This window comes from Tyto alba, unplaced genomic scaffold (assembly GCF_018691265.1).
Source record: "Tyto alba isolate M040663 unplaced genomic scaffold, T.alba_DEE_v4.0 Super-Scaffold_14, whole genome shotgun sequence".
In the NCBI taxonomy this organism is placed as follows: Eukaryota; Metazoa; Chordata; class Aves; order Strigiformes; family Tytonidae; genus Tyto; species Tyto alba.
Window position 1 is genome coordinate 29,131,627 of NW_024881276.1, and position 279,337 is coordinate 29,410,963.

Consider the following 279,337-nt stretch of genomic DNA (forward strand, 5'->3'; position numbering starts at 1 on the left):
TGTTGTTGAACCAGTCAGACTTTTATGAAGCTTGTATGATCTAACAAGAGAAATGAAGTAAATACCTGAAATGCCGTATCATACGCTGCTTTGCCCTGCTTGACTGTGGGGAAAGTATGAGTATGGATCAAGTTCTCCTGGCCATCTTTTAGATTCAACTGGATGGTTGGGTTGCTTTGAGCTTTTAGGTCTGTTAATGTGTTGGACATTTGTTATTATAATCTAGGTGGTCATTCAGTTTGGGTTTAAGAAATTGAGATTTTCTATTACATATATATGCAAATAACTGATAGTACAAATCTTTCAATGTCAATGTGAGGAAGCAACTGAGGATGTGTACTTGCAGTATATGGGAGTAATTAAAATTTATTTTAGTGAAAAGAAAATGGTGTTATTGATAGCAAAAATTAATATTCAATCTTAATATATGCATATTTTCGATATGCATACCTTTATTAAAGTCTACAGCCAAGGAATTATTGCAGTACTGTCTTGTGAATAGGCTTCTATCCAGGAAAAAACCTCAAAGTCTTCTGAAGTATTGTCACTGATACCAATGTCATGTGTTTAAACTGCTAACTGTATCTGCCTATGTATAGCCATTAAATAGGTGCAATGAAAATCTATTCTGAGGAAAATTTTAAAAGCCAGTTGTTTAAATGAGTGTTTAGGAAGTAAAGTTACCCATCGAGTCACATGTTTAGTCTTTCTCCAAACATTTTCCATTTAGTTATAATCAAGTTCCGTATAGTTGTTTTTTGTTTGTTTGTTTGTTTGTTTGTTTTTGTTGTTGTTTTTTTTTTTTCGTTCTAGTTAGCTACTTTTCACTTCAGAAGTGAGAATTTTTTGCTGCAGATGCATGTGATAAGCAGCCCTTCTGAGATCATGCTTTTCTTTCTACCACTAGATGGTAGTGTGTGTTGTTTAAAACATTTGAATGGCACTGTTGTAGTGTGCATTGAGAGATTTACCCCAGGAATCTTTTATTCCTGTGTGTAGATAAATCATTGTTAATCATTGTCACTTACATTGAAAAATCTAATCTGTCCTCAAAGCTGAACACTGGGGACATTTTTTTCTTGGCTTACCAGCTCTTCCAGTCAAAAGACTACGTTGCATTCCCTTCATGTGTAACAGAAAGGACAAATCTGTCATTAAACCCTAAGATTAGAGATATTCAGGTTTAATTTTTTTTGTGAAGTCTATGACTGAACTGGAAGGGGGGGGGGGCGAGAGTGTGGAATTGTCTGTTTGAACTTTTAAGATCTTAGGGCAGATAGGTCCTTTGGCTGTGGAGTACTGCAGCACTTGGTAGGATGTGATAATGATCTCAGTTGAGCTTTAGGCGTTCTTATGATACAAATATAATTAATAACTTAATTTCATCCACAAATCTGACACCTGAGTTACAATAACTAGCTGGGGGTGGCTTATGCCATTAGACCAGTAGTGGGTAGACGAATATGTTTCAATGGCTTTCATAATAGTAAGATGGCAGGCTGCAATTACAGGAATTTGTAGTCAGCAGGTTTTGCTTCTTGACTTTAAGTTTTAAAATATATGTAACAGCAGATTTCCATTCAGATTCCTCAGGTTGGGTTTCTGTAGCGGGCTAGAGCTCTTGATGCAGACAATACAGATGGCTAGCTTCTCAAAGGGGCAAGTGTCACTGCTCCTGTCAGGAAGCAACTGAGAAAAAGTAGCCTTAGCATTAGCCTGTCTGGAGGTTTTAATGCTAATTTAGCATTTAAAAGTTTCAGTTTGTTCATATATGTGACTGTTAAGATACCATTTGTCTGGATTTTTGTGGAAACTGGTGTGAGAACATACAGACTTAGGTCACTTAGAACAACTGATCACAGAAATATCCTGTATCTAAGATGAGACCTTATACCTCTGAAAAAGGCTTAAATGGTTCAAAACAGATTAGAGTCTGAAGAAACTTCTAACAGGAGGGAGGAGGCAAGCGATTATCTCTTCACGTGGTATTTTTCTCCTTGTTGTATCCTGCAAGATCTCATTAAAATTGACTAAGACCAGTAATTCATCAGTTTAAAGTCTTTGATCTGTTGAAAAAAGTCAGTAGTGCTAACTTAAGATAGGGTGACAGTGGTATCTCAAGGAGTGGGGCTGTTGTCTCTGCTGTAAACTATGCACAGTGCATATTAGTAGTCAGTACAGCATTCACAACTGTCAAGATTAGGTTTTTACCTAGTTTAGTTTTTCATGTTGCTGCATTTCAGAAGATCTATAAGAGTAGTTTACTTTGAAAACCACTGAAAATATTTGTCGTGCCAGAAGTAGTGACCTGTCATGGCCTGCAACAGTATGTTTATAGTCTGGTTACAAAATCCCATCCCATATTTGGGAGAGTAGTGTTTTCCAAGTGCACACTAACATGTTAGCTACAAAAACACAGTTAAAAGCCTGTGATCTAGAATAAAAGACATTAGGAAATGAAACATTTTTTTTTCAGTCTCTGGATAGATGACACCTGATGACAAGATCACTATGTGTGATGAAATGTAGCTTTCTAAGTAATCCCTGGGACTCTGAACTATATTATAAATTGCAACTGTCTCCTCATTGATGTATTTGAGAAGTTTCTTGTAACTGGAAATGAGAACAGGATTACCGCTTCAGAGGCTTTCTCATGATAAGAAGGAACTCCCATATTTTGCCACCAGTTATCATTTTTTACAGGAACCCAAGTACACTTTGCTAGTAGCCATGTTTCTGGTATTGAACAGGTCTCAGGTGAGAAAACAGGTTTCTGACTGGTGGTTCTTTCTGCTTTTCAGGACTCATTCTTTCTTATGCGGCCCTTCAAGGGTAGAATATTAGGTTAGTACTTTGCCAGCTGCTGCCCAGCATCCTCTCACTCCTTACTGCCTTTAACTATTCTGTATTACCCTTGAACTAGTATAGGACATTGGAGGTAGATGTGTGAATGTCACAATAACTTCATAAAAAATACCTGTGACCTCTGAAGCTTATTTTTGGGCCTTCTGGGAAGGCGATGCTACATATACATATGCAGGAGAAGTGTTTATCTAGGTCAGTTAAGTTGGACTAACCAGCTAAGCACATTAGGTAAACTTTATTCTTCTATGTAAGAGTATCTGACACAAACAGCTCCTCGAGTGTAGACTGGGAAAGTGCAGCTGTCCTTTATGGCTTTACTGACACAGGTAAAAATAAAGGTTGTAAGAAAATGTCTCCTTCACATCCAAAGTGAGGAGGAAAGGACATAGACATGGCTTTACGTGCCATCTTTCACAAATTTTAGTCAGAATACTTTTGGTCTTGGCCCAGCAATAGGATACTTTTGAAAAAAGTACAAAGAAAGTATGAAGATTAGCTGCGTCAATTGCCAGCAGGAGGAGATGCAACTGTCCAAAGTTATGGCTTGCTTTTTTTCTTTTTTTTTTTTTTTTTTTTTTTCCCCCCTTCTAGGCTTCCTTTCTGTTGTCTGTTCAGTGAACTGTTTGCAGAACACCAAGGGCTGGTTGGCTTCTCCTTAAGGCAGATAGGAGAATTAAGATGTGCACAAGGGTGACTTTTGGCTGATTTATAAGCATTTGAGTGAGGGTTTTCTTATGCATCTGCTTGTTGCATAATATTCCTTGTCCTTTAACTCAAGACGTGTCATTCCACGCTCCACTCCTGCTGCAAAACACAGCAGGCCTTGGCCAGTCACCTCAGCCCTGGGTTCCTGCGATACCCCCTGAGCGGGCGGCTGCGCTCACCGGGCGTGTGCCTAACCTCAGCTGCTGGGTCACCCCCACGGCCCCGCCCTGACCGCCCGGCCGCCGCTGCACCTCCCACGCGGGTACCGCCGCCCCGCGGGGGGTACCGGTGGCTCTCCCTCACACCCCGCAAGCCGCCCGCTGCCCTCACTCAAGATGGCGGAAGCAGCGCCTAGCTCGGGCAGGCCACCTGTTGCTGCTGCGACGGCGGCGGCTTCCCATTGGCTCTGGCGGGGCCGTGAGCCCTGCGAGCGGGAGGGGGGGGGGCAGGATAGGCGGCGGTTGAACCGGTGCGGGGGGGTTAAGGAAGCAAAAAGGGCGGGAGGGGTGAGGGGGGGGGGGAAGGAGTGGGGCATAAACCGCCGCCTCAGCGGCTGCTGGGCCCCGCCCCGCGGGGGCTCCCCGCGCCCCCGGTCATGGAGAGTGGCGGCGGCGGCGGGAGGGGCCCGGCGGGGCAGGAGGAGCTGCCGCTCCGGTAGCCGGTGCCGCCCGGGGAGGAGGAGGGGGAGGAAGAGAGGGAGGCGGCAGCGGCGGCGGCAGTGCTGCTGCCGCCCGAGGCCGAGACGGACTGGAGCTTCGTTGACGGCGAGATGGAGGCGGTGGCGCTGCGGGACCTGCCCACCGCCACCATCGCCTGCAACCTGGACCCGCGCGTCTTCCAGGACGGCCCGTGCCGGGTGAGCGCGGCGGGCAGGCAGGCCCGCCCCACGCCGGGGGACCGCGGGCCAGGGACCGCGGAGCCGGCTCCCTCTGCCGGCGAGCAGCCGCCGGCCGCTCGGCTCGGCCGGCTCCCCCCCCGCCGGGGCCGCGGCCACCGCCTCGGGCCGCTCGTGTGGGGAGCGGCGGCCTGCGGCGGGGGCGGGCGCCGAGGGGGGGGGGCGCGGCCCCGGCCCGGCTCTCAGCCGGCGCCTCGGTCTCCGTGGCCGCCCCCGCCCGTGGGAGGTGGGGGGCCGAGATCGTGGGTCCGCCTCCCCGCCCGCTCTCCTGACGCGAAGCGAGTGCCGGCAGGCGCGGCGGCTCTGCCCCGGCTGGGCGGCCCCTCCGCCGCCGCGGCGCGGAAACTCGCCTCTCGGGCCTCGGGACTGCTCCGGGGGCTTAGTCCGGCGGATCCACTGACCTGAACCCGTTGGTCAAGGCCAAGAGGAGCATACACCAGAAGGGGGGAGGGACAAAAAAAAAAAAAAAAAAAAAAAAAAAAAAGTGCCCTCCACCACCACTGTGTTCAGAGCGCTGCGGCTGTGTTTCAGCCAGGGTCTGTTGATGCACCCGAAGGGGTTTGGGCAGACGCGAGGCAGCGTTCGGGGAGCTGGGAGGGTGGCAGGCAGGCAGGTAACAGGCAAGGGTCCCAGGGGTTGCAGAAACCACCTGCCTGCTGGCGAAAGGGGTTGTTGGGTAGCGCACACGGATCTGCAGCGCTTTGAGTTGAGGACCACTTTGTTTAAAAAGTAATCAGAACTACCAACCCTTGTTCCAGAGCAGAGACGGGTAACAGCAGCTGTCAGAGGCATACCTTAAACTTGTCTGAAGTAAACTGCATGCTCTAGGTGTAATAAGTGGGTATAAATATTTCAGAATCGCTTCTCATGTTATCTGTGGCCTTCTTGATAAAGAAGGAATTAAAAGCAATCTTACTTTTTCATCCCTCTTTTACTTGTCTCAGCCCTGGCCAGAATTAAAGAATGAGTGAAGCTAACTTTTCTCTTGTTTTTTATAGTTGGTTTTGCTCTCAGGCTTTTACTTTCTAGTGACTTTGATACTGCTTAGTTTTTAAAAAAGATTGAAATGAAATGGACTTGAAGAATTAGGCAATAATTGTACTGTTTTAAAATCCTGTTAAAATAATTGGCTGTCTCTTTGTGGAAAAACAGCTTAGGGTGGTTGTTGTAGTAGTAGTCCAACAGCTCAACCCTGCTAACAGTAATAATGCATTAAAAATGAGCTGGAAATAGAAGATGCAGCTACGCTGTATTCCAATTACTTTCTAAGGTTGTATAACTTTTAATGGCAATATATTTTTGTATTGCTTTGGGCACCTGCAGGTGTGATGGGAACGTCACCTTTATTGGGAATTACCCTATTTACTTTAATTCAAGTTCACTCCAAGTATGCTTAGGAAAAAACCTATAATCAGTTCTATGTAGTATCATCAGTTGCATGTAATAATAGTATTTTATCAGATTCTTGTGACCTTGAAGTGCATGTTTTGAAACAGCAATTAGATGGATGACAACATAGATGCATAATCCCGTGCAAGACCAAAAGGTGTCTGAACACTCAAACCATTTTTCTGTCTTTCTGTTTTGATTCTAAAGAATCTCTGTCTCCAGTCACTTAATTTAGATCAGGACAGTCTTATGCATCCTTAACAGTACAATAAAAAATTGTTTTAACTACTTTTTTTTTTTTAATTTATTTATTATTATTGCCAAGAGTTGCAGCAGGAAGGAATGCGGATTACTTAAAGTAATAACAAATTAATTTGAGGTTAATCGTCTCAGCATAAACTGTATTATCTTAACCATGGATGACAGTATGTACTGTTACTTCAACATAGCTGTTGCTTTTGAAATTTAAATTCCTAGGGCAAAGAATGGAAAAATTACATTGAACTTGAGTAAATATGTGTATCCAAGAGGGAAGAAAAGTTGTCCTCAAAGTTTTATAAATAACACAAAATAATAATAAAAAAAATAATCTTGAGTTGCTTGGGACCTGGTGTTTTATAAACGTGGTAGGTGTACACAGACTTTTAATAGGCTGGAAAAACAGCCTAGTTTTTTGCTAACTGAATCTCAGCCATTGAAATACGTAATTTAGCTTCAGTTAATACAGTTACAGAGATGGCAAGAACTAACTCTTTAAAGCTGGAAATGTACGACTGTGGTGTAGGAAAACAGCAGATTCATGATCTGGATATGTTTTTAATGTGTTCTGTTGGCCAAATGTTAGTCAGCTGCAAAGAGAGAAAAGACAGGATGAGGCACTAAGGTGGGATCTCAGACTGTTTGGATGTGTGAAAGGTGGCTTCAGCACACTGCTGTTGGATGGTATGAAAAGAACAAGGTAATATTAAAAGTGGGGACAAGATTACAGAGTCTTCCATGTGTGCATCCAGTTTTACCTTAGCATTTACTGATTCTGGTATCCAAGAAAATGAAGGTGTTTTGATCTACAGTGGCAATTTAGCATTTGAAAATTATTCTGAGACACTAATTTTTAAAGGCTATGCTTTGTTACAGAGTCAATTTTAAGAACATTCACTTGATTTACTATAGAGCATGTACAGAAAAATCAAACTTGCTCTTATCAGTGTAGCAAACAGTTGTGTGGAACTTTGTTTCTGTGATGAAAAATGAGTAAAAGTATTGTAAAATATAACATCACCAGACATAGTGTTTTATAAGTATCCTATGAATTTTAGTGTATGCAATGTGTTTTCTTCTAGTTTGTGAACTTCCTACTTTTTCCAGTGTATGTGACACTCCTAAAATATCTTGTCTATGGTTGGTGTTTTTTTTCTCTTCAGTAGGCCCCTTAATAATCCTGGATTGCCCTATTTGAGGAGGGTTGATCCAATCAAAGGTGAGATAGGACAGCTAGTGACAACAACTATTTCTACTTTGCCCTCTTCCTTCCTAAACAGTGATTTGCATTTGAAATGCTGGTTGTATATTCTTGTTCGTTTTTTTGTTGTTTTTTTTTTTTCTAATGTTTGTTGGGTTTTTTTTTTTAATTGAGGTGCTGATGTCACAGTTAAGAAATCTGACGTTTTTAGGTTTGAAATCAATCTCTTAAAAATAGACCATCGTATCAAGTAATGTAATAGTTCTTGTAAATTACAATTTGTTCTCTACTTTATTTTCATAAGAAGGAATCTGACTTGCTTAAATACCTCATGGCTAGTTGTTCAACGTTGGTTCCAAAAGTCTTCTGGAGAACACTTAAATACTTACTTTCAAGTTTTTCTAAAGCACAGTTGGAGGAATACTCATAGATTCTCTAGCTTCTTATGTTTTTTCTGAAGTACAAGAAATTATTTTAAATGAAAACCCTTTATCTGATTATCAGGTTGGCTAATTACCTTGGAGAAATGCTGATTTCCTGAAATGTCTTCTACCTCTGACAGCTTTTTGGTAGTTTTAATGTTGACTCTCTGCTTGAGGAATTGTAATTCTTTCGTAGAGAAAAGTATTATTTCTTCATACAATGTGCAGATGAGTTTGAAGTTTTGTAACTGTATACCTGTGTACTTGGAATTTTTTTGTTTTTTTTTGTTTGTTTGTTTGTTTTTTGTTTTGTTTTTTCTTTAAAGTTGTCAGTAACTAGTTGTCGGAGCCAGCAATTATGCTTTTTCATACTTCCATCCTCCTCAACTGGTATTCAATTTTTAAGAGCCTTTTTATGTCAGTAGAGGACACTCAGGTTTTTTTATAGAACTTATACTGTCAAATGGCAAATCCAGTAGGTAATATGCTTGCTTGTGTCTTGTAATCCTGAAGGGATGTGGCATACTTCACTGATGACTTTAAAGTTCTGAGTACAGCCACAGGGGGGCTAAATAAGTTCATTTATATCCTGGTAGTCTTTTGCTAAGTAGGTTACCTAGGTCTGTTCTAACTGTCAGGTTTCCATTTCAGCTTAATTGTAGACAAGTATCACTCGTTTAATATGTGAAGAGTAAAAGAGAAACATAAAAAGTATTTAGAATTCAACTTTGGGATACTGAGAAAAGACTTGGTTTTTAGGGCTGAGGGATGAAGGATTTTTGATGCAGCTAATTTACCTTAGAACAGGCTGAGTTCTTTAAATTACTTTAAAATATCTATAATTGCCTTAATCTGCTAAATCTTGCAAGTTACTGCAAACTAGTGAATGTAGCAGAAGGTTTCCAGTAATTAAAGAAAACCTACCTTCATAGGTAACTCTTGAAAACAGGATGTTATATCATGATGATTGTTTTTTCTCCAGAGCTGGCTAGGGAAAACTTCACTGAAAGCTAGATTTTTAAAGAAATTTAGCTTGATTCCTTTTAAGTGCACTAGAAGTAGGACTGAGCCAGTCTCTTACAGTGGTCTGTGTCCTCACATAACCTCCAGTGGCAAGCTAAAGTAGAACTGGCTGTGAAACGGTGTCTGTGATTATTTATTCAAAAAAAAAAAAATTATTGTTGTTTGCAGATAAGGCCTGAATAAGGTCAGAAATCTCTGCAGTAGTATATCTAAGGAAAAAAGCAGTAATGGCAGGTATATTGAATCTTGTTAATGATTATCATAGCTTTAAAATTCTACTCTTCCTTTAGCTTTATGTAGTTTCAGTGTGGAAAAACTTGTTTGTGAACTGAAAATTAAGCTGCTGTTAAATGAGCCATGCTTTTAGAAATTTTTAATTGACTTACAGCCTACTGGAATAACCATGAGATGTTGAATGTATTCTGTGTTTTTTAAATACTTAGAGAATTACTTCTGCTTTATAGGAAGTTTGTCAGATTTCTCAGGGGTATTTATAAAACTTTCCTTACAAAATAGTATTTGTCTTTTCTGGTAATCTCTTCCTGTCTCAGTCACATGCCTCATTAATCCTTTTACTTAAAGTTTGTTAATCCTTTTAGATCACATTTAAAAAAATATTTTAAAAGTAAATTTCAAGAAGGTGAGTGGTTTCGTGTTTATATTTTTGTGATCACAGCACTGGTTTTGGTGAAATGTTCCCTAATGGGAATGTAAAAATTATTTAATGGCATCTGTACTTTTCTGCTTATATTTCGAAGGCTTTAATTATTTCTCTCTCAGTGTTTTTCTGAAATAATTGTGTGTGACAATATTTATAGTTCTTTCTATAAAAAGCCCAGAGTTAAGATTGTTGTTCAAATTCCTATCTCAATAACCTGTTTTTACACTGAACAGTAAAATGATTAAGGAAGACTTAAAAAAAAACCCAAAACCACAAAACAAACCACAACCAAAACCAACAAACAAACAAAACCAAATTTTAAAATCTTCCATTATGAAAATTTTTGCAGTAAAACTTCTGGAAGTATTTAGCTTCTGTACTTCTAGATGATGCAAATTTATTTTGTACTTATTAACAGGTTACGGCAGACTTTTCAGTGACTTGAAGTCTGGAAGCCATATAAATATAATGTTACGGCTGACGTAATAATCTTTGACGTTACAGTAGAGCATAATAACACGCTAATGCAGTTTTACAGCTCCTGGGATGCATCCAGTCTGCCAAGTGCACAAGCAGAACTTGTTCATATGTCTGCATCTGAGGACAAACATGAACTCCTCGCTGGTATGCCCAACCTGCTCAGCTTCTGAGGGTCTTTGGAAAAAATCTTTTTTGTCTAAAAAGATGGAATACTTTATGAATAATATTAAGAGTTCTAACACATTATACTGTATAAACAATCTGTGTGAAAACCTAAGCAGTAGTCATGAAGAAATTAAATGTCCAGAGAGAGTGAAGTTAGAGTATTACTCACTTTGAAGACAAAAAGCTGTATACTTTATAGACTCAAAGTAAATAGAGATTTTAATGCCTGCAGTTTGCTTTGTTACAATGCTGTCCTGATTTTTTTTGTCCATTCTATCCTATGCCTCAATAAGGAAATGGAATTAAAATATGAATACTGTTTTACATATTATCAAGTATTAAAGTTGCATTCAATCTCAGTGTGCTTGTTTAGTTTAAGGATGATGTCTTCAGTCTTCTCACTTCAGTAGCTTTTTTTGGCCTGTGAGCTCAGAGTAGGTTTTCTAGTTGCTCCTTTCTAGTTCTCTTGTGGGATGCTGAGAGGTAATTTGAATAAATTTCAAATAAATAATTCAATAAAATTCAAATCACAAAGGTGATTTGAATAAGTTTTGAATTGAATACTCTGTTTTCAGCTGGAGCAGAAGGATTTGAAGAGACCATACAGTATAAATTTGGTCGAGCAGTGCTTGACTGCTTTTTTTCATATACTTGGACTTTGAGAAATGGAATAGTGATTCAGGTGGCTTCTTTTAACTGTTGTCTGTATGTTAATTATACTTCCTGTGAAAGTACAGAGAATACCATGAAACTGTAGTAGAAAGGCTGATTTCACAAGGTGGGGGAGAATTATTTTAATTTCTTTAGCTGTTTGTTTTGCTTAGGGCATTTCAGAGTGCATCATAACATGTTGAAGCCTTGATAAAATAAGGTGCTAAGAGGGAAGCCTTGTGCTGCATCTTTGTGTATATTGGCCTTATTAAGAGGAGATATTTGAGAACAGCTTCAGGTTTATATCACACTTGGACTCTCTGTAGGTCTCCTAGGTCAGGTGAAAATAGCAAAATACTTATTTTTATTTCAAAAATCTACTACTAGTTAAGTCCCTGAAGTATGCTGATCACTCCATTCTTTGAGTAAGCAATGCAAATAGCTTTATAAGTAGAAATAAAATGGAACAATATAATATTTATATAATAGGCTAACGTAAGTCCTACATTTGGGGTGAAAATAAGAGTAAGCAGCAGTCGATTTTAGTCTTTGTTTAGAAATAGTTTAGGTAATGCTGTACAAGATGGTTGTTGGGTGGCTTAGAAATACCTAACAATAAAGAAAAAATGTTGTAAAATTGTCGTTAATAGCCTCAATATTGTAGATAATAACAAAAAATATTTTCATATGATCCAATGCTCTAATCATTAGCTCAAAGTCATGAAAAAAGATCATATGCAAGATGGGTGCTACGCCAAGATTAAGAGCTTTAATCTTCCTGGAGAATCAAATGGAAAGTTGGAAGAACTTTGTCTGGTGTAAAATCACTGTACTCTGCTCACACCAACAAAGTCAAGTATATGTTGAAGCACTGTGGGGTGCATTTCCTTATATTCTTTGCTATCTATCTTTTTTAGGAACAAATTTAGCTTTGTTCACCAATAATACTGGTAAATACATACCTATGTAAAAATAAAAATATTAAAATAACTACCTAATGTTAGATACGATACTAACTTGAAACTTATCCCAAACACCTCTCAATAATATAAGCATTAATAAAATGATTAAGATCAGCAATGACTGAACTGTCCTATCCAGAACAGATTTAAAATGATAACAGACAGTCTTTTCAGCACCAAACATACAGAAATCTTAATTCTACAATAGTTTGTTACTGAAATTACTTATTCAGTTGGACAAGTTTTAATAAGCAATGTTTATAAACTTCTAAGTAATATTGGTCATTAATAAAAAATAGGCTTTTTAGTGTCATAACTGAATGTTAGAAGAACTGAAAATGGAAAATGCAGAAAATAATGCAAAAATGGCTATACAAAGTCACATACGGTAAATTAAATAGAAGTGACATTGTAGTCTGGGTTTTGTTCTTATATGTGTGAAAGCATAGTGGAGATCTGGATGTGTGGTTTTGGGTTTTTCAGGTTTTTTAATAGTATTCAAACAATGATGTGCCACCTTTCTCAACTGGGATGTTAGGTAGCTCTAATTGCAGTTGGTTTGGGCTTTTTCTTCTTGCCTTGGACTAGGTCCAAGGCATGGTTGTATACTTCAGACTTTTCATGGAGATCCTGCTCAAGTTAGTGAGGAAAAATTAAATTTTTGCTGTTACTGTTGTTGTATCTTCTGATAAATAATCCAAGAGCTGTTTTGACACCAATGTGGCAGGTAAAACTGAATGCAAAAGAAGAGTTGGTGGAGCTAGTTAATGTTATCTTACATTTTTTATAAATTAGTACACAGAAAATTCAGAAGCCCTGGTTTTCACTGAGGCTTCAAGTTGGTGAAGCACAAGTCCCACAACAGTGACATGGAGACTGTGGGTGGCTTTTTGAATTTTGTTTTTTCCCCTCAAGACTTGATACAGCTGATTAGAGAAGTATCTGAGGGATAGACCCAACTGAGATTCTTGTCACTAACATAAGGACTTCACTTTTTCTGTGATGAGAGGTTTCTAGACACCTTTGGCCTAAAAGCAACTAGGAATGTCTTTATAATTAGTTCAGATTTTTCCATTCTGATAGCCAGAACCTGCCCTTAGTCCCCAAGGGAGACAGATTTTTTTTTTTTTTTTTTTAAGTCTGAAGAGATCATTCATGCAGTACAAATCATTGTAACCTGGCATTTGTGAAGGATTTTCAGTCTTGTTTTTTTTTTTTCCTTGAAGAGAAAAAAAAAAAAAAAAACAAACAACAACAAACAAACTTGGCTCCATCAAATTCTACCAAAAAAGTTTAAAGCATAAAATATTGCTGTTTTCACGAGAGAGGGGGAGATGTGGGAGTGAGCCACTGTGTGCAATGCTTGTACTCTTATTTTTCTCATAGAATATGAGAGTATGTTGGAAAAGCATTAGTGAAGCTGACATATTTGCTGTCTTCAATGAATCTGAAGTCGGGACTGAGGTCTAAAATATGGGGGTTTAAAATTTATTTTATTTTTTTGTGTGTAATGCATGATTAAACTGTGGAAGTCATCGTCCTAGAATGTTTGGGAGTCCAGGAGCCTAATATTAAAAAAAGAGTGGAACTGATTCATGAGTAATATCTGTCAAGCACAGTGATTAGAGTATAACTTAATCTTCAGAGTTTGCCAGGTTTAGATGGGAGAAGAGTAGCCTATATGTACCTGGCTTTGTATATTTTGTCTCTTCCTCCAAGCATTTCTTACTGCCGGAGATAACTTTAATGGCTTTATTCTTTTCATTAACTGGGTGAGTCATTTATTACCAGTCTCACTCATAAAAGCAGAGCCATCAATACTCATAGTGTGTGCGGTGGATTTCATTTATTAAAAAGTAACCTCACTGTCCAAGATAAACTTTCCTCTTCAGCTTTGTAGACTTTCAGATAGTTCAGAAGTTAATAGTTGGATTTAAATTGTTACTTCTTTTTGAGGTTTTCTTTTCTGGAGTTTTCTACATGTTGGCTGACTCTGGAAGAAAAACATACTCTTAGCTAGTGAGCTGAGAGTACATTGCAAATGTAATGAGTTGGATATTAGTTACTTGTTCCTGAAGTACAAAAGGTATTATGAAAATTCCACACACACAAACACACACCCTGAACACCATAAACTGTGAGACAGTGTATCTCTCTGATGCAACAGTGGCTTTAGGAGTGGTAAATGTGGTCTAACTGCCCTATTACCAGAATGGAGTGAGCTAAAAGTATTGCGGTTAGTTTTTCCTATCTATATTCAGTCTGGCTGAAGGATGTTTCTAATGGGATAAACTCAAGTCATTTGGCAGAGAACTGGCAAGGAGGTGAAAAAGGTGCTTTTGGCACTGCTTTCCTGGCAGCTACATTGTAGTTGCCCTGTGAGAAGCTGTAAAGAGCTTTCTTGAGGCATACATAGAAACTACCTTAATGCTGTTATAGGTGTATGTCCAGTCTTTTAGCTGTAAATATGTTGGATTGCATGTTGGCTTTGAGTTGAAATTATGGTGAGATGAGGATTGTTTGATAAATGGGTTGATATGAATGTGTCTTTACCACAGGACTTTATTAAAAAAAAAAAAATCTTGGTATCCTTAAAAAAAAAAAGTCAGACTTTGACTTTTAGATGCTGTATAGGTGAGTAAACCAAAATCACTTTTTTCTTTCATTGATGGATTATATTCTGGAAGCTTCTGTAAAGGTTTGGGCCATGCTTTCAAAACAAGAGACTGTCTGGATGAAAAGGCCTCTTAAAAATCAGGATGCTTTCCAAATAAAAACTGGCTGAAAGGCATGGATAATGGTTTCTCTTTTTCCTAGAGGTACTATTTCCTTTCTCTGTAGAGATAGGAAGCCAGGGTAACTGAGCTGGTCAATTACCAGAAGATGCAAGTTGTATTGTTATAATGAATTGATTTTTTTCTTCTTTCCAGTTTTTGTAGGTGAAGCAGTCGTGTTCATATTCCATACAGTTAAATAAAACACATCTGTGACTTTTTAGCGAACATATGAGAAAGGGAGGGTGTAATCCAACAAGTGTAGATAATATGTTCTGAAATGCATTGAGAACAGCTCCCCTCTCTGATATTTCTTTATAGGATTTTGATATTTTTTTCAGGGCTGGTGGCTTTGCTGGGAAGCTGCAGTACGAATAACATCCATTGCTATAGAAAGCTGAGGCTGCTTTTAGTCCTGCTTCTTGTCTAAAAGTGGGAATACATATGTTGCAGACTAGTTTGCCCAGTTCAGGGAGGAGGATGAAGTTAAATGTAAGCAAAAGAAAAAAAGGTGAGATAAGAACTAAAATGTATGTTTCTTGCAGGATATGATATTAAATAAGAGATACTTTCTGGTGTCAAGCAGAACATATATAGTTGTGAAGTATTGTGGAGAAAGCTTGTGTGCATGGCTTGCGTAAAGCACAGGGAATCAGTGGGAACTCATGAGTGGTATTTGTCCAGCTTCCGAGGTGTGTGGACACTTCTTTGCAGGATGAATTTTTTTTTTTTAATCAATTTCCTGTAGTTAGACTACTTGGCACTTTGGCCATATCACATCAAGCTGATAGCAAAGATCGGTTGGCTAATGGAAACAGTGATTAAGGGCTTGAATTTTCCTGAGGCTCCAGGGTGATAGTGAAACAGCTGCTGTTGCAGGCAGTGGAAAGTATGAATAACTCTTGCCTGGGGTTGTATAACCAAAAGAATAATCAGATCAGAGACTAGGTTAAATCATTGTGACTTCTATTAAAAATGCTGTTAGCCCATGTGTTCACGCCTCACTACAGCATATAATTTAAGTACTCTAGAGCCCACCTATTAGGTATGAATAGATAAAGCCTTCACATCAGGAGTCAAATATCCTTATCTTGAGAAAGGAGTAGGGGAGAAGGTCATTTGCTTGAGAGGTGTATAATGACTTTCAACACATTTAAAGTTTTTTCCTTTGGTATATGCCAAACAAACTTTTAAAAGCAATTTTAGTAACCTAGACCATAGCAGATTAAGTGCAGTAATTCTTCACAGGAGACCATTTCAGGAGAGATTGTTCCTTAATTAACTACTTGAGATGCAGCTGTGTCTCTTATTTCTTCCTTAGTAAGTTGCCAGAATAACTCTGTTCTTATTGAAAACTTCATCACTGAAGTCTAATATCATCTCCCTTACTGAAAAAAGTGAAAACCAAAAATTTCTATAGGAAGGGCAGAGAAAGCAGAAGATTGAAATGCAGAACTTCATTGGTTTTCAGCAATATTAGTTGAAGTGTAAGTTCATAAACAACTCTTGCCTTGAATATTCAGGAAGTTATAATGGTTTCAGGAGTTATTTTCTAATACTGATATTTTTTTTCCCTCTTCAATCAAAACAGATGTGTTCTTGTCATATAAACAAAGAAATTAAATGCATCCTGAAAGCTCTACTAGTAAGTAACTCAAAAGCTTTAAATGCCAGTGTTTTTTGTTACCAGTAGTGTTTCAACAGCAGGAGTGCCCTGAGGCATCTCTGGTTAGGTCAGATGGTCATATGTTTTTTTTACTGGGCTTTTTAAATGCCAAGATACTGCCACTAGCAGTTGAAGTAATTCAGCCCTTGTGTTGCTATTGTGTAGCTGCTGCAAGTGAAAGGGTCAGTTACATAGGAAACTTCACAAACTTTGCTGACAGGCTATTTGACTGTTTAAAAACTGTAATTGATTATTTTGTAGGTTATATAATTTATCACAGTATCTAGTACGTCACTAACTTAACGTGCTTGAGAAAATTACAGTATATTAGACATTAACCTTACCAAGAATGCATGTGATATAGGATAAAGTCAAGACTCTTCTGTGGCTCCTTTTATTATCTTATTAGTATATTTTTTTAAATGCTTTTGAAATTTCTAAGTGTGCTTAGTATGTTCTTAGAAGTACAATGACTAATTGCAATTATATCGTTCTTCTGCTACCCGCCCAGAACATTCTTTAAAAATATTTTGAAACTGTCTTCCATTCTTCATTCCTTGACTCCAGTGGAAAATTTCATTCTTTAAAGTTCACAGAAATACTAGCCTGCTTCTGAACAACTACTGTGGTTTTCTAAAGACTCCTGTGTTAGAGTATATTTTTTTTTCCTTGACTTTTGTGTTTTCCTTAGTCACAGAGAATGTATCAGAAGAGTGGTCAGAAGATGAATGCTGTAACTTTTACTTGCTTATGATAATATCTCTCATACTTAAGTTAAACAAAGACTGTGGTCTTGCTATAAAGAGCTAGTCATTAAAAAAAAAAACAAAACACCAAAAAAAAAAACACACGCTGTTTTCATACAGTTTAGTCCTTATCTTCCTTCTAACTTTGTAGCTCCCTCAAGTAGTAGTTTTGGCATGATGTAGTTGGATTTTTTAATGATAGTAAATAGTTAATTGCAGAAGTATTTTTCATTAAATTTCATCAGGATTATGGCCATATCTTCACTCAGTGTGACAGTTCATGTACCTGTCATAGCTGAAAAAATACTATAACAATTTAGAAAAATGTTTTGGGGACAAGTTCTGCTTTACTCTTTGGAAATGACAGCTAAAGATCAAAAGAAAAAACGCTAAAATGCTACAAGTTTAAAAGGATAAAAGCCAAGGTAATAGCTATACTTAGTTTTACCTTTTATCCTTTAAATAACAAAGATGGTTAAACTGATTATCTTAGGTAAAATTTGGCACATATATGGAGACTGCATTTTAAATTTAAGCTATATTAAGTGTGCCAGAATGATAGCTGACAACATGCAGCAAAGCATATTTGTATGAGCAGAAATGCCCCAAGCTCCCACTTTGCTTTTAGAAAAACAGAAGCAGCAGAACTGAGAGTGAGAGGAGGAGGTTATTCCTGTGGTGTGGTGAGGGAAGTGTTGATGAGTTAGGCTACTGTGGAAGCATCCTGGCAACACCAGCCTTGCAATCTTGGAAGAGGCCATTCTTTCCGAGCAGCTGCCCTGCACTCTAGTGCCCTTATCACTAAGTCAGGGAGTCACAGGGCTTTTGAAGGCTCTGAAGTGCACCAAGTAGATAACAAGGCTGAAGCCAGGAGAGCTGCTGTGGGTTGCGAGTTGCATCTAATAGCACATTTCACAGTTTCTAAGAAACACACCTTAGAATTGTCATCAGATTTTGCATAATTCCTGGCATTTGTTTGTATGTTCACACGAGCTTGTCTAATGTTGTCAAACTTTCATCGCATTCTGGAGTGAATGGACTGGGTTTGTGAGAGTGTTGCCCCTTTCTTTGTCTCTTATGTTTGTTCCTTCCCTTCTGAAAATGCCAAGCATACTCTTAAAGCTGATGACAGTTTTGAGGATCTGTGCGTGTTTGCTGGAACGAAATTGAAATTGCCATCTTCTTTCTTGGGAACCCCTGAAAAGCTGCCTTCTAGGTACTGTAAATTACAGCAAATTTTTAATTTGCTAGCTGAAAATAACAATATTTACTGTACTACCTACTGTAATAAACCTCAGACCCCATAGATGATGTAGTCCTGAATGTGTGTTTGAAGCCTAAAAGATATACAGAATGTTTGCTAGTCAAAGTGAATTAACCAGTATAAAATTATGTGCAGCTGCTTAATTCTTATGCCCTGCTATGGCTGCATTTTTCCCCTTCATAATGCACAGAAGTTCAGGTGTTACAGAACACTACACTGATTTTGAAGCTTTATCTCTGAAAATGTTCTGAACTAGCTTTTTATTTAATAGTGGACTTTCACTAAGTTAAGAATATTTTAGTGACTGTCTCATGGTAGATTACTGTAGAAGTCATTGCAGGAAGTAAACAGACATACTGAACAGTCAAGACCCATTATAATTTGCAATACCGGGGTGGTGAAGAAGAGACTAGTGTGACATAGCTGGGACCTGAATTGATGCCATTTAGAGAGTCCTTTGGTCTGGGAAACAGTTGATGACACTGGTGTCTATTTTTTGAGGGCTGTTTCTTTCCCACAGTTAATCAGCTATTAAAGTTATTTGTAGTAGATCCATTCTTTTAAATGCCATGGTAAGTAATGAAACAGAAGGCATATGATGCTTTAAAAAGTAAAGTCTGATATCACTTCTAGATAAATAAATGTTAAAAATCTTAGATTACAGGAGAACTAGATGGAATGATAAGAATTTACTTCTGATTACTTAGTGATTGTAAATTGGAAAGTAGAAGTTACTTAAATCTGTGCTGTCTTTGCTTCCATGTCTCCCTTTCCTAGACTAAACCTGGTTTAAACTCCCATAGTTCAGCTGTTTGGGACCTATAGTTTAACCATAATTATTAGGAGGGTAGTTGCCCCATCATTTTACCCTTAAAAATTGCTCAAGTATAAACTTCAAGTATGAGGTAAAGAATCCTGTGAAAGCCAAGCAACAGGAGAATAAAAGCCAGCTGCCACACTTCAGTGCTTCAAAACTGCAATGCAGTACAGCTACTTGCAGATAAGCTATCGGCAGTTTGTGCTAAGGTAATCCAAAAGCTGAGGGTGGTGGTAGTGGAGGAGCGGAGGTTCCTTTCAGGCCCCTGCACCCCAGGGCAGCTCCCTGGCGGGAGAACCTGCTGTTTGGGGCGCTGAAGAATTGGCACAGCGCTGGGAACAGTTACGCTGAGTAGTGGCGTTAGCTTGGAAGGTCAGCTGTGTTCTTCCCAAATGGTTGGACATACCTAGTAAGAGTAAAGGCTAGGAAGGTGGAAAAGTCAGCTGTGTGACAGACCATGAGGGTCTGGGGGGAAATAGTAGTTGGATCTGTAAATCTTAAAAACAAAGAATGACTGTAAGCAAATAAGTGTTGAAAAGTCTTAATATGTCAACCAGGTGACCTTAAATCTTGAAGTGAATAGTGTTATTTTTTTAATATATAGGATGCGGTACACCAAAGATTTACTACTGAACACAGATCGCATTGTATTTATTTTGTAGTGTATTGGAACCTCATCTATATGGGACAGAAAAGGAATGACTGTAATTGCTACATCCTGCAGTTTTGTTTAATTACAGACAAAACAGTGTGCAGTAGAGCAATCTGAGAGAAGTGTTCCTGGTTTAGTAGTGTGGGGTGGTTTGGTTGTTTTTTTTTCCTATCCCCTATAAGGAAGAACATACTCTGGAAAGTTTGTTTTCGTGTTGTGTTGTTGTGGGTTTTTTTGTTTTTTTTTTTGTTTGTTTGGTTTTTTTTATTGCAAGCTGATTTATCTTTAATGTAACTGATAGTTTCTGAGCCTCCAAACAGGCAGCTGACTCCTGCTGGTAGTTGACAACGTAGCTTTTCTTGTAAATTCACAAGACTGTAGTTTCTTAAGGGAACTGATGGTAAGATTTTTATTTCTCACACCCACTCCCCCACACCCCCCCAATTCTTTTTTCCAACACACTTAATCTTTTAACGTATTTGCACATTATTATTTAATCTCTCTTCCTCTTCTTTCTCACCTCCATTCCCCCACTTCCTGGCTTGTTTTAAGTATCACTTTTTTGCTGACTGTTCTGGTTTGTACTTTGCATTGCATATTGTCTTATTTGAAGACTGTGTAATTCTTTTGCATTTAAATCTGCAAAAACCTTGTAACATTTAGGTTGCATAATGTAGAACTGGAAATGCTCGTTGTAAGCTCTTTTTTGCTCTGCTTGGCAGGTTTGAAATGTCAGCTAAAATTTTCTGAGTTGGCTTTAGAAACAACCAAGGTAGTGCTTTCCTTTCCTTAGAGGCTGTCAGAATCAAGTGACTTTGAGAAGTGACCTGTTTGTGGTGGTTAAAAATACACTGTTTATGAAACTCTGACTCCTCAAAAAGTTAATCATGCACAAACTCTTTTTATGAAGAATACCTGAGCACATTACCACGTTTTCCTCAGTCAAACTTGTGAAATAAAACACTTTATCTCCAAGCTTTTTACAGAAGTAGTTCAATCAAACCCCAATTCATCTGGAAAAAATGATAAGCCTTAACTATTCACATGTGAAAGATGTCTTTATTTCTGTATTTACTTAAAGTCTAAGTATACAATAGTAGTCTTTCCTTTGACTAGGGATGTTATTGTTGTAGTAACTTAATGAAGTTCCTCCAAAATACCTTGGAGAGTGGCATTAATAGCAAACAGACTAAGAATAGCTCAGGGCTGTGCCTTGAAGGGAGCTGTCTGCCTTTCTTCCTTGGCTGGAGGAAGGGTTTCATGGTTCTATTTTCCAAAACAGGGTTTGGGGAACTACAGGAACAAATAAACAAGAAATTGGAAAGTACTGGGGAAACCTGAGAAATTATATCCATGTTTAATATTGCACTGAAATTTCTTTAACCTTCACTGGGAAATGGGAACAATTTTATAACACTGAAAACCCATTTTAATAGCACTGTTATACTTGTGTGGTAACCTGTTTCTAAAATTGGTAAAAATGAATAGAGCACAGAGTGTAAACACTTCAAGTAATTTCAAATAGGGGCTTAATGGAAGTCCAGCAAAACTTGCCTGAAGCAAGGACTGTAAAGCTCTCATGAAAATGAAATTTGTAAGTCATATTCAAGCCATGAGAAATGTGAGCAGTGCTTTGTCAGACTGCCTGGGAAGGGAGGAATTTGGTAATCGATTGCCCTTTTAAGCAGGAAGGAATATCTGGTGAGAAAAATCATCCTGTTGCCATTTGAATTGCACAGAGGCAGCAACCCAGATATAAATAATGTGAAATGATGTTACATGTAGTTTCACTATACCCAGAGCTTATCTGCATACTAAACAAAATCAGGTTCCCTTAAATTTCATAGTGAAAATGGGAGGAGATGAGGGTCCCAGGAACTACTTTGAAGACTCATTTGTTTAAGTAGTACCCTCTTGACTCAGGCCTGATCAGACAGAGAGTAATGAGAACTTTGATCAAATACTGAAGTCGGCCTAACTGGTGTGTGCTGTGTTGAACTAACACCACAAGGGATTTAGAAACCGGCTGGGCAAGTAGTTTCAGGGAACTTGTAATTATTTCACAGTCCCTGTGACTTCCAAGAAAAGAGCAAACTTTTAGTAGAAGATGTAAGTATTCAGAGAGGCTCTTTCTAAATTTCCTTACCCAAAAAAAAAAAAAAAAAAATTCCTGTTTCCTAGGGCATCTAAGACTGGCATTTTAGTAAATGGGGATATATAGGAAATGGAGTGGAAAAGATGCGTAGGTTTGGGGTCTTTTCATTATATTTTGGGGGAGGAATAAGCATTGAAAATAAGAATTTAGATTTATTTTCAAAATTTTTAAGCGAAATCAAGTTATACTCTCCCATGCCCCCCAGCCTCAACCTACCCTCTCTCCCAGTTTCTCAAGAGTTCTATCTCAGAGGATTTGGCAGAGAAGGTTTTCTCAGAGTTGGTCCTCTTAAGAGGCTGAGTAAATTTCTTGCCATGTGGAACATCAGTTTCACCTAAATCTTGAATCAGGCCAGTGTTTACAATACCACCCTTCTATAAAGAAACAAGAATTGTTTGGGAAACTCCAATTCAGTTCATGAGTGTGTCTGTAGATTTGGGATTCAAATGTATATACTTGACTGTTTTCCCACATACACACTGATAGAGGATAAGTGTACTGCTGATTAAACACAGTAGCCCTTTCTGGGTTAATGGGAAGGGCACTAGATCTGCTGACACTTTTGCTCTTTGAGGCTTCTTGCCATAAAGTAAAATTGTAACTGTCTTCATAGTCTTGCCTTCAGTTGTGTTAAACAGGTAACTTCATATTTATTGTTAGGTTCAGGGGTTTTGGCCTATCATTTTGGCAGCAACATCTGAACAGGGATAAATTCCTTCTAAGAGGAGCCTACGGATAAGGACTTGATCCTTCTTTCATTTAGGAAAGTGGCACTTTTATGGCATTAACTAACTGGGAACAGAATCAAGACATAAAATAGTGATGTCAGGATCAAGACAAGAGAGGATAAAATGGACTATTAAAGGATGTATTAAGTCTAGTTACATGTTGAAGTAGAACTGTGTGTAAGCCTGGAGTAACTTGTTTAGGAAAACAACTGTGTGCATGTTTGTCATGATGTCAGTTATTCTGGGTATAAGAGTACTTCAGTTAAAAAAATCGTATTTGGTGGAATAAAGTCACCAAAACATGCTGGTTGCTTTTAAAGAGTGAGTCTCAAAGATTCACAATTAGAAACTAGACAATGAGAATATACAACTTTACATACTGTGCAGACTTTGTGAAATGTTTTCCAGGAAAGTTGGGTACAGCCATGAATCACTTATGGAAAACCCAGTGGAATGAATTAGTCAAAGAAATATTTGAGTGACCACCCTTTGCCTTGTACTATCAGGAAATAGTGCAGCTTTCCATGATTTTTATACAAATCATGTGGCATAAATAAGAAAAGCTATAGTTAGAATAGCAAGAAGTTACAATTACTGCTCTTTGACTGTCTCATAACTTTCTAAAAATGCTTATTTTGAAATAAATATCAAATATAATACTGGACAAAAAGGTGTGGGTATTTTGGGGCAAATCTTAAAGTTTTTAAGATGCTGAGGGAATTTTTCTACTTTTGTCCCTGAACTTGCCTCTTCTACCTGTGTTTTCCTTCTGGCATAATTTAAAAGGGGTGGTGTTGGTGTTGGTGGTGTTTGCACTCTTTTAAAACTGTTACTTGTCGTCTTTCCTTTGACTATTAGGCTTTTACTTTCAGGGTGACAACTAAACAAAGTCTGACTGAACAATTGAAATAACTATAAAAATGAAGGCTTCTGTATCGGTACTCTAAGTTACTTATTTGGCAATATACATACACTGCAATATTGATTACTGTTCAGAGAACTGATGGAAAATAGTGTCCTTATGTAGTAAATTGCACAAATATTTATTTATTGGATAGTAATTATTTTTTTTCCATGTTATCAGTGTAATTATCAGCTAAGTTCTACAATGTTGTCTGTTTCACTCATGCAAATGCACTGATGTGTGTGAACTTTCATTCTTTTGCACTAGCCAGTGTGATCTGAACAGTGTTAATGATTATGTCATTATAAGACTAAAATTATATTGGAAATGCCAGAAAAAAAAAAGTGCATGGAGTGAGGGAGCACAGCTTTCAATCTTCCTTGGAGTGAATCCTGCAGTAGTTTTTGTGACACAGGCTGTTGATCCAAAAGCTTAGTGGAGTTCTTTCTGTTTGGTACGGAGTTGCTTGGACTTACTGACATCCTGTCATAGATACAAAGCTGTGAGTATTGAATGACTGATAAGTCTCACTTGTTACTGCTTTCTTTTACTTTTTGAGGGCTGGTTCTGCTAGAAGAATGCATGCAGGTTCTCTTAGGGGGCTGCATAGGAAGTTGGTTTGTGTTTTGTTTTTTTTGTTTGGTGGGTGGGATTTTTGTTGTTTTTTTTCTTTGTGGGCAACAGCTTGTGCATGGGTACAGTCTTGATTAGACCAGTTTAGTGCAATAGGTTGAATATTTTGTTATTTAGTAAGTGAAAACTGCTGTGTTCACTTTTCCTGTTCAGCTATACTGAACTGTGTCTTGCTATTTTACTGGGCTATTTTTGAAAGAGGGCAATGTAAAGAAATGACACTTAGGCAACTTTAACTTTGAATTTATTTGGAAAACAGATGGGTGCCTCTTTCAGTGAAATACAGATGAATAAATTTAATGACAAGGGGCTTTTAAAAGTTAATTCTTAGCCATACAAGATACCACTGAGCTGAACTCTGTCCTCTTCTGCTCCTTATACAGAACCAAGCTTAAACGTATCACTGCTCATCTCCATCCATTTGGATTCTTTTTTTCCTCCTCAATTTTTGTCCACTTTACCACGCCCCCGATAGCCATTCATAATTCTTTCTGGCCTTTGTGCTCTCATTCTTAAAACCAAAAGCATGCATACTGTGTCAAATACACTTTTTAGATTCACATTGCTTGCTCAGTATGCATTTCTGCTTTTGTGTGCAAGTTAGGAGGTGGTCCTTCTAAGTTATCCTTAGCCCTCACTCATTCTTAGCTTTTGTTTTGAGCTCTGGAAACTCCAGGAAAATGAAGACACCTTTTTTCCTAAGGTAGCTTTTTATTTTAAGGTAGATTTTTATTTTAAAAATTGTATTATAGTGTGTGGACTAAGCGAGCTGGTAAAGCTTGCAAATTCCTTTGTACACCAAGCATATTTCATAGATTGAGGAACAAATGTCTGTCTGTCTTTGCACTTGTGTCCTTGGCTGTCAAAGTTCTGAATTCTCCTTTCTTTACATCTTGTGTCATACACTGATACTTGTTCTAGCTTGTCAGGAGGCCCACATAAGCTTCCTGCTTCTGCTGAGCAAAATAGCTGACAACAGTTCTGCATGCTTCTTCCTTGGCCTTCCTACTCTGCCCAGTCCCTGATGTTTTCAGGTGACTCTTTTATCACAAATGTTGTCCTTTAACACTTTATCCTGGTATCATACTTGTTTGAAACTTGCTAAGAGGCTCAAAACTGTCCATTTTATACCTGCTGCCTCATGAATTTGAGAAAACTCTCACTTTAAGGGAGATTTTTCTTCTGTGGATTTATTCTTGCATGAAGGAGCTCTTTCAAAGTAAAACACAATGCTTTTTTTTCCAGATCATTCTTTGAAGGATTAAGTAATGTCCTGAGAAGATTATCCCTGAATGATGTCTGAATATAGGGTTATAGGCTCTTAGTAATCCTCCAAGTGAATGTAGAGTCCTCAGAAATTCCCTAACCTCTTAAGATGCTATTTGCTAATGACTGTTTTCTGCTTTCCAGGTGAGAACAAACTTTATGGGCTTTCTAACATACTTCCTAGGTATACAGCAGTCGTAAATATTCTTTGCTCTGTTGTTGAGTTTTCCAGAGAGACACCAGCTACTCTTAACTGAATGGTTTGTAGCTCCCAAGTGCAGGATGGCTGAGGTATTGACAAGTGGGAAGGAATTCTAGTGCTGATCAGGCTTTCAGGTGCCATTATGTGAATTGGTGATAACTGAGTGTCATGGTTGCTCAGTTCAGGTTAACACCTTTGTTCCAAAATAGATTTTTCTGTAGAGGGTTCCGTTCTTTCCTCAGCAGGTTAATTCGTGATCAGTTTACGATGCTGGTTTGCACAGGTGTTAAAGTATTTGAACAGCCTCTCTGTATAATCTGTCCATACGGACTGACATAATGCTACCCAGTTCTTATTTACTTGTTCTGTTCTTACCTCTTGCTAAAAACATTTTTCTCAATGAAATAAACTTAATTAAATAGAAATTGCTTGTGTCTTCTAAAATGCTTTCAGCATATAAAATCCTAAGATACTTTATTTCTATTATTTGGCAAGTCTACAATTCTGTTTAGTCACTGCAATTTTGCACACTTTTGCTAATTTTTACTACTTAAAAGTAATTTTTCCAGGTGGAATGGTGTTTTTAATGTGAATAGGAAAAAAGTTGCCACTAAATATACTGTATGAAAATACTTATTTCCTTCTGGATTACTTGAATGAGGGCAAAATTGCAATCCATTTACTATGGATCATTTGAGTAAGATTCCTTGCAGCAGTAGAAACATGTTGAAAAAAAGCTTTACATTTTGGAATATACTTGCCATATTCAAAAGTTTTCTAAATGAGTCTAGTTGGTTACTCAAATATTCTGTAGTGGAATTTCCAAATTACCGCTTTTATGTTACCAGTCAGTGAACAGGAATTTAATGTTTAATGCTTGGAAATGGAAGTATAAGTCATGGATTTTTCCAAGGAAGGAATAAGCACACTGTAAGTGTTTTATTTTTCAGATGGCTGGAAAACTGTCACACATTGAGTCTGTAAATAGCCTTTCTATGATAGAGCACAGCTCTTTATATTCTGTTTGAACATATGTAGGCTACATAATGCAAGCGTGACAACAGCTCATATATTTTAAGCTCCTATTAAAAAAAAAATCTTGTAAGAGTCTATTCAGTAAAAACAGCTACTTTCCTTCTTGGCAATGCTTTTGGAATTTGTGTTTAAAAAAAACCGCAAAATCATCAGTGGGTTATTTGCATTTTTTTTTTTTTTTTTAATCCGTTAGTGGAGTAATTGTGGAGTGGGTAGCTTCTGTGTGCAGAGAAATGGCTGAATTCAGCACTTGGCTTCATAGAAACCTTGCTGACGTCCATAGGTGATGCATACTTCTGTGGTCAGAACTCTAGATCCCTTGGCTTTTTCCTGAAAGGACATACAGCTTCAGGGTGCAGTCTGTAGTTTTAGACTTCAAATAAATGTTTGTAATTGCATTAAGAACTAATTAGAGTAGGATTTATTCTTTATTCTCCTTTTGAAATAATAGCAGTAGATGCAGGTAACCTTCTGGAATGTGAAAAGTTGTTGAATTACAAGTTAACTGGCATCCATTGGAGCAAACCTGGGTTTCAATTCACATGTCTTTAATAGGTGAAATTTTTAAGTGAAGGGAGAATAAATAAGGCTTCAACTTTCAAGAATTATTGATTAAATGGTAAACAAAATTATATCTCAGGTTTTGGAGATCCTATGAGGAAAGACTGATTGATTATTGCAAACAATTCACCTCAATTTTTTTTTATTCAAAAAGAAGTGCTCCAAAGTTGCTGCAAAGTAATTGGACTGTAGGCAAGCTAGTACGCTACTTCAACAAATATCATCAAAGGGTAATAATAGCTCTTGAAGATTTTGAATCAGCTGTACTCTGTGAGGGGGAGTAGTCCACAGAATGGCATCTGTGCATTGTCTTTGGGTGTAAGACTATACCCAGATTCTCAAAAGTCTATCAGAGCAATGTTGAGAAACAGCTTCTGGGAGGAAGGACCACCCGGACCACTGGTTTGAATAAAGATAGCATCTTGCTATTATGTTGGGGGAATAAATAATGTGTTGCAGTGATGGCCTGAGCTGCCTTTTTTACTTTCACTAGCCTTGAGGAGCATGTATCTGTTCTGGAAAAATTCCAAATTTTGCAGAATTTCAAGACCTTCCAATAGGAAAATACAGGTGGAACTGAGGAGTGAATACTGCTGTATCCTTCCCTACTCTACTACTATTCTGTTTAATTAGCATGGTGAACTGATTTGATTTCCCATATGTGATCATGGAAGATTCATTGCAGCTCAAAAGCTCTGGTTCTGTTTAAGTACAGTCAGATAGGAATGACTGGGTTTTGGTTTCCACCATCAGATGTCACTTACTTGTTTTGAAATTTTAACGTGTTACAGACCTGTCGTATTGCAATGAGCTCTGTGGAATCGAGGAGTAGAGGTAACGGTGCAAGTTATACCAAAGCATAGGTTGATGGCGTGCTCCTAGCAGCCTCCAGAATCAACAGTAGAAATGACAGCTGGCTTCAGAGTTTTCTTGCATTAAAGATCTTTGGAACTCATTGTCTAATCAGCTGATCTGAAATACCCATCAGATATCTTGGTCATAGGTCTGGAAACCACTAGAATGCTATCTGGCTGACTCAGAACAGATTTGAAAACAAAACCTTGGTTGCTCAAAGAAAATGTAGTTAGGCTTCTTAAATTGGTTTATCTGAAGCTTTAATATGCAATGATTCATGCTTTATAATGGTAACACTTGATTTAGATGTTGAGTAGGGAATAAAGATAAGCTGACACAGATTCATTCCTCCTGCATTTTCTCCTCTGTACTGACCTTTTATTATTATCTCCTTCATTATCTAGAATGTACAAAGTGAGATAAAAATATCTTGACTTTTTTGGTCTTTTCAGAAAAGTTTCAATGGATAGGGAAGCATATTGAACCAAAAATGCCACCTGCCTTTTAATCCTGCTGTGATGATCAGTGTGTGTTCCATAATGCCAGAGAGCTGGACAATTTATTTTTTTTTCTCAAGCAATATTTGAAAGACTAGGATGCTGACATCATGCTTTTACTCTAACATATTTTAGATATATATTTAGAAGACATAGTCTTTAATATGTGAATCTGGATCCATAACCCTGATCGATCATCTCAAAGTTTAGTTTTTAAAAACTGTTGTAAAATATATCATGTCCTCATCACTGTACTTATATGTGTATACATCAAAACAGATCACAGCTTATTGGCTTGGGATTTTTAATTGTAAAGCAAATTTAGGTTCAGTCTTGTGTTAATGTTTTTCATTTATGTAGTGGATGTTGCTTCTAGCTTCAGGGTAGAAGGCAGGAATTCTGAAAGTGTGTGCTTTGTGGGACTGGGTTGTGGCACACTGCTGGACCGCTTACTGAGGTCTTTTTCTCTCTTAGCATGACAGAGATTTGGGGAACTTTGGTTTCTGTGTCTTTCACTCTACATCCTTTCTTGTAAGCTGTCACGACATGATTGTGTTTATGCAAGAACTTCCATTCCTCATCACTTCTTGTTTTGGCTGCTGGAGATAGTTCTACTTACATCACTGTCAACACTTAAACATATCTAGGTTAACACTAAAGGACCATTTCTCTGAAACTTGGTCCCTGCTCAGTCTTCAAACATGGGTATCTCTTAGATACCAGTGTACAAGCCCAGCACCACCATTAGCGCAATGCCCCTTAGCTCACCCCAGTGCATGGGCGATGTGCAGAGGCAGCATCAGAGTGCAGCACTCCAGCTGTGGTAAGTGTCAGAATATGTGTGACGTGCTTAAAGAATGCATGAATCCAAATCTAAGTATGTGCCCTATCCCCTGGACCTCTCCCTCTGTGGAATCTAACTTATAAATAACTTTACAGCTGTTCCCTCTTTACAAAACAAAGTGTTCGTCATCTTCAGAAAGTGCCCCCTCACTCAAGAAATAATTATCTGAAGGGCTGTTTTTGTTTTAGTAGCTGATGTGTATAGCATGTCCCTTTCTTAAATTGTTCTGTTTTGCAAATCCACCTATCTGTTAATTACTGTATGGATTTTATTTTTCCCACGCTGGTATTCAAATAAATAACCTTGAAAAGGTCAGACTGCTGATGATTTTTTTCCTAGTTATAGTGGTAGGAAGAATACCTCATGCTTCCTTTATTTCATAGTTACACAGTGCTTATGAGATACTATTTTCTACATTGGGGGGTGCAGGAACATTTTTTAACAAATAACTTCCTTCAATTCTGCTGTAAATAGTTTATAGACGTTTTTTCTATCATATGCAAAAATGACCTATTAACACATTTTGGTTTAAAAGCCCTTGTTCTTTTTTAGTTCATAATAAATATAGATGATCTTTGGAGAATTTTCCTCTTTCCACTTTTTTAATCTCCACTCTGAGTGAAGGATTTATATAGATATCTATATTTATAGAAGCCTTCAACAAGTTTAAGTAAGAAGAGTTGTTTAAGGATTTCCTGCCCTTCCCTTTCCAGAGTTAGCCCTTCCTGGTGTGGTGTGTGCACCACTTCCGTGCTGACTTATAGACTGTATTATTGTCTTGGTTGCCTTTTCTTCCCCCTTTCTGTCTTAAATAGAAATAAATAATCAACACTGCAACTGCATCTGGCCATGGAGATGATCTTATTTACATATGTCTTGGTTAAAGATTATCATCTTGGACTTTGGCTTCTTATTTTGTGGATTAATTTTTCTTGCAGGCTCCCCCCCTCCACCTCCTCTACCCCTAACATGTAATGGGTTGAACTCTAATATTGCTGGACAGTATTTTTCAGGTATTTTCATACTTTTAAGAAGCATCTTATCTTCTTGAAGGTTATTTGAAACCAAATTCTCTTTCTGTGGTTGGGGGGAATGTTTATGATTGACCTTGCGAGAACTTTCTTCCTCCTGTTTTCAGTCCCCCTACCCAGTTACTGCAAAAAGACTTGGTGTTTCACGATACGCTCTTTCTACTGTATATATATTTTACGTGTAGATAATTTTGTAATTAAATTGAATCAGTTAATGAATTTAAATGGAAATAAATACAGGAGAAATAAGTAGAATTTTTTGAAAAACTTGTTTTGGTTGGCATTTATCCTTCTATAATTTTATGTATGTAAAGGTATTTGAGCCTTGTGTTTTAAGCGTATGTACCATCTTAGTAAAGGTGCAGAATCTTCATAGCTTTTCTGCTTGCTTTTACATGTTTTGCCTAACACCTTAGAAAATGGTCACTGAGTCCTCTGCTCTGGTTTCTGTTTGGAAGAGGAAAAGATTTTCCTGGAACAGCTAGAAGTCTAAAACAGAGGTAGCACTGTACCACAGATGCATGGCCTTTAATTTTTATTGTCAGCTGAGTCTAGCTGTGTCTGCAATAAGTATCTACACTAATATGAAAAGTATGCTAGTGATAAGTGTGCTGAATTAGTGCTCTGATGTATATTATTGACAAGTATTCAAGCTTTTTTCAGAAAAGTTACTTTTTAAATATGAAAATATTGTCCGATAGTTCAGAGATCTATGGCCATTGAATACTTCTTTCAAATGGCACTCCTATATAGTACTTGACATAACTCAGTGTAATACAGATAGGCTTTTCTTTTGTGTACCCTATTATATGGAATCAGATGCTTAAATTTTGTTAAAACTGCCTGAGTTCTTGTCTCTTGAGTGGAAATTTAATGACCAAAATACTTGTAAGCATATGAAATAATGAATGGTCATGTGTTTGCTGTTCCACCTTATAAACAAAGTTAATAAGAGGAGCTAATGATGAGAGTCTTAACTCCATGCTTCGTGGCCCTTTTTCCATTTTGTCATTGTGTGGGTGTTACCTTGACTTAATATACTGCACGTAGCTCTGTGTAATTTGGAAAACCAGTTTGTGTACTTATATTGCTGTGCTCTGTGTGATTACTGTGAATAAATTTTCAGATATTTGTGCAGTTTACTCTGTAATACTAAAGGCTCTTTTTTTTTTTGCTTGTTAAAAGGTGGTATGTTGTGGATTATTTCTCTGCTGATATACTAACTCCGTATATATACTTATTCTGCTTGTAATATCTTTTTGATGATCTGATAAACGTGTGGAATATAAAATCAGGAGTACTCAACTTTTGAAAAACTTAAGGTTTTTCATAACCACAAAGCAGAAGAAACTGTCCATTAACATTTTCAGTTGTAAGATAATTCTGATTCCCTTCTCCCTGTTTCTGTTCTTGGTTTGCCTGGCACGGGAGACATTTGTATGGCTAAGTTAAGGGCTGTGTTACTGCCTGACTGCACGAGTAGGTGTGTAGCCATTCCAGTGTTCTGGATCTCACATCAAGGTTGCCAGTCTCCCAGTGCTCAGGGTATTGTAAGGATTTTGAGAAGAAAAGTAAACTCAAGTATGATTAGTTTGCCAGTTAATTCTACTTCATCACAAATCCTTAGACTTGCAAAAAGAAATAATGTCTAGGTTTCCCTTCAGTCAACATTATTTTGGGGGGAAGTTTTTTGGGTTTTGATTGTTGGGGGGTGGGGAAGGAGGGAGGATAGGGGGGTGTTGATTCACTTTTGGCTAGTAAAATGAGACTAAGAACTGCAGACATTTCAAGGCAAGTGACTTAACTCAGTGCCTTTACTCCTGGCTCTTTGGTTGAGCCAGGCAGCATTGATGTGACTTCTCTTGCTCATCAAGTAAGTTTCAGAACACAACAAACCCACAACACAAACCTCCACATAAAAACAACCTACTTCTTGAATCCCAAGGGCAGGGAAAATAAGGTTTCCCAATAATGGAGAACGTTACTGCTTCCTGATGCAGTGTTGATTTGCAGAGCACCCTTAAAGGCAGTAGAGAAAAATAGACTGTCAAGGACGTGCTCATTAGCCCTTCATATGATAAACTTCCTTATTTTTTCAGTGGGTCTGAGTTCTGGGGACTTTTTGGTTTTACCTGACTCTGTGCTGAAGCCTCATGCTCTAGATGAGTGTTAACTTCTAGGAAGAAACAGCTATTGGCTTTTCCCCATTTTCTCCCCCAGCGTGCCAGCCCCGTGCAGACACATAGCACCCCAGCTCCCGTGCTGATGGAGCAGCGCGGGTTAGAAGGTCGCCTGAATTCAGGCACCTGCTAGTGCACACAGAGCAGAGCTCACTGACCCTGGACACGCATGGGTAGCTCTGAAAGCTGTTTATACTTTACTGTCTGCCTCTCCTTCTCCTTTCCCAACCACTAAGAAAATGAAACCAGTAAGCACGATTATTCATTCTAGGTAACTACAAGTGGTTTATCCCTGTCGTAAGTAAGGGCTAAGGCAAGATAATTAGCATGAAGACAGGAATAGAAACTATATGTTGATAGCAAAAGATCAGCACGTATCTATAGTGGGAGTACAAAGGATTACATAAAGAGCACCCTCCAAGGGCAATTGTGAAAGTCTGCCAGGGGTGAGAGAAAAGAATGGATGCTATTGTTCTGATTTATAGCTTGTACTTGATCATTTTATTGGCTTACAGAATTACCAACGTGTTTAATATCATGTAAATTTTCTTCCCTAGATTGTTAGCTTTGCTAATGTAATTACCAACAATGAACAGTCATTTTTGTGACTTCCCTTTTTTTCTAACTCCTGAGGTCTTGTTTCCTCCCCTTCTGTGCCTTACCTGTTTTACTGCATGTGGAGATTAACATATGGAACTATTTATGGCATTCAATCATTTTGTATTCTCACTATTCCATATATTCATCCATATATTCATTTGACCCCATGTTTCTCCTTTCATCCCCCAAAATAATCAAAAAATGGTCCCTGTTAAATTTCTTTGCCTGGGAAATGCTACTAGTGGAGGATCTGTCAGGTGCTGTTGGATGTTAGGGAGTATTTTAGGCCTTCGTTAAGCATCTTGCCTGCAGTTTTTAGAACTCAACTTTTAAAACTTGAGCCCCAGAATCTCTACCTTTCAAGGGAAAGGTGAAACCCAAGAAAGAAGGACTGACTGTGTTGTCATGTCATACTATTCTTACCTGTTCAGTTTCCCTGATTCTTGTTGCCTAAAGTACAGCTGCATCTCATTGCACTGATGAAGTTTGTTTCTTTAGTATCAGACATTATTTGGTATCTGGATGACAGCATATACCTTTAAGCAGGTGATCTCCTTGCCCTTGATCTCTTTCTGTAGGCCACTAGGGAGTCTCAAAGAGAAGACAGAAAACAGCACTCTTTGAAGACGAGGGAGAAGAAAAACTGCACTCTGATAGGATCAGAACATCAAATCCAGAAGCTTTGACAGTCTTGCTGTGTTCTTGTTCCAGACAGTTGGTTAGCATGAGGTTAACAAATGTTACAGGACCTGAACACAACAGAAGAAACATTGCAACATTGTAAGGATTTTGTAATGGTGGTTTTGTAACTGACTGCTGGTTTCTGACTGCAGTAGAACTACTGCTGCCTTAAATTACACTTCATTAAATTAAGCAGGGGTAATGAGAACTTTTTTTTTCTCTTGAGAAAGTAAGTCCTTGTGTTTGTTTTTTAATAATTCAAGGTAGTTTTAGTCCAATAATTGAGACTTGTAGACTGCAGTTTTGTTCTGATCAGGTATAGCAATAAGGATGTTAGATCACTTCAAAGTGATTTTTTTGTTGTTGTTATTTTCTTTTTCCCAGAATACTAGTTCTACATTTACTCTGTTGTGAATGGAGTGCTAGTATGCAACCATGAATTATTTCTTTAAGAGTGACTGGTGACACAACCGTACCAAAAGATAATGATGATAATGATAAAATGAAACAGAGTAGGACTGGGGCTTTTTGTGTTTTTAAATGGACAAAGTAAAAACCTAATGTGTAACAGTAAAAGACTCAATGTTTACTATAAAACTGGAGAACACAGTGTGAAAAAAATGTTTTGTGAGATGTTAAATGTTGTCAAAAATAGTTGTTTACAACTAACACTAATTTATCAAGCTATAGTTCTGTTTTAGATGACAAAGTTCTATTTGAAAGATGACTCTAGTAAGACTTGTAAAGTAATTTTCTTTGGGTCTCAGTAATGTGTAGGTGGCCTTTAGGATAGCAATCAGAGGTATTTTTAATGTCTTACTCTTAATGGGATCTGGGCATAAAAATGTAAGTCTGGACTTAGAGGGATTCAAGTTCCTAAGATCTACCTGTCCTACTTTAAGCTGTGAAGTCCAAAATAGGGCTTTTAAAGACTTTTACAATCACTGGACTGCTAGGAAGCTTTGACATGCTTAGCTAATAAAAGTCTGCAGCCAGGTTGCTAAAGGCTTTGTTCTGTTGAGCAGCTCAAACTGACTCCTGTGTAGGCTCTGTGAGGCTCTACAAGAGAAATATTCATTCCACCTGTCACCCACAGAGATGCTGCAGTCACCTCAGTGGCCTCAGAGTATGTCAAATAACTCTGACTCTGAAGCAGGTTAAAGGGGGGACCTTTACTTTCTTATCAATAGCTATAGCATTCACCTCAGATGTGGAAATCCTGTTTTCCTTTTAGGCTCAGGTGATTCATGCTCATATTTTCCAGATGAGCATCCTGACCGTTGGTCTGTGGAGTCATGCTTGGTGCTTCCACTTCCAAAGTCTTTCAGATACCTGATGACCCAATTCCAGGGCAAGGGCAGGATTCAGGACATATTTGGCATGATTTTCTGTGTAAGCTCAGGTGGTTCACTGCTTGGCATGATGGCTGTTTATGAATCTCTTCTTAGGTATCTGTGTTTCTGGGTACAGGTCGTGAGCTTGAGAACTCACACCTGTTCTCAGCAGTGTTGAGTGGCTAGATAGCCACTGTGTCCCATCTTCCTGGCAACTCAAGAAGAGGAAAGAAGCTGCTGTTTCCTCCTAGCTCTCTGTCCTTCGGGTACCCAGTATGTTAGGTGCTCCTGGATGACTGGAGGCTTGTTACCTATTACTTTCTTTTGGAGTTTAATCTCATTGACAGCATCTACACCAGTTGTCTTTCAGAGCACCTTCTCTTTAACTGAGCTTACTTTTAAGGGAGGGTTTCTAAGAAGAGGTGCTAGGAAGTTGTTCTGAGTAGTCTTTCACTCTAAGGTAACTTTACAATAGCAGAGAGTTTGACTCCTAAATAGGGATTTTAGCCTATGGCACAAAAAGCAAATAAGTAGAGCAGGCTATTCATGTGAATCATTATACATGATTAAATATTTGTGAAATCAGGTATTAAACTTATGACTGTCTGTGGTTTGCAAGTATTTCATAAAACTTGATGTTTCTCTCATAACACAATGTCATAGTAAAATGAACTAAATGAAGTTACAATTTTGACTTCATTATAAATTTTGATCTGAAGCTGTGTAGGAGAGTTCCAAATAGCTTGTAAAAGCTTCAGCTTAAACTTAATGAATTACCTTAAATGTTAATGATTTTTTTAATGGTTCTTGATTTAAAAAAAAAAAAAAAAACACACAAAAGTAGCACCAAAAAAGCCACCTTAAAACCCAAAAAGCCCCAAACAAACCCACCCAAAAACCTGTGTCCTGTGATACTTTTGGGGAAATGTTCTGAAACTGGGATACGAATAAATCAGAAAATGTCAGAAATGTAGGTTTCATACCTTGTCACTGCTGTCGGTGGTTCAGGTTGTATCTTAAAACCCTGCCAGCAGATTTCTGATGAAGCTCCTGTTTAAAAAACAAACAAACAAAAAAAAAACAAAACAAAAACAAAACCCAAACAAACAAACAAAAGCCCCCCAAAAACCCCAACAAACCAACTCCCCCAAAACCCCAGGCAAACAAATAAAAACAACCCCCCAACCATCCAAAAACAAAAAGCCTCAATGGTTTATGAGGTTTGGAATGACTTTTTCGTAAAGTGAGAATGGTAATTAGTCCATATAGCTTCTTAGAGGAAAGCTTCAAAATGAATTCTCACTGTAATGGGGGGAAAAAATATTTTCCCAAATCAATTCCTCCTAATCTTTAAACTTCACTCCACCTATTTTTTCCACGAAATTACCAAAAGCTATTGACCTGAGGGATTTGTTTTCCATTCCGAAGTCTTGAAATTTTCCTCCTGGCTAATTACAGCCTATTACTCTAGACTTTGGTCCTTTAGCAGTAACATTTTCCATCTTAAGATGGGTTGTCCCATTCCAGTGAAGAGCATGTTGTCTGAGTGCTGAATGGAATTACTACCAGTGGAAACTATGCTGCAAGAGGCTCGATAAAGCAGCTGCTGTGCAAACCTCAGCTGTTTTTTCCATCCTCCCGAGCACTGGTAATTAGCATAGGGAAGCTGACTAATGTGCTGACGTCACCTCTTTCCAGTCGCAGCTTACATTTTGTTCCTGACTGCCTCAAAGCATGCAGGACTTTGTTCAGGAATTTGCTGTCACATACAGGATGCTCTGAAACCTTTCCATTTTTTTTTTTTTTTTTTTTTTTTTTTTTTTTTTTTTTGAGGGGCTGGGCTTGTTTCCCTTATAAACGCTGCCTGCAGGACCAACAGCTTCCTTAAAAGTCACTGGTTTCTGTGAAACAGCAAGTATCGCTTTGGCAAAGCACAAAATGCATTTTAGAAATTTTAACTACAGTTTTAGTTCTCTGATTGCCTGTGTGGCAGATAGTGATGTCTTCAATCAAGCAGAAACAAGGGTATGCTTTATCTTCTGTGTTTTATTTCTGTGAACTACTGGAATACTAAAGTATGTAGGTGCTGTTTTGAATTGTTTAAAATACAGATGCCTTGATAGCTCTGACTTGTAAGAAAATTTCAGTTCGATGTAGACATCTTGGATCTTACAGGTCTGCAGCAGTATGCTCTGATATGAATGACTCTAACTCTGTAAATTACTAGATCTTAAGCTATGTGTTTTTGGAAATAATCAGGAGTTTACCTCCAGACTTCTTGACTGTCTGTATAGTGTGTTCTTCACTTGCATATATGTTTTCAGCAAATGTTTAGATGATAATTTTGGTAGGAAGATTCACTTAATTTATAGTACACTTTATACTTTTCATGGGATTTTTTTGGCTGGCACTGTAGTTAAGAGCATAATGTTAAAACTACAAGAAGTCCTCTTGGATTTATATTTAACTGATTAGAATTAATATAATGTAAGTAATCCAGTCCTAATACAGTTGACTGTTGACTGCTAAGATACCTTAGGCACAAAAATATTTTGTTCAGTGTGGTATTGCTAGCATGACATTTGTGACCTCTATAATCACACACATTTAAAAAAAAAACGATATATATTGCACAAATCTTACATGTACTCTCTGAGTTTAAGTGTTGAATGTGAACTTTGAAATGCAATTTATTATGGGTTTGGATTACATTTCATACTTGTATCCAGCTCTCTCTGGAGTACAGGAGGCTAACAAATACCAGCTTTGTGTGTGGAGGGTCCTGGTCTGGTTTCAGAGCTCATTTCGAAGAAGCTTAAGTGTGGCTCGGCAAGAAGTAGGCCAGCTCTGGTTTTAAAATATCTTTGAAATATGGTGGTTCTGTATACAGCTGTGACAAGTTTGTGAAGCAGAGCTTTTCAGGAAGGAAAATTAAATTTTGAAGTAATCACCGCCTTCTTATGTAATCTTTGTTGCTTTTTTCTACTAATTCAAAATGTGACAGTAAAAAAAATGAGTCAATGTAGTTTTACATACTTGTTTATTTTGGCTGTGTATTGAACTTCTAGTAAGCTTTTTTGAAGATAAAATATCTGAAATCTGAATGCTTGATCTACTGCCATCACTGAAATAAGGCTTGTGACTGGTTACTGTGTTCCAGTATGAGCCTGAAACACTTTGCAAGAGCCTGGCAGCTTCAGAATCTCTGGCTTCTTTCTCCTCCTTTGGTCTGGCATCCTGAAGGAAGAATGGAAGCACTCTTCATGTAAATGATATAACAAAATAGCCAAGTCAGGTTTGCATAGATGCCCTAGGAGCATAAACCTGAAGTGCAAAATGGAGATAGCTGGCTGTTCATAAAGGTGCTTCAGTCACTCATGTAGCTAGGACAGCAAAGTAACTCAGCTATAGATTCATGAAGGTATGAGGTTTTGGTTCAGTTCCTACTCTTACCACACGGTCAAAATAGAAAGTGTGTCAAAGGCCCTTCCGGAGCTGTATGGTTAGTATTTATGATTTTTTTTTTTTTTTTTTTTAGGAAAGATAGTGGGAGCCTTTTTAGAATTTGGATCCAGAAATAGAAAAGGCTATTAAACTTGAGTTCAGTAATAATATGTTCATTTTCCTAAATGAAAGTAGCAGCTATTAAAACAGGAGATGTTCATAAACCTCATTATGCATGCTGAGTCACTGAAGAAAATTACATTTAGCTTGCAAATATTTTTTTCATTTTTCCTTATTAAAACTGTTGTGTTGGTTTCCTTGAAAATTGCACACTTAAACAAAGGCATGCTTGGCAGACTTTTTTCAAGGCCTTTGGATATTAATTTTGTAAGACAAGCATTTATTTTCAGTATCTTACCAATACTACCATTTCTATTGTGTCACTTAATCAGAGTGCCATGTCTGACACTTATTAATCATAATGATTATTTTTTAATAAGGAAGAAAAAAGCTGCTATAGAGAAAGCAAGTGGTAGGTTAGAAAAAAATCATTATAAAAAAAGAGAGAAGAAGAAAATTAAATCTAAGCTGTTACAAATACATCAATATTCAAGAGTGGTATTATGCCCCTACTAGTAACTGCAATTTATTTCTTTATTTCTTTAGAGAAAATGTAGAGTGTCGCAAATTCACTTTCTTCTCTGGTCCTTTCTTTTCAGGCCAAATTTGAATCGCTGTTTAGAACGTACGACAGAGATATCACCTTTCAGTATTTTAAGAGCTTCAAAAGAGTACGAATAAATTTCAGTAACCCTTTATCTGCAGCAGATGCTAGAATCCAGTTGCACAAGACGGAGTTCCTTGGAAAGGAAATAAAACTCTATTTTGCTCAGGTAAGTCTTTTTGAGATTATCCTTACTAGGTACTAAAGCATAACTAACTTGTGATAAGCTTCCACAGGTCTTCAGTCACGCTAACGAGCACTGTTAATTTTTTCAGTTTGATTAGAGAATCGCAGGTTGTTCCAAAGCTACAGGTATTTGGAGGCTGCTGCATATTTTGCATTTACACCTCCCTTTACTGTTTTGATAACCTTGGGGAAAAGGAATAGATGATAGTAATCAGCACAATCGAAGATGGAGTTTAATGGGGTGGGGGAAGCCAAGTGTGCTCTGCCAACAGTACACATGCGCACACACACGGGCATGCTCAAGTAGTATTTGAGGGAATCCAAAGTGTAGAGCTGCACGTTCAGGACTACCTGTTGATCCCTCTCACTACTGCAAATCGTTTGTTTAGCACACACTTGTACTTGGAGATTGCCATCAGTGCAGCTCTATATGTGGCTAGCGTCTGCTGCTAAAGAGGTGAAACTCTCAGGTTCTGGTAATCTGGGTGCTTTTTGGTAGATGCTGTATATTTTCCTCCATAAATTTAATGGGAAAATTAATCTATGTGTGTCTGTTTCAGATGTCCCTAGGGACAGTCCTGAAGGAGCCAGTTTATTTATATACCTTCTAGAATTCTCACCACTCTCACTTGTGGTAATGAGTTTCAACGCCATTTGTCATTAGGCCTTAAAGCCCATATCCAGCTTCCTCCTATGTCAGTATTTTAAGGACAGATGTTTTCTGGTGAAATTTTTGTAAAACTCCATAATGAGAAGATGCGGATGTGCATACTTCATTGCATGTTTCATCAGAGTTAATGAATGTAGTGGCTTGTCTGTATTTTGTATACTGGGTCTTTCATATAGCTCTCTTCAGTAATATAGTTACATGCTGCCACCTTGAGTGCCTGTTACAGCATAACATCTATCCAAACCTTAAAATTCCTCATGAATGATGGATTAATTGACGATAGTGCAATAGCTTTGGCCTTTATGCTTATTTCAGACTTTGCACATTGGAAGCTCACATTTGGCACCACCAAATCCAGACAAACAGTTTTTGATTTCACCTCCTGCCTCTCCACCTGTTGATTGGAAGCAAGTAGAAGATGCTACTCCAGTCATTAACTATGACCTTTTATATGCTATCTCCAAGTTAGGCCCAGGTAAGAAGGAGTAGAAACACTAGAATTTTGGTTGAGTAGAACACTTTTTAAACTTTCTGAAATTCTAGAGCTTTTCAAATGAATGAATATCTACAAATTAGATTTGTAATATCAGAAAAAGTATTAGTAAATGGTATATTTTTACACACGTAATAATTCCACAGGATCACCTCCACAGTGTGGTCTCACCCAGACCTCCACAATGTGATCTCTTCTGTGATTTGTAGAGATCATGAATGTTGCTTCAGTGATATATTAGCTTGTTCATCAGAATTTTGAAGCAGCAGCTTCCTAAAAATGAGGACATAGTTGTGTAGTTACACACTTTTTGAAGGGATGTGAAAGTCTGGTTTCAGACTAAGACAATGAACCAGTTAACAGCTGTGTAATTCTGTGCTAGAATTACCTCTGTGTTTGAGAATAGTATGTGTAGGAGGGAAAATTAGTATCAACCCAATTTTATTTTGGAGTTAAAAGTGAGAAGTTTCTGCCATTCCTTGCTCCTAATATTCATCTGCTGCAATTTATTAATTTATTGGAAATTTTGAGGTAGCTTCACCTTAGGAAGGAAAAAAGTTTATATTGGATTCCTCTTTTTTTCCCCACTGTCCAAGCTAAAGGAGATATTAAGACTTTACACTTACCCCTTATTTGTAATGCTGTCCCATAAGTTGCTTGTCACTTCAGCTAACCATGCTCTGTAGACTGTTTATCGGTCTATTTATTAAAAATAGATAGAACCACAAATAGGAGACGCAGTTCTAGCTGCTGTTTGTGTTTTAAACCAAATACTACTTTCAGAAATAGATGTACAGTTCCACTAAACTGAACTCTTATTTAAAACATGGTTCCGCTTTTCAATGATTAGCGATCACATCATTTGATGTCACTTTATACCTCAGTTAAGACAACCTTCTTAATGAGAATTGGTGCAAATTATGTATCCCAAAATCTACCACTCTGATTTAATTTGTTTGCAAATGTACTTGTAAGTTTAAGGGAGAGAAAAAATGCCCATGTTTAGTAGTAGTATCAAAGAGAATAAAAACTGTAGTCTGAATAATTTTACTTTAGTATTTTTATATACCTGTTTACCTACTAGCTTAGGGAAACACTTCTTATGTCAGTAGTAAGGGGTGGAGAAGAGGGTAGGGCAGAACTATCAGGTCTCTATGTAGTAGTTTGTGGTTGATTGTATATCTGTGATACCCAAAGATTCTAGTGAAAATAACATACAAACCACTAGGAAATTCTTCTTACCTGTGAAAATTTTGGACAGCTGATGTGTAGATCACTGTAGTGATCTCAGCAGAGACTGTTCCCTCCACTGAGAGGTAATGAGTAGAAAGTAAGAATAAAAAAAATTTAGTGCAGCTGATCTGGAAAGCAGTGAAAAGAAATAGTATGTTCTTTCCCTGTTCTAATGTAAGATTAAAATTATTTAATTCCTGATTAGATTTAAAAGCAATTCTTTATCTTATGGAAAAAGATTTCAGATCAGTGATCAAATTTGTGTCATAACAGTTTTACACACTGTCTGTATTTTATCTTAGAGTTTCACATAATATATGCATGAAGCCTGCTGTTTAGCTCTGCTGATCCACAGAATGCATGAACAGTGTTAGAGCACCTCTGTGTGAGGTGGGTGGAGCTGCATCCAGCTTTCTTAGCACTGAAAGCTTGTGGGGAGAAGGAAGATCTTGTGGTTTTGCCGTCATTCAGGAAAACAAAGTCTTCCTGAGTGTGATACAGGAAGATACCTGTCTAAAAAGATAGATAACAGTGTACACTTTAAAATGACAAAACCCCACCAAGACGACTTCTGACTGCTCATGTCAAATGCTTTCTTGAATGCCTGGGGTAATTTACATAAACTTGCTTTTTAGAGAGCTGCTGAGCTATGTTGCTTTGAAAACAGAACTTAAATATTCCTGAATGGTAAATGTGACTGTTGGCAATGCACTTGCCTGCACCATCGATGCATTGTGGCACCAGGCTTTTGTCATCAGAGTATTACTTACACATTTTTATTTATTCCTTTCTTTTTAGTAATTTCTTTCATACTTTTCTACAAAATGGATCCTTTTTAACCAGTTTTGCTAATATTTTAACTTTCAGGAGAAAAGTATGAGCTACATGCTGCAACTGACACTACTCCTAGTGTTGTCGTCCATGTATGTGAGAGCGACCAGGAAAACGATGTGGAAGAAGAAACAAAGAAGCCCAAACCAAAAATTATTCAGACGAGAAGGCCAGATTATACTCCTACCCATTTAAGTTGAACTGCTGTTGTTTTTCCAAGGGTTACAAGTAGGCATATGCAAGGGAAACATTTACTGTGTAAACAGCAGGTCACAGGTTTGGTGGCAACAGCAGCAGTTATAGTAGGAGAAATTCCAATATAAGTTTGCTCAGAAAAAATACAGGAAGTTTCATCCTTATTTTTGATGCTGCGGGTTGATGGATGTCGTGAGTATGTTATTCCCAGATCACTGGGAACGGAAGATAGGCAGAAGATGACATTTTGAAACATAACAGGACAAACTGGGTGGTTTGTTTTGTTTTTTTTGGGGGGGGTGGGGGGGGGGGCGGGGCAGGGGCAGGGCAGTACTGTAGGTTGTTCCATTATAAAGCAACTGGGGGAAGCTTTCTTTGTTCTGACTCACGTAAATCCTCAAATTAATAGGCTAGTCATTGTGTGGAGTACATAGCGATAACAGAGGTGGTTTTAAAGATTAAAGTATGGGAATTGTAAACCTTTTTCTTATAATAGATTTTGTGCATGTGTATTCTTGGTCTTCTAAAGTAACTTTGCATTATTTTCTATAGTTTCTCACATGTTTCTGGAAATCTGGGAAATTGTTTAAAGTATTTATTATCTCAGCATCCCAGACTTAATACTAGATGTGTATATACATATATATTTATATTTGTTTTTATCGGCACTCATTTTCCAGCAGGCATACAACTTCTTCGGCACCTTATTTTGGTGCTATGTAACTTGTGCTTTTAAAATTTTAACCTTTTAAATGCCTGTCTAGGGTTTTATCTGGCAAAGTAATGGAAAAATGTGCAATAGGAAAGATGTTTAAACAAGTTAATTTTAAATTATTTAAGTTTAAATAATTTGTATCTTCAGTAACATTTGTTCAGTAGCTTTGACTTTCTCATTTGGAAAAAAAAAAAAAAAGAAAAGTACTCCTAAGTGTATAAATAAAGCTAATGTTGCATATTCACAACAATGTAATTTTTCAGTGAAAAAAATGGTAATGGAAGGACATGAACTCTAATATGTGAAACTGCACTGTTGTGAGCAAAGGTTAACTGATTGAAAAATTGCACACAGCGTGTAGAACAGCAAAGAGAGATGGAGTGCCTTTTCCTCGATCATTCCTGATGTGAACTGTTCTACAAGCTGCACACTTGTATTTTTTTTCTACTGGCTTTGTATGTCCATAAATATAAACTTTCTTAGCTTTGCTTCCAAAATAAGCTGGTATTTAGAAATGCTTAATGCCAAGTAATGATACATACTGAAGTAATGGGTATATGTGGGAGAAACTTTAGGGGTTTTTACATGTTAGTGGTTAAAGACAGTAGCTCATGACATACAAGTTTAGAGGAAGAAAGATGACAGAAGTGTATTTTATTACTTGTTTTTTAAAATGGAGATCCTCACTCTGACATAGGTTTCAGTATTTTTTTTAAGAGACAGTAACTGATATCTGTGGGAAAATATCACTTAGTTTTAGAAAGGGGATGTTAGAAGCTTCTCAACGTGTTTTTTGGAAACTGGAGCATGGTTCTCTCTTGGTTTGCTTTTGCCACAGTTGGTCTGAAAATTAGTTTTGTAGCTCGAGTTAATATAAAGAAATCCATTCTGTGCCATCTGAAGCAAACGTTAAATGCCCAGGTTCACACCTTGTTTTTTAAATAAATAATATATATTTTAAGAAGTAAGATGTATAATGAAACCATCCCAAGTTGTGGAGCAGTGTAAGCACAGTGTTACTGAAGGCCTATCATTATACTAAGCAAATTAGAAATTGATATCCTGTGACTACAGAGAACAGGAACGTGAAGTGAACTTTAGTAATACTTGCAGTTATGGTCTTGTTTCCATTGGTATGCCCCCTAAACTGAAACAAACACTAGTGGTTGGTGTCTGTCTTGGACCTAACTCAAGTGGCACTCTCTCCGTGTTAACAGTGTTAAGAAGAGCTAATGCTGTGTATTGCTGGAGCAGTGTTTTATGGACATGAGGGTGCATGAGGCTGTCTTGTGTCATTAAGGTGTAACAAACAGCTGGATACGTGTACTGCTTATTAACACACAAAATAAATAAAGTGGAGAGAAACTTTGTAGGTTTGTCACAACTGCCTTTAAGACTTTCTAAGATTTTTTTTCCATGTTTCTCAGCTTACTGCTGGACTTAATGTTTCGCTGCATTCAGGTTAAAATTGTTGGAATAATTCCTGTTCTGTCCTTTTTCCATCTTTCAGTTATCACCAATCAAAGCATTAGTTTTGCATTAGAAACCCAGGTAGTTGCTGTTCTGTTTCCTAGCAATCCTAAGAAAGCAGTGCTACCTTTCAAATAAAAAGAACAGAATGTTAAATACCAATATGGTTTTTGACATTTTAGTACACTGACATCTGCCTGGTAAGGTGGGCACTAGAAACCATGGAAATCTTGGGATGGTTACAATGTATTTCCCTTTCTGATGGTATTTGTAAACAAGGGTTGTGAGATGGTAATTTGCCTGTGTTTCTGGTTGTATATCCTGGCTTGTGCCACCTTCTGTTATCATTACTACAGTGTGCTGCTTGCTTTTTCCTGTTCTGGGTTTGGCTTTTTTTTTAATGTTTAAATGAATGCTTAGTTGGTATTTTATACAGTTGTATAGTATGGGGCATATTTAAATTAAAATATTTTGTTGTCTTCTTATAAATGTTGTGGTATTTATGCATGAAACTAGTTGAAGATTTTTGCGCCAAAATCCGAACTTTAAGCTTCCAAACACTTCTGATTTGAAAAAGAAAAGAATATTGTCTCAGGCCACATCCTTGCCAACCAAATTAATTTATTCAGAGAAAAGCTTTCCAGCCTTCTCCTAAGAGACTTGCATGATCCCAATCAAAGTATGAGAGTCTACTAATGAATAAAATACAGTCCAGAATATTCCATTTAAAAACTGATTCTTCTGTGCCTGAAGTTGATGTGCTTCCTAATAAAAGTATCAACATCTTACTATTCTATAATAATCCCTGTGCATTCATAGTATCCTTGCTAGTTTTCTTCTACAACATGAATAATTCCCTTTTTAAAGCATTTAAATTATTTTACCTAGTAACTGTAAGCCTTTGTGTTGCAAAACAGGTTATGCAAAAATGCATTGAAGGTTTCACTCAATACGGATAGTAATCCTTTCCTTTCACAGCAGAAAAGTTATTGATATTAATGGCTGTCATTCTTTTCTGCTTACAACTGGGAAGTACTGATGTTTGTAAGAAATTGCTCCGTACATGGAAGTGGTTTGAAATAGCGAAGTGCTGCTGCTCATCAGTAGCAGACCCATCCAGGGGAATTCCTGCGTAGAGTAACGGAAATAAGTTGGTCCTTTAGTGTTTGAACAAAAGACAGAAGGTGAAGTAGCAGTTCCAGCTGAGCCATCCTGCTTTACAGAGATGACCTCGTTTTGTGTTCTTTTTGGAAGTATAACTCATGGTTTGTTATTTGCCCTCTGCATAAGGATAGCATGCACAATCTCCATAAATCTGTTAGAGATCACTAGCATTTGTCATTTTGCAAGACTTGTTGCCAGTTTAGCGATACACATTCCTGTTGTTGGATTATGCATTTGTGCATGCATTACTACATTAAGGACCTTACTTGTTAGCAAGGCGAATTCAACATGTAAGATTAAAAGTTTATTTTTAATCAGGGTTTTGTTTTTCAGAGTAGCAACAAGTGTAGTGACTTTGATATTTGAAATACTGGACAAGTGTATTAGTTGTTCTTCTGGTGTAGTCCGGACTTGTCAAGGGTGGGGAAGGAATGAACTCCAGCAACACTCTCTCATACCGTTTTAACAGTTACAGCACGGATTTTGCCTTAGGCATAATCACCTGCCTAGTCAAGTTTTGCTTTGTCACACTAGAAAGAATGTCTCGGGGAAGACAAGTTCTTTAACTTGAAACTGTGATTTGTGCCTGTGAAGCTTGCTTGCTTGTTCTGGTATGTCCCAAACCTTCTCCCAGTTCCAAACATACAAAATGATAGCAAGGGCTAGAGCTTTACTCTAGGCATAGACCGAGTTCAGAAGTTCACTTACCAGGTCTTGGGTTCAGTTGTGCTGCTTTCATCATCTTTGCTTTTATCCTGGCTTGCCCAACACACTTTAGAAACATTTTGCAGAAAATTACACCTGCTTAATGCTTTTAATAATTCATATTTGGTTGTCTAAAAAGAAGAAAACAAAACAACCAATAATAACAAAGAAGAGACATCCCCCAAGACACTGTACGTTACAGTGAATAAAGCAAGACCACAGAGAAGAATTGATCAATGGGTACGTGACAGGCTGGATCTGACAGGACTGGATTTATCTTCTCTGACAAAATTTCAGTTGATAAAGTACTGACTATCACACTTGAAACATTTTGTCACTTACCCAGTCTGTATTTATGTATCTAAAATTATATAATCTCTGTCATCTGGCAGTTTTTTCCTTTTTTTTTTTTTTTTTTTTTCTTCTTTTTGAGTAACTGGAAATCGTTTTTTACTGTGGTACACTCCATCTGAGATATGAAAAAAAAAAAAAAAAAAAATGATGGGAGTTTAAGTATGAAAGGTTGAAGGGGTGGAGGAAGAGACAGAGGCTCCAAGTGGCGCTGTGTCACTTCAGGCAATCATGTCACCCGTTCTGCTCTGGACTTTCTGCCTCTCGAAGACAAGCTCAGGAAGCTCCAGTTCTTCCTAATGTTGCTTCCTGCTCCTACCCCTGTCCTTCCACAAGATGTTATTGCAGATTTCCAAAAGCCAGAGAATCTCTGAGGTTTACAAGCATTTCCTAGATCTTCTTTCTGAAATCCCTTTTTCTGTTATCCAAGGATAGGCACAGCTAAATGTCTGTGGCTCCAGAACTTTCTAACAAGCTTTAAATTTTTTGCAAGGATCTTGTATGCTGGGAGCACATCGTGGGGGGAGCACTGATGAGAAACTGTGCAGTAATTAGTTCACTGTGTACCACATAGTAAGCAGGTCCTTCATCCTTCTCCTTAACTTTTACTTCTAAATTTATTTGTGTGGACCTCTGTTTTGAACATGTGCATGTTTTCTTGCTGTTGAAGCTGTGCCAGGAATTCATTTTGTTTGCAGTTTCTTCACTACCACATCCTACTTGAATGAAACCTCTAAGTTCAACTAAGAACTTCTATATTCACCTAATGCCCAAAACATCACATCCTTCCTTAATCCTAATGAAATATCTGATTTTCTGTTTGTTCTGTGTTGCATGTCTCTTACTGTCATTCATACGTGCTTATCCTTTATTTATTTTGCTGGTGCAGATTGTTGTACTGTGTTCTGATGCCATGCACCTGCAACTCTGGCCAAGCCACAATCAGTTCCTTATCTCACAGGGTGTGTTGTGGTGCCTTCAGCACTTCTGTAGGGCTGGGAACAAGTCAGACTCGTGAGTGCGGTGCTGGCTGCTAGCTACCATTGTCCAAATCTCCGCAAACATTGATGGTGTCTGTCCTACTCTACCACTTCCCATGTTCAGTGAGGAGAAGCTTGTTCAAGGATAAACAAATGTATAAAGAGCCCTAGAGTATTGGCAAGGGTTTGAAGAGTTTGACTTGTATCTTTTTTTTTTTTTTGTAACATGTATCAGCTATTAATTACTTTTCAACTTGTTTGTTTGTTAGTCAGGATAGACTCCTTATATCTCAGAGTACATGCTTCTGATACTGAAGATTTGAATCGGGAGCCAGTGTTTTGCCCACAGCTCCATTGTTTCTAAATCTATTTTATTCAGTCTCATATCTGGAGCCTCACTGTTTGAGTTAAAGGCTTTTGTAGAATAGGACTTACGGAAGTACTGCAGAATTCTGGAGGAAGAGGTAGAAAATATATCTGTCTTTGAGTCTTTTGGGGCCACAGGGCATTATGTCTCTTGACTGATTGAGTATTTGGAGTTACTCCAATATCAAGGCTATAAGGGTGCTAAAGAGGTCACTTAAGTGTCATTCAGGTAGACGTTACTATTATTTGATTTGAATTTCCTTTGAGGGAAAATGTTGTGCTTTTTGGGGTGCCTAGGGATGCTGCTAGATTCAGGCATGTTCTGAAGTTCCCCACTGAGCTCTCTGCCTCTGCATTTCAGTGACTGAATGTTTATACTGCCAGGTCTCTGCCAAAATCCTGTTGTTACTTTCCCCTCTCCCTTACATCATAAATTCATGTCCCCTGATTCTTAAGATCTTTTCAGCTTCTTCTGTAGTAGTTCTTCTAAGACTTTAAAATGCATCTTTCAAACCTGACAGGCTTTTAAATAGATTTTGGTGAAATCATCTTAGTGTTGTTTCTTTACAGTCTCTCTCTTGTCAGGAAAAATTAAATAAAATAGCTTGACTTTCTCATGACTTTAAAATAGTCAGTCAATAGGAATGCCTTGGAAAATAAAGAAGTAATCTTGTATGTTTTCTAAGAAGAGATCCTGAATATTTTTTGTTTCATTTCTAAGTTGTATTTGTCTGAGTTGCTTTTTTGCCCTCATTTTCCCTCATTCCTCTCCTTTCCATTAACCAATTTGTTTGTTGCATGATTTGAATAACAACTTACATCCTAACTTCAGTGCAGTTCTCAACAGAATTGTGCATCTACTTTTTTCTTTGGGGGTGGAGGGAGACTTGTGTGATTAGAGCCTTAAAGCATAACTAAATTGTTTAATTTCAGTGAATTGAAAGAGGTACATGGAGGTGCCCATAGGTGGAGCTAAATATCAAGCAATGTCATTGCACGCTACTGAATAAAACTCAAAACTCAACCTCCAGCTAAGGCTACCATCGCAAGAGCAGATGTAGAAAAGAAATAACTTCACTATAAGATTGTGAAAGTACAGCATTCCTTGTCTCTGATCTGTGGAGTATAGGAAATCTTGCAGGGCAATCTTTTTAAAGGTAATCATAAGCCATTTTAGCAGTAAGGTGCCATGTGGCATACTGTTCTCTACTTAATTTCATTGATGTCACTCATGAGAAAAAATTCACATGTGCAAAGTGTTTGAGTCAGTCTGCTAAGAAATCTTTATTTTCAGAGCAGGTTAACTACTGGAAGAGTAGATAGGAGTTAGCTTCACACTTGTTAGAAGGTCACAGGGATGCAGTACAGGTTTTGAAGACTTTTTATTTGTGCTTTATAACCTCTAAAAAGCACATGGAATGCGTATTCAATACTTCACGGCAAGGTTGCTTCTAATACTTGAGTAGCTTTGTGCATCTCTGGATATCCTTGTATTCAAGTAAGCATGTATGCTGCAACATGGGGCTGATCCAAAAGATGAAACATTTTCTATGTGGGCTGTTTGTGCTGGGGTGTAGCGGTTCAGTGGAGAGAAGTTTTTCCTCACTGAAAAAAGTCATCACTGCAACCCCCACGTAACAGGAAAAACAAGTTATAAAAGGCTGGCGTGTATTGCAGGCTTGAAGTGATGGTTAATGCTTGTAATTTTGCAGATGTCTTTGTCATACCTTTTCAAACTAGTGTTAATCTAACTTGCATATTGAAGTGCACCAGCTCAAAGGAAGCGTAACCAGTAGTGAAGCTACCTGTTAGAAGTGGGGTATGATTTTATACCACAGGATAGAAACTGTCTGGGATGTAGTTCTGTTTATATCACGTTATCATTCACTCTACCAGCTGCCCTGGCCTAGTTTTGTGCCACATAAATGAGAGTAAAAATTGCTAGTGTTACATAGCCATTAGACACGTTTAAAGTCTTATGAGAAAAATTTCAAACTACATTTGTCAAATTTTCTTCTTAAACCAGTTTGCTTTAAAGGGGTGCATAGGACACACAGGGTGAAAACTGTCTAATTACAAAAGTGAGAGGTGAAGTTCAGATACCCAACTCTTTGTGGCCACTGTAAAAAGTGAAGCAAATTCACAGGGTGCATTTGACTTACACAGGTGAGTTCATTCAAAAGCATTTCTTAATATGAGTTACTGTCAAGCTAATACAAAGAGGAACAGCTATGTAAAGTGCCTTTAACAGCACCAAGGAGGTTTGTTTTTTTTTTTTTTTCCTTTTCCAGGACTGGAGCTGAACTGTGTTGGAATGAGCCTTTGTTATGGTAAATAAAATAAACATGAATGGATTGAGGGCAGCCCTGCGGAGAAGGACTTGGGTGTGTTAGTGGATGGAAAACTGACTGTGAGCCAGCCCAGAAAGCCAGCCGTGTCCTGGGCTGCATCCAGAGCAGTGTGGCCAGCAGGTCGAGGGAGGGGATTCTTCCCCTCTGCTCCGCTCTCATGAGACCCCCCCTGCAGTGCTGTGTCCAGCTCTGGGGCCCCCGACATCAGAAGGACACGGACCTGCTCAAGTGGGTCCAGAGGAGGGTCACAAAGATGATCAGGGGGCTGGAGCACCTCCTGTACACGGACAGGCTGAGAGAGTTGGGGGTGTTCAGCCTGGAGAAGAGAAGGCTCTGGGCAGACCTTATAGTGGCCTTCCAGTACTGAAAGGGGGCTACAGGAAAAGGGGGGGGGGACTCTTTATCAGGGGGTGTAGGGATAGGACGAGGGGTAACGGTTTTAAACTGAAGGAGGGTAAATTTAGATTAGATATTAGGAAGAAATCCTGTGAGGATGGTGAAGCACTGGCCCAAGGTGCCCAGAGAAGCTGTGGCTGCCCCCTCCCTGGAAGGGTTCAAGGCCAGGTTGGACGGGGCTTTGAGCAACCTGGTCTAGCAAAAGGTGTCCCTGCCCATGGCACAGGGGTTGGAACTGGGTGATCTTTAAGGTCCCTTCCAACCCAAATCATTCTGTGATCAATTTATTGATGTTATTGGAGCTGGGGACATACATGACTTGGCATAAAAATCAGCTGTACAGCCCTTTGTACCCCTTGTTTTCCACTCTTAAGTTTTTGTTTGTTCTGTGAAACAGTTTCATCCCACTGGGCTGATGTGGCTTGCAGCAGCAAAGTGCTGAGGTGCTTCTTGTACTCTGCAGTGACTGAAATTGTTCAGGTGCTGAGGCATTTCTATGTAGTAGGCTGGGGGGACTCACCCCTGTTTTGGTTAATCCCATGCACAGTAAGGACAAAAAAATTAGCAGTCAGCTGGCGCTTTACCAGAGAAAATGTGTGGAGATTTTGTGTGCATTTACTTCTCTAGAAAGTGACAAATTTTTTAGAGTTTGTTAGTATCTTCTCAGTGTCCCTCTCATCTCTTATCTCCTGTTCAAATGTTTCTAAAAATGCTGTTTCTGGTCTCTTGAGAATTGCAGAAGCAGACAGCCAGTGAACTCTAAAGCCTGCAAGGAAATTTTTGTTCAGACATTTCTCAAATGTATCTTTTAGATGCTTTGTATGTATTCTGTACCTCGTTCAAAGGAGGGATAAATTACACATGCAAAGAAAATACACATGCTAATATAGATCTTGTGAGAGGGAATTACAGTATATTCACTGTTCTGATACTGAAGGTCAAAACATGTTGTAACATGCAGAATTCTGGCTGAAGGCAAATGAGCTTGTCTGTGTTGAATGACACTCAGAATCAGTTTTATTATTTGGGGGGAAAAAAAAAAATGCTGCAGGGTAAAGTCTTGCCTATAATTGCTTTTCCAGTCTGTGTAAGGCGGCTCTGAAACAAGGTAGCTGCCCAAACTGTCTTAAGATGCACTTCTTCGATGTACTGGAGTTACTCTAAAGACTAAAAGGGTTATTTCCTCAGCCATGCACAGGATTTCATTCAAAGAGATGGAAAAGGCTTTGAAGAAGAGTTTTTGCATGCTGAAGTCCACTGCTCCAGATATTTTGGGTTTTTTTTTCTTAATGAAATTTCCTATGTTGAGATTTTAAAAAGGAAGAACAAGCAGCAGTCAGACCGAGACAGAGGGAAGAGAGGGAGCATGCTGCGATGGAAAAGGTGATGAAGGGAAGACCGAAGGAAGTCCTAGGAGCAGGTATACTGATTTGGAATTAAGAAACTGGGAGGAAGTGTGAACCATCACACTGGTGCTCTTTGTAACAATAGATCTGATCCAGCAGCTGGACCTGTGCCCCTGACACTTCACCTTCCTCTCCCAAAACACATTCTTCTCATCACCAGGTTGCCCATGCAGCACCGGGTACCTTTCAACTCACTAGCCTCTTCCTAATTTTTGAGGTTCACAGAGAGGAAGCCTCTACTTTCTATGCTTCAGTTGCACACCTGTATTTCACTGACCTTCCTTCACCACCTGAACTTGAACCAAGCAGACAGGTCCAATGGCCTTACCAGTCATGGTGCTGCTGATCAGGACCTCTGTGTTTCAAGGTTCAGCCAAGCACAGCTATGGTATTATTTTTAAAAGTATGAGCAAATATAATTTATTTTATTATTTTTAAAGCTCAAGACTTAGACATTTTCTGGGAGGTTTTTTTATGCTTTAAGGAGAATGCACAATTCAGGCTGATAGCAGCTACACGTACATGTGTGTTCTGTACTATATAGCTGAGCTCATCATCTGAGGGACTGGTGTTGCTGCACCACAAGGAAGTCCAGGTAGATGCAGTGTGCTTACAATAAGCTAGGAAAAGCTGACCTAATTACACTGGAGAACTAGTAGTGTTAGTGGAGACTTCTACTGCCTTAGATCCCTTAAGGAAAGGTGAGATGAAAAAACAGACTCATGAAAATAATGCAGTTTACGCTGCATTATTAATCTTCAAGTGACATGGGGCTCCTGTATCTACCAGTAAGGTCTTGAATTCATTTGGGCGAGTCACAGCTAGGTATTCAGTTTGAAATCTCAGGCGTACTAAACAATTCGTATTATTTTTAAAAAATATTTTAAGACAATATTAAACAAAATCCCCAGGCAATTTGATGAGTAACCATGAATTTCCTAGGTACCTTCAGCTCTGGATACTCTCTCCTCTCAAGGTAGCATTATAGAATGGAAACTTTGACTCAACCTTAATTATAGGCTAGTGCTGCTGTAATATAGCTCCCATAGATAGGTGGGTCAAAAAGCTTTCTCAGCACGGTACGGTGTTCAGTACGTATCTCACTGAGGAGCAGTTCTAATGCCCACTGCTGGTTTAAGGAGAGTGGTTTAGCAGTCGAAATTTTCACATGAGGTTAAAAAGAAGCTCCAGTACTTTATGCTGTTAATATCTCTCTGTCATACTGTGTCGTGTGGGAGAGATTTAGCAAGAACTTTCCATGCTTTGTCATCCTATTGAACCATCCAGGGAAGGAACTAGCACTATTTTGGGGGAGCGTTGTGCTGGTTAGTAGTACATACCCAATCTTTCCTCTTCATAGAGAACGGCAATGAATTGACTCGTCCACACATCTTGTAACTCCCTTCTATTCCCAAAGGTTTTCAGAATGCATTTGGGAAATAGTACTGCGCAGTACTTGATCTCTCTGCACTTGCCTCCCTTATACATTCGACGTGTTGCCAGAGCCATTTTGAGACTCATCTCATACATAGCCCAGTTTCTGTGTCAGAGAATGTTGATACAGAAGAAAGGTGTTGCTGTGCTGGTTTAGGGGTACGTTGCTTACCAGACGGCAGGGTTGCTGAGGGTTCTGGCAGATGCGTGGGCTGTGAGGAGGAGGGAAGAACTACTCAGGTTAAAAGCTATGATTAATTGTTGTTTACCAAAGTTCACAATGATGTGTGTGCTTTGCAGACACCAGGCTCCAGAAAGTCTCTGTGTCAAGCAGCTTTTGAGCTACAATGTGAATAGAGGACGAGACACCCAGGCATGTGAGAGAAGACACCGAGGAGGCCAGAAAGAATAAGTCACTGAGCACAAGTGAAGTGTCGATAGAAACAGCCCCAGTCTCTGACCTGGCTCTGAGCTCACTGGTGTGGAGGAAGCTCTCAGAGCTGTGTAAGAGAACTCCTCAAAAGTGAAGTCCTAGTGGAAATCAGTTTCTTATACCCTAGGGCAGATGAAATTTGTTCTAAATTCCTAGAACTTGTGTCACTTCTGCAGGCTGGCCTGTGTGATTGGTGGTGAGGGGTAAGAGGGACGATGTAGGCAGCAGGTGCCAGTGCTGTTCGTTTTCCTCGGCAGTAGATGCTTTCATTTGGCCAGCTGAGTCACACAGAGTTGCTTGTGCATCTAAATAGATGCTGGCAGGAAAGGAAATACACTGAAGAGATGCATTTACTCTCTTCCCCACAGGGTAACTCATTATAGCCCGAGGACACGCTAGCAGAGCTGTCGCCTATTGCCTAGGGTGAGTGGGAAGTGAGAAGGTTGCCATTTTGCTACCGTTAGTCAACCTGAACGGCAGCACGGTCCCCAGCCATCGTAAAAACAAGTGCTTCCTCAGCTGACATTGCAAAATCACCAAGCCTGGATCTGTAAATGGCAGACTTCTGCCGATGACACCACAGCTTGGCTGGCTACGAGGCTGCTTGCTATCTGCAGATGCTAGCTATTTTGCTTCCAAACGTCTCAATTTCCCTGTGCTCCACTTGATTACACACTGCCAGATGGTGCAGCAAATTCTGTTCCAACTCCACAAACAAACTCCACAAACAGGGCTTCAGACAGAAACCACGTGGAGAGCTTATACAGCAGGTTATCTTGCCGTCTGGCCAGGTGCTTGAGACTTCCATGAGAAGATGATAAATAGCCGGATGCAGGAGAGACACTTGCCTAGTGCCTCTAATGAGGGCAAAGGAATAAAGAGACCAGAAAGTTGACATGGAGCCAGCAAGCAAAGTGAGTGAGGGAAATGCACACAAGTGTCTTGCCTTCCTGGAACAGCTCTACCATTTTCTGAGGGCTTTTTTGATCACCAAAAAAATCCAAATGTAGGGTGGGTAATCCATAGGAAAGCAAGTTTCTTTTATCCTGCTGCTTGTGGAACGAATGGTTTAAATATATCTATTACAAGTAAAAATGGTATTTTGCAGATAAAGCTTTTAAAGTGATTTAAAAGCATTTGGTAGCAAATGTAGGATGACTTTTTGATGCATGTGCAAGGTCTGTTCATGAAGGTCACAATTATTTTCAAGCTCTGTGTTCCAGACTGTCCAACACAGCAGTAATATTTCGAGGGTATTACCGGAGGCCCATAAACACATCAGCAAACTGACTGCATTAAATACCTGAGCTCATCTACTGTTGTATCATGTCCACACTAGCTGTCTTTGTGAGCTGACTCCCTCTCAGGCCAGCCTTTTATTTGGGTGAAGTCCAAACCCGAAAGCATGTGAACATCCAGCCTCTTGTGACCATTACCTTTATCAGCAAATCAGACACCCATGTTGTGCATCTTAAAATGGGCATCAAATCTTTATGTGGTGCAGCAGATGGACGCTCAGGCACAAACAGCTGCTCTCAAATTTTCTTTTTCCACCACCTCCCAAGCCAGCACATAACTTTCCCCTTGGGGAGGTGGGAGGCAGAGGGAGAGTCTGTATATTTTGCCAGGCCCTTGGCATGTTCAGATCCCCCAGACAGCACTTTTAACCCAACAGGAATTAAGCTTTTACAACTAGAAGCCACACTGACTAAAGTTTTTCTGGTAGTGGAAGCTGAACTTGACTGCTTGAAAGACTTTTAATTGTTACTTGCAAATTTGGAGCTGCAAAGTGCTACTCCCTGCCCTTCCCACCAGCGCAATCCAATTATACAACTATTAAAGATGGAATTTAAAAAGATATTTGGATAATTTAATCCAAAGACTTTTCCAGCCAGGGAAAATCCATTTCCTTTGTTTCTTAGCACTTCAAAGCATCAGGGCTAGAGCTACAGCACCTAGCCCCTCCTTCTTGTCTTCAGCTGTGATGTCCTGACTGTCAGGTAAAAGAGTATACTGAGAGTATCTTAATTGGAAATTATGCCATATCTTTGTTTCTTTTTTGCTTCTATTTATAATTAATCGATAGAGAAAATGGAGCAGGAGAGATGTCCCTGTGCCTGTGCAGCTATAGAAATGGTGATAGACTCATGTTTGCAGTCCTTGTGTTCCAAATCAACATATTTCCATGTTTTCAACCTCAGTTAACAGCATATTATCAAACAAATTGAAATGCCTGGGGATTTTTACTTCGAAGACAGAACAGAAGGCTTTTGTTTTTGGTTTGCTCTGGGTGGAGTTGGTGAGGGGAAGAACTCTTTTCTGGTTTTAGCTGAAAAAACCCCAATTATTTGCACTGACCTTGCTCTGAATGCAGCTTGCTTTGTTAGCTGACTGCTGTTCAGGCAGGTAGATAAATTCTGACACACCTTGACAGAAAAAGTAGCTTTGGTTTAACACATCTTATCGGCTTTAGCTTCTGGAAGGTTGGCCCAACAAATAGACTGTGTGTGCTCTACAAAGCACAATGCCAGGGTGTCAGCCTGAGAGCTGCCTTGTGCCCAGAGCCCAGCTGGTGGGTTGGTGCAAGGTGCTTGCTGAGGGGAGCGTGCCTTCTGGCAGGTGGCACCAGCACCCAGCTCAGGGTTTTGGGGAGGCAGGGATCAGTTTTTTATATTTTGCAGACTACTGGATCGGTTTGTGTGAACGTGGTGTAAAGGGCCCTTGCTGTCGTTTGGAGGTACTTAAGTGCTTAGTGTCCTGCCTGCGGTTCCCGTTGTACAAAGAGATCAAAAGGATTGTCTCTGTCCAGAAAGTTTGGTCGTGCCATGTTTCCTTGCTTGACAGCTGCCTTGCCACGACCTTTATTTTGGTGGGAGTCATGCCTACTGGCAGCAAGGTACCTCTCACTGTGCCTGTACTGAATGCAGCAACTAGTAAATGAAATCCGCGCAAACACTTGCACCTGAAATGTAGTTTTATAACCTGTAAAATTTGATGATGGTCATGCAGCAGAAAGGAAAACTTTAACAGGAGGACTATGTCCCGTGAAAGGAAAGTGCTCGGGCAGGATTGCAGCAGGCTGTGAGATCACATTGCGGCGGTGCTGGGGCTGCCGCCACCCCGCCTGGAGGGGGAGGTGGTACAGGATGGGGTTCTCACCATCGCCAGCCGCCTTAGCCACGGAGTGCTTGTTGCAGAGAGAACGTCTGCAGCATCATCAGCGTGTGTATCTGGTCTTGGCATTAATGTCATTACCCTAAGTAGATGACCTAAGACATATATATTCCTTCCAGATATCTGGTGGTTCCGTTTTCAGAACAAATCGTGCAGAAAGGTGACCACAGAGGCAGGCCAAAATACGAATTTTGTACTACTTCAATGCCTTAATAGTGATCTGTGTTGCTACCTGACCTGTAGTAGTTTCTTCTGCATGTTTAGTTATTAGGGTTTTTTCAACTGTTTTTTTGGGTGATGTTTTTTCCTATATGTGTAAATGTTTGCAAGATAATTTGACATTGATCTTAGTTAAAATAAACAACAGCGACAAACAAACAACACACAAAAAAAAAATTTATGGAAGTGTAAAAATAACAAAAACTCCCTTTGACCCAATGTATGAAAAGTCGTAGTCACCATTTTTTTCCTTCTGAGTATGGATGCTCCCCTTGTTAGCGAGGCTGCTACCACGAGTTACCGCGGTGCTGCCCGGGGGCAGCGATGGCAGAAGTGGCGTCACAGGGATCTCTGCATCCTGCAGAATTAGCCAGGCGTGGGGTTCCCCTGAGCACTGGGGGCTGAAAGGCCTGTCAGTGCCTCTGCACATCTTTCCACCTGAAACCTTGCGTACACTGGAGAGTAGGTGGAGGAAGAACAGGTTTCCCAGGCCATGAATCTGCCCTTCAATGACTGCCAGGGTAGCTTGTCTCCCAGAGATGAAACCACCTCTGCTGAGACCTTCCTGTGCTGCTGCTACTGCTGCAGGAAGGGGGTAGGTCTGGGCAGCCCTGGTTCACCAGGGACTTATTTTGTGGAGGGGAGGGACTCACGTGCATGATCAGGGTGTCTCATGGGGCATTAGGTGATGCGGTGCAAAGTATGGGGAGCTCCATTGGTTTTGTTGGCTGGGTGTTGGGGAGTGAGCTGTGAGGCTGCACTCACAGGGGACCCCTCTCCCACCTGAGTGCTCCAATGTTGCAGCTTTAAAAAGGAAAGGGTTGATATCTTGGTTATTTTTCCATATGCCAGATAGGTACTTGCTCCGTCATTTTTACTGGAGGAACCGGGTCCATTTGAGGTTCATTTCTTAATACAAGCAATTTTGATGTCCTGGTTTATTCACTAGTGTGATGCAGCAGCATTCAGATCACGAACATCTATTGATATAATTGTGTGCATGACTTTTTGGATGAGATTCAAAAGAAAACAAACCACGGGAACGTTATTCTCTTCTGTGTAAATATAAGTGGTTAACTTTGAACTTCAGATGTAGGAATGAGATGAAAGCAGGTGTAATAGAATAAGCAAAAATATTGTTTTCATGCTACTGCTTTGTCCTAGAAATCTTTACTTTAAGGTACACTTTTCTCTTTGACTTTTTTTCAAGAGGTTGTTTCATCTCCAACAATTAAATCATGGCTGTCAACGTGTTTGATTAATTTGCCATCAGAAGCATTATTACATTTTGTGAAGGATGAGAAACACTAAAGGTATTAAAGATCAGCTTTGCTAGAGCAGAGCTGAGTGGAGGAGCGTTACAAACAAACAGCAGCATTTATGCAAAGGATTCAAGTATTCATCCACCTCCCAGCCATTGTCACGACAAGCCTCTCGTTATTCCTGATGCCGCAGCGTGGGTACATGGTTAAGGACAGACAGGCGAGTGGCTATGCATAGCAAATACCCGATTTCTCCTTGGCATTGCTGGTTGAGACCTGCTGCTTCTGGTGCTGGGCCAGGAGGAACAAGGGCAATCACAGGGCCACCAGCCTCTGGTCGCATGGTGGTTCTACGCCTTCGGGAGGGACTATGGTGGCTGAGCTGGTGGGAGCTGCCTGCAGCCAAAACTGGGAGCAGGGTGGCAACAGGCACCCCGTGACACACGGCCTCAGGGACATCAGGGTGTACATCGTGCTTCCTAAACACTCACGGGGGAGGGATCTCAAATCACTTTGGGTTTTCTCATCAGTGTACCATGGAGGAAAACCTCCCCTAGAAATTGAGCTGCTGTTGGGGTGGTGTTGAATGGGGACTCAGCGTGAAATGCTCTGCAGTACTTGAACCAAATGCTTTTGGTTCAGATAAAATACCCTAGATTAAGGTGAGTAGTTTCCAGCGGTCCTTGCTGTCTAGATTGTTCCTGTGATGCTTACAGGTAGCAAATCACTGGCAGTTAAAACTCCTGAACAGACAAGAATTCAATTTTTTTTTTTTTTTTTTTTTTTTAAAGCATTTGGGTTAAAAGGCGATGCCAAGTGGAGCTTTTTGACATGAGTGTACCTGGCCATAACACCAGAAAAAACATCCTCTTGCTGAGATCTACTGGAAACTATTTGGATGATAAATTTGTTGCATTAATACAGCTTGAGTAATGGATGGCGTTTGGAAAAGAAACTTTCCAAACAAAAGGAATAATGTACTATATCTGGCACAAGAGTTGAACAACTGGAATTCACATTTTCCATTTCCTAGTGTGGAACAAACAAAGTAGGCTTAAAATTAGTAAATCTGTTAGTCATTGCATTATGAATGGCATGGTCAAGTAATGCCACTGCTTGGGGAAAATGTTTCTTATAGCTACATACTGTTTTCTAAATAAAATGGACCTGCTGCTTGGCACACGGATCTCACAGTAGCAAGATGGAGCATTTGGCATCTCGCACTCGAGCATCTTCATTTGTGTGTGACAGAGAATTCGGGCTTGGGTGACTGGCAGAAGTCAGCAACAAGGAGTCCCTGGACTTTGCTGGGTTGGGATGTACCTGCAAAAGGTGTTGTGGGCTGAGCCCCAGGGTGGCACGCTGCTGCCTGGGAGGACCTGTTGGGAAGCTAACAGAGCTCAAATATATTGGTGGCACCGCTGCTTCTGCCATGATGACCTTTTCAAATCCCACAGCTTTTGTAGCAATTCCGGATTTCAATGAAAGGCCTGCTCTGCCATAGTAAGTCTGGGTCTTCCAAAGTGTTTTTGTCTGAATCTGAAACTTTATTTTTAGCTATCAGCTCTCCATTTATCGGCAACCTGTTTTCTGAGGACATTTGCTTTTCAATAATGAGAAGGTGTAAGTTCAGCCAGGAATTTTTAAAAGTGCAAAATTAGAGTAGCTTGCTGACACATCTCAGTAATGAAGTCCAACCCTTCCACAACCATTATGATTCAGGTCACCTCACCATTTGCTTGTGGTGGTGTTATGCCTGGACTGCAATGGAGTATGGCTTGTTGCAGGCACCAAGCAAAGTACGGGAAACAGAGGTTGGTTTTTCAGCCCCGACTGAGAACCAGCATGGGCTTCAGCCTTGCTTGTTGACTGAGAAAGAATGGAAATTATTAGTTTAGCAATAGTCCCTTATTTAAAGCAAGAGGAATGCGTGGCAGCCTGATTTAAGGAGGGACAGTTTCACTCCGTGTCTAGCCTATTGTTTTGAGTGGGAGGGAATTCAAAAAACTGGGAAGGCTTGTTTGCCTAGGAGGAAAAGAAATGCCTAAAGTAATGAAAATATGTGTTGTGCAGAGAAAATGTCCACGTGTGCATATTTAAAGCATGTGTGTGTATATATATATAAATATATATATATAAATATATATATATATAAAAATAACCTCAGGCGGAGAGAAGGAGTGCAGAGCGAGGGAGCTGGGTGAGCAGTAGCCCTGGTGAGCACAGTGGGAAGCAGGCTGGAGGCAGCCTCTTGCCCTCTGATCCACAGCATCCTTGCTGCAGAGGTGCAACTTTTCCCCACCTGCGCAGTTTTGGTGTGGTTTTAACAGAAATTCTTACAGGTGGAAATTTTATAGATGGTGAAAGCACGACAGAGCTTTTATTGTCTGACAGTTCACCTCTTCCGAGGTGATAGCACAAGAAGATTCTTGTTTTCTTGCGAGTCTAGGAGCTGACAGTGTAGAATAAAAATGTTTCATGGCTCTCAGAAAACCATCAGATTATGTGGGTGTGCCTTTCATGATCACAACTGTCAGCCAGTCTTCTGAACTTCAGAAAGCTGGTTCATTCTCCCGAGTCTTTTACTGCACTTGCATAACTGATAAATCTCTGTCTCACTTTCTTTCATGTCTGCACAAAAAAAAAAAAAAAAAAAAAAAGAAAAAGAACAATATGCTGAGGGGTTGGGCTGGGTTTTAAGGCTGGCAGTATAGATGTGAATGATCAAGGCATTTATTTCATTGGGCTGATATGAAACCCTTGGCCTAGGCTTCAAAATTACTCTCCCCATCACTGCCTTTGACTACTAGTAGCCTGAGCCATTAGCTGATATATTCTCTAGCTCTGACTTTTTCAGTAGCCTTGGGCTCGTGTCTCCAGATGACTGACAATAAAAGTTTAACTGGAGCGTTGACAGCCTATCTACCACAATTAATCTCTTCCAGCATGTGTTTGAGGTTTGCTTTTAGCAATGTTATTAGGTGGAGCTACAGCCTCTGGCACTTCTGGGAGGGTCTGTCTCTATCATTCATTAAACACACTGAAGAGGGATGATAACTTCAAAATCAATTAATTATTATCATTATTGCCTCTAATTACATCATGCTTAAACTGTGAAAGGTTTTCTAGATAAGCAAGAGATGAGGTCTCTGCTGCGAGGAAGTTACAGTTAACACAAAATGCTGATACAGATAAGCAAGAAGACTTCCTTAAAGAACAGAGGAGCCCAGCAGTAGACCCTGTGTGTTAAGCTTTGTTTCACTGCTCTCTTCCTCACCTCGGTGTTGCAGGCCCTGCTCTGAGGTAAGGATTTAAGTGTTGATTAATTGAATTTGCATAACCTCAGCCCAAGGCAAGTTAAGCCTCACGGTTGCAGGTAGATTGCTTCCCCTTAGGCCAGCTCCTAACCCCCAGGCATCGCTGACCTGCACTCATGCAGTCTGCAGGCAGTCTGGGACACTAACTCCAGGTAGGTATTAAACAAGAGCCAATTTTATTTGAAAAGGAGGAGAATTAGTTATTGATTTGGGGTAAAAATGGGATTTCTTGTCCACCAGCATGTGTTTCTCCTCCAGACCAGAGAACAAACTGGGTAGCAGCCGTGTTAGCACAGGAGATGGTGCTCAGGTGCAGCAAGGATAGACACGGTGTGAGAAGCTGTATGGGATGAATCTGAATTTAGTATCAGCTGCACTAGCGGTGCTGCTGTACAAAAGTCTGTGGTCGTGGTCGTGGTCTTCTCATTTCAATGCATTTAGAGTCCAGAGGTACTGCGTGATACTGAATGAGTGGGCTCAGCCACACGGCAAAGCAGAAACTTGCAACCAGAGTTATGCTCACTCAGTGCTACCTCTGTGGGTTTTTTCTACATATATTTTTGGTTAGGAAAATGCCTCAATCATTTTAACATGTTCTTAATTCACATAGATCACTACTGTCTCTAATGGTTGGTGGTCTGTTACACCACTTAGACACACACAAGCCTATTGGGCTGGGTGGAATCCACCCAAGGGTACTGAGGGAGCTGGCTCGCCTAGCCACTTTCCATCATTTACCAGCAGTTCTGGCTAACTGGAGAGATCACAGTTGACTGGAGGTTAGCAAATGTGATGCTTATCTACAAGGAGGGCCAAAAGGAAGATGTGGGGAGCTGCAGGCCTGTCAGTCTGACCTTGGTGCCAGGGAAGGTTATGGGCAGATCATCTTGAGTGCCGTCATGCAGCACGTACAGGACAACTGGGTCATCAGGCCCAGTCAACATGGATTTATGAAAGGCAGGTCCTGCTTGACTAACCTGATCTCCTTCCATGACAAGGTGACCTGCTTAGTAAAGGAAAGGTTCTGCATGTTGTCTACCTGGACTTTAGTAAACCCTTTGATACTGTTTCCCACAGCATTCTCCTGGAGAAACTAGCTGCTCATCGCTTGGAAGGGTGTACTGTTTGCTGGGTAAAAAACTGTGTGGATGGATGGGCCCAAAGATTTGTGATGAAGGGAGTTAAATCCAATTGGCAGCTGGTCACAAGTGGTGTTCCCCAGGGCTCAGTATTGGGGCCAGTTCTGTTTAATAGCTTTATCAATGATCTGGATGAGGGGATCAAGTGCACCATCGGTAAGTTTGCAGACAACACCAAGTTGGGTGGGAGTGTTGATCTGCTGGAGGGTAGGAATGCTCTACAGAGGGATCTGGACAGGCTGTATCGATGGGCCAAGGCCAACTGTATGAGGTTCAACAAGGCTCAGTGCTGGGTCTTGCACTGGAGTCACAACGACCCCATGCAAAGCTACAAGTGTGGGGAAGAGTGGTTGGAAAGCTGCCTGGTGAAAAAGGACCTGGGGGTGTTGGTCAACAGCCATTTGAATATGAGCCGGCAGTGTGCACAGGTGGCCAAGAAGGCCAAGAGCATCCTGGCTTGTATCAGAAATAGCGTGGCCAGCAGGACTAGGGAAGAGACTGTCCCCCTGTACTCGGCACTGGTGAGGCTGCACATCAAATACTCTCTTCAGTTTTTGGCCCCTCACTACAAGAAAGACATTGAGGTGCTGGAGTGTGTCCAAAGAAGGGAAAAGAAGCTGTTGAAGGGTCCAGAGCACAAATCCTCTGAGGAGTGGTTGAAGGGACAGGGGTTGTTTAGCCTGGAGAAAAAGAGACTGAGGGGAGAACTTAGCACTCTGTATCTGAAAGGAGGTTGTAATGAGGTGCGTGTTGGTCTCTTCTCCCAAGTAATAAGCGATAGAGCAAGAAGAAATTACCTCAAGTTTCCCCAGGGGAGGTTTAGATTGGATATTAGGAAAATTTTCTTCACCGAAAAGGATGTCAAGCACCGGAACAGGCAGCCCAAGGAAGTGGTGGAGTCACCATCCCTGGAGGTATTTAAAAGATGGACATGATGCTTAGGGACTTGGTTTAGTGGCGGACTTGGTAGTGTTAGGTTTATGGTTGGACTCAATGACCTTAAAGGTCTTTTCCAACCTAAATGATTCTACGAGTCTAATTTCAGCAAGACACAGGGAATTGTCTGAAAACACATGGTGCTGTGCAAGGAATGCCTCCTGCAGCTGTGGCTGCTGGTAGCTGAGAGGCTGTGCCAAAGGCTAATTAGCTTGACACTAGTTTCTTACTGGTGTTCTCTAAACACGTGCTCTGTCCGCTCAACATTCTGGGTTAAATAAAATCGACCAGTTATGTCTGTTTGCATGTAGGAGCTGGTCAAGGTTTCCTGGAAGAAGAGAGTCACAGCTTGTACCTTTGCTTCAAGGCATTTCAGATGCTGAGTGCCCTGTCTGATACTCACGTCCTCTGAGTCAGCTCACGACCTTTTGATTTTTCTCCCTTGAAATGTGTGTGTCAAAGCAAAGAGGAACCTGGCAGAAAATGCTGGCTCTGGGTGGAGCAAAATCACTCTTAGGCTGACTTTCAGTACTTTTTGTTCCTAAGCCTTAGGATTTAATTTCCTTCTGTTTTGTTGTGATCAGAGAAGAAAGATATCCTAGGTACTAATCAAGGTATGATCCTCATGTACGAACCAAAGAATGATCTTGCCCTTTAGTTTATAAAGCTACAAGCAAGTTGTTACATAGCCTGGGCATCTGTCTAATGTACAGGACCCTGTGGCACCACTTCTGTTGAAGAAAATATGGGCGATACAGCTCGCATTTGCCTTTGATGTCTGGTTTGGTTTGCAAATACGGAAAGCCTTTCCTCCTTGACCTGCAGAAGGATTGAGCAGCAGTTTTCTTGCTCACCACTTCCAAATTGCAGGGACGAGGAAGCCGGAGCCATGACGTGAGAAGTGCCAATGGGCCGTGGGGTGCCAGGTTGGCCAGAGGCTCGGGCTGTACTCACCGAGGAAGAGGAGGGCAGGACAGACCCCAGAGAGCAGGCGCGATGTGTTTCTGTTGTGCAGACCCTTGTTGGGATGACTGCAGCCAGGCTTTGTGCTGGCCGAGCTGTCAGGGTGTGGTGATGAAGAGACTCGCTTCGCTGCCTTGTCCTTGTTAGGCTGATCTTCTTTCTCTGATGCTGCTTGGAAAGGTATTTTGGGAGTAACTGCAAAGCTCTGTCTGTGACCTCGAGGTCAGCTGCTCAGAAAGGTAATTTGGGAGTAACTGCAAAGCTCTGGCTGTGCCCTCGAGGTGATACATTAGGTCTGGCTTTCCTTACAGTGAATTGGGAGAAAATTTACTCATGCTAACTTGGTTAAATCCATGCAAAATTGGAATAAAGAGAGATTTGATTCTCAGGACAGTGTAAATCTGTGCCAGTGCTTCAGCAAAGGCTGAAGGGGCGTAGCTGAATGTCCAGAGAAAGCGTGTCCCAGGGCAGCTGTGGACCCCTTGCTCTGCTGTGGGTCAGTGGACCAGAAACACAAAGGATCTCAGAGGTTTCTGAAGGGTGGCAATTTGCTCATACTTCTCACATCTGGTGTTTGCTCAAGGGGAAAAACAGCACAGGAGGAAGATACGTGTGGCTGCTTCTGGAGAAAAGCTTATCTGTGCCTCATTGTAAAACATGTAGCTTCTGTAGAAGAAGAAAAGAGAAAAAAAAATCAGGAGTAGTGTTGCCTGTGAAAGACTTCCTTAATAATGCATGCAAGGTTGGCCCATACGTGATGTGCAAGTGCAGGAAGGTGTGGATTGCATGGGTGAGAGAGTGAGCGTATAGATTTAGTTATTTTAGCTAAATTAGCAGAAAGGTATTTTTCACTTTTGCTTCTCAGGATACAAGGTTTCCTTTCCCCTGTGATCTGGATCTTGTCCTGAAAGGGGGCATTTCTGACAGTGTCCTTCCTAGTGTATGGAGGACCCTCCTCTCCCAACCTTACCTAGCAATTTAGTGCAAATTCCTGGAAGATTAGAGGATACAGTTGGACAGCTCGCTCCTTCTGTACCATTAGGGGATCTTTGATCTTCCTTCTGGCAATACTGCCAGTGAAATTGGTTTCTGAGCATAAAACATCTCTGCTTCTTGATGTATTGGGAGATCTGCTAATAAAAATGTGGGTACAAAACACTCTCTGAGGTGGCTGGATTCAGTGGAGGAAAAGGCATAGGTTCAATATTATTTTTGCTTAAGCAGCATACTATCAAAGGAATATAATGCAAACCTGTCAAGTTTTCAGTACTTTAAACACTGGGAGAATGAATAAACCTCCAACAATGTGGTGATGTTGTAGCAGCTTCCAAAAGCCCTTCTTGCCTTACACCGTGGCTCTTTGTGGGTCATTGAGAATACAAGCCCGCGCAGGTTTTGAGGGATTGGGGTGGGAGTTTTTTTGGAGATCCTATCATTTAATGGCTGTCAACTCTTCAGTGCTGAGGGATCTAGTTTGATTAGATGTGCTCTGTAAATATAACCTTTGAGTTTTGCCACCTGATAGAGTCTGGATTGTGGTTTGTCAGACCCACATTTTCATCCCCTAAAATGAGGGGAAGGGAGCTGGGTACAACAGAGGGACAGAATGATGAAGGGGAACATTATCTGTGTACCCCTTGCTCAAGCACTCTGCCAAACAAAGAAATCCCTGCCTGCACACGTGGTAGACATTTCAGGGGTATCGTCTTGGTGGCAGGATGGGGTCCCCCACCATCAGTGCTTGCGTGGTCAGAGACGTGTTGGCTGTGACAGGCTGAGACCCTGAGCCGAAAACGGGTGTTCCGCAGAGCCGGTCCCCAGACACCTCCTCTGACAGATACATGCAGCGGGGAGATGAGCAGGGAGGCAATGCTATCTCCCCTCAGCTATTTCAGGCTCGTTGCCCTGACACTCCAGATGGGTGAGGAGCTGACAGCACCAGCAAAGGCAGAGCGTGGTGCAGGCTGGCCTGATCTCCAAATGGGCTGCAGGACTGCTCTTTGTGAGGCTGCGCTGGGAAATGCCTGCTTCCCCCTCTGAGCCGTGTCTTCCCTCACCTTGGCACATGAGGACACGCTCCTCCCGAGGAACAAGTGCCTCTCCATCAGAAATGAACAGTCATGCATTTGCAGACCTTTTAGGCAGCAGCCATGCCCTAAACAGAGGGGGGAACCAGCCCCTGGGCAGCAACTGCCTGACGACGTAAGGTGCCCCGTGACCAGCATGTGGAGGACTTGTGATGGTTCAGGATGTGTGCTGGGGCAGGGATGCTGTTAGCCATGCAGATATCTCTGTTAGTGCACGCAGAGCAGCACACGTGCCTGAGCCAGCTTCGAAGCAGACCCGGCCCCTGACTTATCCCGGCAAAATCTGAAGAAAATTGGAAAAAAACAGTCCAAGCATCCCTTAGAGCAAAAAAATCTGCCTGTATCACCATTCCTTCTCAAGGAAACATGTTATTCCTCCCCTTCATTAATGCAGCTTTTTAATCTGTGGAGACAGGAGCCGCAATGCACACAGGCACACTCTCTCCTCCTGGGAGCAGCAAGGAAGAAATGTGATGGCTCTGTCATGACCTGGGCTCCTCTACCACTGCTTGGGGCAAAACTTGGCCCCCCTGGGCTGGCTTCGGGGTGAGGAAAGGGCTGGGGGATTGTTACCCATGTAAACAGCATCTTTAAAAACATCTTTTCACAGGACTGAATGTTTGTAGGAGAATGTGGTAGGTAAATTAAAAAAAAAAAAAATCCTGTTTTTTATTTACCATACTCCTCTCATTTGAGGAAAAAAAAAATAATCATCATTTGTTAAAAAAGGGAATTGAATATTTTGTGAACAATGTGCCCCGCTGCTGGGCGCCAAGGGCCAGTGTTATTTGTGGCTATTGAGCTGTGGCCACCTGCGTACCCAGCACCAAGCCGAGACCATTTAACATGATTACCGTGCTCCTGTCCCGGGAAGCGCTCATTCCCCAGCAGTGCCGGGGCAATTGTGAAACAACATTGCTAGCCAGTAGGAATGTGTCCAGGAATTTTATGGCTGTCTTCATGTACCCGTGGAGCGTGACTGTGATTTTTTTTTTTTTTGTAATGAGGTTCTGCTTATTTTTAGGTAATGGTGCTGCTTTCCCTGTGTGCTTGCAGCAGTGCCTGGGAGACTGAGTGGTGGGGACAGTAGAGGTGTACTGCATGTCAGTGAGAAAATGAGTAGGTCCTTTCCCTGCAGGCACCGCACCACAGATCACCTAAAACGCTGTTGCTAGAAAGGGGCAGAAGCCACAGCACAGGTACTGTGGGAGCTGATAACCGCAGCTTGCTCTCAGGAGACATAGTCCAGAGTGGATGTGAATTCGTAGCTACTGGTGTAGCCTTCCCACAACTCCTGAGGAATGGTCAGAAGAATAAAACGCAGTATCAGTCGCTGCTAAAGTGAATTTCCCTTGTCTGGTCATTAAAGCAATGAGTGCTTGCTGATTGGGGATGACTCATCTGATTTATCATCATAAAAATATAACACTCCAGCCTTTGTGCCTCTGCCGGCATCTATGAATTACTCTTAAGTGAGGGAATTGCATTTAACTTTGTTATGGGGGTCGGAAGCATCTCCGTATATTGTCTCTTCCAAACGCTGCAGGTGTCAGCACATTTGTAATTTAACATTGTGGGTTTTTTCAGTCTAAATTGTATTTCAATGGCAGGCTGCAAATTGCAAGCCAGTTTCCCCAGCTGGTGTAAATCTACGCAGCTCTGTTTACTTTGCTGCAGCTCGGCTGACTTGTGCCAGCTGCATCTCTGACCTGTGGCATCGCTCCTGCTGCTGCAGCCAAGTGAACCTTTATTTCGTGGTTGCATAATAGCAGAGGTTGTGCGAATGTAGGGGAGCAGGTGGTCCACATCCTTCCTTTTAGGAATTGGATGAGCTGGAATATCATCAAGTGAATTAGTGTCACCCTCTTGGCCAGGTTCACTAAATGTTATGCACAACTCTGAGTACTTTTATTTTCGACTGACTCAAGTACCATCTGCAGAAAGCCAGCGCTGTGGTTTTTCTGAAAGCCCATCCTTTGTAACATGACTTGTATAACCCCCAATCCAAAGTCACTTCTACAGTATTTGGACTGAAGCGAAGGTCACATACCAAAGGGGCCAGCCGAGACCTTTAGCAATAGAGGCATTTGGTGGGAAGACATCCTTGGGATGGGGACCGGAGCTGGAGAAAGGCTCCAAACCCCAGTCGTCTTCCCATCCCCTTGACTCTGCCATAAGGAAGCAGAGGCAAGAGGGCAGGCTCAGCCCAGTGCCTGCCATGATCTGAGCTCAGCCTAGGTCACTGCGGGACCAGAGGAGACCAAAGGAACCTTCTGAGTTATTTCTCCCTCTACCTGGGCTGTTCTGTGCAGCCTTTTCATTTCTTGCTCAGGAGCCCAGCAAAACTCTGCAAGTAAGGGTTTGCATAACTCTCTGGTGATTTCCCTGGATTTTGAGGGATTAATATGATATGCGTGGCAAAGTGCCAAAGATAATAATCCAGACAGAAACATGTTAGACTTCATCTATTTATGTGCAAGAGCCACAGCAGTAACCTTTCTAAGAAAGAGCAATGATTCATTGAAAGAGTAAACTATATTCTCTACTCCTCATACCTACTTCAGTATTTCCTCAAAACAACAGTAAAACCAATTTAAAAACAAAAGACCTCCACACCTCCACCAGGCATATGGTTTCAAGAGATCTGGAAAATCCTGTGCTTGTGAAATGTCCTTTATCACCTTCCAGAGAAAACTTGCATTTGGTTTCTGAGGGATCTCATCACTCTACATGTCGTTATTGTACTGAAGTAAATGAAACCTTTGGCTACTGACAGATTGAGGAGGGCAAAGAAACTTCTTGCCTGGAATAATTCTGTAGCATTGAACCTAGCCTTTGTATATTGCCATTGCTATATAAAAACAATAATGTCCCTGTCAGATGCTCTCTCAGGTCCCACCAAAGTCAAATAGAAGTTACACAGGCACTTCTAAAAAAAAAAATTAATCTGCTCTTGCATAATAAAAGATATAATCTTCCCCTCAGCTGCCGTGGAGACATGATGGTGTGATGGTGGGAGAAGTGAGGTCCCACACAGATCCTGAGATCTCTTAAAAATAATCCTTGCTTCGGTTTGCCCAGCCCCACAGCTTAGCTCTCTGTGGAGGTGCATCAACTGGAGCAGTTTTGCTGGAGGTTACCCCAGTGCTCAGTGGTGCGAGGAGGCTGTGGGGTGAGGGAAAGCAGGGGTTAGTCACTGTATTCACATTTTAATTTCCCATCACAGGATGTTAACCAGTGGGATCCTGTTCACAGATCTCTTGCTGATTTTAGGAATATAACTGCAACTATCAACTTTCTGTGATATAACAAGAATAAAACAAACCCCAGAGGTGCAATGGTGTTTCTATGGGGTTGAAGGGAGACTTGCCCCTCATGCCCCTGCAGAAGGGGTTCACCCCCTGCCAAGCACCCATTGTACCCCTTATTAGGTTGGTAACCTCCCTGCTGCATTTGGGGTGGTAGGTTGACACCCTACCCTTTGGCTGGCAGGGTGGTGGCAGGGAGCTCATCACCCACTGGCTGCTGCTCCCCGTGATGTGCTCCTGCCTTCCCCCGGGGAAAGCTTGTCTCAGTGTGGGATTAGGTGCTCCAGCACAGCTCAGGTGTTCTCCATGGCCCATCATCACTTTGCGCCAGCGGAGAGCCCTGCCTTGGGGGAGGTGATGTGAAATGGGGCCAATGTCACTAAGCCTTGACTCAAAATGCCTTCCTTGGATGCTGGTGCCTGGCCTGCCTCATGTCCCAGCGGCTCCCTCACCATGCCTGCCCCTCTCCCAGAGGAAAGGCATGGCCACCAAGTCCATGCCAAAATGATACTCCTCTTCCCCAGCACCTTCCTGGGTATTCAGCCATGGGAAGAGGAAGGCTGGGCCAGGAATTGATATGATCTAATTTTGTCCCAAATTTCACCTACAAGGAGGAAGCAGGGCCTGACTGCTTGCTCTCGGCTGTCACTGACCATGCACACTCTCCTCCCTTCTTCTTGCTCTTCCTCTTCCTCCTCTTTCTCCTCCTTCTCCTTCATCCCCTTTTGGACCCTCTCTAGGTTTGAGGCAGGATCTTTCAGTGTGCTCAAGCCAACTTGATGTGGAGTGAGCCTTTGTTGCCTTGACCCTATTTTTCATCCTTTTTCATTGCCAGAGGATTTAATCAATTTGTTTACCAAGTAGTGTTGTTTTCCTAATTAGCCACAGCCCATCTTTTCAGCACCATCTATTCCCAGTAATGCTCTAGTGTCCGGTTAAACTCTTAGGATACCCTTCTGTGATTTGGATGAGATCACACACCCAGGAACACAGTTTCTTTTTATTCTAGTGTTTTAGTGGCTGTGCTTGGCCTCCAGCTGGTGCCTTTGGTCTCCTGGGGAAGGGAAACACCCTCTCCTGCCCTGTGGGAGCAGTCCCCCACTGCCATCGGCTCCTCCTCTGAATTTGGGCCATCCCTTCAACTTCTCCATCTTCCTTGGCCCTACAAATACTGTGCCTTGTGTCAAGTATTAAAATGTAACTAAAAGATCTCAAAGGGGAATGCTCTGTGGGTGCTAGGGGGTGTGTGAAAGTGAGACGTATCAGATCTAGCTCAAGACTTCCCAGAAGCAAACTGAAGCTTAATTTTTTTGTCCTGGAGGAGAGAAACTGAGCACACAGGACCTGGACCAGAAGCAAGCCAGATTTTTCCAGAGCTTGGGACACAGCTCAGTACAGTTGCTGCCACTGCCCACTCTCTCCTCCAGTGAAGTCTGCTGTTGTAGGTATCTCCCAGCCTAGAGTCAGCCTGGGAAATTATCTGTTCTTGTTAACAGCCTGCTCCCTCATTTGGATGCAGCAATGTCATGGGCAATAAAAACATGGGCTACATCCCCCACCTCACTGAAAACAAAGAATAAAGCTCCTGAAAGTGGGCGTGCAAGAAAATATCAAGATACTGTTGTCATCCATTCGTTTCAATACCTCAATCACTGTCTAAATTCTCCTCCCTAGCAGCCGCCCTAGCAACAGCACCTGGTAAAGCCAAGGAGCATCAGGCAAGGGGGGGGGCGTCCCCATCCCCACTTGCTGTGGGCTGTTAAGAGTCTCAGGGCAGGGAACTGCCAAGGACCACATGATGCACCCACCAGTCTGGATCTGCCACAGCCCCAGGGGTGCTGAGGGCATGTTATCCCACATCACCTGCATCCTCTGACTGAGTTTAAAAGCAGCTGCCTTGCAAAGCTAACAAATTTATTTTATAGGTTCCAGGTACACATTAATGAACACTCCCCTTAGCTAACTGGTGACTACAGACACTTCTCAGACACTTCTTTCTTGAATGGAAAATAGATTTTTAGGGTTTGTTATTGTCTTTCTTTTCTTTTCTTTTCTTTTCTTTTCTTTTCTTTTCTTTTCTTTTCTTTTCTTTTCTTTTCTTTTCTTTTCTTTTCTTTTCTTTTCTTTTCTTTTCTTTTCTTTTCTTTTCTTTTCTTTTCTTTTCTTTTCTTTTCTTTTCTTTTCTTTTCTTTTCTTTTCTTTTCTTTTCTTTTCTTTTCTTTTCTTTTCTTTTCTTTTCTTTTCTTTCTTTTCTTTTCTTTTCTTTTCTTTTCTTTTCTTTTCTTTTCTTTTCTTTTCTTTTCTTTTCTTTTCTTTTCTTTTCTTTTCTTTTCTTTTCTTTTCTTTTCTTTTCTTTTCTTTTCTTTTCTTTTCTTTTCTTTTCTTTTCTTTTCTTTTCTTTTCTTTTCTTTTCTTTTCTTTTCGTGATGGATAGGAGTTAGACAGGGCCCCATGTTGTGAATTGTTTGTGTTGGGTTCGAGGGGCAGCCCTGGAAACGGCTCTTCCCTTCGTCCTCACACCCCAAAGGTTGTAATGTCACTGGAAGACAGACCTCACCTTACATTGTCACAGCTCCTAATCCCAGGAGATTTTGCCGACTCTATCGCTGTTTCTACAAATATAATATGTGCCTACCTGCACACCTTTGGTCCCCTGTCTAGACCCAAGGACGCGTGGGGCACGGGTGTGTTTGTGCCCGTGAGCGTGCAGAGCAGCGGCGAGGCGAGCGTCAGGGTGCACGGGCAGCTCGCGTGGGGTGGGGGCATCAGGGCACCCCGGCATCCTCCTCCCGCTCCCTTTGTGCTGCCCTGCCCGCCGGGGCCTGTGGCACCCCGAGGTGCCAGCATGGGAGCTGCCCCCATGCCCACTCAGCACCTCCCACCTCTGTGCCCAGGGCTGGAGCCGGCACCTGCAGCGGGAGGCCGGCTGACGGCACCCACGCCACGGGCTCCTGCCCTCCCCCAGCCTGCTGAGTCTGGGTGTTTTCCTGTTTGCCTCTTACCTTTTGCACTGATCTCAGGGACAAGGGACAGTGACAGCCAGGCTGCTGTCCCTGCAGGAGCCAGGAGCCAACCTCCGCCCGCTCACACCCCAGTGGCATTACCCAAAGGGCTTTCCAGAGCTCACATCTTCCTAACTCTCTTTCCCCAGGAGGGACTGGAGCCCTGCATCCAGCCGGGCTTTGCTGCGAGGTTGGTACCGACACTCAGCGCAGAGGGGCTGGGGATGAGAGCAGGGGGTGGCGGAGAACTGGGAGGCTGCAAGAGCCACGGAACTGCTGAGCCAGAGAGCTGAACTGATGGAGGGGAAGAGGGAGCCGGGACTCTGCCTGCCAAGCTTTGTTTGCTGTTACAGCCGTGCCAGTGTTTGCCTGCTCTTTTGGGCTGGGTGCGAGCCTAAGGCAGCTGCATCTGGAAGGATAAACTTGGTTGCACATTGGTTGGGGGGTGTGTGTGTGTGTGTGTGTTGCTGGGTTTATCACTTCAAGGTAATGTGATACATATACAGTGTGTGTAAGAGGACTAAATTTCTGTCTTGTGATCAGAAAAAATGGTGTTTCTGGGAAGAAATGACTGTACCTCACTGCATGAGTGCTGCTTTTTAAAGCGGCACAAGGACCTGAGGTGGGTAGGGATGGATGGCCCTAGAACCATTTGTGAGAGGCTCCAGATTTGCTGGAGAAAAGCAGGGACTGAGGAAGATGTGTGCATCTTATGTATAACTGCAAATTTATCCATACAACCCTGCTTGCTTCTGGGCTGTGCTGTTGTCCCATCTCTGATAGGATCGCAGCGCCCTGGATGCTGCAGTGTTGCAAAATTTCCAGGAGCTGGATAAGGAAATGGGTCTGCCTTGTGCAATGCTCTGGCCTCCAGAAAGTTGTCTGACCTACTCATCCCTGTAATGAATAGCCAGGGAAATGAGCCAGAGAGGTCAGTAGATCCATTGCTTTATGGTGATGGAGAAGCATGTTGTTGGCAGAAAATGTGAGGACCTGGGAAATGTGGTGTGCTAACTTCTGCCACTAGCATGGCACAGGCTTTTTTTGTGTGTCATCAGTTCATGAGAAGTTGCTAGAGTACTGTCTTTTCTAAAGGTAAGTATTCTTCTAGACTCTGTCCGTTTCTGGTGCTTGGTTACTGATGCTTTTGGCAGCAATATGAGAGAGAGATTGTAGAAGATGTTTGCTTAGTATAAATTAGAATATAGGTCCTTTGATTTGTGAGAGCTGAGAAAATTGTATTAGGAGAAGAGCATCTGTCATTAACATCCACCTCTGTTTACATGATGAATATCAAATTTTAACCTCAGCAGGGAAGAAAAGTACAGCTAGCCAAAGCAAATTAGTTTGCCCACCTAACACTCGAGGACAAAATTCCCACTGAGCTCCAAAGCTGAATATCACATCCTCTAGGTACATTATGTGACAGAAGATTCCCTCTTTTCTTTTTAAATCCCAGCAGTCAACTGGGACCCAACAACATCTCGTAGCGTGTGCTTCACTGAATCTCAGCTGTTGGAAATAAGTCCAACTCAAGGGCAGAAAGGACCATGCTGGAGCTGGCAGCACCAGCTGGGTTGGGTGCACTCCACTGGCAGCAGCACTGGAGCAGTTCAAAAGAGCAGACAGACCCATCCAGCTTTGCCTTTGTTGGGAACCAACCAGGTGTAAGTCCGTTCTGACATTTATAATGTAGACAGAAGTTATATTAAATGCCAGATGCTCTGCAGCTGCAAATTGCTCTATATGAACTTGAATGTTAATTTACAGACCTGCAATGATATCCCTGTCACAGACCTACCTCCCCAGCAACAGTGGGTGCGACTGCCTCAGCACCCAGACAAGCACAGCATGCTGTCCAGCCGCTCAGTTTGGCCTCTCTTCAGACTCAAGCAGGGTCAGACTCTGCATCATGCTGGTGGTCCCGTGGACTTGCATTTTGCAGCTCTAGCACTCCACAGCTGTAAGTGTTTGGATGTTCAAGAGATTAAGATTAGGAGTAGGTCCCATAGCACGGTCATACTGGAGAGACATGGCCTCAGCCACACTCAGAGAGGGTTTATGAGATGGTAGATAGACATGATGCACATGGAACCTATCCACACTTGTCCATGCACCTACATCCTCCAGTACCACAGCGTGTCCTGCTTCATAGCTCCAGAAGCAGCTGGGTCTTCCCTGAGCTTGGCTGTCACAGCCCTCCATCACGTGCAGACTTTTTAAAACAAGGAGTCTTTGTGGCTTAAAGGTTTCTTCCCTAATATTCCCTGTTAACTGTTAAAATGCACTCTTGACAGATGCCCTCTGCCAGAGATCCCTCAACCTTTTCCTCGAGCAGGCAGCTCTCAGGGTTGGTGCTGGGCCAGTTTTACTTCCACCCCAGAGGGAAGATACCACCATGAACAAAGTGGCTGACAGAGGCTTATTTTTCACTTGTCCCTCTGGAGAGCTGCTTGCCATCTCTAGGAGGTCTCCCTTTCCTTAACTGCACCCCATGGCTCTTTCCCACACCATGGAGATTTGGGGGGAGCAGCAAGTACTCCTATATGGATGGTGGGCGGTGTTGAAGGGTTGAGCAGTGTGAACAGACTCTCGTGTGCTTGGAAATAAGCAGAGTAGGACTCATTCTTCTCTACACAGGGGCCTTTGGGGTGTATGAAGGAATGGAGTAGTGGGTTTGGTTGTGTTTTTTCCCCACCGGTGGAGTGTCCCCACTGCAAGGAACAGTTCACCTGTGTAAGGACATCCCCGGGGAAACTTTAGCATAGAGTAATGCTAAAGGCATTCCAAGCAATAACAGCCAGCAGACAGAAAAAGCAAACACTGTCTAGGATCCTCAGATCTTCACAAAGTTAGAACGAATGTATGGTTTTACATCTGCTGAGAACCTGTTCCTTTATAAACAGTATTTTCAAATGCTTTGGAAAGGGTGTCTAAGCTGCCTTCAGATGCTTTTCTCCCCTCCACTGACTGTAGAAACTGTGGGCCATACCCCTCTGATCACACAGAGACATTTATGGTGTAGATTTTAGATATGTCTCTTAGAGTCCTGCTTTTGTCTGTTCCTCAACTTCAGGGACCTGCCTGTGGCATCTTGCTTGCCATCCTAAACCCACACTATCCACGAAGATATCACTCAGGGGAGGCTTCTCTCCACCCCCCACAAGAAATCCATGGCATGAGAAAGAGAGGAATCATGGCAGATGACAGTGAGGAAAGGGACAAGGCTTAGTGAGGGAGGGCCAGCTCCGGTGGTGCTGTTCAGCACCATGGGCCATGGCTGATGGGGCAGTGGTTCGGGTCATTGATGCCGCCTGATGGAAGATGAGTTTGGGCTATGCCAGCAGTACACCTGCACTCCTGGGAAACCCATGTGTTGGAAAACAACCTGCACTGAGCCCATTGTTTTTGCTTTGGAGATCTGTCACTTGTATTTAGTATAATGGATGGAGAAGCAGCAATGCATCTTAGATCAGGATGTGGCCCAGACTGCTGCCAACCTTGAGGAATTCCCTTTGAATCACTGGCTAGAGAAAAAGTTCCTGAACTGTTCAGTTTTGCCCTAGGTCATTTTTAACAAGGGCAGTTCATGCTCAATGCTTGCCCCTCCCAAGAGAGGTAGGAGGAGTTACCCCCCTGGCATGCACTGAACCCCCCTGTGGAATGACATGGGATGGGGACCACCATGCCAGGAGAGGCCCTGGTTTACCAGGATGCAACCCAGGTAAACCAGGATGCTAATTTTGGGCTGAGCATGATTTTGCTCAGAGGCCATCAGGGGAGCCCCGTGAGGGAACTGGTCACAATTTGCAGACCATCAGCAGTCATCTGTGGACAGTAATGGGGAGCAGAAAGCCACTCTGGTTATGGTCAAAACAAAGCACTTTTGGGACAGTAAGATGTGACCATCTGTCATGAAGTGGGGCAATGGCACAAGTGGCTCTTCCCAGTCCTGCCAGCTCTAAAGTGGTCCCAGTATGGATTTCAGTGGAGTTGCACAGGGCTCCTGAAGTGGTGGGTGAGGCCTTTAGGCTTCTTGTGATTTCAGGAGATTTTCTGGGGAACAGGAGCATGCCCGTTCCCTCCCTTAACCTCTCCTGTTATTGCCATCTGATGTGGTTACGGAGATGGTGCTGCTCAGCTCCCTGCGACTTCCAGCCCAGCTGGCACGCAAGCAACCCAGAAGTGAGAAATACCTTGCAACCCTCAGAAACCTTCAAAAGAATATAGGGGGGGTAGCTGGGGATATCTAGCCCCAAAATTTCAATTCATCAGCAGCTGAAGTGTCTTCAGTTCTATTGATAATTATTACGAGAAATGATTGCCTGTCTTTCCGGAGAAAGTTGGCAGCGCCTGTGAAATTCTTTTTTGTTTTCTCTTAAAGTTATTGCAATTTGTTAGTGGTTTTACATTTTACAGTGTTGACATGTTCTACATGCTTAGGAGGAGTAATCTCAGATAAAGGTTTAAACTTCTTTTTCTCTTCCTTTCCTTTTTAAAAGATCTGAAAACAGCTGTGAAATGTGAATAGATTTTAACTATTAAGCCCAAGCTGCCAAGATGTTATTTCCTGTAGCTTTGACTCATGCAACTGAAGAAATAAATTGGATCAGAATATTGTTTTGTACTGGCGATTTTTGTCTCCCTCTGCCACCCTCAGGCTCAGCTCTATTTAAAGCCAAAATACCAAGGCATACTCTCATGTGTGCTCATTTTTCCTACTCCATCACCAAGGAACTGCTTGCTTGGAGCAGGGTGAGTCTGAGCCCACAGGAGCCTGACCTGGGCTCCAAGTGGTCACCTATTTGTCAGGGGAAGCAGTCTGATGTCATCTGGCATGGGCTGGTGCCACTCATGTCCCCCAGGGTTGTACGGTGAGAAGAACAGGGCTTTCTCCACAGAATTTATCATCCTGGGCTAAGTGTCTGACTTTCAGTGAGACCCAGCCCCAAATCCATGACTGCATGGCTAGAAGGTCTAGCAAAATGTTTCAGACTAAATATCAACACACGTAGTTTCATTAGCAATTAATTTATGTGAGTATGTTTGATCATATTCATGTTCGCATTAATTGTGTATTTCTTTCGGCTGCCAACAGCACCTACTAGCACAGAACATGCTGGGTAAATAACTGTTCTTCATATGAGGGATGGCAGGTCATAAGATCAGTGTCCTCTTCTTGCTTCCCCTGTCTCAGCATCTCCTTTTACAGCATTTATGCCATAGCAAAGCACAGACAATTCAAAGAAGCCACTAGATACATCTCATCTGCTGCAGTGTCATTACTGGCAGCTGGAGGCTGTGTGCACAGCTAAACTCCCTCCTGTGCAGAGGTCCTGCACAATATCTATGCATCATTAATGTCGCCCTCATGGAGGGGTGTAATTGCTGCCTAGGCTTTTTGGTGGCTTTCTGCCCAAGGGTTCATTTACTTCTTGATGTATTATAAATTATTATAATATAATACCTTTTTTTTTTTTTTAAAAAAAAAAAAAAAAAAAAAAAAAAAAAGACCAACCAAAACAAAAGCTAAGTATGCTGGAGAAGCTTTTGCTAACATGCTGTCACAGATTGAAAACTGTAGAAAGCACTGACAGCCATCTTATGTGATTACAAGATTGCTGTCACAGAAGTCACCTTGAATAACAGTACCTCATTCAGATGTGCTAAGGGCAAAACCAGAGGGAGACTGTTGTCTTAATTTTCTAGAGACATTAAAATTAGGCATTTTAGTGAGGTTGTCAGTGATGTTACCTGGCTGCTGAGGTTTTGCAGTGCTGATGGGATTGCTCTTACTAACTGAATTACAGTTGACATTGGAAAGGGGAAAAAGACCCTTTAGAATCTTGTGTAAGATTGTCAATGAAGAGTGCCACGGCTGGGAGGCTTTGGACATCCAGGTGCTTCTTGGTGCTACTGACTCAGGCCCTGTTCCTGACCTGCAGTGATGCCGGTGGAAGTCCTCCTAACCAGACAATAAAACACCAGTTGCATAGCGTTTTAGTATGGAGGGGAAAGAATTGAACTGTTGCTAGCTTGTAGGAGGGAGGATGAAGATGCTTTTCCTTTCCACTGCTTTGTAGGCAATTAATATAAACTCCCTCTGTGTCTACTCCCTGGGCAAATGCACATTGTGAATTTGCATTAAATTAGTGTGGGATACATTTCTGTCAGAGATTTGGTTGCTCAGTTTGGCATGGGAGCTGAAGAAGAAAAGCAAGGCTCCTCAACAGGGCTGGACAGGAGGAGCTGGCTGCAGGTACTGAGTGATTTCCACTCATTGAAGATCAGGTACAGAAGTTTTGTTTCCAAATTCAATCCTTAAGCTGAAAGTGGAGGAGAGAGGACCAAGGGAAGACATGATCAAAATCTTCAAAGCCAGAATCAGTTGCTGTAGAGTGGGAGTAAGACACTCCTCATGCCTGTGGGGGCCTAGGGAAGAAGTCACGGGCTTTAAAAAGCAGCACGGGAGGCCTGGGTGAGGTATCTGGATGAGTGGCCAACAGCCAGGGCAGTTGCACACTGCGCCAGACCACCTGTGAAGACTGAGGAGGTTTTGCAAGGCAAGCCTTTATGGGGGATGGACTCGTCTAAGTAGCCTGGCTTGGAAACAGGAGGTGAAGAGGTCTCTCCAGGTCTGTCCAGCCACCCTGCCTCTGTGCCGGCCCTGAGGTAACTTTGTCGCTGAGGAGGGAGCAAGTTAAGGGAGACAGAGGGAATCGCATCCTTATCTGATGGCATGTCCCTTCTTTTTATTCTTTTCTAGCTAAAATATAATTAAGAAAGAAAGAAGTGAGAAGCACAGAAGAACAAGATGTTGGTGCTGTCTAACGACACAGCCCTGAATTCACTCCTCTCCAAGCTGCTTCAGGACTACCTGGAGCAGACAAATAGCTCTGCAGCTTCCCAGGTCAGAAGTGCCAGCAACAACCTTGAAATCATCTACGTGCTACTGATGATCGGCCTCTTTGGCTTCTTCACTGTGGGAGTCATGCTGACCAACATCCGCGCCAGGAGGCTGGAGGACTCCCGCGACCCCTACAATACCTACATTGCCACAGACATTTGGCACAAGAAGGACAGGGAGTATTTTCAAGCCAAGCTCATAGAAAGTTACAAGCTGTGCTGTGTCTTTGAAAACCAGCTGGCCGTGGAGCAGCCAACCATGCAGATTCCTGAGGCAAAGTCTTCCTAGCAAAATGAGAGAAAGAATTACACTTTGCACAGGGACAACCCGCCTGATACCTGGCTAGCTGCTTGCCCATCTGCAGAGCCGCATGGACTGGCCTTGGTCAAGCCTAAAAAACTGTGAACTGATGGTGAAGCTGATGGGTCTGTGATGGTCCTAGTGCTGCAAAAGTGCCCGGCCACCAGTATCTTGTTGCAGTCACTGTAAGGTCGAGGAGGGAGGACACGCGGACGGAGTATCATGGACTTCATCAGCTTCACCTAGTGAAAAAAACAAATGTTGGCATTGCTAGCGTGAACACTTGCAGTAGTCGGTATAATTAAAACCAAATTGGATCAAACGCAAGCTAGAGGTGTTAACGGCCAAGTATGGTTTAGGTAATCATTTTCAAGTAAGACCAGTTTCTTCCAAGAAAAAGTAGCTGAAATATTTCATTTGAATTTTTGTCCAGCATAGAATAATAATTTTATAAATTGTACAATGTTGTGGATTACCTTTTTTTTTTTTTTTTCAGAATTATGCACCTCTTTGACATAAAATTTTAGAAAAATATTTAAATATTTTTTTCTGAAAACTGTTTCTGTTGAAAAATGTAGAATTTGGAGGGAAATTTTTTAGTGACTGTCCCTAGTTTTTAGCAGGTACCCCAGACTGGCCTTGCCAGCTACTTCTGGTTTTCCTTCTTGTGGATAGGGATTGATCCTGGCAGCAATATCCACCCCTGCACAAATATTCAGCAGCCCATAGGTTCTATGCCATTCAAGTGTGTAATATTTCAAGGGTTTCAATCACATTTAATTATTGCACAAGACCTAAGTGCTATGCCTTGGTTGGAAAGTGAATTTCCACTCTGTGAAAAGCAGTTCCACAAAGTGTCTGATATTTAACCACTAACGCATCTTATGCCTGTGCTTAAAGCCTGGGAGCAGTTCCTCCAGCTCCCAAGAGCAGCCTGCCTCGGTATAGCTGTTTTTCTATTGCAGTATTCAACATGAGGTCCGTGCAAAGTTTTACTGCCCTTGGCCTCCTTACTCCCTCCTTCGGCAGGCCACATTTGCCGAGCCACGGGGGCACGGTGGCAGCCGAAATCGGCTTCTGTGGCAGCAGTTATCATCTGTCTCTGTTAAAAGGGAGAAATAGGGCTCCCCAGGACATTGTGTTACTCAAAATAGCAGCCTCAACAGCTTGAAGCCTGTTTTCTTGTTTGGGATCAAAGAAGTGATGGTCTGGGCAGAAGTGGGGTTTTATTTCTGCTCTGCAGATACACATCCCATTTTAGTTACTGGAGAGGAAAGAGAAGTGGGAAAGGCTTGAAAGAAAGTCTCACAGAGCAGCCACTTCAAAGGCAAGGCGAGGGCAGATAGCTAGCCAAATATTTGGCCAGGCAAACGATACCAGTCACAGCATATCCCTTTTCCATGCATAGGTAGTTCTTTAGCACTGCACTTTCATTAAAGTAATATTCCAGCCATGTTTGTGTTCCCATAATACTTAGGACAATTAAAAATGCAGGGTTTGAGAATTTTTTAAAAAATATTTATATGGTGCCTATCATTAAGCTGAGGACAAGATACATGTTTTCAGTGTCTTGAACAGCTTGGAAGATCTCCATCAGCTTATTTATCCAAGTCACTTTTTCCTCTAGGGGAATGTAAACCAAAGCCAAGCTTTGGAAAAATGTTGACTTCTCAGCTTGGGCACTGCTCTTTTGGGATCTCACCATGCAGTCTGTTTATTACTTTCATTTCCCTCCCCCTGTGAGACTGCAAATGCTCTTGCTTTCTGGTTCTCCAGAGGCAGGCCCATGCAGCATTACTGACAGTGTTCAAACTTGCATCAAAAATGGTCTTTAATTATATTAAAACTTTGGAACTTTAAGCTTGTTAAAAGGGCTCCCTCCTGCAGTTCCCTCTCCACCACAGGTGTTTTCAGGTATTTTGGGTCTAGGCACTTGCTGATCACCTTATTTTAATAGCTCGGTGTAGTTATTTGTGACAAGGGTGATTGTCAGCATTATTTGGCTTCCACTTTTTTTTTTTTTTTCAGCTCTGCCATTTTATTTATTTAAAAAAGAAGAGAACCACTGTCCCTTAGTCATAACACTTTTCTGTGCCACCAGGCTACAAATGACCCTTCAGTGGCAGTTGTGGACTCCCACTGTGGGCTTTCACATTACCTTTCAGTCTTGTAGTTCTCCTTTTCCCCCTATTTTTTCACTCGTACAAAGCAATAAAATATGAATTACAAACTGTGCTTGTGGTCTCAGATGTTTTTTTTTCTCCTGACCTGTTACACAATCTCACAGAAAGAGTGCCGATCCTACCTGATGGGCACCCACTCACCCGTCCCCTTTCTACACCCTATTAACCAGGGCCAGGCCTGGGTGCTGGGATATCTCTTGGTACACCTAGATCTGGAGAAATATCAAAATGTCAGGAAGAAATTCCTCACCTCGAGTAAACTCCCAGGGTTTGCAATAGCTGGGTTAAGCTTGGCTTGGGTGCAGGCTTCAGGCACGTGTTGCACACAGCTGTCCGCTGCAACCCCAGCAGTGCCTGCCCTAGGGCACCCTGGGTTTTGTTGCAACCCCCTCCTCGCCCCCCAGAAGCGACACTAGGCCTTGCAGAAGGGGAGAAATAGCCGTGGGGTAGCAGTCCCCTCAGCGAGGGAGGAAGGTCTTGTGCCCACCTGGAGCCCAGTGGCTCTGCACAAGGCATTGGTTGGGTAGCTAGCCCTCATGTGATGCTCTGTTGATGCAGATTTTTTTAAGGCTAGAAAGGATTATTCTGATCACAGGACAGGTGAGAGTACATATCGAGTGATCTTAAGGGTTCAGGTAAGCCAGATCTCTCTGCATGCACTTCTTGAAAAAGGCTCTGAAATCCCTTTCTGTATAGCTCTGGATTATGTAATAACAGTTTTGGAGATGTGAAGTGGGAGCCAAGCTGCAGCCTGCATTGCCGAGCATCCTCCAGGGCTTGTAAACACAGCTCGCACTTCCTCTGTCATTACCACTGACTCATGCAGGATGGCTGACACGGGACCCATCTCTGACTTCATGCAACAGGAGAAAGAGCATTCGCTGGCCACGGAGTGCCTAGAAATGTGTGATTAGTTCACTCACTCGTCATCTTTGCCATAGACCAAAGGCCAGCAACAAACCTGTCCTGTAATTACCATCACACAGAGCTCACCTTTTCTGATTTCCTGATGGTTGGGGAGAATGAAGAATCTTAAACTCATTAGGCAACAGTTACACTTTCCTTGGCCCAAACTTTAAAAGTCTTTTGTTCAAGAGACACAAAATAACCAGGGACACTGTCAGAGGTTTATTTTTCTCTCGTTCCCAACAGCTGGAGTCCCTGGCTTCATCAGCTGTGGTTTATTCTAGTTAGTAGTCTTGCTGCTGGTTGGTCTAATGAGCATACCTCCAGGCACAGGGATTGCTCTCTATCTACTTATGGTTTTTATAATAGAAATCACATTACATAGAAATGCCAGCATTATATAGGAATAGCATTTTGAATTTAAGCACTACACTGGTAACACCAATGTGATGGTAATGCACAAAGCTCTCAAGCAAAAATCAAAGCCCAGTATAACGGGGTCTCTCCTGTCTATATTTTGAGAGGCTTTGTTTTGTACAGTTGCAGACTAACCTGAAAGTTGTGTGGTACAAAGGCACACAAATAAAATACTTGTGAATAACTGTGGTACAGCACAAATGCAGACAAGATTCTGTGTTGTACCTCTTGGAGAGGAAAGTCAATCCTCACACCTTAGGAGAAGAAGCTCCAGGGCAGTTTTTCACTAGGTTATGTGGCCACTGACTCACGGAAAGATGAGGTCTCCCTCTTCCCTTTCCTGCCTGCCCTGGAAACTTGTCCGGGTTGCCCAGACTCTGGGTAACTCTGTGACTGCTGCAGGCCCTGGTTCTTATTTCTCATCTCATGGTGAACTTGCATCTGCAGCTCCTAGCTTTTCGTTACATCCATCAGAAATCCTTAGACCTGCAGGTATGAGAGTTCAAACCCCTAGTATTAAGTAGTCCATCTGGAAAATACTTTACAGTCAAAGGCAGCCCAAGTGTGCAAGCCTGAAGTGAGCTCCTCCGCCTTCTCACTTTATAGTTATCAGTGTTATCTTTATTTGCAGTTGGTTGGGTCAGACCTGCTACAACGGGAAACGTCACAAAGACAAGCAGAAGGAAACTGATAAAAATAGAAGATATGAGCAATCAGAAGCAAGCAGAACATTCTTTACAGCCAATAACTGGAATTATATAATATTTCTATGGCATCCTGTTTCAATTTTACACGTTGTTATCACTATGCCAAACTCACTCCTTAATCTCTTTATCCAGCTGGAGTCATCAGCTATGCATGCGAAACCTCCACAAAGCCTTTCTCAAGAAATTTCTCAAGGGGCCAGCACAAATGTGATTGCTTGGCACAGGAGGCTGCAAAAGGTCATGCTGCATTTCACCAGTGAGGTGGGCAGGAGGCTTCTCCCTGAGGCTGGGCCTGAACATGCAGCTGGCTTCGTAGACACATTCAAGCAGAGAAACAGTCCCAGTCAACTGTCTTCAAATGACAAGTAACAAAGGCCCATACCATGTTGAAACAGGCAAGAAAAGCACTTAATTCTTGGTAGTTCTAGGGCAGGGCTTGAAAGAATAGTTTCTAAAGCCAGCTTTCAACTGCACCCATGAGTGTCCTTCAGGACAAAAGGAAGATGTATATAAATATAGATGGAAAATGAAGTGATGCTAAATCCAGAAGTGAACATTGTGACCATCTGATCTGATTTATCAGAAGAAAGGCCAAAGATTCTAATGAAATACTTTCTCCAGGAAGGCTCAGAGCTTCTGGTTGGGCTACAGTGCATTATTTTCAGAGGCACACTCAGGCTCACCAAAATAATTCCTCTGTTCAGTCCACAAAATCCACACACTGGTCCAGGGGCCACCAACCTGCCAAGACCAAGAGCCAAGCAAAATAAAATGTGACACCTTAATGTAAGACCACTTGCTCTAAAAAAAAAAAATGCTTAATTCATCATTGATCTGATGAGTGTGATAGCAGTTTTATGACAGATACACCACACAACCTGAAACAAATGACCTTCACGGAAATACACTGTTTGATTTTGACCGACGTCCAGTAAATGGATTCTCAGTATATGATAGCTCTGATTTTGTTTCTAGATGTGGTAGCTTTCATAGTTTTATACAAGAAAAGCATAGCTCACGAGCCCAGCTGTGAGCATTCATTTTGCTTTAATCTCAAGGGTCAGGGATTGATGACCAGCTGCTGTTCAGCACAGCACACTTACCTGCTGGGGAGGTGATGCTCATTTGGCACAGCCCCATCAGCAGTACCTCTTCAGCTTCCCCTCATTGCAGGATTCACCCTTCTTCGGGTTTCCCTCCAAAGCACAACTGCTGGCCTTCAGACCTCCCTCCCCAGCCTCCCCCACGGGTCCACAGGCCCTCGCTGGGCAGAAAGGAGCATAACCCCTCTGCCTCAGCCGAAGGGAGCCATATCAGCAGAGGATCTAACCCATTGTTCCCAAAGACTGAGCTCCGATTTCCTTTTTCCTTGTGACCTCCAGCTCCGAGTGGCAGGGTAATTTGTCAGAGGAACAGTAGATTTAGCAGCTGTTCTGGTTCACTGTTGTGCACATAAGCCTCAAGCCTGTGGGCTTTACTCAGACCCATGGCAACAGCAGGCTAAGGAACCTCCAATCTGATGGGACTTTTTTGCCCAGGCAATATTTTCTTAAGCCTTTATTATCAGCTTCCCACCTAACAATGCAAAACGAATCTGGGATAAGAGTGCAAACAGTAATCTCATACCAGCTCTGCACTTGCAGGCAAGATCCCTTCTCCAGGCAGCTTGAGCCGAGCTTGCCCCACAGGTGCCTCTGAAGCTTCACCCCCAGCAGTCCCGCTCCCCGGGGACTCAGGGGTGGTTCTAACCCTGAGCTGAGTGCAGAGAGCAGAGGAGTAAACCATCGAATCCTCCCCATGCTTTTATTCATTTTTCACTTTAATATGCAAGATTTATGGTGCAGGAATAGACAAAGCAGCACACTGATCAGTCAGGCACCCTCTGCCAGCCAAGCAGCCATGGAGATTTATCCTCAGGCAGCCCACAGCAGGACTGGCACCTAAAATTAACCTTCTGCTGTGGTTCTATTTATTTCCTCCCCTCAAAAAAAGAAGTGAGATATCTCTCTTTAACAGCAACAGGCCAATAGTCTTTCCATCCAAATTATGACCTTGAGAAAGGGATTGTACCAGAGTAAAATGTGATTTGAATAAAAGTAAGCAGATGAGAAACATACTGGTTTGTGCTAATTCAAATTCCCAGTGGTGTTGGCTAGCTCACTGCAGAATACAGGCAATAGGGACAGGGTCTTCTTTATTTGTAACAAAATATTTAATACAACATGTGCCTTTTAAACAGTCTTTTCTGGATTACTTTATATGCATATTGCTCCTCATTTCTGTTCATAGAAGTCACTGAAATACAGAAATTGACAGGCTCTTTGAAGCTACCACCAGGTATCTCAAGGGCAGACTACCCCGGCTCAGATTTATGACCTATTTTTCTCTCATTTCCCATGTCACTCCAAGGGAACATGACTTTGTCCACCCTGGCTATGTGGGGCAGCTCTTCACCCTGGAGACACCCCTGGCTAGGCTTGAGCAGGTAATGATAATGTCTCTACTGATGGCAGTGCTGTCATTGACAGCAGTGGGAACAGGATCTCACCCTGATTTGGACTCACCAGGGTCAAAGGAAAGGGCATCACCCTATAGTATAGGGCATCACCACATTCCAGCGTGAGGCCAGTGAGGGAAATGATCTGGTCTGGTCTGAAGAACAGTGTTATATGATTTAAACTGGTACCTTCTGATCTGGTAGTGTAAAAAAAAGAGGAAAACTACCTTACCATATTGTGTGTTCAGCATTTTGTGGCACTGCATGTGGAGGCCAAGGCATAACTGCAATAACAGCAGAGGCAATTGTTGGTCAAGTTAAATGACAATGAATCCATCCAGTAGCTGCTCACAGGGGCCAGCAGCCATGCCAAAATCCCGGGCCTGCTTCCCAGCTCACCTGCTAAGACACCCAGGACCTGGGGTACCAGGGACATCATGGCTGCACTGGTAGCACTGTTTTTTGCTCCCTTCCTCCAGCTCCGGTCAGATTTCCTCTTCCCTCCCGAACTTCCTTCAGTGGGAAATGACACAGGCAGTGCGCTACCCTGTACCTGGGTTCTCCTCTTTATTTATCCACAGGAGTGGTTGGCACTTTTGGGGACTTTCAGAGAATTAAGTAGTTTGTGATATTTTAGAAAAGGAGAAAAGGGATGTTGCAACTTGATGTATTTATCTTAGTCCACATTACAGTTTCCATTCAATGAGGAGGGCAAGCCCGCACCTCCTGCAGGGACCAGACCAGTATGTACCAGTCGGTGGCCAGCTGCACAGGTGCATGCTCCTGGCCTGCTCTGAGGAAACACGTTAAACCCCAGTGCAGGTGGTTCAGGCTAACACATTTTATCTGGAAATCTTCAGGAGAGGGGGAAGAGGAAATAGGCAATTAGAGTGGCAGGGACAACATGGGACAACCTGTTAAACTGCCATCATGTGTGGCCATAACCAGGTGCCTCCCTAGATCATGGTCCTACACAAGTACTCCTCCTCTGCTGACACCTCCTTCTTCCATTTTTGGGATATTATGGGCAGATCCCCAACAGCTGTTTCTAGCTGCCCAGCCTACGGTTTTAGAAATGTCCAACTCCAGGTCAATGTCTGACAAGCTCATCACGGCAATGGTTCAGAAGTAGCACCCTGAAGGGTAATGGCCCTGCCGCAGCTGCATCTCTGCCGGTGGCTGCACCCACAGGGCAGCAAACACGACTTCTCTTCCAATGGTGTTAGCCCTTTCTGTGCCCTCCTCTTCCACCTACTCCGATGGCTGAATGCAATCAGGAGTCAAATACGGCAGAAGAAAAGATCTTTGCGAAGTATCATGGATATTTTCATCATTCATCACAGATTATGACAGTCTCCAGCATCCCGCTGTGCTCAGTTTTCCCGCTCCAGCTTCCCTCCTTCTGCAGGGAGGCCACCACTTGTCCTCTGGTGTCACCAGAGGCCAGCAGCCACCGCCGCAGGCTGGCTCAGGTTGTCCCAGGGTGATATTTTCCTCAGCAAGAGCTCCTTAATGCGTAGCCTGTGGTGGAAACAGGATGTGAAGCACAGGATGGGAGTGGCAATTGCTTGTACTGCTGTCCTGGAGGTGATACTACTCAAATCGTATTACCATGTGTTTGGACAGGAGCCAAAAACGTGAACCTTGGACGACAATAAATGTGCATCTTTTTTGCTTCACAGGTACAATTAAAAGGCAATATCCAGAACTTTACTGTCAGTAGGTGAGTCACAAGCGGCAAAACCTGGATGTGGCTCTGAGACCAGCAACTCCTGCAGCGGTTACATCTGCCCAGAGCCCGCACGTGAAATGAATCAAGTGATGAAGCATGGATGAGTCTGCAGTGCTTGGCAATGCCTGTGTCTGAAGCACATTCTGCTGCAAGGGGACAGGTCCCAGCAGCGCTGGCTGCCTCCTGGTGATGTGGGGTCACAGCAGTACTCAGCATTAGAAAATTAAATTTCCTGGCAATGGGAGAGTCTGAGAATGGTGGGAGAGCAACAAAAGCTGTGGAGGTCTGCTACACTGGAGTACTGAGATAGCTAAATGCATTTAGAAGGACCAGCCAATAAATGTTGGAAAAGCTAGAAAAAAGGAAGAAAGAAACAACGAGCCTAAACTTAATTGCCTGAGACTTTTATCATCAGAACCACTCACAATACAATGTCTAATAACATTATTTTTGCCATCTGACTCACACTGCATATCTCAGAGAAGGCAGAAGCTCTTTTCTTTCATCTGATATATTTAATGTGCAAGTAGCTATTCAGGGTTCACCCCTATCATTGAGGAGTATTGGGAATATCCAAAGGAATATCTGTAGGAAAAAACAGTTAAGAAGGAGTGAGCCACGTGTCTGCGGTGCAGTGCATGGGCACAGAGCAGCGACCCCTGAGCAGATGTGCCAGCACCATGCTGTTCCCACTTAGTCCCAGGGTACAATCAGGGCTGCAATAGTGTTTTGCAAAAATACTCAAGGATTCAGGTGAGCTTTTTCTCACACCTACACTTGAGCGTGGAGAGGGAGAAACAGGTCACCAGATAACCAGGACTAGCCCAAGGCATATTATTGCAACAACAAAATGAAAGCTCTGGCTCATTCTCAGCCACAGAAACTTGGGCAATGCCATTCATGACATGGTCTGACCCGCGCGAGAGGCAATGTGCACTGCCTTGTGCTGGGGCCATTACCTGCAGCCCTCACCCTCAGGCTCCACGAGTGAGTGCCCCTTCTCAGCCTCTTCTAGGAAGCCAAGATGACTCAGCCACCACTGAGAGGAAGCTGGGAGACAGACACGGCAGATTATCACCCTGCCCAACCAGGGTCCTACCTAGGAAGGGGGTTTCTACATAACATAGCTCAGTACTCTAATAAATCCTCCCCAACTCTTGCCTAACTCTCTGCAAACTCAACATATTTCTCCTCCGGTGCTGGCTTCTCCAGTTCCCCGCAGAGCAGGTCTCCTGTCAGTGCTGCAGCAGCGTGCCAGCCTCCTGGGCATTGTGCCCCATCCTTGTGGGCAAGCCAGGCCTGCCTCTGAGACACCTTGGGGTCCTCCAGCCAACAGCAACCCCCATCAGGGTTGCTGGGGAAGGGGCACCCCTCAGCATCCCTGTCCAGGGGATGGTTCATTCCCGGAGTAAATGCCTGTCAGGGCATGACCTAGATTGTTTTTGAGGAAGTCACAGGGCTTAACGTGCAAGAAACCACATGGGGTTGAGGTCCTTAGTACCCCATTGTCCCCGATGACCAGTGTGGTCTGTTTGCAGGACTCAGCCACGTGATGAATGCTCTGTCACTCATCTTAGATCCAGACATTCCTTCCTCCCACTTCCTCTGAGGCAGGCAAGTTGCCCTGGCTCAACAGGAAATATCACTTGAAGACATGATCCACCTTATATCCCATGGGGGTGAGAGCATGGAAAACAAGCCAGCACGCTGCAGAGGAAAGTGTGCATGGGAAATGCTTCAAGTCTGAAGCTCATCTGGGCTTGTCCAGGCACTTCAGTAGCATGATGAATCTTCTGTTCCTGGCTCATTTCAACCCATAGGATTTTAAAGACACATCTGCCTGTCTTGGTCATGTCCTGCATGTAATTCCAGGTGTCCTTGGTCCTGGAAGAGAGGAAGTACCGAGATTAATTCAATTTTCACCAGCTCTTAAACCCACTCCAGGTCTTTGATTCTCACTATAGAGTTGGCAATACTTTAAAATCCAACATTTGTGAAAAAAAAAAAAAATTAAACCAGCCTTTCTGGTGTGTATTGTTTCCTTATGCTATCTTTTTGAAAAAATGAAGCTTCAGTAGTAAGAGAATCAGATCCTCAGCTGATGTGCCCTGGTCTATCTCCTATAAAGCTGATGGAAACTTCCCAGCTTATTCTGGGGTCCATATGCCTCCACTGAAAGACTGTCAGAATTACTTCCTCTGACCCTGATGTTATGCTCATGCTCCAAACCCTCATCCTTCATTCCTTTTTAAAAGAAAGGTGCCACCTGGCACTGGCACAGACTTCCAGGGCTGTGGGTGGAGGAAGGAGGCTGTCACCATTAGGCAGATGCTGAGTGCTTGTTCCTGGTCAGGGGACATGGCTGTGGCTGCATGCCTCACTCCATCCACACTGCAGTGGGATCCAGTCCTGAGACACACTCCCATAATTTCTGCCCTCCCCCCTCACCTGGACATCTTATGCTACCCCAGCTCCTTCTTTCTCATTAATGGGAATCGTATCTGGATGCTTCCTCTGGGTGAGTGGGATCCTTGCTGTCCTGTCTTGGGAAGTAGGAATCCTACGTCTCTTGACTTGGTATGACTGAGGGGGGAGTCCATCTCACAGCACTTCTACTGTCCTCAGGCTAGAGGCTGACACTAATCGCAGTCATTAGAAAGCAAGCTCCTCTTGAGGGCTGTCTCTCCCCATTAAGCCGGGAAGCTCTCCATGCAGTCCCAGGCAGTGAACAAATCCCACCTTTAGTGTACGCTTGAGCCTGTGCCGCTCATATTCCCACATTGTGCCTGTGATCAGATGGCCATTGTCACCAAGAGGTTTGTTAACAGTGTTTGTACTTTTACATTTCCATTTGATTTTGTTTCCGAGGAAAAAGGACCATCAAATGTAGGCAAGAGGTATGAAAACAGGTGGGTTTTCCATCTCCACCCTCCAGCCAGGTAGAGGGGTGGGGACAAGAACCACAAAAGAGCTATATGTGATGGGACAGAAGGTCAAGGTGTGAGGCTCACCTTTCCCTAGCCCTGACCACGCTTCCTCTGAAACCGAAAACAAGACAGCAACTTCAGTATAGTGCAGGGTCTAATCTGAGGAGCCCTGCAGAGAAGCTGGCTAATTAGCCATGCCGTGGGGCACGCCGCTCCCCGGCCCCCGCCGGCATCTCCGCCGGGCACTGCCCTGTCCGGCCAGCTGGCTCACAGCCAGCCCGGGTACCCCTCTCTGCCCAGTGCAAGACCAGCGAGACAGGCCAGGCCTGCTGGCATTTTGTGCTCTCTGCTGGGTTTTGGCTCTTAGAGGGATGGTGGCTTTAAACCAGTAATACTTTCAGCACCACATTTTGCTCTGAGAGCTGGGGGTGAGCTGTAAAACAGCTCCAGCCGTCTGGCAGCAGTGGGGGGTTATGCACGAATGGGGGAAGACACATGAGGGAGTTTACCAAACCTCTCTTTCCCCATCATCCTTGCTGCCTGGGAGCCCTCAGGTTTCTTTCCTCCAACCAGTAGCTCCCTGCTAATTCCCTTCCTATTTCTGCATTCGTTAGCCAAAGGTGCAGCTCGCCTAATGAGCTGCTGATACTTTCAAGGCACTGTGTGCTATCCAGAGAACATTAGACCTGTGAAAAATGAGTAGTTTGAACCAAGTCACACAGCAAGATTTATGAAACTGTCTGGCCACAGTTTAATAGCAATAGCTGCTGCTGCTTCCTGAAGGCAGACATAACCTGCTGTCGTGGGGCCCTGCTTACCCTCGCCTTTAACAGTCCTCCTCCCTCCTACTTTCCACAGAAGGAAAACCAGCTGGCTTTAGCACAAGCTCTCCTCCTCCCTCAGCTGACTTCAGTTGTTCTGGCCGCACAAAGTAACCCCACACCAACAGTCATCTGTGGCCCCCATGGCAAAGTCTGAGTTAAATTAGAGATGTTGCAAGCGGTGGCTGGTGTTATGTTAGTCTTGAAAGGGGACTTGGCTGTGAAGGGGTGTAGCTCGTGCTGTTTTGCCATGGAGAGGGTGTATGAACAGAATAAAACACCCATGCCCAGCTGGCAGAACAGGATATAAGAGGTTGGGGCAGGAGGATGCAAGATGAAAGATAGCAAGGTTGCTTCATCCAGCATCCTCTTTCCTATTCCTGGCTACTTTCTTTCCTTATCCTTTCACCAGAAGGGTAAAGCAGGACGAGCAGGGATGTAGGTGTGGACTGAACAAGGAGGCACAACTGCGTAGCCTCTTTCCTCTAGCACGACAGGGTGGCATCAGCCAAACACATCTGGGGGGCACTAGGACTCTGCTATTTTCTTTCCCACTTCTGAGAGTTGATGACTTCACAACTGACAGATCTGTGATGAATAACTAAAAAGCACCCCATGCCCCCAGTCTACTCTTACACGGGCTCTGTCCAGCGGCAAGCACCCTCCCAGAGCAGCCTTTATGGTTTATTTTGCCCAGTATTGAGGCAGCTGAGTCCTCGTCCATGTCATTCTCATACCCTACATGATAAAGGAACATATGCGGCCACTTGGCTGGAGCCCCCATGTAGTAGGAGCCTCACAGGCCGGTAGTATCCTGTTACCACATTGCTTTGCTGACACTCCCTCATGCATAATGTGCCTGTGATTACTTGCTAGAGGCGAGAAGCAGAGGCCACTCCTCTCCTATGCTCCTTAAATAGTTAAATGCATTGGTCAGCTGGAGGCAAACCTGACAGCTGAAAGAAGTGCTGCTCCCAGGACAGAGCCAGGTCTGCAGGTAAGCAAGCTGTTTGATAGGTACAACATTTCATAGCTGTTGTTATGGTGCCTGGGATGCCTGCAACTTCCTCTACATAGTGATAAGTAGGCACTGGTTTAAATTTTCATTTAAGTTTTTCCACTAGTTTGAATACATTTACTGGATTTTTTTTCCTAAAGTGCTGTTGTTTGAAAATCAGCACAATTTAACACTCAAGCTACTAGTATTTTTTTCAAAAAATTGGCTAGATATGGCATTATAGATGTAGCTCCCTGGGTTTTTTTTATATCTTAATATGTGTGTGTGTAGGGAGAGAAGTTTATGCACACATATCTTTGTGTGTGGATTTATGCCTACTTATGAGACAGACAATAGTGATGTGTATCTCTAGTTGATGTGTGTGGGGGACATTTTTGCACACACAGAGAAAATGGACAAAATGGAAAAACAGTCCTTATGTTGTGGAAAAGCAATGAAGAGGGCAGTTGGTAGAAAGGGGATGAGTCCCATCATGGAAAGAAAAAGGCTGATTTCTAACCTGTGTATCTAATAAGATGATGGGGAAAAAGTAGCAATACAGATGTTTGAAGCCTGGAGAAGTGTTGATGTGATGTCCTGGTATCTTTCCAGCATTATCTGTGGGTGGGTGTGTGGGTGTGGGGGGGTGAGTGTGCATATATACACTGGCCTTATTTGTACAAAGCCATCTGAAGCCTGTTTTCTGTCTCCTAGAGGTCTGGTGCGGCACAACAGCAGCCACTAATCCTTCCCCTAGTTGCCACCAAAGGCAGATCCTACCCTAGACTTTGTCTTTCTCATTTTGGGGTGAATACTCAGGTTCTGCCTTTCAGTGGTGTCGCACTTGTGCTTGGCCCCCATAGCCTGCTGGTTAAAAACCCCCAGTGTGCTGTGTTCCTGGCCTAAGGAGAATTAAGCATCTGTTAAAGTTAACAGGCAATGCTCTACCCTTTCAGCTTGTTATGTCATTTGCCTCAAGCCTCTTATTACTGTTTTCTGGGGATTGGTACCTGTTGTGTTGTTTTTCTGTTGTATTTTGTATGGGAGGAAAAAAGGTTAGAAAAGCATAGAGTATTTCCCCACCTCCCCCTACCCTCATATTTTCTGTACAGACAAAATGTTAATGTCGTGAAGCGGCACATGGCTCAGCGATACCAACACTTGCAGATATTTTAAGTGCCAGTCTAACATTTAATTAGTTTCACTGTTCTAGAGCAGAAAATACTGTATTCCTTAGAAAGCAGTGTCTGAAGAACTGCGCATCGAAACACCGTGCTTTTGGTTTTGATTTTAAAACCCCAACAATTTGTACACATTGCTGAAGGACCAGCCCTACTCCAGTGGTGGCAGGTGTTGGAGAGCCCATGCCAAGGGAGTCCAAAGGGCAGCGTGGAGCTGTGGCTCCCAACCAGAGATCTTCTTCCCGCATGTGAGAGGGATGGTCCATCAAGCTGCTGTCTTGTCTCCGGGGTTCTGGAGAAGACCTTGAGGTGACCCATAAAGTAATACAATGAGTGCAGAAGCCCCTCAAAATGCAGGCAGCAGTAGGCACTGGAAGTAGTAAACATGGATAAAAGTGTTCAAAGCTTAGCCTCACTTTTATATGATAACAAGTGAACATAGTTGTGGCAAGTGGGTACAGGATAGTCTAGGGGTGGGCAGAGGGTGGGTTTTTTTGCAGTGGGATTTCAGAAAGTTAGGAAGTCCATCTATCAAGAAGAGCAAGGACCATTGGTATATCTCTGAACTTTGGTCCTCCACAATGTGCTGTAGCTCATCATGGCATTAACCACAAAACTCAGGGCAGCCAGTATAGCAGAATAGGCTGGAGAGAGAGAGAAGGGAAATGTGGGTTTGGGGAGCAACAGAGAAAATCTTATCAGAAAGTCAATTTACTTTCAGTTATTCTTTTTCAGAATAAAACTTTCACCTAGTGTCCAGCCAAGATATAGATCACTTTTTTTTTTTACATTGTGGCCTCTCTGAAAGGGGAACACCAAGACAGATTTCACTTCTGAGGAGTATTGTGATCACTGATTTCTACTGCAGCCAAGTAGATGTAGTCAGATTGGGCTGGGGTGGAGAGAAGAGTAGTTTTGTAATCTATAGGCAGTTTTACTTGTATTTGGCTTGGAAACTGGAAGGAAACTTGCCTTTTTATTTTTCTGTGTAGACCAAAAAATCCTGGTTAGCTAAAACCTATACTCTACCCGAACTGTGTGGTCCCACACACCCACTGTTGTTGCAATGCATTATATTCCCCTGGTACATCGCCAGCTCCCGTGCTGCAGTTGTAAATCTCCGCACACCTCTGCAAATGGGTCCCACGTAAGCTCAGACTCGACTCAGGCAGATGCCTGTTGTGGTTATTTGGCTATTAATAGATTCCAGGCAGACCAGTCACAATGCAGCCAGCAGGGTAAACACATTCATTAAAAGGTAATAGTTGCAAGAAGGAGGAAACCTAACCAGGAATAGCTAACCTTAATCATCCAGGATGTTCAGGCAATTTCAGACACCCAATCAGCACTTCAGCGGTCCAGTGATGGGCTCATCCTAGCCGGACCGGAGAGGAAATGCCTGACTTCCCTGAGTCAGGAGTAGTGAGCATCCCAGTGCGAGGCACAAGGAGGGAAGGTAAAACATCTCCTGCCACCAGTGCCTGGAAGAAGGATGAGAAAGGGAAGGAGGCTGCCAGCCAGGGATGCTGGCTGCCCTGTCCTAGGGTTCAGGTCACTATCTTTTCCAAGGGTAACCCTCATTTTAATACTGCCAAATGTCTCTGGGATGACTGACAGGCAGAGCTGCTCTGAGGGTCCTTTCTCTAGCCTCCATCAGAAGTTTTTCAGCACCTTTTATTCTGTTATTCATATCTAGTTCTTTAAATGTTTTCTTGTAAGAGATCTAAGGGAGCGGTCAAATCCTCAGGTATTGTAAATCACCAGAGCTCTTGTTGCAAGATGTGGGATTGCAGCCTCAGTTTGTACAGACCCTTTGCAGTGGGAGAGCTACACAGGTTAATCAGCGTTGGCTGAAAAGCAAGGAAAACTGAAACAAGGAAAGTGAATCACTTTAAATTAGCAAAAGTTGCGCATTTGGGATGAAACTCTTGGCTTCTATTTACAGCTGGGTAAGACCTCATGGGCAGATCAGCACAAAGCTTTTCTAAGATTATCACATACTTCCCAAAGAAGATTTCGTAGAACCAAAATTTATACATAGATTTGTATCAAGATTGAAAAAATCTTGACAAAAGAAAAAGCCTATTTTCTGGAAGTGGGATTGTCAGATGGGGTCAAAACTTTTTATCTTGGGATTTTTCAGAATGGAAGGATTTCATGGTTTGCTTAGCAGAAATGATTTAAGTTTCTCTTGTGCTAAAAATGACTTTGGAAAAACCTCATAAGGGAAAGGAGGCAACCTCAAGAAACATAATTTGACAGAAAATAATTTCTCTCTCAAGTTTCCTTCTCAGCAAGATAAGAAATTTACATCAGTTTGGGTTCATTTAGTTCCTTTCCACAACTCTTTTTCAATTCAGCAGGTTTTATTGTGGATGATTTAGTGTGAATGGCCCTTCTACTCAGGAGCCAGGGCTATAATACCAGTATTGTTCTCTTCTCCTCTTAGCAGTGTTATCGTTTGTATTATATTGGTACCTAAGAACGAGTCATCCTGTTTCCATCAAGATGGTCGCTGGAATTGGCAGCATTATTCCCATGTCCTGATTTTGACGCTACATCACCAGCAAAACAAAGTCAGACTAAGGGAGTAGTATGTGCCCATGCATGTATACACACATTGTTCATGCAGAGAGCAACAGCTTTTGATTCTCTGAATTCTTGCTCTAACTTGCCATTGACTTTCACCATGGGCTCTCTGCGTGCAAGACGTGCACCTAGAGGATAAACGAATGTGTTTAGTTACACAGCAGAGGGGAGGAAATGGTGTGAAGGACCTGAGCTAGAAAACACAAAAGGGCAGGTGTGCATTAACCAGCTAAGTTGCTTCTTTTGCTTTGTTTTGCTTAGCTTTCACAGCCAGAGTGGAAGCTTAAGATGGCTTTCAGCAACCACACAAACAGCAGTTCAGTCACGCCGAATTTACTCCACATGTTTGTGGAACAAAAGAAGACCCTTCGGTTCAACAATTTCAGCAATCCAGCCTTGGAGATGCAAGAGGAGATAATGGCCTCATTTTATATCCTCATCATCGTTGGGTTTTTTGGCTTTCTTCTCTTTGTCATGATGCTCAGCAATATTGTTTCCAGCAAGCCTGAAAACTACATTGACTATCTCTATTCTGGGAAGCTTAGCCCTCAGAGAAGCAAGGTGGAGCTTCCAGGAAAGGAGAGCAAAGACACTTTTTTTATTATCAACAGCACCGCCTTACTGGAGCTGCAAAGGCAGGACAGCAAAAACAGCCCTGGATCTGAGGCACCGAGCACAGACGCAGTCCTGAGGAATGTATGAAAACGGTTCCTTTTTATTATAATTTTGTTGTGAATATGGAGCCTAAACAGGGATATTTTTTGTTCATGAAAGCAAGAAATGAGGAGCTGTGCCAGGACAGATGCAGACTGGTCTTGTGCAAGTTTCCCACATGCAGCTGTGAAGGAATCTGAGCGCAACCTGTGTTATTTCAGCCCCAGGCCTTTGGAGAAGAGGCTGGAAATCAAGTCCTTGCTGGCCTAGCTCTTTCATGGCAGTTCCTATTGTGTTTCTATGGCTTGCCTCTTAGGAGAATGGAAGGCCTTCCTTTGCATGCTGTTGCTTCAAGCAGGGCCAGTACATTTCCAGCTGGGGCACAGTTGGTATGACTGGTTGCTGTTATTATTTATTCATTTATTTATTTGGGGGGTCGGAGCTGCCAGTGAGTCCACTGGGTGCACACTCTGCAAGCAGAAAGAGCCACTACAGCCTCTGCATCCCCCCTTACCCCCACGCCGGGCACCCGGAGTTGGAGGCAAGCTGACCTATGCCCGGCCCTTCTGGAAGGAAAGTTATTTCAAGGGTCTGGAGGCACATGTCAGACTCAGAACTTGTTTGCTTGCTTGGCAGGCTTGGTCTGCAGCGGATTTTTGTCAGTGGTCGTGCATTTCTCAGCGGCTCTCTTCCTGTATGTCAGCCCTTTACAAGCCCAGGACAAGACATCCTGACATCTCTCCAGGGTCCCTCCTAGGGCCCACCTGAACAGCATCGGGGCTGACAAGCCACAGCTGTAGCCCTGAGGGTTGTGCCACTGTTGTGCCAATAACCCCTGGCAAATTCCTCCAGTGTTTAGTGCTAAATCCCTCATCATGAAAACCCACCGAGCCCTCAGCCCCTGATGCTTCCTCAGGTGGTAGATGGTAAGCAGAGGAGTGTCATGGTAGCTTTAGGGTGTCTTCTACAGGCCACCAAGCCTCAGCAGACACAAGGAGGAGGGGGTTGCTCACCACATGGCTCAGGGGTGTCCAATCCATGTCCTGTAGAGCCCTGACATACAGGGGTTCAGGACAGGCAGCTGTGGAGAGGCAAACATGGGCAGTGGCCTTCAGCTTGCTGTTCTCGGTCCATGCATTCATCAGAAAAAGCTCTGGAGCCTGCAAATCATGATGGTTGGAAGCTGGTGGTGCGGATACTCTGAGAACTTTAAGGCATTTTGTTATTGAAGCAAAAATCCTATGAAATCCTACAAAATTGTATGCCTGTGGGATGGATGTTGCTGGATCCATTCAGCTTCTTTGTGTGTTTGCTTTTTGTTACTGATAGGAAAAAAGTTCTTAAAAATTTTGTACGCAAGGAAACATTATTTTCTAACTTTTCTTAAACAGGTTTTTACTCTATTTGTAGCTTCATGCTTTGCTGCTGAGATTTCTCTTTTTTTTTCTTTTTTTTTTTTTTTTTTTTTAATGTATCCTTTTCTGCCATGATATAGTATTAGTATTGTAGGATTTTGCCACTGTTTGGTCCAAGCCAACTGCCTGGAAATGATTTATTTCATGTAGGCTGTATCCTTAAAGGGAGTTTCCAGAGCCTGATCTTGTAAGACATATTCTAAGGCTGATACTTCCAGCTGATAGCCAAGATGAAATCCACACTACTCTCTTGGCTTTCCACACTTCTTTGAATTCCAGAGATTCAGTTTTCCAACACAGACATCTCCTTTTTTGGACAGGTGCATACTCCCCAGACACTGTCTCCAGCAGAGGCCAATTAGGCAGTTGAGTTAGTTTTGGACCCCATTGCCTTTGGCTTCATTACCATGTCTGGTTTAATAACTGCTCGGTTTGAGCCAGGATCCATTATTTATGCTCACTGCTCCTGACTGCACTCAGTAGCCGTGCTCCCACTGCTGCAGCTCAGCTATGCAGATCTGAAAAACGAGAGGTGTTTTGAAGGTAGAAAAAAACATGTGCAGTGTCAGGTTTGTTCCTTCTACCCAGTGTGGGTGTTTTCCAGAAGGTGGCAAGTGTCACTGTCCATTTTGGAGAAGGATCATTTTCTGCCTTGAGAGGAGACTGTGGGCTGTCTTCTAGTAGTAGTGACAATTCCTCCTGCTTTGCAGACCCAGTTTATCAATTTCTCCAGTCATGCCACAGTGTCAGGAGGCAGAGTCAAATCTCCTTTTCCATCGTGAGTGTTAGGTATAGGTTTCAGACATCCATCGCCCACACCAAGTTCAGTGCAGTGAAATTTCACCTCCTGCAGCAGTGGTTGCTGCTTTTCCAGACAGGCTGATGCAAGGGAAGCGTCAGGCTGGAGGGTGAACTCCTCAGCCATGGGAAGTGCTTTTTGCCTCCCAGCAAACTGAGCTTCTGAAAACTAATTCACTAATGATGCATGGCGAAGTCTACTGATATCCCCCTTTGGTGTCCCCTTGGGGATGAGCCGGTTCCTGCTCACACCCTGACAGATAACGAGCTCTTCAGGCAACCTGGGGTGGGGATGAGGTGAGCCCTTCCCCTCCCTGTACTCACCATGCAGCAGGGGCTCTACATTCTGTAATGAGAGCTAAAATCAGACCTTGACCACTCAGGTAACAGACCTAATGGCTCTGTCCTCTTCTCAGACCCAGGCACACCCATCAGCTCTATGCCAACCCCTTGGCCTTGAGGCGCTTGCTTCTGTTTTTCCTTCCCCACCCCAGGGAGAGACATATACATGTCTACATACAGTTTCAACCACATCTGTTAAAAAGCTTCAACTCATAAAGATACCTCATTCCTACAGAGTCCAGGCAACAGATGGCCAAGTATTTCTATCTGAAATAGTGGCCATGCTTAGTCAGAAGCCATGACTGTGATGCCACCAAGGGAAAGGCAGATAAGCTTAACCTTTGCAGAAGTCCCTAATGCTGGAAACCAAATTTCATCAGTTTTCAGAAGGTGTCTCGCTGGTCTTTGTGGGAAACCACCAACAGTTGTACTAGCTCTGTTCTGAGAAGTTTAGGGCTCTTACTGTAGGTATTGGCTTAATTTATTTTCTAAAGTTTCCACCTTCTTCTGTTTCCATCCTGGGGCTGTATTTGATTTTGGCAAGTGCTTCTCTTATTGGTTTCATCATGGATCAAGAGCTAAAATTACACAATTTTGAAAAGTCTCATTTGACACCAGAAATACTACTTTGGCATGGGACTTTAGCTAGTGTTCAGGACTTCAACAGACATCTAGGAGGGAAAATAGATTATTTAAATTGGGTTTGGTATTTGTTAGAAAAAGAATCCTAATTTTTCTCACTCCATGTAAACCTGGAAGAGAACCTAATTCCCTGATGGATAATGTTCTCCAGTGCTGGTTTTGGAAAAAAAAAAATAATTCAAACTTACAAAAAATTTTGATAAAAATAAAATTTAAATTTCAAAATTAGCAACTTAATTTTTGCTGCTACATGTAATATAATGCAGCAGTAAAAGCATCCACTGTTTGCCTAACATCATGCCTACTGTTGATGTATATTTCATTATGTTCTGTATTTCATTATGGTTTTATTTGGCATTTTTAAATAAAGGGTTTGTGACGATTTTTAGCTTGCATATAGAATGTGGTGACTGGTAACCTAATAACATAATTACTGCTGAAACGGGTAATTGGTATGTAACTGATAATTGGTATCCTAATTGCTTCATTAATGGGGACTTTGTTCATAGTAATTGGTAAATTTGTTATTTAGCTAAGTGGTACCATGGAATTTGGTGAAGCAACATAAAAGTGCATGGGGGGAGGGTTGTCACTGCTCACTCGTGTACCCAGGCAGTGATGGAGGAGCTGGCGGCAGGCTGGAGACAGGCTTCCCACCTTCCTCCCAGGGGGAACAGGAGGCTGCTGAGCCCGAGCACCCCTGTGAGATGCTCCATGTGCCACTGAGCCCACCCTCCCACACCCACAGACACCCGGGGGGGCAGGTAGCACCCACGGCGATAGCAGGAGGTCCTGGTGCAACGGCTGAAGGGTAAGAGAGTGATGTAAGTGCCTTTTCCCAAATCCCAAATGCACTTGTGGGGCAGGGGCTATGCGCAGATATTTTGCACCGTGTGGCTTTGCTAGGGAATGTCACAAGTCTAAAATTACAAAAGGAGGAGAGGTCCCTACTCTGAAGTGCTCACTGTTTACGTAGACATGGGGTGTGAGGAAAAAGAGGCAAAAAGTAACACAGAAGACTAAAAGAAGCATGGGAAATAAAGTACATATTTTTGTGTCTCAGCCCAGCGACTTGTGTGTGCTGCCCAATTTTTTTAATTGATGTGGAGACACTGAGACCATGAATAATTGTTTTAAAGTAGGTAAACAGGTGGGTTTATGTCCTTTATATGGGACAGAGTAGAATCCACTTCTCAAATAGTTACTCTGAAAAGGACATGAAAGCAGCCCATCCCTCCCGTCTCACTACATATCAGCTGCATTATCATGGGTATTTTCAGTTAGTCTCAGAGCAATTCGCGGTGGCTGGAGAAGCAAGCCAGGGCCAGCCAGAGATGCAGGCATGGTGATGCCACCTGACAGCATAAGAGCATCACCATGTCCTTCTGGGACAGCACCACAATGCAGTGACACAGACCTGGCCCGTGCCTAAGGCCTTGCTAGCCAAAAGGCTGGTTTGCACCTCCTTCATCCACCCTGCCAAGTCCCTTCATCGGCACGTGAAAGCACCGACAAGCACTCAGCCTACAGCAGCAGGCTGTCTTTGTCGCTCAGCGTTTGCCTTCATGCTGCAAAACCACAAAAGCCTGGAGTGATAGAGCAACAGTTTCAGGTCTGCTCGCTCTAGGGGGCCCAAACTGACGAACATCAAGCCTAATTTTCCTGGCATCCCCAGCGGTACCTACGTGTGGTCCAGCTCAGAAGATGATGGTGTTTTTGAAGCGCATCTCCTGACCGCTACTTCTGTGCCTTGGGTTGCCTCATGGAGCAGTCCGGGAGCACCAGCACGAAGGGGCTGGGCGCTGCAGCTTTCAGCCCGTGGGCAGCCTGTGGGGGACAGCAGCACAGAGCTGCTGCTTGCCACTGGTGACAGGGGCAGGTCTGACAGGACACGGTGGGCAGTGTTAGAGCTGTCCTTAGCCTGGCGTGGCCAGGAGGCCTCAGGGACAAGCCCAGAGAGGGAGGAGAGGTCGGGGAAGGAGATGGGAAGCCCTACCTCACTTTTGTACCCAGCGACACTGCCTGGATGTTGTTCCCATGCCTTGTTTCCTACAGGCATCCATTCAATCAGAAGGGAGCTTGAAAGCAAGAGTAACAAAAGTGACATGCCCTTCTTTGTGTCTGTCTCAAAGATGGCATGCTCCAACTCATGGACAATTGAGTAAATCCTCTCCAGAGAGGAGACAAATAAACAACACCTTCAGTTTAGGTAACAGGGAATATTATTTGCAGTTCCAGTGGGTGTCACGGGTGTGATGCTTGTCACAGGCACTGAGAAGAATTAGAAAATAAGATTTCTTTACAGGTAGTTCTTTCAAGACTTTACATCTATTTCTTGAACAGTGAGGTCCCAAAATCAGCGTTTTGGGGGACCTCAGGCCCTAATCAGTCCTCTAAACATGTGCAGTTTTCAAAACTAATAAGCACCCAATAACTTCAGTAGGACTACTCATGTCAGTATATCAGTATGTTCCATTTATTAAGGACCAAAGCTAACACTAAATGAGAAAGGTATACCACAGCATGAAATGCTAATAAAGATGAGTCAGTATTATTTTATGTTGTAGTCTCATATGAATATATACTGTATATTTAAAGATTTTTCTTTCTATGTGTATAGTTTGAATCTGCCATCCTTTTGCACCTGGCTAGCAAACCATATAGGATTCATCCTGGGGGTATACCCTTCTTATATCAGATTTTCAGACTACTTCTCTCCATGTGATGCTGCTAGCATGATGTGCACCATCCCTCATCTGCCTCAGCAAGGAGAGCATCCAAACAGCTGAGTTAAGACTCCACTGGTCATGTTAATTTTCAGAAATTTTTTGACTTCACAGAGTTTCCCACTGTGCTAGGGGGAAGGAAAACTGTTCCAGAGGGGATGACGTGGACTGTGGGGGTATCTCAATTTCAGAGGTGGGCAAGGAAATGCGTGCCGTCATCAGGGACTGACACATTTGTGCTGTTCAGCTCCATCTGGCAGGCTGACGATGCTGCCAACATTCACTCCCAGCCTTGTAGGTACAGCTAAGTGAGAGCAATTTAACAGTCTTGTACTGACAACCTTGTTCCTGCGGTAAAATTCTGTGTGTGCATCTTCAGGGAGGAGGAGGGACAGGTAAGAAACCTGATTGGCCAAAATAGTCTTTACTTTCTGCCTCCCCGCAGCCTTCCCCAGCTTAACACTTGTTGCCCTTGGTGCACTTGTGAACACACACACACACTTGTACACACACATGCACACAGACACTTGCACACATCTTCCCCTGACAGTTCTCGTCTCCCCAAGCTGGCTGCAACCCTCAATTTGCCACATGCTCCTGTGCCCCTGTTTGACTTGCCATGGCAGCAGGGTCGTACCTGTGCAGCCTTCTGCTCTGACCTTCCTTTCAGCCTGTGTGTTCACATGAGCATGTGAGCAATTTTCTTTTTCCCCCATAATCCCTTCCATTTCTCTGAAGGTGTTGCTTACCCTTGGTCAGGGTGGTGGTGTTGGTGTTGGGCTCAATGCAGGTCCCTCAAGGGTTCATCAGTCGGGCCAGCACAAAATGGAGAAATGGGTGCACGAAGTGGGAACATAAGAGGACTCTAGAAACCAAATTACTCCTACAAATACCTCACCCTGAAGCAATGTCCAAGGCATCACTTCTTTCTTTCCCCTCTAAGGCCTGGAGCTGGGCAGGCTCAGCATGGTGGACCTTGCATAGGCTGTTGTGCTGTTGAGTGTTGGGCATCAGGCAGCACCTCGCAACGCTGCCAGGATTGGGCCTGCCCACCACAGAGGCTCATATGAGGGCGCAGAGGTCCTCCTTCCCCCCATAACAAGCCAATGGGGGTTCAGCCCCCTCCTCCACCTGGGGGGATTTCAAGGCTGTATTTTCCATGAGGCCACATACTTGCCAGGGAGGGAGGGAATAGTTTCTACCACTGGTCCCAAAGTTCAGGCACTGGCTCACTCTCTATGCTGACTCTGGGCAGCTCCTTCCTCCACATCCCCATCCCTCTGGACCCCTTTCAGCAGTGCCTGGCTGGCCTGCACACGTACACAGGGCCCAAGCACCCACCCAGTGCTGTGAGAGAAGGAACCACGATGTTCAAGATGAGCAACGCCCCGATGCCAGAAGCTGCTAGCTGCACAGTTGCAGCCTTCCCAGCTGGATGGGACCACTGTTTTCCAAGATGCCTTTTGATCAGCCACCTGGAAGCCCCTGCTGATGCTGATGCTGGTTGGGAGTAATGCTGGGGCAACAGGCACATGGTGAGCTCTGTGAGCATCCTTCATGAGCCTTGAGACACCAGCATACAGCGCTTCACAGATTTGCTCCTCAGGCACACAATTTGCAAAGGGCTGCTTTGATGCTGCTTCAAAGAGGCACTGCCTGCAGTACTTAAGAGCTCTGAGGACATTTCAGCTTAACGGTTTCAACACTGTATTTCAAGTAGAAACAGATATTCCAGAAAGTATTATAACAGGAGAAAAAATGGCTGAGGAGGCCAGCCTGTGCTGGCTGGTACGGATACTTGTTCACACAAGGAGTTACAAACTACTATTAAGAGGTGATCTGCCCATCCATTAGCAGAATGGTATCTTTCAGGAGTTGTGTGAATCTCTGACCATGTCCTGTAGGAAGTGAGTAATGATGATGAGGGACAAAAATGCAGCTGATGCATGTGGGGGCAAAAGATGGCAAGGAGATGGAGACAGGAACTCCGCCACCAGTTCCACCAGCAATCTACACGTCCAGCACTGAGTGTTCCCCTGAAGGTGCTAGAGCCAATGGTCATGAGCTTCTTGTTGTGCCTTCATCTTACATCTTTATCCTATGGACATCACCTGGTCTGCTTTGAAATGGTTTATTATAAACAACAGGAAGGACTTTGCCCTGAGGTCTACTGAGAGGACCCACTCCTATAGGTGTATCCTCTTCAGTGACTCGATTGTTAAAGGAATAGAGAAGATGACCCCAAACAAATGGAAGGTAGCAATTAACAGAGTGAAGAGATGGGAGAGCTACTACCTTGACACACTTTCTTAAATGGTTATTCCTGCAGTCAGGCTTCAAATGTGTTTTGATTGGTGTTGAGTGAGTTACCCCATCCCAGCCCTTTCGAGCCCCTTCCTTCAAAGTGTGTAAACCAAAAAACTCATCTTAATAGCATTAATAAAAGATATACTTTAAATCCAAATGTTTCACTTTAGGTATATTCCATGACTAGATTTATATGAGCTACGCTTGCACCGGGAAGGGACAGTTAATTTGCCTTACCACAAAAATGGGCCAAAGTGTGCCTAGGATCCAGTTTATCCAGCCTTCTGCACAAATTCCTCCATTATGGGAGCCACAACACTATGCCTCAGATGTAAATGCCCTCAATTTCAAGAGAGACTGGGCTGTGAAATGAATTCTGAAAGTCAAGCCTGTCTTTGAACCCAATGGGATATCTGTTCCTGAGCAGGGAGCATGCTGGCCCAGGACTGACAGAGTCCATGGCTTAAAGAAGTCTGAAGAACTTAATGGGATTTTCCCATCATATATGCACTAACATCTGATACCAGCTCAGTAGTTCATTACACTGAGTACCTTGCTTCCAACAGTGGTCTGCAGTAAACATTTAATTGACAGGTAAAAGAAATTTTTCTAACAGGGAAGTTCCTTTCTGAAGCCTAACATTTAGTAGTTGGTTCAGGCTTTAAAGCATGAACAGTTCAGTCTCTCAGGATAAAACACAGCACTCGTAATTGGAGATTTTCTTTATCCGTGACACTGATTACTGAGATGTAATGATTTCTCATGAAATTGAGCTCAAAAGATTATTTATGAGTGATGCTGAGTAGTATTTCTTAGCAGTTTTTTCAAGTTCACTGAACATTTTCTCGTGTTTTAGAAAGTGGCTCCCAATTTACATTCTATGTGTTGCTCATTCCTGGGCATGTGTTTATTGTGTACTTTCTAGAGAACTAAGACCATAAAAACATAAATAAGTTATGAGACGATTCACAGGTTCACTAAAACATTTCAATACACTGAGGCAAATCTGTGCAGTTTTTCTCCTGTGTGCGGAAACCATCTAAATGAGCATTGTAATTTGGTGTGGCAGAGATATACCTAAAAAAGGGAGTCTCATCTACCTTCAGAAGAATCCATGCATGTAATTCTCTAGAGCCAAGATATGAATATACAGAGAAAAATAACCATCTTTTCTCAGCTTCATATTCATCAGCAAAAATCTGCTTATTTTTTACAGGTATGGATGCTGCAGAGAATGAAAAATTGGGTGCTTCAAATGCAAGGAGGAAAGAATGGGGAAAAAGGGGGAGAGAATGGAAAGGGGCAGGAAAGTTTTTATTGTCCTGGTACCAGGGCCCTGGACATAATTTCACATTAGCTTGAAGCAGCAATTGCTCCACTATCAATGAATATGAAGTGGTGTGAAATCAGCATGAGGAAAGAAATAGGTCTGGTGCCTCTTTACCACAAGGACAGGCAGTAATTGCACAGTAGCTTGGTTTTCTTAAGAAACAAATGATGCACACCCCATTTTCCCAATGACTGTTTACCTTCACCCGATGACGCTGCACTGTCCTACACAGGGAGAAGTAACAGTGCGCTACAGTCAAATCAGCACAAACCCAATGACTTCACTGCTGTGTTCTGGATTCAGGGGAAGAAGAACGAGACCAAACCTGAATGGAGCAGAGTCCCGGGCTGCTGCCTCACCGCAGCTCAGCCTTACCGGTCTCTGCTGCCGTGGCTTGCGCAGCTGCAGGTTTAGGGCCACATTGCAATGCTTCTTCATTGGTAGGGTGTGTCTTCTGCCACCCCGAATTTGCAGTGGGGTCCATGGGGACAGGCGCAGAATCACCTGCTTTCCAGCCATTTTAGCAACGAGGAAGTATCAAAAGGAAGTAATCTGTGTCACAGGAATTCATCAGTCTTCCCTGGCTTGTATTCTTTGGTAAAACAAGGGTGAAGCCTCCAGGAAGGGTTTCACAGAAACAAGCATGAGGAAAGAGAAGTGTTTGGTGCCACATCTCCCAGAGAGTGAGGGAGAGACGTCCTTTTCCTGTAAAGGGCTGGGAAAGCCTCACTAAACACCTTCACTCTGGTGAAAACTTTTCTACCCAGTCCTATTTAATGTGTATAGACGCAGGAAAAAGAACCAAGTCTGAAATTGAATGAACTTTGGTATTTTATATAAAATCCTCTGAGATGAGTCCTCTTCTTTCTTCCTCCCTCCTCCTTTGCTGCTGCATAAGGGTAATTACAACCCATGTTTTCTACAAAACGTTGTAACCCTTTGTACTGAAGAAAAATATTATGGCTCATGCAGTTCTGACTCAACTGGTAATTTAGGATGACAAGCAATTCCTTTAACATATGACTAAACAAGCTAGGAGGATGTTACCAAATAGCACGCACCTTATTCAAGAGCACTTGAAATAGCATACATGAGTCTAATATCTTCTTGGCAGGCTTTTAAATACCTATTATTTTATTAGGTTTGCTAGCAATAGCTCTTGTAGTGAGGCTCAGTACACTTGACCATTGCAGGATGTCAAAGCAAATCTCTTTGCTCCCACTCATAACTCTATGTGACTGAAATGCACCACTAGAATAAAATGATTAAAGTATCTTTGCATAAAGAGGAGAGGCAGATGCAAATGCATATGTTGATGAAGAAGCTATAACAGATGTCCCTCTGCTCTAAACTAGCTGGAATGCAAATCACCTGAATTTTCATGATGTCTCATTGACTAATTACTTCTAAATGCTTTTCTAAGCCTTGTCTTCAGGGAAGAAAACATTTATTTTCCTCCAGCTCATGAAGCAGGCCTCTAATGAATGGCTCAACACATTTTTTCCCCTATTTTCAAGTCTTCTGTCCTAATAGCATACTGCAACACAGGGTACAGATGCGACAAATGCACTTGGGACAAGAGCCTACAGAGTCCCAAGCCAGGGATGTAATGATGGGACACAAGGTGTGAGCTCTGTGACTGAGCAGGCAGAGTCGGGCCCATTTTGTGCCATGCCTGGAAACTGCGAGGAAGCTGGCCAGGTAGGGGAAAGGCAACCACCATCGCTCAAAGCCCAGCTTCTGTCTCAGTGAACTTGTTCCTTGACATTCCCTTCTGCAGTGGCCATGTCGAGGAGCTCTGGAGAGAAACGCAGAGAAGAAAGAGGGGTAGATACAGGAACAATGTTCTATGTAAGAAATGCAAAATAAGAAAACTGGTTTAGAAAACAAATACATGTAAGGGCCAGACTCATTTATATGACTTAAACTGCACTTAACTGTCAGTGTCTGACATTTGTCGGCTAGCTCTAAGCCTCCTCAAATCGATGAGAACCACTAAGCCAGGAAATTAGCCTGAGTTTAGGCCAGAGGAATATGAGTCACAGCAAATGAAAAGAGCCATAGGACTGGGAAAGTGCCACACCATTAGAAGCTGAGGCACTGGAGAGCAAAACCAACTAATGTGAGGAAGTCCAGGGAAAAAAGAGACTAATAAGAAATGATAGTCACACATGCTGTGTTTCTAGTGATCAACAGGAAGCACCTATATACATTCTCTGCTCTGTGACAGCCATCTCAAGAGCCTTTGCATAGACTGGAAACAGTCTCTTGGTGAGGCAGCCTTTGATGCTGGTACACACAGACATTTTCAATAGCTCTCTCATCAGATTCAAAGCGAGAGAAATTGATGCCATATGGAGATACACATGAATACATGCCTAATCACTTATTCGTGCCCAAACAAACTTTTTCCCTACAGGAACATATGAGGAGTCCATTGCTATGGGGATAAGTGTTCTGGCAACTACCAGGTATTTCTGTTATCAGCTGGAGAAGGGCCAGCTGGTGCTCCGATTATCCCTGAGATTGGTATGCACATATGCCAATCAAGGTCCAGCTGAGTCTAGATGATATGCTGGGCTTGTTCCAGTAGCCAAGACAACTCAGATTCCAAAGCCAAAGCCAAACTGTGGAGTGACATGGGCTGTGTATAAACATCCAGCCACCTCTGAGTCCCCAGACCAGGTAGTCACTTACTGCCAGCCTATCTGAAAATGGCTTTTGGCACATGTCTGGGGAGGAAACATAAGCTCAGGTTTTAGAAATTTTGCCTGATCTGTCTCCGCACACTCATGTGGGTTGTACATTTTTTCGTTTTCCATGTGATCAGGAGCATGTCAGACATGAGACCATCACGGGGTGGTCAACTCCTTCAAGTGAGGAGAGTTAATAAATAGGGAGAGGATGCAACAAGTTGATGCATCTTCAGAAGCAATTTTGCAAAGACTGTGAAGAACTGGTGAAGGCTGAAACAAGTGAGGTTTGTTTTAGCTTAGTCTACTGCTTTCTCCCATGACAGAGCTGGAAAGGATGCTTTAAGAGTTTGCTGCAGTGCTCCTCTTCAGCCAGAGTTGAGGCCAGGGGGTGGACATCAGGTAAGCAGAGACGTTGACTGAGTGTCACAGGTTAGAGCTGCGACCAAGAAGAACCGTGAAGGACTCTACCCCAGACAGAACATTTTCAGGGCCTTTATTGAGCAGGAAAAAAAAAGCTGGAATTGCTGATCCCCAAGACAAAAACTGAGGAAGGAAATGTTGGAAATAGTTGTTTGCATGTGGTGTTCTTCGAAAAGCTGAAAAATATTTAGCTCACTGACTTGACTTGGAGCACGATGGCTGGAGAGCAATCTCTCCTGCCCTGGGGCACTGCTCAGGGAGTTCTGCCTTCCTCCAGCACCAGTGCTGTTGTGTTTCTGGTAAAAGTCTTGTGGCCTTCAGACTAAAAGCATTCAGCGGTACTAAAATCAAACTGAGTTCATTTCAGCCAAAGTCTAAAATGAATAATGAGAAAACGGTCCTGTTGAATGCTTCTTCACTTACTTTTCACTTTAAGGACCACAGATACCCCAGAGCCACTGAGCATCTTCAGGTGGGAAGAGCCCTACTCCAGCAGCTACTTAATTCATCTCAGAACCTGTTAGAAATTATTTTTTTTCACTTAAAAATCCCAACAGCTCCTTTCTTCATTACTACACAGGATTTCAGTTTTTGTTTAAAAACACACAGCTTTTTTAGTCAGTAAAAGAAAGCCTAAAGGTGCAAACACTAGAAGTTTAAAACCAGTAATCCTTTTATTTTCTCAGTCTTCAACACTTTGCACTGGTGACAATGACAACATCTGCCAGTGAAAGATCTGTTCAAGTGAGGTACTGTGTAAGGCTAAGCTGCCCATCTATATAACATGAATGTTCTTTTTGAAAAGTGTGATTTTATGGTACAGGGGAGGAGAGACTCTGTAGTTCTGTAGGCACCTGAAGAGTGTGACCTGACCCACTTTCTGGGATGGGAACATCTACAAAAGGACCCTGTGTAGATCCCCAGCTGTCTAACAGGCTGCACATTCGTACGCTCTGAGCATGTCAAGGCTCTCTATCCTTGCTGCCTCCTCTCACTTGCAGAAACTCGATCAAATTGAATTCTGTTCCTCTTTTAAACTTGCCAGGACTAATCGTATAACACTTTGTTCAGTCAGAAACCAGACTTCGAGGTCCCCAGCTGGTTTCTGAACAAGAAACTGAAACAAATCTGAGCTTCTGTCTCCCCCCAGTGTCAGCATATTTTCTTGTTCAAGGCTGCAACTGTGGCACATAGGATGCCCAAGGGTAAAAAAACCTGCTGTAACCTACCCAGTGAAAGCACAGATTAAAACTCCACCCTGGCATGTCAGAGAACAGAGACTGGTTCAGGTATGGGAATGGAGAAGATCTCTCCTTATTCTGGAAGCTCTTCTGGAAACAGGCTGCTGTGACACCCATCACAAACTCTAGGGGTTATCTATGCTGTAGCACTACTCCAAAGTTAAGGAAAAAAGCAGCCAGGTTGGACCAGATTTGAAGTCTTACACATGCAAAGGTTTTCTGATTTGGCAGTAGAGGCAAAAGGGTAGTGCTGCGGAGGACTTCTGAGGAGACTCCTCACAGCTGCTTTCTCCCTCATTCAAGCCAGGGACAGAAAAGTGGCTCCTTGTGTTAATGCCCTTCTTGCACATGTTTGGCAAGGTAGGGACCCCAGATTTTAATGGCAGTCTTGATTGCTTTGGGTGCTAAATGGTGCCCAACTGGAGCACAGTTGCTTTGATGCTAAATGACTTGCTTTAAAGGGACATTGTGTACCTCTGATCCTGATTACAGACCAACTGTATTGAAGTAGAGAATACTTCTGCTTTTAGTTTAAAAAACAACAAAAAAAAAGCAGCTCATTATTACTATTGGTCTAGAAAAATCTACTCTTGGTTGAGAGTCTATAAAAAAATCTAGATAGGGGCCAGTATTCAAAGGCAACTGGTGAGTGCAAGGAGTGAAGACAATGCTTCCTTCTGAAGCTGGTAGACAGTCCATAGGCCTGATAATTTCCTGGTAAGGTTTGGGTGTGTGGCTTAGCTAAGTACCTTAGTGCCTTTCCCTCAATAGCTGTTTAATGGAGGTGGTTAGCAGAGTCTGTTCTCACTGAACACCGAAGAGCCACTTAATTAAATTACCATTCAACTCCACCTTTGCATAGACAGGGAACTGCAAAGGCTGTAGAGGGAAACTGCTGTTTTACAATGGCACTAGGAATTCCCTAGCCTGACAGCCCTGAGGCTGCTGTAGCAAGGATATTGCTCTATCCCTGGAATGGGTTTCTGCAGTACACGTATTCCCCAGTCACCAAGGTGACCGCACAAATGGGGAGATTCTAAAACTCACTGCAGGTTCCAGTGAGTAACCCCACCACAGCGAGAGCTCCCGGAGCACCAGCCGTTATCAGAGCACACATGCTTAGTCCGGTAGCACCGGCAAGCCAGGCAGTGCAGAGGCTGAGCTGGTGTGACCATCCCAGGCACCTCAGCCCCCAGTCGCAGGGACAGGGCAGGAGCGAGCCATCCCCGAGGCCTCCCACATCCTGCTGGACTCCCAAGGCTTCTCCGAAGGCCCTCCAACTCTCCCCTCCTTGCCCCGCTCCACTGTCTGATTTCAGCTTCACCTTAACTTCCAGAAGATACAAGGATCTAGGAAGTGCTTTATATGGGGAACGTGAAGGGAAACATGAAGGGAAACGTGAAGGCAAATGTACCTGTTGTCACTGCTACACAAGCCCAAGACTTTATTCCTGTGGAAAAAATCTACGCTGTTGATTAACCTACCATGACCAAGTTAGCTTATCCTCCAAGATTTGGCGTTACTGCACATGCAGGAATAGCTAGCAATGGTAATGAAAATCCTCTATGCTTCATAGGCCAAGTAGTAAATAGAAAGCCATACACAGTTCTCAGATACTGTGCAGAGCAATTTAACAAGATTCCTAGCATGAAATTTCCTCAAAGGTGACGCTGGGATTTGTACTAATCTAAGGCAACTCTAGGTGCAGAAAGTGGTTTGAGAAAGACCTACCTGGAAAAGCTCCTCTCTTTGTTCATCTGGATTCAACAAAGGGCCCACAAGTCTCACATTTACACCCTTGCAGGAAGCAGTTGCTCTGACAAAGCTGCACAGAGCCCTCCCAATTTCCTTCTGTCTATCCATGAACCTTGTACAGACCCATGATGGATTCAGTGTTTTTCTCTTTAAAACTGCCTCCTTGCAGCTAATCATTAAAAACTGCCTCCCCTGCAGCTCTAGCTGTAGAATTTGAGTAAGCAGCAACCAAGGCCATTACTTTTTTTTTTTTTTTTTTACAAAGGATTTTTTATTGCATAAATAGAGGCTTAGATATTTTGCTGTATGTATAAAAAGTTGAGATACATTTTAAGTGAATGTTACTCTTGAGGGTTTTATTCCTTTGACACATCCTTCATCTACAGGAAGGCTTCGCTCTCCCAGGAAAGGAATCCAATGCAAGCTGCCAAGTGTCAGCAAATCTGCAGGGTGGGGAAACAGCAGTGAGAACAGCAGGCACGATATGCTGGCAGCACATGGGCTAAATCTGCCTGCCCATGCGGCGCGCTGCAATTGGAGCTAATCACAGCTCTGCAGCGCTGACACTGGAGAACATTTTTAGGGTAGGAGAATTCACCCCTTCCTGAAAGCCCATTACAGAAAGACATGGCTGACAGCCCAAGAGATGGCAGAATTGAGGAAGGGCTGGGCCTCAGGTGGGCAACACTGGGTGACTGGGCAAGAAGGGTGTTTTCCACAGAATCAGAGATGCTTTAAGGCCAGTCATTCAACCAGGTCAGCGTCACGTGCTGGACACAGAGGCCTTGTGAGATGAGCTCGTTATCCTGGTGCAGCAATCCCCTGGGCTATGGACTCTGCCAGACAGAGCTCCCTGGGCCGCAGCGCTGCACACACAGCACAGTATGGTCTCCTCATCCCAAGTAGCAGGCTTGCCCACTTGCAGGGCTGCCCATCTCTCATTTGTTTCGCAATAAAACTCCATGTAACTTACTCTGACTTAGTCTGCAAAAACGGAAAGAAGTGTTCTCACAGCATTTTCCAGTGGCTAGTGAAACTGATTTAAAATAAAAGTTTAAAATGCCACAAGTCTGCCCAGAAACAAGTCCTCAAACTGATGTAAACAGGAGACTGAAAAACACCTTTGTTTTTGTTGTTTTTTCTATGCGAACAAACCACTTTGTTCCCATGGTTATTTCCAGAGCCCTGTTTCTAGTCACAATTTCCAATTCTCGTTGCACAAAATAAAACAGCAATAGGTTTCAAATCAAAACTAGTAAACATTTCTGAAAACTGAAACTCTCTTCATATGTGAGGTGATGACCTGAAAAGGGGAAAGTTTTTTAGTTTAATAAAGAGTAACATTACATCAAACTCCCACTGAGCTTACAAAGGGCAGGCAGGAATAGAATTACCATTTTGCTGCAGAACAGAGAGATGTGAAATGAATGGATACAAAAATCACATACCAAACAAGTCAGGGAATATAATCTTAGCACTTAGGCAGTACTCATTTTGCTAATGGGCTTGATCTGATAAGGCAATGATTGCTTAAATTTTGAAAACAGAGGGAAGAAATTCAGCGCATGGGGAGTGAAAACCCAAACCTTTAAGGAATTTTGTAATGTTCATTTTGCTCTTATGCAGAAAGATGTCCATTTTTCTCAGTGAGGTATATATGGTGGATCTTACACAGTATAACCTGCAGCATATCTGTTACCTTGGGAAGTTCCATGGCACGTGTGACGGTCCAATAAAATATGTCTCAACATCCGATAGAGAACCTTCATAAAGGAAATGAGAATTGGTGCTGCCAGCTAAACTACCTACAGCTCGTCATGTATTTAACTAATATGGAATGGATGATTCTTTTCTGTCTTAATCATGTGACTTAAGGCCAAGAGGTCTCATTGCATCATCCTGTCTGGCATGCCTCTCATGCATTTTTTGTCCAATTTACCCATCTCTTTACACATCAGGACTTCCTGTGCAATTGGTTGGGCAGAAAAATTCAGGGAGATTAAGAGCAGAGAAGGAATACTGTAGTAAGATCTCCTAAATCACAAGTCATGGCTGCCAAGTTTTCTGGTGGTAACTGCAATTCCCACAAAGAATGGGCATGATGTGAGTGTGCAAATACACTGAAACATCACAGGAGACAAATATTACAAGAAGTCAGATAATGGTGATAATTCTAATTGCACAATCCAAATGCATCCAAGTCAAAACATAATGGGATTAATATGTCAATGCCACTATCAAACACCCGGATGTCAAATAAATTCTATACCTGAAAGACTCTTCAATCATCCTTCTTCTCTGCTTCTGTTTTCAATTTCTCTTCACGTTGCCTCTTCAGTTTTTCTTCAATTTTTTTGCTCTGGTACATTTTCACTCCAGCAAACGCTAAGCAAAGAATCAATGTTTTAGCTGCCAAAATGTACATCAGCAATGGGAAATTCTCCAAAGCCTGAAATGTAAAATAATATATTTAGGCAGTTACTGGAACACTTGAACAATTAAAAATTAATCTACAGGGATGCTATACTGCTTCCTACAGCAACAGCATTATCAAAGCAATGGTAATGCTCCTCTGTTCATGCTTCATTTTTTCTGCAGGAAACTTTAAACTAGGCAGATCAACATCTAGGGGTAAGGACAAAAACAAGTTCACTGAAGTTTGTATATGAAGCCCCTCTGAACGTGACTTTGTGGCTTTTGCTTCCTTTACTGCAAATGGAAGATTGGCACAATCTGGAGCTGGAAAAGGGCAGAACTGAGTATCTTAGGATAATTATAAAAGTGGAAACACTTATGGACAATTCTCACATGAGCGATGGATCCGTGCATATCAGCTATCAGATGTGATCTCCAAATACACTTCTGTGCTCCTAGAAATTTTAATCCATGGTAGTTTTGCAATTAAATACCCCAGATCTGGAAGGTATAGATAAATGCCTTCAAACCAGAAGAAAAGTAAAAAACCCACAGCCTCCAACGATTCAGGAGTTCTCAATGCCTGGAACCACTGAAACTGCATAACATATTTCAATGCTATAAAAGCATGCTACTGTAAGTGCACGTGGAGTGGAAAATAAAAGGCAAATGGCTAACACTGTGAACTCAGAATACAAATATAATGAGAGGGGCACCAGCACTCTGTGAAAGATGTCAATTCCAGAAGGATACATGAACTCCCCAGCCCACTGTTTCAAAGGGCCACCTCGCCAGCAGGATCGGTCTGGTCCTTCAGGGATGCACAGTAGGTTCACAGTGCCAGCTCCCCCTTGGCAAGCCTCCCAGTGTGGCAGGCCTTCCAGCACCTCATAAAGCTGTTTGGTCACTGTCAAACTACAGAATTTAGAAAGAGCCTTATATCCATACATCATTAGTGTGTCCCCTTAAAGTCCACAAATCAGAGGCTCGAGTGGGGTCTTTTATAATGCTGATCTCTACAAGCTGCACATTACCTTTGAGATCAGGCCACTCCCCTCTAATTTTGCAAAAAACCATCATCCTCTGTCAATCTCCCCACATATTGAAAGTGGCAATCTCTTTAAACCACAGCTCTGCAACACAAGAAAGGTAAAGGCAAGGCTTGGGGTTAGCATTGCTTTCTCGATAAATGGTTTGATCCAACATGCTAAAATTGTTAATGCTGAGGTATTTGGTCAAACATTTCTGTGCCTTACACACGTACCCTGCAGAGTGTTTATGGCACCAATACACTAAAAGACATAGTGGAGAAAGCACCTTCCAGTAGCAAAAAGAGCTGAGGAACGAGCAGCTGAAGAAAAGCCCAGAAAGAGGAAAGCCAGGAGGAGCAGAGGCAAGCAGAGGCAGAGCCTCCCTACCAGCCCTGTGCTCAGGTCTGGAGTGTGAGGCCCCAGCAGCAATTACTGGGGCCAGCCCACAAGATGCAAGCACGTATGGCAAGGACGGACAACAACGAGTCCTCTGTCCCTGAGGTGCAGAGAGTGTGGTGGTTAAACAACCTTCACCTAGGCAAGGAAACCACCTTTAAACACAGGACCCACCCAACCACATCTTACACGCATCTGGTTGAAAGAGCAGAAATTCCCTGCTTTATGAATGTGAAACATCCTCACCTTCCAGTTAAATGCCACCATCTTGGCTGCGTGATGATACTGCCCGTCCTGCAGCAGGCTGTGCCCAGCACCAATGAGCGTCACACTTCTAAAGGCACAGAGCAGGGCAGCAACATCTTGAAGAAACGGAAATTAAAAAAGAATTAGCCAATCTGTTTCTACTCTGTACGTCCACCCTGCACCTCTCTGACAAGCTCATCTGCTGCACAGCGCCTGGCAGCCTATCCAGTGCCACACAGTTCAGGAACGACCTACATGGACCTTTTTGGAGCTGAGTGACAGGAGCAACGCCTGTGCTGCTGAAGGACAGGGGTTTGACAGGCCCTGGGCAGGTGCCACGCTTGCATGGAGCAGAGGCTGGGCTTCCACCGCGCGCAGCACAGCCCGGCAGCTGCCCAAACGAAAACACAATGCTGGCTGCTTTCGAAAGCTTGACACGTGTGCGTATCACACCACCTCACTGATGTTTGAGACCTAGCAAACAGAAGTGTACCTAGAAGAGCTGTCTTGTGGTTTTTAAGCCCACCTGCCCTGTTCAGAGCCTGAATGCCTAATGAATCCTAGTATCTAGTATAATTTACCAGTTCTCTCTGATTTACCAATAAATTAAATTCTCCAGACAGCCCTTAATAACACAGAAGCAAATCAACCAGTCATATGTTTGGTGGTTGACATACATTTTGGAGGTGGACTTCGGGGCTGAGAAATGCCCTACGGGATGCTGAAGGCGGCAGCGCATGGCCACAACAGTGACCTCTGGTCCCTTATTGCTGCTCCACCAGTGCTGACACCTTTTCAGCTGCTGGATTTCAAATTAAGGACGTTTCCCTGTCCGACTCCCTCGAGGTGTTTGCTGTATGTGTAACAACAGAGACACTGTCAAAAGGCAGGAGGAAGCCCTACAGCTCAGTCCAAACCTTCACCAGCAGCTGGGCTGAATAAATCACCACCACGCCACAATAGCTGTTGCTGACCTTTCTTCAGAAACAAGGAGTCAAGTAAATGTTCTTGCAGCTCCTGCGCTGCTCAGCCAGCTTCTTCATAGCTGCCCTTATTTCTCCTGCTAGGGTGTCCTCTTCGCTCCTCTTCCCCCAGCTGCAAAATCCTCACCCTGCAGAGACTGCTCCCCACAGAGAGGCACCAGCAGAGATCTCTGTTACCATGATCAAACTGTACCGAAGCAGTGGTGTGGCCAACTTCTTTGTCATTCAGTATTTACTGTGTTGATTCTGAGTCGAGCAGCTCCTTTCTACTGTTGATAAAAAGTCAGGGCAGCTGTGAACTAATGAGTCAGTAGTGTTACACCTCCAAAAAGAAAGGCATTTTAACTTCTGCTGTTTCCTCCTGAATTTCAGCAACTATTAAGATTTGAAATCCCCTGCCAGATGGTCATGGCAAAAATCTCACATCAGAGCAGAATCTGGTTGTCAGTGCACGGTTTGGATGGCTACATGCTTCCCAGTGAAACCCAAGTTACACAAACCTGGTCTGATCTGAATGGACTGTACTGCCCGACAGGGGTGTCCTTAGAACGCTGACTTGGGAGGGGGCTTCATCAGACAAAGTCTTCACTCTTCTCCTAAATTGCTGTAAATTCTGCGTTTCAGTCAGAATCAATTTTGCAACATGTTGTAAAAATGCAAGAATTCAGCCATTCAAAGACAGGCTAGCATCTGGCATATGATGCTGAAAATGGGGTTTTAGTAATTTTTTACATACAGAAAAAGGTTTAGACTCAGCAAATGTTATGCAAGCCCATCTGTGGGGTCTGATTGCAGGGTACTGTCCCACCAGCAAAAAGCGGCGTATAATGCGCATCACAGCGTGCATCCCTGCAAATGCTCTTGGTTGCAAGTTGACTATTTAAGCATTCAGCACAACACTTCTGTAACATTTCCCCTCTGCTGAAACATGAGCCTGAATATGCCTGAAATGTGTATCCACCAGGAGTAGCTGCACTGAAGTCACAAAGGATGGTAAGGAAAGAATTCTCCCTTTGTTCTCAAGAGTGGTGTTTCGATCCAACACGTTTCCTGCAAGACCTGACACTTTTGATGGTCTGTGCTTACAGTGTCTTTTGTGGTTGGCACTGAGTGGGGAAGCCACGGTTCTCTGTGTTGCATTCCCACCTCCTGTGCCACCAGCCTCCAGTGGTCAAGCACTTCTCCCCCATTTCATCTCTTGACTCTCCCGGTCTCCATTGTGATCCAGATGCTATTAAATACAACTGAAACCCCAGGACAGAAAAAAATAGGTGGAGCTGGGGCATGGGGCGGGGAGAAGTAGGAAGAGGAGAGAAAAAGGCGGGATTCACTTCACATTTGAAAAGCTACATTTGTTAGCACTGAGGTTGTCAATTCAAAAGCAAAAAGCTCAGACACTGTACTTTCAAGGTTGTGGTATCTTAAAAGCATGAAGGCAAATAAACATCTGAAGTTTCATGTTTGCCTTTCAGAGGCAGATAAGGCACAGATAGGAGTTCAGAACACATCTACAGTCAGGCATTGTTCGTTCCCCAGGAAAATGCAAGCTCCCTTAACAAACACAGCGCTACTGGGAAAGGAGACTGGGCCCCACAGAAGGTCACTATTACCTTCACTCACAAGCAAGGAGGTCTTGTGTTGAGCCACATGAGAAAGACAGGAAGCCCCAGGCTCTGCCTGAAGCTCTGCCAGAGGCTCTGTGACAGACACTCCATAAGCTATCCACCACATACTTGTATGTACCCTCCTGTGCAGGGTAGGGATAAAATGGTATCTCCCTCATGCGTATCAGTGGCCTTTTTCACTGGGATTGCACCTCGTAATCACCAGCCTACTTACACTCAAACCTCCTCTATGAAGCAGACCAGACTACTGAAGATGAGGAAGGAAGCGAGGGCCTGCCCATATTACACCCCTCAGCGCTGTACTAGCAATCCGCCGTCAGCTCCAAATGCTGTGAGGTCGTCTGGGTGCAGAGCTGGCAGACAGGGTCACCAATGCAGCCCTAGAGGCTTGTGTCCTCAGCAGAGCTAAAGAGCTCCCAGGGAGGGCTGCTCCAAGTCCCAGAGCTACACTTTAGACGATACCAGCCCCAGGATCTCTGCGCAACGCTGTGTTGTGCAACACAGACCATCCCAGACAGACTAAGGAGTTGGGCCCCAGTCAGATGGGAAGCCTGTGGTGGAGCACAGAATTGAATCCAGGTCTCTCAGCCACCAAATTACAGCTCCAGTCCACCGCAGCAGCCACATCACAGCCCAGCCGCTCACGCCATTGTTTGCTTACACAGCGGCAGAGTATTGACTGGCCTGCACGCACCAGAAAGCATCTATGCAGGCATCTGGATACTCACAAACCCACTTGAATTATCTTGGCCGAGCGTCTCACTCAGCCTGCCAATAACTCCATCTACTCAACAAAATGGGACTCCAGTTATTGTCTACTGGGGATTTCTGAGCAACTCCATTTTATTCACTTTGTGAAAAGCTATAAAAGTCACCAGCCACAAGGCCTCAGAAAGCAGTGAGCTACAAGGGTTATTTGACTGCATTTAAAATGGAGTGATGGCTGAGTATGTCCTGAGCTAGAAAGGGGTTTCACTCCACCTGTTTCTTGTTGCTGCTTTCTTTACTGCATGTATTTCAGGAAGCAAAATGCACGCTTCTCACATGGACAGTCACTGGTGGAACCACCACTCCATGTGACTTGTTGCATCATGCATCAGGCTGAGCACCTGCAAGACAGAATCAAGCCTCCTCAAAAGACTACTGGGTCATGGGAAAACATAGTAATATGGCAAAGCCCAAAGGCTGCAGAGAAACACAGTGGAAGCAACTGTGAGCCAGAGCTGCTGCACCAACAATCCATCACAAACCACTGCCACAAGATGCAGCGGTTATTTTAAGTCAGAAGCACTCAGACCTGTGCACATTTACAGCCTCTGTATGCAGGTGGGTCAAGACATCACTGCATAAAAAGACATGTGTAATCACTCGGTTTATTCTAGTGTCACTGATAAAAATATTCCTAAACTAACACCAATGTAAGGAACATCAAAAACATAAAGCCATATAAGATCTTCATACCTGAAGAAGTAGAAATGAAAATACTGGTGATTCCCCTGACAGCTCCTCACACGCTCCGAACTCTGGAGAACAAGAACAGAGCAGATGTTGCTGTACCTGGATCAAAATCAAAACCAAAACCATCAGTGGCACGTCAGACCGTTCCACCATGGCTCCCAGGACATCATTTCAGCCACGTCCCGAGGTCCCTGCAAGCTGCAGGGCCCCGCTTGCTGCCACCACCCTGCCCGAGGAGGGGCTGCGGGGCCGGCAGCCCTTCCCGCCTCCACCCCCAGCCCAGCTCTGCCCTGGGCACCAGCGCAGCCAGCAACCCACACACGCGCTTGAGGAAACCAAACTTTTTCAAGAAACGCTAACGTCAGCTCCCTCCTTCTGACTAATTTGCTTCGTTTTTTTTTTTTTTTTTTTTTTTCTTAAGAAAACAGCAAAACTCGGCAGACTGACACGCAGGAAAGCGCCCTGCCAGGCGGCCGTGCACCGTGCCCGGCGGCAGCTCGCCGGCAGCCGGCCGCACCAGGCCCGCCCGCGGCCTCCCGCCAGCCAGCCTGCCTCCGGCTGCTTTGAAACCCTCGTCCGAGGGCATCGCGGGGAGCGCCTGCCCGGCGGCTCGCCCCGCCGCCCCCGCCAGCCCGCCTGCCCCCCGCACGGCGCCGAGAAGCGGGCTGAGGGGCGACCCGGGAGTCGCGTCTCCTACCTCACGGGGCGGCCATGGCTGCGGGCGGGAGGGCGCGACAAACTACATCTCCCAGGAGCGGCAGCGGCAGGGCCCGGCGGGGCAGGGACGGCAGCGCGGCCACGGCCCCAAACCCGCGGTGCCACGGCCCCAAACCCGCGGTGCCACGGCCCCAAACCCGCCACGGCCCCAAACCCGTGGTGTCACAGCCCCAAACCCGCGGTGCCACGGCCCAAAACCCGCTGTGCCACGGCCCCAAACCCGCGGTGCCACGGCCCCAAACCCGCCACAGCCCCAAACCCGCCGTGCCACGGCCCCAAACCCGCCACAGCCCCAAACCCGCCGTGCCATGGCCCCAAACCCGCGGTGCCACGGCCCCAAACCCGCCGTGCCACGGCCCAAAACCCGCCACAGCCTCAAACCCGCCGTGCCACGGCCCCAAACCCGCGGTGCCACGGCCCCAAACCCGTGGTGTCACAGCCCCAAACCTGCGGTGCCACGGCCCCAAACCCGCGGTGCCACGGCCCAAAACCCGCTGTGCCACGGCCCCAAACCCGCGGTGCCACGGCCCCAAACCCGCCGTGCCACGGCCCAAAACCTGCCACAGCCTCAAACCCGCCGTGCCACAGCCCCAAACCCGTGGTGCCACAGCCCCAAACCAGCGGTGCCACAGCCCCAAACCCGCCACAGCCCCAAACCCGCTGTGCCACGGCCCCAAACCCGCGGTGCCACGGCCCCAAACCCGCCGTGCCACGGCCCCTCCACCTGAGGCCAGAGCAGACAGTAGTCCCATGCCGTTCCTTCCCCCCCAAAAACAACAATTCAGAGGCAAAGCACTCCCCCCATGCCCCAGGGGTGTAGGTCCAAGGGCAAAGCAATCCAAATGCCCGTCCTCAGCTGCCCGCCTGCCACCAGCAGCAGGGGCGGGAGCTGCCGCCTGGTTTTGGCGGGGAGCTTGTCCTGAGCGGGTCTGGCAGCAGCGCGGGGGATGTGCTGGTGCACCCGGCCAAGCTCTCCAGGGATGCTCCTCCGACTGTGCCTTGCCCGAAGGGGCTGCCTCCCTGACTGTGGCATGGCCACCACGCCGGGCCCAGGTGGCCCCCGGGGTCCCGCCACCCGCTCGGAGCAGCACCATGTCGGCGCTCTCCCAGCCGGCGGGCCCCGGGGCGTGAAAAAAGTCCCGCGGGCCGGGTGGGGGGCACACCCATGGCGGGAGCGGCGGGAGCCGGCGGGCACCCACAGGCCGGCCGGGGAGGTGGGGGGAAATGGGGGGCACTCTGGGTGGGGGGAGGCTCCCCAGCAGGCTGTACTGGGACCTGGGAAACCTTCCCCCAGCGCTCGGGGGTCGCGCTTGTTCAAAGGCCGGTTGCGCTGCCAGCAAAAGGCACATCTGGAGCACGGCAGCTGCCGCCGTGCCAGATCTCAAGACCAGTCTCCAAAACGAGCCAAAGCTTCCCAAGAACAGAAGCCTTTTTTCATTTCTCTTTAACGTGAGCAAAACAAAATTGTCGGAAATGCAGCGCCAGACGTGACTGAAGTGTTTCAGCCAAAACTTTCTAAAAACAAACAACAAGCCCACACGATAGACAGCCAGCATGGGAACTTTTAGCTTAAGCGATTTAAGTCTGGCAACATGAATAGGAGCTAACCCCAAAGTCTTACAAATGAAGCACATTTTAATACTAGAAGTGTCACCAGTTCTGCTTCATATCATTCCCTGAGAGCCAGCATTGTGATACTTCAGCAGCACAGGAGAAGACAAACCATATTGAAACTCATTCCCCAGCCAGTGGAAACAAGTACCCAACATGGGAATCCCTTAGGAAGCATAGCAGTGGGACAGCCTTGACAACGGGGTATAGAAATCCCTCCTCTGAAAGCCAGAAGGCAGGATCTCAGCTGTTTACACCGAGCCCTGGCTGATGGGATGTAGCCAGCACCTCTCTCGCCCGGCTTGCATCCCAGATAGACAGATTGCTCTGGAGAACCAAGGAGCAGCAGAAGAGGCAGCTTGGTCAGCTATGGACTTGAGGACAGATGATGAACCTCTGGAAGCTGCCCTAGACAACCAGGACATGTTCCTAGATGAGATTGCTAGTTTAGCTGCTCTTTTTGCTATAAAACAGGCCTTGTCAGAAGTCCGTGAGTCAATCTTTGCTGACAATGAATAATTAAATAAAAACGAAAGCCAGATCATTAGAAAAATAGTTTGGAAGGAATGTGTGTAAGTATAGGTTACCTCCTATGATTCATACCATAACACACTGCTCAATCAATAGGTGGAGATTTTGATATTTTACTCTACGTTTTCAAGTTATTTTTAAGATGGGCTTAAGTCATACAGTTTGGATCTAAATCAGCACTTTTGACCACTAATTCACAGTTACTGTGAGTTGGGAACATCCAGATCTGCTTCTGGATTTAAAAAAACCTTTAAAAAAAAATCAAGTTATTCATTCTCTTGGTTTTATTTTCCTGAAGAACAGAATATCAAAGCAAAGCAGAATCATGCATTTTTCCTGGGTGTTTCCCGAACAGCTGTGCCAAGGTCCTCGTGGGAAACAGTAATGTTGATTTCCTCAGCACTCTGTTCCACATTGACCTGTCTGTTAATTTAATGAACAGTTTCACAGATATTTGTAATTCCAGTGAGTTTCCTGCATGTAGCTATATTATTCCTCATTGCTGATGCTTCCAAAAAGTCAAGGTGATCCGGGGCTTATTTTGTCCCTTGCACCCAGGTTTTCATGGATCACACACTTGAGGTCTTCTCGATTCAGAATTTGGCTTTTGTACTTCTCTCCCCAGTCCTCAACGATGTACTGATGATAGGGGTCATTGGAGTGCTCTCGTCTCTTTGATTTCACAGTACTCACCAAGATTGCCACGATAATGAAGGAGAACATCCCAATCATCACCATCAAATAAAGGATAACATAGTCAAAGTTTTCAGCATCAACCTTGGCTTGCAGTTTATCTGCCGTTTCTGTCATGTTTTTCCTCCAGCCATTCATGTAAGTGAGAAAGGTTTCCTTGAAAATATTTTCCACTGCCCAAGTGAAGTTTCGCATTTCAGCCATCCTTGCAAGTTACAGCAACTAGAGACAACATGATACTTAATTTAATCAAATATTTATATTAAACCAGTTATGTTGGTTTCTCTTGTTCACATTATGACAATTAACTACTAACACCTGCCACCCGCCACTTAAAAGTGCAGTACCAATTTTAGATCAGCTGAGAATCCCCATCTCTGAGTGGTTCAAGATGTTCAGAGACCCCAGGAGGTCTTACTCCTCACTCAGGTCACTTTTGGTCTGTGGGAAGCAGAATACATGTTGGTGAAGACTAGTGACCATGGGGCCTCATGACCCATATTATAGGGGTTGAGGCACACTGCCTTCCCTGCTGAGGCAGAACACTGAAGAAGCATTTCACACAGGAGAAGACGATGTACCAGGTCCTGTAAGGGCCGGCACAGTGCCACTCCAGGCCGCTGCCCAGGATCTCTCAGGGAGGGATGTGACCTTCCCCTTTTCCTGTTTGGTCTCAGACTTTACATCTGGCGTACCCATGCAAGCGCAAATGGGTCCGTGGGAGCATAATAGCCAGACAGCTAACTCCTAAACGGTAGCCTGATAGACAGGGGAGGGACAAGAAGGCAGAGCCCCCCTACCTGGAATAGCCTCATCATTAGGGCCAGCCACCCCAAAGGGGCGGGGGGTGCTGAGGAGTGCTGCAAAGCCACATCTGTCTTGCCCCTCTCCCAGCTATCCCAAAGCTCGCCACAGTCAGACCCAGCTGCAGTTCAGAAAATCATGAATCAGGTCTCCATCACACAGGAGACGTCCCTCTCCAGCACACTTCTGCTGCAGAGCTCACTCCCGCCCAGGGGCAAGGCTGGCCTGGTTTCCTATGGACGCAGTGCGGGGACACCTGCCCCAGGACCTGTCGGGAGCTGTTGTTTTCCATGGTCTTTCTCTAAGGCTGGCTTTCAGTGTTGCTAGTGTTGCTAGCAGAGGAGAAAAGGGTGGGAGAGGGACCCAGCTGAGGCTCCCAGGCTGTTAACCCTGGAGCAGAGCAGTGGGGGTGTGGAGGAGAGATAAGGGAGAGATACCTGCTCAGCAATTGATTATTTTTGTCCAGATAGTCCCCTGATCCAGTCACTCTGTTCTGATCCATCTGGTCCTGCTTGAACTGAGCTAGGTCTGGGGCAGAAATTATCACATACCGACTCCAGTGAAGGAGCTCTCAAGAAGCTCTGAGAAAAGCTACTGTCCTTTTCTGCCTTTCCTACATAAAGAGGAGGGCGAGACCAGACTGCAACCTGATAGCCTGCAAAAACCAAAGGCTGTGGTATAGCATTTCAGTCTGATGCTTTTGTATAACACCTGTCCTTCAATGCTTTAGGTCAACCAAGCCCTACAACATGAGGCAAAGCTTCCAAAGTCACTTAATCTCAGTGCAGTCTTCAAGCAATGATAAGCTTACTGAAGCCTATGGTAAGAGGCAGTGAATTTTCATCCCTAGTAAGAAATTGAGGTGTCTTTTGAACAGGAGTTCAGTGATCTACCTTCCACTGCTTGTTGGACTAGCCAGGTGATACCAGTGTGCACAGAACAGGCACGCATGCACAGAAGGACACAGGTACACATGCATGTAGGTATCTGCAATTATACACTCACACACTCAAAGATAGGGGATAAAGATAAGCAAGCTATAAGCAAATCCAAATACAAACTGCTTTGAAACTTTTTTGTTTGTAAAATCTCTCTGCATTTTCTCTGATACAGAACAAAAATTACTATGCTTTTTCAACAGGAAATAAAGCATTGCCAACAGAAACTTACCTTTTCTGTGCCCTTCTCTAATGAAATTCACAGTAGCACTCAGGATTTTAAAACTCAGCTGGATCTTCAACTTGAAGTAGCCTCCAACCTGCACAAGGCTATAAGCAATTGTCTGTTAAATAAGTGCCTTGTACTGCACGCTTTATGTTTATATTCAATTAAATGCTAAATCTAATCTCACCTGGAAAGTCAAATATTGGCTGATAGCTTACATCAGTCATCCTGTCAGATGCTGAGTATTACTCTTTATGCTTATTACTGCAATTTCATATATCATAAAAGAGCACTGCTGTGCCTTCCTAGGGGTAAACATTGATGCAGCTCAATCTTTGTTGACCCAGACAGAAGAAGAGTAAAGATGAGCTCTGCAAAATAATGATAATAATAACAACAACAACAATAATTCCCATGGCTGATACAGGCACGAGAGGCTGAGCACTGAGCAGGCCTGCCAGCCTGTCAGGCTGCTTAGTGCCCACGGTTTGCCTTTCCTTTTTTACCACCAGTATGGTGCTTGTTAGTGCCCAACCCCTCCGTGAAGCCCTTGATGCAAGGAGCAGGCACTCGTACACAGCCAGGACCAGCCTCGCTGAGCTCTGCTCTGTGTGCACCTCGCTCATGATCTGGAGCAGGAAAAGACAAAAACCTACTTAAAAAAAAAAAAAAAAAGGCAGAATTGGTTAATATTGATTTTATTTCTAGCAAATAGCAATTGCTGACACCTAACTGAAAGGCTCTGAGTCACACCTTAGAAAATAGCAGCATGCTTATTGAAACAAAACAACTTCAGTTTCAGTCAGCAGCAGTTCCTGCCTATGGTGGGGACAGTCAAGGGAGGGTGATTAGGTTGGGATTGTGGTACAGAGTGCTCCATGAGCACATGGGCTGGGACAGACTTTCTGTAAAAATATTTTCATTTACAGATAGTCCTGCCTAAGCAATTTGCAGAGAAAGCAATTTCCCAGGTAGCTCCGCTTTGAGGAAGATAAAGCAAGGATGGACTACCCCTGAATCAACAGCGCACATCAGAAGAAGGGAGATATGCTCTTGGTATGGAAAAGTGTTAATCCCTGAGGAAGCGCTGCTAGTGCCGTGCTGCTGACATTGTCATGGTTACAGCTATCATTTCTCCTGGATGATTTTCTGTGCGTGAACACCTCCCAGCACGGGGGCGAGCTGCTGGCAGCATTTCCTCTCTGATCCCCCGCTTCTCACTGGCAGTTTCCCACGTGCCCTCGGCTCGGCCCCTCGAAGTCAAGGTGGCTGGCAAGCTGCTTCTGTTTGCTTTTATGAATCCCATCAGCCAGAGGCACTGCGGCAAGTCCAGCCTCCTGCATTGTGCAGCTGGAGACATGCCCGGGTTGGTCCTGGCTGGATAAAGTCACCCAGAGCCACCAGCACGCTGTTAGAGAAGCTCCCAAATGCCGGGCTGTGAGCCTGCCCACGGAGGTAAGAGAGGAGCCATAGCCCTGGAGGTCCCTGAGCAGAGGAGCTTATGAACTGCTGCCCTGGACTGACGATAACCGTGTGAAAGGATTTATACCTCCTTCAACCAATCTCTTCTACTGTCTGTTCCTGGTCAGTCCTCTTTGGGCAATGCTTGCAGGCATACACTCGTGCGTGCACACAGGCATACCTGCATATGTAAAAGATGCATATGTTGTGAAGCAGACATGAAATTTAACTGCCACATCTGTTCTCAATGAAACCAGAAGAGGCCTTGAATAATCCTGTTCTGCTGTGTGTCCCCCTGAAGGTCACATTTGCTCAGGGTTTGCTTAGTCTTTATAGCAATGAGGTGATCAAGGGTGTAGGACTGGTTAAGAAGAAGGAGGGGCACCCAAATGTCTTGGGCAGGAAAGGTGGCTGCCTTACTATTAGTCTCCCAGGTGTAGACTAATATTAAGCAAAATGCTTCTGATCTCAGTGGAGAAAGGTAGGAACAGCTGGTTGAGCCTCCTGTCTCTACCCCAAGAATGGCCAGATCATGACAGCCAGGAAGAGTCCTTGGTGACTGGAAAAAGGCAAGCGTCATGCTCATCCTCGAGAAGGGCAGTAAAGGCCCAGGGAGCTGAAGGATGATCACCCACACCTTAAACCATGTGATGATTAAGGGACAAATCCCTCTGGGAGCCATTATCAGGCATGTGAAGAACAAAAGGTGATTGGAAACAGCCAGCATAGGTTTACCAAGGGCAAACTGTGCCTAGTCAAGCTGTTTGTTTTCTATTGTGAGATGATGGGAGGGCTGTTTCAGTGGATGAAGGCAGCGTGGTAGTGGTGGTTTGCCTTCGTTCTAGCAAGATTTCAGCATGGTCTCATAATATCCTTGTAGCCAGATTGGACAGATACAGACCAGATGTGTGGACCCCAGAACTAGCTGGACCACTGTCATGGGCAGGATAGAAGAAACGACAACCCACAGCAGATCTGGATGCTGGGCTTTATGTAAGAACCAAGGATATTAGTGCTTTTACACCCATCTGCCAGGTCCACTGCAACAACTGACCATTCACTGACGAGGCAGTGCTGTGGCAACATCTGTTCTTGTCTCCCAGGTGTTGTGGAGCAGGTGGGTCCATCCTGTGACAGGGTGCTGTCATCAGCAGGAGGTACACCACATGTAAATGTGCACAGTATTTAACAGAATAAACAACAGTACAACATGTTGCAGCCCTGTGGTCTTGAAGGCACCATTCAAGGAAAACATTTTTTTTTTTTAGATGTACAGTAGGCTCTGAACCGAATGATATTCAACTGTTCATAACTTTCATGATTGATAATCCTTCTATGACTGTGTAGCAATGTATTCATTTGTTGACTATTTTACAAATCCTTTGTTAGTCTTACTGGTGAGACGGTGAAGAAAGTAGCAGACATACCGACGATGTGATTAGACCCAGATCTCATAGGGGAGTTTATGTGACTTCATTAGCAATTCATCTCTCCCAACATTTTGCAATATGTATTGTACATGCATAGAGGGATACTCATAAACAAACACAAACATGCATACACATAACATACATAGATCATTATCTTTAGGATTGGAATGGGATGATCAATTTGCTGTTTCCTCTAGCAAATAAGATTAACAGAACATCGTTATTAATAGCAATCTTTGTTCCCCAGACATTTCCCTTCATAGGAGCTTCCAGTTTACTCAGTCACTCTTTACCAATTCTCTATGAGTTGTTTCCCTGTATTCTCTACGATAAACAGATAAACTACACTTTATTTTAAATCAGCAGCTGATATATTTATACACAGCTTTTGCCATCTTCTTTTTCATTCCTTTTCTTTAAACTAAGGAAATTAAACATACATAATTCATGACTTATAGGATTCATTACTTAGGATCATGAATTTTATAGGGTTAATTCTTAGAAACAAAAGAATATAGTTGTTAAGTGTGGTTATTGGAGAGGTATGAGTATCCTCTCATATGTACCTATGTAATTATCCTTCTGTTAGAGTTAAATCATAATATTGTATTTCTTTTTTTATAGTTAAATCATAATATAATACTATTCACTGTGCCTTTCAGACCTCAAAACTTTATACAAACAGACTTAACCCACAATTTTCTCAGCCTCTAACTACTGATATGCTATAGTGCTAACTACTGATACTTAGAGTGCTGATAGCATTTAATTAGTTTCCCCACTGCTTTTAACTTTTTACCTTCTTGATAGCCCTCCTAAATTCCTTCTGGTATTTACACATTTGCTTAAAAGAACATTAGTGAAATTGACAGTTCTGTCCCTGGGTCTGGCTGCTGCTTTTCACATTGTTGTCCATCAGTCGATCACCCTGTAAAACAAAAAGATCTACCAAGGCCACTAGGTTTTTATAGTTTGGCTTTAACTGTGACTTCTGAAACATTTCCTCTTAAGATTACTCAAGATTACATCTATTAATTACGTTTGAACTGTTTCTTTATGTTGATTTTTCTTTATAATCCAATTTTTACTACATCCTGGGACATTTTCCAGGTCCTTCTGGTTTCTTACAACAGTGTTGGTAATTAAAGATGCTACTTCTTTATTTTTTGTTTTGCAGCTGTGCTTCTAGGTCTGTTACTTGTTTCTTGCATTCTTGAGCATGGCCTCTGCTGTGGGACAGCATGTGTAAGATACCACATCTCCAGGAGCTTTGACTTCTACCTCTCAAACATTTAACTCTTCTGCCTCTGTTTGCCATTCCTTTAAGCAAATCATTATGGTTTCATTGTCTTTCTGCATTCACCCCATGCATGATGAATGCTATTTTCTCTCCCAGGGTGGGGGAGCTAGGACTTATACATCATTTCCTCCCAAGGGTACGGCTTTCAGCACAAGTGGGCTGTACAGGTTGGGTTTTCTTTTTACGTGAGGAAATAATTTTGTAATTGTTTATTTCTTATGTAAATGTTCTTCCATCTTTCAGAGACCAGTGCTTATAGGTTTCATCCTTAGCCTATTTTCTGGGGCTTTTGTCTGCTCCATGGTAAGTACATTTGCTGGTTCAGTGGTTGGAGTATTCTGTTTTTTTTTTGAGAGACCCTGGGACCAAATGGAGTGTTAGACAGCTTGATCACCTATTATAACATGTTGGGTATGTTTTAAAAAATATTAAACCCCATCCTTTTACATAAGATCTGCCATGAGTACCAGCCAAGAGGAACAGCTGATCTGCTGGAAGGTTGTCCTACTATTTAGAGGGATCGTGACAGGCTGTCCCCAAAATGTTCATATCTGGTAAAAGCCTATCTCTAAATATTAGAATAACTCTATGTCTGAAGATCGCTCTCATTACATCAGAGACCCACATCAGGATGCACTATCCTTAATAGCTTATATAGAAACAATTAAAAGAGTACAGACAGTGGAGAGGAACACCTGGAATGGTCCTTTGTGGTTAAATAAAAATACGTTTGACAAAGCAACATTTTCCAGTCATCACAGAAATGAGAGGAAAAACATTCAGAAGGAAAGTCAATTTTAGTGATATTTTGTTACGCAGTACCAGTATAAGTAAGGTTGTGAAGGAAACCCCTTTATATCTATGAGAAAAGAGTGTATCACATCAGCATGCTTTCAACAGTGAGGGACTCCAGCCTAAGAAGTTTCTTAACACTGAATGCTTGAAAAAAACGACCAGGCAGAACAAGTCAGGTCCCAAGCCCTGTCTGTGTCTGGTGCCGGGACCACACTGCAACTGAGGTACCAGCACCTGCCTCCCTGCCAAGATATGCACTGCTCCCCTCAGCCCAAACTGCAGGGATGGAGAAATCATGGCCAGGCAGATACTGCAGTCATTCAGGTTTGTTGCTATGGTTTTATGTGTTGCTGTTGCAAAAGCTGTAGAGGATAAATAAGGGTGTTGCCTGCACATAGCATTTAAATGAAAAAGCAAACACTTAGTATTTCACTATGTCCAGTGCTTAGCTTCTGGTGACTTGGGGAGATTCACCCCTCAGCCTCTTTGAGATCATCCTTCTGAAAGCAAGACAGAAAATAAACACCTTTCCAAACAACGACCACAGCAACGGCTTTTGCTGGAGACAGATAGAACTCTGAGGGACGGGTCATCCAAGACGCAGGAGGTCAAGGGCATCCCCACATCAGCCCTGGAGAACACGAGCTGCCGAGCGACCTCCCTTCCTAGCACGGGCAGCGGGGATTGTGCCTGCATGCACCACTGATAAACTGCATGGAGGCCGGCGGCACTGCGCCCCTCCTGCCTGCCAGCCCCTGGGTAAGGCTAACAAGGGCTACCTGTTGTGGCCACATGCCCACTGGCACCCCCGTGCGTGGCTGCGCACAGGCTGATCACCTCTCCTGTGGAAGCCTTATCCTCGCTGCTGCCCAGGCAGCCAAAGGGCTCCTGAAAGGCAGATGGGGCTGTCAGCTCCCAGCCTGACCTCTTCACCGCACCACAGCCTGAGGACAGCATCCTTCTGGCTGGGAAGATAAGATATGGCACGTTGAATGCATGTATGTGTGTCCCTCAGAGAAGAAGAGAGACCTGAAGTGACCACACAGGTTCCCTCCTAAATACTGGGTGGATTTTCACCATACTTTCAGCTGTAATTAAATTATTGTTGCCTGCAGCTAAACTGTAGTGCACCACCTGTGGTTATCTGGAGGCAAGGTCCTGCTCAAGGCCAGTGTCATGAAAGGCAAAGTTAATGGTAATAACTGACAGCAGCAATTTTGTTCCTAACAGGTTAAGCTGAATCTGTTCTTCAGATGGGAAGCTGCAGGTCAGTTGCTTGCTGGGTTGTAGCTAGGAAGCAGGAAGATCTGCAGACACACACACACACACTTCCCACATGCACAAGCGCACCTGGCAGCACCCAGCATTGCTGCCCGCTGCTCCTCACCCTCACTCCCCAGGCCCCTGTGGGGGAATATGGGCAGTAGCTCAACCAAAGCAGTTAAAGAGATGGAGAGATGATAGTAAAGAGTTGGATGGAGAGTATAAATGTCATCCAGGGCAGCGCACAAAGCAAGGTACTGTCTGTGCCTACCTGCCTGCTGTTTCCATGGAGTATCTCTGAAAACCACAAGTCATTTGCCATCAGTGGTTTGAACTAGCATCAGTGGTGGTATGGCGGTACCACTGGCCCTCATGTCCCACAACTAGCCTGGGATCTCTGCCCTCTGCTCTCATGTTTATACACTTGAGAGCTATGCTCCTGTTCCTGGAAGTAAAATTGCATCATGATCCATCAGCCTCAAATGTTTTGTTTCTTTTCCTGGCATTTGCTCTGATAAACACTATCTGTGTAGCTAAAGACTGACTAAAGAACTGTGTGCTGTGCACTTCAGTTAACAGAGTAAGACCTTCTGAGTTATTAGGGGTAGTGACAGCTGTTGTCACAGAAAAATGCTTACCCTGTGCAGAGAGACTTAGATAGCATCTATACCTATGCTTCAATTTGACTTCCAGTGATGTCCACAGCTGAACATGATGACGGATGAATGTTTCTTCCTTCTGTCTGTGTTGTCCCTATAGGTGCCTAGTCTGGGGAAAGGAAACAGCTCTTTACATGTTCTCTTCACGTCCCCGCAAGGCATCCAGTGACAGGCAAGCCAGACCCTAGGCAGTGCAAGAGGGCCAAAGGTATGTGCTTTGGCCTCAAGGTGACCTGAGGTTTTGTTTGGGATTGCGCTGGGTAGCAGCTCACAGAAGCTGCAGCACAGATATACGATGGTAGCAGGCATTGTGCCACACGTGTTCTCTAGCAAAAAGCCATTTTTCACAAACATACTCACTGGACCCTGGTGTCTCCTTAAGAGTGAGCTGCTAGTTTTGAGGAGTTTCTAGGGAATGGAAACTGGGAGAGGCACCCTTGCTGAAATCACGTTTTATTACAAAGTCCTGTCCTCATAAAGCAGAGGGAAGGGAGAGTGGTAGTTACAGCAACAGGCTATGGGTTTGGCAGGAGATCATCACACTGACAGAGATCACTGGTTGCAACAGCTCCTCTAGGCAGGGGCAGCTCACAGCTTCTGATGGGGCTGAATGCCCACAGTAACACCAGTAGCTTCAGGTCTTGTTCCTTCTCCTTTCATATCCTAACCATAGAGGGTGGCCTGTAAGCTGGATCCAAACCTGACTGAGTCTCTGAGTCTTTACAAAAGCTCCCTGTCCCCTTCTTTCTTCACACAGTGCACTGCTAAGCTGTGGACGTTCTTGCCATGGGACACTGTAGATGCCAGTAGCTGGCAAGCATTCAAAAGTGATTAGACTGATTCAGAGGAGAAAAATATGTCAGGAGTGTTTGAGTAAAAAGACATCATGCCCTGTCACAGCAGACTGCTGAGGATTATTCTGGGGAAGTGTGACTACATGATTGCCCCATTTTTATGTTCTTTCTTAGGCTTCCAGGTTTGACCATTCCCTTGACAGATTTCTTCACTTAACAAAACTTCCCCACCCTGTCTGGTAAGGGGGAGGAGAGGCAAGAAAGAAGATGGTGGGAAGAGAAAGCAAGTGGACAACAGAGAAAACAAAGGGAAGGATGTACAGGTCACCAGGATGATCCCATCACACCTCCCTCTCTGCGAGCAAGGGTGCCATGACTTGATGGAGCTTCAGACAGGACAAGGTAAATAAAAAGAGGAGGGCAGGGGAGCAGCCAGAGCCTTTCTAGAAGGCTCTGCAGGGGTCAGAAGAGAGATCACAACCTGCCACCCACAGGGTGCTTGTGTGCCAGGGTGTCCCTCTTGCCACAAAAGGCTAGGCAGGCTTGTGGCTGACCCAGGATAGACATCCTTATGTGGTTGTAGCCCACTGATGCTCCAGAGTGGGCTTCAGCCCTAAATTTGATGGCAGCAATGTAGCATCACAGCTGGGGTGGATCGGGGCAGAGGTGCATGGGTGCTTAGGCCAGCTTTGGCACCAGCCCTCCCACGGGCTGCCCCTCCGGCACAGCCCAGATTGTCAGCAAGCTAGTTCTGCACTCTGGCTCAAGTGAGGTCCACAGAAGCCAGTGGGAAATTTGGATGGAGTGGAGCAAGGAAAGCCTGAATTGGAGCTGGAGTTACTGATAATACCCACTTTTGCAGGGCTTGATGTTAACAATTCACGTCTGCAGATTTATGGACTTGCTGCTGAAAAGTGGCACGTATGAGTGAATCATCTGTTTTCATAACTCCTCAGCAAAACAAGGGGTCTGATTCACACAGGCAGGAAAGTTCAACCATTTCTTCAGGAGGGCTGCAGCAAGTCCTTAGCAAGGATGCATTTCAAGACACCTTTTAAAGCAGTGCTGTTTAGAAGACAGAGGACTGAAGTCAAGGATTAAATTCTAGCCCCCCTGCTCTCTGAAGAATTACAAGACACTTCTGGGCCTTTCAAGTTCTGTTGGAAGCATTTCCTCCTATTACCAAGCACTGCAGAGCCTGACAGCAGATGTGTTACTTGTCCAGTGGATAGATCTACACAGACAACTTCACCCGCTCCAAAACAACAAGCTGTGCTTTAAACCAGCTTGAAGCCACGTGTAAAAGACTCTGCCTTAGCTCACACTTGATCTCTCCCCTATGAGACGCATTTAGCCAGTGATCAAGACTTGCCTCCTGCATGGCCATGAGATGCTTCTGCTCAGGACAGGCCCCCTTTCAAGGTCTGGCAGATAGCTAGGTACCACTGCCCCATTTCTCAGAGGCTGTGAAAGGAAGCACTATCAGAGCAGCATGCCTTCCCAGCGCGTTCCCTCGGGAGTGGGTGACTGTCAGAAGCTGGGAACTGAAGTGCTTGTCAAATATCATGCCTGTCTCCCCTAGTCCAGAGCCTAGTGCAAACCAATCCCTTTTGCACAGGAGCTGAATGAAAATGCCTGAAAGCAGCACAGTCTCAGATTAAATATTTCTGTGTTTAAACCCATGTTTGTCCATATGCCTATGTGCAAATACATCCATACATCCAAACATACACTTTTATATATTTTAATCCCTTCTATTTGTAAAGGCTATATGAGTGCTTTGCTAAGGAGTTGAGGAGGAGAAATGGACTGGAGACCCCAAGACACAGCCTGAGGTTTGCAGGGGCTGCGTGTAAGCTGGGAAGTCTGATAAGAGAGCAAGTCAGGGTACAAATCTGTGATATTTAATGTGAGAGCAGAACAGAGCACAGCTCACTGCTTCGTCTGTACCTGTGAGATGCAGCCCTCAGTGCAAGCTCAGGTTTCACTGCACTTCTTCCAGGAGTGCGCCGAGGCCTCTTCCCACCCAGGCCTGGTGGGCACATGCTGCCGGTCTGCTGGAGCTGCTGCTGGTGCTGGACCCCACACCGGAGGAAGGCTGCCAGCCAGCACTGTGCTACCTGGTGGGGCCCCGTGTTCTAAACCTGGGTGCTAGCGAGCAGGCACATTGCTTGAGCATAGCAGCTGCCCCTCAGCCACACAAGTCCCTGTGGCGCTGCCTCCCGTGTTGGGAAAGAAGATACCTGAGAGCTGCTCTTCTCACCTTGTGGCACTTGAGCAGCTTTGTTACTGGTGGGGTCTGGGCACCAGCAACCTGTGCGGATTGCCTGTGCCACGCTACGCTGCGCAGGCGGGAAGAGGAGAAGAGCACCCAGCACAGGTCATGCCAGCATTAGCTGTTATGAGCACATGGTCACTGCGGCTGGGTGCAACCTGCTGACAAGCTCAGTGTTTTGCAGAAACCTCAAGTGAGGTCTAGAGCTGCTATTTATCTTGGGTTTATTGCACTCCATCATTGCATATTAAAAAAATCTGCTCTTTATTTTTCCCAACCTGTAGACCTGGATTCAGTCTAGTAGAGATGCTCGTTGCGTATACTTGGGGCTTTAATGGAGTCCTGTGACTGTGGAACCAGTTGATACTGCTCACATGGTGAGAGTGAAAGGCCAGGTCAGGACATTTTATTGAAATAGAAAACCAGAGCAAGCACCCTACACAACCTCATGCAATGGCATCTTCTGAGCCCAGCTTCACTGTAGAGTAAGTTACATTACACTGATATTTATTTTGGCGGAAAAATCTATGCTTTACACACAACAATCCATAGAGGTCACTGAGGCCAAAACATATCCCGAGGCCCCACATAACCCTGAGAGCTCTAAAAAGTAAAGACAACTGATCATTTCAAGCCCATTGACAAGGAAGGAAAACAAGTGTGTCAGCACATGAGTTAAGAAATAATTGCTCATTTAACCTGCTATATGTTGCATGAGCACAGGCGCATTTCTCGTTTCCTCAACCTTCCTTGACCTTGAGCCCATTTGCTTATATGGCTGCAATCCAGTTGCACAAACTGTCCTCGTAATCTGCCCGTGTTCAGCTCCCGCTTCCAGCAGAAAACCCTCTCCTCCGGAGTGGCAGGCAGAGGCCACCCACACGTGCACGCCTTCCCCACGCCGGTGCCTTTCCTGCGCCTTCCCTGGTACCCGGCCTCGGCACCACGGTGCCTCAGGGTGTGGGGCTGGTGGTGTGTGGGGCGACCTGGCACCCCCTGGCACCAGCCCGCTCTGGATCCGGTGCTGACCCTGCTCCGAGCGGGGCTCGCTCCCTGCTGTCCCCCATCCGGCACCAGCTCCCCCAGGAAGGTGCTGGGAGGCGAGGCAAGCTCCTTGTGCTGCTTCGCTGGGCTGTGCATCTTCATGCCCCCTCCAGGATGGCTCCCAGGCCCAAAAGAATGTGTGGTTTTAGATATACTGTGCGCTACATAACTCTGTGCGTATTCCCATGGTCAAGAAGTGCAGTGGCTCTTCAGAGACAGCAGCAGTCTCCTCCCAGCTTTCCGAAATCAGCTGGAATCTTCCCGTTGACATTAATCTCAATTTAGGAAGGCAGCTAGGTTGCAATTAAGTACAGCTTTGTTCGAAGAGGCTCTTATGTACATGCCTAACTTTAAGCAAATGCTTAAGTGATGTTCTGAATAAAGACGATTTCCTGAACTAGAGATTCCTGTCTAGGAGCTGGAGTAGATCCAGAAGAAGGTTATTCTGGGTAAGTTGCCTGAGGGATTTCAACAGATAATTTTGTGCATCTATATAGCATGCTATCTGGAGAACAGGAGAGTAATCTTTTAATTGGATTATATCCAATTAATTACCCTCCTGGAACTGCTAACATCCAGTGCTCTAGAAACAGTATTCTGGCATCTCTATGAGAGACTTCAGTAAAAGCTACAGTAAAGAGCCATGGACTGTCAATTCACCTTAGATTTCAAAAATACCATGACTGCGGTGGTCAGGAACATGTGTTACAAGCCCTGTGTCATGGCATGTACATTTATCCCACCAAAATAATGGAATTGTGTTTTGGTCCTGCTTTCTTTTAATTCCAGGACTATACAGTGCACGGTTCCTCAAAGTGCCTTCTTTGAGAAGGATGAGTTTAGCATTTCTGCTGCTGCTTTTCACTGGCCATTTCTAAGATGGAAGAAAGAGGAGAAGTTACCATTTTCATAAAAATTCAGTCACTTAGAATAAATCAGAGTGCCCAGGAATGTCTGCAGACCTGCACAATTGTGTATATAAGTATGCACTTGTTGTGGTTCATGTAAGAATGTGTTCACAAAATTTCCATCTCATGTTGGTACCTTACGCTGCATTTGCACAGAGCCAGATCATTCAGAGGTCTCCTTGTCTCGGTGGGGTAACCACAGTCCCCATGCTGGTATCTCCTGGGTGGGGATGAAGCTGCGCAGAGCAGCATGGAAGGCACCGGAGTACAGCAGCCAGCGTGAAGGCTGCTGAGGGCAGGTCTGGGCTCAATAACACAAGCTGTCTAGGGCAAAGGGATAGCTTCATATTCCAGTCTAACATGTTGAATTAAACTCCTGTTTTGTGCTCTTCTTCAGGGATTACCATACCTCCTCATGCACTTGCAATGCAGAGACTCACTGGTAGCATCACTCCTCCTCCATCACCAGAGCTGGCTGCGAGCCCCGTGCTAGGTGCAGCCCTCCAGCCCAGAAGCAGCACTGTACCTGAGCTTGCATCCTGGGACACTCAACAACACGCCAGGACCACACAGTGACATGTGGGACTAGGTGTATCAAGGTATCTATGTGATGGAGGAGAGGACTCTTAAGATGCATTGTTGCAGGGTGACTATGCATTATCTAACTCGGTGGGGGTGATCCTGGCTTTTAATTTTAAAGTACTTATTGCTATTGTACGGCAGAAAAAACAATACAAGGTTCCTAATGCAAATTAGTTATAATAGATACAATCAGATTTCAGCTAAAAGCTAGCCCTATGGTCCCACAAACATTAAAGAGAATAGTCTGGAGTCAAGTTGAGTGTTTATTTGTCTGCTCGTCTCCTCCACATCTGCTCCAGATACTTCCAGAACTGATGAACTTCAGCTTGTTGTCCTTGTGGAGGTGGGAATCAACAGACTACAAGGGCTAGGCTGCTTGCCTGGTTTGGGGGATATGTCTCTCCACCAAGGTTAACCTGAAAGATATCCCAAGTATAAAACCACTACTCACCTCTCTTCTTCCTATCACTGAAGTTCTTCAGCCTGATACTACATCTGCTAAACAAGGACCTTCCATGGGATAATTTTTAAAAGGAAAATCATCCATTTACACAAAGGCCCTTTAAAGAAAAGCAGCATTGGAGGTAAGGGAAGAGCATACATAGGACTACCTAAAATATGGAATCCATACAATGCAATGGACAATGTTTTGCCTTGTGAAGTACCTTCTACAGTAATGATAGGAGAAGCTGTTTCTTTCAGTGGTCATGAAAGAAAACAATTCTCAGGCAGAAGCACCATCTGCTGGTGGACACCAATTCTATTACTCCCCTCAGAAAGTCTACAATGAAACCAGCTTCAGCAACCACCTCACAGACTGTTAGAGGTGCTGAGAGGCATCTTTGAGACCTTAGTCCAAATCGTAAATGTGATATTTACCCATTTTTCACACCAAATCCCTCATGGCACTGTGCTACTCCAGCCTCTAGCTAAGAAGTTTCACAAGCAGATATTTGCTTTGACAGAAGCAAAAGGTTTCTTATGTTTAGAAAAGGATCAGGCTCTCAGCCTGCTCTCACTAAAGTCAATACAAGAACTTTCACTGCCTCCCGAGTACCACAAGTGTTTCTTCAGTGGCAGCAGGAGATGCTTCTTAGCATCGGGTTACAAAGGCTGTGTGTCTCCCCTTTGCCTATGGAGGTCTTGGTTTTCAGCGAATGGAGATTTGTCTCTGCCCGGAAACATGGATTAAGGGCAATGTACCCTGGAAGCTTTCAAGAAAAGGTTAAGCTACAAGTCTGAAAGGGCGACTACATTTCAGCCAGTAGATACAGTGAATGATTAAAAATTTCCTTGCGTTTCAATCTGAAGGGAAGGTGAAAAATACTGTACTATATGTTTTCCAGGAAATGGTTAATGAGCTTATAAAGGCACTGTGTTGAGTAAGTTTCCTATGTTCCTTCATTAAAAGTTTACTCCGGTGACATAATTCAGGAGCCTTGCTTGACAAAGATACAGAGCTGACCTTTCTGACCTCAATTCCCTCAACTCAGGCAGGGTTCAAAATACAAATCCGGACCTGGACTCAAAAGCTGCAGACTATTCATAAATCTTTGTATCTGTATAAGAAGCTGAACTTCAACTGTGCATATTCCTCCATGTTAATACATTCACGTTTGACCTGAGGTCTTAGTGCTGCGTCATGACCTCACCTCTGATCCTAGCCTGCAGTGAAAAATGGAGATGCTCCTTATAGCAAACTGATCCTCCTCCAGAAGGACCCCAAACATTGAAAATCCAAATGTAATAATGTGGTTGGGTTGCCTGAAGAAAAAGAGGCTTGAATGGGAGGGGTCCCCGTCTCTGGGGTTTGATTTTGCCAGCCCACACTCAGAATTATCATATTCTGCATAATTAAGATAAGAACACATTTTCCATAGCTCAGGGCTCATCTAGAGTAATTTAATTTTCTCAGAATGTAAGTCTCAAACCTCTCCTCAAAGACAGACTTCCTCTTAAATCTGATCTGTAAAACTTAATTTTCTTCTGCTTTCTCTATTCAGATATTACTTTTGATAAGTATTCCCCTTTATTGCTGAGAACTACCATAAAGCTGATACACCAGTGAAGTGCTCAAGAATGGGTTGAAGAGTGATGTGTCAGCTGGGTACCTACTTACCAGGAAGACCAAACCTGTTGGGAGAAGATTGCTCACATTTCTTACTTCAAAGTTTCCATATCAGTCTGTGTTTGGCACACAGCACAAAGCTGCTTGTTTGACCTACAAGTCTGGCTAAACATCATGATAAATGAAAAGGAACCTGATTAAGTATAAAAATATCTGGGTCAGTTTTGCCAGTGAAGTAATAGTGGATTTAATCTCTTCCAGAGATGTATTTTTCCATAAATCAGGACAATGAGACATCCCTTGCTTCTTCTCTTGGAGCACATGAGATACCACAGAGGATGCAGGCCCCACCAACTCCAACTGGCATTGTTGCTCTAAATACCATTTCCTATTTGAAGGGCCAGCTGGGGTGCTGTTAAAGAAGCTAAATATTTATCTTTCCCTTCAGATTTTCAGTCCGGTAACAAAAGTCTGAGTCAGTACGCTACAGTGACCCAAAATGGGTTACTCCTAGTTTTTTTATATATGTAGCTGAAAACTATGAAACAAACAGGCAGGCTTTGAAGAAATACCCAAAAAGGAAGAATTGATGCTCTAACCCAGTAAGTTACAGGAATTTTGCCTGTTTGTCTTGTATTGAGAGATACACTTCTGTCTGGAAGTCTCAAAAGTGCTTTAACCACACTACCAGCTCTGTCTTACAGTGACCGCTCTTTTTGTTGGCATTTTTTGACAGCTTCAATGTATTTTAAAGCTGACATGTTTTTAGCAGATATTTGCAGAAAATACAGATACAGTTTTGCTCATGTAACTCTAAACAATCTGGAAGCTTCCAGACGCACTGCATGTGGTGTGAGATTTTCTTTAACAAGTTGGAACTTTGAAGGGAGCCTTATCTCACCAGGCGGGAACAGCATGAGCCATACCCTACAGCATCCCACAGCTGATACGAGTCTAAGGAAGGGTGAGAACATTGTTTCTGAAGGACACAGACACATGCCACCCAGAGATAGAGCCTGGCTGCTGGCATAGAGCCGCCTCTAGGTATGCCATCCCAGGAGGTCTGTGTTTGCAGGACTGCATGCAGTGCTCTATCTGAGTACCTGTGGGCCTTTTTCTGGTAACAGAACCACCAGGGACTTGAGCAGTTCAAATGAAAACATTGATTTGCTGACTCTCTTTCAGGAAAGCAGCTGAAAATGTAGACTTTCAAGGATACTGAGGTGTGTAATACCTATTAAAATCAGTGGGAGCTAGGAACCAAAATAGCTTTGAAAAGCTGAGTGGTTTGTCCAGTCACTGAATGACTCTGTGATGGGACAAGAGGCTGAACTTAGGTCTTGGATGTGGCTGTCTCTGCTAACCCACTGACTCCTGATACCTTTGATGTAGAGGCTGATTTATGAACCCCATCCTCCACCAAACACACATCCAAATTCTCATTCTTATACAAAGCCATACCTTACATCTAACAACAATGCTACCTGCATGATGAAAGTCTGCTTGAGAATCCCCACAAATCTGACAGTGTCCTAGAGCCACATTTACTCTTTTAAACAAGGATCCCTATTATTAATTCATAGATGAGTGGTATTTTTAATTGGTTGTTAATATCACATCGTAGGTGGCTGAAGGTCACATAATGAGGTGGATAAGGACCAAAGGCTCATCTGAACAGTCCTGGACTTTGTGGAACTGGAGATCAAATGCTGTGTCAGGAATCATTAATGATGGATTGAAACCAACTATCCCATTTAACAGGAAGAAATCGGGAGTTCAGAGCCACCTTTGCAATAGAATCTGATCCTGATTCATATCACTGTGTATCTGAGCTCTTCCTAGGTTAACCTAGAACCCCAGAACAATGTTTCTGGTAAATTTGATGATATCTTCAGCTCTAATCAAGGAAACACATAAAATGCATGTACAGGACTGGGATCAAGATTCACAGCCTGCACGGCATCACGGTGAGAACTAGGCAGAAACCAGTAATCTCCTTATGAAATCTAGTTGCCTTCCACCCCAGACTAAAACTCCAACATCTCATCATCCTCTTGGAAAGGGAATGAAGTCTCAGGCAGGTGGGTGGGGAGGGGGGAGAAGAAAGCCCAGGGGCAGTCTGCACGGTGTCTGGTCTGCTGAAGAGTTGTGAGATGGGTCTGTCAAAACATCATCCAAACCTAAAACTTTTGACAAGCCAGTGAACTTCTTGTTTTGTTGCTGTTTCTTCAGCCAGCTGTCATGGTGATGGTTTCAGTCCACAGAGAGGGTGCTAATGAAGTACTGCTGTTGTATTCTGGAGAGCACTGCACGCTCCAGCACAGCACTCTCCCTCTGCCCTTGCCACTGGCTGCTGTGAGAGGTTTGACAGGAGCTCCTGGGTGCGCATATGAACAATTTCAGAGGCAGACTAATCCAGAGGTTGGCCCATGGACATTAAAACTATGCCCCTGCTCAGCGCTTGCTCTAATTTGAAAAGCAAGATAGCAGCACCTGCAACGGATGAGCACACATCTGGGCTTGGCCCAGTTGAGTTAATGAATGATTATTTGCTTGCACAGTAATACGAGCATCCCTCCAGCCAGATGATAAACTGTAGGGAACAAGGAATCAGTTGTCAGACTCCAAGTTTGATGTATGTATTATCTATGTACAAATAATCTATTGAAGATGGGGCCTGAATCTAGGAGAGTCCAATGGACTGACAAAGTCCCCCTGGAAGGGCAGCTACAGCTGTGCAAGACCTATGGGAACACTGCAGTGCATGGAGCAGAGCAGCTTGGCTGGGAATTACTCTCCCAGTTAGGTTAATGTTCACAGAGAGATGCTCACAGAGGTGGGATTACTCTGGCGGCAAACGCCGAGCCTAGGCTGGTATCATTTACAGATGGAGCCAGGCAGGAGGAGGCATGATTTACGTGGGCTGAGATGCACTTAGCCTTTCCTCTGAATCCGGCTGAGCAGATCGAGGGCAGTTACCAGGATTCAAAGTGCAGAAAACTGAATCAATACTTTTCCTCTCCACAAGCTGGTCAGCGTTGGAGTTTGGCCACCCAAAAGTCTGTCTCTGAGGGCCAGACAACCCTACGAGTTGGCACTTAGGTTTACTCACCCACGGTGACACACAGATTGGTCTTCGCTCTTGCTCTCTGCCTACACCCAGCTATGGAGGAAGGAAGCCAGAGGCTCAGCTCATCCACACGGGATGGCGTTTTCGGGAGCGACCACACCGTGTCCCCACAGAGCTGTACTTCCATCCCTCCACCTACCAGCAGAAAAGCGTCCGAATGGTAGCTCATCTGCATGCCCATAAATATACCCCCCTCCAGCACTGCTCTAACCCCTACTTACATGGTTAGAGCTGGCAGGAAAATGATTCTGACCTTCAATTGCGACCAGTCCACTAAGTTCAGACCTGGTGAGGCGAGTACGGAGAGTTGTTAAAAAACAAACAAACAAGCAAACAAACAAACAAACAAAAACAACAAAAAACAACCCCCCCCCCCCAAAAAAAAAAAAAAAAAAGCCCAGCAACATGTAAAGGTCAAAATTCAAGGTCTGCTGCTCATTACTAAGAAATAACACCAGAAACCTTCCTTGTTTGCATAATACATTTCATGCTGAGACCTGAAACATCCTGAAAACAAAGGTAAGCTCTGCTAGCTCCATTTCACAGACGGGCAAGTAAGCCGATCGCCAAGCCCATGCAGAGGTGCATAGCAAACCTGAACCTTATTAGGCTCCAGTCTGTCTAGGCTCACCCTGATGGACCACACTCCCAAACCCATGCAATAAGGTGACAATGTGGGGGTTTTGTTTCTCTCTGCCCTTAAACGTAATGTCTCCCTGGCTGAGGGATGGAGGTGAAGCAGCGCCCAGCTTGCCATCAAGCTGTGGCTGTTGTGCCCTGTTTGGCTGGCCCTGCGGGGTGGCAGTGAACAGCCTCCCTGACCCCCCCCCAGGCGCACACACCTGAGGCCACCCCAGCACATACAGAAGTTGGCGTTTAGAAGCACCTAGACCACTAGAGCAACCTTTAGGACACCTCTATATCAGTGTGACCAGTCATGCACAGGGCAACAGCACTTTTGGAACACCAGAGTTTGCCAATATATATCTAGAAGGGCAGAGTGATGTGGGCCATGATACCTTACCCCACCTCCCTTCAAACACAGCATGTCTCTTCAAAAGCTGGGCACTGCAGGTGGGGTCCTCTCATCTATATCTCTGCAGCCAGGCGTGCCAACCACCTGACACACAAGGATGGGGCTCTGGGGCCAGATAAGGTGCACATACTCCTCACTAAATGGGGATGAGAGGTTGAGGGGAATGGGTTAGAGAAATACAGGCAGGGATATGATTTCACAGAGCAGAGATGCAGCGTCCATGGGATACACAGCAATCCCTGGCCAGACTGGTTGATGGAGGAAGTGCAAATTTGAGGGCAGTGCAAGGCAAAGGACAAAAAGTGAAAGGGTGCCTTCAAGAGCAACAGCAGGAGCAACCACTTGAGATGGGGAAAGATACTTCTGCCTTGAAGACTTTCAGGAAGTCCACAGACAAGAAAGCCCTTGGATAAGAGAAAGATAGCTCCTCACCCCCCAGTAGGTTGCAGCAGTTTTAAAGGAAAACTCACAGCTCTCATCAGAGAGGATGGCAGTGACATGTTAGCACACCCATGTGACAGTGGGCCTCATCTTGCTATGGATGCACCACCAGCTTGGCGGCACTAGTCACTCTTTGGCTAGGATCATCGCTTCCTGGCAGCAAGCTGTGTGCCCCTAGGGCCAGACCACCAGCCCTAGCTCAGCTAGGTACCCATGCCATGTCTATACCTACCAAGCCCGTAGTCGGGATTCACTGCCATGAATAGCTGATAAAGGGATCAGAGGTCTGACTTGTAGCTTGTTTAAGAAAAAAACAGCCAGGCCAGCATGTGGCTTGTGATAATGCTCCCAGCCTTTCTCCCAGTATCGTGACCCATCTCTTCTGAGTACAGTGAACATGAATGACCTCCAGGATTGCACATTGACCCAGTGATTAATGAGGAGATTTTTTTCTCTGAGTGGTGCCTCACGTGAGCTGCCTTGGCCCCTTGCCTTCTGGTTAAGCAAGGCCTGCATGGTGTGTGCAGGGTGGGGGGATCTCTATGGCAAGCCTGTCACTGCTGTCGGTCCCCTCTGCACCTGCTCCCTCCCCCTACCAAACCTGGACTAGAGTACTTGCAACTGGAGTTTCCCACTGCTATGAGCTGGTCCCCAGCACAAGGGGAGCCGCAGGGGGAGAGGGCTGACCAGCCCACATGTCTTCCCTGGGGTTGTGCTCTCTCCACAGAGCCAGTGGTCCCAGACATGCGATATACTGTGAGCTGGCTTTCAGGGATGACTTCTTGCCAGAAGCTTCTCTGCGTGAGGCCAGTGCAGATTGCTGGTCCTTGACCACAGGAAAAGACTTTACACTTGTCAACCAGAAAGTATTTTTACATCACATGCTTTCCTCTGGACTCATTGACCTGTAGGAGGGTCCTTACCTCTGTCCCTTGATGTCTCACCCCATGGAGAAAGCAAAGCATCCCCACCACATCCCATCCCTGTCTCCGGTTGAGCAGGGCCAGCTGCTCACCCCTGGGGCAGGCTGGTGAAGAAGGTGCCCCAGGTCTTGCACTCAGCTGATCTCCCAGGCAGCTGTCAGGCATATGAAGACACATTTGGCAGGAGCTCAGGATGTGACTGAACTCCCCATGGTCATTTGGGTGGAGGCTGTGGAAGGTCACACAGCGCTGATCAAGATGAAAGTGGAGATAATCACATTGTGGAGACTGATATCTCGTGTCAACAGTCCAGAGAGTAAACATTTGGCATGGGTGGCAGGCGGAGGACTTCCAGGAAGCACAGGCAAAACGCGCACAGTCAGCGCTTCTGATCGGGGTGCGCAAGGGCCACCTGCAGTGACCAGAGAAGCCCGGGTACAGTCAAGCCTTTTGTTACTGCCATATTTGGGGGACACCGTAAGGCAACACGCATCCTGCCTATAAGCTCAAAAACAGGGAGATGCTTTGTCATGTCCTGGACAGTGGGAACAGAAGAGTAATCCGCCCAGTGTGTGGCCCTGCTGACCTCCACAGTGACACTGGCCAGCCTGCGGTGACTTGCTGTGGCACACGGATGTGGCAGCATCACTCTCCTTACCGAGCTAAGCGGCAAAATCAGACAGCAGGCCTGCTCTGCAATGCAGTCATAGGATCACAGGGTAATTCAGGTTGGAAGTAACCTCGGGAGCTCATCTGGTCTAGACTCGCACTCAAGCACGGTCAGCTAAAAGGGTGTGCATGGGGTAGATAAGTTGAGACTGAGGATAAATATTAAGGGGGGCTTGATTGAAATACTGTGGGGATTTGTGGGAGAAATGCCATAGATTATGGATTGTCATACAGGGAGACAGATTGAGTGCTCTAGTCCTTCATCAGAGCACCCCAAAGAGCAATGCAGATACAGCCAGGGATACCTGTGTTTGTTCATGCACTGCTTCTGCTCTGGAATTACTTCTGGAGTGACTTACCATTACTGAAAGCACATGGCTTCATGGCTGCAGGACCACTCCCCTCTCCAATCTCACGAAGACATGCTTAGTGCCCAGCCTCCTACTAGAGTTTCTAGCCACAACTTCTTAGCACTTCCTCTGCTGCTGGAAGCTACTAATTTCTGACTAATTGATTATGACTGTTCATTAATGCAAGCAACCTGAAAGTATCTTGCAGTAGTAGAAGCACGATAGTTAATTTTAAAGCTTCAAACGTTCTCCATGCATGTCTGCCTTCCCAAAATAATGAATAAAACCTGCACCTTTATCTTACCTACAGCTTGTAAACGGTCTTGATCCTGAGCAAGACTAGATTCCTCAGCCTCCTGTGTGGTGTCTGCCCATGAGATCTCTGTGACTTCAGCCTGTACTTTCAACACGATGATGATCTTCAACACCATGATGATCTTTCTGGCTTTTTTGACTTGCACATTGTGTGGATGTAGCCTCTTTACAGCTCATAGCTCAGACATTATCTCCTGATATGTCAGCTAAGAAGTTGCTCTTGTGGAACTGTTGTATTTCTTTCCTTTTTTTTTTTTTTTTTTTTTTTTCCCTAATGGCTTGGCTGTTAAACTAAGACAATTTATTAATTCAGGTAATAATCCAATAACGTGATGTAGTCACACAATAATTATAGCCAGATTTCATGTAGGATTCGTAAGCTACTACAGGCCAGCTCCAAGCCCTTCGCACAGATCAAGTAAAAGTTTTAAGCAGGAATAATAAAAGTAATGGTAGAAGAAAGATACCAGCCCTTTTAATACCACTCAGTTCTCCTTGTTTAACTGGACTAACAACTCCATTAGACACAAATTATTATTCACATTCCAAGAGACTGAGTTAACACAATTAGAAATTTAACTTTAGCATATCCAGACCTTTGGGGACAGAGCTGTTAATACAGCTCCTAATTTTGTGCTTATGTGGGAATAAAGCGACAGGAATTAGTTGCTGGAAGTTGAGGTGACTGTTTGTGCCCTCATCTTGCAGGCTGTTGAACTCAAATAGCCCCCTATAGACACCAGGAGACATAGGGATGAGTTCAAAAAGCAGGGTCCGTAAAATATGGCTGGGCTCTCCACTGATTGTGCCTGTCAAATTTCAACCCTCAGCAGATTTGCTGTCGCCCTTCTTAGAAATGTGGTTAGACATTTTTCTTCCCAAGCTGGAAAAAATGTAGGGTTCTTTTTCCACTCTCCCATAATGTAAAAGTGACTAGATGTCTTTGCTAAAACTTCCACTCACACAGACAAACTTAACCTCCAGGCAAACACCAACCATGGAAAACTCCATCTCCAAAGGTGAGTGTTTTGGAAAGTTAGGAGAGTATGAAAAATAGGGGCCATAATGGAAACTATTCCTGCAACAGTAGGCAAATGATTATATTACCATATTGGATTCCTTCTCCACAGTGTTTCGTGTTTCAAGCCAACCCTGTAACGCACAGTGCACCGAAGACAAACAAAGCCAATAATGAACTGACCAAAATTCAATGTTATTCCAAGAAACATAGTTGAGGTGAAGTAAGTTATGTGGAATGGAAGTTGAGGTTAAGTGAACACAAAGACAAAGGAATTTGTGCAGTTTGGGGTATGTGTAGTAAATATCTTTGCCTTTGCATCTGGTACAAATTGGAGATTGCCATGCAGAAAGTGCATACCCTGGGCCAAAACAGTGGTTGGTCTTAAAAATATTTCAATTGTCTTCGAAAACTAAATATTGTTTCTCTAGGATTTGTGTTTGTGTAGCTTCAAGATATTCCATAGAGAACTCTGTAGAGTGCCAATGTTAAGATAAAATTACCCTACTATCTGAGGCAGAGCTGAAAAGTTTAAAAGAAAGGCTCCAGTACCTCTGAGCCCAGGTCTCTGATGAGACTCGCAGAGACGGCACTTCCAGAGAAAGGTGTTGGTTGAGGAGAAGTAAGTGCTCCCCATTCCACCTTTCTAACAGACTCTCTTTCTTCTTGTTAGCCATCTGCTTGATGGCTTTTTTTAAAAAAAACATGCTTTCTGCAACTTGTTAGTTTGCCCTTCCCTATACAGTCCTTCACTGAAGGGGAGAGAAAGGATGGAGGAGGACTGCAGAGATTCATAAACAATGGCCAAAATGCTATTTCAAAACACAAATCCTTTTTCGATGCACAGCAGAACTGAGTAACTTTTTCTTCCCTTGGGCTGAGCACTCCTAACTCTGCTGTTAGTTGTCCTTTCCAATTTTGCAATATTTTTCACTCCACAGCATGAGCTGCCTTATGATCAGTGGTCGAAGAGATGCTTGGAGCCAAAAATTCTGGTCTTGTACTTGAGACAGCAACATGGGGAGATGGGTCCTGTTAGCTTTAGTAAATACAGTATGGACACCTGCATTAAAATGCTCACACTAGGCAAGAACGAAACAAGTGTTTTCAGGGTGTGACTCATCTGGCCTAAAGTAGATGATTGATTTAGGATAAGATGAAATGTGCTCTGCAAGCGCTTATTTGTCTTTATTGACTATGAAGGGTATGCAGGGTGACTAGTCTTGCTGAAAATGCCTACGTCGTCAATATCTGCACGTGACCAGATGGATCCTAGTGCTGTTTTCTGGTGGAAGTCAGGACACTGGCTGCATCTAACAGACAATGTTCTGATTGTCAGTGTTACCAACCAGCATGCTACCATTACTGACTTCTGATCCTTGTTTGAATGCTGGAAAAACTTTGAAGCAAAGGAAGGCTGTGACAGCTGGTTAACATCTGCTGGTTTCTAAATGAAACTGTGGGGCATTTCAAAATCATCATCTCTTGATGTTTTCTTCAGCAAGACAAGTATCAATATAACCTGTTAAAATGACTGCACTCATTTCTGTAGGAACCTGGGCTCTGAGCTTGGAGCGAGACAGGAAAATCTGAGCCCAGGAAGGAAAAAGAGAGCACGTACAGTACAAGAGCATAAAAAAGAGAGACAGGAGGAGGAAAGAAGAGATATATGGGAGCAAATAAATCAAGAGAGACAGGAATGAGACAGAAAACCACAAAGAAACATGAAAGCAGTGTCTCTGCCTAAGCCTTCCCTAGTCCCAGACATCTGGTATTTCCAGAAGGACTAACCTCACAGCCTGTATGAAGAAAATGGCAGTGTACTCCTAAAACGTAGCAGGACCATCAGAGATCAGAAAGTCCCCCAGTTGTTACTGGTCCTCATTGTCTTTATTAGACACATGGCATGTCAATGTTTTCCGAGAACCAGATTATCTTCCCTCCTTTTCACCCTGTCCTTTACATCTCTTTCTTCTTATTTTATCTGGTTTTGCAGTTTTTCTCTGCACTTCATGGGTCTCAAAAGCCATCAGATTTGAAGCCATCCCTACAACAGGTTCCTCTGTCCTATACAATGCTTAACTCCCCAAACACACCCTGACAGAACAGGAGGCCATGCTTTTGCTCTCACCATGGCAGGCAGTTTCCTTGCACCCTCACAGGTCCAAGCATCAAGCTTAAAGACACTATACATTCACCAAGTCTTGTTTCTCTCTGTCCCCAGGAATTAAGGACCCCACTATTGCTAAAGAATTGGATGAGGGAGGAAAGTGTCTCCCCACAGTATGTGGATCCTAGATAGTGAAGGGTGGAAATGCTTCTTCATCTCAAGTTAATGTCACAGCTGTTTATTTCTAGGTCATTGCAGATCCCTATGTGTCCTGTTCCCCTCTTCAGCTGCTCTTTTGTTCTGCCTTTGGTTTCCACATCTCTGCATGGTGAGAGATCTGCTAACACAGAGGTCTCACCTGTTCAGACATTCTCAAGCCTTCAGCCCATGCTGCAGCCCCTTGAGGTGGGTGTACATCAGTGCAGCTGTTCAAGCTGCGGGTCACCACCCCAAGAATTGGGGACAACGAGGTTTAGGGAAACAGGAGAGGTTTGGGAGTCTGTGGGAATTTTGGGAGATCTCTTTCTCTCTTTGTCCTCTCACTAATTCCCCTGACCTCTCTTCCCGGTACATCTGACTTCCTTGAGCGACCTGCATAGGAAGGACTCCACTCTGCAATGATGACACAAGTCACTGCTGGCTTAGGTCCCATCGTAGCATAAGGATGGGACAATTGACCATTTCCACTTCTTCCTCCTTCAGGTCCATGGGAACAGGGGACCCTCTCCCCAGGCTGCTCCCCTTTAGACACATTTACCCTGTGTATGCACACCCTGTCATTTTCTGGGCTGATCATACTCCTCTGCACAGATTGCTCTCCCTTACCAGAGTCTAGTTCAGGATGATCTTTTCCCATGCGCAGTCACTGTATTTTCTTTCAGGGTTGCTGCTGCTCCCTTTGTACTGTGTGCCTGCCTTTTCAGTAGTGGAAAGACCTTTTCTCCTGGTTCCCAGAGCACAGCAGGGGGGTGATAATGGCCAGGAGAAGCTGACATTTTCTCCTCTAGTCTTTACCTGGGTTTAAGATGCATGTCTTTTCCCTTGCAAAGGCCAGGGAGATCTTGCCTTACAGTTGAGTATGGCTGCAACAGGTCAGTGTCCTTCAGGTCAGTGGACTGGCTGTACAGAAGAGAAATGAGGATCTGATACTACATATAGATTGTCTTGAACCTTTTCCCTCTCTTGGACCCAAGCTCTGGAGTCCTGACTAGCTGCCAACTGCATGTTTGCATTCCCTAAGCCCCTCAAGGAACTTGGCCCCTTGTATCCACCCCAAGTAGGTAACATCCCAGGGCCTCAGGAAAGTTATTCTGGCTCGATGAGGAGCAGAACAGCAGAAGCTATCCCATGGACAAAGTTGTGAAGGACTGGAAAGAAAAAGGGCTGATTCAGCTTCACAGTTTATTGGTCAAGGCCAAATTCTGCCTGCTCACATCCATGCAAGTTTGTGGGATCCATGCAGTTCAGCGCAGCACTCTGCTTCAGTGAGGGGCAGGATATAAATATCTTGGTTTAAGACTGGAAAGACAGACAGACAGATAGAGGGTTTCAGTTTAGTTTCAGTGCTGCAACATGAGCTTCCCCAAGGAGCCCGTCTGAACCTAGAAGAGTTGTTGGCTACTGCACTGAAAGATAAAACAGTGAAGAACTAACATGGCTTATAATGATTTGACTGAACCCAGATGAGAATTTAAATGCTAGTTTCCTGTGAGCCCAGCTGCAGGGGACTGCTGGGATGCAGCACATCGACTTTGGCCCGTCAACACTAAAGTTCTTCTGAGGCTGTCTGGCCCACATTCACTCACTGGTTAGCTCAGCCATTTCTGAGCCCAGGAAAATGCCAACCCACCTCTGCCTCCAATTCTCAGAAATGTTAGCTAAACAAGACTCAGAGAGCATTAAATTGAGAGCAAAATGAAAACAGAACAGGGCAGGGAAAGAAGTTTGTTGTTGCAGACTACAAGGCAAAGAAAGCTCAATTTTTATAAGTGTCTACATTTACTGTAAAATCTACATGTGACAATGTATGAGCTTTAAGATTGTAATGGGCATCCTTCTGGTAGATAAGAAAAAAAATAAATCTAGGCCCTGCTTCTGACACAATGACTCACGAAGTCAATTGCATGTCACTGAAGTCCAGAGAAATACTTGCACAGGTAATCATGAGGAACAGCAGTGGAAATAGGGCCATCATAAGAAACCCACCATGCGAAAGTACTAGATCCATCTGGTTCAAGTTTGCTCACTTGCAGCCACATCCAGTGACACTGCATGTGCTGATCAGAGTCCCACCTGAATCCTTCTTTATTTCAGCTTTACATTGTGAGTACTGACAATCACTACTGTTCTACCGAACATCGTGTTAAAATTATACTGATCCTACACCTACCATGAGCAAAAGTAGATAAAATTATGATAGCCAGGATCTGCTAGCACCTTCTGGAGACATTTTCAGTGCCACAACTGTCAGGTAAACATTTAATTCCCTCTTACTTTTTTGATAGCTATTCAGCTAAATATCTATTTGTGCCTTTGAGAATCATCACTAACAGTGCTACTACCACAAGAAGAAAAGTTGACAAATACAGGCAGACATCTTTGCACATGCATCTTTACCTTCATATATCTACTTTGTTCTGATGGCCAGAAGAGTGTGTTGGAAATATAAAGGTCTGAGGTGCATTTGGAATGCACTTTATGTTTACCTTCTGGAAATCTCTACTGTCCTGGAGCCAAAAATCATTGTTTTCTGCTTCTTTCCCTACATTTTTATTACACTTGCAGTGGCTCTACAGCTGGTGCAATTTAAAATAATACCATTTCCAAGGCATGATGATGGTTGTGGTAGTTCATTGCTGCATTTCTAATCCTCTAATTTTGCCCTGCATCTACATGATTTAGAATTCTTTTGGTGCTCTGTAAACGGGACTGCATTAAGTAAGCCATAAAAATCTTTTAACCTAGGGTTAATGCTTGGCTTACAGTGACTCTATTTAAATATGATTAGTGGAATTCTGCATTCTGATTAAGCAATTCCATATAAAGTAAACTCACTGTAATTTTTTTTTTTTTTTAACTATAGGCAGAGTATGAGATTCACATTTCTTTAGTAAAACTGAGAGGGTGGAAATGTGATTTGATTACAAGAGTATATATAAGATTGTATGATAGAAAAATTAATAGCTTCCCTTATTCCAATTTAATCTGTTAAAATAACTTTAGAAAGGGCTCAAGGCTTGAAATGTTTGACTACTATTCAGTAAACCAGCCAAACACCTTAGCAGAGTCCCCTGTGGAAAATCCTTCATTGACTTTCTTCATGATAGCTGAATACTTAGGTTTGCAACCAATACCTTTATGCAGCATTTTCTTACATGTTTTTACACATTTTGAACAGCTGAGAATTTATTGGGCTTTTTCATGTCGAAAAAAATCTTGTGGATATTTCAGTGGAGTGTTTACTGTTAACCGAGTTCAGACTCCAGGGACAGCTAAGGTTTTCCATCCTAGATAAATCCACACTGAGAATTGGATAATGTCACAACCAAGTCCCATCAAATAGATTACAATAGGTCATTTACATTTGCTGAGGAAAGATTTGTCTAAGGGAGTCTTGAGTTAAAAATATGTAACTCTATTACATCCAGTGAAAAATATAAAGCATATTCCCCGCCCCCCCCCCCCCCCCTGAAAAAAGTAATATGTGCAAGATCCATTGAAAACTTGGCTTGAAAATCTTTGTTGTGTGGGTGCAGAACATCTAAATTATTCAGAGTGTTTGCTGGTGGGATATGGAGCGCTATTCCACTGAGATACCAAATAAAACCTATTCCAGGTCACTCCTGAAAATGACTCCTGACTAAAAGAGCTGAGGGATGGAGTTCGAGAGAGCCAATAGTTTGAAGTTTAATTGCCTTAAATCCTATATGGCTCTCCATACTCCCTCACATACTGTTACCATCTAGGTAATAATGATAATGTATTCTATTACAGGAGACTGAGTTGAGTCTTTAATGACTTCTTCTAGTAGGGCCTCATGCTTCAAAAGGTCACGAGCAATGCAATACTCTGGATTGCTTTGGGTCAGAGATGAACACACTGAAAGGCTGTGGAAAAGCTTGCGTTGCCATTGCAAAAGCATGCCTGTTTGAAGAAAGCCTCCAATATTATCAGTCAAACACATCTTCCTACCTTTAAATGCACTTTAACAAATTACCAGAATTTCTAAGATGTTTCTCCATAGTCTCTATGCATTTAAGCCCTGAAGACTATAGTAATAGCATTTGGTATAAAGGCAGCAAGCCACTATCGGAGAATGAGGATACATCCAGAGTTAGGGTAAGATCTCCCCAGTGATGTAGAAGACAGTAACACACAGAAACGAACCCAAAACTTCCAGTCATTATTCAACCTCATTACTGTGATTCCTTAAGGATTCTTTAGCAGCTATGAGTTAATAATCTGTGTTACCCCAGGCTGACATAGAGTTCATTGTGGACACAGCCATTTCTTTAATGCAAAGAAAATGACAGCATGAGCAGGTATTGTTTGAAAATCTTGTCCATAATAAAAATACACACTGCAGTTAAATTTCTGATGAGGTATTAATGACAATCTCATTGTCATGAGGGCTACCTCCATAGAAGCAATGACAAGCTGTTTGTCCTGACAGAGGGGTTCCATTACAATACCTTCTCTATCTGCAAGACCTCCAGATAGATTTCCTGCAAAGTAAGTAGATAAACCTTTAGTTAATGTTCAACTTGTCCAATACCAAAACTGGTAAAAGGTTGTGATTATTGCTCCATTTCACTCCAATGTGATTTCCTGCTAGCCACAGATCGCAAAGCAGTGAGCTTCCCTTCTATGCAGACCAGGACACAGGCTATGGGTATAGGTTTACGTGTTCTAACTTTATCAAAAAGGGAATCCAAGAAACCTGCAGATACCTACACAGCCACGCAGACAATGACAGAGACCTCAAGAATGGCAGGTTTGCCTCAGGGATTGACCTGAACCTTCCTTTCAAACACCTACCTTTCAAATGCAGAGCCTGCTCTCTTTTACAAAGCTGCCATGTCACAGTTTGCCAAGGGTAGGGATCCAGCACCATCTCCCTGCTAGATATCCACAGCCTGAGGATAGCCTTGGGCAAGTATTCCTTCCTGAGATGCTGAAAACATTTGCTCATGACTTGCAGCTACTTTCTGTGTTGCACATATTATTCAGAGTTCACCTCCCAGAGGGTCTCTCTGTGGCACGGGGTGGGTGATACGTCAGGAGGGTAGAGATTTGGACTACCTGTAGCTACTGAAACAGTCATTAATTTCTTGTGTCAGTTGCACATATCTTCAAAATAATTTATACAGAAGGTCAAATAGATATCTGTAAGAGCTGGAGAAGGAAAATACCACCTCATAAAACACTCTTACACCAACCGTTTCTTTACAGCAAGTTGAATTCAAGCAGAATAGATATGTTTTGCTGGATCTGAGCAGCTTGCTACCTCCAGTGGTGTCAGAGGTTCATCTAGAATGTAAGAAACAGGGCATATAACACAGGTCTTCCCTTGACACACCTTCTGCATTTCTGGCAATCAGTGATTTATCGTTTGAGCTGGAGGCTGTAGCTAGTGTTTATTAGCTACAAACAAACCTATCCCACATGAATTTGTCTAATCTGTCTTCTAACTGATTTAAACCTTTGGCCTCCACAATATGTTGTGATTAAGAGTTTCATGACTTAATTACACATTGAATTAAAAAGTTCTTCCTTTGGTCTGTTTTAAAACCTCTGCCTGATACTTTTATTAGCTTCTCCTAACTTCTTTTATTACCAGAAATTATGAGTAATCCTTCCCTGTTCCTCATTCTTCATGATTTTATGGAGCTATATTACCATTCATCTCTTTTCCGATCTATTAGTCTCTTCTACAGAAACCATTCTATATTTCTCATCAGCTTTATTTCCCTCCCTTCTATCTTTTTCTAGCTGTGGTAACCAGAACTGCACATAATGGATTTGAACAGAGGCACAATCTATTTCATGTTTTGCTTTAGTTCCTTTCTAGTCATTGCTACCTGTCTTTCTCTCTTTTTGACTATAACTGAACACTGAGCTAGATTTTCAGGGAATTATCCAGTTACTCCCAAACCAATTTTGTAAATAGCAACAGCTCAGTTAGATCACCACTCTGTTCTTAGCTAGGGTGACATTTTTCCAGTGCATGTATTATTCTGCATGTGTGAATATTGTACTTCATATGCTATTTTGTCACTTGGTCATGCAGTATTGTCAGTGCTTCCTGAAACTCTTTGCAGTTCACTTTAGACTGTATAAACCCATACGTGATTTTTGTACTATTTGTGTAGGAACAGCTGTTGAATTTCACTAGTGGTCACTGTTAAGCGTGATGAACAGCACCAGTCCCAGCTGACATTCCAGTGGGATCCAACAGAAGCCTATGCTGAGTGGCCTTATCAAAAGCTTTTCAGAAATCACTGTTAACCACATGGTTCTTTATTCCACCAGGTGTGGTGGCTGATGCAGTTGACAGAGAGCATATTGCAAACATCAGTTCAGCTGTAACCACTTAGTTTCCCTTTGTACATCAGGGTCTAAGACATCCAGTTCTGATAATTCATTACTAATCATTTCATCAGCTGGCTGTTCAGCTCCTTCTGCTGATGTTTCACCTCCATACAGTACCTCAGGTTGTCCCCTGTAAATGTATTCTCCTACATGGGAACTTCTGTATGCTCCACTATAGAAAACGCTAGCCTGATTCAGTGCTACAGCTGTCACAAAACACCCCTCCTCGTTTTTTCAGATAGTCATATACATTGGTTCTCAAAGCCCTACTCTTGCCACTGGAACCATAAAGGCAACAGCAAAAGGATTGCTGTCCCTACAGCCACTCGTTCCTCTTGAGACACCCAAGCCTATTCTTCTCTGTCCCTGCATTAGCAGGAAATCAGATGTGCAACCTTCCTCTCTCTTTCACTGGCTTTTCCTCAGAATAAATTTATTTAAATTCTCTACTTCTGTTATCAACTGCACAAGTTGCAAGGACCGCATTTTTTTTTTTTTCCAGGGAATCTTTTAAGAGTTTTCCAAACCTTAGCCATGAAGAAAGAGTTACCCCCTACCTGTTGGCTAAACAGCTGCTGTAATTTCATTCCTGCTTTCTTCTTTTTGGTTCCTATTCTCCTGGAGAATTGCTAGCTATTGCTGAAATTTGTATTGTGCGTGTTTTTATTAATTCATCAAATGCCAATGAACTGGTTCCTCATTCTCTTTGACCAGCTGTTTCATATAATCTGTTGTTACAATTGGCTTTAAAAATCTCCCAGGAGGAACACAATAACTCAAATTTGTCAGATCTGCAGTAATTCATGAAAGATAGTTAGTATGTGGAAATCCACATTTCTTAAATGTAAGTATCAAGATACCAGTCCTATTGTTGAAACCAAGATGGGACTTCCAATATATCCCACTTGTCACTTACAATTCCCCTACCCCCCCTTCATATTACTGCATAGCCTGAAATTTTCTGTTCGGTCTTAGTCCAGAGTTTAATGCATTTCTTTTTAAGACAGAAAAAAATCTGTTCAGATTAGCACTGAACAATTCAAACAATTAAGAAAATCACTCAGATGCTGCTTATATTCAGATAAGTCAAGAAACATTTTCGTTAAAGCCTCACATTTGGCATGTGTCTAAGAGGAATGTGCGGTTTTCCTTGATAGAAGAAATATGGTAATGAATGTTCAAACATTTTCTACTTTGTAATTTGTAATTGTCCTTACTGGTTTAGCAATAAGTATATAAGTATAATGTTCAGAGAGTTTTTAGTTATGCTTATTTGACTGCAACACAGACCTTTTTGTTATCTTATTTGACTCAGGAGTTACATAAGATGTAATTTGGAAACCACTGTCTGGCATTGTACCCTGAAAAGAGTCACAACATTTTATTTACAAAAACTGTGGCTCAACGCTTTTTTCCTGCAGCACCTTCTCACCTGCACAACAGTTCCATATAAAACAGTTCAAGCTTGCAGGCATAAACTCCACCGTGAAATAACAGATTTTTAAATCCATTCTGGTTTTTATGGGAAGTATAGTTAAATGTAATTAGAGAGGCAGCAACCAGTTCTTCCATAAAAGTTCGATTCCCTGATAGCATAAAGTAATGTAGCATCAATAAACAGTTAGTTATATCAGTTTAGGCCTCATCTTTGGATTCAACTGGTCTGAATATGTTTGATATCATCCAGCACATGCAGCCTGGTAGCATGAGGGCAGTTATGTTCATGTGGAGATCTCCAAAAAGGAGCCTAAGATCATCCCTACACTGCAAAGTAAGGTGAACATACAAGCAGGCTTCAAGCACGCTTCTCATCCACACTACTTGGCCTATGTATCCGTGCCCTCCTTAGAGAAGCCCCACTTGGGCTGCCCTTTGGACACCCGGCTTTGTCCATCCTTCCTGCATGTATCCCATTGACAGAAGAACCTGGGTCCCAGCACTGGCCACTGAACTTCAGACTCCTCTGTTTTAGAGAGTCAGAAGTCCTCCTGGCCACCAGTCCTCTGGCACACACACACAAACAGGGGCGGCGGGAGGGGAAGCCTAGACTTCAGAGCAGGTTCAGAGACAGAGCGTGACATGGAAGCTGGTGCCAGCTCTGCAGCCTTACGGGCAATGGCAGATAGGGGCACGAGTGATGTCTCCAAGGTCAGGACTGGCACAAATAGTCTTAGTCTGCCCAATTCACATGTCTGAGAAGCAGCGTGTTCACAGCTGGTGATGGAAAAAAGATCAGCAGTGAGCAGAGCAGCTTCTGTCCTGCTGGCTACCCCAGAAAGAGCTTACTGAATAAACTAAAGGGCTTGCCCCACCTCTCCCCTCCGCGCCCATGACAGATCTTCCAATCTGCACAGTTTCAGCTCGTGCAGCAGCCTGAAATGCAGAAGATGCAGAAGTGAGTGTACTGTCCTTTAGCTTTGATGTCTAATCCTGTGTGTCCTAAGGAGACAGGCTCTTCAAAGCACCCAGCTGCTGTTCCAGAGTCTTGTACATAACTTACTTGCTCACAGAACAAGGAACAGCTTCATTACCAGTAGGTAACCCTGCTGACTTTAGATGCAGTGAGATCCCTGGTTTAGCTTCCTTGTGGGAATGACTGCTGACAAATAAAACATAGCCAACTTGCGGTTAAAGCACAGGATCTTTGCTCTATTCCTGGAATTGCAGCAGATTTCCTGTGTGGCTTTGGACAAGTCACGTAAGCCAAAGTATTCAAACCTGGGGCCAAGCCACTGGGTGCTCAGCAGCTTGAAAATCAGGTGTTTGTTTATTTGTCTAGGTATAGATTTAGGACCCTTCTTTTGGCATCCATTTTTAAAAAAATCTTTGGCCAATGTGTCTCAGATTCAACACTTATATGGCCATGTTACACAGCCAGACAAACCTCCCATCAAATTCAGGGAGAACACTTTGTTTCCTGAATGTCCGGCCAATTATCTATGTATGGATTTAGGTGCCTGTCTTTAGTTTACAAGGATGATCATGTGGGGATTAATCTCTGAGCCAGTAACTTCCACCTGTGAATGAAGATGACCCAGGAACACACTTTTATCTTCTCAGACCTTTGACTGACTCGGCATGTTATAGGTGGAAATGCTCTAATCCCTTATCTAAACAGAGAAATGAAAAAATGATCATTTGTACTGATGTTTATTATACCTCTGTAATTACACTTGATTTGGACAATCATTGAATATCTCTTTTGTATTCTCAGTGGGGAAAAACTCAACACTTGCAGGACAGAAAGGTCTAGCTGTTGTTCTCATCCTGAACATGAACTAGATTTTTTTTCTCTAAAAAAGGAATCCCAGAATTTGCCTGCTACTTTTTTGTTCCCACTCCTCCTCAAGATGTAAGCCTTCTGTCAAGATCCAATCACCAGAAAATATAATCTAAGACCTTTTTAAACAGAAAAATGCAAGGTAGAAGTCCAAAACCACTAATTATTTTTCATTCCTTGTTTTAAATAACCTGTCAAAATAAACAAATACCTTCTAGGCTGAGACTTTCTACAGCAATTTTTAGTCCTGGATGAATTTTAACAGCCAACTTATAACAACAATACACCCTTATTGGTAGTGGCATGTATGCTACCATGGTAAAAATATTTTCAATGTGCAGACACTGTATGGTATTTAAATAGAAATATCCTTTTTAATTTTGCTGACAGACTCCTCGGGCAAAACTGGCTGATTGGAGTAGCAGAACTTTTATTAGCACACCCAGGGGCCGGCCGGCTGGATGATGCATTCAACATGCTGCTCTCACACAAGAGGGGGTTATCAGGAAGGAGGAATAGGGTATCTAATCTTAGTCCCCATTAAGACCTGCATAGTAGAGCCTAACAGAAGACACCAATGATGTATTTCATGCCCCAGAATATGGAGGACAGGTGTTTTTTTTTTTTCCCAATAATCAGTAGACCTGTCGGATATGTGGCAAAAAGCAGGTACAAAAGCAGGTGAAGTCTCTAAAATTACTGGTGGTGAGCAAAATTTCCTAGCAAAGTGGATTAAAAATCCAAGGGAATCTTTAAACCAAATACTGGCTTTTGTAGAACAACAAAACCAGGATAGTGTTTCCACTCGGCCATAAAAGTTACTGCGGTTGTGTAATCATGTTGAGTTGTGGCCTTAGGAGAAGTTATAAAGCAGCTGCAGCAAATTAACTTTTCAAAAGTTATTATGGATTGGATGGAATCTAGAAAATTCCCCCATGTTATTTTTTTTAATAGAACTGTAAAATGAACAATCGTGGTTGAGATCTTATCTCAAGCCTCTCACCCTGTGCAAACACAAACCTGAAGACTTCAAGGGGAAATGTAAAGCCAGCAGTTCCCCTCCTCTCAAAACAGATACCCCCCTCTCAAAGATGGATGGGCATCTTTTTTCCTCTTTAAGGGCCTGATCTGTATCCCACAGAATTCAGCCAGAGGAATCCCACTATAGGGGCCTGGTAGACCTTAAACAAGGTATAAATTTGTGGGGTGATCTCAAATGACTGGCTTCTTGCAAAACAGCTGGGGATCCTCACACCTGAGAAAGGGGTGTGCAACACCAGAGGGAAACCCATGGGAGGGTTGCCACAGCCAGCACAGGGGCAAATTCTGGATTCAGTAGGATGCTGTAAATGGGAAGTCACTTGTTCTCAGGTTAAAAGACAACATTCCATATCCTGGGTTCCAGCAAGCCCAGAACTCAGTCAGAGGAACACCCTCTGACCTCATCTGGGAAGAAGTTACAGTCACTCAGCTAATAGGAGGCACCTTGACTTTCTAGGAGGAGGCAGCTGCTGACCTTATCCAAAGTGTAATTTAAGAAAGAACAATTTGGGAAAGACCAGCCTTGCAGGCCACCTTGAAGCTGCTGAGCCTGGGGAGTGCGTAAGAAGACAAAGGGTCCAGACAAAGGCAGGAGAGAAACCAACAGTACAGTGTAAGAAGACGTGAAGTAAAACAAAAGACGACATTGACATCGTGGTCTCCACAGTCACAAGTATTTGGACTAGAAAATTTGTCATGTGGGAGATGAACAGGCTTGAAAACTCCTGGACTGAACCGTGAGAAAACCACACAGTAATAGTCAGAAACATGTGGGGTGGTGGGAGGCAGGCATAGTAGAAAAGAGCAGCATGCCTTGGTATTTGAAATGAAATCCATACTGCAACTGTTTTAAGACAAATGCCTTACATCTTAACCCATAAAAGCTATTGAATTAGACCTTAAAGAAGGAAGTCACTTGAAATGCATTACCTCTGACTTTTTTCCTTTTTCTCTTGCCCAATCAGTGGTCTGAAATGTACATACCTGTCATCTGACTCATCATGTATAACACTGGAGCAACTCTAGTCACTTGCAGTTCCAGGTTCTTGTGACTGCATGAGGTGACAGTCCCAGAATGCTTCAGTTCATGTTGGTTCTAAACACAATAGAAAGAGGTCAGTGATTCCAGTGTATGCATCCTCTGAGTATTTAGAAAGAAACCCAAATTAACAATATCTGTAGTACCTTTAAGAACAGGGTACATGGCATTTCCATGACTATTCAAAGCCAGCTTTGAAGGATATGGCCCTTATAATAGCAATATCTGACATGGACAATGTTTCAGACCTTCAAAGTGTTCTCTCAGCATGAATTAATGACTTCTAACTTACACTTGTGAGACAGGTAAGTATTTACACAAATAGGGAAACCAAGACCCCGTTCAGAATACATTCATAGGGTGACCTAGCTGCATTTGGGCATGTTAGACCACGTTCTTGATGGAGGACAGTTTTTAGATGTGACACAATTTGCAAGTCGCTGCACTACAGATGTAGTGTTGTGGATGGCCAGATGGCCAAGCTCCCCTGTGATCATCTTACCTGCATTCAATCAGAAGGGTTGCTTCAAATATTTTCAAGTATTTAGCCCAACTACTCTGGAAAAAGGAATCTGGGTTTATCTACCAAAGAACTTGAAATGAAGAACACAGATGCCTTGCATACAGAAAAAAGCCTTTGTATACAAAAATGTTTTGACAAAATGTGGGCTACTTTTAATATCCACAGATCTGCCTCCCTAGCAGCGAGTAATGATAGAGGTGGACAGAGGGACTAACATGAACTACTAGCACTGTTCTTTGCAAACTAGTTTTTAAAAATGTCAATTTTGGGGAAATCATTAGAAAATAAAAGAATTCAAAGTCCCTTCCCTCTTTGTGTTTCATAACTAAGATCCTGTCTGTTTAACTTCCCACTTGTTGGGGGCAGTGGTTGTCTCTTTCACTGTCTCTTTACACTGCCTAAGGGCAAAAGCCTTAGAAGAGCCTCTGAATTAGCGATGGCCAACCTCTGGCCTACAGGCCCATGATAGCGTGTGACCTACTTACAACAGATCTGTGAAAAGTGACTGAGGAGAAGAGTTGTCACTATGCTTATGCTATGCTTCACCTCTGTTAAAAATTTTGTAGAAGTCCACTATTTGGGAGACATCAGAAAACACTGCTCTAAATGAGCTCGTAATGACATTTATCAAAATATCAGCTGACCTGTTAAAGGATACAGGCTTTCCTCACAGGTCTTGTTCCTCATAACACAAACAAAATTCCTGCAGAAAAAATAGTCTCGTGGTAGACCTATGAGTTATGGGTATCTAATACCTAAAGTATTAAAAAAGGAGGTGAAAAAAGATTACGTTCATGTGATCTGAATGACTCTAACCCAAATTAGAAGTTCGAGACAAATAAACCTGAAGGATGGATGGATCATGCCCACATAGCATGACAGTCCCTTCAAAGTCAGCATGTGACTATTCTGCATCTCTCCTGGAAGGAGGTCTTAAAATACACCCACTGTACACTTTCCCACCCCATCACTTCCAGAGTCTTCACTTGGTTGCACACACTTCCTAGTGCTTCTGGCCCAGAAACGAGGACAAAAACTAATTAAACTGCAGGATCGGATTTGCATTGTTTGCTCTTGATTTGTTTGGCATTCAGAGGGAAATGTTTTCAAAAAGCCTCCGTGACACTACAACTGTTCGCTAATGAAATGTCAGTAGGAACTTTACCACTGACTTCACTGGGAACAGCTTTAGGTCAATGCTAGGCTCTTTTGGGAAAAAAAAAAAAAAAAAAAAAAAAAAAAGTAGCCAAACAAAAAAACAACAAAAAGCCCTCAATCTTTGTTTTCCTTAAAATGATGTCTTGTGAGTGCATTACAAAGCTATGCCAGCCCAAGGGGGGCAAGAAAGAATGCTGTGAAACAAAATGCAGAGTCTCCTCTAAATATCAAGTGCAGAAAGCAGTCAGTGACTTGCCATTTTTACAGTGTATAATCGGCAGGAAGCTGTCACAGATGCCCTACATTCTCCAAACAATGTTTCAGTTTCTCTTTCCCTTCAGAATATTTTCAGAGAATCCCCCTCACCAGCTATCTCATCGGACCTCTGGTATTTTTCCCCGGGGCCTTCAGTTCCTTGTCTAACCATGCCCTCTTACATATATTCCCTTTCATACATCCTTTCACCTTTCTCACTTTCCTTCACACTGTCACAATTTTCATTCAGGTCACTTCATTCTTCCATCTCAGTATAAGCATGTAATCATGTTTGAGAATCTGTATTATCATTATCGGTATGAGTGATGGTTCTTGTACCTACACTAGTCCAATAAAGATTAAATCTTTCCAGTAAAGAGACTTTCCCAAAGTGCACTGTTTCCCAATCACTTTATTGAACAAAAGTGATGATCTCATTGCTATAACTTGGATTCTCCTTAATGTTCAGTTTGTACTTGCTACAGATTCCAACCAAAGCTTATTCAGAATTAGTGGAAGTTTTTGCATCACCTCCAAAGGACTTAGGATTCATTATAGTTTATTATGGGATAATTTTGTTTTCTCCTACATGAACAGTCTTGTACCCACTTATTTCTGCATATTTCTGCTAGGTGTTGTGTCCTCACAAGGGATGCTGCACAGTAATAAGAATTTTCGCCCTCAAATATACCTCTTCCTTAAAGCTCACTTACTGCTTTTGGGAGGTGCTCAGTTCCTTTAACAGTTTTCCTATCAATAAACTTTCACTCATGAATGCATTCTCCATGCTGGTGGTAGGTTTTAGCTTTAGAGCAGGAAAACAGTAAGGTAGTTGGACCATGCAAATTCAACTGCTGCTTAGCTTTATGCTAGCTTGAATGAAAGATTTTATGGGTGCCACACTGTTCACTTCTGGTGCTGAACAGCTCAGTAGCCAAGATCGTATGCAAACCAGCTGCTTTTCCAGGTGACATGTTCATTGTCCCTATAGGAACGCTCACCATCCAAACCCTATGCAAACACACTACAGGGAACAAAACTGGCTCATCTCCATAAAACATTTATAGGATTGGAACAGAAAGCTGATGCATTGTGTGCTATATTTTTTTCCTCTAAGCTCCAGAAAGAAATATCAGAAAAGAAGGAAGATATGGGCCATTAAATCTGCAGTGCAACCAGATTGTAGTCATGAACTGAGAAGAGGAGCTGGTCACAAGCTTCTTGAAAACCTGGCAGTAAATGGGAAAAAATAAAAATATCAATGGCTATGTCCTCAGTCTTCATAGCCATATCTCCATCCAGTACGAATTTGAGCTGCTCCAGTAGAATCAGTGTAGATTACTGAGGGTCTGGTTACAGGCCTCCTAAATCCAGACTTGCTCCAGATCATTTTAGTGAATAACAGTGTACACAGGCCACCATTTTCCAGGTGACTTAAGGCTGCCTGATACATGAATAGATCTGAAAATTCTAGCCTGAATATCTTCAGTGGCAGCAGAAAATGGGCTCTCTGCTTCTTACACACATTATCTGTTTTAATAAACAGGGTTCATATAAATGAAACCCCTTGTGTCTCCAAAGAAAATCCATACACTCTTCTAAAGTGACTTTGTTGTTCATGAATGGTACCCGCGTGCAGACAGAGTTCTCTGTTACAAATAGCTCCGAAGCTACATACATTAAAAAGCAGTTTTAAAGCAAGAAAACAGCTTGAAAGGAATGAATGCTTAAGCAGAACACCATCTAAAGAATCATTCATGCCAGCTCAAAAACTTTATTACCCTTCTGTCTACTTGATTGCAGACTCAGAGGAATAGAAGATATTGATAACAGCCACTCATACCTTAAATTTCACCCTGTCAAAAAGCATCCCTCTCTGTTTTCCACTTTAATGGAACAGCCAAGTCACTTACGTACGTGCTGAGGGCAACTGCCCACTTCTTACAGAAACCCTAAAAAGGCACAGTGCTGATGCAGTCATACATAAACAATAGCTTGTTTTACAGAAGAACTGTTCGTTATATACTGTGTATAAACGAGTCCCAGATGTCTCTTTTTACACGTACATCTGCATATAGTCATCAGTTTTGGCAAGGACAGCATGGAGCATGGTAAATCAGGATCAATCAGGCTCACAGACTATCCTGGAATTTGTCATTGCAGAGGGCTATTTGTTATGGCATTGACCAATAAAAGTAGTGAAGCAATGTTTCTGCTATTTAAGAAGTTTAGTCCATTTTGAAGCATGCCAGCTAGACACTTGGGCTCTGCAGTGTAGCTCTTCAGAGGAGGTGTTTTCAACCTGCTTACCAAAGACCAGTGATAAGGTTTCAGAAAAGGAGTGCAACAGGCTTGTAATTAGTCTTTTCTTTAATGTGTCCCACCCACAGAAGCAATCAAAGGAACCAACAAAATGGGGGGAGCGTCAATCAAAACTGCAAGAGTAGTCCTCTCTTAATTTCATTTTAAACTGATTGCAAGTGTAAGCCATTAGCAATAATACACCAGAAGATGCTGTTTCTCAAAGAAGGGATTGGTGGCCTTCAGTGGACCAGGTTGACAGGCACTGCCCTGGCATCTCCTAATTATCTTGGTCTTGCAGAATAATTAGTACCTCAGACATGTCTTTCTCATTCTCTTGCACTTTCCCATCAGCAGGCCAGTTTAAGCAATGGTTCTTCCAAACAATTTGCTGACCATTTTGTTTCCTAGATAATTTAACTGCCCCAAACGCAGAAGGAAGACTGAATACATGGCTGTAGCAGCTTGACTTATGGTATGGGTCCCTCTCTTTTTGAGGTGCAGTGCTTGACTCACAAAGTATCCTGATGAACCATTCATCTGCTGGGAAATGGCTGGTCTTGTTACTACCATTACCCATGGGATGTTGTTACTTACTTATTTACCATGTTGCCTAAGAAACTCAGTTTTCAGGTTAGTATCTCATTGTGCTAGGAACAGCAAACTCTCTAAGCTCTGATCCAGAGACTTTATGGGCAGTGACTGAAGACAATAAATGGACGTAGATTGGGGATGCCAGGAAGAAAGGAGAAAATAAAGCAGCAGTCATAGCGTACCACTGTTATCACAGCCAAGCTGCTGTCGCAGAAGCCCGGGAAAGGGAAATCTGAAAGCAAATAAGTAACTTTGCAGCTTTTCCTTGGAAGCTCCCTCACCAAAGAGACACTATGTAAATGAGCAGAAATAACTCAGATTAAAGCTCTAACATTGACATTAGATGCTGGCAACAAGGCAGGTGAGAGATGACTTATCACCAAACATGATGCCACAAGAATGAGGGAGAGAAGCATCTCTCCATCAGGACAGTGTGGACAAGTACCTCACATGTAATAGGGAATAAGACCCAGTGTACGGGATGAACAGAAAGGATTGTCACAGTGAGCACGATACTCCCTAGACTATGTTCTCAACTGAAAGTTATTGGTGGTAGGTAGGGTGGTAGTTAGAATAAGGCCAGAAAAAGGGTGTTGTGGCACTTTGTGGGGTGGAAAAACAGGAACCAGGTTAGCAGATTTTGGCCTCATTTCCTAAGGAAAGAATTCCAATATCGTTATACTATCCATGTGTTAGTACATGTCTCTTGTCTTATTCCATAACTTTTGCGTCCATTGACTAAGTTCATCCACATCTGGCAGGTGAACAGGCATCTCAAAATACAAAACTCCTACACAGTTCATGAACATAGAGGGCAGGCAGAAGACAGAGACCTTAGAATAGTCTGCTTTGATTGTACCATCCACGGGCTGCAGTATGAATTCACTCTATGTTAAACATCATATGGGCAAGAAAGATGCCATATAAACGATCCCAATGACATAAGAGCTCCCATCAGATGCTGCATCTTTCTACATAACAAAGTCAGCCTCCTGATACAAATTCATCAGAAAACAGGATACATAAATTCAAATATTCACAGGACAGGGTAGCAATATCTGTACATTAAAGGTGGCTTACATGAAAGATGGCTTTGTTCCCATGTGCTCATATTTTCCAGAACTCATGCTCTTCTTCTTCCTAGAAATTATGTCTATTTTTATCATTTTTCAGAACATTTTCAGGACTTCCTATGTTTGTTTGTGTTTCTGGACCTCTAGCAGATGCAGGGAGACCTGGGCAGCAGAGCTGACAGACTTCTGTACATCCCAGATACTGAAACTACATGAGTAGACTGTACCATACAGCAGCAGTGTCTGACTAGTATCTAACAGTGTACAAGACACTTACCAGGCAGATAGACCTCGGTTTTATGAGCCATATCAGAGATGCCTGAACAAGTGTTTCATATCTGGTCTTCTCACATAATAAATGTCTCACATGTTTTGGAAAAGTTGGCTTTGTTAAGCATGTGCAGAACCTGTGTATACTGTTCTTCCATGCTCTCATTCTATAACCATAATATCCATATTATCATGTCCAGAAAACCTCAAGAGAAAACATGTAAGAGCTATATATGGCTAACAAGGACATTCTGGAAGATTTTTACATAATCCAGAAATGAAAAAATTATGTAGAGACTTAAGCAACAGATGAGTAGAGGCAGAAAGCGATGAAGGCAGAGATGAGGGAGCAGGAAGGCTACAGGAGTTGTGAACAGTAAAGGTCTGGGTCCAGTGATACTGAAGGTGAGGTGGAGGAGACAGCTGCAAGGCGGGCAGAGAATTAGTTTGGGCAGAAGAATTTGTCCTGTTGTTGAGTCCCCATTTCCTCCAGTGAACATGTTTTATGCACCATGTAAAGCAATAAGGGAAAACCAAAGGAGGGGTATGCCATATATGCCGCTTTTGAAAGCCTTTTTAATAAATGGAGATTTGAGATGAAGGGCCTCGTAGAGCCTCTGCATCACTGTGCTGGCATTTCCACCTAGCAGCAGCATTCACAGCCACCACCAGCCAAGCAAACAAACAAACAAACAGCTGCCATGTTGTTTGCATTGTAGATGAACTCAGAAGAAAATACAGCTGCAATTAGTTGGCACGCAGCTGTTGAATTAAATCCTTTACTGCCCAGCTAGTAGAGCACTGAATTGTGGCTTAGACTGCAGTAGCTGGATACAAAGCAAGGGGTGCCAAAGAAGGGGTTAACCCTACACCTGTGTGCATGTTCATAATGTGTATTTTTTCCTGAACACATTATTAGTCTGTTAGCTCATTTAGAGACCATAATGAAGTCATTATGATGCCACCAGTATATTTTGCCAGAAAGCTGGCAATCTTTAATCTGCTTCCTCTACAGCATCTCACAAAGGAAGGGAGAAACCAAAACACTGATTTCAACTAACAATGTATTTATTTGCAGTGCTTGGTCCCAGCACATGCTTAGAAGAAAATTCTTTTGTTTATTCCCTCCTCTTTCTGATGGGTTTTACATAACAAGCAAGGCATAGAAGATCCCTCAATACAGTACAAAGACACTCCACCTTTCACATGCTTCTCGTTTTCTCTGCACCTTCCTTTGACCTTCCGTTCAGCTGAGGCAACCAAAGATAAAGTCAAAAGTTCTCTGAAAAAAGCCCTGGCTAATGAGTTGGCGTGCATATATGCATTTCCAGTAACTGAGCGCTGCTGCACTCATATCTTCTAGGGGAGACAACAATATACACTTAGCAGGGATTTCTAGGAGAAGTGTGCTAGGAAACTAGGGTTGGCATGCCAACAAAGAAGACGTTCTGTGGGAGGCAGGGGAAGGTAAGGGATATGGACAAGGACAAAGACAAACAGGGGTTAATCTACCCCAGTCCAGTTTCACACTCAACAGTGCATGTGCATTTACAAACAGGGGGTAAAAATTACTTGTGACAATCCATGCTTTTGTTCTCCAATTAAACAAACTCCACTGATGTTTCAAGCACAAGTGGGTAGTGTTCAAGACAGATGCCCAGAGGGGCTGAATGAGCTGAGTTTTCCCATTAGCAATGTCTGGGATGTGACTGGGTCACACTACAGGTGAAGAGCTGAGCCACATCTATCCAGCCCTCCATGTGTGAGGGAATGTACATGTTCCATAAAAAACAGAGAAGTAAGTAGGTCAGGAAGCTGAGTCTAAGGGCAGATGACCACTATGGCCATTGGTCTTTTCTAAGGGCCCAATCTGACGTCCAGTGAAGCTTCCCACTATTTTCATCACCTAAAAAGATTACCAGAGGACAGTAATTTTACTAGTACCAACAAAATGCTGAAAAACTGCACAAGAAATCCTTTTCCGATGAAATAAGTTAGTAAATTCGGTGGCTTGATCACAGTTAATTGCCAGATGTTCTGCTCACTAGCTGTCCTGGGTTGAGCAAGTAGTGGAGTTTTTTGGTGGCAGGGGAGGGGGCTATCGGGGAGGCCCCCTGTGAGAAGCTTCTCGAAGCTCCCCCAGCTCCACGTCAGCTCCACTTCTGTCTGGAAAATTGAGCCAATCAGCTGCGCCTCTGCAATAACGTATTTAAGAAGGGATGTGGTGACGGGCAGTCGGACTTGTGAGGAGGAGTTGCTGCAGCTGCACAAACACCAAGGTCAGTGGAGGAATGGAGGAAGAAAGGAGGGGGGAGGTGTGCCAGAGCAGAGACCCCCCTGTATCCTGTGGTGAGGAGGCAGGGCGCCCCCCCCCCCCACCCATGAAGATCTACGGTGGAGCAGACATTGATTTATGGCCTGTGGCTTCTGCTTGCATGATCAAGGTTCTGTGCCCGAAGAAGGCCGGGGTCTCATGGGAAAAGGTAGCCCTGCTGCTGTGATTCAGTGCTGGGAGGATTGCAGCATGCGGGGGAGTCCCACGCCAGAGCAGCTCGGGAAGGGCTGCAGCCGTGGGAGGGAATCTAGTCAGAGAAAGTTAGTGACCCATGACGGAGAAGTGTGGGGAATGCTGCGGCCTGTGGGAGGAATTCATGTCGGAGAAAGTTTGTGAAAGACTGTCTCCTGTGAGAGGGGGACCACGATGGAGCAGGAGGAACAAGTTCCGGACACTCCCCTCACCGAAGATGAAGGAAGTGGCAGCGCTGACTGCACCCCCCATTCCCTGCCCCTGCGCCACTGGGGGAGGAGGTAGAGATATCGGGAGCAGAACTGAGCCCGGCAAGAAGGGAGGGGTGGGGGGAAGGTGTTCTCAAGATGTGGCAATGCTTCTCACTGTCCTACTCTGTTATGTGTTGTTAGTGTCTGTAATAAATATATGTTCTTTTTTTTTCTTCCCCTAACGAGTCTGCCTCTTGCTCGTGATCATAAAGGGGAATCTTTCCCCATCCCAGTCCTATCTTGAACCCCAAGCCTGGCTCTCTGTCCCTTCTCATTTCCGGAGGGGAAGGGAGAGAGAGCTGCTGCATTGTGGTTGGCTACCAACCAGGCCTAAACCACGACACTAGCTAATCAGTCCTCCTGAGGTTTCAGATCAAACTCCTCAGACAATGGCAACTTTCTGAGTTACTAGAACATACAGCACAAGGGCAACTTCTCACAAGAGCTCCCACGAGCTACATCCAATGACTGATAACAGCACAGCAAGATTAGCAAAAAGTTGGGACATCAGTCAGTATACCTGAGGCCACCATCCCTGGTTCAAGTGACAAACAACTGCAACACAACTGCTACCTTTCAGTGATGAAAGCCTGTAAACCACCATTTTGTGACGATACCCTTGTGTTAAAGCACTAGCAGCGCAGCTGAATGCCAGCAGGGTTACTTGCTTTTGGTAGATGGTGTACAGCTGCCAGTAGCGTGCTGGAATGTTACAGTGATCTGAGCATCCCCTCTCAGCATAGCACTGCTTCACAGCCCTGAATTACCACTCCTGTGCTCTCCTCCAGTGTGTTGATGGTCCACTGGTGAGAGAGTTATTAGTGGGTCCTAAAGTGGGATAAAAATGAAGATGCATGTTCATGCCAAGGGAGCAGAAAGCATTGAGGGGCAAGGAGGGCACTGAGAGCAAGTGTGGATTGAAAGAGAAAGAGGCAATGAGTATATCATGGGTTGCTTTTCAGCAAAGCAAATTGTTTATGTTCTCTGAATTTATGTGGCACATACTGCACAGCTGGGGGACTGTGATCAGATAAGAGGAAGAATAGCCTTGGACTTAAAGCACTTGAGCAGAACCAGACAATGTGACTTGTAAATGGCTTTGACCACCCAGCTCATTGGGGGAGACCTTCAGGAGGGCTACTTGAACCTGTAGCCTCCAGGATAAATGGGCACTCCAGTGTGGAGGAAAGGAGAAGGTCAAGGATGGAGAAATTTTCATCCTCCATCACTAGGAACAGTCAGCTCAGTGTGCGTGTGTTGCCCATATGACAAAAGTCTGGCATTCTGACACTCTCTGTGGTCACATCTAGCCCTGAGAGGCCCTGACAGCCTGTGGGATTCCTCCTGCTGTGACCCCAGAGCCTGGACATATGGGCTCCTTGGAGAGAGCCTGGACAATTAGATGGCTCTGGGAGATGGTCTTGAAAGCAAATGAACTGAGATTTAAAGGAACAGACCTGAGTGCCTGGGCCTGAGCCCTTGATCAGGAAATAAATAGGACATCTGCACTCCCACCCTAGGTTTTTCATGCTTTGTTCTTTGAACATGGCCCCAGATCCACTGACCAATACTAGAGCTATCAACATTACTCTGGAGATGCCCCAACATCCACTCTGTGCCTGACAGCAGGGAGTGTTGTACTTAGCACTTACACGCAGGACCTAAGGACTAAATTCATCCACTGCACCCTGAAGTGATGGAGATACACTACACAGCTTTCATGGAGTCAATTCAGAGGGAAAAACAAAACATAAACATGATTTCAACCCATAACACAAGGAGCTTTTGTGCTGATCTATCCTATGACCACACAGTCAAAACCAGCTAGCACCTTCTGACTGTCAAGGCTGACAACCAGGCAGCTGGAAGCTCTCAGGAAAACTTAGAACCTGCCAAGTCACCATTTCCATGTGGGAAAAGGGCCATACCCAGGGGGAAATCAAATGACAAATAATAACAAAAATAACAGATGTATGGCAGCCCTTTAGAGTAGTGAAACCAAGATTACTGTTGAGGAAGTTTGGCTTGGACTGGGGAGCAGAGCTGCCCCCAACCACAGCACAGGAGAGATGCACAGCATCTTGGTGCACCTACAATGGTCAGATGGTGGTGGAGGGAGAGAAAGTGGTGGCAAGGTGACTATTTTTGTCACCAGTACTAAATGCATAGATTTAGGTGTTTGAAGATCAGAAACATCAGCTTCTCTGGGGTAAATGCTCCATAGTTACCTCAGCCCATACTTTTGGAGAACTACCTGAATATTCTTTACTCCTGCACTCACTGGCAGCACTCTCAAACATTACCTGCCATTGATTTTAACAACAGTCAGATACCCAAATACTGAATTGATACTATCAGCAGTCAGTCAAGAAAAGTCTAACAGTGCAGGGAAATTAAGAGAGAACTTCTGAGGCCCAGGTTAATCCCAATGCATAAATCAGGTTTCCACTATTAATACATAATTATTACATTAATTATTGTTTCCTAGCACTGCTGTAAAGAAGAAAATTTGCATCAATTTCTTGCTAATCTTGTTAATCATGATGCACATTATTACTAGAAACAGTCTTAAATGCACTTATTTTTAATTTTATATATGCTATGTATATATCCTATAGTTTGTAAATATCCAATATGTAAGTTACGCTTACTTTTATATCTGTATGTAATACTTTCATTCAAGATCATCTGAGTTCAACATATCCAAATGCCTTAGTTACTGCATCATCTGCAACATTTCTAATGCTAGTATCTCCTAGGCTTAAAGCCAGGCGGGTAAATGTGTACAAGAGTAACAGCACAAACATACAGGAAGGAGCTATCTCTGTACTGAGACTGTGTATGTTGAGAAGATTAAACTTCAGTCTTCTCATGCTGCAGACTTGGCTAAGAAAACTCTACATTTAAAAGAAGTAAAAAATGCTGCTTGAAGAATTACTGAAATGTCAAGCAGTGTATGAAAGGACTCTGTTTTCATGTCGTATCCATGCCCTAACTCCTTTCACATCCCTCAGGATTATAATTTTTTAAGTTGTATTAAAAAAAAAAAAAAGTCAGTCATCTCAAGTGTATAATCTAAATGCCAAGTTCCTGCCTGGATTCACATTTTCTAGCTCAGTTTTAAATCATTAAAACCAGATTGAATGGGGTGCCTTATTTGGCAAGCGTTACTGTTCACCTACCAACAGAACTTCAGTGTGGTCCTCTTCTGCAGACATTTATCCATTGGTTTGATGGGGACTACTCAGGAGAGGAAGGACCTTTCAGGCCTGCTACATATCCTTTTGTCTCATCCTGCTATTAAATCTCTCTGGAAATGAAACATCAGCATTCTGGAACCTGACACTGTAGAAAATTCTGTGGTCCTTTGGACCCCGTAAGTGCCAATTCATGTTTTGCTTACAGAAGCAAAGCAAATGGCTTTTCCCCCCTCAAATAACATAATAATTGCTTTCTTCTTCTTGTCCACAGGACATTAAGCAGTCGGGCTTGTTTGTCATATAAAATCAAATTAAAGAGAGCATGACAAGTTAGTGTGTGACTTCTCTAAAGAATGAGAAAGAACTGATGCTCACGTTCCTGCCAGCACCACCCACTTGTCTACCCTGGAAGAGCCAAATGGTATTTCCCAAGGTGAGAGCAGCTCACAGGTGCTTTCCCGTCCCAAGCATGGAGCTGTGATTTACCTCACTGCTAAGAGGACCTAACTGTGCCTGTGCATTTCAAGGGTGGAAAAGTCCTCCACCAGCATTCCTGCATCTTCCTGTTCCTGCATCTCTGTGCGTCCTCCCACACCACACTCCCTGCAAGCTGGATCTGCTTATAGTTTCCTGTTTGGAATTGGAAAGCAAATATTCCCCTTGGTCTGCTCCCAGTATAACCACTACCAGCTCCAAAAGCCCTAGTTCATTTCTGCTCTGTCCAAGCAGGATGTTCTTCCAAACATGCAGCTGCTGATCCAGAGGGCACAGCCATATCCTGCCAAAGAGGAAAAAAACAAACACCAGAGTTTCAGCTGCATCGATACAGGTAGTCATGGTTGCAATGCCATTGCAAGCCCTCCAGGTTTGAGCACCTCCACAGCAGACTCGTAGTACCTGGGGAGGCCCCAGCACCTTGAAGAGCCATGACTGGCTGCACACTGGAAGTCCAGCAGCATCCCAGCTCTATGCCCTGGTTGCATGGATGCTCCATGAGGCACTTCCCAGCACTCTGAGCCCCTTCCCCATCCTTCTCCCAGGAAGACTTCTATAACTGCATTGTGCTGCCCCTGATGTAGGAAAAGAGAAAGGGTAGAGGGAAACAGTGGTGGTGAAGAACAGAGCAGATATTAATATCCTTGATGATGTCTGCATTCTATTTTCCCTTTTAATTTACACCCTGGCATTTCAGCTGCAGTTGCCGTTTAACCTGATTGCACCTGGTTTGAGAGTTAAAAAATATACTTTTTGTTGCCATTGGCCTGTAGGTCAGACTAGCTTTCTCTAACATTTCTACTGGTTATGTATGTACATGTGAGTTTAATAAAGTTTGTTGTCTGCTTAAGCTCTGTTGTTGTCTACTCAATTGCAGGGAAGTGGGAAGCTGTCACTATGCCAAAAGTTTTCTTATTGAAGTCTAACAAAACAGTGAGCAATCTAGACAAACCAATAACATGGCACCCTGTGTCCCCAAACCAGCACGCACTAAGAGCTTCATTAAAATTGATCTTGAATTCAGCAAGTAAATCAACACTCACCCAAGACAATACATTAAATTAATCAGGCACAAAATACCCCATACAGATCAGCAGGCCAAAAGTTTTTAAAAAATAAGCACAACAGAAGCTTTCAGTTCTTGGTCGATATCAAAGTACCATGATGTTTCACCACAAAGCAGCACATATAATTAGCAATCAATTATTCATTAAAATTTCCCTATGAAGCAAGCATGTGAGCACATACAACGTCTCTAATTCCCTTTGGCTCACTGGTCTCTGGCCTTATTTCATTATAAAAGCACTTCTGGGGTGCATGAAAAGGCAAAAAAGCTCGTTCAGGCCCCAGGCTCACTTCCTTGGCTGGCAGACTGTGGTGGGTACAGCATACTGTGTCCAGGAGAGTTGGCTTCCTCTTGCTCCTGGAGGATGAGCCCTCTCACTGTTGGCAAAACTGCCTTTTCTGCACAAACCCAGACATTCTGGGTGCAGCTCCAGATGTCATGTCAGAAAGAGAGAGGATGGCAAGGTCCTCCCTAGACTGTCCCAAGATTCCACTGTAGGTCTCTGCAGACCTTAGTGCCATCTGTACCACCATGCAGGAGTACAGCCATGTTGCCCAGGTGTGTTGGGTTTGGGGGAGGGGGGGGTGTTTGGTAGTGGGAGAGGGTCTACAGAGGTGGCTCCTGTGAGAAGTTTCTTGAAGCTCCCCCAGCTCCAAGTTAGACCCACCTTTGTCCAAAGCCAAGCCAACTAGCGACAGTGGCTGCGCCTCTGCCATAACATATTTAAGAAGGGGAACCTGGGAGGAGGAAGAGTGGTGAGGGAGACACCCAGGGCAGTGAAAGAAAGGAGGAGGAAGAGGGGAAGGTGTGCTGGAGCAGAGACCCCCCTGCAGCCTGTGGTGAGAGGGCAGGCTGTCCCCCTGCAGCCCATGGAGGTCACTGGTGGAGCAGATGCCGACCTGCAGCCCGTGGAGGACCCCACGCCAGGGCAGGTAGCTGCAGCCAAAGCAGGCTGGGATCCTGAGAGAAGCCCACGCTGAAGCAGTCCATTGCTGGGAGGACTGCAGCCTGCGGTAGGGACCCACGCTGGAGCAGTTCATGAAGAGCTGCAGCCTGTGGGAACGACCCACATCAGAGAAAGTTTGTGGAGGACGGCTTCCAGTGAGAGGGACCTCATGCTGGAGCAGGGAAGAGTGTGAGGAGTCCTCACCCTGAGGAGAAAGGAATGGCAGAAACAGTGGGTGATGAACTGACTACAACCTCCATTCCCTGCCCCCCTGCGCTGCTGAGGGGGGAGGAGGTAGAGAAATCAGGAGCAAAGCTGAGCCTGGGAAGAAGAGAGGGGTAGGGGGAAGGTGTTTCTAAGATGTAGTTGTATTTCTCACTGTCCTACTCTGATTAGTAAATTAGTGGTGGTGGTGTTCAAATTAAATTGATGCTCTTCTTAATTCCCCAATCAAGTCTGTCTTTAGCCCATGATCTTAATGGGGTGAGTGACCCCTCCCTGTCCTTGTCTCGATCCTGAGGCTTTTGTTATGTTTTCTCCTCCCCATCCCTGAGGAGGAAGGAGGGAGTGAGCAGCTACGTGGTACTCACTTGGCCTCTGTGCTGAAACCACTACACCAGGAAATCCTTCCCAACAAGGAAGCAGTATCTCTTGTAACTAATGTATCTGCAAGGTTTGCAAACCTTTGAAGGACAAGTGAGGCACTGTTGCGACTTGAGAGCCCTATCCTCTGGCATTATTTCCAGTATGCCCTTGCTTCTGCCTACCTGTGGGGCCATGACCTTCAATCAGCATCTGTTAGGGTCAGCCTAACTCGTGATTTTCCAACACCAGATGGGCCATCCATATTTCTAATGTAAGATTTCCAGGACAGCCACACATTGCGTACCCCACTCCTGTGGTGCCAGGAGTTTCAATCAGCAAAGGGCTCCTCTATGTGTGGAGATGTCAGATAAAGACAGCAGCTTCCCAGAATCCATGCAGACAGGAATTAGCTGAGGGAAACATGAGGTCTGTAAAATAGACACAGATAATATACCCTGATAAATAATAATAATTAAAAAAAAAAAAAAAAAAAAAGAGGTAAAAAAGATTTGCTGGGACCCTTATACCCACAATGCTCAGTGACAGTATCTCTGGGGGAAAAGACTACTCTCGCTGTGCAGTGTGCTGCCCACAATTATGGTTTGCCATGAAGCCTCACTCATATAGAGATTTTTAAATTTCCTTGCAAAGGCCATATGGTCCTAGAGAGTTAAACCAGGAGTACCCAGGAGATAAGTTTTCAGAAGGGGTGAATTTTAGCTCCAGTGGGAGATTTGGATGGTTGAACACAGTTCTTGGTAAAGTGGACTGTATGGTCCCATTTTTGAGAAATTGCAACAAACAAGGCATCAGTAACTGTGAATTAAGAGTGTAGGCATCCTTCTTAGCAAAACCTGCTGTCTTAAGAAGTGTTGCTGGTCCTTATTGTGACACACCAGCTGGGCAATGGCAGGAGTGCTCTCCTCTTTCTGAGGGCTGAGGTTGTAGGTTCAGAGTTGGTGCAGGCACCTCTGCAGAGTGCTGGGCTGAGCAGGTGAGCCCCAAGGTGCCAGAAAGCCTGCTCAGACCCAGGACTGGTAATATGGGTTGAAACACAGCTGCCCAGGAGGCATTCAGGAAAGAGCTCAACCAATTGACTCATGGTCTTTTTTTATACCACTGGCTTTCAGATAGACATCAAAAGAAAAAAAAAAAAAAAAGCTTCGCACCTCATTTGCTAGGAGAACAGCCTAGAAGTATTTATTATTAAAAGGAGTGATTGAGCACTGACATTCAATGTTTCCATTTTTCAGCTGTTTCTGTTCTTTTCTTCTTTTTTTTTTTTTTTTCCTTGTGGTCTTTGTAAAAACACCAGAATAATAGCAATTTATTAAGAATTGGCATTCACTCAAAATAGTTTCCCTTAATGTGAATGCTTTTACTGACATTGTAAAATTTATTTACAGTTTCTCTTTTTTCTTCTGTTCATTGTTTGGATGTACCATAGAACACCAATAATAATTAAAAAAAAAAGTTATTTATGCTAAACAGATGTACTGTGAAAAGCCAGATGCAACATGGATGATAATCAGCAGCTGGGCAAGCTGTAGCAGATAAGCTGCCTTTGACTGCGGGTTTCCTTCATGCCCACAGTTGTTATAGCAGCTTCCTCTGTCACTCACTTCACTTGCGAGTACACAGAGATGCTTATGATGGAGACCTAAGTCCCCATTACTTCCAAAGGCTGAAGAATAAATTGTGAACATCAGCTCCAAAGTGCTTTCTCAGCCTCCCCATGCCTCCTGATGCCTTTCCCACTTGGAAAAAAAAAAACCAACCAAACAAACAAAAAACAACAAAACAACAACAACAAAAAAAAAAAAAAAAAAAAAAAAAAAAAAAAAACAAAACAAAACACAAAGAGAGTTTAAAACAAAACATGAAAACCCTTAATATAGTGTGCAGAAAGTTGAAGTACTGCTTGGATTTACCTCAGACACATTCATCTCCAGACATGGTCCCTGCAGGCCAGGTGGAGGTTGGCCTGCCACTGCCTAATGCTTGTAGGTAAAGCATCCACATTACCATCCAGTGTTATTCAGAAATGGTAAGGAAAACACACACACAGCGTGCTCATGGCAAGGTGCACTGAAACTGCATCCTGTGGTGCCTCAGGTGAGCACAAGCCCATGCTGCAGTGTTTAAGATCAAGAGAGGAACAAATCCATGAAACCACATAGTTCCCGGGGCTGCCAATTGCCTGCTGCCTGTGCAGTCAGTGAAGAAGGATGCACGAGGCATGCTATAGGTGTTCTGTGCCAGGCTAACGATTTCTTGTCCCCTTTGGCCACCTAGAGAGCCAAGGCCTGGAGAGTAGGTGGTCTGAATCATGTGTCACTCTCTCAGCCAAAGACATCAAAGTAAGCAATCAGGATACAGCTGGATACTCCTACTTTCTCCTGAATATGAGCTGTGCCTGTGGCTCACCCGCACAATTCATTCCATTGACGTTGTTCAGTTCTCATCCTATAAAGCATTCATTTAACTCAGAGGGGGGAAAAAAGTCAATTAAAAGAAAAAAAAAAAAAGTGCAGCAATGAATTTTTAACATATTGTCCTCAAAGCTGGACCAGGTGCAGATCCATGATTAAGATCAAGTGATGGGAAGACATCCAAAATGTTCAGCTGAACTGATTGCAGATGGCTGGCTTTGAAGGCTGTATACAATGAAGCAACTCATTAATAGTTGGACTTTCACCTTACTGGCAATAGATGAGTCATGTATTTGAGAAGGTCAGTGCCTTGGATTTTAAGAATGGAAGAGAAGGTCAGGATCACTTACCCTGCAGTACACAGGCCACACAGTTTTCTTTCAGCATTAAAACTGCATGAGGCTAATACTTCCATCTACCTAGTGCCTTAGTTGCTTCTGCATGATTGGGCCAGGAGGGAACTACCGACCCAATCTATTGGTAAGCGTGACAACCTCAGTGACAACAACAATTTGCTAAGACCCAAGTATTTGAAACTTTTCTTATGTTTCTCACTTCCTTCATCTGCAGCCAAGCTCTCCAGTTCATAAATGATTCTCCATTAGAGCAATCTGATCCCTTGTTTACGGGATAGTTCATGTCTCCATGTTATGACTAAAGCCCCAGATCAGCAAAGTTATTAACCTTTTGAGAAATGCTCACAAGTTGTCTCACTCTTTTTCAGCATGTTAAGTGGTGTTACACTCAGAGCATCAACAAAGAAAGAGTTCTTTACAGTATCAGGTAGTTTGAGCCTGTTAGGGGAGCAGCCACGAGGACATTTTGGCTCCTATTTTCAAAACAGAGGGAAGCAATGGTTTCATTGCCTGATAAGCCAGGGCAAGAGAAACATCTGGCTACAAAGCTGAGCTTTCTGAAGAGCTTCGTGTTGTGAGATGGAGAAAGCAATGAGTGAACATGGTATCAGGCTTTTGAGGGAGATACTTGTCAAAACAAGAATTCTGATGTGTGCTGATATGCCTGACACGTGAGATGTGTAAGAGGTCTTTGCTGGGAACACCAGAGTAGTGTGAAAAGAGCCTGAAACTGAGAGCTTTGGAATGTTTCTATATCCTATCTGCCAGCAAGTACCAGCCTGCCCTCAGAACAGAACTGATTTTGAATATGTGTTAGCACACTTCTTGAACAGAAATGGTTGATAAATCCTATTGAGGACAATTACGGGAAAAAAAAAAAAAAAAGAAAAAGATAGGACTAAATAGTTCTAGGTCCTTCCTCCCCCCAGGAAAGCAAGAAGCATCCAGAGAAGCTTCCAAATAATACATTTAATTTTCACATACCTCTTCTACCCCCTCGGTGTGGGTGCACTGGCATGATCTCGCTACCTTCTAATATTTCACTTGCAAGAAAGATCCCTGTAAAGTAAATAAAGTGTCCGGGTGACAAAGTTCCAGATATTCACAGCTTCATATCTTCTTCTTCAAAAAGCTCAGGGGAGAGAAAAAGCAGACCAGCCTCCCAAGCTGTATCTTCTTTCCTGAGGTATTCCTTTGGCCCTTTTACTCAATACTAGGTTTGGAAGACATCTCTACCCCTTTGGGAGAGAAATTAAAACCATAGGCTTTCCCAGAATAACCACATTTATACAAGCTTCCCTTCCCTAGAGGAAAAGGAGAGGGACTCAAAACCTCGAAGATTGTTTTAGAACTTTTATGACGCTTAGCCAGAAATTTCAAAAAGAGTTCATGTGGCCATAAATCAGCTGAACTGGTCAATGTGCAGAGACAACTGACCAAAAGATTCACCCAACACTAGATGATTCGCATTTCTGAGAAAGCCATGAAACAAAAGATTTTGCCCTAAAAAGCAATGGGTTCTTTAACTTTTCTTAGAGTCATGACATACTGCATGAACTTCCATGATTACAAGGATCAACATAACTGAATTAATGAAGAAGTATAACCAGATATTCCTTTCAGTGCTGACAAAATGATAAGTACACACCAGGTGAATAAAACCTCAACACCCTACACACTTAGCCATAGAATTGTTGCATAAATATACTCACAAACACTTCTGTTCTGCTGAAAGACAATGACTAGCATATTTTTGTCTGGTGTATCTCCTATTCACATAAATTTTTATGTCAGGAAACTGTACATTTGTCTCCTTTGAAGTTGAGTTCCTTTTCTCATGGCTAGAGGCCATTTTTCTGGAGGAGGAACTAATGATTCTGCCTCTCTCAACCTACATTTTAAATGCAATTGACTTCTAGAGTGACCAAAACCCTTCTGAAAAATCAGTAGTCTCGAAGACGTATTCACTAAAGATTAATACATGAGGGTTTTTTGGAATAGGGGAGGTGAGTATTTTGTCCCATATGGCTTTAGGAATAAGATAGATACCAGCAGCAAGTATTAGGGACTTTCAAACACTCTGAAGATCTGGAGAGCTCATCGGCAAGTGGAAACCCATAACATATAGATATACTCCCCTTGTCCCCACATCTCAACATTACATCTCACTGGTGCAACTCACAAAGTCCAATGGCTGGAGATGTTCACAGAGTTTGCAAGGCACCCTCTGTTCTGTGGCCACATTGCAGAATAAATTGTGTGAACAGAGGATGCCCACTAGACAGGGCACAGTTCATGCCCACACCATATGACATATGACCATAAGGTGTGTGAATGTCACTCAGGGCTAATGGCTGGAAAATTACATGGTTTTGGGGTGTTCCTTTCTCTAGTGGATCCACACCTGGACCATCCTGGTTCATGGCAACTTAAATGTCTTCAGAGATTCTATTTTTGGTGCTTCATGGGTTCTGTCTATCTTACAAGTCAACTAGATGAAAACCCCAGCCTATGAAAGCTGCATCCTCCATTGGGTCATCAAAGGCCATGTTAGGTAACGTTCCAAACACAGCACCTTATTTTGGGATTTTGGGTCATATAATTACATATCACCTTGGTTTATGGGCAATTAAACTGATTAATTCAGTTTATCAGCTGACTGATAGAAGACTGACAACCTAAGGTCTTCATGCAATGGTGATGCAGGACTTTGTGTGATAAATAACCTGAATACTTCTACTTGTTTCAAACACCTTGTTCAACCTCTGGTTACTATGCTTAGGGAGACAGCAATGCAAATGTATAGGTAAAGCAGCAAGGACTTTTACAAAGCCATGCAGCAAAATCTGGAGCTTCACAGATCAGCGTCATCAGAGATATGTTGATTTATAGGACATGGCCCACACATATCTGAAGCAATCTACTGTCCAGGAAAGAGATCATATGTGATGTTTGCTCAAGATAGCAGAGTACTGGGAGTCAGTGACACAACAGGGCCCTTCCAGTTTAATATTCAAAAATTCCTTGAAGCCTCACATAGGACCTGGGGCAGAACAATTACATTTTGCAAAGAAGGGTCATGCTCAGATGGTTGATGTATTAGACACTTTGGAGCACTTTTACTTTTAAATATTGCCTTCCACCATGAAGCTAACCAGTTTGTAAGAATCAACAAGCCAGAGCAAGCATCTCCCTCTCCATGAACAATGCGGTTAGGTCTGCATTACAAGGTTTCACCAGTGCTTTTTAACTACTGGGTGCTTTTCTAAATTGAAGACCAGGCACACTGGTCAACAAAATGAAAAGACAGAGCCCCAAGCAGTATTCAGTTCATAAGTACCTGCCAATTTGTTTTGCAATTGCACTGTTATTTAAAAATGTCAGTGTTGAATTAAAAAAAGTTTCAGCTGGGTATGGAACTTTGCAGCTCCATGGCAGATCTGCCAGGATGCTCTATCTGCCAGCACATAAAACGTTTTGCGATTGAGCGTGCCAATCTAAATTAACTGGATTTGAGGTCAAGCAGCATTCACAGCTGAATGCTCTGCAGACACCCTGAGAAGGTTCAGCAGCAATACCCCCTTTACCTGTAAAGCACATTGGAAATAAATAAATAAACAAATAATCAAAAAAGGAAAAATCCACTCGCTGTTCTCATGCTCTTTTTTATGAGATTGAGCAATATTTATCTGAAAGCTGTAAAACCACAAGTACTTGGCATCTGCCCTCTTTGATCGCAGCACAGTTTAATGTAGGGCAGGGGCATCATTTAGCTGCTTTTAGCAAAGTTAAAATTGGCCCTTTGAATCATTACATTTTTCTCTAAAACCTGCCTGTACATGGGCATGCTGAGCCACCATTTTATATATAACTATATAAATATAATATATATATACACCTCCTCATGTTTTCTTCCTTGTCTCATCAATATTGAGAAGAGTCAATTGAAGTCAATAGACCAACCATTGGCAAAAATGACTGAAAGGTTGTCAGCATACAACATGACCACAGATGCAGCCCTTAGCTTCCTTCTGCCTTAGCTTGCAAAAATATCTGGTTGCCATGCAGCTCACACACAGGTACTGAAGCCTGATTAACATCTTCTAAATAGATTGAGATCATCATGTAAACAGAGTTTGTAAAATGCAGAGAATTATCATTATTTTAACAGGCCAAATCCTGACATCGTTGCTGTTTTCCACTGAGAGAAGAAAATTATCTTTGTTTCAACAGTGGTTTTGCCTCACTAAGGGCTGAACAAAAACAGATTGAGAGAGGACTTCAGGATCTGTCCAGAGATGGTTTATTCTTAGGACAGACAACTCATACGAATGAATTTCACCACAAAATAGTTTGGCTTCAGATTGGTCTATTGCCACTTCAGTAGGCCAGCTATAGAAGCTTGGCCAGTCTGCACAGCTATAAAAGGTGAGGTGGCCTGTATCTTTGTGCAAAGAACAGACTATATTAACGCACTGAACCAAGGGACAGATGATCACTCAACTTGCAGCATCTTGGTGCTTCCCCTCTTAAAAATTGTCCTGAGCCATCTCAGGGGTCAAGAGCTCTTCCCACCCAGGTCTGCACTGACTCTTCCCAGATTCCAGCAGGGCAAAGGGCATGACCAAAGTGTATTTATATTTCAGCTAGCACCAGGTCCAGGATGACTCTATTCTCAAGAAAGTAATTTCATCTAAGAAATGACTTTCATCAGTGAATACCATTTCATCTAAGTAGGTTGCTTTGTCAGCAGTGCTAGGGTTTTAATAGAAAAGTTTCCATTTCAAGACAAATGGCCCATACCCTGATGGTTGTGGTACTGCATTTGGCACATGGAGTCCTAAATTCAAGTCACTCAGATTGAAACACAGTAAAGGTTTGGAATGAAAAATGTCATCTGCTTTGGACAAGGCAGGAACTTGAAACCAAATTTCCTATGTGCCAAGCCAGTAACTCAACCATCAGGCTTTGGATCACACAGGTCTTGTCCACGGTCCAATCAACCCTGAAAGTAACTGTAGGAGGAATCTTCCAGTCCAGTTCTAATCACTGCAACAGGAAGCAAACAGACTTTTGATTTCATGATAACTGACTCTACAACCTTGATTCTTTAAGAGCTGTCCCAATGCAAGCTGTATCAGCTGAAGGCCTGGGTCAGAAAATGCTTTCTCCTTTCCCATCCTGATGGACATGGGGACTATTAGGACATATTCTTGTCTAACAACGCATTCACTGCATGACTTCCATTAGATTAACTTGGACTACCCAGGTGGAACTAAGGGGATTTTTGTTAAAGCTGGGTGCCCAACTCATTGAATTTCAGTAATATAAAGACTATTTCAATGTACTGGAAATTTACCATGTTTCAATATCCAATAAACACTGGAATAATTCCAGTAGTATTGGAACACTTGGTATTGAAAATGTACAGCCACTAGAACTGGCAAAAAATGACTTCTTATAGATAGATTTATGATTTCCATGTTTGTGTTTTCTAGCAGAAAGTAGATCCTGCACAGCATGAAGAGAAAATCATCACTGTGTCTGGATGACTCATGTTTAAAAATGCTTCCATTCTAAGTCCCTTCGTCCTTCTGGCTGAATTAGTCAGAGTGACGCACACATTTATCACCTCCACCTGCATTGCAAAAGTCCAGCGCATCTAATCTTGGAATAGAAGAGATAAGGAATGTCACTCAGCTGTTCTCTTGCATGAGATGTCCAGGTACCAATAATTTAGAGAAACCAACAATTCTAATGCATATAGATTTGAGAATAAAAGTCAAGCCACTTTTCACATGCTTCTTTTTCACTGCATACATTTGTTTACACACATTCTCTTTTAAGGGCTGAACTTTAAAAGCATGAGATACCCACATTCATGCATAGGTAGTGGCAACTGAGCATACTTAACACCACTGAAATTCTCAATATGTGTCTCATTAACAAAGGCCTAAAATAAGTACAAGAAATTTAAGCAAAAGAATAAAATGCTTAGCTTACTGCAAGAAATATCTATTTTCATAATAAACACTTCTGATAAGAGCAAACATTTATCTCATGAGAGATTTTACATAGCAGGATAAGCAGAAATACTTCTTTGCCATCTAAGAATGAACAGCATTAGGTGAGGTATTATAGTGCCTGTCACCCTCTGTGCTATGTTAGAGCGGGGAAGATAGAGAAATACTTTGTGCATAAGGGAGTGTCATTACTCAGTTATTTCCTGCTTATCTGCCAGACCAGCTAAACAACCAGATAGTACACAAATGAAACGAGACTAGAAGTGATTCACAAGCTAGCTGGCTAGTGAAATCTCAGTGCTGCTTCACTCAACCCCTTCTATGGGAGCAGCTGAAGCATTCTAATAGCCCCTACACAGAGGCAGTTTGACTCAGCCCACTTAGATATGAAGCACCTGCCAGAGCCCCCTTGTCCCTTGCTTGCCACAAGTTCCCTGTACAATGGGTAGGACGCAGGGAAGTGTACAGTGCTGTAAGCAGTACACTAACAGATCATTTCTTCAGTTGATTTTGCAAGGTGGCTCACCAGAGACACCCAATCCCACCTACAATCTTATGAAAGCTCTACAGCAGGGTAGTCAACCAATACTGCTTTTGAGGTGAAAATGAAGTCCTTGGAGCTTCCAACTTATCTGGGACATGAGAGAGGGAGTTTCCATTTTGCTGAAACAACCTGACCCTCTTCTATTTAAACCCTTCCTCTCTTTGAGTCCCTGGGCAACATCTTGGGAGATGGAGAGTAGGCATCATGGCCATCTGGACATGTCGTGATCTCCCTAGACCAGAGTTTCCTCCAGGCTTTTTAAAACATCAGTCTTTCTCATAAGGTTGTGAACAGGCCTTCTTGTTGCTGGAAGGTTCATAAACTGCCTAGGCTTTTCTTACACAAAGCTGGGTTATTCTAGCCATTCCCAATGGCCACTCCAATCCTGTAATATTAGCCATGCTCTCAAAGACAGCAGAAGGTGGCCCCAGAACCATATGATAGTCTCAAACAGCTCTAAGGATGAGTTGGTCAATATGGTTCTATGTCCGCATTAAAAGATAGTATAGTGGTGTTAGTTTTCCTCTCATAGCTGATCATCTTGATTTCAAAAGTCAGTTGCCTCCCCACACTCTCTGACACATGTAGACCCACATATCACATTGCCACCATGAGAAGATATCCACTGACATGTCTGAAATATCATCAGGCAGCATACATGAACAATCAAAATATTTCCTCTCCCACGTGAGACAACTACTGTCAGAAGCAACTTCCCTGCCACCCACCTACTTCAGGTTCTCCTGCCTGTCCCTTTCATCCTGCATGTCCCTTTTGTCACCTCCATCCCTGCTTCTCTCTCAGCCCTTTGCAGAAAACACCTAACAAATCCCTGTTGGGGCTGGAGAGTTGCACAGGGCTGACTGGCAATTGGCAGAGTCAGAGTAGAAAGAATCAGCTACAATGGAAAGAAACAATAAGTCCATTAGCAAAGGCTGGAATACCCTGAAAGTCACAATAAGATTTAAGGCTACCCCAAAGCTTGCAACATACCTGGTCTGTTTTTACAATGAGCAGCTCGGAACGTCTAAAGAAAAATTGCACTAAAAATTGAAAGGGTGGCCAGTAGCCAAGTAAGAATACACAGACACTTAACACTTCTCCATTAACAGCAAGCACAACAAAATTATAAAACAGTTATTACTAGTTCAGTGGGTTTACAGTACAGAGAAAACTATTGCTTTTCTGTCAGAAAACAGCTGGAGAACAAAGGAGGAAGACAGAGCGATGTATGGATTTTCCTGGACCCACAGCTGCGCAGCTGTAAGGCACTAAGCTGTAGTGGCACTGCACAAGGTCCAGTCTGTGCTAGTACATCCACTGTGCTCCCTCAGAGACCACCACCTCTCCTGGGCAAGGAGCAGGGGAGAGCACACACAGCAGTGCTGCACTGCAGGGGAGGCGAGGAAGGCAGCCAGTGGTCTGAGTGGGAAGGAAACCAAGGGAAGTCAGCTGCCTGGGACGCAGGAGAAACAGAAGAGGCTGAGGATGTCAACACAGATGAAGTGCTGGTGAAGAGGAGAGGGGGTGGGAGGAGGGAAGGCTCAGGCCAGCAGCGGATCCCTGCAGCTGGCCAAGAAACGAATCCCAGCCATACAAGCACCGTGTGGGGACAAGGAACGGGAACAAGGGAAAAGCGTAGTCCCAAAAATACCTAGGGTGACATACACAGGAATAGCTACCACGATGTAAACCAGGGTGTGCATTTCCAGCCAGTCACCTGCATTCTGATCAGGGCTTGCACACACACGTGCTGAGCTTTCCCCACAGCCAGCACAGGTTAGCTGGCCCCATCTCCACCGAGAGGCAGGGAAACCACCCTCGTTTATCACAGGGTAAGAAAGTGCACGTGGGCAGTGCTCGAGGAATTGTTCCATGCATTAAGTAATGAATTTGTCTGTGTTTCTCTATCTTGGGCTGAGTTACCTGTATAACTTTTGTCAAAGATGTATAGCATCCTGGAGAAAAGAGACTGACTCTGGACTCTGGATCAGTCAGACCGATTTAAAAACATTTAAACAAAAACAAGAAAACCACCCCCAAAACCAACAGAACAGAAAAAAATCCTTGCAGTTTTCAGCAGATTTTAGAGTCCTGGAAAAATAGCAGGTAACCTGAGGAAGGAGAAGAGAGGTTACAAACCTTCGAAAGAACAAAGCCAGGCAAATAGTAGATGAGTACCAAGACAGTGGTATTCATGTCAAGAAAGTAAGCTACAATTACCTTATTTGGTTTTACAATAATTTGAGGTGATTTTAGTAGGCAGATGACCTCTCTATAATATTTGTTATATCCCTGCAGTGTCCCAATTAGCTGCTGCTTCCAACATCTAACCAAGGGGGCTAAATCATCTCTTGACTTAATCACTAATTATTAGAAAATCTTTTATATAAGGACTGTATGTGCAGAAACCAGGTAACTAAATTTTAAAAAGTCTAGAATACTTTTAACCATTTTATTAAAATGGTTAAAAATAATTTAAAATGGTTAAAAATATATGTATTTTTTTAAAAACAAAAAAGAGAAAGAAAGAATGAAAAGAAGGGGGAATTAATAATTATAATTAGCCCAAACTCTTAGAGAGCAACATGTAACAGCTTGAGACAAGTAAAACATGCAGCATGTGGCACTGAGAAGTGTGCTACAAAAGAACGAACATACACTTGAACACATTTCCAGATCTCCTAGCAAGCAAAAATACACACTGCCCAGAGAGGGTCAGCTGAAAGAATCCCAGGCTGTAAGGCACATGTCCTAGAGAAAGTTATTAGTTAACACCAGCTCTCTGAAAATGCGAGAGGTAACCCTGGGAGCAGATCCCACTTTCAACAGTACAGCAGAAATGATACCTAAATGCTCACAGATCATGCCAGAGGCAAAACAGCAGAAAGCAAGTGTCCTTTCAGAAGTTACATGTGAATATTCCACTGTGATCAATGTTTTCAGGTCTTGGAGTAAACAGAGTAATAACCTTTCACTCACTTATAGTTTTAATATTTCCTGCTGTTGTTTTTTGACCACTGCTAGCTGATACTCAACTCTGTGGCTCATGGGCACTGTGAATCTGTTCACAGCTCTTTCACCAAAGTAAGCACCTCAGCCAGACTCTGAAAATGCAAAATACCACACGCCTGGTCTTGATAAGGAACAGCAGCTTTTCTTAGCCCCAGGATTCAGCCAGTCTGATTTACAGTCCTGAGAACAACACAGGGAAGCAGCCCATCTTAGCTTTTGAATACAGGCCTAACTTAGAGGCAAATCCCACATATTTCTGAGGCCTGACACGTGGTTTCATATTTTTTGTAAGAAATACTTCTGGTATCCTTGGGTTCCATGTCAGAAAAATGAAACGTTTGGGTCATTAGTAGATAATATAACAAGTTATGTGGTGGGAACAGACATCTTAATTATGGATGCAAAACCACTGCTAGGAAGTTGTGGGGAACAAAACGTGCTGCTACATGACTGCACCACTTTTAGTGTGAAATTTACAGATGTGAAAAATACATCCCTTGGACAACAAGAAACTCTTAATACTGGGTTCTTCTCACAAAAAGAAACCCGAGAAGACCTGTACATTTGACATCTTCTTTATCATGGCTGATATAGTTATTAGACATGATTTCAAGTCAAGAGATTTTTCAAAGACTCCTCAGCTGCCATGCCAGAATGAGCTTAATGTTGGGTCAAACTGTGTGAGCAAAGATGGAGATGCCTTACTGAAGGAGCTTGCTACATTGCCTCCAAGGAAATTGCTTTTGAAATGAAATATCAAAACAGACATCAGCTCTTGGTGATGGTCCCACTGACAATTATATAGCCGAGCAATAGTCAACACACACCAGATTTATCAGGGAGGAGTATTTTTTCACCCACATTGCTGGCACTGCAGATTTAAAATCTATGGCAACAAGGGGTATCAGTAGAGGAATATGAAGATCTAGAGCCCACCAGAACAATTCTGAACATTTGTGGCCAGATCCTGGGAGATTTACATGGATCCTTTCAGGGATATTTGCTAGCCTCTCCCATCACATCCTCCTAGGGCATGGGGCACAGAGCCTCTAAGAAATCTCTTGAATTACCATCACTGCCAGAGAAATTCATCTGGCTTACAACGTACCTGGGTACTGACTCCAGGAAGCTCTCAGGAGAAAGAGGGAAGACAACACAGGCCTCTGCCATGAGAATACTTCTTGCAGTCTGCTCCAGCAGAAGCAGACTGAAGGCAGATATTTCAGGCAGCCACATGTTCATCGCTTCCTACTTTCCTAGATGCTGCTCAGGGCACATGGACTTGCCTGGATGCAAAGCTAAGTTGTCCTCTTGGTGTTTATGCCAAGTCTGGGCAAACTGGCATCTCCCACTGTGCAGCTGACTGAGGAGTCACAGTCCAGAGCTCCTTCCTCTGCACCTCAAAATGGGTTTTAGCTTCAAAACATGAGTTTATGAGAAAAAGATAGCAGCATCTTTACTCCAAAGGGCTCCATCGTGGGATCCCAAGGTCCTAACTCTAAATTAAGGCACTAAAGGACACAGTGAAACAACTCCACTTATATGTGTCAGAGATAGTTGTTCAGGGTCCAGCTTAGGTCTCAGTTGTAGTTGCCCGGAGATGTTCCTCAGGCAGGTGACACAAGCAGCCTATGGAAGTGGTATAACATCAGGCAGAAACAAAGGCAAATTTAAGAAGAGGCGGTGGAGACAAAGGGTGTATCTGCCCTGCAGATCACACGTAGCTGTAGTGGTGCCTGAAAAACCCTAAACAACCAGGCTTTGGACCTGGCAGAACAAAGCTCAGCCAGAGCTAACTTCAGTGTTTCACTATCACTTATTTGGCAGATCTACCATAGATTTACTATCACCCTGTGGCTTGCAACTAGAACAACTATGTTCTCCTTCTGTGCCTTCCATTTCAGGCTTTTAGGTAGCCTTGAACAAGATGTCAGAAACAAGATCCCCTCACTACACTGTTGAAGTTAGTGAAGTCAGGAGCAAACAGAAAAACAGACACCTTGAGTGAGGTAAAAACATACTGCAGAAAATAGACCTACCACCAGCTGAGGGGGTAGGTCTGTGTTCATACACCCTTCAAAAAGGTGCTGACCCCTTTCTCACATTCACATTTAACTAGAAACACCAACAAAAGAAATTCATTTATGTGGTCACCAATCAGTAAAAACTATTGTGAAAGAACGTAAGAGGGACTATGTGAGATACGAATACATTTTCTCAGCTGCATGGTGTTCATACTAGTGTGTCAAAGGAGTTACTCAATGAATTTGCCATGCCAATAATTCTTCCTTCATTGTGAGGGACTGAGGGAACTACAGTGCTAGAGGAAAGCAAAACACCGATTTTCAATGAAAGGGGAGGTTGTATTGTTATACTGGGCTGTTTAATCTTGTCTCTTCCTAAATGTACACATTGTGCTTTGCACAATAGGCCCTGATCTTGGTGGGGCTTTTAGATGCTTTGATAATAATAATAATAACAAAAATGAGTAGAAATTAACAAGAAATTCAATGGTCCCAGAAATTACCCCTCATAAATATGACTACTGTATCTAGTAGTAATGGAACAAATATTAAGAAAAATAAATTACTGAACATCTGGAAAATAACAGACTATTAAGCAATAAGCAGTATAATAAATCTGGTGAAAAAAGATATAGCTGCCTTTTTTGACACAATTTTATAAATGACTGCAGTATACTCATAGCAATACATGCATTACAGCTACATTAGCCTCTCAGTAAAATGTTTGTTCCAGTGCCAAATAAAATCTTTTCTTTTTTTTTTTTTTTTTTTTTTTTTTAAGAGACAAATTAACTTTTTTGGCAATAAATAATATAAAGATCAGAGCTGTTAAAGGATAGGAAAGAAAAATACTAGCTAGGATCATTTAACATACAGGGCTACTGATACCTAAGAAAGAGGTCAGTGTTAGACCATGTGCTTTTTTACAGAATATTTCATTCTGTGCCATTTAGATCTTTCCATCACTCTCCTTGTATTGCCATATAAAATTTCCCAGAAATACATTGCTCTGTGTTGATATTTTCATTGTCTGGAGCTGAGGTTTGAGAGGGAGGAAGGGAATGAGTAGATATTTATTCTCTCACCCTATAAATTCAAATAGCTTCTGAATTTCTGCGTAATACTTAACACTTTTTAATCATAACCTGGAAGGAGAAATTCACAAATGAGGAATTCAAGCTGGTATTACCTTACCTCCCACTTATATTGCCTTCCTCAAATTACCAGCAATAAATCCATCCAGAGCTAGCCCACAGTGCAGCAAAACACTTGAGCATATGTTCAACTATTGGCACAGCCAGTAAGTAGTCACTGAACTTAAGTAACTGCAGTTACTCTTGGAGGCCTTTTGATATCTTTGGGTTGCATTAGCTACTGAGATCTCTCTATGCAAAGATGCAAAAGAAGATCCTAAGGCACCTATCATCTGCAAGATCAAGAAAATTCTCCTGTGGATTTTACAAGTAACCACCAAGAGAACCACCAAGAGGAATTAACACAAGTTCCTACTAATTGAAAAATTTAAAAATAGGTGAGACAGAATTCTAGTACTTGCATTGTAAAGAACAACCCATCCTCACACAGACCTGGAATGGGCATCCTCAAAGACCTGGACAGTGAGTAAGCAGGGCAGAGCTATCCCTTACAACATGGACTAGAGGAAGAAAACTTTCCACAGAAGGCTGCACCAAACCCCAGTGTCTTCTCTCCCTGAAGGGAAAATGTGGTATGTGAATCCCACTGATAAAAAATAATTACAAAAAAAAAAAGCAGCTCTGTGTGTCTGTCTTCCATCTATTTATTAATAATTTGATTTATGGGAGTTTCTAAAAATAAAGAAAGTATCAAAACATATGACTGACCAGTGCCCTATGGCTTTCTTCCTCATGTGGAAACTTGAAAGCATTGCTTTAATTATTCTGTATTATGTGAAATTCATATGACTATTGGCACTAACACAAACAGTTCTCAGACAGGATAGTTACTTGTTTTTTACCAAACTAAGAGGGGTAAACTGGTGAAAAAAAAAAGAATGGAAGGTCATTTGGTAGCGACATAAAAAATAAAATATATTCTCTGTAAAATTAAAGAGATAGTGTCCGGATGCCTAGGAATGTTAAGATGCTTTGTCAGTTGACTGAAATGAAGGGGATTTTTTCTTATTTCCTTATGACCATGCAGTGCCTTGTCCTCTGGGACTCCAAGCAAGAATGGCAACATGTTCCTGACACTTCAGTTAACTAGCAGGTCATAATAAAATTCTCATATCACTTCAAATCAATCTGAAATAGAAACCTTTTCCTTTATTTATTTGTAGTAAACCAGAATACTGAGGATGAGAAACATTGTAGGCCAAGAAACATGTTTAATTTGATCAAAAGTAAAACAACTCCATTTTCTTTTAAATAAAATTCAGGCATGCTCTGAAATGTTTGTTGCTATAAATTTCAAAAATGGGAATGTTTCACTTTAGGACAAAGTGAAATGTTCCTTTTTTCTTTCTTTTTTTTTTTTTTTCTCTATTTGGGATTTGTTTGTGCTTTTGGCTAAAGGAATTGGGTGAATTTGACATGACACTTCATGAAGGATGTGGGAATGCTGAACAGAAGTAAAAAGAGGGCCTGAGAATGATCCAGTGTTTGGCAACTAGCTCCTGCAATAGCAGGCTTCAGGATCTCATGGTATCCAGCTCATAGGAAGGGAAAATTGATAAGCGATAGAAAACAAGCCAGTCTTTTAATCCCTGTTACTAAAGAGAGAGAAGGTTGCAGTGGCTAGGAAGTGGTTCGTGGTTCAAGATGGTCAGGAGTGGTTCAGGAAGAACCAAGACATGCGACAGATCCTGGGGAGCCCCAGGGCTCCAGGAGCCAAGGCAGGCATTGACAACAGCCCAAGCCAGAGCTTGGCCAGCAGCAGCTTGGGTCTCTTGGCCCCAGCACCCAAGCAGCTCCTGCCTGCCCACAGCATGCTGGTGCTTGCTCTGCCTGGGTGCCTGTCCAAATTCACCAGCATAACTTCCCCTGCGTTGGTGTGATCCTTGCCAAAGAAAGGATGAAATCCTGCACCTGTTGGAACAGCTTGCATTGCGAGTTTATGCCTAGTTAGACATGGCCCTGATATGTTTAAGCATCTGCCCGATTTCTAGTACAGGATTATCCCCATAGCCACGTGCCTGACCATTTTGCTGAACAGGGTTCTATGTCATGTCCTTCCTTTGATGTCAGACTGAGTAAGTTCACTTTCCTTCTTTTGGAATCCATGTGAGTGCTCTGGTATTAAGTGATGAACTTGAAGGTTATTAAGTTTGTGTTTTGCTGGAAGAAAGTGGAGGAGAAATAGAAAGCGGGGGTGGGGGGGTGGAGTGGGGAAAAGCATGATGAAAATGGAAGAAGAAGTAGGTATTACAAAAATCAGTACACACAGAACATGAAAGAAAAGGTGAGGTGGCAAGAAGCAGAACTTCTCATCTGAAAACACAGTGTACCTGCCATGTGTAGAGCATGCATTTCTGCCAGCATAGCTCTGGGGAAGAGTTTTCTCCCTCACACATAAGGTTCGCTTTAGCCACAGAGTTTTTAATTCTCTACTCCCTTGCAGAAATAAATGGGTGAATACCGCAGTGGTAAAAGGTTCACTATTCACAAATCCCAAATTAGTCTGTGATTTGCAAAACCTCAAGCTCCTCAAGGTTCACTTCTTACTGCGTAGTGACTCAATTTGTATAATGAAGTCTCAATATAATAAAATTTGGATTAAGCTATTGTAGCTCTTAGCTGAGCCAGATAATTTTGCCAAGTTTCTCTTAATACTTTTTAAATGAAAACACATAAAAAAACCTCAACACAACTAGAACAAGGGTCAGTACAACATCATAAAGCATAGCAATGCCCTGGTGATGTGAAGGAAATTGTGGTACCTCACTGCCATTGAGAACTCAGGCACCGTACTGTGTAGACAAACTGTTACTTGCCGATTTGAGAAGGATGCTTCAAGGGAGTTACCTGTCAGATTCAGACATTACACTGCTGGATCTCACTAGGAAGATCTCCTAAATTCAAAGAAATACAAGCAGTTGTTTGGAGGTAAAGGCCCATTCAGATTGTCAGAAAACGTAATTCTGTATATCCCCCTATTGAATGTGAATCAGCTGGAAACGTGTGTTCTCATTTACTCCCATCCAGACTCAAGCCCTGTTCCAGCCCACATCAAGTCCAGCAAGTTCCTGCATGGAAACTGCTCACACCCAGAGGCCACCAAACCCAAACCGCTCATCCAGGGTACTTTGTGTTTCACTGCGAGAAATGTCTCGTTAGGCAGATCAGCCATCACCAGAGAAGGCTTCTCTCAGTCACAGAGTAGTTTCAGGTCAATGAAAAGTCTTTCAGTGGACACTTTATAACATCTCTTCTAACTTTTTTTTCCCCCTTTTTATTTTTCCTTTCTCCTGTACACACACACTGTCCTAACTCCAGATAATATTAGAAGTGGGAACCTGGAAGACGCAGCTAAAACTGCTGAACCCTCATTTCCTATGTATGTGAAGAGGGTGTAAACCTTTCACAGAAAATAATGATTCTTACCTTTGGAAGTACACTGGCTCTTGCTGTAGTGCTGGGTTGGAGCTCAGCAGTTCCTTTGGACTTACAGGGGATTGCTGGGAGTGCACACAGGGCTGCAGCCAGGCCACCTGCAATGCTGGGGTTGTTTTGTTGGACTGTTTTCCAGAAGAATTCTTTGTATTTCTTTCATCTCCCTCAAAAGTTCACCATTTTTCAGGGAGCACAAGTCCACTTTGAAGTTTACATAGATCTCTTTTTCTCTTACACCAAAGGTACTGTTATGACCAACTGAACGGACTGTGAAGAACAAATAAGTGACAGAAAAAGGTAGATTTCTATCTACTATAAAAACCACCTGTATAGTAGATGGAATAACTCTATTCCGTTTATCCATGAATAGAAGCTCTATTTTACACTGGTACTCTGGGCTTCCCAGGATGACCCTCCAGATCAAACTGGGTCAGGATTCAAAGCACAGGCACCAGAAATGGGTGCTTATGTGGACTGAGCCTCACTCTTCTGAAGTCTATCCTTCACTAATGGCATCCTCCCTTTCTCAGCAGAAGGACTGGTCAGCAGGTAAGGAAAGGTCTTTAAAATAAACTTTAGAGCTGGAAGGCTATTCTTTCCCCTTATTCATAATAAGAATAGAGGCGTCACAAAAATGTTTCTTTTAATGTCTATAAAGCAAGGCCCCAGCTGACAGTCAGCTTGCAGTTAGCCCCACACAAGCACTTCTGTGCAAATACATCAGTCCAATGCTTAGCATCAAATGTACAACCTCAGTATTTCATTTTTTAAATTTGCTGCAAAGAAGCCTGAGGTGATCAGCCAGATGGTAAATTATTACAAGTTTGGCACCAAAGTCTGGTCTGGTCTCCTAATAGAGCATTTGTCATGGTTACATATTGTATCATGTTCTAATTTACAATGCAGTTACGCCCATCTGTGAGGACAAATTCTGCTCCGAGTTACACAAGAGTAACCCCACTACGGCAGGGATAAAGGCACAAGAAAGAGCAGAATTTAGCCCTGGTTCACCTATGCTTCAAAAAGCCTTTAGAAATACCTAGTGATGAAACCTGTATACATGTGCTCAGAGACTAAATGCTCTCTGAATGGGAAATAGATGAAAACCCTTTACAGTCTTAGTTGGTACAACCAGAAATCAACAACAAAAAAAGTCTTCATTTCCAAAAAGGAGTTTCATCAGTAATGATACAAGCAGATATTCATTAACTATATATGGGAAGTCCATCTTCCAATACAATAAAATCAAAAGTAAATCTGCAGTTGTTTTCTGCATACAAAACAAATAGTGATAAAGCTTAGTCTTGATAAACCAAAGGGACTGAAGTAAGAGGATGTGCCTAGAACCAGTATTCAGGGCACTTTGCTTTCCTGGTGACAGCAGGTGTGATTTAATTTGTGTACATGAAGACATGCATGTGATCTTTTGCTTGTTTGCATAGGATAACGTTTTCGATCTGTATAATGTGCAGTCACTGGAGATTGATGGAGGAATCAGATGAAAATATCTTGGATCACAGCAACAAACCTTCCCTCCAGGGAGGCAACATGTCATCCTAGGGAAGTACTGAGCGCTGCACATCCGCTCTCATGCCACAAGATGAGAAGGCAAAATCTAAGTCTGTGTTCAGATTCCTCTTCCAGACCATTCATCCTCAGGATAATCCTTCTGAGGACAGAGTGAAGCCCGGGTGTTGGCCCAGACATTGGGCATTTTTATTTCAGGCAAGCAGTGTTCCTCTATCAAAGCTTTCTTAGTTTGTGTGTGTCAGTATAGCTCTGCTTACCCGAGTGCCAGCTATTTCATCTTGGAGGCTGGGGTCCTCTGATTTATATAAGGGAATGATCAGAAAAACTGGTTTAGGCTTCAAAGGAAGCTAAGCCACGGGCAGTAGGCACAGCTTGCACAGTTGTTGTTGATAATAGGCACAGGTGTGAGGAGGAGCACTGAGTGAACGGAGGCTGCTGGATTACAGTCTGCTGTAAATCACACCTCTTAGACCCGTCTCATTTGAAGAGGACTCCCAGGTAGTATAAGCAGGGTACAATTTAGCTTTGTATGCTTGTCAAACATCCATTTGCAAAACCAAAAGGGATAAATCCCCGTGGTGGAGAGGAATCTGGTGTAAACGGCACAACTTCATCACCCCGGGGAGCTGCCCAAAGCCGTCTGTGCAGCACAGTCCCGACAGACAGCCGCTGGTTTGCACCGCTTTGCCTCCCTGGGTGGGACAGTGGCCAAGAGGCTGGTTTGCAGTTAGTGTATGCATCAGCAGAATGGCTTCTCAGACAATGTCCAGAAAGTTTCCAAAACTTGTCCTAGAGTTATATTGAAATGTATTTGGAAAAGTGTGTGGTCAATTGCAAGAAGGCTTGGTGATATCATTATGTAAATTCACCATTGTACAATGTGCTATTAACTTTAAGTTCCAGTGAAAGAAATACAGAGAAATTGATTGTCCATACTGCACAGAACAATTGCTTTCTGATGTAACACTTGTTAAGCTGGCTTGGTTTTTATTGAAAAACTTTATCTGGGGTGATGTTTTTTTCAGACCTACTTGATGCCTCTGGAAGTTATTTGTGAGACCAGTAAAAAAGGCAATGGGTATTTCTATAGTTTTTGTACCATCCAAAAACTGACCTGCCCGAAGAGCTATTACTTAACCCCATAATAATTCCTTCAAGGAAATGGCCTAGAAAAGGGCACCCATAACACTGAAGGAAGGACAAAGGGCCCAAAATTCAGCTGATATCAACAGTGACTTTGTTAACTATGTATTTTGAGACTGGAAAGTACTGTAAAACTGTAAGGACTGACAGCCAGATTAAAGATTAACATAACACTGAATTATTTTGTAAATGTTCTGTTTGCTTTTATCTAATTTTCTTTAGCACACAGTTGTACTATAGATCAGCTATTCCAGAGTTCTGAAATAAATTATTTCTGAAGAACAACCTTCTTACCTCACTTGGGAAAAAAGCCTCTGTGGTATAGTCTGAGTTACTTAAGTTGCCTGTACAATTCGTAGGGAAAGAGAGACCATTCCAAAAGGCACCTGGACACAGCCAAGGACGGAATTATCTTTCTGTATGGACCCCCAAGAAGTTCCTAATCAATGAATTTAGGCTGGATAGCTAGCATTTACATGATGATGCAGAGGCAAGATAAATACTACCTGAAGTATTGAGAAATTTTTTTCACTTTGAAACTACTATGGAATTTGGCAAAGAAAAATGTACAAGTAAAATGTTGCCATAAATTTATCAGAGTTCATGCTGCTAATCTTACATGGAGTAAGAAACAAGTGGAAACTGCTCACTGCTTGATTTTTTTTCTCTAAAACATAGGGTAGAGTGAGTACATGCTGATTGTGTACTGAGTTATAAAGGTATCAATTCTCACATTACAGTGAGATCTCCACTGAACAGTGAGGCATTTTGCAGGTCCACACACATGTCCTGCAGAAATACGATTTACTTCTGGGCCAGGTCCTTTGGCAATCAGGTGGTCAGGAGGAAGATAGCATGAAAATAGGCAAGAAGGGCAGATAGCCTGGCTCCTCAGATTTTCCAAGCAGCTGAAATTACACTACAATTGCAGATTTATCAGAAGGACTTGTCAAATAATGGCAACCTCCTAAATTATTCTTTGCAAAACAGTGATTCATACTCTTATGAAGTATGAGGCATTCCTCGTGAGCATGAGATGCTGGATTTCCAGTGGATCCAACAATGACAGCAGATCACATTTTCCTGTGAGGTAGCTGAACACATCTCAATAAATGAGAATTCCTTGATGTTCCTAAGGAATTTGAAAAGCTGATTTCTCGAGAAGAGTGAGCAAAGGATTCTGTAAGCAGAAGGACCGGTATGGCAACTTACACCAGCTAAAACTCTGCCTTCAGTTAACACACAAAGAAATGAAGGGACCAGAATCAAGACTAGGGAAAAAAAGGAAGAAGAAATACAGAGGCAGAGAGGCAATCAAACAGAAGCAAAATCAGAAATTGAGATGAGAATAAAGCAAAAAAAATAAGAAAAGAAAGGAGCATAAGAGAAAAAGGAAATATAACTGAATGCAGAATCATCAAGCAAGCAAATGAACAATGAACAGATGCGAAGAATGTATTACTGGACAATGACCAGAAACATATCTGAGAATTGGGAAAAGAGGAAGAAAAAGGAAAGGAAAGAAGCCAAAAATCACAAGGCCAATGTTTTTATCTTCTTATTATTTGTTTGTAAATGTACTGCATGAACCTGATTTTTTTTTTCTGAACTAGTCAGAAGTCTTGCTGAGAAACTGCAGCCTACTGCTAAGAAACACCATGCTTCTCAGAGGTTCTTCTGTTGTTAATCACACATCAGTACATCCTTTAGTGGTCTCCCCCTGTTCCTTCAGGTATGGTTCATACAGATTTTCTCTCCGCTGTGTAAGAGGTCTCTGTTAGTCCCCAGGAGAGGCAGGGTAAATACAATACAGCTATACTTTAGCATTAACAGAAATAATAATATATGTGCAGTAGGCTACTCACACTACAATGCAATTAGATCCTCCCTGTACTCAGACTTGAACTGCTGAAGCCCTCTGTCCTCTTTAGCAGGATAAGATACATCTCCTGTGACTCTCAAGCTGCAGCTGTAGAAACATAATTACATGCAAAGTAACCTATTATTTTTTGTATTTTAATTCTGTCCATTTGTGTCTGTGTTATTTGTAAAGTAATACTCCTCACACTATTATATCTTTCCCACTCACATTACAGAAAGCTACCTTTGTTTTCTTTTACTATTTCCCACAGCTGAGGAGATTGCGTACCCTCCATATTCAAAAATACACACATACACATACACAAGCATGGTATCATTAACTCCACTCAGACCTGCACCAAGGAGATCCACCTTTGCTTTCAACTAGTTTTTTAGACCATTACTTCTATGAGGACTCCCTTACCTTTGAGGTGATGAAACACCACTTCAACAGACTATAATTGATCTTTTTAATAGCTCTTAGCTACAGTTCCTCTGGTTTTCTTTTTTTTTTTTTTTTTTTTCCTTTGTCAAAAGAGTTTATATACTAAACCTCATGAGAATACCAAAGAAAAAAAAAATTAATGTATAGCCTGAAAATCTGTACAGACCATGCCAGAAAGTTCTGACCTCATAGCTACAGCCCAAGAGTTAAGGCAGATGAAGATATCATAGTGCCCCTGCGGCACTATGTTTGTATTCAAGCATCTGTCTCTGAACAATCGTGCAATACAAGGCAATGAGGTGTCTGCAGGATCCATGTCTCTCAAAGTAAAACTGGAATCCCTCTGCTTACAGCCTTTCTGGGCTTTATCAGGCCAGGCATTACAAGTTTTTGTTTGCATTGCACATTACATAGTTCAATACATGATTACAACTGTACTTCTAAGTGGCAGGTTAAAATGAGTTCATTATTTTGTGTAAAAACAAATGATCCTTTTATGTTTCCTTCTGGTTTTCCCCCTAGACATATATAAAAATCTTTCTCCTCTTCTAAGGACTGCTCTGACCCTCTAAAACAGATTATGTTTTGTAAACCAATTTTTCAGCTAGAATAATGCAGCTGAAGTTACCCGGGTTAATTTAGCCAGTGTACCTTGTCTCAGGTAGCCCAGCATCAAACTGTGACTGGAGGGAACTGGGAGGAGGCAGGAGGAAACTGGGAGAGGAGCTGCGGCGTGGGGTGAGTTGTGCTACCTACAGCCCTAAGTGACCAACCAGCACAGGCTCAGGATGCTGCTGGAATTTGTTTGTTCCCACGTGGAGAGACGAAGAACAAAATGTACCAGTGATACAGTCTGTGATGCAGTAGCATCAGCCTTGGGAGGAATAATGCACATGAAAAGCACTCATGGTATAAAAGTTGAATTAGGTTTCAGTCCCCAAACAGTGGCCTAGCCAGTGTGTAAATGTAGCACTGAAAGCACTTTAGGCTCAGCAGCCAGGTAAATCATTCTGGCTCAAGCAAGTTCATACAGAGCAAGACTGAACACACATCCCTCATGCAGACTTACACCCATGCCACTGTTGTTCACCACCAGTCCTGTTATTCAGTAGGTATTCAGACAATTCATGGTGCGAGGTGCAAATTGCTTAAATAAAGATGTCACAAAAGTTGCAAAACAAGTAGCCTGAGGGGCAAAATTCTAGCCCCTGCAAAAAAAAAAGGGGAAAAAAAAAAAGTACTCTAATACCTTTCTCTTCTTATACATGAATTAGTTGCTACATTTCTTTCTGAATCTGAAATAATCTAGATGGAAACAATCTCCATTTAAAATAATCATCAATGTGTAATGGAAGTTGTGAGCTGTATACAGAGCCTTCAATGAAAGCTCTGTGGTGACCTAAGTCTAATTTTAGAAGACAGGTCCTACTTCCTCTATCCTAGAGAGTTCATAAGCTCATGCACAGTAGTTAGAAAATTAAGATGATGCAGATTAGGTCGGCCCAAATTATATATTGCTTAATTTGCCTGTTAATTGGCTAACTCCTTTTGTAACATGACTGCTATGAAGAATATCACAGTTCCATCAGTCTCATATGGTTTAACTGTGGGGGTTTTGTAATTATGAAGACTCAGCTTAAAAATATTAAAAAAATGAGCTGACCTTTCATCACATGAGTGACTTCACTGGAAATTGTCACATGCTTACAGCCAGAAATATACGTATGTATCCAGCTGAACTAGTATTTAGAAGGATTATTTGCAGTCCACAAGACAAAATAAAGCAGTTATCTCTTACCTGTGATGAGTACTAATCAGAATAAACTGAATCAGTTTATTCAGTAAATAATCACATATTTAAACTTGCTCTTCCTCCCATCACCAAAAAATGTTTTAAAATAATTCTCTGTAATTATTTTTTTATGTGAACCATTACCGTAAAATATTTTCAACCAGAGGCTGATGCTGTCTGGCTCATATGCAAAACAATTGAGACATTTTGCAAAGACAGGATAGACTTCAAGTTTATGATTTTGGAAATTTCTCGGACTATGCTTCTTTTTTCCTTAGGGGAGGAAACTCAAGGTGTATCTTAAATTTACAAAGCCTTCTGTAAATGTCACCCTAGTCTATAAAGTATCATTACATTTTCTTAAAATGATCACAGCTATCAATTTACAGCTAGGAGAAATTATGCTAGGAACTAGGGATGAGATAAACACCTTGTAAACAAATCACCTTGGCTGCAATTGCTCTGCTGCATGTAGTGAATTGATTTTTGTAATGAAGTTTTTAACCTGGTTTTCTAAGGAAACCTGGTTTATGTATTCACACAAACTACCCATTCTCACTGATGCCTTTTGAAGCCATTGACCAATTTACAAAACTGGACAGAAGTTTCAAAGATATTAAAATCACCCAGTATTTCATGGAAATGGGCAGGCTAGTGAAGGAGGCACTTAAATTAGTGCAAATTACTACAAGGTATTATTAGACAGAGCAGAAACATTCCCTAATGTCCTTGTACATGCCTGTCTTTGAAAAGTACATTACTGTGCTCCACCACCAATATATTGAAGGTTTTCATTGTTTCTCTTAGATTGTGAAGGAAATAAAATTATTGCCATTAGACTGGAGGAGTTGGGTAAATGCTAGGGTGGCACCACCTACTCTCCTCACTTAGACCTCTTCCCTACTGCTCTACAGTCCCACTGTACTCTTTTTCTTGGGCTTGCCAAGGGCCCCCTGGACAGAGCAGTGTTGTTGTCCAGCATGGACAAGTATACAAAAACCTGGTTTAAAAAAAAAAAAAAAAACAAGACCAACTCCAACATCCTTTGAGATAAAAAGTCCTCTATTAAGGCATGACAGAGTTTAGGCACCTGGCACATTGAAGTCATGTTTATCATAATAATGGGAATCTTCTGAAGTGGTGTTTACCCCAGTGGGACCTTATAAGTGTGATGAGCTCTTAATAAAAGGCAAACTAACATAAGAGTTTGTGAGCTTATGAGCACAGGAGAGAATTGCACATCTGCTTTAGTCAGGCTGCTAAGAACAACCAACAGATTCAAGGTCATCAACCCTTAATATTGTTTAATATTGTCTTAGCACAACCTTGAGCTCCTTTGACCAGTTACTCCAGTTGCCACTTTGAGTTACTTGTACTGTTTTTAGTTATTAACTGTTTTGGACAATCGGCTTCTTGTTACGTTTGGTGAGGTATCTGTGTTTATATACTGACTTGAAGAGAGGATGCTCACCAGATAATAATGACAGCAACATCAAAAATAAGTCTTGCCCTGCAATATCTTTCTTGAAAACAAAACACAGCATTTACAGGAAAGAGGGAATGATAACAGAGAGATCATGAAAGACCAGAGGAGAGGAGTTAAGAGAGATCACAGGAGAAGGCCGTGAGGTTGACGCAGCAAAAGAGATGAAGAGAGGTATTTCCCAGCTTCAGGCAGAAGGCTGCCAGGAGTTGGGACTCACAGGACTGTGGCCACTTCACCTAGAGGCATCAAAAGAATTTCTGTTGCCCTGCTCATTCCAGGAGAAAACAGTGTACAAAAGTGTTCCTCTGCAACTTACTAACGGTTGTGAGATAATGCTACAGAAATTCAAGGATACTTGCTGTAGGCAGGACACCCTTCGGATCCGTCATCCAGAGACAAATCACAGGAAAGAAGCCTTTCAATAAAATTAAAGGAGCTTCTCAAAAGTGTATCTCCAATCCCTCACAGTCTCAATGAAGAGAAAGTAGGGACTCAAGTGGAAAAACTCTTTTTATTCTGTTGCCTTGTGCTCAATCAAATATATTCATGCAGTGCTTAAGTATCAATACAAGGAGGACCACAAAAGCCTTGGAAAGATGGTACTAAAATAAAGAAAATGCCTATAGTCAAAAAGCTAGCCTTTTGTTTGAATCCTGACAGGGGAAAATTAGCTTTCACTCTCCTTTCACTGTTACAAGCTTGAAAAATCTATTCAGTCATGCACATTACCAGTTGAACTGTAAGTATGTCTGAGTGCTTATGGTACACAAGTCTGTAAGTGCTCCCTTGACCTATGTGGGAGGACAGAACAGTGAAAAATTCAAAAAAGCTTAAAAGCAGGACAGTGCTGGTTGCCTAGAAAACAAGACTGACTAATAGTCACAAATGGAATTCAGTTTTTAGCAAAACATTACTGAGTGGCTGAAATTTGGCTAAGCTGAACCACTGTGACCTAAATATAGGGTATGTCCCTGGAGCAAAGAAAGGTACAGCCCTTCATTTTTATGAAGAGCTCCTTTACCGGAAGAGATAGTTGGCTTTCATAAGGCTGCTTGTGTAAAATAAGACTGCTCCGGTGTAAAAGTAGGGATCCACACTCAGTCCTGCAGAACTCACTGTTCAGATAAGCAGAGCTCTGCTGTCGCATGGGTATATGAGGGAGGATCACTCACATGAATAGCGTCGCAGGCTTAGCTTCCAGGGCTATTCTCTTTGGGTTGTCATGAACTGATGATGTTTAGCAGCAGTTTTATAAAATGAAGTTAACAGAGATTTTTTTTTTTTTTTTTTTAATGATGTTGCAATTTCCCCCTTGGACAAATTTAACAAAGAAATATTTCTTAGTGAGACAGTATAATTTCTTGCAAGAATTCTGTTACAGATGAAGTCCATAGCCTTATGCAAGGCAGTTGAACTAGTAAAGTAAAAAAATTTTCAAAAAAATATGGTTTTGACCTTAGTTAAAGTGCACAAATTCAAGGGTTGGAACTTAACATACATTCAATTGTACATGTATATATAGAATTTTTTAGGGATTTTGTCAAGGTACAAAATCAGGCTGAAGAAAAGACTAAAAGGAATGTAAGAGTTCCATGTTTTCCAGACAGTTGTGTCTGGTTTAATAGGCTTATAATTAGCACACTTACTTAACAAAAATAACCTTACCAGGTTCCCATCACTTTCATCTCAGTTTTTAACTGTTGTGATATTCCTCCAGGCTATTACATGACATGCCAATAAAAAAGCAGGAGCACAATAGTTTTCTTTGTGTTCCTTTCTCTTAATCTGCAAAACAGATGCAGTGAGTGTGCTAACCATTCCAGATTGCTTTCAGCAAAAAACATAACTTTGGCAGGTTAGTACTAGTTAAGGGGCATATGGTTTGCTATTCTCTGTGGAAAGATAGCCATAAGTCATCCAGCAAATTCAGATTCTTGTAATTAACAACAGACAAACATTTGGCTAAAAATTCATGAGGGTTTTTGTTTGTTTGTTTGTTTGTTTTGTTTTGTTTTTGCCTGGCTTTCTAACCATTTATCCTTCTCTCTTTTTTTTTTTTTAGAAAAAAAAGAAAACCCACACAACTATGTGATTGATGGAGCAAATTATGTTGCAATTATCATAACGATGTCCTTGTTATTGTTTCAGAAAAATGTTTGTTTTTTACTACGACCCTCCTCTGATTTGACATGAATTCAAAGATGAAATGAAATAAATCTAAATCATTATAAATCATAATTTGGAGACAGAATTTTTTGAGTGAAGCTAAACTGGCTTGTACTTTGTGAACCAATCAGCAAGAGAGAACAAAATACTTGCCTAACTTGATATGAAGAAGCTGACTTGAGAGGATAGGCCAACTACTGAACTTGTATATACTTTCCATAAGCTTTCAGGGGAATCATGTACATGCTTCATGAGCAGAGTCTGGCCTATTGCGTTAGGCCTATTAGAGAAATTACGCAGCTTTAAAACTTCACACTGAGAGGGACAAAGCACATCCCTAGCAAGAAAAACGTGACACTTCCTGACCGATATGCTTGTGGCATCCAGGGTTCTGCTTCAGAAAAGCACTTGTGAGTATGGTACTTTTTAAGCTGCTGCATAAATCCAAGCAGAGTTTTGGCAAAGCCCTTGAGCACACACTCAGCTTGATAGGCTTGCCCACGAGCCTGGCAGAGGCAGACCACAGAGTCTCCAGAAGGCACGGCAGACTCACTTCTTCTCACTTGGCCACTGCAGCTTCTCTCCAGTCAGCAAATGCTAGTCTGCAGCAGAAGAGCCATTTCATCATGGGGGAACTTGTGTCTCTCTGTGCCAGCACCAGCTTCTCGACTTTTATGGAGTTGTGAGATTTCTTTTGCTGGGGCCCCGTCAAGCCTCATAAGCTTCAAGGCTGGTTACCACCTAGGGACCTGGGGTAGGTGCTGAGGTTCACAACAGGGACCTGCTAACCTAAGCCTGGAAATTTCTTCCTGCAGAAAGTCTGTACATTTCACAAGTTGTCCTCAGGCTCTGTCTGCATTACAGAGACACCCAGCTGGGCATTAAACACTCAAGGCCTCCCAGGATGGGAGGCGAAAGTGAGTGTTGCATCAGCAGGAATGGGGACTTACTTGTTCCTGTTCCAGAGAGCCAGAAGGACCTATGCCATTCCTGTGGGAGGGGGTGAACAAACTCTCAGGCTGTGGGCACAAAGATTGATCAGTCAGACTGGTAAGGACAGGAGAGTCCTGCATCTCCAAGCCACCTTTTGCTGCTGCCAAGGGGACGAGATCCGACATTGGCAGGGGAGGAGTTGGGTGGTCCTGTCCCTCCCTCTTCTGCCCTCCAGCAGGAACCACCACTTGCCATAATCCAGCTCCTACCTCACCTCCCCAGGGCTCTGACACAGGCACAGACAGCAGAGCAATAGCCACTTTGCTGCTTCTCCACCCATCTGGCACCTTAGGTGGATACCTGCTCTGCTTACTAAATTTACCCCCATGGAGCTCTGCATTACCACTGCTGCAGCTCTCCAATGCCCAGAGAAGGGCCCCAGTGCCTGCCCACCACCCACTGTGGCCACCTGCAGCAGCCTTGCATGGCACGCTCTGCCGCGAGCCATCCTCCAATGTCACGCCAGGGCCCATAAGAAGTGTAAGAGAGTGACTCTTCAGAAAAACATCAGGAGAGGACAGTGACCTTGGGGTCCTCAAAGAACCCACAAAACTTCACAAGACATTCCATCTTCTCTTTCTCTCCCAGCTGGACCTCAGGGGCAGCTATCTCTCTTTAGGAGAAGCCACTTCCAGCCCCAGAAGGCTGGTACCAAATGAAATTTCCACTGATCACCAGCAACAATATGCAGCTGAGTTTCTCCCTTTTTTTTGCAAGCCACGTGTATCCTATATGCTTCCATACAGACTAATAAAACAGGAACTGACTGCCACTGAAGCCTCAGAGCTTGGTCACTGTGATTATGATGATGATGATTATTACTATTGTTGTTGTTGTTAAAAGTGTCTTTTACAGGCTTTTCTACTCAGGATATTTTAATGATTAATAAAGATTTGTTGTAGTACTGTATTTAAAAGTGTAGTAGAAAACACAGATGAACATGGACAAACCTAAGAACAGCCCATACTAGCTTAGAGCACACATCCATCTAGTCCAGTTCCTGGCATTGGTCAGTGTCCAACAACATACACCTAGAGAGAGCTATCAGAACAAGAGAAGCATATATCGTACCTCTTTGATATGATTTCCCAGTCTCCAGCAACCTACACCTCCTGAGCTAAAGACACAGGGTTAGATTCTTTGGTGGTTTTATTTATTATGGCTCTCAGTGAATTTTTATGTCGTTAATTTCTCTTATCAGTTCCTGAGGCCCACCAAGACTGGGAAGTCTTGTAGTGGCAGGTTTTCTCTGTTGCTGTTCTTTATCATCTACTTGGCCTGTTCTCAGATTTCAGCTCCCACTGTAAGCTGTAGGGTAGACACTTTCTTTTGCTAGGACTCCAAAAAGGCCAGTGTGTCTCATGAAACAAAATAAACTCGCTAGTCCAGTATCCTTTCCACTCAAGGGAGAACTCTTACTGAAGAGCAGACATTCATCTCTTAGCCTGTATTGATATTGGGGATATCAATATCAATAATCCTTGCCGCAAGGATTGAGAGCAGCCCTGTGGAGAAGGACTTGGGGTTACTGGTGGATGAAAAATTGGACATGAATCATCAATGTGTGCTTGCAGCCCAGAAAGTATCCCTTCAGTACTAACCACAAGATGAGTGGCCAGCAGGTCAAGGTAGGTGATTCTCCCCTTCTGCTTCACTCCCTGGGACACTAGTTGGAGTACTGCATTCAGCTCAGACTGAATGCAGTACTCCCCACCACAAGACAGGCACGACCCTGTTAGAGTGGTCAGATGAGGGCCACAAAAATGGGGGCCTCTCATTTGGGAACACCTCTCCTATGAAGAATGGCTGAGAGAGTTGGGGTTGAAGAAGAAGCTGGAGAAGAAAATGCTCGAGAGACACCTTATTGCAGCCTTTCAGTATGCAAAGGGTGCTTGTAAGAAAGATGGAGAGCGCCTTTTTACCAATGTCTTCAGTGATGGGACAAGCGGCAATGGTTTTAAACTGAAAGAAGGTAGATTTAGATTGGACATAAAGAAGGCATTTTTTACAACGAGGGTGGTGAGACACTGGTACAGGTTGCCCAGAGATGTGGGTGCCCCATCATTGGAAGTGTTCAAAATCATGTTGGATGGGGCTTTGAGCAACCTGATCCAGTGAAAGATGTGACTGCCCAAGGCAGGACATTTGGACTAGATGATCTTTGAAGGTCCCTTCCAACCTAGACCCTTCTATGAGTCTACATATGAAAAAGGGAGAAGCCGTCCCCAAAACCAGTGAGTCTCTGTGATTACCACAAAATGTGAACGCAAAAGGTTGTGAATGTGACCAAGATAAGCAACTGGGAACGATGTTGTCCGCACTGACCTGCTTTTCTTAACGTTGGACAAGGACAAATCAGTTATTCCATCCTGCTTGGCCTGTCTTACACTTGCTTCAGTTCATCCCTTTCCTTCAAGAGGGTGATGGTCCTCGCTCTCTGGGCAGTAATATACAAGTGACTCCCGGGAAGGAGGTAAAACCAAGTGGAACAGGGAACAGTTAGAAAACTCCAGAGCATGCAATGAGATATAAACTATGGCTGTGAAGGTCCTGTCACACTCCAGTTACCTGGCAAACCAAAATCATAACTGCTTTATCAGAGACTATTGACAGGTTCCTGTTAAAAAAGATAGGATTTAACAGTCCAAGGATGGAGCTGAACCCATGCTAACTTCCATTCTCTCCTGACAACTTCAGGCCTTGCTGGTAGTTGCCTGGCTGCACTGTCCCCCGCCCTTCTGTCTGACCTCCTCTTCCTCCCACGCCAGCACAGCCTCCCAGTGTGCCAGAACTGGCTTTACAAACCTACACAAGAAATGATTCAGTAAATCGGTCAGACAGCACAGATTCCCAGTGCCTTGTTGTATGTGGATAGCAAACATTATTCACATTCTCAGTAGTTCACTAAAAGAAAAGCCAAATCAAGATATTGATTTTTTTTCAGTTTTTCTGCTTCCAAATACCTAATAATAAATATTAGTTACATTAGAAATTATTCACACAGACACTGGGCTTTGAAGGGGAGAGAGGCACAGTTAGTACGCAGCAGAGATCATGCCTGCATGATTTGTTATCTCTGGAAGGAAAAGACAGCAGCTAGCGCAGTGGAGTCCTGGTCCCAGCCTAGGGCTCCAGGGCATGCCTGTAATACTTCTAATAAATAATCTTGAACATATTACTGAACTCAAATTCAGGTCCCAGGAGCTCTCCCAAGCTCTCCCTCCACAGCAACCTTACAGTCCCCATAACAACCTGGCTAGCTCAGCTATCCCTCTTTCTGCACAGTCCTATTTCCCACTGCTCTGTAATAAAACACTCAGCCTCATGCCCTAAATCCCTGTCTCTCTTTCTCTTCTGCCATTTCTGCTTATGTTCCTTTCTCAGGCAGTCCCCTTTGTCCCTTCAGCCCATCCTCACAGTGACCTGTTCATGCTAGGACGGGGGTGACAAGCAAAGTGCACCTGAGGTGCCTGACTGGGCTACCTAGCACATCTGCTCCCAACCCCTAGGCTTGAGATCACTAAGGAATTTCTCCCCAGAAAGCAAGCATCTGGGTTTTCTTCCATTCTTCTGCCCCACTAAAGGCTGTCTCCTTCTCAGTATGATCTGGGTGCTTTTACTATACCCAACACCCCTGCTACTGCAGAAATCAAGAATATTGATTGGTCCACTTGACCAGGCCTGATGCTGTTCAGTCACACATTGTGGTCTGACAACTTTTGCTGCAAGTTTGTTACAGCTAGCAGTTTTCAAACTGTGGTTCGCAGACCCCATTGAGGGGTTTGTCTGTGGTCAGAAGCATTCCAACCTACCTTTAAGTCAATCTGCAAATGGCCATTTTACACTCCCTGTGCAACACTTGGCAAATCAGCAAGTCAACACCTCGCCTGAGAAGTTGTAGGGGTCTACAGAGTGGAAGGGCTCAAAAACTCCAGCACAGGAGGTCAAGGGCAGTTTGTGCCTGTGGTTGGTGAATGTTGGGAGAGAGACTGCTTCTCAAATAATAGATTGCATGGTTGCCTGATGCATCTACAACACCTTTCTATTTCTTCCAAGCTTCCAGATCCTACCAGGTATCTGAAAACTTACTCCCCTTCTTCTCCCTCTGCTGAGCAATTATAAAGAACCAAACAAATTAGAGGGAATTGTCAACAAACACTGTCTGAATTATAAACTGAAAATCTATCATTATCCTGAATGATGGATGGTGGAAGGCAATGGACTGAGAACATGTAGAATTAATTTGTCTTTTCTCAGGCTGGTTAAAAAATATTTGTTTAGAAATGTTACTGCTTGGGAAAAAAAAAAAAAAAAAAAAAAAGATATCTTTTTGGGGCTGCACCTTTTCTTTTTCTAAACAGTCGCTACAGGTAGAAAGCCCTGGTATTCTGCCCAGAACACAGTTAAGCCCACGCTGCACACACATCAGCTTTGTGCCTGCAGAAGAGGCCGTAGTGCCCCAACGCTCTGCACCTTTCAGCAGAGAATCGCAACTCTTCTGCAAACGCTGCTGGAGTCGAGTGGTGGAGCATTTGCCAAAGGCAAAATGAGAACAAAAAGCCCTTCTCTGTCCGGCCACTCCCTGCCTGCCTCCCTCCCTAACTGCACAAAAACAGTAATTCTGTGTGTGAATAAAACATGTTTGTTTGTGTACTTTTGGACAGCGGAACTGCAGAATTCAGCTAAATACATCCCTGATCTGTGAGAACCGAAGCACAAGTGCTCTCATTTCCCCCCCTCAGACATCTCTTTGAACAAACTTACCCTTCTGAGCCATCCATTCATTTCTCGGAGGCTACACTGCTGCTTAAAAGAAATTAAATGTTCAAACTATGGTAGAGTAAACCTATTTTGAAGAAACAGGGAACAAAAACTGGAACAACCATGTATCTGTCAAAGCCTAATAACTCCAACAACTTAAATTTCTCTCCTTGACCTGTCTTTGTCCATTTTACTTTGACATTGAGCAAGGCTTTCCAGGACATTGCTACACTCCGTGAGGCCATGCCCAATTTTCAGATGCTGGGTTGCCATGGGGAATTCACGGCATCCAAGATACGGGTGCCTCTGTTCCCATAACGAGGCCTGAGAACAGCACGCCTTAAAGCAAGCGCCACGAAGTGCAGTTTGCTGAGCCAGCCAAGGGAAATGCCAAAAACATGGGTATGTCTCAATATTGTCCCTCTCCAGGACTCAGATGCCATCAGCAGTTTTCAGAAAAGTCCTCTCTCTCCCAAAGCCAGCTAAAGGCTTATCCGCAGTGTAGGCCAAACTGAATTTTGCTGCTCCAAAACTAAGGGGCCCAAAGAGGAAAGAGGGTAGTGCTAGTTGGAGAATCAGGGGAGGGAGGTTGGAAATCAGGGTTTTCTGGTCCTGCTGGCTTCCAAGGAAGACAACTAAGGGCAGTAACTCTTGATGGCAGGATTGTCTCAGTCCCATGCTCTTCCCTGGGTAGCAGCAGCAGTAGCCTCCCTTGACTTTCTAAGGCTGACAAAGGAGACAGCAGGGTGGTTTTGCCCTCTCATTGCTCTTACATAGACTGCTGCTGTAGATACCTGCACAGTCTGCCTGTGTCTGGTCTTCCTATTCAGTAGCACAACATGTAGCCAGGCAATATTGCCTTAACAGTTGGGCTAGGGAGTTACAGGGCACATCTGTACAGTCAGATGCAGCATGCGGTTGCATGTTAGCTCTAGCCAAGCCAACAGGGTGTAAGTTGGTGCCAGCCACAGCCCTCTGCCACCACTGAGCATGGGACTGCACCTACCTTGCACATCCAAGAGCAAAACAGACCTCCTTATTGCCAACATAGCTCTGATCCAACACACAGAAATACCTCGTAGGACTGGCTCAGGACCCACCAGCTCAGTGCCAGCATGGAGCTGGCATGACACTGACCTCACCTGCCTCCACAGCTGTGTAAACCCACACCGTCCCCCCACCCTTCATGCAGGTTCAGCTGATTTTGCTGGTGGTGTACCCCATACACAGCTCCAAAGGGGTTACAGAGTGAGAGCTCCCCTGGGTCACCTGTGATATGGATTCATATCTAGTCAGGCAGGAGAGGGAACTGGCCCCCAATGTCCCATAGCAGAGATGAATGGGGGGAGCCTGGAAATAAGAGGGGTACTCTTGATCCGCCTTCCCGTAGTGGGTGATATGGTACAGGGAGTTTTCTGGACACATTTGGTCAGAGCAAGAGCACTGCAGGTAACAGACTGGGACCACCAAATTGACGGTCTTTAGGGAGGCTGGGCAGGAGAGAGAGGTTTGTTGCTTTGACCCCATCAAAACAGTATTACTAACATAACACCCAGAAATAGGATCTTAGCTGATTTCTCTTCAGAGGCAGATGAACACGGACTTCAGCTGCCCCTGAGGCAACTCGGCAGCGGAGCTAAATTTTGAATCCAATCATTCACAGTGAAGTGAAGGTAGCTGTGTCCCACCCGGGCTGCCCAGCAGAGCTGGGTCTGAGTCTGAAGTATGTGTTGTCAAGGGCTTTTTCATCATTTCTTGAAGAATGGGTCACAATAGTGAGATACACTGGTATGCCTATATATACTCAAAGACAATGGTTTTGGTCAATCAGTAACAAGGAAACCTATCATATGCCTGATTTTCAGCCACTGACCTGAAGTTACATAACAAAAACACAACATTCATTTAAGCTTCTCCATAATATAGGGGTGTGTGTAGGGAGATGGGGAGGGGGGGAACCAAAAACAAATAAGTTATTCTTGCAGATTTGATGAAAGGTTCATGGGCCAAACAGTTTTGCATGAAACCCAGTAATTTTTACTTTCCTGCTTAAACATGAAACCAGCCAAATTGCGTGTGGTTTGTGCTATTGCTGTGAACAGTTTATATGGACATACTAAGAGCAGTAGTAATTAGACTATCACAGCTATACATTAGTTAATAAACAACATAAATAACCATATAAATGTCATGCCTTGATGCCAGGACTCAATTAATTCAAGTAAATGCAACAGTGTTTGGCATAACAGAGCATTCTAAGAATTTGTACATAATCTGCTTTTTTGCAAACCTTTTGAGAAGGAGCTATTTACATGGTAAGCATGTTTTTCTTCAAGAGATTATACTCCTTCCAAGTCAATTAACTACATTCCAATGAAAACAGGGAGAATTTTAAATAAATGATACTAGCCTGTTCATAAAGAAAGAGAGAGGGAGAATGAAAACACAATGGAAACTCTGAAATTGTGGTCACTTAAATAAAAACCCTTCTGTGCACAGCTGAAAATATTTTTTTCTCCTAAAATACTGACATTTTACCATGGGAGAAAGAACAAGAGCATTAATCTTACAGGGGTTTTCACTTGTTTTGGTTGCCAGAGTGTCTCTGTTAATGCCTCACATTATGATTGCTATATTAAAGACATTAATTACACAATTCAGTGACAGAACAATCAGGAAAAAAAAAAAAGGCAAGAGAAGTCTTCTGTGAAATCAGAGATGAACAAAATGCAGGATAAAACAGCAAGGATAGGGGTACAGCAACTTTTCTTTTCTGAAGGTACCACTGACCTTTCCAACATCTTAGGTATGCAGCTTATCTTAGCATTAGTCCACAGTACCACCCAAAAAATTACTACTTACCATAAAAGATGAAGATGGGGTTCTGAGGCAAGGTGTTTATACGGCCATTACCCAGGAACTCTGATGCAGGGGGAGGTGATCAGAACAACATGTCAAAAGCAACTTGTAACCCCAATGAGTCCAGCTTGCTTTGACAGCTGCTACTCCTGGTGACCCCACCAGGTGTACTCCTGGTGACTCCACCGTGTGAACAGCAGCTGCCTCTCAAGTGAAATTCAGCAGCTTCCACAGCAGCTTGAGGTGCTAACAGGATAAAGGAAGAAAACACTGCATCGTCCATCCTGCCATCTTCATTACTGAGAAGGAAGAGGACACTCAGTCTGAAAGCACTCATATACTTTGCTGTGCAGTTATATTTGAACAAAAAGGAAGATCCTAACAGCTGAATTCCCTCCCTCTGTGTGCCTCAAATCCACCAGAGGGGAGCCAGGTTGGGCTGGGAACACTGAATGCTCAGCTCTTACGTGAGTCAACACCTTCACATCTTGGTAAATGCCCCACAAAATGCAGGTATCCTCTGAAGGTGTAGCACTCGTACAAAGCCAGAGCTGCCAGAGTCCTTGGAAAAGGATAGCCCCTGTCTGTCACATCGAAAAAACTCCTACGTAGAAAAGAGGTTTGGATATCAACAACCTGTAGTGTAGTCACTATGTACTTGGAACTTACAGGATATATTTTTGGTATTTCAGATTCCACACTTGGATGCACACGTCCAACCCTCAATCTTCAATGGAAACCTATCTGCCTATATGCAAAGGCAGAGTCAACTCTCACATTCCTCCTCATTTGTCACATCAGTAAAGCATGAGTCACATTTTGATGTCAAAAAGGGTCCATCCGCACATAACTTAAAAAAAGCTTTACAAATCTCTCTTAACTCAAATCCCAGCCTACTGCATTCTATGTCCATCCTGTGAGGAGCCCCCTCTGAAAAGGGGAAGACTACTGCTGTTTTTATTTCTATTCCCCTAACACTATGGACCAGGGCCCCTTTATTTTAGGCACTGTACAAACAAATTATTCAAATAGTCCTTCCCTCGGGTGCTCCCCAAATAGGAATGCCTAAAATCTTTCATTTGTCTAGACCTCCCACTTCCTACAAGAACATCTAGTTACATCAAGATTTCTGAATGTGAAAAAATAGCTGAAGTTCATCTTCTGCAAGCTGAGCACTGCCAAGGTTAGAAAGAAGCTTTCCCTGGGTTCATACATCATGCAGTGGTGGGTTGCTTCTCTGGAGCATGTGGTTCCTGGTTCTAATCTCAGCTGTGGTGACGACCAGCATGTTCAGCTACTGCATGAGAAAGTTTGCTAATTGCCAGTGTCTGTGCTAGTGTCTGACAGATACAGCAGATGTCACAGCCAATTTTCAATTATGCGCAGAAATAAACTGCATACCCTGGGAGAAACCAGAGCTTTCAGGACTTTTTCATCCCCCAAGTCTTAGGTGTTTCATCTGTGTTGCAATAAAAAGAAGCCACATTGAATAACATATTAATAAAAAGCTCTTTCAGCCTAAAGGTTTATTAGGGAACTTGAAACACCCTTCCCTCTCTTTCACACAGACTGTCCTGTCTCTTGAAGTCTAAGATGCAGGCAGGAACTCAAGGCCTTGAAGAACAGTGCTCTCTTGGACTGTTAACAGCTCTTAAGAAGAGCTATGATTGAACTGCTGTCCATCTCCGCTGTGCACTTTATAGTTTTATTGCCCGTTTGGTAGACAAACACCCACTGTTCTTGCACCACTCCCAGATCCAAACCAAAGGCATGCAGGCCACCTTTGGACATGCAAGCTACACTTCAGTAGCTTGGATCCAAGGAACTTTCACTAGACAACTGTGGTTCTCTCTCTTGGCCAACCTTAAAGTTATAAGAAGCTTCTTCTAGCCAGTTTTTCTCAATCACCACACCAGCAATCAGCTGAACAGCCTCCCTGGATTTATGCATTATTCTCTTGTTTTCTAAATCAAATTTAATCATGTTTCCCAGAGTTGAAAAACATCATAGAACAAGCTACAAATACTTTTTGTCTTCGATGCCTACCAGAAGCAAGTCTTGACTAATAAGCAATTGAATTCCACCTTTTTGCCTACTTCCTTTCCTGGTGAGCTCCTACAAATGAAGGTTCAGTTTCTCTGGCAAATTCCACAGCTGTGTGAAGTGTTCTTAGCCTCCTTTCACATCTTGGTCTATAAATCTAAGTCCAGCTGAACATCTACAAATTGGCCCGCTGTTAATTTATCTTGGAAAGTCTCATGTGGATATGCCTGGAACCTAAGTTTTCTGAGGTCCTCAGTTTAGATGGGGCCCCTTTTTTTCTTTTCTTTTCTAACTCTCATGTCAAGAGTTTGAGCCAAATATGGATATATCTTATCCCACATCCGGATCTAAATAAAAACTGTGCCACAAATCATATTTCCAAGATTTTTTTCTTCAAGCAACTTGTCTTTTTCTCCTGAGGAGCACATGCTACCATACAATTAGAGCTAGTTGTTATTAGGCATGTTTATAGAAGGAGGAAAAAATTAATGACAACATCAGAGAGATGTTTTGGTGAGATCCTATTTACAAAGTATGCCCACAAAGTCCCGTTTCCCAGAAAAATAGTAGAAACAAATGACAGCAGAACATTTTCTTGCTCGCAGTTACTAAGTCTCCCTTTTCTGTCAGTTCTGCTTTTTTTCATGATGACATACTTAACTGTTTCTGTATCTTGGCTTGCCTTTTCTCGTGTATAGTAATTGCCAGTGACTGTAGACCCTCCATTTTGCAATTAGAGAATATCGTAGCCCTTATTTCTTAGGGTCTGACTAGGCCTTATCTATTTTTTCTTCCCATTTCACTGTGCAAGGAGCTTACTACAGAGCAAAGATTTTGCCTCAAGGCAACTAGTAACACCTTGCTATAAACAGCTCAATATCACATGCTCTATTCTACTCTGCATCTTCTGAGGCCATAGTTCATCCCTCAGCCATGTGAAATCTCTGTGCTGCCAGGTCACGTAGCAATTGAAGGCACGGTCATGTGGGCAGACTGTGAACGGTCAGTGCTGTTAGCTAGATCACACAGCAGTGACTTTGTGCCATGTACACACTGCCAGGAGTGTCCCAGAGTGCCTCATGCTCAGCTCCCTACTTGTTTTTCACAGGAATGGTAGGATGTCAGCAGAGAGAGAGTGAGACTGGGGTCTTGATGCTGGCTCTGTACCTTCTGGACTGCTCTGACTGGCTGCCCTGTAATGCCACAGCTATTATAAATCACGACAGCTTCTCAAAGACTGTTTCTCTACTATTTCCACAGCTCTTCCATGCCTAACTACTTTTTTCTCCCCCATCCCTAAAACATTTCCTGTGATTTAGCTCCTTGGGCTACTTCAAGAGCCCTTATAGTTATCCAGTATCTCACTGTGCATAACCTGCCTATATACCTCAAAGAAGCTGGATTCAGACCTTTCTTAATTACAGCAATAGCTTTTGTTGTCGTTTTTAGAGAACTGCTTCAGATCATGCCTATGTAGACATGTACAGACAAACCTGAGATCTTCTACATGCTCCAGGATGGCTTCATGGCCAGGTGTGCTAAGGCAGCTATTTGACTTCTGGGTAGAAGTAAGCCTGTACCTGCCCATGAAGATATGCCCTCTGACAGGTTTTCTGATATTCCCAAATACAAGCCTGGAAAATAAATTTTACCTTGCACAGTTATCCCTAGTGTCATTTCCAGAAGCACCAACTCCGTAAAAGCAAAAGCATCCTAGGAAAAAAACAGGGTAGTACATTTTCCAGAGGTGCAATCCCCTTCATCTTGCTGTGAAAGGTAAAAGGAAAGTTTTTTTTTTTTTTTTTTCTTCACAATATTCAACTTACTGTGCCTAAAAACCTCTAAATCAGGATTAACCTATCTCGAACTCAGGCTTCTCCCAGTGCAGTCACCAACCACTGAGCACGGCTTCCTTTGTAGTCAGCCAACTGAGGTGCTTTACAGGGCATGATTCATCCCAACCTCAAGCAGGTATCTAAATCAGGGCAAGAAAGACCTCAGGGGAGCAGCTCTGATGTAGACATCTACCCCCAGACATCTAAAGTTCAGTAAAATGAATCCTACCTCCAGACATTCTTCAGCTGCCCCAGTTTATCAACAACTGTCATTTATTCAACAAAAAACAGACACTTCCATCTCTACTTTTATTTCGGTACTTTTATTGAAAACTCCAGGCTTGTACCACAGATGTCTGGGAAAGTCTAGCCCTTCAGATAGCAACAGGAGCTTAATAAGAATGGAAACATCTTCACGACAGAGATGACTTCCAGTTTGAGAGCTCACCTGGACATTTGTCATCTGATTTCACGCATAGCTGCATTCCCAAATCAAATATATACTTAATCAAGCACTTTACAGGACTCTAAAGTATATATTTTTGCAGCATTTCAGCCCAAATTACATGCTCTTTGCTTACTATTATTGTTCAGACAACTCCCAAGACATATATGGAACTTTATAAACACATAAGGCAGATAGATCTCAGTCCATAAAGGCTTTGAATCTAAACAAAATATAGCAGCAAATGAAGACAGACTACTGTGTGGGGACTGAGGAAATGGTTACAACCAGCAAGGATAATTTGGTATAGACTTAATATTAAAAAAAAAAAAAAAACAAACCAAAACACATTTTTCAGTTGATATTTCTGGTCCTGGTATTTTATCCTTGAAAAACTTCTTCCTGACCTGTCTGTTTTTATTTGCGTTGAACCATTTGCTTCATCGGAGTTTCCCAAGAGACTGCAAGATTGTTGTAAAATCCCTGCCACTCTATTTTAAGCAGACTATCAATGTGCTTGAGCATCTGAACTCTTAGGAGCTGTCTCCACCCTTGCTAGCAGCCAGGGAGTGCTGACCACAGGCCTCTCTCAGGTTGTCTCCTAAGGCGCTTTGAGCGGTGGCCTTCCTTGGAAGACCTCTCTCTGTTTCTCCATAGCTGGCAGCCTGGCTGAGGAGGAAAGGAGATGGCAAGAGCTTCTCTGCCTGCTGCACTTTTGCACGCACATTTACCACTTGTGCCAGGCACAGAGGAAGTCCGGAGGTGCCTTGCCAGACACAGCTGAGACTTGGCAGGGTGTGCAGAGGCACAGCAGGAGCATGGGAACACTCCTGCCTGCACCTCTGTCTCTCTCTGCACCGCCATGGCTCATGGTGAAGGAGCATGGAGAAGCAGGGGAATCAATCCAGACCAAGACTGTGTCTTTCTCCCTATAGCCCTACAGGATGATCTCAGCTCTCTGGGCAAATTTCTCTGCCTTGCTAGGTAGGAGAGTAGAGGGAGCCAGGCTGGCAGAGGACAGCAAGGCTCACTGCAGTGGGGAATGTCACCAGCACTCAGGGCTCATCAACCCTGTCCTTCCCTGCTCTCAGCCAGCCCCTGGCCATGCCGGCTGGGTCCCACAGGCTGCTACACCATTTGCTGCAAAGGGGAAGAGAGGAGCTGGAAAAGGAGGGCAACCATAGCAAGGAGCATGGGGTTGTTCGCTGCCCCCCTGCAGCCCAGGGCAGCTCCAGCAGGCTCCTGCCCCAGGCAGGCAGGGAGGGCAGAGATGCTGACTACATGGTTTCCAGCTCCACTATTGCCCAGGCTGCTGGCTTCCAGGCACGACCTTGGAAGCCACAGCAGTTGACAAGATTAATCTTTTGTAGTAATGGAAAACAATAATTTTAGTTAATTTTAATTAAGAATATAAAATATCTTAGCCTAGGTATGGTAACTGGATATAATAATATAATTTTGTCCTACTATAAATAAGGAAAAAAATATGTTTATTGACTACCTGACTAGCAGGGAATTTCTTCTAACGTTTTGACCCAGCTCATCTGTCTCTTCTCCACATCTCTGATATTTCCTGATCATTGAACCTCTGTTTAACATACTTAATTCTATTCTGACACACACTGCCTGAAACAGCTATTCATCTATCCTAAATTACTACTCTTATTCTTATCTTAATCTGTCTCTAATAGCAATTACACATTATTCCTTATATTACCTCATGCTAAACCTTGAATGTAGGCCTACCGAGACAGTTAAGATTTAATGACACCACACCTATTAGACAGTTGTTCATGTATATACGTTGCCACTCACAAGCACAGAGGGTGACTCCCCCTGCTTTCCCTCTCCACCTCTCCCTGCCTGAGTGCCCTGAAGCTTATGTGCAGCACACGAGCTTGCAGCAGCAGGAGTGTCTCTGCTGTAGGGTTTAAAATGCAACGGAAGGAATTGGGGAACCTCTGACCACTGTCTATGGGGACAAAATTCTCACTGGGACCTCTGCTACCATCACTCTTCAAGCAGCACCAGCAAGAAAACATGCAATATGTCTTTTAAAAGAAGAGAGAACACATGCAAGAGGTTTTATGTCCTACCTCTATACAGTGTTGAGGTTGTGACACAAGTGCCCTTTTCCCACAGCTGACAAGATCACTGTCATACCCATCCATCAGGAACAGCCACTGACACAGGTTCTGCATGTGCTGATGACTTACTCATTGTGGTTACAAGTACAGGCACAAGGAGCCACACAAACATGTGTAGCATGTCTGTTCAGAGGTCTTTTGATGAGACCTGAAATCCCCCAGCCAGGGGATGCTTTCCTCAGCTTCTCCTAAAATGCAGGCCAGGACCTCAGCACAACTTCCTCTGTCACCATGGTACAGTCATCCTGCTGATTCTCCTAATGATAGTCAAAGCCTAGTAGTGCCTGCCCATTACATCTATCCATAAAACACAGGGATGAGGCTCCCCAGTTGCCCAAGGACTATTGACCACTGTAGTTCCCCTCAGCATCCCTTTGGAGAGCTCACAGGGAAGCCTTCAACAGAGCTTTTCCAATCACTGCAGAAGGGTGAATTTTATTGCTAGTGCTTGCATACTGTATAGTAGCATAAATTAAATCAGAGTGAGCTGAGGAAATCAATTAGAGTGGAGTCTCTGCAGGATTTAGATGGTTTGCAGTAAATAAGGCCTGGAGCCACACACTGAGTGCTGAGAATGAACCCGTAATAACGAATTGCTACCCAGTCAATGAGCACCAGCCAGCCAGCACGCTAAAGGGGCCATCATGTCACAGAAAATAGAGCACACAAGTGTGTAGTTGGAAAACACATCACACTGCATACATGCAAGCAGCTGGGATGGCCAACACACAAGAAGTTTAATTCTTCTTCTTTGTAACCGTTGAGCACTTTACGTCCTAATCTTCACACTTTCTCATTTCTTAGGTAGAAGGTACCTATACATTGTAGGGAAGAGACTTATTAACCATCAGTATTACCTTCATCAAACTCAGCTCTGAGAAACAACTAGTGAAACTGCATCCTGAAGCAATCAAGGAGTATTCAAAACAGGCACATGGGAAGTAGCTCATGGAAATGTACTGGGCTGGAGCACACAAATTGTGCCTGAGTAGCCCCTGGGAAAAGCATGGCTACATGCTGTTTTGCAAGAGAAGATGTACTCTGCAGAGAAGTAGTTCAAAAATCAGCAAAACTACAAACTCCTTCATGTGCTGCCATAGCATCTTATTGTGAAAACATATATGGATCTGCAGAAACTTATTCCACCTGCCTTGAAGGGACTAAGATACACAGTACAAGCTTGTAGGGGCTGACAGTTGTAGAACATCAATAATTCAAAACCTGTGTATGACTCACACTGCCCAACCCATCCCCCTAAGGTTACTTTTACTTAATATTCACAGAAGGCACATTGTTATTTCTTCTTAAAAAAAGTCATGAATAACTTACCATTCATTACCCAAGCACTTTTTTTTTTTACAGTTGACTTCATATAAAAGAATAAGTAAGCATAGAAAATGTTGATTTCCCAACCTCTTAAAATCTTCCTAGTTCATTGTTGTTGACCATATAAGTATTATTCAGAAACTCTTAGTTTGCAGAAGACTTTGTTTTGTAAGCAATATTCACCTTTGTTCCTAAAAACAATAACCCAATGAAAAAGAAGGCAAAAGCTAGAGTAGATGAACATTTTCATTTATCTACAAATTAATATATCAGAAGTCACATTTCAGATTACCATAGAAGTATGGACTGCTAGAGTCCTGTTATACCCTTACTGGCAGAAAACAGTAAATTCTCAAGCACTCCACCTTGGGCCATTTTAAATGTCTCAAACCAGAGTGACTTCCTCTACCCATCATGGGAAGAAGCAATCTCTCCATTACAGGCATCTTCCATGGGATGAGGTGGAATCTGTTACCAGTCAGCTTCTGGTTTTCTGCTTGGGAATCACATATGAAACCACTGGGAATGGCACCTCTTTGAAAACAGTGTAAGGCTTGCCATCAGTTACCACAGAAACAGTGATTGTCACAGAACTGGTCTACCTAGTTGAGCTAGAACATACTTCTTTGAGATTTTATTTTGGTTTCAAGACAAATGGTGGATTTGGGATGGGATTAGGCTGTTGTTTCACCATCACCATCAGCCAAAACGGAACCCCAAAAGGGGTTTTGCCCTTAGCCCTCAGCTGCTCAGTCTTATCCCATGCTGCTTACTTCCTCCCATTATCACATGCATTTGAGATGCCACGGGAAATCAAATTGGGATGCTGATCTAGAATAAAACCTTTCCTTTTTGGGAGGGTGACTAACACGGACCAGTTCTCTCCATGGCCTTGAAAACACTTGTGCTAATGTATCCAAGAATTGGGTGGTGTGAGAATTGAAGTAAGCATTGAAGCAGTGAAAAGGCAAGGCTGTTTCACTCACTGGATTCTGCTAGTATAAAATGATCTTGAAACTAAAGCACTAGTGTCACTAGATGAAATTAGCCTCTTATTTCTATCCTGTATTTGCCTCTCTTCTGGTTAAACTATAGGGTTCTCTCTGTTTTCAGAACTTTTTTACTTACATAAATACCTGAAACTGTGATATCTCCAACATCTTCTCTTCCCGGTAATAAGGCAAATCAATTGGCCTTCATCAGTGCCTAACATGCCTATTCCACAGCAGAAGTATGGTCCCCCATGTGACTTTCTTTTTAAGTCCTGAACAGAAGGGAAGGGATGATACTGCTTTGTCCTTGGCACTTCAGCACCTGTTTGGTACAGCAGCTTCACATCAGGCACATAGTCAAATGCAAGTCCATGCCTCACACCTCTGCCAGTGCAAGCCTGAATGGGAGTGCAGAACATGCCTCTTCACCTCTTGCAGGTAGGCTCTACACACCCACACCCACGCCGCTTTCACTGCCAGCACCACAGCCCTGGAGTAATCATGGAATCAGAGAATAATCTGGGTTGGGAAGGACCTTTAAATATCATCTAGTCCAATCCCTGTGCAATGAGTAGGGACGTCTTCAGCTACATCAGGTTGTTCAGGATCCCTGCGCCTATGGACACTGGACAGCCAAAGGGGCAGGAGCAGTCCTTTACAAAAGGAAGGGCCTGTGTGAAGATTTCTTTCTCCAAGTGCGTTTCTCCTCTGGGGGGGTTGGGAGCCTGGTGTAGCTGCTGCAACACCAGCAGTGACTCGAGCTGATCTGTCCCCTTAGCACAGAGCAGTGCCAGGAGGCCACCTCAACCTGTATCTGAGCTGTTTTGATCAGCCCTGGCATCCTGGACCCCTTTCCATTGGAAAGCCTGTAAAGGAGAGGGACTTCCTACTCCTCCTTGAGGTGGAGAAAAGGCCTAGAAAGTTTTGTTTGTCACCTGAGCTGAACACATGCTCGTGCAGTGAGTGAATGGCTGTGCTCATTCCCTCATTCTGCTCAAAAACTTCTTCCTGTTGCCCTGATTGAAATTTTCCCTCTTCAGCTCCTGCTGTGCCTTGTCAGGTCTCTGCTGACACAATTCCTATGTCAGCCCTTTGGCCCTGAGCAAGCAGAGCTTTCTGCTGAGGACAGTGCTGGAGTAGCCCTTTACTCCTAATTGAGTTCAAAATTAAATCTCATCCTCCAGCCCATAAACATTCTGCAAAACCACCTCCTAGAACAGAATACAGAGTGCAACAAAAAAACAGCAGAGAGCACCAGCACTGAATTGAGAGACCAACAGATCCAAAAAACTTTGTCAATGGCAAAATGCTAGTGAGCAGCTCAATTTTAGGTCTCTCATCAGCTGCCTCGAACCAAGCTAAGCTTGGGTTTTGCAGCAGTGCTCTGCAGTGGCAAAGAGGGGTTCAGACAGGGAAAACACCTAGCCATCTGTGGTGACTGAGCAAGTTAAATCAAGAAACACAACATCAATATGTGCCCCAAAATGCTTAGAAATTCTTTTCCAAGCAACTGTGGCTTTAATTTGTCTCCTACCATCACTAAAACCTGAAAGTACATGTAACACTATATACGTATGGGATAAATCTAGCTAGGAAATGACTGACAACTGTAATAGTCATGCCACTTCTAAGTTTATGTATGTGTATATACACATATATGTCTGACTTATATAATACACACAAATACATATGCACATATATATATAAAACCTTTTTTATTACATTGTTATGCTATGAGCCATATTTCTAAAAAAAACACTATCTCACAAGGCATAGTGAGCTCTTTGCAAAAATCAGCAGTTGAGTGTCATACCAGATGCTGCTTGGTTATGATTTTTTTTTTATTATTCTTACTCCATGTTGGGATACCAAGCACCCATTTGCTCAATTTAGACATTCATGATTAGCTTCCATAAGGGCAAAGTTACAGTATGACACTTGAACTATTGGACCAAAACCTGGCCTCGTGTGCCACCACAAATTCAATAGAAGAAATTTAGAAATATGATCTAAATCTGGGCAGCGCAAGTCTTCTCTTTTCGCTATAAAGTCTCAATTTCCCAACCTCTTTTGTCAGCACTAACAGTCAAGCTGGGAGTTCAGGGAACTGCCTGAACTCAGATCTGCCTGTGATGTCATCTCTGGGTTCATTTTTCAGTCAGATCAGCCCTTTTCAGTAGCTCACTGGTGATCACATATATGTGAGGACCCCCTTAGGGTGGAACATGTCAGGCAGGGTCAGAAAAAGGGGAGCTTTGACAGAGATCAGCTCAAACCCTTGTTGGGCAACATCTCACTTGCTCTTGAAAGCTGTTCTGCTGTGTGTAATGTATTCCCTGGGCCAGGACTCCATAGCACAGAAGTGGGTGGGAGAACTCAGCCTTGATGTAGGACCACAGACCCACTTGGTATTTCCACACAGAGTGTAGGGCAGTCAGGACGTCTGGGGTTATCACATAGCCAAAGAGGTGGGACGCCTGGTTCAGGCCACTTATTAACAGGCAGAGGCAGCCCTTGGATCAGATCAACTATGGCCCAACAGATAGAGAAACTAAGGGTTCGTCTCTACTCCCCAACCTGGCTTTATGAGCAGCCCCAGATACTGACACCGCTTGTGCTCAGAGGAAGCCATTCATTACCACCACTTCCCCCAGTGACTGAGACAGAATTTTCCAAATAACATAAAGGAAGGAAGAGAAATAGCCAGAAACTTCCTTTCAGGTGACAACTCTGCAAATAGCAGAGGTGAGCAACACTGGTAGCACTCTGCCGATGTATACACATGTGGAGGCCTACGCACGTGCATGGCCAGTGCTCTGCTCTGCCTAACTGGTTTTCAAAGCTTCTGAGCGCTGCTTGTTACTGCCTGTTACTGCCTCCTATTGCCTGCTTCAGGTGTGGTGACTCTGAAGGCCTAGTGCAAGCAGTGTGCAGTGCTAGGAGCAGCGTATTTGCCACATTTTAAAAATAACACTATGCATGCTTCACACCTTTGCTTGAAATGTACCTAAATGCTTTATAAATATGCATGGAGCAATCCCCAGTGATGTGCCAGAGATGTTCTATAGACTGTGCTGAGGCATGTTCCCAAGACTGAGGGTCTGCAGAGGTAGCTCACAATCATTATTATTGCCTGTTCTTCCCGGTTCACCTTGAGAAATGAGACATAAATATTGTAATGGCAGCTCTGTCTGCATTGTTTGGGCAAAGCAGCCAACCTCAGAACAGCACAGTAAGGAAAGAAGTATTTAGATGCAGCTCCCAGGTTATATTATCTCCTGTGAAGACACAGCCCATTGCTTTTTCACATAAATTATGCCCTCTGTTCCTCCTCAAAGTATGCTAAATCACATTGATGCTTCTGCTGCTTAGCAGAGACTTCATATGAGAGCTTATATGCAACATGCTGTTGCACAAACCCAGACTTATAAACAAAATTAGTTTCGAAATCATGGTATCAAGTAGTTCGGCACCTACCTATCCAGCCAGATCTCTGGGTCTGCAGTTAGGCAGATATCTGAATTTGGAGAGCCTAATGCAATCAAATAGCGAGAAATCTGTTCTGTGACTATGCAGTCAAGTGTGTGAGCCTGGCAGGAGGAGATTAAACAAGATAGGGGTGTAAATTTACATTAGTTGGAGGTATAAATCAGGCCTTAGACACATTAAAAAGACACTAGGCCTGTAAATAATGACACAAGCACAATAAACAGACTCTTGGCAGGAGGCTGCCCTTAGGACACAATGGTAGAGGCTCCTGAGATTTGATGAAGGAATAGAAAATAACCAAAAAGGGAAGGGAAATGCTATCATTCCCCAGTGTGTATAAAACAGGGGACTAAACAAATCAGTATAACCTTGAGGCATGCAGGCCTCCCTGATCTTTCTCAGCTGCCCATGTTCCACTTGCAAAGCTGTAAGTAATGAAAAGAAGGCTCTGAAGCACTTGAACAACAAAGCAGCTTCCAGGAATTCTATCAGTAAGAGCAGATTCCAGTGTTCATCGTGGGGATAGAACAGCAAAAACATTGTTCAGGCTTAATCTCATTGGCCACTAGAAGATCAAAACCAAAACCAATCTCCTCTATCCCTCAACTTTTCTAAATGAACTGATTTGTTCTACATTGGCACTTTTCAGTCCCTTTCAGAGGTGGAGAGCTCGAGAACCTTCCCAGTTAGGCAAAACACTGAGATCTAGGGTACTAGGATATGGATATGATGTCTAAATAATGATGCTTTTTACTTTTTTCCCCCAGAAATTCATATGGGGTTTTTGTCCTCTCCAAAATCAAGATGATGATGACAGAGTTTATTTGGTCAACACCATCGAGGAAGAAGGTTTTTTACTTGTTTGGGAATAGTTTCCAGGTCATTATTCAATCACTGAGGGATGAATAGTGGGTGACATTTCCCCATACTCACAGACTTCCAGTCCAGACCCATGTTCACTTTAGAAAGTGAAGAGAAGTGAAAGGACATCTGTGCAAGAGGGAAACAGACAGGAAACAAACACTAGAAATATTTGTGTTTATCCACACATGTGTAGGACCTGGTGTCCCTATGGCTTGCTACTTCCACAAGACCCAATTTGCCCAGCATGACCTAGAGGGTCAAATGAGTAACTGCAGAATGATTAAACTACAAACTCTGCTCCAAGTGTGTTTTGGTCAAGTCTGCCCAATATGCTGAGACCTCTCTGCCATAAGTACTCTGGCTCTCTCTGTCTATCCCTCCTCCTGCAGGCCGGAGTGGGGAGCTGAGCATACCGTGGGCCTCCTGTACAACACTGTGAGGCAGGAACAAGGGGAAGATGGTGCTGGTTTCTGTCATCAAGACCTTAAGCAGCAGGGGGCCTTGACGCCAGGTAGCACAGAACTCCTCCAGTGTTACTTTCCTCCAGCCAAAAACTACATCAATTTTTGTCTTTGTCAATCTTGGCTACTTCCTTCAGGAGGCAGGGAGAGAATCTGTATTGCCAAGCCCATATTCATCTGCCCAGACCCAGACTGTTTATTACTTTGCTTTGTACCCTCTGCATCACTGACAATGCATCTCCCCATTTCAACAACTCTCCAAGCAAAGCTGCAGCCAACACCAGTCTCAATCTGTGCCATGATTCCAATTCATCCAGGAGGCTGAGTCCTGAAGGAGGTGAGAATGCCCAAACAGCCCATGTACATACAGGTGGTAACAGCAATGCTTACATAAAGCAACAGGGATTGAACTGGAGTTGCCTCCTTACCTTTAATTCTCACCATTTCCATTGCTGAGTCTGACAGTCGTAGTCAGTTTTACTCTGTACATACTCTGTAAAAACAGATCTCCATTACTTGCTGGGCAATACTGATCAAATCTTCGTCTCTTCCTTTTCAGCCACTTGTACTGCCCTTATATTCCCTTTGTAGTAATCCAGAAAAACTCCTCCATCTTGCTTTCTGGCATGCTTTCTGGAGCACTAAGAGCACACAAAACAGCCTTTCTGCTCTCAGCCTCTATGCCTAGCACTACAGCGTTCCCAAGCAGCCACCTATAAACTTCTGCTTAGCTTCTGAAACTGTGGTCTGAAGCATGCCTTAGTGCCAAGTTTTCTAAATCTCTCTACTGACTACATGTGCCTGTCAAATTTCAAGAGTTGCTAAGCGGGCCAAATAGAGGCAATTTATCTTGAAAAAATAGCAAAAGGCATGCCCTTGACATTATGGCATCCCATTGCGAAATCGCAAGCATGGAAACACCAAAGCTTCTCAGCAAAACCTCTGAGAGAATTTTATTTTTTTTAATCCAGTGTAGACAAACCAACAATTTTCAACACCTTATCCTTGCAAATGGTTGAACTAATTTAGGTAAGTCTTCCCCAAGAACATCAATTTGATGTGGCTACTTGACCCAAGAAATACCTACTAAAAGGGCTGAAGATTGGCAAAACCAAGTAAAAAATGTGTCCGTCTAAACTTTGGACAATGTAGGAGACCTACCTATGCTATACATGTGCATGCATATACCCATGGATGTAACAGGAGAGAATAATTAATTTTTCCGTAACAGGCATCATCCTGCTCTGGCACCATTTTGGTTCCTTACTAGTTTGTCTGGCACCAAAACAGTCTCCTGGGGTGGCAAGTGCGGTTGGAGCACATCCAGGTTTCACCCTCACTGGCTGTCAGGATGCTCACAAAGGTATGTCCTCAGAGGTAATACGTGCTGCCAATGTCAACAATTTAGAAGTAGCTGAATTGCCCCAAAAGCTAGGAGGAAGGACTGTTTGGAAAAACAGATAGGCTTAACCCGGTTAGCTTTCTTTAAAGTCAGGCAAAATGTAACTTTTTTCTCTAGGACAGTAACAGTTTCTGGGGCAGGCAGAACACACTGCCTTATACCAAACATTTCCCAGGCATTATAACAAACAATAGGCCTCTGACAAGCTATCTTAGCTGTATCCATCTGCATCCCAAATGTGAAACACTGGCACAAGGGAAAATTCAATGTAAGCCTCCTTTACCCACATTCAGAATCTACATGATGCCCCACAAACCCAGACATGAAGCCATCACAGCCATCTGCCTGTGCAATCCCCACTACTCTTCTTTCCCATTTCCCTTAAGTAATCTGTATAAGGAAAGGTTTATAACTGGAATGACTAGTGTGAGTGGTTAAGATGGAGTGGGGGAGAGACTCTCCCTGCTGTCTTCCTCCCACAGATTTCACGTTTGTCCTTTCTTTATATGAGGTGTTACTCTCACTATACAGAGGATGACCTAACACTTAGAGGTGCAAGTTTTGCTGCACTCCCAGAGATGCATCCTTCTCCCACTCATGTGAGACCTCGCAGAGCCAAAAGGGGAAGACTGAGCCTTTTCAGCACACTGACAGATCGCATATCTAACTGCACCTCGTTTTAACTGGCAAATCACCCCTAGCAGATAATGGGCAGGCTGTCAGCAGGAGGCAGTGGAGCAATCCATGCGTGCATGCGTTTCGAACTACCGCCTGCACCAGAGTCGTCATGCATTTAGTTGCTTAACATAGTTCTCAGCAGATCTGGACTGGGAATTCCTCTCTCGGTATTTGCAAGGAAAGCTGGCATTCAGCTTTGACACTTGTTAAATGTCACAACGGGTACTGGAAATAAGAAAGTAAACACCCCAGTCAGAGGAAGAAGGAGACTCAACTGGAGTTATACCCCTCAAACTCATACTTCTATTGAAGGGAGAACTTGCATGCTTTCCAAAGACTCCCATGCGTTCACTCTCAAATCTCCCTCATTTTTCCTGTTGTGCACCACACAAATTTATAGGTCTGTTTTCCTCCTATTTATTTTGTTCAGCATCTCATTTCTAAGGAGAAGCTTCACCGTGCATAATGCAGCAGCTGCCAGTAAGTCACTAGGATAGACAGCCTTGTTTTCCACGGGGAAGTGTGTGTAGTCAGAAAGAAATGGAGCATCTAAAAATAATGCCCTTAACACTCTACATGCAGATGGTTTTCTCCAATTTTCCACTGGCCCGCTGCTGTGTGCTGATGACAGTGTAAGAGGAGATCAGAGAGCCAGCTCAGTACTTTTCCATGGAAGGCTGAAATCTCTAAGAATAACAATTTATCAGAGGAGCTGTGTCTGTTTGACCTGGCTCATTTTCAGAGATTAGAAACCAAATAACTCCCAATGTATTGTGTTGACTTTGTGGGCTTTTTTTTATCTAAGAAGTGATTTTCATGTTTCATCAGTTCTCGGGTGGGGGGGAAAGAATGCACATCTGTCTTCCAAAGTGGATCAGCAAGAGGATAATAACAAATAACGTTAACTTACCCACGTGGAGTGCCTTTCATCTTGAAGGATCCCAGAAATGCTGTAGTTTGTGGTCCAGTCCTGAACTGCTGAAGTCACTGCTGATTTCAGTGAGAGCAGAAGCATAACCCAAGGCAGGGCAGCATCTCTGAAAACCTGCAGGTAGCTGGATAGCCTGTAGAAAGCTCTGTATATATCGTTTAGAAAATAAGTGCTTTTGAACTGACAAGTCATTTGCTAGTAGAATTTTCATGCTCCTGATTTCCTGGAGCAGAAAGAGATCCTATACAGAAACAAACACCAGCCCTCGTCTTCCACATGGCCAGATGAGCAGGTCAGTTGAAGGGAGAGGTAGACAGCCTGTTGTGATGGAGGAGACAGTCATGAAAAGAGCTTGAAAAAAAATCTCATCATGACAGTAACTGACAGGGTCACTATCATGATCTTGTATATAGAAACAGACCCTACAACACTGGCTACACCTGTACTAGTAGACTACAGAGTGGCAAGGCCCACACACTGACCCTGAGGTCAACTGGCACAGACTGACCACATCTGTGCTATTGAATTCTCTTAGCCTACAGACCAGGGTAGAGGCATTTAAACTACCTCTTAGGAGCTGTCCTTGCACTGAAGGAGCTGGCTGCCCCCCAGGAACTATTAAATTATGAAACTAATAATTAAACAGTAAGGAAAAATCAAGTTGCAGTGCCTGGTCTCAGACCTTGTAGTCTTTATATTATTAATATAGAAACAACTAATGGCTTCAATGAAGTAGTGTCCCATTTGCTGCTGGGTTGGCCTATACCCAAAGATGTGGATACACACTAAGTCAGGGACAAGATGGAAAACGCTTAAACTGCTTGCAGGTTATACTGAGCAAAGCCTGCCTCCATGCAAAGCCGACAGAGTGGAAATGAAGTGGCCAAGGGTGCTTGTATGTTACGCTACTGAGATGAAAAAGCAAAACCCATACAGTACCAAGGAGTCAAATTCCACTGTTGGTTAACTCCATGCACTCAAAGGCATCTCCCTCTGCTGTATCCTCCCCTTTCTCCTTCACACCATACAGAAAACATTTGTGCTAAGCTAATGAGATGTACATTCCAGTTCTTTCCCAACTTGAGCCCTGTCTACTTTGATGACTCAGAAATACCAGGTGCAACTTCACAGCAACAACTTCGGTAGGTTATTATGATAGGATTGCCTAATTAAATCTCGAGGATACACATATTAAAAATATAACAGCAGACGATGAAGATATGAATGCATTGCTCAAGCCCCTGCAGAAATTGCTCAAATTCTCAACAGAACTGGAATAAAACTACCTGGCTTCAGTGCTGGAGAATGATATCAGTCTTCCCATGGAGGAGGCTTGCTGAAGTCCTCAGCCAACTTAAGGGGCAGTGGAAAGTTCTTTCCTGTCTCAGTGGACATCTGTCAAACAAAATGGGATACATTTTCAAGGACTCTGCCAAATTTAGACGTTGTGTACTCCTGCCTGGCTGTCACGATTATTCTGGAGGTCATGTAAAAAGAAATAGTTCTCACAGCACAAAACCAAGTGAAGCGAATTGCATAGCAACCTACTCTTTCAAGTATAATACAAGCTTCTCCATTCCCTCCAGGAAAATCCTGTCTACGTGCTATGATGCCACATCCCATGTCGAGTGCTAAATTTGTCCAACGCACAACATCTGGGAGATATTCACATGCACACTAAGAGCCCTGTCCTGTGACACAGAGGGAGGAACCTTGGGAAACCATACTTGCTCTGAATGTTTGCCAGGCAAAATAGCACTCGATACTATATATAAAAAGGTGCAATTTAGAGGCCCAAATCTGCTCCTCCTGAAGGTGATGGCAAAATTGCTACCATCTGCTGCAACTGATAATCCTTCAGGAGACCCTCAGAGGAAGCAGCAGTGAGGCTCTGTCATTGCATTGGCGGCAGAAGCTCAACAACATGGTGGCAATACGTGCAACAGGTGGCCAGCAGTCATACACACAGCTGTTGCAATCACCTAGCAAGGCAAACCCCAGTGAGAATTACAAATAAATTTAGCCCTTTGGAAAACACTTATGGCTCATATCATAGTCTGAAGTTATGAGCTGGGCAGCAGTAACATTCATTGTCATCAGGGATGTGGCTCGTCTCTCATCTAGCAGTCTCTTTCCAGATGTTTCTGTGATATTTTTATGTGAGTTTTCTTTCCAATAATCTCATTTAAGAATCCCAATAAACTCAGAAAAACTCAAAATATGCTGCTGCATGCACGGTGCATGCCATATGCTGCTGCAGCATCCCCAAAAATCTCAATCAATCATCATGCTATGCCTGCACACAAGTCTTAGGCCCACTGACTACAGCATTGTCAAGACACACTCGAACATGAATCAAGAATGGCAGAGCAGAACAAGATGGCTCAAGTCAGTCCCCAATAATACTCCCTTCTTTCTCCAGAAATAGCAGTTTCATATATTTTCTGTTAACCTCTATTCAGCCAATACATATCACGCTGCAGAGGTCATTCTGATAGCATGGTATGAATCCTGATTTTCCTCATGAATTTGGAGACTAGAGGTACCTGAAGAGTTAAGGTTAACTGTTAAGGTACTCTCTGACCCCTGTCACAATGCTGTTGTTTTGCCACTTGTTTTGGCCTCCACATGGTCTTCTCCCTATATCCCAGTCCAAAATCCAGTGAAACCAAAAGAAAATTTCCGAATTTGAAGTCTTTCCTCCAGAGTAGATACAAAGTGATCTAAACTGGATTAAGAGCAAGCAAGCTGGAGGGTTATGTGCTTCAAAACAAGTGGTTCTTAGAACATTTGGATTTGACCATTATTTTGTTCCATTTTAAAGTTGGGCTAGAAAAAATAAATGTATTTTATAATCAAATACTATTTATTTTGTTTTTTTCATGTTCTAGCATGTTATAACAAAAGTGTATTGCCCTGAAGGCAACTCTATTTCAAGGGAGTCTACTTCATAGATCATGGTTTCTGGGAGAGAAGTAGAAAAAAGATTACCTTTAATCTCCTGTAGCCCAAAGCAGAATTGTTTGTGAGATACACTCTGCTACAAATAAAGGAGCCTTCTGGGTGTCAGCAAACTATGTATGAAAATAAACCTTTTAACATACAGTAAAACTGTTGTTGACTGTAGAAATATTCCCACAATTTATGGTGTCAATCTGAGTACACAGGACACTGCATGGTAAAGTCTCCAAGGCCAAGCAAGGAACTGTATTTACAGTATTACACATCACTCCTGCTCCCATCTTTTCAGGAAGATGAGTTCTCCAAGTATTAAACAGGCTACACTGAGCTAGCTCGAAGGTGAGCGTGCAGGATGATGGGTGAAGAAGAAATACACCTGTTGCAAGGTTTTCTCCCAGCTCTGCTACTGTAAAGGCTGGTGGAGCAGGAACACTCCCACCCATAAGTGCAGATATCAGGCTCTCCCGAAGCATGGGGAATGACAGTCTGTCCCCACCACTGTTATCCAACTGCAGAGCTGGGAAAATCATTACATCTCCCCACACCTCCATGTCCTCAGAAACACTCAGTCAGCCTTGGCTATCTGGGCCATGTGCTCATTCAGTCAGGGACTTTTTTCTCTGAGGTGTTTGTACAATGCCTGGCACACTGGGATCTCTAGACACTCTCGCAACACAGAAACTGATAAGAATCACCATCATGCCCAAAGCCTGCCAGGGCAGCTGCATGGGGCTGCATCCAGGAGGCACAGTTGTGTAATGCCTGCACGTTTCAGTGTTATGACTTGAAATTTCCATTCAGAGCACATTAGGCACCACTTGGGGGGGGAACAAGAAGTACCAAGTCAGACTACACTTGGAAGCTCCTAAGTAGGACACAGAGCTACGTCCGAACTTTCACCCTCACACTGAGCTCATGACTTGCAAGCACTAGCCTTCTTACTCCAAATTTTTCTTTCATCTTAGTTCCCGCATGGAGCAGGGGTCATCTGTAGCCACAAGGTTCCTTTTTCACATCTGCAGTTACCAAACTCTGCTTTCAGGTAGATAGAGTATATCTGCATGTTGCAAAAAAGAATGCTGCCATTTGCCCGTATTTCTGTCTTTTTCCCAGGTGGATCCATCCACAGTCCTCAGATTTCATGTACTTGGGAAGGTCTCTCTTCATAGGTCCCACAAAGAGAAAGTTGTGAAGGATCTAAAGTTTCCTAACCACTCTGAGAGCACCTCTATGCCCCAAGCAGTCTTTTCCCGGGGCTGTAAAAATGCTGTCAGAAAACCTCTTCCTCACTTCCCTGTTCCTTAGTCCTGATTCAAACAGAGAAGAGGGTCAGCAGCACACAGATTATTTGGCCTGGTGGTGAAGTCCAGAAGAAATGCATCAATGATCTGCTGATCTGGGACAGAACTGCTATGAATTTGCTTCTTGTGCCAGTATTACACAGTAGTTGTAGCTAATAGAACAAGCACACAGTAAATGCAGCAAATGTAATCCCAAGATGAGGGATACTTTGTTTGAAATGTTTTTGAGGTAACCATGAAGAGCGGAATTAAATACAGCCTCAATGCAGAACAGGAGGTGGTATATTCTCTCACCCTGACTCCAAGAATCTGGAAGACTGGGGAACAAATAAAGAAGATGAAAAAGGAGAGAAAGAGTCCCTAAGCCCATATAAATCTGCTCCAGAATTGGCACAATAAAAGTATATTAAAAAACAACATTGTTTACAAGCAGTATATGAATGGAAAAGAGGTCAGAAATCATCCCACAGAAAGAGAGATGTGACAAAACGCCTACCCAGACATGGTCTGTAGGCATGTTTTTGCTCTTGCTCTAATTGTTTAACAGAGAAAAATATGTGAAAATCACCTGATTTCTTAATTAGGCAGTATAAAGATTACTTGGCCCAAATTTATAACCCTGAGCAGGAGGTAGTTTCCAGTGAAGACAATCTAGTGGAGTAGCCTGAGCTCCATTTGCCTTTTTCAAGGGCTATGACATTCATTTGCAGGACTATTATCCTCAAATTAAATACTTCAGTGATTTTTCCCCCACCCTCACTATCCACAGCAGTGCCAGAGCCTGGCAATCATGTGCAGATCTGCAATAACAAACTGGAAAATTCACAATGGAAGTAAACTATTTCAATTAGGAATCAGATTTCATTTTTAAGCATCCAAGAACTTCTTTAACCAGAAGCAAAAGCAACCATTTTCCCTCAAATTAGGAATTTGCTTACTAAATGAGAAGTAGCATAGGGCTGATATAAGATACCCTTTATTGCAGAAAATTTGGTGGAATAGTCTACGGTTATCATTGTATTATTGTTGCTTACAAAACAAATAATAAAATTAAAAAAAATAAAAATTAAAAAAAAAAAAAAAACAGAAAAGTTTTAGAGATTAATTTGTCCAAACATCAGTTTTACCTGTGCTTGTGCAACTCCAGTGAGGCTAATGGATATCTCAGGGCCACGATGTAGAGCAGGATTTAGACTATGCAGTGTAGTGATCATCTCTTAAAAGCCTAACATGTACACACCGCAGTGGTAGGACAAATTTCTGAACTAAGAGCATCACTACAGGAAGGAAAGGGAGGAATAAACATGGAGGTTCATGTATCCTCTAGCAAATAGATCTATGAGTCTCATACAAGGGAAAAAATGGTTTTGTTGAATGTCAAGTTGAAAATAGAGATGAAAAAATGACACCAATATCATGTTAGAAACATACTAAAGACCACTTAAAAAGGGAGAAGGGGACAAATTAGGTTTTTCTTGAGCAAATGTGAGAAGGACACAAAGAGGATATCTTATGGTACATGGGCACCTCTTGGACAAACAGTTCAGTGGGACAAGTGCCTGAAACATGTCAAGTGCAGGTTTTTATTTTAGGTGGAGGAAGATGCTAAGGCTTGACTATGCCTTCTGTCCAATTGATTGGCAAGTGACAAATTGAGAGATAATTTGAATGAAGTGGCAGAGTTCAGTATTCTAATAAAAAGGAAACATGAGAGCAGCAAAAAAGGAATAATAGATCTCAGGAGATCAGTCGTCACCAGCTAAGCAAGTGGCTGATCGAATCTTCTATGAAGATAATAGGGCATAGCTGTGAGTAAAGGATACTATACTGAATGTGCAGTGGAAAACCACAAGATTCAGAAGAATGGTCTTGATGCAACCTCTGAGCCTGCAATACTGAGTTCCTCAGTGACAAGAATATCAAAAAGGGCTCGTGCAAATAATGAAAGCAAAAGCACGTAACTAAGGATGAGTGAAGTGGAGCAGATAAAGCACATAGGAATAAAAATGAATGTCAAGTGACAAGGGATATAAAGGCAATAAGAAATAAATTAGAAGAGTAAAAGTGGTGCTTTTCCAAGCAGGAATGGAGAAGAGCCCACAGAGACGTAAAGCATATGATAATATACTTCTTTCTGTATTCACAAAAAAAGCTAACTATGACTTAATATTAATGAAGAAATAGCAAGGTAGGCCACAGTGTAGAAAACAGACATTAAAAATATTTCAGTAAATTAAGGATGTTCAAGCCATCAGGGTCTGAGGAAATCCTCCCTCACGTGATAAGAAGCTAGCTATAGTAATCTGAGAGCCTTGCGTGATCACTTTGAATGGCTGGTAGATAAAACACAGTACTTCTTAAAAAGGATGGGAGAATTACAGACCTGTCAGCAAAACAAGAATCCCTGAAAAAGAGAAACTCTTATTAAATAAATATACCATTTTTCAAGTATCTAGAAGATGGTAACAAACAGTTACACTGGACTTGTCAAGAACAAATTGTGTCAAACTAATACAATTCCCTCTTAGAAAAGACGACAGACATCGTGGATTCGGGACATTATGGTACAAGGTGTTGTTTGGCCACTGTATGCTGACTTACATTCTCTCCAACAAGCAAAGATGGTATGGTCTAGGTCTAACTCCAGGTCTGCCTGGTGGGGCTTCCTAAATAGGAGAGAACAAAGCACCAAGCCCCCTGCAAACTTTGCCATGGCACAGGCATGAGGGCACTGTCTGCTGCGTGATATAATGCTAAAGCTAAACTTACTGAGAGGTGCTGTTTGACGTCTACAGTTCTCCTACTCTGACCTTATGGAAACAGTGAGGTTCTTAACTGAAAACACAGCAGAGGTAGCATTAAAGGAGGGCTCCTCAGGAGACGGGTGCTGGCCCTGCATATTACAGGGACTAGGATTTCCTGCCCTAGTCCTAACCACCATCCAGCAGACCTACATTGAACAATTCCTCTACTTAGCGAAGGAAAGAAGAAAGGGGAGGAAAGCTAATTAGAATATAATGATTTATGCATTCCCTGTTGCAGGACAGGGAGGAGACTAAAAGATCTCTTGAGATGCTGTTCAGCTCTCTATTTCTGTGATTACTTTTTTCCTTCAGTGTTACAGAGCCATTTTGACTTTCTATAGCAAAGTACCTTCTTTATCATCCATGCCAACTGAGTGGTGTCTGTGTTCCTCTTCACTTTGTGTTGGCTCAGGTTACTCTCACCAATAGACCATATCAAGGCAATCAGTTGAGTTAGAAGACAGGTGGTCTTTTAGGTATTTATACAGCTTTGCTTCTGCAGCAGGGGAGGTGGGAACTAGTGAAAGAGGGCTTGAAGGGTAGTGAAGCAAGACATTATGAAAGCATGGAGGAGACATTCTGACTATGCCAAGAGAAGCATGGGGCTCTGAGACGAAAGAAAGAGAGGTTAAGGGAGGAATGATGATGCTGTGGGAGGAGGATGCCTTGTGAGACACAAAAATGCCAGAAATGATAGAGAATTCAAGAGGACGGGTAGAGAAAGACAGCCAGCAGACACACATTCCTGGGGAGGGAATATTTTTGGAAACCTCATTTAGCTATTCACACAATCTTTCCTTTTCTTCCTTTCACACACAGAAAAACACACACATGGTGCACACACAGAGCAATTTTATCCGACCTATGTATGTTAACAAATACATGAAGATAATATCACATATCGCAATGGTCACAGTTTTAGTTATATTCTTTTTCTAATCCAGTTTTGGTCAGAGGGTGATACCAACATAGGATATCATAAAGCACCAAACTTCAAATCTGGTCTCCCTGGGCATACCATATGGTTAAGGGACAGAAAGAGGTTCCTCCAAGAGGAAATTGAGAGCAAGAGCCTGATTTACATGTCCAGAATCATGCTGTGTAGCAGGTTTTCTTTCTGGATTACATAGACAGTCTAGGAGCCAGCCTTCTGAATTAGATACCTAAAATTAGTGCAAGTATGAACTAATGTGTTTCAATAGAACAAAGTAAATGATTTCTCTCAGAACGCACTTGGAAGTTCAGGTCATTTTTATGTAAAAGACATAGTTGCAAAATACAAATATTTAAATTCATTTACAGCCTTCCACAGAATTTTGCAAACTTTCTCCACAAAACTGAAACCCCTCCACAAACCATTTTCCAGTTTTCTACAATCAAAAAATATAACCCCAAAAATTCAGTCAGGCAGATGACAACTAGCCAGTTTGTTTAAGTTTAGGTTGCCAGACACAGGAATATTTTTTAGCTCTCAGTTTTCCTAATGGAAGACATGAAAATGCAATTAAACTCAGATATTTTTACCAAGGAAATTTCCATTTTGGCTAACATTACAGTCTTCATTTAAAAAGCCATTTCAAGTTAAAAATTCCACTGAAAAAGATATTCTAAAGAGATTTCTACTGCAGGCAATGGCGCAATATAAATAGCTAGGCTGGACAGGAGAGAAAGAAGTAGCTGCTTTGATTTGGCAATATACCTAAACATGAGCAAACTCTGACCATGCAAGTAGTTCTGCTGAGAACACACACTGCAGGACATTGTAGTTGTCACACTAAATAATCAAAACAGAGGCACAAGCACCTTTGCATTTGCTGTATGTGGAAACTTCCAATTCTTATGTTTAAAAGCTGGTTTGGCTTACAGTTGCAGGCTAGCTAATCGGGTGGCCAGTTACTCATCTAAGATGCTGAATCTTCTCCAAGACCTGAGAAAAGGACAATCATAGATTTATGGTGTCACTTAGTGACACACTTTCTCAAAACAGACTAATCTGCTGAATGAATGAGGAGCCTTCTGTAAAAAATGCAGATTTATTTTATTAGACAAACCCAGCTAATGTTTGGAGAGTATTAAGAAGGTAGATTCATTGCTTTGCTATGGGAATTAGTAACCAATTCATTGGTAAAAAAATAATTTTATTGTCAAGAAGAGCAACCAAATTAGGATAATTCACTTCATTTTCATCAGTAAAGATGTTTTCAGTCTGAATAGAGATGTTTTTGAAGCTAGTAAGAACATCATGTGCATATAAAGAAGCAAAGTTTCAGCAATTCTAACTTTAGTTCTGGAAAAATAAAAGCTGAATAGCTACTTGGTTAAAGATATTCTTTAGACTTATGTTAGTCCCATCATTCTGTGTTCCGCATATTTCACATGATCTGTGACTACCATAGGCAGAAAGGCCAGTCTAGATCTGGTTTAATCAGTAAAACAAAAGAGAAAAAAATACTTCAGAGATGGTCTTTGCTATTTGTTAATGTCAGCCCACAGGCTTGGGGGTGTTGCAGAAAATGCACATTTATTTCCCTCTCTTGACTGATGCCTTTTCATTTATCTATATTGGATATTATCACATGTCCATCCAGTTATGATGTAGGCAGGGCTATGGACGTATAACAACATGCTAAGGTACCCTGAAGACCCACAAATTGATCTGAAATCGGAGAGAGCCACGTGCTTCTCTAAATGAGGCATCAACATGGTGCCTACCTACAAAGGTACAGCACTCCACACTGCAGCCACTGCATGTCCAGGTGCTGGGCTCCGCAGTGGGACTCCCAGCACTGAGCTAGGCAGCCAGGCTCATTACAGGGCGCCTAGGGAACTGCCCATACAAAGGGATTCACAAGAGGCCATTCAGTGGACAACAGATGCTTCAGATGAAGTGCCAAGGACATACATTCGAATCCTACATCTACCCTAAGGCTCAGCTGCCTTATTCTGGGCTGTATGAAGTACTTGCCTCCATGCCACTCTACCCTCTGAACCCTCCCGTCTTGCAGCACCTCAACATTTTCTTTCAGAAAGACTAGGGCTAAGCCACTCCTGTCTTGCATGAGGTCCCACTGCCATCCTAGCCAGCAAGCAGAACTGACGGAGCACTCCCTTTTCTGGTGAGATTCAGATCTCTCTCTCCCACATGAGAACACTAGCTAGCAGGCTAGTTTCCCCCACCACGAGGGTTGGCCTCTCGGGGGTAAATAAATAAAAGAATTGGCTCAGGTATGGCCCAGTCCCACAGCAGAGCACTGGGTCTGGTGTGGAATCTTTCCTTCCCACCTGTGAGGTACAACAGGGCTTCCCTTGCTCTCAGCTCTCTGAAGGATGTGGTATGGGGCTTGTAACAGTCAAGAAGCAAGGCACCCTTGACATTCTGCCAATGAAAGGTTAGGGTTTGTATAGGAGGGACAAAACCAGGGAGGAAAATCGTTCAGGCTGCGCAGTAAATATTGAAAATCAGATGCTTGATGTCACCTCAGGTGGGGTGATCAAGGTCATCAGCCACATCTGAGACATTCTAAAGAGTTTCACTCATAACAAAACAATAGGTGAATTAAGCAACCTAAAGTCTAGAAAGCACAGAGAAAGAAATACTCCACCAAGGCCATCAGGTTGGCACCATATAGAAGAAACTTCTTGAGATATAATTTAGGGTGAGTTATAAAATCTGAAAGGCTTACAAAATGCAGAATATCATTATAAAGTTATCTTGTAAGACAGAAACTGAGAAGAAAATCTGACACACAGGACTTTGACCCCAAAAATCACGCTTCCAGGAGGTAGGCTGCCTGATGAAATCTGTGCTTAGGCGGGTTCTTTTTTCATCCACGTGGCTTTTTTTGCAGACACTCTGTTGAAGGTAGGTCAGAGCAACGGGATCAGCAAATGGCTGTCCAGGAAGATGCCTTATGAAGAGAGGCAGGAAGGAGGAACAGCACAGATGGAGCCCTCGGAAAGTGGGTGTCTAGATAGGTGTAGTATCTAGGGAGAATGAGGATAAAGAGCCTAGATACAGCTAGACTGCAAGGCTAGCTGGACATCCCACAGAAAAAACGGTGCTGGATACTGCTCAGATTGACACCACCAGTCCAGAGGGGTCTAAGGGAGCAGGCTGGTGAGTGCTCACCCAAAGGTGTCTCTCTGCCCCTGCAGATCAGCATAGACCAAAACCACCAATTCTCTTGCTCAGATTTCTCCTAAATTTACATCTCCACACAAACTTCTTAGCACGAATGCAAATATATGATGATGCACTATTAGTTAGGCAGTAATGGTTACTTTGCAACTTAAGAGAAACTCTGTTTAAAGATGTGACAGAAGATAGATGACCTGGTTTTCATCCCCAAGAAGGCTCCTTTATACATCTTTAGTAGTCTAATAGGGGCTTAAATATAGTTTACACCAACCAGTTTCCACCAGATGACATGGAAGCAGGTCTCTCCCTCTATTTTTTTTATTTGCACAAGAAAATTATTACTTTTATGTTTGCTTGCAGTAAATGCCAAGGATAATAATGTAAATAGACAGGGCAGTAGGAAACTACTTAGGGAAGATGTAGCAAATTCATTGCTTGCAGTGATTCTACTAAGTTCAAAACCAGACCTAGCAATTAATTTGCTTTGATAGAATCATGTTTTTTGTTACAATGTTCCACATATTTAATTATGTACTAATCCACCTCCAAGAAATCAGAGTGAGCTAAACTAGAGAACCATTACCTAAAAACATGACTAGAAGCCAAGCATTTGAAATTCACTTATTGATACAAAACATAAGGCAGACTTCCAGCACAAGCAGTCCCTCGGGTTTAATCTTAAGATCTATAATGAAAAATCTCTTCTATTTACCACTGAAGTCTTTCATCTCTTCCCAGGAGGGAGCAATCATCTTCCCAAACCCTCCCTCGTGGTCCTAATTGTCGAAAGGGAGTCTTTCTGTTACTGCAGCACTGTAAGGCTAATGAATTTACTGAAGATCATATCTGACAAAGACCAACTACTGAACTACAGCAGTGTACTGATTCCCAGCAATGTGTTCTGGGCAAATCACATCCAGTCAAACCAACATCACTGAAAAATTACTGGTTAGTTTTCATGAAAGCACGGTTTGTCAGTAGCTCAAGAGACACTGTCAAGTTTAAAAAGTTCATATATGGAAGATAGTTGCTCCTCACCTGGAACTGAATAGAGGTTGTTGCCCAAATCAGGACTGGGAGGTTCATTAGGAAATTGAAGCACTTTCAGAGAAGGAAAAGGCTTTTCTCTGTCAGGTAGGATGGAGTAGATTTTGGTTTATCTATTAGTCTCAAGCTGTGAAGAGCATAGGGTATGGTTCAGTTGACCCTGCAGACACACTGGGCCAACTGAGATGGTTAGGATGGTGAGGAGATGTAACTTCTAACTATAAAACTTCAGTTGCTGCAATCCCAGCTGTTGACCTAATTACCTTGGCAAAACTGGACTCCTCCCAGGATTGCTACTTTTCCTTGATGGAGAAGAAAAGCTTGCATCCATAATACCTAGCAGAGTTACTACCAGCCATATTTAGATAGGCTCTGAGTGAATGGTTTGATGTTCTGCAGCATTTCTTTAGGGTTGGGGTTTTTCTGATCCAAGATGGTTTGGTCAAAAGGCTTACGTTTACTAATCCTCATAGTCAATCCCAAGCTTGCTTTCTCAGAAGCTAAAACATTTTGGATGGAAATTGCAAGTGTGTGTGCCATCAGAACAGTATTTTTTGTCCTGTAAACCTCTCTGAGCCCAGCAAGTGTTACCCTAGGCCAGCAGCCAGCCAGGAAACTGGCCAGTTCAAGACACTAGCCTCTTCAGCAAACTCAAAGCCAGTTCTCAGCACTGGCTGGAGACCACAAGGGAGACAAGAGGTGAGATTTTACAGTAACAGAGTGGAAGTGGAAAAGAGTCTGTCTCAATCTTTAAGGCTTCTAAGAGACCTGCAGAGGGCATTGAGTAGTTTTTGTATGACTGTAGTTATCAAAGCAGAGTATGACTTAGGGGTATATTCATGCTACAACTTTGTGCTATAATAACTTGAAAAACTGATGAGTAAGGCTTTCAGGACTGAGTCTTTTCTATGTTAGTGAAAGAGAAAACATTTAGCACTGATCAAGAATACCAGCTTTTGTGGTACACAAAGGCCATTTCCTTACATTTTTGCCCTCTCCTTGATAATAGCTGATCATTTTAAATGAGCTCTGCCAACACAAATACTTCAAACCAAACCAGTTTGTGCCAGGACACAACAGTCACTGATGAGAAGACTGGACTGTCACAGTTCCACCATATCCAGCCACTTGAAGTGCAGCAAGGGGCAAATTCTCCTAAATTATCACATTTTTTAGAGCACCTCAGTGACCCAGGTTCCTAGGCCACTTCCACCCAGGACAAAAGATGTGTAAATGTAACAGCGTACACACATTTCAGTGTCAGATCCACAGAACTGTGATGCTGAATGCTGAGCTGCTAAGTCACTGACTGGAAGCCATGATGTTGGTGTGAGCACTGAGGCCTTCAAGGAAGAGCTGCTTCAATATCCACAGAAACATTGCACTAATGAGCAAGGAGCTGCCTAAACCAGCCAACAGTGGAGTTCCAGGGACTAGCAGGCTCCTTAAATCCCAACCCCTTCTAGAAACCTGGCACTTTACAGATAGTGGCAATGAGGCGTCTCTCTCTCCACAGAAGTCACAGCCCTCAATCCTCTCCTCATATTTGGCACTTACACCCATCCATCTGGAGATGAAAAAAGAAAAAAACATCAAGGAATCAAGCACCTACATCCCATTTTCATCCAACAGCTCTTTGGTTATTGTACCCCTCCAGGCCACAGAGTTGGTACTCACTGAAAGTTGAGTCAGGGATCTCTGGTTTAGGTTTAGGTAGATAATATTACTGTTATATGGCTCTATCTAACCATTGGTACCCAAAGAGCTTTAAAATCTGGACCTTAAGGTCCCAAGTTTCTCAGAAGTCAACACAATTATGATTCCTACATCCTCTTTGAAGATGGTTATTAGAATCCAAGGTCTTTTGAGGTGAAATTATTTGAACTGAAATGAAAATATTTAGTCCATGATAAACATCTGGACTTCCCCTCTGATCAGTGTGCATCTCCAGGGATACCTTCAGGTATCCCATCCCATTCAAAACTATTTTTGATGGAATGATTCACAATTCTGATTTGCTTCAACTTTATAGCAAAGATAAGTACATAGCACTTAAATGTTCACAGAGCTGCTGAGCAGCAGCTGGGAGGCTCAAGAGATTTAAAAAGAAATTTATTTTCTAATAGGATTGTCTGAACCAAGGTGCAGCCAAACTCATCAGTCCACAGCTGCTGAATTAGATAGATCTGATAAATGCATCAAGGTAGACTAACACAATGGCAAAGGGATTTGGAAAGTGACAGTCAGCTTCTTGTGATTCTGTGCTGTCTGGCAATCAGTGTTAAAGGAAGCAGAACTGGAGTGATTTCTCTGAGCTGCTTGTATTTGCTGATAGCTGAGATATAGGAAAGAGAGGCGTCAAAGTGCAAGGAAGGCCAAATTCCCCCCATCCACAGCCACACACACATTTGGAATGCAGCTCAGCAGGGAGGCTCCCAAAATCATTGTTGGAAGAACAAAGGCAAGTTTTAGATGACAGACATTTCAAACAACAGAAAAGTTTGAGGAGACCAATAAGAATAACAATTAGAATGGGAAAGGATTAAGTGGCCAACAGTAAACAACAAAAGGAAAATTAACATCTTTTCAAAAATCACAAAGCAACTTCAAAAGCAGGGTAAGAACAATGAAAACCCCAAATTATGCACAGTTTAGTAGCAAAGCTCACAAAGAAATTAAGTGGCTCCTGCAGAGAAAGGGTGTGGGGAGATCTTATAAATTTACCAAATTCCAAACAGGATAAAAAAAAATTTCTCACACACATAGCCTGGTAGGCAGCCAGTATCACTTGGTGCCATGATTTTTGAAGGCCAAATTCTGAAATGCATTTCTATGCTAATAGTTTTGCAAAGAGGAAAGCTAGAAAATGAAACAATATTAACAAAGTCCAAGTGGCATTAGTAGAAACAGCCAACTAGTGACACAGCACAACCTGTCTGTGATAAGACCTTGCTTTGTGCTTTCATCACCCATTCAAACTTTAACAATATGGGATGGAAGTTTGTAGGACAAGCACTAAACTCAGGTGGGACACTGTTGTTTGTTTTGAAACTTTCAGCCAAAATCACTGTGCTGTTTCCCACAATGAGATTTGGAGTTGATAAATTATCTCACCACTTAAAGCAAAACTGTAACTAACTTTCCTCTGAAGAGCATTACTACTCCCATATCATTGGAGAGGATGTTAAAATTTAGCAGAAGACTAAAACTTAGCCTATCTGAGTTACGGTTTTACCTTCTGTCATAAAAGTCCAAGTGAATTTAATTATAAATTTTAAGAGAAACCATACTTCACACATTCTTAGCGGAGACTTCCTCAATTTCATCAGCTAGCAATTTTGGCAGTTCCTTCTGAACCTTTCTTCTTCTTACCCTCTGAACTTGTTTCTTCCACAGTTTTTAGGATGTTCAGGCTGTAGATAAAGCCAGGGAAAACCTGAAAAATCTGCTTTTGTTTTTTCCAGGCTGGCGTGAGGCCAGGCACCAGACCTGAGAGCAGGAAACTGCTTTGCTACACTCTGATGCTGCCCCTGCTGGCATCCAACAGTAGAGTGACTCAGATGCTTTGAATTGAGAAAAAATGATTTGGGAGAAGAAAAAAGAGAATATCGAGATTCAGAGACAATATGCAAGAAATTGTGACAGAGAGCTGAAGGAAAGGACTGGAGCACATTGGGAAGGGAGCTCCTTGGATTAGGAGCTGGAGACAGCATGGGAAGGGGGACCTGGGTCTACAAGGCAAAGAGCACATGACTGGCAGCCACAAGGACGGTGGGGACGGGAAATCTGGTCCTGCTAGGGGCAGGGGCTGGAGCCATGGAAGGAAACAGAGAAACATTTGAAGGGGAGACACAAAAGTGGATGTGGAGCTTAGAGGTGAGGTAACAGGCACTGGCAGCTAATGACAGGAGAGACACGCTAGGAGGGGGAGCAGCTGTGAGGGATGAAGAGGAAGAAAGGGAAGACAGATTTTACTGGTGTCTGAGCAGACACAACATTAAAAAACCTGAGCCTGTTCAGGGAAAGAAGAGATAAGAGAGAAGAAGTTAAGGGGGAAGGGTCCAGAAAAAGGAGAAGACAAAGATTCAAGGAGAAGCCCAAGGAAGAAGACTACAGTGTATAAAAAACAGGGGATGTAAGACAGGGCTGTAGCACAGAGGCAAAGCACAAATCAGACAGAGAATTGGAGTATGCTGTGCATCAAAAGTAATTGCTGAGGGAAGAGAGAATTGCAAATTTTCCAAGTGAGAAGAAGCAAGGACACAGAATCAAGTCAAGACCTTTGAGAAGGAGAGACTAGGACAGGGAAAGAAGATGGGTCAGCGAGCAGAGGACCCAAGGAAGGACAAGAGAAAGGTGGGAAACATGAAGCAACGCTGAAGGGCTGTCATGTAGCTGAGCACTGAGTAGAACTGAAGGTGCTCGCAGTCCACCTTTCCAGTGTACCTGTGAGACACATTGCTGTTGGTCCAGGCTGGGAATAGCAGCTGCCTACCACTCTATGTCAGTGTGAGTGCTTGCACACGCTGTAAAATACCCTCCGTAGCTAAATGTCCCAGCTTTAGCATTCAGAAGGCTGGACACAGGATCACTTTCCTGTTTTTTTTCCAAGCAACCAAGGAATTTGCACACAAAATAACTGTTAAAAATTTCCAGCATTGTTGTAGAACCCTTATTTACCTCCCTCATATCTATATGCTCAGATAACAGCTTCTAACAACACAACCACATGCCGTTTTTCTTTCAGCCCCATGCCTCAATCCACACGTGGAATGGACCACACTGTCTTAACAAACACCTATTTACCACTTTGTTTACCTATAACCGTTCAGTGTTGGAAAACATTATTTACAGCACACAATTCAGATTGTCTCTGAAGAAAGTCATTATCTCTCACAGTAAATTTCCTTCAGCTTATATATATCCTTATTTACCCTTAATATATATATATATATATCCTTAAATATATCCTTATTTACTTCCTTACTGATTTCCTTTTCTGTGGCATTCACAGTGTTAGCATTTCCAAGGCCTAAAGACTCAATAGTTTCTTCAGGACCCCAAGAATGCAGACAGACATTTAAACAGAGTTTTAAATAATTAGGACCAGCATTGCTGGGAGTGTTTGGTATATTGCCCTACATATTTGTCTGTATTTGAATAAACACCTTTGAAAATCTGGCTCTCCGTGCTTGCACAACATCAATTCATTTATTTTCACAACACTTCCCGGAGGGCAGGGCAGACAATATTATTCCCTCGTTAGGAAATTGAAGCAATGAAAGTGTCTGGTCAGAGTGGGTGCCCAATTTGAAATAGGCAGGAATTGCTTTCTGTAGCACACTATTGGCAGCAGTTCTGCATGCGCCTCAAATGAGCCCCTAGGCTTGCAAGTAATTCAGGAAATAAGGAACACATCATTCATGACCACCTGTGGCTGCATGAATGATTGTCCCAGGAGCACACAGAGGCTTTGTGGCAGAGAACGTGGACAACAGCCTGCACCCGAGTAGGCCAGCATGAGGCTGTTCTTTATCAGGCAGTTGTCCTTCTACCACCTGCAAGCCCACGTTTTGTTCCTTATGCATATTCCTACTTCAGCGGCAAGGGATGAGACTCCAGGCAGAAGCCTCCTTTGCTACACCATGATTCATCTCTGGAAGAATAAACCTACCCGACAAACTGCATCCCATTAAAAACCCTTTGTAATCCCAATGTATAGCTGACAAAATGGGCATGTCAAGGTAGTGCAAACAGCGCTGATTCTGGCCTTGCCTAACTTCTGAGTGAGCAGGAGCCTGTGCACTTTGATCAGCATTTGTTTCAGAACCATGCACCTTAGAGACTTGACATAGGATGAAAATCCCAGACAGCTGGTTCTGTTGCCAGTTATAACACCAGCCTGCAGGGCAACCACAACTAGGTTATCTACCTCCCCAGGTGTCCTTTCCTCTTTTGTAAAATAGGGACATTAATGTTGACATCACTTTTAATGCATTTGAAAAGTTTTGATGAAAGGCACTATTTGAGAGTTAGGCATTATTACTGTTATTGCACATAGCAGGTTTGATGTGTAATCCGTACGTACATGTATTTTAAGTGGCTGCTGAGCTGCTAGAGGTGACACACCAGGCTAAACAAAACGGTGCCCTGGTAAATCCTAGATTCAGGTCTTCAGGCAGCTCGTCATCATGATTCCATGGGCTGAGGACACAGACACATTTGAGTTTATGCCTTAGTCCCAAACTGAGTATAACTATCATATTATAAAAATGAAAGGATTTAGTTAGAACAGCAAGAAGTGGTGGAAGGACATAAAACAATGCAAGAAAAATCAGTGGATCAGACTCACTATGCCAGCTTTGCCACTAACTCACTACTAACCTGAAATTTACACGAGCATTGAAATTCCCCATGACTTGTTCACAGTCAGCAGAGCAGCTGTGTGCATAACTGATCTAGATGTCAACATAGCTTTTTCATAGTTATTTTATGCAACACATCTAAGCCAACAAGTCTGGTGTACAAAGAGAGAAGAACAAGCTCTTTGAGTGAATAGAAAACTAGCATAAGCCTTTGGGTTCAGAAGCTTTTTCTTTGTTTGATTATCGTGCCATTAAACTGACATTGGAATGATGCTTGAACTGCACTTGAACTTTGTAGCCAGATGCATCAAAAATTGAGAATTGCTCTTGATTACCTTTTTGAAGTGCAAAACATCTTCAGAGAGTTTGCTTTTAACCCATATAGTTTGCATTGTATTCTATTGTTGCAGAATGTTCAGAAATGGATTCAACTGCAAGTTTAAAGATCAGGATTAATTTAATGAAGGCCTTCCATTCTGATAGTTTGTTTGAAAACTGCAGTATGAGTATGCACAACTATGTATAATGATATGGGCACATTTTAGGTAGCAAACTGATGGCAGTTTTCTAACTTACTACTCTCCCTGAGAAAAGCTGTTTTTTTCTAGATTTCAATTTTCTAGACACAAATGACATTAAAAAATCATTCTGGTTGATGAGATTTAAAAGCAGGGTTACAGAAAGATTGAAAAACTCCGTTCAGGTGGAGAAAATAATTCATTACTCAACAGATTTGTGTTTTGCTGCTGATCAGAAAATAATAATACCCACATTAATACCCATGTTACCGAGCACCATAATACCATACACGAGCAACAAGCACACACTTCATGAGATTACAGCTCCATACATTTGGAACTAGTAAAAGGAAATTCTTCTCAAAGAGGTCCAGAGCCAGTCTGGGGAATTTTCTGCAACAGAAAGTCATTGTGATCTCTTGGAAAAGAACAGGATCATTTTCTGGACATTAAACAGCTATGCTGGTGGAGATAAGGACAAATAGAAACACATATATTCTTTCCAAGGACAGCCTTTTTTTTTTTTTCAGTCTTGTCTGTGGCCTTCAATGAAGAGAGGCAGCTCCAGAAATAAAGCACTGGTCTGCTGCTGTGGTTAAGTCCATATTCGTGTCTCTAAGTAACCTACTTTAAAATTTCCATTGCCTGAGCTTGGCAGAGAGATAGCCTATGGCAGGACTTGGGCCTCTAGATAAACCTTAGGTCAAGTGTGAATCAGAGGTAAAATGTTTATGGAGTTCAGTGACTGAAAATCCCATAAGGAGTCAGATGAGAGTTCACATAAATGTTAAATCTTACGGGATCATCTTTCTTATAAGCTTGATGCCATCTTGGGCTGCAATGGCATGTGAAAACAGCTTAAAAAAAATATATTTCTGAACATAATGCAAGCCAAAACCCAGAGAGGCAAGTCTGATGCTAGGTACTGTTATTCAGCTCCACACCTGCTGCAAACAGCTGATTAGCAGTAACATTGATATCGAACTGATAGTTAAGAGCATTCAGAGCGGAGGGGTAAGGCCAAGCCTAGCCCTGCTGCCAGAGAAGGCCAGCTCAATCTGGCCAGACAAAAGGAGGAACAGCAAGGGGATGCTGAAAGTGTGAAGTTCGCACACATTCACCTCAGCATCTGCAAAACAATTACAGCAACGCACTCCGTGTATAGACCACCAGAGATTTGTCATCCCTGAGCTAAAGACCGCACCCAGGCAGAATGTGAGAGTTAGCCTTGCTCCCTGAATGCAGCTCCCCCAACTTCTCCCGCCTCAGCCACCCCACCACTTGGAATAAAAGCAAACAGAAAGCTCAGTGTGGAGGTTTCCCACACGCGGGTGCAGTGCTGAAGCTCCCCAAAAAGGGCAGTCATGCCCCCTGCAAACTGGTCAGAACTTCTCAGAGCCTACAGACCCTCCCCTCCACACCTGGTATTCACAACCTGGTTCAGTTACCACGATGAGTCCAAGAGCGAGTGCTGAGGAGGAACACAGATGCTCTGCCGCCCTAGTAACTGTATTTCCATCCCAGTGAGGATTTCTGTCATATCACAGAGAGAGAGATTTACAGTTTTCTTTTTGTAGGAAAACACATCTATTTCTTAGCAGCACGAGGCTAATTCTCTGCCTTGCTGCCTGCAGCTAGGCTTTGCTGCGTTTTACTACACTGGGCTACCCATTTTAATGCACTGACAGTTTCACTTTCTCTGCGCAGTGTGTGTTTTTGAACTCGCTCCGCAGCATGCTGCGAAGCAGACAAGGGAGGAGGGAGGAAAGAAGGAAGGACGGAATGGGGGAAGGTGGCTCAGCCCCATGGAAATGTTGCACTTCCCTGGAGATTAAGCTTCTGTTTTCTCAATAGTCCCAATAAGGGAATCTAAATGTTTAGCAGAGCAAATCTTAAAATAAGATTACACGTACCATGTTGTCCCAGCCAAAAACATTACCCCTGCTTAGTAGCAGCCCAGATGCACTGGCATGAGTTCACACCAACTTGCTGGTGGATGCAGAGAGCAAAAGAACTGTGTTGTCTGCCTGCAGCTACTCCGCCACTCAAACCCCATGAAAACACCTCGAGGGGCTCTGTGTTATTTACCTGCCACCATAAATGCAGACAGCACTTTGTGAAACAATGGAAGGTCTGCTTCTCTGTTTCAGGAAATACCCATCACGAGGCAGCAGAGCCTTGCTGATTTCAACCACAGAACTGCTGGCATAGGGTAGATCCGGATTCAGCCCACATCCCTGCCCTAAGCACCCTACAGTGCCCGGCCTGAGCCTGTCGCACAGCCCAGGCCACATGGACAAACACCAACTACTGAGCTAAAACCCTCACAGCTCTTTCCATTAGCCCACACCTGATAAGGAGGTTACCTGGCTGGTTGAACATCCAGAGCACATGGCTAGGTGAGCTCAGTAAAGCATTTAAAAAAAAAAAAAAAAAAAAAGCCTCAGTAGGTTTGCAGTCCTTCTCCATTCATTTCTACTCACTGTCTGCATTGACCGAGTCAGACACAGTTCCCAGTTAATTTCCTAGGTTCAGCTACTTGAAAGCAATCCAAACTCAACTTGCCCACTGTACCCTCACAGTTCCCACATGCAGTCTATTACATCAAGGAAACATCCTACAGTTTCATGCCAGGGAGTACAGTTTCTGGGAAAGATGCCACCACTTCTTCTAATCAATTGTTTTAAGATGACACTACTTCACCATGGCTGAAAGTGCCACTCTTGGGGACATATGAAAATAATTCCTTCATTTTTAGGTCAAACATTGCCCTACAGCACCGCACAGCCCACATTACAAGAGAATCTGAAGTGAGAAGAGGTCCATTCTGGTATTGCGACGCCTAGAACAGAGCACAGAGCTCCTAGTGTGGTCCCATCTGGAATGTCCTTTAATATCCAAGTCAATGAGGTTTCGAGTCAAGAGGATTCATTTAATCCAGCTAGTCCCCCCTCCTTGGGGGTAAAGGAGGGAAGCAGTAGTTTAGATTTCAACCTCAAGTGATACCTCATCCATTTAGAAAAACCTCCAGCTAAGAGAGGGGATGTAAGGCCTGAGATTTCTCACATAACAAAAAAATTTTTAAAAAATTAAAAATCCAGCATTGGCAAGCCCTAATCCATTTGCTGAGATAGCTATTTATCAGGCCATAAAGAAGCAACAAACAGACTAATTCGATTTTGTCTTAGTAAAGGCTCAGCTGTAAAGGAAACCTGAGCTTGTTATAGTTTTTCTACTGAACAACATGAAAAATTCAGACAAGATGGATGCTTCTGAATCCCTTGGGTCTGAGGAGCAGCTTGCAGTACCTGAAGCAGCACCATTTCCCTTTGATACACCCATCTGGTTCAGGAATAAACAAGGCACACCTTATCTGCACTAGATCTCTCTGCCTGCTGAGCCTTAATTAGAAGCTGAGCATATTCAATAAAATTGGGATCGATTATCTCAGACAGCATTCCCAGGAATTAGATCAAACGGCACACTGGCACCTATGGAGGGCCAAGGAGGAACAGCAGCAGCCAAAATTACCCACCTTGCCCTGCAGCCCCTGCTGTTTGATACACAAATAATCCTACAGCAGCAAGGCTAGCCTCAGCCACAGAGCTACAAAAAGCCTTTACCCTGGCATCAGTGAAAACATGGAGAAGTGTGAAAGCATCTGAGGAAGTGACTTCTCCTGAAAGACACCTCACCTCGGGCAAACTCACCAGGACAAGGAATTGCCAGAGCACATTTTTTCCCAGCCTAAGGGTGTTTTCACTGTGGTACAAATTTGCTCAGTCAGGCCAAACCCATAATTTCACAAACTTTTTGGTGCCCTGTACCCATGAAAAACAGGCCACGTGCTCATGAAGATTTTCTCATGCACACAAGCAAGACTTTAGTTAAGCCACTCTAGTAGGCAGGTTCATCATTAAGCAATTTTGTTTTGATGTTAAACATGGCCAAATTTGGGAGTCAAAACGTAGGTTTCTTTTAGAGAGCTGACATACTTCTTGATTTCACAGGCTGCAAAGGCTGACAGGGAAAGTTCCAGAACTAAAAGAATTTTTCAGTAGGTAATCCAGTTCTTATAATACCTGCCTGCAGATCCCCAGTTGCTGAGCACAAGCAAAATAATAACTCTGTGAATTGTTCACATATAATCAGCCATCTAATTGTGCGTGCAACTGCCAGGCTGGAATATGCAAATCCACCTGCAAAATGAATACACACATTCTGAAAAGTGAACTTTCAAAGGTCTATGGTGACAGGCAGCAAGCAAGGTCTAGTTCCAAATGTCGTCTATGACCTTATCATGAAAATAAATGGCACTCAGTTAAGGAGTTCTCAATCCATTTCTGACTATTTAACTTTCAGGTGACTTTTCCTAGCTACTAAACTCCTTCCCTAAAGTCATCTTTCACACCACTGCAAGACCATATATAAACTTCAGTGAGGTTCTTTGTTAAGGTAAAGTGCACCAGCTCTATTCCATCTCCTGGAACAGTTCAGAAAGCCGGTCCCCTCGTTTCAGTCGTAAAGCAGCTGACAGTAATTGCTTGTTCTGTCTTGCTTCCAAGCAAATAAGAACAAGGACCTAAGGAACAATAGAGTAGAAAAGACACTTGTGAAATAAGCATGTTGTAAGTCCTAGATAATCAACAATGACAAATGCGTTCATAAATATATAATTGTTACATGAAGGGGGCGGGGGGGGAGAAACTGGAGAGGTACTACATTCAGACTAACAAATCATTGGAATTACAGAGGGAAAAGGAACAAGCCACCTGGGGCCAACACAGAATCATCACCAATGGTAGTTCATTAATAAAAGGCCCTAAGGAAATAACATATGGCTAAATTGGAAAATTCAAGAGGCTATTCAGGGTGGACTAGCATGCAGTTGCATGTTTGGAAAACCACTTGTAATGAAAGCAATGATAAATGACTATGAGCAAAAACAAGAGGGAAATCAGAAGAGCCAAAATTGAGTTTGAAAAATAAATAGCCTGAGGTATTAAAATAAATCAACTACAGATCCTTTCAGGATTTTTCTACATTAGTGGTCCAGTTCAGATCAGGAGCATGCTTTTGAAGCAGATCTCATCATCTTCATTTAATATGTTTTATTCATGTGTCAGAGCAAACAAACTAGATACTTCTCAGATGAAACTAAACCAGGAGATGCATGCCAGGAACGCACTGAATGTGCTCCAGTTGCTGAATGGCAGTCACTATATGGGACCAGACCAGAACAAGCCCAAAATAAAAACCCCTTGAAATTTGTAGAGTGTGTGGATCCTGCATCCACAGCAGCATCCACTGTTCTGCTTTGCAGGCCTTCTTCTACTGGCCACCATCATGTGTTAGCATACACACAGCCTCAGTGTCTCTGAATTTTGAAATGAGAATTTGAAATTAAATGTGAACCAGGAAACGTGTGAAGTAACCTGGGCACTCAATAAACTGGTGAAACTTTAGGGAAACAATCAAGGCAGACACTACATTTCTGAGAAGCTAAAAGATTCCTTTACACCCATCTTCACCACTAAAGATGTTGAGGAGATACCTATCCCAAATCTATATTTTTTAGCTCCCAAAACAGTCTGACTAGGAGATGAATGTGTTGGCTTATGCTAGAGCACAAGTTTGTGTTTAAAAAGCATCCATTTTCTAGGTTTGCCTTCATGAGTCGGGTGAAACGTGTGCAAATCAAGTCAGGTTCTTACAGAAATAAGTAAACTCATTCAAGATCCTTAGGGCGGTGAGGAGGGTGCACAGCAAATTCGCTACCCTGGACTTCAGGAGAGCAGACTTGGGCCTCTTCAGGGATCTGCTTGGTAAAGTAACAAGCCTTGAGAGAGAAGAGGGGCCCAACAAAGCTGGTTAATATTCAAGGATCACCTCCTCCAAGCTCAGGAGCAATGCAGCCAGACAAAGAGGAAGTGAGGCAAAAACACCAGGAGGTCTGCATGGATGAACAAGGAGATCCTGGACAAGCTCAAATACTAAAAGGAAGCCTACAGAGGGTGGAAGCAAGGACAGGTAGCCTGGGAGGGATACAGAGAAATTGTCTGAGCAGCCAGGGATCAGGTCAGGAAGCCCAAAGCCCTGATAGAATTCAATCTGGCCAGGGGTGTCACTGGCAACATGAAAAGCTTCTACAGGTACATCGACAGGAAGATAAAGATAAAGGAAGACTAGGGATAATGTGCTCCCTCTCTGGAAGGAAATGGAACACCTGGTTACGAGGGATGTGGAGAAGGCTGAGGTACTCAATGACTTTTTTGCCTCAGACCTCACCAGCAAGTGCTCCAGCCAAACTGCCCAAGTTACAGAAGGCAAAGGCGGAAATTGGGATAATGAAGAACCACCCACTGTAGGAGATCAGGTTTGAGACCATCTAAGGAACCTGAAGTTGCACTAGTCCATGAGACCTGATGAGTTGCATCAGTGGGTCCTGAGTGGCTAAGCCACTATCCGTCATATTTGAGAAGATGTGGCAGTCTGATAAAGTTCCTGCTGGCTGGAAAAGGGGAAGCATAACCCTCAACTTTAAAAAGGGAAAAAAGGAAGACCCAGAAAACTACAGGCCAGTCAGTGTCACCTCTGAGCCTGGCCAGATCATAGAGTGGATACTACTGGAAACTGTGTTAGGGCACACAGAAAATAAGGAGGTGAGTGGTGACAGCCAACATGGCTTCACTAAAGGCAAATAGTGCCTGACAGACTTGGTGGCCTTCTACGACAGGGTTACAGTGCTGGTGGATAAGGGAAGAGCAACTGATGTCATCTATCTGGCCTTGGGCAAAGCCTTTGACGCTGTCCTGCACAACAGCCTTGTCTCTAAATTGGAGAGATATGGATTTGACAGATGGACTACTCAGTGGATAAGGAATTGGCTGGATGGTCTCACTCAAAGAGCTGCAGTCAACAGCTCAATGTCCAAGTGGAGAGCAGTCATGAGTGGTGTTCCTCAGGGGTCGGTATTGGGACCAGCACTGTTTAACATCTTTGTCGGTGACCCAGACAGTGGGACTGAGTGCACCCTTGGCAAGTTTGCCAACACCACCAAGCTGTGTGGTGCGGTCGACACGCTGGAGAGAAGGGATGCCACCCAGAGGGACCTGGGCAGGCTGGAGAGGTGGGCCCATGAAAACCTCATGAAGTTCAACAAGGCCATGTGCAAGGTCCTGAGCATTGACTGAGGCAATCGAAAGCACAAATAGAGGCTGGGCAGAGAATAGATTGGGAGCAGCACTGCAGAGAAGGACTTGGGGCTATTAATGTGTGGAAAACTGATTATGAGCCAGCAATTTGCGCTCGTGGCCCAGAAAGCCAGCCGTGTCCTGGGATGCATCCAGAGAAGTGTGGCCAGCAGGTCGAGGGAGGGGATTCTCCCCCTCTACTCTGCTCTTGTGAGACCCCACCTGCAGTGCTGTGTCCAGCTCAGGGGCTTCCAACATAAGAAGAACATAGACTTGCTCAAGCAGGTACAGAGAAGGCCACTAAAATGATCAGCGGGCTGGAGAACCTCCCCTATGAGGACAGGATGAGAAAGTTGGCATTGTTCAGCCTGGAGAAGAAAAGGCTCCAGGGGGACGTTATAGTGGCCTTACAGTACTTAGAGGAGGCTACAGGAAAGGTGGGGAGGGACCCTTTATCAGGGGATATAGGGATAGGATGAGGGGTAATGGTTTTAGACTGAAAGAGGGTAGATTTAGATTAGATATAAGGAAGGAATTCTTCGCTGTGAGGGTGGTGAGGCACTGGCACAGGTTGCCCAGAGAAGCTGTGGCTGCCCCCTCCCTGGAAAGGTTCAAGGCCAGGTTGGACGGGGCTTGGAGCAACCTGGTCTGGTGGAAGGTGTCCCTGACCATGGCAGGGGGGTTGGAACTGGATGACCTTTAAGGTCCCATCCAACCCAAACCATTCTGTGATTCTGTGATCCTATGATTCTATGATTAAAAGCAGCCCCTGTTTCAATGGTTGGGAGGACAGCACAGTTTCGTATCTCTTTTTTTTTTTTTTTTTTTTTTTTCAGAAAGCTGAAGAGCTGAGTTACACACCAATAGCCTCACAGCTTAAAACAGTTTAAAAAGAGAACAATATGTCCCCCGAAGATCACTCAGACATGATAATTGATAATTTCTAATAAATGTGGTTTCTGTCCTACAAAAATCACGTGTCATCTGTTTTCTAGAACATGTTGGTAAAGGCACTGGAGAACTATCTGACAAAGCTTCTCAAGCACTCAAAAGACTGCTAACAAAAGGCCCTGCAGAAGTCACTACAGGTGTGGGGTGGATGTGATAGCATACTGCTGTTTAACGAGGCAGTGCCCATCAGCTGATCTGCCAAGGCTCTCTATGCCACTTTCACACAGGGACTTTCACTCAGGTGTCCACCCTCTGAAGACACAAAATAATCCTAGGCTGTGAGACCAGGTACTTCATGTGGCAAAAATGATCTAAAAATCAGGAAGCAATTACATGAAAGTGAAGCTGATTTTCCTTGTGGCCAAAGGTGGCAATGAGACCCTTCCAGTGCTGTGCTAGGTCTGCTGTCTTTAAATACAAGCACTGATGACCTGAAAAGGGAATTATGCAGGGAGGCAGCAACATTTCCAAATGATGCACAGTTATTTAGGTTAGTCACACATTAACATTTTCCAGAGGGATGGACAGTAGCTATATGATGCCAAGCAAAATTTAATGCTCATAAATAACGCACGGTGCAGGGGAAAACTGTCTTTCATTGTTGTAGAACACTGCCAGAACTACATCAGCTCAGCAAAGGGCTATGCGTGCCACTTCAGATGAGTCCAGGGTACCCTGGCTCAGGGTTTGAGTGCAGTCAAAGAACTAAGATATTTTGGCTGTAGAAGAAATGGCCTGCAGAACAATGCAGAGAGATTATCATTCCAGCTTTCTACATAATCGGAGGTGCAGGCACAGCTGGGAAAAGGCACTAGTCACCGCATTTCAAAGTCAGCTTCACAGAAGTCACTGCTGATCACTGACCTCCTGTTGTCCTCTTTCATCTGCCAACTCAGTCAAAATAAGCTAAGTTAATTTAAACAGTTTATACAGCAGGGTTTTGCTGCCACAGTGAAATCACTCTGATTAGAACAGGTTAAGGAGTACTCACACAGGCAATTATGCCATCGAACCAGAGACAAAGTAAGTTCTTCATGCAGTGAGATGTGAGAAATAGCTGGGGACAGGCTTGGAGGAGTGTGAAGGGGTAAAGAATACTACAACATTTAACTACAGCACCAGAAACAGGATGGATTGACTGTACCCAAAAACTGGAAGGCAATTCCAATGAGGCTATTCAGTTATCTAATACTGTTAACTGTAAGTGCATTTAATGCATTTTAATGTGATGGTAGATAAAATGTTTTGAGTACTGGTCTTATGAATCAATCTTTCCAGGCTTAGTGTGGTAAATGTTAAGCCAAGAGGATCCAGAAGAGTAAACTGAGAGCATGTTCTCATTGAAATATCTCCTTGGACATTCTGCAGGGCATTTGTGACTTGTCCCAGCTGTTAGCATCCAAGAGTAAATGCTTGCAGTCACTAGAAACTCCAAAATGCACCCAAGGCTGCTGAAGTAACACTCCCGCCCTCTCGTCACTGCGCAGGCAGGGACAGGTAGTGGCCCCAGCACTCAGCGATGAAGTTAAGCAAACTTTGTGGTCATCCTGGCAGCTGCAAGGCCTTATCTGCTTAGATCAGGACCTCATTCCCCATGTATACAGAGGGCTTGGGCTCATCAGCACTCTCTCACTCTGCGTGGGGTGCTCTCTAATAGACATGCAGGGAGAAGATCGAATTCATCAGGTGCTGTCACAGGAGAGGGATGGGGAAAGAGTTAAAAGTAGATAGACATTGGCTATCACATGGTATTTCCATTTTTGCATTCTCAATGCTTACATTTTTTGGCCACAAAAGGATACATAAATTGGAATTGTTTGTTTGGGGGTGGAGGAAAGGGGTGTCATGTTTATCTGCAACCATCACTCTCACATGGCATTGTATGTACTTGTTCTGTTAGCCAGGAACCAGTATGCCCAAACTGTCTTACACACACAAGTAAACAAAGCTTGAAGTTACTTAAGCTGTGCTTACATGGTTACTTTAATCCGATGCAAGTCTGTGCTGCCACTGGCTGAGGATGCTTGGCTCTTGCCTTTACCCTGCTCTCTGCCTGCGGCTTTCATGCACCAGGAAATCAAGTAGCCAAACAGTGATCCAGATCAGGGAACCAATTCATCTTCAAACAGACCTTTTTTATTCCTGATAGGTTGATTTTCAGATGATCAACCTGGCACAGCACGCAACTGCAATCGCACTCATACCACAAGCATTCAGTGGAAAGGAGAAGTCAAGGGAATGTGGTGGCCTTTCCAGAATAACCATCTGCTCATCTGTAGGCTCATACTTAAGTTCTCTTGCTGTTAAAAGGAATTTAGACACATACTTAAAACTGATCTTGTGTCTCAGATGCTGTATACAGCTTTTTAGTAGTTTTAAATTCTGCCATAAATAAAACGCTATTCTACTCATAAAATCTCTACAAGCAAGTTTCACAAAAGTAAAATTTTCCATGTATGAGAATCATTAATACTATGCAATACTTGTATAGCAGCATGAAGTCATAAAATACAGACAAGAAAAAGAAAGTTACCTGAGATCATCTTACAACTTTAGTTTCAACGGTGTACATTCATTTCAGAGGTGATCAAATCTCAGAATTTCTTTTCCCATCAAAGTTTGACACTTTGAAATTTGGTTTTGATCAAAAGATAGAACCTAGTATTTAAAAAATTTCTCAATAAATGGACAACCTGGAGGAAAACAACAATTAAGACCTTGTTAAAATTGGTTAAATTAAATCTCGTTTCCAGAGTCAATCTTAGGACTTTGAATTTTCATTTTAAAATATATTCTATTTTATGGAAGTTCTCTTACTTCATATTTTCCTGTTATTTCATGACTAATCAATAGAATTATGCACTGACTAATACCGACATGTCATATTATGACATATCATAACCTAAATATCTTTCTATTCTACCAAAAGCTGTTATTTTTAAAACTATTAAGGGCAGTCGCTGCCTAGTACCAATCAAAACACCTTTTTTTCTCTCATAGGATAGTTTGTTGCTTTGACACAGAAAGGAAAAGAAGATAAGATATTTCAGTCAGAACTGAGTAGAAGCTACTCCAAATTACATTTAGAATAAAAAAAAATTGAAATTTAAGTGATAGAATGTTTGAACTGCATGTCATACTGTATGTACATCAATGCTAACAGTGCATACAATAACTAGAAACAGTATAAAACAATAAAAAATATTTTTAAATAAAAAAGAAAATTACAATTATGTAAGATTAGGTTATTTTACAAAACAAAATGTGCAGCAGGAGGAAGAGAGTAGCAATCCATTTAATTCTGCTGTAATTTTTGAGCTCCATCTTACTTATGAAAGCGTTTTAATTTGAAGCTGTTATTTCCACTTCTGTGAGAATAGCAAAAAAACATGGCTCAGAAAATGTCTTCCTCAAAGAGAAGGAAGTGATAAAACATATATTATACCAACTTCTGTTTTTTTAACCACACCTGTGTTACTACTAATTAGCAATCATGCCTTATCTCTAAGTTTGTCTGAATGACCTTCAGGTGGCCTGGAATATACTGGGATAATACCCGAGTAACTTGCCCCAGCACAGCTAAAATGCCGAGACAACCAAATTCAATGCACATCCACTTCATGACTTTTTTCATTTGTAAGGAAACATACTTATGCAATGTCTTCAGGCCTCTGATGCCACTGCAACAAAAGGGAAAAAAAAGCCCACAATGCTGTCCATCCATTACAGCGACCCAGCAGGGACCCACCAGACCGCTGAGCAAAGCTAAAACTGGAATTTGCAGCTGCAAAGCACAGAAAAGGGGCAAAACACCTGTAAGCTGCTGTCACAGAGAGGCACATTCCTCCTGGAAGTTAAGGCTGCGGTGGGCAGCTCCTCAGAGCCAGCAGTGGGCCCATGGTGAAGTCAAATGCTGAAATATTGGCATTTTTCAGAGAGTCCTTAAGCATTTCTGTTGCCTGGACTGCAAGGCAGATTTTATTTAGTTAGGTTTCAAAAAAAAAAAAAAAAAAAAGAAGGGGAGCCCCAGGTTTCTCAATATGCCATTTGCAATGCACACAGTGGCACGTGGCAGCCATTACATCCCCAGGAACCACGAGGCCCCCATCTGCCACTCAGGCCCTGCCAGGACTTACATAACTGGTGTTCTATGCAACTAAAACAGCAAAATAAAATAATAAAATAAAATATAACAAAATAAAATAAATAATAAAATAAAATAAATAAAATAAAATAAAAGGATTGTTTTAGATTCAGGGTCCAAACAGGTGGATGGCAGTTCCTAAAGTCCCCACCGTCAGGAGGCCACTGGACAGGCATTACTCACATCACTGCTGCCCCTCTCTGCACACCCCAAAACTGCTGTATGTCCAGGGTCCCCTCCTGTTCCTGGCCTCCAAGCCCTGCAGAAAGGTGGACATTGAGGCTTTTGGGGCATGGCTGTTGCTACCCTTTGCTCTTACATGAAGTATAAACTTCTCCACGCTTATCGCTGGGAGCAGCATAAGGTGCTGGCAGGAAGCAAGTCAGAGTCGGCCGGGTGCCTGGTTTCTCTCTTTCCCCACCTCACAAAGAGCCTGAGATGTAAGGAAGCCCATTGACATAAATGGAAGAAATTCTCCTAATGAAGAATGGAGAAGAGAAAACAGCTTTATCACCAAAAGCAGTCCTCCACCATGCTCGAGATTGGATTTTGAGAACATGCTCCAGACAAACTCTGCAGCGGGCCAAGGTCAGAGGCAGTATCTGGCAGTGACACCAAAATCCCATATCTTCTCAGGGGAAATAAATGTTTGAAGCTGGATGATACATGATCTGTATCTTAATATCGTCCCTGATTTAACAGGAAACCATTTCATTAAAATGTGGTGGTGTGATGGGGGAAGACTTGTTCATGTCATAACATCTCCCTACAAATATTGCCCTGAGCACAGCTGTTGATGAGGAGAAATGAGCGGGACTTTTCTTACAACCCGAGAATGACAGAGGATTGTATGAAGGGAAACTAGCACCTGCTTTTAAAATAAGCAGTTAATTTCATTTCTGTGTGTCTGTAAAGCTCATGCGGGTTACAATGACACACACTCAGATGCAGCCTTTCATCGCCAAGTGTTTTTCAAAGAGTTTTACAAACTCAGCTGTTTCTGCAAAACTGTATAAGCACACATGCACATTAGCACATTCCTGCCTGTTTCTAAGGTGCAGCTGCCCAGTAGAGGAAATAAAACCTATTTTTGCAGTGCAAACCAGGAGGTAATTTAAGGAATGTAACAGCATGCCCTCGAGCATCCTCATTGTCCTTGCTGGGATGTAGCAGCTCTTGAGTATTCATCTGCAGAGCTACATGCACCTTTTATCTAAACATCCATGGCCATACTGGAACTGCACTGACCCAGATTTCATGCAGGGACTTAGAAGGTGCTCAGGTCCTGGCCCTGTAAGATATGTAGGTAGGAATTCCAGTGAAAGCCAAGTGCCTGCATGCCTGTGAAGCTCTAAATGTGAGATATCCTGGGGTGAACAGCTTACAGATTTAGGGTGGAACAAAATCCCTGCAGTAAAAATTAGTAGGCAGAGAATTACGTAACCCATAGTTACCATTGCCTGCCCTGCAGTGGACACTCTCCAACCTTACAACCTTCTCACGCCACGTTGTTGCCAGTCTCTTACCAGGCAATTTTCCACACAGGTATGGAAGCTGAGTGACCCCTCCAAAAGGATGTTCCCTGTGGTAGTTAGCTACAACCCAGAGTGTGATCTCGGGTCCACTGTCAGAGACTCGGACAGCATCTTCTGCAGCTAGCTGCAGAGAGCAGAGCAGTGCAGGAATGGAGTCTCACAATACGATTGAAATGTTAGGCAGGTGTGCATATGCCAGCAGCCAGCTTTAGGCATACAGAGGGTGAATAGGCAGTAAGTACAAAATCCAGAAGACACAGACCCAGGTTGCTGTGGGAAGGCGTTAGAAGACTATCAGAACCTGGCTTGTGGGATTTGGTGCCCAGATTTTGGTTAACTTCCTACTGCTGGACAAACAGTTGGAAACATTTTGGTTTATGGTGAAGCTAAAGCTCTAGTACCTGTTCCTAGCCAAGTAAGCAAGCCTAAGCTTTCAAAAAAGTGTCAAGAGTTCAGTGTAAGGAAAAAGTCTCCTGTGCAGTAAGAGTGGGGGAGTGATCTGAGGCAGTCGAGTTCAGATACCAAGTTATTAGATATAAAAACAAGACCTTAGCCTTTTATGACCATTCAGGCTTGTGACATCAGGACTTGCTCTATGTTCTTACCTTCTTCCGTCCAACCTGCAGCAGCCCCATCTGCAGAGGATGGTGGTTTTATTGGCCACAACAGTCCAAATAGACAGCAGTCAGTCCTGAAGGCTGATGAAGTTCTTTGCCAGCAAACTGGAAGCAATGGACCACACAAAGACCACCTTAGTCAGGCAGATCTCTCAGCTGTAGTAGTAAATCTTTATCTCTGGTCACCTTGACTTCGTCCACACTGTCAAGGTGGCTGGCCTGGAGTCCAGACCTGAGCTGGGAGATGTAAGTGGTGTGAGCTGGTAGCATCAATAGCACCCACAGGAGCAGAGCTTCAGTGTAAACTAATTCACTCCCACACCTACCCTTTTCTGCCTAGAGGGCAAACTGCTGCACTCCAAGTAAGGGCCAGAGAAAGCCAACGCACAGGGAGTGTGAACAGGGAGTTCAGGCTCAAGTGTGAACACACAGCCTAACGTAACTGGATGCTACACACACATTTTCTGCGTTTATACCTCTTAATCTCAAACAATTTATGGAAAATTTAGGAAATCAGATATAAGAGTGCCAAAGGCCATAATTTGGATGATTTATTTCTAAAATTCATTTATTTCCTCACTTTCTCTTGAATCGTCTTCTTCCTGATTAGGCCGCTTGCTTTTTTTAGTCAAATGTTTTCTAAAAATATTTAATTATTTTCCTTTGTTTCGAGTCTCTCCCTTTTTTTACTGAAAAATATCAAGTTTGGCCATCCCTCTTTCCCTTACTCCAGGTTTGGTATCTTTTATCTCCCTAGATGCTCCCCGTTTTTCTCTTGCTAAATGAGATATCTTACCTCCTACTGATCCTCCAGGGAAAGGCTCTTGGAAGGAATAGACTTATTTGCTAGTAATATAGACAAAGATACAAATATAGATGACTTTTATTGCAAAGTGTTTCATAAGACTGTTCCTACTAATGGGAAGCTGTACATCAGAGAAATATAACCACGAGCAGTATAAGACTTACAAACAAGCCTTCTTACAAACACATCTTGCCTTCAGCTTTTGAATGTAACAGGCACAGTGCCTCATGCTGCTTTTTTTCTGAGCTTACACCTTCCACTTTGTGCTTCTTTCACTTTTCCAACAGTGGAGGATGTGGAAGAGCTTGTCTACAAAAGCAGCACCAGAGACAGTATGAATGGTAGCAAAGACAGTGGGCAGATCCAGAAAAGCCCTGCATCTAAAAAGCACTACCTTAACAATATTTGATATCAAAAGAGATCAGTTGCTTTTACCATGTCATTGGAAAAGTGGAGAATCAGAGATCCCATCTTCCCCTTTTTTTTTTTTTTTTTTTTTTTAAGGTCCATGAGACAACAGGAAGATGCATTTCGGAAACTAAATTCATGGATTTCTCAAACCCAAAAGTAGAAAACTGCCTCTCTCAAACAGATGGCAAGTTGTAGGAAGCCAGGCAGAAACAACACTCATATTTTACAGTGAGAGTAATTAACCAGTGGAAGAGACTCTCCAGAGGAGGGACTAGATTAGCTTTCATTTGAAATCTTCATTTGAAGTTTGGCTACCTTTCAGAGAGAGAATCTCTGCCAAACCGAACTTGTTGGGCCAACTCAAAACAGTTTGGAGGATGGCAATAAGTAGAGTCCGTGATAGCCAGAAGATTAAAGTAAGTGATCTAAGGCACCTTCTGGCCCTTAAGGTGTGTATGACTCTATGACGCCAGGAGAGTGCAGTTCTGAAGAAATGCTTCGAGATTTGCTGGATACCTCACCTGATCTCCATAGTCTCTGCCAAGGACATGATAGAAAGTTCCTTGAACAGTTCAGTGGCCATGGACAATGACAGAAACACTCAATTAGAAGAACTCAAAAGAGAAGAAATTGATTCAGGAATGCACTGAAGAAGAGATGAGAGAAGTGTAGAAGAATAACTGAAAATTAATCTAATTATAGAAAGACACCTGAAACAGCTTGGAAGTTAAGTAAGTGCAAGTACCTCTGAGCAGCAGTTTCCTACAATAGAAAGAGGATTGACATATCCTGTTTGAAATGGTTTGTTTCCTGACAATAAGGCTCAAATAATTAAATATATATATATTTATAAAATATATATATATATATATATATGTATTTTATGGTAAAATTACTACAGAAAACCTACAAAGAACTGGACAAGGGAAAAGAGAGGATTCAGGCGTTTCTGTTGAAATTCTGTCTGACCTCCAAGGGACAGAACTTTGAAAGATGTCAGAAACAAATGGCATCTGCTTATGTGAAGTCAGAAAAAGTCTTTATCTTTCCAGAAGCATGCCTACAACATGCCAGCCTGGAGAAGCCAGCAGGCTTTCCATAAACTCCGGAAGGCTCTCAACCAAATGCTACAAGGTATTTTCAAATAATGGACACACACAGCAAAGAGGAGAAAACTCATTAAAGTTAATTGGCCCACCTAAAGAGTCTGCTCTGTGCCAAGAATTGCTTTCTTTTCTTTTTTTTTTTTTTTAAGAACTCCGTTGCTAGCACTGATCAGAGTCAAAATAGTTGAACTCTCAGTAAAGTCTTCCAAAATTTTTACTTTCACCCAGGTTCAAGGAAAAACTGACATCTGAATGAGGAAACAACTGCTATTGAGGATTTAAAAAAAAAAAAAAAAACAACCTATCTACTATTTTTCAAGGAATGTTTTTTAGAAATCTTTTAGAATGACTCTGCATAAAACTCTGAATTTTGGACCTGGATGATATCAAGCAAGCTCTTGATCCTGCAAATTTTCAGGTATGCACTTAGCTTTGTGCAAGTAAGCCATCAGACTGAAATCAACAGGACAAGCAAAGTAAACACACATTCTCCCCCAGATCTAAGGAGAAACCAATGACATAGGAATAAAACAAAGCATGTTCATGTGTTTGCAAGAATGAGATACCTTGTTGGCCATCTGGGCTTCTTAGCTGACATACTCACAAAAATACCTTAGCAAATACTTTTGGTAAAACCATCTACCATGGACTCCAACTGGCTTCAGTGGGTTGGCCACATTTACCATTAAAAGAACCCATAACGTTTCTGTGGATTCTCACATGAGGAAGACCACTATTGTACTTTTTTAAATGCCAGCATTTAAGGACCATGTAATTCAAATCATAATAATACTCAGAGGGGGCTCCTTGCTCTTCACAGTGCAATTAACAGGGGGTTTTTAGACCACAGCTCTTTTTAGAGCTCCCAGAGGTCAAGAGGAATGTCACGTGCAGGAGCAATTATAATGCTGTGATTTACAATCCTCTTCGCAGTCACTGGTTCCACTCGTCTCTGAGTGATTGCTCAGTGTCAGCGGAGGCTGTGGAGAAGCTGGCAGTACAGACCTACACAAGAAGTGATTCACCCACCGAGCACAGAAAGCCTTCAGAAAATCCTGCTGCCGCCTTCTTCAACTGGAAAGACAGGCTGTGTCCTCGCTGCCTTGTCAGCATGCTTCCTGGCACCCCTCCTCTGACCCTCTGTGCTGCCCTGGCCTCAGACTGTCTGCAGGGATGCCACAAGAGCCCCTTGGTTGGTACAACTGTCTAGAAACCTCATCAGTAGCTTTCCTAGAGCTGCTCAAATCCCTCACACATCCCAGGTCACAGAATCATAATAGAATCATTTAGGCTGGAAAAGACCTGTAAAATCGTTGAGTCCAACCAAGGTGATGCACTTGTCCCTTGGGGACGGAGAAGGAGGTGCATATGAGGATCCATGAAGTGACTCCAGCTCTGGCCCACCCATCTGCCAGCAGCTGTGACAGCCCTGATCTCTGCCGCAGGCCACCTGCCCACACCTCATTCTGGCTTGTGTCGTGGTTTAAGCCAGCAGGCAGCTAAACACCACACAGCCGCTCGCTCATTCCCCTTCAGTGGGATCAGGGAGGGTATCAGAAAGAAGGTAAAACTCATGTGTTGAGATAAAGACAGTTTAATAGAACAGAAAATGAAGGGAAAATAATAATTATGATAAAAGAATATACAAAAGAAGTGATGCACAATGCAAATGCTCACCACCCACTGACCAATGGCCCAGACAGTCCCCAAGCAGTGGGAGACAACCCCCTGTCCAAATTCCCCCAGTTTTTCTTGTTTAGCATGACATCATATGGTATGGGATAACCCTTTGGCCAGTTAGGATCAGGTGTCCTGGCTGTGTCCCCTCCCAGCTTCTTGTGCACCCCCAGCCTCCTCACTAGCAGGGCACTATAAGAAGCTGAAAAGTCCTTGACTTAGTGTAAGCCCTGCTCAGCAACAACTAAAACATCAGTGTGTTATCAACATTATTCTCATCATAAATCCAAAACACAGCACTGTACCAGCTATTAGGAAGAAAATTAACTCTATCCCAACTGAAACCAGAACCATATCCATCCCTTATTCTATACCATTTATGTCATGCCCAGGGCCCACGCTTTCCAATAAATCGCAATTAACTACCATCACCTTTACTGTCTTTTAATATGTACACACTGGTATCATTCCCTTAGTCTATGAGCCATCCCTCCAAAACACCCACTGAGTTCATTTAGCCCATGACTTTGGGCTCCATCTGTCATAGCAGTCCTTCAAGGCAAGAGACGGTGTGTGGTGGTGGATTGTTCTGGTGCCATCACTGCTGTGTTTGTCTGGTTCTATCATCACTGTATTTTTCTTGGTTTCATCAGAATTCATTCTTCATTAATCTGGGTAATTCTTACTGTAATACTGTTGATACGGCACATAGCAACCATAGCAGTGATGACATTCAGTATTATGGATCTCCTGTGCAGGTCCCTTGAACTTACTTTGGTTTATGGCAAAACCAGCCTTCAGAAGGATTTGGACTATTTTCTTCCCTTTCTCAAAATACCTCTTCTGCTGTGTTGCCCCATATGATGATGTCATCAATGTACTGCAGGTATTCTGGAGCTTCACCCTGTTCCAGTGCAGTCTGGATCAGCCCATGGCAAATGGTAGGGCTGTGTTTCCACCCCTGGGGCAGTCAGTTCCAGGTATACTGGACACCCCTCCAAGTGAAAGCAAACTGTGGCCAGCACTCTGCTGCCAAAGGGATTGAGAAAAACACATTGTCAATATCAATTGTGGCATACCATTTGGCTGCCTCTGAACCCACTTCATATTGAAGTTTTAGCATGTCTGGCACAGCAGCACTCAGCAGCAGCATGACTTCATTCAGGCCATGATAGTCTACGGTTAGTCTCCACTCTCTGTTAGAGTTTTATACTGGCCATAGGGGACTGATAAAGGGTGAGTCAGTCTTGCTGATCGCTCCTTGGCTCACCAGTTGATGAACCAGCTTATGGATGGGTATCAGGGAGTCTCAGTTGGTACAATATTGCCACCAGTGCACCATCATGGTAGTGATCAGCACCCATTTTTCTTTGACCCTCAGCAACCCCACAACTGAAGGGTCCTCTGAGAGACCAGGCAAGGCAGACAGCTGTTTAATTTCCTCCATCTCCAAGGCAGCTGTACTAAAAGCCCATCAGTACCCCTCTAGGTCCTTGAAATACCCTCTCCTGAGAGTCTATGCCAAGGATGCGTGGGACCTCTGGGCCCATCACAATAGGGTGTTTTTGCCACTCATTCCCAGTTAGGCTCACTTCAGCCTCCGTCCAACACAGTTAGCTTCTGTGATTGCCCTGTCACTCCAGAAATACAGGTGGGTTCTGTTCCTTTATAGCTTGATGGTGTTAGGGTACACTGTGTGCCGGTGTCCACTAGAGCCTTATGCTCCTGTGGGTCAGGATGTGCCAAGGCCATTGAATCCTCACCATCCAATAAAGCCAGTTGCCCTCTTCCTCCATCTGGCTGGAAGCAGGTTCCTGGTTACAGTATTCGTTACTCACTTCTTGTAAATACAAATCAGAAGTCCTTTTAAGATCAGAAGTAAGATCAGTCCTTCTGCTCTGTCTGGGGAACTGCCCACTGGAAACTGGAGCAGCAATTTTCCTGGAAGAACACCCCCCTGTGATTGCTTTTCCTTGCAACTCACATAGCCATGCCTATAGGGTCGAAGTAGATTTTTCATCCCACTTCCCCGTGTCCTCTCCATGATCACACGGGTAAAACCACAAGGTGGCCTGTAGTGTGTACCACCATATCTTGTATTTTGAACAGAGGAACACTTACTCCTAATAGCTGAGATACTGGTCCATACAGGTAGGGGAGTAGGATATATCCTCTTTGAAATGCTGGAATTCTTGGGACAGCTTCTCCACAGCCAAGACACAGCCCCATAGGGAGGAAGAGAGACTTTCTTTGTATTGTTGGTGTTGACCAGCCACTTCATCCACTGTTTGTCCCTCCAGGCCATTACTGCCAACGAGTTGGCATATGACGATGATGCGCTCTGTACAAACTTCCACCACATGGGTAATTTACCCTTGACTTCATCTGGATTGTTGGATAACTGCTCTTTGTCCAGCTCATCATAAATCACCTCCAGCATGACTAATTCTCTCAGGTACTGAATATGTTTCGCCATGGTGGTCCACTTGCCTGGATGACATATAACATTTCCTTGAAGGGATATCTTTCCTTCACACCTGACAGGAGTTGCCTCCAGAGGCTGAGGGCTTATGCCCCTTTTCCAATCACTTTGTCAGTGCCCTCTTCCCTACCCTCTAATTCCAGGCTACTGGCCCCATTATCCCAGTGTCGGAGCAGCCAAGTGACAATGTGCTCACCTGCACAACAGCTGAAATCTTTTTGCATATCTTGCAGCTCACTGGGGGACAGGGATCAGGTGGTTACCACCTCATCTGAGTTCTGCCCCTTCCTCCTCCTCTTCTCTTGCTGGCCCTGCTTCAGAGTAGCATGCCTCGTCCACTTCTTCCTTCTTCCCTTTCTCAGTAGGAGTTTCTTCCCTTACTAAAGGAGCCGACTATTGCATCCAGTATTTTTTCATGTGTATGGGAGCGACTGATACCGGCACAGGTTGGTTCTCTGGTTCAGATGCAGCGTCTGTCACTGGGGTTGGAGTGGCTGCAGTGCCTGTCATTTTGTCATTAGATCCAGAGACCTTCTCTTCCCCTTGAGTGTACTGAATAGTGTTGAACAGGGCTTGGTAGGCACGGCCAGGCCCCGGCACATTGCCGTGATCCGCATCTCCCTGGAATTGCCAGTTTATATTTTCCAAATATTTTACTAGTTTTTCAGGATTCTACACTTGTTCAAGGATGACATTCCAAAACATTGGAGGTGCCCACTGTCCTAGGTACTTGCCCACACTATCCCACACACATTGCCACTCATAACTATCCAGCCTCAGGGCAGATCTCTACATGGTATTCTTAAACACCTGTTTAACCTTAAACAAGACCTGCAACACATTCAGGGGACATAGCCATAGGAACATGTTGGTTTGAACATCCCAGGGATACTCAAAATTCTCAAGAGTTATTTTAACTAGCCTGGAGGAGAAGGGAAAGGTGAAGGAGCAGGGTAAAGTGTCCCTCCTTGTCTCCCCCATAGATTGGCTCTCTGAGAAGTAAAGCTAAAGGGTGTAATTATTAATAGTTTGGGAAACTCGAGATAGTTCCCGAAGTACAGAAATCATGGCAATGCTGAGTACAAATACCAAATTAGTCTCACGACCAGTAATTTTATGATATCATAAGCCAGTGTTACACAGTACAGCACAATGATAACCTTAATGCAGCACCCAGAGGTGATAAACAGCACAACAGGGAACGCACACAGCAAGTGAGGAGTTGCAGGACACAACTCTGAGAACAAGCACAACCCCTCTGAGAGCAAATAAATCAACACTATGACCAGTGACTATTAAATGAATATAATGAATGCTTATGACAAATTCATTTTAACACACTCTGGTCAGATCTGTCGTTATCTCGACCCTTCGTGCCCCACGTTGAGTGCCCAAAAGAACTGTTGTGGTTTAACCCAGCAGGCAGCTAAACACCACACAGCCGCTCGCTCACTCCCCTTCAGGGGGATCAGGGAGGGTATCAGAAAGAAGGTAAAACTCATGGGTTGAGATAAAGACAGTTTAATAGAACAGAAAACGAAGGGAAAATAATAATTATGATAAAAGAATATACAAAACAAATGATTCACAATGCAGATGCTCACCACCCACTGACCAATGGCCCAGACAGTCCCCGAGCAGCAGGCCACCACCCCCCAGCCAACTCCCCACAGTTTTTTGTTTATCATGACATCATATGGTATGGAACATCCCTTTGGCCAGCTGGGGTCAGATGTCCTGGCTGTGTCCCCTCCCAGCTTCTTGTGCACCCCCAGCCTCCTCACTAGTAGGGCACTATGAGAAGCTGAAAAGTCCTTGACTTTTGTTGTAAGCCCTTCTCAGCAACAACTAAAACATCAGTGTGTTATCATTATTCTCATCCTAAATTCAAAACACAGCACTGTACCAGCTACTAGGAAGAAAGTTAACTCTATCCCATCTGAAACCAGAACAATATCTGCCAACATTTAAGCCCAAGTCTGATGAGAAGTTCAGCAGCTGAGCTGAAAGTCTCTGGTCAGGGGGAGCAGAGTATGGTGGGGGAGCGCTGCTCGGGACGTGGCTATGGCAGGAGAGGAGGGAGGAGGGAGGAGAAAGGCAGGTGCAGCACCAGCACTCACTGGCCATGTCTCTCTGTGCGCTCCATAACCCCCATGGCATATGCAAGGACTGTCAAATGGGCATTACTGTCAGCTCTGTCAATCACAGGCAACTCCTGCGGACCGCAGCCCAAAGCACAGCCTGAAACACGGTAAGATCTCAGGACAACCCCAAGCATCTAAGTGTGCATTGAACAAATACGCACACAACTTTTAAAGCCAAATCCTGGGCCCGTCAATCAGCAGTTGACAGTCCTTTTGCACTTCTCTAACCGGAGAATGGTTTCCTTCAGCCACAGTGCAAATGTCTCCCAGCAGCTCCGTCACTATATCCAGCCTGAGGAGAGAAACCCTTTGCAGCTCTGCCTCCTGATCCACTAAATTACTTCTCAGCAAAGCTTAACAAGGGTGCCAGAGCAAGCCAGTAGTGATTTCTCTGTGTACGTGGAACATGGAAGAGCCACCACATCAGAGCAGGGGCAGCTGCTACTGACGTGGAGGCCAGTCAGTGTGGGAACCCCAGGGTGAAAGTCCCCATGAACGAGTTGCTGAGCATGACCCAACATTATCAGTCCCCCACCTTCTAGCTCAGCTTGCATCCTGCATAACAAAGCCTCGGGGTCTGGAGTTTCTTGAAAACTACTTTTCCAGCCCAAGATTATGCAGATTTTCCTTCTTGATGATAGTCGTCCTTTCTCTGGCAGGAATCCTAAGCTCTCCTAATGCGGCTCAGATGAATCTGACCAGCATCATGAGTGCACTAGTTAATTTTTTTTTTCGTTTACTTTTTCCCTTTTGGCTGGGCGTAGCTGTTATGTAATTTTTTTCATCAAATAGGGGAGGGCCTTATTTATAGGGTATTACCGGGATTACTAAAGCAAACCATTTGCACTTTCCAGTGGCTGGTACAACTTGCAATATCCTACCCTGCCTCATAGTTAGCAAGTTGGAGGATCAAACAATTTTGGTTTGATTCTCCTCCAGCATGCTGACACAGCACAAGTCTTGTGTCTACACTTTGAGCACACTGGGCACAAACCCATACCCACCAGCTGCTTCCAGTACTCCTCTGTGCAAACATACCGAGTGCTTCAGGGAAGGAGGGAGGGATGCGCTTTGGTTTTTCCCCCCCCACATTCCGACACGCCTCTGTGGCCTGTACTTAGCATGGGTCCCTTCAGCTTCTCCACGCAGACCCTTTACTCCTTTGACACCCTTCTCCATCACACCTTTCACGCAGTGTGGCCTGCTATGACCGTGCTGCAGCCACTTACTGTTGAACGGGATGCTTGGCCCCATCCATCCCTCCACCCCAGTGCTATGGATCCTAGCACTTCTACGGTGCCTACCTCCTTGACATTTAAGGAGTGAGTGTATTTCTTTCACAACATTCCCACTCACTGAGCAAGAGAATGGGAATGATGCCCATGCATTAATAAGATAATAAACATCTCGCTCTTTACATTTTCCTCAGTCATATATCTTCCAGGTACCAATGCATACAGACGGAACGGATTATACATGACTTTTTAATTCTTCCCGTCATATACAACAAACAGTGGAGCAGACAGCCTACAAGAACACTGAGTATGCAGCAAGCCTTCTCCACCCTGCCTCACCCTACTGCTGCTTCCAAGGTGAATTGTGAAGGGAAACTCAAAATCAAAGCCTTTTTCTCCCTGCATGTAACTTTCACGTCAGCCCTCAACCGAAAACAGAGCTGAACTTACCTTATTACCACAGTCAGAAGCTCCACAAGAGCCCTGCACACGTTAGGCATTCTCCAAGGTGCACCAGCCAGCCCCTGCGTGGAAGCGTCATGTGAGTCTTCCATCATCAAAAGTTCAGAAGCCTGCAAACCCTCCTAAGATGTCTAAAGGATTCCCCTTGGAAGAAAGTGCATCGCACCATCAGGATACATCTGCTCCTACAGAAGTCAGCCAGAGGCCTCTCACTGACTCAGTGGAGCCACACTAACCCCCAAAACCATCCTCAGCACAAACACATTGAAGATTTTAATAAGCCACATTTTCTATGTGCCAGTTAGCATCCTCCAAACCAGGCTGACCTGACAGCCTAAGCACAATGCAAAATTAACAGGGATGAAAACTCTCCCAGGTTTACAGTGAGCATTACCTCCCATTAAAAATGCTTTTAGAAGGCAACCTTGAATACTCCAGAACTGGAATCTGTCAATGCATCAGTCCCCCTTAACCAGCATCCAATAAGTGGTGACTCTCTCACTCCGCCGCCGCGTTGCACAAATAGCTGTGCAAAGAGGAGCAGCATTAGCCTAACGTAGTCCACCAGCTGCAGCCTGTGTGTTTTTGAAGGTCTTTTGAAGCAGCACTAAGAAAGCAACACATTACACAGGTCATGGAGAGTAACACATTTTTAATCTTCCCTTCGTGCAGCAGTTGGGAAAATGCATGTTTTGGCTCCACATCAATTCTCACTTTTATCCTATCCGAACCTCAGAATTCTAGGAAAGGACACAATAGTGATTCCCTTTTTAATTTCCCTTGTTCTCTTTCAGTGGGTGAAGGCACATAGCACCAGTCCCAAT

At 43.2% G+C, this 279,337-nt stretch overlaps 5 protein-coding genes and 1 long non-coding RNA gene across 11 annotated transcripts; 3 read left to right on the forward strand and 3 right to left on the reverse strand.

Annotated features, from left to right (window-relative positions):
* Positions 1-1,596: 1,596 nt before the first annotated feature.
* On the reverse strand, positions 1,597-36,239 carry LOC116965887. Of its 3 annotated transcripts, none has more exons than XR_004409764.1 (4): positions 36,086-36,239; positions 33,511-33,836; positions 32,238-32,326; positions 1,597-1,689 (listed from the first exon to the last, which is right to left on the reverse strand). It is a non-coding gene; the product is annotated as an uncharacterized LOC116965887 (long non-coding RNA). The 3 variants fall into 3 exon arrangements; XR_004409762.2 differs by lacking the exon at positions 1,597-1,689 and adding an exon at positions 26,628-26,849; XR_004409763.2 differs by lacking the exons at positions 1,597-1,689; positions 36,086-36,239 and adding exons at positions 26,628-26,849; positions 34,972-35,307.
* On the forward strand, positions 4,151-45,799 carry RCAN1 (regulator of calcineurin 1). The gene is given in 4 exon segments (XM_042788763.1): positions 4,151-4,426; positions 39,266-39,439; positions 40,442-40,601; positions 42,720-45,799. Coding segments are annotated over 4 exon segments (759 nt in total). The 5' UTR covers positions 4,151-4,165; the 3' UTR covers positions 42,884-45,799.
* Positions 45,800-74,085: 28,286 nt separating this feature from the next.
* On the forward strand, positions 74,086-81,301 carry KCNE1 (potassium voltage-gated channel subfamily E regulatory subunit 1). The gene is made up of 2 exons (XM_033011388.1): positions 74,086-74,246; positions 80,823-81,301. Exon 2 carries the CDS (start codon positions 80,871-80,873, stop codon positions 81,249-81,251), a length of 381 nt encoding a protein of 126 aa, XP_032867279.1. The 5' UTR covers positions 74,086-74,246; positions 80,823-80,870; the 3' UTR covers positions 81,252-81,301.
* A 6,351-nt stretch (positions 81,302-87,652) lies between these two features.
* Positions 87,653-122,793, reverse strand: SMIM11 (small integral membrane protein 11). Of its 3 annotated transcripts, none has more exons than XM_033011318.2 (4): positions 122,704-122,793; positions 118,635-118,750; positions 116,816-116,995; positions 87,653-91,589 (listed from the first exon to the last, which is right to left on the reverse strand). In XM_033011318.2, exons 2-3 carry the CDS (start codon positions 118,653-118,655, stop codon positions 116,828-116,830), a joined length of 189 nt encoding a protein of 62 aa, XP_032867209.1. In that variant the 5' UTR covers positions 118,656-118,750; positions 122,704-122,793; the 3' UTR covers positions 87,653-91,589; positions 116,816-116,827. The 3 variants fall into 3 exon arrangements, with proteins under 3 accessions (XP_032867209.1, XP_032867210.1, XP_032867207.1); XM_033011319.2 differs by lacking the exon at positions 87,653-91,589 and adding an exon at positions 109,548-110,232; XM_033011316.2 differs by lacking the exon at positions 87,653-91,589 and adding an exon at positions 114,087-114,989.
* CUNH21orf140 (chromosome unknown C21orf140 homolog) lies at positions 104,956-109,441 on the forward strand. The gene is given in 5 exon segments (XM_033011242.2): positions 104,956-105,091; positions 106,367-106,413; positions 106,415-106,732; positions 106,734-106,884; positions 106,887-109,441. Coding segments are annotated over 5 exon segments (876 nt in total). The 3' UTR covers positions 107,111-109,441.
* Positions 122,794-125,825: 3,032 nt separating the features above from the next.
* Positions 125,826-218,084, reverse strand: KCNE2 (potassium voltage-gated channel subfamily E regulatory subunit 2). 2 transcript variants are annotated; one of them, XM_033011315.2, is made up of 4 exons: positions 218,008-218,084; positions 164,688-164,799; positions 128,227-128,324; positions 125,826-126,474 (listed from the first exon to the last, which is right to left on the reverse strand). In XM_033011315.2, the coding sequence occupies exon 4, from the start codon at positions 126,454-126,456 to the stop codon at positions 126,079-126,081; it is 378 nt and encodes a 125-aa protein (XP_032867206.1). In that variant the 5' UTR covers positions 126,457-126,474; positions 128,227-128,324; positions 164,688-164,799; positions 218,008-218,084; the 3' UTR covers positions 125,826-126,078. The 2 variants fall into 2 exon arrangements, with proteins under 2 accessions (XP_032867206.1, XP_009975109.2); XM_009976807.3 differs by lacking the exons at positions 164,688-164,799; positions 218,008-218,084 and adding an exon at positions 128,408-129,094.
* Between the last annotated feature and the right edge of the window lie 61,253 nt (positions 218,085-279,337).

Excerpts from the sequence above, each read along its gene's own strand:
- KCNE2 (XM_033011315.2), bottom strand. The coding sequence starts at position 126,456 with ATGGCTGAAATGCGAAACTTCACTTGGGCAGTGGAAAATATTTTCAAG.
- SMIM11 (XM_033011318.2), bottom strand. The coding sequence starts at position 118,655 with ATGGTGGCATTTAACTGGAAG. Across the intron at positions 116,996-118,634 it reads TGGTGGCATTTAACTGGAAG|GCTTTGGAGAATTTCCCATT; the intron begins GTGAGGATGTTT and ends TTTACATTTCAG.
- KCNE1 (XM_033011388.1), top strand. The coding sequence starts at position 80,871 with ATGTTGGTGCTGTCTAACGACACAGCCCTGAATTCACTCCTCTCCAAG.